The sequence below is a fragment of the Anguilla rostrata genome, chromosome 1, assembly GCF_018555375.3.
Source record: "Anguilla rostrata isolate EN2019 chromosome 1, ASM1855537v3, whole genome shotgun sequence".
Lineage (NCBI taxonomy): Eukaryota > Metazoa > Chordata > Actinopteri > Anguilliformes > Anguillidae > Anguilla > Anguilla rostrata.
In genome coordinates, this window is record NC_057933.1 from 73138241 (window position 1) to 73414978 (window position 276738).

The following is a 276738-nucleotide window of genomic DNA, read 5'->3' on the forward strand; positions in this document are numbered from 1 at the left end:
AATTATCCATGTGAAAGTGTCTGTTCCCTGTCTACACTGACAGCTCGCAGGCTCTTAAACTGCAGAACAGACACTGACAGATGGGCTGTTACTGTGACGGACAGACACAAAGACAAACGGACACTGGCACCGCCTCACCCCCCTGTCTCCCGCTAACTATAGACACTGGACCCGTGACTGGGGGGTGTGGGGGGGCGGGGCGGCGGGGGGGGGGGGTGGAAAGGAGGGACAAGGCGTGTGGGGTGCAGAAGAAGGACAAGTCTAGAATAGTAGGGAGGAGAGAAAGGGTCGGAGTAAAAATAAAAAGTGTAAAAGAAGATGAGGAAAGGGAAAAAGAGGGAGGGAAAGAATGGAGATGAGACTCTGGGGAAAGAGGTGGGAATTTAGAGGAAAGGGGACAGGCGGGGGGGGGGGAGAGGATGGGCAAAAATCAGTGTGATTACAAAACAAAGGTCATGTTACAACAATTGCTTTATTAATATTGTAACATTTAAAATGTAGAGACTTTAGCCCAGTGTCGTCTTTAACTCAACTTCTTGATTATTTTGTCTGCTTTGTGTCTGAAGTACTGCGTGTACCACAGGACTGGCTCTTGACTATTAGAGGCCTGAGGTAAAACTGTGGGGCTGTGCAGGCTTTGTGAGTCCCGATGGTGGCGCTGTAGAACCGGCTCTGACATGACCGATGTCAAATGTTTAGGAGTCTCTCTGAGGATGCTGGGACGCCGTGGCGGTTTCGCTACGTGGGTCTGCCCCCGCGCGCTTCGCTCCTGTAACGAGCCTGACTTCCGTTGGCGGGGTCTGGGTTTTTTAACGGGCTCGTTCAGCTGGTAGTGCCGCACCGGGACGAGCTCGGCCCGCCTCCGTTTTCTGGACTCCTCGGGCGACCCGTCCCGGGATTGGGCCTCCGCCTTTACCGCTCAGGTCAGGTGACGTGAAGGCGCTGTACCGCGAGGGTCCGCGAGCGTCGCCCTCGCAGCGCAGGCAGCTGCCGGGAACTGGAGCTGGGAAGGCCCGGCTACTGCCTCTGTCCGGTCCGGTGTGCGTTCCTGGGAAACCCAACACCGCTTTCTGGTGTCCCGTTACACGGCAGAGAGTAGTCAATACACCCGCCCCCACCCCTCGCCGTAATACTACCCCCCCCCCGCTCAGTCACGCTCAGGTTTTGGAAACCTGGGTCTCGTGCTGCCGCCGATGGCACTGTGCCTCTCCTGGGACTGCGCGGCGTTGCCGTTAGCTCCCCCCGCGGCTCCGCTCCGCTCGCGCCCCCGACTCTCCCGGGCCTCGCCCCTCTGGGTCCCTGAGGGCCCCCCGAAACGCCTGCTCTGCGCCGAGCGGCGAGCTCCGCTCCGTCACAGCTCTCTGCACAGCCTGCTCGGGGCACAGCGGTTCGATTCGCCTCTCTGTTCGCCTCTCTGTTCGCCTCTCTGTTCGCCTCTCTGTTCGCCTCCACTGTTTGTTGTCCACGAGGGCTTTGACGCACAATGCGTTTCTGTGCTGCTCTCAAAAAAAAAAAAAAACACAGCCGGTAGGTTTGTGTTTCCCCCCAAAAACAACGGCACTCCAGAGCGTTCTGCCTTGTGCGCGCTCACAAGAGACCCGGTATTGTTTCCCTGACGGTAATCTGATTTTTGCCTCTTAAGTGGTTTATCAGCTTGATGTAGCCTGAATACCAGGATTCGGAGTCTGGCTAGCGCTAGCCTCTGAGGCTAAACTGCAGTTTACCGTGCATACGTTGCTGCTGTTCGCTGTGTGACTTCCCTGGGGTTTCCACTGGGCGGGAGTGGATCGCTATGGAAATGTGTGTCCATAGGAACTGTGCAGACGTGGGGGGGAAACTGTGTAGCCGTGGGGGGCGACTGCTCAGACGTGGGGGGAATCTGAGTAGCCGTGGGGGGAAACTGTGTAGCCGTGGGGGGAAACTGTGTAGCCGTGGGGGGCGACTGCTCAGACGTGGTGCTCTGAGGTGCTCCAGAACAGGCCCTGCTCTTCACTCAGTCCCTTAACTGGTCCCCTTGTGCACTTCCTTAGCTGGCTCCCTCATTCTCAGGCTCACAGGCTGCGTGTGTGAGACTCCTTGGCATCAGAGCTTCCTGTTTGTGTGAGCCCTGCAGTGGCTCAGTGTGCTTGCATCCGGAGGGTGGAGTGCGCTGATCCCCGCCCTCTCCCCTGTCCGTCAGTGATGGACAACAAGGCGGTGTTCACGGCCCTGTACGACGTCTGCGAGGAGAACGCCGCCTTCTTCTCCGGGGGCCGCAAGGGCCCGCAGGGCGACGCCGCCCGCCGCCTGGTGGAGGCCATGACGCTCATCCAGGACCACGCCCGCAGCCTGGAGCCCGTCGTCTCCGGCTTGGCCGCCGTCTACCACCACTTCGACTTCGAGCCGCAGATCCCCGCCAACGGCTACCGCTCCCTCGTCAAGGTACGCTCCGCCCCTGTGTGTGTTTGCCCCGCCCCTGTGTGTGTTTGCCCCGCCCCTGTGTGTATTTGCCCCACCCCTGTGTGTGTTTGCCCCGCCCCTGTGTGTATTTGCCCCGCCCCTGTGTGTGTTTGCCCCGCCCTCTGTGTATTTGCCTCACCCCTGTGTGTATTTTCCCTGCCTCTGTATGTATTTGCCCCACCCTGTGTGTATTTGCCCTGCCTCTGTATGTATTTGCCCCACCCTGTGTGTATTTGCCCCACCCATGTGTGTATTTTCCCCACCGCTGTGTGTATTTGCTCCACCCTGTGTGTATTTGTAACGCCCCCTGTGTGTATTTGCTTCACCCCTGGGTGTATTTGCCCCACCTCTGTGTGTATTTGCTCCACCCCGTGTGTATTTGCTCCACCCCTGTGTGTATTTGCCTTGCCCCTGTGTGTATTTGCTCCACCCCTGTGTGTATTTGCCTTGCCCCTGTGTGTATTTGCTCCACCCCTGTGTGTATTTGCCTTGCCCCCCCGTGTGTTGTGACCCCCACACCGCTGCCATTTGTCCCACTTAAAGAGGACGCGAGTCCTTTAGAGCAACGCTGTGTCTGTGTGCGATTAATCAGCCTGTCCCTCGGGGCCCGTCCCTGCGAGAGTGTGTTAGCGCGTCTGTGTGTGCTGTTCAATAAACTCTGTCCATAAATCCTCCCCCAGTCTGGCTCTTCTCCCCCCCCCCCCCCCCCCTTCCTGCTCGGCCTTTGTGTCGCGTGCTGTCTTCCTCCTATGAGTAATGGGCTGAGAAACGCTGCTCTTTTACAGAGCAGCCCTCCCTAAACCCCCCCCCCCCCCCCCACCCCCCCTGCTCCTCTGATCTCCCGGTCCGCTCCTCCCCTCCCCAGGTGGTGCGCTGCTGCCTTCTCCACATCATCCACAAGGGGCGCTACATCGCCTCCAGCCGGCGCAGCATCTTCTTCCGGGCGGCGCACAACGCGGGCGAGATGGAGGCGTACTGCAGCGCCCTGTGCCAGCTGCGCGCGCTGCTCTACCTGGCGCAGCGGCTGCTGCACGACAACAGCCACGGCAACCTGTTCTTCCAGGAGGAGAGCGGGCTGAGCCGCAGCTTCGTGCGCGAGTACGCCTCCATGCACAAGGGCTGCTTCTACGGCCGCTGCCTGGGCTTCCAGGTGAGCCCCGGCCCCGCCCCCACGCCTAGGCCCCGCCCCCCCAGCCCTTCCCCCCAGGGCCTGATGCCTGAGCCCTCCCCCAGGGTCCTGATGCCTGAGCCTTGCCCCCCCAGGCCTTGCCCCCCTCACCACCCCCCCAAACCCTAAACCCTGCCTGCTCAGGCTCATTCCAGCTAACGCAGAATGTTCCCACAGCGTTACTGGAATGTTTTTTCAATGCTATATGCCATTGGCACTACTTGGCAACAACATTGTGAGAATGTTTTCTGTTAGCTGGGGTAGTACCATATGATCCTGAACATGGAGGCCTGTTCCTCCCTGACAACTATGCAACCCCCCCCCCCCCCCCAAACCAAGAGCAAGAGAACTTGGGTTCAAGTTGCCACACCCTCGCCAAAATAAGTCGTCAAACCCCGAGTGACTCATTAGCCAGTTACTCCCTGTTTTGAAACACTCTGGGAAGGGCTGTTTTTCAGATTGATCATATCCTTTGTTGGTTCCGGTATTACATTACATTACATTACAGGCATTTGGCAGACGCTCTTATCCAGAGCGACGTACAACAAAGTGTATAGTTCGATATGGCTTGAATCACAGCTTCCAATTGGAGCCACGCCTGCGTGATTCGTCCAGAGAAGCGCCTGACCGTTGGTTTGTTAGCAAAGCAGATCCCTGGGAGTTTGGAGGTCTCATCAGCCTGGTCAGGCTTGTGGTACCTTATTGCAAGTGTGGCTAGATGGTCACTAACATCCAGGACACACAACCCCACAAAAAACATACCATAGAACAAATTGAAGTGGCCGTGCTATGACCAAGACCTTGGGTGCATTGGATTGGTGAAACCAATTAACAATGAGGCTGATGGGAGTTGAGGTCCAGAACTTGTCAGACACACTTCATAAATGCCATGGTCTGGACTACACAACCACTCAGTCAGGATTCCCTGAAACAGAATGAAATGAGATGCCCCATTTGAGGGTCGGTTTTGTTCAGGGCTCTCTCTATTACTGGCTATGGGCATCTTTGCCAAGTGGGCATCCACCTTTATAAGCGTACGCAGTGCGTGTTTACCGTGTTTGTTATAACCTGGTCTTTATTCAGTGTAGGGCTGCTGGATTTGAATTCCTCACTTGTCTCTCTCTCTCTCTCTCTCTCTCCCTCTCCCCCTCCCCCAGTTTACTCCAGCTATCCGTCCGTTCCTGCAGACCATTGCCATCGGCCTGGTCTCGTTCGGGGAGAACTACAGGAGGCACCAGTCTGGAATAGGTCAGCCTGCCCCCGTCACACCTGCCACACCTGCCACACTGACCTGCGCCTCAGACTGTACAGACCGGTCCGTCAGGTCTGTCTGTCAGCCACTGACGCACTGAGATTTACAGCCACTCATTCGCAACCAGTGGAGACACTTCAGTACTGGCTGTAGGCACAGATTTTGCACACTCACGGGCATTCTAACCCTGTGTCTTGTGCTCCATGCTGCACCCCAGTGGAGGCAGAAGGTATTGCGCAGTACGGTGAGTCTGCACTTGCACACCTTCTCTGATGCTCCTCTTCAGCCCCTGAAGAGCAGTGTCAGAGAAGCGTCGTCACCGCAGAACGTTCTGTCCTCCTTTTGTGTCTCCTCCGTGGCGTAGGGACCCGATAGCCTGTAGTAGCTATGAACCAGCTCCCAGCTGGCCCCGCCCACCGCAGGAGACGCAGCTGCCTGCTGAATGTTCCTCGGTTTCGCGTGTCGTCCCCTCTGACTCCCCACCTCCTCTTCTCTCCCTCCCCCTGTGTTGCTGTCTCAGTGGGGTGTCGTACCGCCGTGGTGACGTGCTAGTGTCCAGTCTCTCACTCCCTGTCCCCCCCTCCCCCACTCCGTTTTCTCTTTCTTCCTTCCCTCTTTCTTCTCTCCCCCCCCCTTCCCGACTCCGCCTCTTTCCCGACAGGAATGGCCGCCAGCTCCTTCTTCACGTCTGGCAAGTACGCCATCGACCCCGAGCTGCGGGGGGCGGAGTTTGAGCGCATCACTCAGAACCTGGACGTGCACTTCTGGAAGACCTTCTGGAACATCACGGAAACGGAGGTGCTGTCGGTAAGACGGGGCGGGGCAGGGCGGGGCGGGGCGGGACGGGGGGGGGGGCTGTGTGTGCATGGGCGTTTTTAAACTCCCCGCCTGCCATCTGCAGTGTCAGTGTTCATTAAACAACTCTGCTTGAAGCTTTAAATTGGACAATACACTCGCTTTCTTTTCTCTTTAATCAAATCAAATCACATCAGATCTAATCAAGCAAACTGGCATAACAACTGACAGGACATACCACAGAATCACGGGTGGATGGGTGATGCCTTTATTTAACCAGGGAAGCCACGAAAGGCTGATCATGTAAAATCATTTATTGTAGGCATCAGGCAAAATATCATCGTATTAAATTTCACTCGAAACAGTGGTGCTTTGAAACATGTCCCTGTGTTGTGTATCGTGAAATGAAATTACAGTAGACTCTGACATAACCGCCTCCCACGCAAATTAACTACCAGATTATGCCTCGTTTAAATGGTAATTACTCAGTGAGATCGGCAGCCTGGTGAAGTGACAGCCTTTATGCGACTGCAGTACACTGACGGTACGTCCATACTGGTGCTTTTGGTGCAAGCTGGTACTACTGGACCACCTCTGCCTCCCTACATTACATTACAGGCATTTAGCAGACGCTCTTATCCAGAGCGACTTACACAACTTTTACATAGCATTTTACATTGTATCCAATGCTGGATATATACTGAAGCAATGCAGGTTAAGTACCTTGCTCAAGGGTACAACGGCAGTGTCCTTACCCGGGAATCGAACCTGCGACCTTTCGGTTACAAGCCCAGTTCCTTACCCACTGTGCTACACTCCGTCCCTCCGTCCCCACTCCGTACATGATTGCCTTTGTTCACCATGCTATGAAAATAAGAAAAAAAAACAGGAACAAAACAGTTGAATGAATTCAGTTTTGCATATTAACATTCTTAAATTGTGTTTCCTGCCATGGGTATTTGAATATTTATGGGTTTATTCGACCTTTCACGTGTCTGCTTCCCTCTGAAGGGCACTGTTCGGGTTTGTGAGAATTTACCGAACCTCGTAGCTGAGATTACAATTGTCTCGTACAAGCTGTTGATTTGATTTTGTAGCTTATTTTACTAGGCCACGCATGTTAAACCCTGATGGTAGTTAAACCAAGGCCTTAAAAGTTGCTGACATAATGGAGTATAATTTATGTGTAACGACCAAAATCATTGCATCAGGACTGTAAAATGAACTTTATATCTTATTTTTGTTTCAAAAGCATCTTTGGTATATGGCAGTTACTTTAATGTATTTTGAATTGTATTTCTAATGTTAAGTGAATAGGAAAACATTTAGCGATGCAACATATGCATGTTTTGTTAACGTATCAGTGTGTGATTGTCATACAGAGAACCCTGTATCAGGATAGGAGATTTATTTTGGGGAGAGTATTATCTCATGGCTTTATAATGGGATGCATGTTACTGCTTCTCTCCTCCTGAGTCTCACTCTCTCCACCCCCCCCAGAGCCTGGCCAGCATGACGTCTACCCAGGTGAAGGTGAACCGCGCCCTGTCCGTGCCCCCCGTGCCCTTTGACCTCCCGCTGGCCTCAGACCCCCAGCTGACTGTGACCGTGGCTCCGCCCACCGCCCACTATGGCCCCGCCCCCATCCAGATGCGTCTGATCTCCCATGAGCTGCGTGAAGGACAGGTACCTCTCTCTTTCTCTCCCCCTCCTTTTGTCTGTCTCTCTCCCATTTTTTCTCTTTCCCTCTCTCTCCCTCCCTCCCTCCCTCTCTATACCTCTCACCCCCCTCTGTCTCTCTACCTCTCTGCAGGTCTCTGTGGCTGTAATGCCACACACACACACACACGTGCGCACACACGCACAAGCACAAGCACACACACACACACACACACACACTCACACACACACAGATGAGAGTGGGTCAGCCGTAATGATGCCATACAGCTGGCCCAGGTGTGTTTATCCTCTGTCAGTGTGCTGATAAAATGGTTTGGCCTTCGCTGTTCCCGCTCCCGTGTGAATCCCAGCGACAGGGCTGAGAATCGCCTTGGTCATCGTTTCAGTGAGAAGCGCACTTTAAATATCCCACTGAGCTGAGCTGCAGCGCTAACCCTTCTCTCCCTGCTCTCTCCAGGACAGCGAGGAGCTGCTGGCCATGGCCCGGGCGGAGGGGGCCCCCCTGTCCCTGTCCCTGGGGCTGAAGAGCAGGCGCGGCCCCCGCTCCCCCTGGCTCCTGGTGCACTTCCACGGGGGCGGATTCGTGGCCCAGACGTCCAAATCGCACGAGGTACCGGGGCCCGGAAGCCGCACCACTCAGGGGTGGGGGACGGGACGGGACGGGACGGGGGGTCTGCTGTTGAGTAGGAGGCCCGGGGGGGGGGGGGGGCTGCTGTTGTGTAGGAGGGCCGGGGGGGGGCTGCTGTTAGGTAGGAGGGCCGGGGGGGGCTGCTGTTGTGTAGGAGGGCCGGGGGGGGCTGCTGTTGTGTAGGAGGGCCGGGGGGGGCTGCTGTTAGGTAGGAGGGCCGGGGGGGGGCTGCTGTTAGGTAGGAGGGCCGGGGGGGGGCTGCTGTTAGGTAGGAGGGCCGGGGGGGGGCTGCTGTTGAGTAGGAGGCCCGGGGGGCGGGGGGGGGCTGCTGTTAGGTAGGAGGGCCGGGGGGGGCTGCTGTTAGGTAGGAGGGCCGGGGGGGCTGCTGTTAGGTAGGAGGGCCGGGGGGGCTGCTGTTAGGTAGGAGGGCCGGGGGGGGGCTGCTGTTAGGTAGGAGGGCCGGGGGGGGGCTGCTGTTGTGTAGGAGGGCCGGGGGGGGCTGCTGTTGTGTAGGAGGGCCGGGGGGGGCTGCTGTTAGGTAGGAGGGCCGGGGGGGGCTGCTGTTAGGTAGGAGGGCCGGGGGGGGGCTGCTGTTGAGTAGGAGGCCCGGGGGGCGGGGGGGGCTGCTGTTGTGTAGGAGGGCCGGGGGGGGGCTGCTGTTAGGTAGGAGGGCCGGGGGGGCTGCTGTTAGGTAGGAGGGCCGGGGGGGGTGCTGCTGTAGGAGGGCCGGGGGGGGCTGCTGTTAGGTAGGAGGGCCGGGGGGGGCTGCTGTTAGGTAGGAGGGCCGGGGGGGGCTGCTGTTGGGTAGGAGGCCCGGGGGGGGGGGCTGCTGTGAGGTAGGAGGGCCGAGGGGACTCAGACGCGGTCCTGCCTGACTCAGCACAGGCAGCCCTGCAGTGATGCTTTCATAATGGCCCTGTCGCCACGGCGCCATGCGGCGCAGTGAGAGATGGGCTCTGCGGAGGAGCAGGCGGTCCTGCGCGCCGCGTAATCGCGGGTGTCGAGCGCGGAGCGGATCCGTCTCCGGACCGTGCGCCCGTCGGCGTGATGAGACGTTCACCCGCCGCAGCAGGGTGCTGCCGGGGATTACTCAGCGCTCGGGCTTCCCTTTCGCTCGGCTCCGTTTGTCACTCCGGAGGCTTCCGCACGCGCGCCGCCAAACACAAGCGCTCCAATCGACAGCCCCCGTAACCGCCGGCGACGCGCGGCGACGAGCATCGAGCCTCGACCGAGCGTGCCGCGCCACAGCTGGGGAGGGACTCGGGGCGACGCTCCGATTCAGCGTCTGTGAGACCCCCGCAGGGCCCGAGCATCAGCGCATTCAGCCCGCAACTCTGAATCCAGTGCCCAAGCAACTCTGAATCCAGTGCCCAAGCAACTCTGAATCCAGTGCCCAAGCAACTCTGAATCCAGTGCCCAAGCAACTCTGAATCCAGTGCCCAAGCAACTCTGAATCCAGTGCCCAAGCAACTCTGAATCCAGTGCCCAAGCAACTCTGAATCCAGTCCCCAAGCGACTCTGAATCCAGTCCCCAAGCGACTCTGAATCCAGTCCCCAAGCGACTCTGAATCCAGTCCCCAAGCGACTCTGAATCAAATCCCAAGCGACTCTGAATCCAGTCCCCAAGCGACTCTGAATCAAATCCCCAAGCAACTCTGAATCCAGTCCCCAAGCAACTCTGAATCCAGTCCCCAAGCAACTCTGAATCCAGTCCCCAAGCGACTCTGAATCCAGTCCCCAAGCAACTCTGAATCCAGTCCCCAAGCAACTCTGAATCCAGTTCCCAAAGAACTCTGAATCCAGTCCCCAAGCAACTCTGAATCCAGTGCCCAAGCAACTCTGAATCCAGTTCCCAAAGAACTCTGAATCCAGTCCCCAAGCAACTCTGAATCCAGTCCTCTAGCAACTCTGAATCCAGTCCTCTAGCAACTCTGAATCCAGTCCCCATGCAACTCTGAATCCAGTCCCCAAGCAACTCGGAATCCAATCCCCAAGCAACTCTGAATCCAGTCCCCAAGCAACTCTGAATCCAATCCCCAAGCAACTCTGAATCCAGTCCTCTAGCAACTCTGAATCCAGTCCCCAAACAACTATCAATCCAATTATCCAACGATGAGTGCATCCATTCCCTAGGCAACACTTATGCGACATTGCCTCAAATCCTTGAGTGGCACTGTATCAAATCCTAGAGCAACATCCCATCGAGTCCTTACACGACACTGCATCAGATCCAAGAGTGGCCCTGTATCAAATCCCTGAGTGACACTTCATTGAATCCTAGAGCCACAGCACATTGAATCCATAAGCAACACCAAATCAATTCGTGAAAGATTCCCCATGCATATTGTTTAAAAAGCAGCATCCACTAAAGGGTGTGTGAATGGAATCCAACGGAAGACAAATAAACAGGGAACCGTATGAGAACGTAATTCAGTACGGTGCTATTAAATTTCAAATTGTGAAGAGCAGTTTTTACAGAGGCAATTTCACAAAGGCACTTAACAGTGGAAGTACAAAAGAAAAGTGGGCGAGAAACCAGACCTGAAACCGAAAAAAGCAAGCAAATGAGCTTTAAAAAAAAAAAAAAACCCCCAAAAAAAACTTGGTGGCGAGGAAAAAAACTCCCCAATGAAAATAAACCTCAAGAGAAACCTGACAACAGGGGGGGGAGGGGCATTACTGCTGGCTGGCCTGCTGCGGTAAAATGTCTGATGTCAGGAAGAGAGCATGTAGAGGGCTGCCTTTCAGCCTACAGGAAGAGAGCATGTAGAGGGCTGCCTTTCAGCCTACAGGAAGAGAGCATGTAGAGGGCTGCCTTTCAGCCTACAGGAAGAGAGCATGTAGAGGGCTGCCTTTCAGCCTACAGGAAGAGAGCATGTAGAGGGCTGCCTTTCAGCCTACAGGAAGAGAGCATGTAGAGGGCTGCCTTTCAGCCTACAGGAAGAGAGCATGTAGAGGGCTGCCTTTCAGCCTACAGGAAGAGAGCATGTAGAGGGCTGCCTTTCAGCCTACAGGAAGAGAGCATGTAGAGGGCTGCCTTTCAGCCTACAGGAAGAGAGCATGTAGAGGGCTGCCTTTCAGCCTACAGGAAGAGAGCATGTAGAGGGCTGCCTTTCAGCCTACAGGAAGAGAGCATGTAGAGGGCTGCCTTTCAGCCTACAGGAAGAGAGCATGTCGAGGGCTGCCTTTCAGCCTACAGGAAGAGCGCATGTAGAGGGCTGCCTTTCAGCCTACAGGAAGAGAGCATGTCGAGGGCTGCCTTTCAGCCTACAGGAAGAGAGCATGTAGAGGGCTGCCTTTTAGCCTACAGGAAGAGAGCATGTAGAGGGCTGCCTTTCAGCCTACAGGAAGAGAGCATGTAGAGGGCTGCCTTTCAGCCTGCAGGAAGAGAGCATGTAGAGGGCTGCCTTTCAGCCTACAGGAAGAGAGCATGTAGAGGGCTGCCTTTCAGCCTACAGGAAGAGAGCATGTAGAGGGCTGCCTTTCAGCCTACAGGAAGAGAGCATGTAGAGGGCTGCCTTTCAGCCTACAGGAAGAGAGCATGTAGAGGGCTGCCTTTCAGCCTACAGGAAGAGAGCATGTAGAGGGCTGCCTTTCAGCCTACAGGAAGAGAGCATGTAGAGGGCTGCCTTTCAGCCTACAGGAAGAGAGCATGTAGAGGGCTGCCTTTCAGCCTACAGGAAGAGAGCATGTAGAGGGCTGCCTTTCAGCCTACAGGAAGAGAGCATGTAGAGCGCTGCCTTTCAGCCTACAGGAAGAGAGCATGTAGAGGGCTGCCTTTCAGCCTACAGGAAGAGAGCATGTAGAGGGCTGCCTTTCAGCCTACAGGAAGAGAGCATGTAGAGCGCTGCCTTTCAGCCTACAGGAAGAGAGCATGTAGAGGGCTGCCTTTCAGCCTACAGGAAGAGAGCATGTAGAGCGCTGCCTTTCAGCCTACAGGAAGAGAGCATGTAGAGGGCTGCCTTTCAGCCTACAGGAAGAGAGCATGTAGAGGGCTGCCTTTCAGCCTACAGGAAGAGAGCATGTAGAGGGCTGCCTTTCAGCCTACAGGAAGAGAGCATGTAGAGGGCTGCCTTTCAGCCTACAGGAAGAGAGCATGTAGAGGGCTGCCTTTCAGCCTGCAGGAAGAGAGCATGTAGAGGGCTGCCTTTCAGCCTACAGGAAGAGAGCATGTAGAGGGCTGCCTTTCAGCCTACAGGAAGAGAGCATGTAGAGGGCTGCCTTTCAACCTACAGGAAGAGAGCATGTAGAGGGCTGCCTTTCAGCCTACAGGAAGAGAGCATGTAGAGGGCTGCCTTTCAACCTACAGGAAGAGAGCATGTAGAGGGCTGCCTTTCAGCCTACAGGAAGAGAGCATGTAGAGGGCTGCCTTTCAGCCTACAGGAAGAGAGCATGTAGTCCGTTCAGGGCTGCATTTTAGCCTACAGGAAGAGAGCATGTAGTCCGTTCAGGGCTGCATTTTAGCCTACAGGAAGAGAGCATGTAGAGGGCTGCCTTTCAGCCTACAGGAAGAGAGCATGTAGAGGGCTGCCTTTCAGCCTACAGGAAGAGAGCATGTAGTCCGTTCAGGGCTGCCTTTCAGCCTACAGGAAGAGAGCATGTAGAGGGCTGCCTTTCAGCCTACAGGAAGAGAGCATGTAGAGGGCTGCCTTTCAGCCTACAGGAAGAGAGCATGTAGAGGGCTGCCTTTCAGCCTACAGGAAGAGAGCATGTAGAGGGCTGCCTTTCAGCCTACAGGAAGAGCGCGTTTTTGGAGTGTGAGGCTGTCGTGTGAACCCGTTTTCCCTGTCCCTCCCGCTCTGTTCTCAGCCCTACCTGAAGAGCTGGTCCCAGGACCTGGGCGTGCCCATCCTGTCGGTGGACTACTCCCTGGCCCCGGAGGCCCCGTTCCCGCGGGCCCTGGAGGAGTGCTTCTACGCCTACTGCTGGGCCCTGAAGAACTGCCACCTGCTGGGTGAGTGTGCCTGTGCCCCGCCCCCCCCGGGGCCCCTCCCACCATGGCGGGCTGAGGAAGGCCGCTTCCTGTTCACAGCAGTCTGAGCCGGTCCGGGTTTTACCGGATGCCAGCCTCCTTGCTGGAAGCCGCCTGCTGGCGGGTTTGACTCACAGCTTTAACCTGCGTCTGCTCAGGCCAGTGGCTCAAACTGCTGTGCACTACCAGTGCTGTTTTTTCAGTGCTTAGAAATAACTCACTTGTTTCTTTCTCTTTCTTTCCCACCATATCTCTCTCTGCGTGTCTGTTTGTCATTCTCTTTCTATTCCTGCTTCTCTCTCTTTCCCTCTGTCCCTGCTCCTCTCCCTCTCTCTCTCCCCCCTCTCTCCCTCCCTTCCCCCTCTCTCTCTCTGTCTCTCTCTCCCCCCTCCCCCTCCCCCCCCAGGCTGGACGGGCGAGCGGGTGTGTCTGGGCGGAGACAGCGCCGGGGGGAACCTGTGCCTGACGGTGTCCATGCGGGCGGCCTCCCAGGGCGTGCGCATGCCCGACGGCATCATGGCGGCCTACCCCGCCACCCTGCTGACGGCCTACGCCTCGCCGTCGCGCCTGCTCACGCTCATGGACCCGCTGCTGCCCCTCAGCGTGCTCTCCCGCTGCCTCAGCGCCTACGCCGGTGAGGGACACTGTGACGGGGGAGGAGGCCGACTCGCTCGGCTCTGTGTCGTAGCATGAGTTGGGATTTATGTGCTCCCCCCCTCTCAAGTTGGGACGCTACTTTTAAAATGGTAGCGGTGCCTAAACAATGCCCGAACCAGTCCTTTCTTTAAAACAAGGAGTAAACGAGGACATTAGAGAGTGTCTTTTTTATTGCAAAGGCGGATAAATTTGGAACAGATGTTTCCAGAAATTAATTATTGAGTTGGCAGAGAAATTGTGGCTCATGTGCATCGGTACGTCCACATCTCTACCTGCCGAGTGTCAGCTTTTTTCTCTCTGGTGACCGAGTAATAGCTAATAACTATATATTTTATAAAAAGGCATTTAAGTTCATCACACTGATGTTAATGTTATTCATGCATTGCTGTTGAAGAGGTCATGTTCGGGAGGTATGGTGGTGCAGTGTTTTTGGGGTGTTTGCTCCTCAGGTACGGAGCCCCTGGTGGAGAAGCAGGTGGAGAAGGTGAGCACGCTCAGCATGGTGAGGAGAGACACCGCCCTGCTGCTCCGGGACTTCAGACAGGGGGCCGCCAACTGGATCAACTCCCTGCTGGACCCCAACCGAGCCACCGCTGGTACTGCCTGCGTGTGTGTGTGTGTGTGTGTGAGAGAGAGAGAGTGTGTGTGTGTTTGTGTGAGAGAGAGTGTGTGTGTGTGTGTGAGAGAGTGTGTGTGTGTGTGTGTGTGTGTGTGTGTGAGAGAGAGAGTGTGTGTGTGTGTGTGTGTGTGTGTGTGTGTGTGTGAGAGAGAGTGTGTGTGTGTCTGAGATAGAGAGTGTGTGTGTGTGTGTGTGTGTTGTGTGTGTGGAGAAGAGAGAGAGAGAGTGTGTGTGTGTGAGAGAGTGTGTGTGTGTGTGTGAGAGAGTGTGTGTGTGAGTGTGTATGTGTGTGAGAGAGTGTGTGTATGTGTGTGAGTGTGAGAGAGAGAGAGAGTGTGTGTGTGTGTGAGTGTATGTGTGTGAGTGTGAGAGAGAGTGAGTGTGTGAGAGAGAGTGTGTGTGTGTGTGAGTGTATGTGTGTGAGTGTGAGAGAGTGTGTGAGTGTGAGAGAGAGAGTGTGTGTGTGTGTGTTTGAGTGTGTAGGTGTGAGTGTGTGCATGCGAGCATGTGAGTGCGTGAGTGTGAGAGAGAGTGTGTGTATGTGTATGAGTGAGTGCGTGAGTGAGTGTGCACGTGAGTGTGTGTGTGTGTGTGTGTGTGAGAGAGAGAATGTGTGTGTGTGTGTGCATGTGAGTGTGTGTGTGTGTGTGTGTGTGTGTGTGTGTGAGAGAGAGAGAGAGTGCGAGTGAGTGAGTGCTTGTGTGAGTGTGCATGTGTGTGTGTGTGTGTGTGAGAGAGATAGTGAGTGCGAGTGAGTGAGTGCGTGTGTGAGAATGTAGGTGCCAGCTGGTAACTGTTCTTTCTGGAGTGCAGTGTTTGCATTGGGCTTTAGAGTGCTGTGCCGCCTGGCTCGTTTGACTGTAAATGAGGAAGGAGAGATGAGCCAGGTGCTACCGGAGAGCAGCCTGCTTCACATGCGCCTGTGAGCTGAGCTGTTATGCTGCTGGGGGGGGTTCTGACTGCAGAAACAGCACCTCTGGCTGTATCTCACGAGCTGCACATATTGAATATCGTGCTGGAGTCAGCGCAGCTGGGACCCTGAGTCCACTACCTGCGCTCATCTGTGTGCCTGCAAGTTAACGATGCTCTGAGCATGAACTAATGTGCGTGGTTGGGTATTAATACACTGTGTGTCCTCCACTATCCCATCTTCCTCTGCTCCTCTCTCAGACTCTCTTGTTCCTACAGTTTGTTGGCGCCTGTGGGCTTTTCTCAGGCACCCTTTGACCTTTATGATGACTTTGCTCCGCCTCCCCAGCCCTGTCGCTTCCTCTGGTAGGAGGGTCTCTGTAATGTTGCCGAGCAACTGCCATGAAGCCTTCCCCCAACCTCCCTCCTCCTCACCGTCCAACCTCCCCGCCCCTGCCCCCCCCCACCCCCACCCCGCTTCCTCATACTTTGATATCAGGCTGTCTGTCAGAACGTCACGCAGAACAGTGAACAGCAGCAGCGGCCAATGGAAAAACGGAAAAGCGCATTAGGGAAAAAATGACGTCAGTCGTAGCGTTGTGAAACCGCTGTATGATCGGTTGTATTTTCCGGGCGTAGTCCTGTACGCGTCTAAACCTACAGTGCGCCGCAATAATCCACCGGCTTTATTCTGCGCGATCCACGCTACAGGAAACGTTCCGGAAACTTCCACCACCGGTACCCGCGCATCTGCCGATGGAGACGCGCTCGACTCGATTCTCGCTCTCCCCCCTCCCCCCCGTCGCGACGAAGCCCGCTCCGATCTGGTCCGCCCGGCTTTAAGGAGCTGCCGTTCGGCCGGATGGCCCCGTCTGCCGATGCGCGAGGGGCTTCCGCCGCGTCTGGTGCGCCGTATACGGACGGGTGCGGCGAATTGGGGCCGGTCCCGCCTCCTGCGGCGCGCTGCCACGCCTGTTCACCCGTGAGAGCGAGTGGCAGGCCGCTTTTATTTCGAGCCGAAAGGGGCCGGATTGTGAGGGCGGCCCGTGTGCTTAAGTATCAGAGCAGCCTTTAATTACGCTTAATCACTGCTGGTGGTAGGTGAGCTTTAGTGTTTAAAATGAGTCTTCAGAGGACTTTCCCTTAAGGCTTGTCGGAGCAAGTTGTTCTGACTGTAAATGCACTGAATAAGCATTTCGGAAAAGAAGCAGCCCCTCACAGTAAAAAAAAACGGCAGCACTCCAGCATAGAGGCTGCCGTGCTGGTTTCAGCTGCTGAAATGCAGTGCGATAGAAGCAGTGTTGAAGAGACCATACGTTTCACTATGGGCATGCAGTGCACTGGCATTACATTGCCATGACACTACAATTCCCAGAATCCTGTGACACCTCAACGGCATGCTGGCTTGACCCATCTCTATCATCCAATCACCTGCCTCCCTTGCTCTTGATGTCTCCATTCGGCCAATGGCTGAAAGCCAAATACGGCCTGTCTGCTTTCCCTCGTCTCCTTCATCTCCTTGCCCTCCCACGTCCCGGAATGTTCCGTGTCCTTCAGGCTGTCTGCATGTTTCTCTCGGGTTGTGTGTGTGTGTCTTTGTACATCAGTACAAAGTAACATGCTTTGGGTGTTTTGTTTGTAACTGTGGATGATGGAAGTGTCTGTCTGTCTGTTTGTCTGCCTCAGTGCCTGATATATCTCTGCCTGTGAATGCGCCGATCCCAGCCTCCCCCTCTCTTCCAAATGTTGTTCTCCATTCATCGGACCCATGCTGTGCTGCCAGATCTGCCTTTGTGTGGTGTAATCGTCCCCCAGCCCTTTTCCTCCTGTCTCTCCGTGCGAGTTTGGCAAGCGCAGGCGTGTAACCCGCCCGTCTCCCGCTCCCTGCCCCGCAGACACGGTGAGGAAGAGCGTTTCCGAGGCCACCCTCACCTCGCTGCACTCCGACCCCCCCGTGCCGCTGGAGAACCCCCAGTTCTCCCAGTTCTCCCTGCGCAAGGACACCCTGAAGAGCGCGACCTGCCAGGACCTGGGGGCCCACCTCGGCCCCGCCCCCGCCCACACCAGCCTCCCGCCGCTCCTGGAGGACACGGTACTGGCCCCGCCCCTCCCCCGAGCCCCGAGTCTACATCTGGCCATTTCACCACGGCCCCTTCCCCCCCATGCAGATACGCCAGTCACAAGACAGTCTCATGACCTGCAGAGGCTAAGTACAGACAGCTGAAGCTTGGAGGCCTTCACAGTTTACAGTTCACGCATTAAAGCTGACACTCTTAGCCATCTTTACAGAAGGTACGTTTAACATGGCTAAATCCACCACTGGAGCTAGAGCTGCAGCTCTGTGAAAGAGTGTTTACCCCTTCCTGATTTCCTGTATTATTGCATATTTGTCACACAGAATGGTGACACATTAAAATTATTATTTCATTTATTTCATGAAAAAAGGGATCAAGCACCCATATCAGCCATGTGAAAAAAGTAATTAAACTTAAAAGTGGTTGCACCACCATCAGCAGAAATCACTGCAACCAAACACTTCTGATAATTTGATATCAGTCTTTCACATCGCTGTGGAGGAATTTTAGCCCACTCTTCTTTGCAGAACTGGTTTAATTCAGACAGATTGGTAGGTTCTCAAGTATGAACTGCTTTTTTGAGGTCCTCTTCCTAGATTTTCATGGATCGTGGCATAGTGTACTTGTAGAAACTGGTGACTTCTTCGCTCTGATGGTAGGGTTCGATATGGGTGAGGTTTAGCTGGTTAACTGCGCGAAGTAAAAACCCAGAACCTTCCCAAATCTGGAACATGAACTGTAGTAAAAAAAATAAATAAAAAAAGAGCTGTTCTGGGCTTTATTTCAGCGAATTCGGTAATCCTGCTTTGTGAAATATCCCCCCCCCTGCTCTTTTACCTACGTCGGCCCAGGAGAATACCCGGGCGCTCTCGTTGGCTAAATTACCCGCCGTGTTTCCGCTGAGCCGGCTCTCACCGCCCGCGCGCGTGTGTGCCCTTCTAATTAGAGCCGGAATGGCGGCGGGCTTCTGACCCAGTAACATAATTAGATTTGACCTTCCCCTTCACTGCCTCCGCTCCCTGAAATGACATCTCTGTTAGCCTGCCAGAGTTTTATGAAGGACGAAGCACTAATTAAAAGGAGGGGGAAGCCCTTTTATTATTCCTGTTACGGAGCGTGGCGGCCTGACACCAGTTACATCTGAATTCGATGTATAACTCAGGAAATGAATGTTTATTTCGGTCAGCCAGGGATGCATCTCACGCTTGGCCCCAGAACTTCGCCGATGTACGGGTCGTAAGGTCAAAGGGCACTGGCAAAAGCTTAGCCAGTTGCGTATGGATTTTACTCCATGACTTCATTCCAGTGTTTTTCACTTTGTTGTTGCGTGAAACCCTCTGGCTCAAAATAAAGATCTCAAGGTCAGCCGTTTGGCAATGTTATACACTTGAAAGTGTGTTCGTAGTTCGGTGTTTATAGTTCTTTGTCCTTATACGATGATCTGAGTGGAGAACACTGTGTGATGTGGGATGCTTCTCTGTTCCTGGGTTTAGCAGTGCTTTTAATGCCTCGCCATGACTCCCCACCCCCCCACCCCCCTCCCCCAGGCTGAGGACGTCAGCTTCTTCGTCGCCGCGGACGACGAGCCCTCCGTCGGCGCCTCGGCGGACGAGGACCCGGACGCGTACGTCCGCGAGTTCCCCGAGGGCTTCGAACCCGTGCGCTCGGAGCACCTGGCCGAAATGAGGCTGCAGAGCTCGCCCATCGTCCGGAACCCCTACATGTCCCCCCTGCTGGCCCCCGACAGCATGCTGAGGGGCCTGCCCCCCATCCACATAGTGGTGAGGACAGGGGGGGGGGGGGCAGTCAGAGGATAAAGAGGAATGGAGGGAGGCTTTGCTTTTTTTTATTCACCGTTTCCACCTCTTTCTATTCATTTCTTTGTTTTCCCTTCCTCCACGCCCCCCTCTCTCTCTCCCACTCCCCCCACCCCCTTTCTTTCTCTCTCAGGCCTGTGCACTGGACCCCATGCTGGATGATTCGGTGATGTTTGCCAAGAGACTGAGGAACGTTGACCAACCGGTGACGCTGTGCGTGGTGGAGGACCTCCCCCACGGCTTCCTCAGCCTATCGCAGCTCTCCCGGGAGACCCGGGAGGCTGCCGGCGTCTGCGTGGAGCGAATCAGGGCGGTCTTCACCCAGCAGGCCCCGCCTCCGGCCACACGCAAGCACCGCAAGCTGGAGAGGACCGGCCAAAGCTTCCGCATCGCCAGGCCCCCGGGGGGGTCCGTGCGGGAGGAGGATCGGTCGCCACCAGGGGGCGGGGTTAATAGTATGGAAGGGGAGGAGTCACCTGAGGGAGCTTCACAGAGTGGTTCCGACAGCAGAGAGATAGGAGCTTAGCGGGCAGAGTGGAAGAGGGGGGATGAAAACAGAGAGAAAAGAAGGTGTGAGAGGATGGAGGCAAAATGAACAAATACTAAGGTTTAAAGAACAGGAGTAAAAGAACAATGAAGTGGTGCTTAACAGTGGGACTGCGCTGAGCCTGAGGAGGGAGCCAGTCTCACCAGGGGGGGCCTCTGTACGCCATTCAGCACCAGTGGCTGTGTGGATTTCTCTGCTGCTGCTGCTGCTGCTGCTGCTGCTTGCTCTTGCACTATATAGAGACCGCCGGGTCCATTGTGAACCTTAAACACACACACACACACACACACACACACACACCTTCTACAGGAGGCTGTGTGCTGCGCGTTCGCAATCGTTAGCTAAAGCACGCACGGAACTCTCCGTGGAGAGCAGAGAACACACAAACATGCGCGCGCGCACGCGCGCACATTCTCATACGCACAGACATTGCCTTTGGCTTGAAGCAAGATTGCAAATGTGAGTCAAAAAAAAACTGGAACTGCATTCAGAGTTGTCAATCGTACAACTGTGATGTCTAAAGTAGATAACCATTTTGAGCATATGTATATAATATATATATATATATATATGCACTTACATATACATATGTGTACATATACATATGTACATGCATATGTGTATGTTTTATTTTTGTATAGAGCTACTGGAACAAGTTGTACTCTTCTCTAATGTGCTGCCTTATTAACATGAATTCAATAAGTTTCAATTTTAGAGGTTTAGGGGCTTTTTATAACCACTGAGTCCATTTACATTTGGTACTGTATTTACTGTACATATATCTACAGATTGTGGCTTTGAAGATTTCTAAAGCTCAGTAAAGAAAAGAATTAAGCATAAACTGCAGAGATGCAGTTGAATTGCGTGGAAAGATCAAATACAGTAACTCTCCTTATTGCTGGCCTTTGGCTGTGGCCCTGTGAACTGATATTACACTAGTAGTGCTTTTTGATTTCTTTAATGCTTTTAGATGAGGGAAATGGTGAAACGGGTGGGAGGAATAGTTGGGTCTTGGGTCACCTCCGGCGTAAGTAGTATTGTTTTGCTGTTGACATGTGCGATTTGTCCTAATTTTAACTGAGGCAGCCGCTCATCTTGGTTGCCTTGTTGGTTTAATGTGTGGTTTTGGTAGTCCGAGTTGTGCCTGCTAGACGCAGCGCACTGCCGAGCTCAGCCTGGGGGCTCATACTGCGAAGCAATGTAATTATTGCATTGCTGTTGGTCATTATGACCCATAGGATGCAGCAGTTGCATGTTTGCTTTGCAAGTCAGCCACTGTCGTGCTCATTCGCTGAGCAAAATCAGCTTGTGCTGTGCTAATCTCTTTACTAAGAGCAGCGGTGCTTCCGTTTTTTAGGACAAAGCAAAGCGGCTGGTAGTTACCACAAAAGGGGAAAAAAAAATACATAAATAGAGAATGGAGTAGTTTTGAAATACTGAAGTCAGTAGATCAGCAAAAACAAAAACCGTCCCCATGTTTGACCCCTGCGAGAGCAGGTGAGGTTTGTGCGGGTAACATCATTACTTTCCTGCCAACTTTGATCCCCCCCCCGACCTCAGCCCAACGTCACGTTCAGCTCCCTCTCCCCACAGAGGCGTCCAATCAGAGCGTATCTCGGGTCCCGCGGGCGTCTCCATACCGACCCACTTCCGCGGGCCTCTCCGGCTCCCGGAGCTCGTCCGGAGATTATTTCGGGCCAGTTCCCCGAGCGGCGAGCGGCCTTCGCCACAGAACGGCCCGTTCTCCCCGAGCGCAGCGCTGAGCTCCAGCTCCGATTCCTGCGCTGCGCCTGCGCTGTGCCGCGTAACTGTGCCGCGCCGCCCTGCGCCGTCCCCTCGTTAACACAGAGCCTCGCTAGCGCTCCCGCGTAGTGGTAGCGTGACGCCGAGCGTGCGTGGGGTCGCCTCTACTGACGCTGAGGTCTCGATCGCCCCTGTTCACCCAGTCCTTTTGGCTGGGTTAGATTTAAGCCGGATCTCGGGCTATCTGTGGAACCTCTGTTGCCGCTGTGTTGACGTTACCTGTAATGCCTGTAATGACATTACGTATCCCAGAATGCATTTGGAAGGAGCACTGCACTAGCGTGACCTTGTAGTCGCTGTGGGATGTTTTGGGGTGGGGGGAGGGGGGGGGGGGAAGTGGCTGAGGCGGAGAATGGAATGATCCGGGCCCTGAGGTTTGGAGCCAGCCGTCTCTCTGGGCTCAGACACGGGTGTGAAAGTCAGCTCTGGCCTGTGTGACTCGAACCGCACGCTGCCTACTGTGATAAGGGGCGGGTGGTGTCTGCGAGGGGAGGCTGTCTGCGAGGTTTTCTCCACCGGCTGCTCACTTTTAGCCGCTCTTAGTTCATGTTTTTCTGTGTGGGTTTATGGGTGATTGGTGTGTGTTTATGGGTGACCGGTCTGTGTTTATGGGTGACTGGTGTGTGTTTATGGGTGACCGGTGTAATGCTGGTTTTGACGTCCACACTTTTGTGGGATCTGACTGTACGGTTTTAGCTGTGTTTGGCTGTCTGTCTCTGATATGGTGCTCTCCGTTGAGTTAGTTTGTGCCTGTGTGCGTGTCGTCTCGTCTGCATTCCTGTTGTGAGTAGCAGCATGCATGCCTCTTAGTTTGCGTGTGTGTGTTTGTGTGTGTGCATGAGCACGCGTTTGTGCCCATGTGTGTTTTATGTATGTATGTATGTATGTATGTGTGCGTGCATGTGTGTATGAGCATGCATGTGCACGTGTGTGTGCATATTTATGTATGTATGTGTGTGTTTGTGTGGTTTGTGTGTGTGTGGGGTGTTGTGTCTGCGTCTGTATTTGTGCTTGTGTTTGTGTGTGCGAGAGGGAATAGAGACTGATTAAGTGCAATCTGGTTTGAGATATCAACTGCAATAGACTGGGGCCCCGAGCAGCAGGACGTCGTGGACTGGGGCGCTCAAACGCTCTGCGATGCTGCTTGCGTCATCATCCCCACCTCCTCATGTCAAAAGATGGACACTCCGGGGGCAGAGCGATCAAGAGCGCCCCCTGGTGTGTCTTGTTTTGGACTCAATTTCCATAGTCGTCTTTGCGCTATATGGGGGCCAATTAACAACACTTTTAAAACCAATTTAATTCATTACACACTTGTATTCATTTTTTAATTTTTTTTTTTTTTTTTTTGAAAGAACCCTAAATATTTCTTGCCGAATGTTTGGAAATATTATTTATCTGTTAAGTTCAGGGCGCAAATTTGTGGCAGGGTTTAGTTAATGCGCAGATAAAATGTGAATTCACGAATGAGAACAATAGCATCCTTCATTGGAAGAATTTTTATATTTTTTGAAGTATTCATTACTTTGGTATTAACCTCTTCACTTTGCTTTTATTATAGTAACTAAAACTATTGCTGTTTTTTTAAGTACGGCATCTGTTAAATTTCAATATTCAATTTCCCCGTTGCATGTGGGCTGTATGATGAAGATTACTGTAAGATCTAGAAATCAGATGTTCCCTGTCCGGAACCATATCCAATGTATAGACAAATTTAATCGTACCTTTTTATTTAATACTCCCGCTTGTCTCCGAGGTGGAGCTCACCCTTGATCGCTGCATATCGTTATTGAGCCTCGAGCGCGGCGGGTATTGTTTCCACTGAAGGGATGCTGGTGTCCTCTACCACAGCACAGATTAATGTGCATTAATTAAAGTATGCCTACGTAAGATGCAGTTTATCTGATGGAACTTGAAGAAGCATAATCTAATACGTTTCGATGTCGCTGATCCAATACACAATACCACCTGGAATTGCATTGTATTAACATCGATGTCAAGTTCCGTTGTTATTAGGAGGTTGAGTCGATTTTGCAGATAAGTTCATGTTTGATCTTTTCCAGCTTCCAACAGATAATCTGCGTCACATGCCAGAAGTGAATGTAGTAGTAAGGGTGGCCTATGTCAGTCAATAGAGACAGAAAGCTGTTTTACGTTTTTATTGTTGATTTATCTAATGTACTGAAAACACCGCAAGTGCAAACCTGTGTAAACATGAATGTATCAAACACGATAAAGCTCATTCAAAAATGTTTTTACTTATCTTTCTCATTTCCTCCTACTGTCAATTTATTGATCTTGGTTCTGACTATGCAGAGTTTAAATTCTGTATATATATATATATATATGAAACATAGCAGTTTTATTGCTGTAATTTTTCGTTTTTATTGGAATAAAAATATTCTATGAACATTCTGTCCGCTTGTATGTTTTATTTTGACATTCATTTGATTCGTTTCTCAAAGGTAAAGTTGACATTAACATTTCCTTACGCGTTCGCACATTAATTGCGAGTCGTTATCCGGGAAAAATAAATAGCCCAAGGATTTGACAATGCAAGTAACTGTGAAAGCCTTTATCACCAAAATGCATTTTTTTATTGGTCAAGCCCACAAAGTCACTTCACAATAAAGTATATCCGCAGAAGCCAGCGTGGCAGTTATTTTGGTATTACTACCATATGTACAAATAGCAATAAACACTCGCATAGAGGTCCCATTGGTAGTAATATGGTCACAACTGTTTTGTTTTTGTTACATCTACCTACATAACCACGGAGCCAAGTATAGCCATTTCATAAAAAAGCGAGTACAAATACCACATTATTACCCTAATTGTTACTTGAAATTGTTATTGATACACATTTTTATGATTGTGAAATTATCCCAAAGTTTCAAATGATGTAAACTACAAAATATTTGTCTACATGTGTCGCAATCTGGAATCGAGAACGCGCATTCCGCTCCTCTGTTGGGCGATTTAAAAAAAAAAAAAAAAAGGTATCGGGGCGCGTATCCTTGTGCGCGCTCACATCTGAACTATTGGGGACACATATGCATCGCACGAGCAGGAGAGAAGCGCGCGACCAGTATTTTACCCTCCTCACATCCTCGTTTTTAGAAACTGTCCTTTCCTCCAAGTCGCGGACGAGGGAGGATAGTGAGACCTAAAGGAAAGCGATACAGGGGGATAAGATGGAGGTGTGCGAGAGAGTTTTCGGGTTGGCCGTGGTGACTAGTGTTCTGTGTGTCGGCTCTGTTCTGGGAAAGTACGTCAAAGGAATCGTCAATACCAAAGAGGTGATGTGTATATTTGCCTGTTTGTACAGCGTTTGTTCGAGACTTGCTTGTGATCGCTGACCGCTTTCTCTTCGTGCCGTGGTATGCAATCGTGTGATGCCAAACCGTCTCGCTGTTCTTGCTTGTTCCTGCAATAGCATTCGCAATTTCATATGCAGTCGTTTAGGTTTATGTTTTGCGCGCATCTGATGTAGCCTACTTGCTTGCGTTCGTGTTTGTTTCAGTCTTCATCGTGTCTTTGTGCTTTCAGCTGTAAACCAGCGTTTGCAGCTTATAGTATTCTGCGAATTAAACATAATTTGACGCAGCCTTTTCTTTTACAAAAATAAATAACACTATATAAACTGTCAATTCACCCATCGCTTTCCTTTGTTAATAGTCACAGGTGAGCCGTCATTTTCATTCTGCTGTATAGGTCATATTGGCTAGCAACAAACATGTTTGTTGTGATTTCCCCATAAATGTTCGGTCCAAAGCAAGGTGACTGTACACCGACTCAGTCATCAGTTACCCGCGGGACTGCTCACGGGCAGATTTGATTCGCCAAGCGCGATGTGTCCATGTGTATATTAACGGTATGCTTTGTATGGTCGTCAGTGCTCGTCCATACACGTGCAGTGAACATGTGAGAGTTTGTTTTCAAATGTGTAAATTAATTGGCTGGCTCAAGTGTGAATCGACACCATGTGATGATCATATATAAATCTATCCTACTTTCCCAACAAAAGTGTCTTTAATATTTATCCCAGAAAGAGCAGGTTGATCTAAAGTACACTGTTGGAATAAGATGCTGGCCACAAATATTTTTGTAAATTTAAATTTTTGTGATGAATGCCACAAACAGTGGTGTTGTGAGATATGGTATTGTGTCCAAATTGTAGCATTACTTCAGCATTGTTGGTATAACAGTTTCTGGCTTGCACATTGATACTGCAAGGGCCTGAAACCTGTTTGTTGTGTATTGTGAGTTAACCTCTTTTTTTCCCCCACAGCAATTGCAGGATAGAACACAGAGGGATAATTCTCCATTGCTTATATCTAATGCAAATAAGTACCCACTTAGTTTAAAGAGACCTGTTACACTTGCCACCCTGATCCTCGTCGGGTCGGCTCCAATGCTGATTAAACATACATCAGGTGTCCTCTTTCGGTGCCAGCAAAGGTCATTTGGCCAAATAACGTTCCCGTTTACAGTTGCATCGTTTATGCAAATTAGGGCCGTGATTGGGTCAACGGCAGTCCTGGACTGTAAATGCTAAAAAGCAGATTGCCGTCAGGCCGGAGACTCTTAGGGGGGGGGGGGGGTGTACGTCGGGCGTGTAGGTGTATTTACGCGTCCGGCGTTGTGTAACGCCTCTAATGAATCATTAAAAGACGCGCCGGACCCAGGGTTGACGGGCTAGTTGATTGGTAATTAATTCTTAATGAGGCTCGGCGAGCGGACGGGGAGAGAGAGAGAGAGGTGCGGCTAGCGCTAGGTATACAGAGTGACCGGACACTGCATCGGTGTAGCCCTTGATTAATGTTGCTCTCTCAGACGGTGCTTGAATGACTCTGCACTACAGTGTATTGGCCGGGGGGGGGGGGGTGGGGGGGGGAGGAGGATTAGAGGGGATACAGAGATTAATACTGACACGGTGGATGCCGCGCTCTGTCCACGGTTGCTTTTGATTGGTGGTGGTGGCGGCGGCGGCGGCGGCGGGCGAGCGAACTCGTGGGGCCTAAAACGCTGCTCTGTGACGGAAACAGAGGGGCCTTTTTGTCGTTTCTATGGCAGCCACAGGCCGAGGCATGTGGTAGTTGCCATGACGATAAAGAGGTCTTGGGTTTGTTGTGAGGGTGTTCGTCTGGATGACTGACCGTGCGCTCGCGCGCGTATGTGTGTGTGTGTGTGTGTGCGTGCGCTGTTTTGAAGCGTGTAGTTCATGGACACTGACTTGCTCTAATCCACAGGAATAAAGCACATATTCTGCATATCGTCTTATGCATTTATGTGCTTTAGCCCCCGGTATGCACATTAATAGGATGTGTGAAGTAGCCAGTCCCGTATGTGTGGTCATGAAGGTTCACATGAGTTGCACTGAGCACATTTTCCTCACGTGCCTTTGTAGTGGACTTGTGTGAAATAATGCGTTAAAACCATAATGTCCGCATATCCCCCCACTGGCTGCTGTGCTGCAGCCTGTTACGTAAGTCCTTTAAAGTGAAACATCAGGACGGTACAGTAACGTAGCCCGCCGTGTGTTGCTGCGCATTGAACTTCGTGGCGTGACGTTTATTTTGCTTTTCTTTTCTTTTTCCATCGTCTTCTTTCTCAGGACTGGGTTTTCCTCACGAGGTTCTGCTTCCTCACGGATTTCGGCCGATTGGACTTTCGGTTCCGATACCCCAAGGTAGGCAGGGAGGGAGACGCACGTCGCTTGTTCGTTTCCGTCCGCCTGTTCTGTGCCTCGGCTGGTTTTTTGTGCCTGTCCACCCGTCTCTCAGTTTCAAACTCAAAATGCTTTATTGGCATGAAATACAATTTTGCCAAAGTGTACATGGAGAAATGTAGAAATAAATTAGAACATGAATGTAAATGAAGCCAAATATTTGCTACACATCTATCTCTGTCTCTTGTTTTTGCTCTTCTCTCCCCTTGTCTTTCTCCTTGCATTGGTTGAGTCTGCCTTGGGCTCTTGGCTGACTCAGTGTGTTTAGTTGTTGGTCTGTCTGCATCTCCCTCTCCTTTCTGCATTAAGTCTATTGACTGGCTGTTCCTGCATTGACTCCATTGACTCGACCATCGTCTCTTTCTCTCTCTCTCTCTCTCTCTCTCTCTCTCCCTCCCTTCCTCCCTCCCTCTCTCTCTCTCTCTCTCTCTCGGCTGCCTTTGTGTGTTTTTCTATTGCCGTCCTTCCGACACTGACTCACCCTTTCTCTTTCAGCCTCTTGGCAGGTTCTGTTTGTTTCTCTTGACAGGTTCTGTTTTTTTTGGGGTTTTTTCCCCCCCAATACGTGCCTTCAGTCCGTTCCACATTCTCACAAGCAGCTCTCTCTGTGCATCTTCCTCCTTCCTGTGCGCTAAATTATATGTTAATATATTAATTCTCTCTCTCTCTCTCTCTCTCTCTCTCTCACTCTCACTCTCTGTGTCTCTCTCTCTCTCTCTCTCTCACTCTCTCTGTGTCTCTCTCCCACCAGTCACGCTGCTGTCAGAACATACTGCTGTATTTCGATGACAGCTCACAGTGGCCTGCCGTCTACAAGAGACCCGACAAGGTCAGAGAGGATGCGGTCGCGTGTGCGTTTTGTGTGCGTTAGCGTGGGCGCGCGCCTCTGCGTCAGCGTGCAGCGATAACAGGCGTGTATCCTTTCCCTCGATGTACGGCAGTGTTTGAAAAACAGGCGATTAGTGTGTGGCGTGATGCCCACTGTAGTAATTCACAGTGCATCGTAGAGATTTCACCAGATGGGGGTGGTACTGGGTGTGTTGTGTCAACAGGGCTGCTCTGAGTCATGCAAGTGCATCTGACATTCAGACGCTGATTACCGTGTGTTTCTTGTAAAGCAGGACTGTTACCAGAAGGAGGCAGTGTTAAGGCCAGAGAATAACCAGGTCATCAACCTCACCACCCGCTACACCTGGTCTGGCTGTATGGTGAGATTGCCTAAACTCTTTATGCACGTTACCCTCTCTCTTTCTCTCACACACAAACATACACACACACACACACATAGGCATGCATACGCAGACATACACACACACACGCACAAGCACACACACACACACACACACTCATGCACAAACACACACGCACATTCTCTGCTGTTGTCTTTGCAGCTGTGTTCGTGGTTGACGTTACTGGGCAGCCCACTACCGTTAATTGCTCCGGATAAGATCGTCCGCCGAATGACTCTAATTTAATGTACTGGGAGGAAAAGTCATTCTATGAGAAAATAACTCCTGCGAGGAGTGTTTTGTTTGAGGCAACCGAGCATTAGAAATAATATAAATGAATAACTGTAACAGTTTCACACAATTATTATGTACAGTATATTTTAAATTACTGTTGCAGCATTCACACTGAACTGCTTGTACCTCTTTGGAGAACAGGCTTCGGTATTATAGGTTTGTGTTCTTCGGTGGAAAAGTGCGAATCAGCGGTACAGCCTCTGTGCTGGGGGAGAGTGTGGATGCGCTCGTCGGTCAGCTGAACCCGTGCGGCCCGATGTCCAGATGCGCTGTGTGTGTGTGTGTGTGCACGCGTCCCTCGCAGGTGGAGGGCGAGGGGGCGGAGGAGACCCTGAGCTGTGTGGGGGGGCGCAGCTTCCGTTCGGTGAGGGAGAGATGGTGGTACATCGCGCTCAGCAAGTGCGGGGTAAGGACCGGGGGCGAGCCATCGTGGGGTTTGCGCAGACGCAGCACGCAGCCGCGTGGACCCTGTGGCCTGTGTTCAGAAAGCGTCTCAGAGGGCCGATCTGGGATCAGTTTAGCCTTTGAGATCATGGTTAACCGCGTTAGGGTTTGAACGGAGGAAACCTGATTCTGGATCAGTACTCCCGCCTTTGTGAACACGGGCCCGCTGCTCGGACGTGCACACAGATGATCATCCACAGACAGATGTGCACATGCAGTATTAACGCTGCTAAAAAGCTTGCAGTGAGCCTTAAAATCTTTTTTTTTTGTTTTTGCTCCCAAGTGGAAAATATTTGCTTGTTTCAAGTGACTTTTTTGCTTGTAAAGTGAAATTGTCTTACCCCATTGGCAAACTGTCTCACCTGATCGGAAATCATTTTGTCTTATTTAGCAAAAAAAAGTAAGTTTTGTGCCTTGAGCTGTCTGCAGCATTGGACCTGAATACTGAGATTCCACAACTAGATAACTGTCCTGAGTAAAGTTGTCCAGGTCTAAACAAAATCCCATTAGTGTGAAAAACCTCTCCCCACAGAAAACTTGTGAGGCGTAACAGCATTCCCACCATCTGCCGATTGTCAGTCCTGCATATAGTGCATTATGGGAGAGACTACACTTCCTTGTGGGTAATGGTGTTTTCGAATGAGACCTTAAGATTTAATGGCTGTCTCATAGAGACTGAGGCTCTGTCATGGCTGCCCACCGTTTGATGGACAAGACCTTAAATAATGTTGGACTCCCTTAAGTTGAGAATCGCCCCTAAGGCCAGGATTCCGCGGCCTTTGCCAGCTTCAGCTATTCGATATCCGGCTTCATTGATTTTGTGGCACCTCTGTCTTCACGCTCCACACCCTACTGATATAGTGGGAAGGAAAGTTTTCTTTGCCAAAGGGATTTTTCAACTTGGGGTACAATAAAACTGCAAGACTATGCCATGGGTATGATGGTTGATGAAGTTTTTTTTACGTGGCATTGTTAATGAGTACTCGTAATAGACGCACGCTTGCTCATTCACCCATCTTCTCCCTCTCTCTCTAACTCCCAACCCCACCACCCCACCCCTCCACCTCTTTTTGCTGTGTGGATCTCTGTATCCCTCTTTCTGTGCATCTCTCCCCCGATCTCGCTTTCTCTCTCCCCGTTCTCCCCTTATCTGAATTCATAATTCCTCCTTCTCAAATCCACTGGCTCGCAGGGGGATGGGCTGCAGCTGGAGTATGAGATGAAGCTGACCAATGGGCAGTCTTTCTGGACGCAGCACTTCTCCGCAGATGAGTTTGGTGAGAGAGACACAAATGGGGCTTGAATGGCAGGAGAGGGAGGAAGGGTAGAAGGAGGAGAAGGGATCTAGAGAAGATCAGAAGATTTACTGTACAATCTGAGTGAGAAAGAGAATCTGCCACCTCTTCTGGTGTTATAAACAGCATGTGGTCTGTTTTGCTTCTCTCTCTCAAACCCTCTCACACTCTCTCCCTCCCTCTCCCACTCTCTCTCCTTCTTCCTCTCTCTCTCTCTCTCTCTCTTTCCTACTCTCTCCCAGGTATCCTGGAGACAGACATCACCTTCCTCGTCATCTTCAGCGTCGTCTTCATGCTGTCCTGCTACTTTGCTTGTGAGTCGCTGCTTCCTTTCAGTTCTTGGGATGTTTCATCACAACGTGCTATTAATAACATGAAACAAAATTTATAGGAGGTGTCCCTTTGTTGAAGGGAATTATGGGTATGAATTCGGGGGACAGTGCCCGTTCTGCTCAGCGTTCCCGTCAGCCGGCTAAATCTCTGCCTTCTTCTCTCGTCTCTTCTGTCTCTTTTCGTCTCTCCTCCCTGCTCTCTTTCCCTCTCCCTCTGTCTCTCACCCTCTCCGTCGCTCCTCCTCTCGCTCAGACACCCTGAAAGGAAGGCAGCTGCTCCACACCACCTACAAGATGTTCATGACGGCCGCGGGAGTGGAGGGTGAGCGAGCCGATCGTGTTGTGACACGCGTCGATGGGCGCGCCGCCCCGAGCAGGGCGCTCTCTGCCGCAGGTGCTCTGTAGCGCAGCCCCGAGGCGCGAGAGCCGATATTCAGAGAGGGCGCTCTCTCTCTCTCTCTCTCCCCTTCTCTGCTCATCGTCTCCTGGGGATTGTTTGGGTGCCGACGTTTTCTCACTGGCAGCCGAGGCCTTGACGCTCCCGTCTTGTCTCCCGCAGTTCTCAGCCTGCTCTTCTTCTGCATCTACTGGGGGCTGTACGCCAGGGACGGAGTGGGCAACGGGAGCCTGAAGATTCTGGGTGAGTGGGCGTGGCCTGGGCTTGGGGGGGGGGGGGGGTAGCGGGGCTAACGGGCGCGGGCGTGTGCACGTGGAGGCACGTGCACGGATGACCCGGTTTTGATGCTCCAGTGTGGTGTTACAGATTGAGATAATGTAACCTACTTACTCTACCTCCCTTCTCTCGTTCTCCACCCCCCCCCCCCTTTCCCGCTGTCTCTTGTTCCTCCGCTCTCTCTCTCCAGGGAAATTACTCTTCTCTGTCAGTTTCCTGGTCTTCCTGCTGATGCTGATCCTGCTGGGGAAGGGCTTCACGGTCACCAGGTGAGGATCTGGGACGGAGCACCCACCGATCGAGCGGAGCGAGATCAGCGGATCTGGAGCGTCAGCTGTCAGTCACGTGGGCAGCGTCTGCAAAAGCGCACCTCCCAGTATTCAGTTTCTCTGTGTCACGGTGTCAGTTCTAACGCGGCTGCAGTGTCCAGTTCTGAGAAGGAGCCGTCTCTTTCCCTGCGTGAGTCGATGTGCTGATACACTGTGGCCTCAGCGCGTGCTGCAGCATTACCACGCTAACGCTAACCCTGTCTCCGCATCAGGGCAAGAATCAGCCATAGTGGTTCCGTCAAGCTGTCAATCTACATGACGGTCTACACCATCACCTACATTATTCTCTTCATATATGAGGCCGAGGTAACACTCCCAGCATGCAACACAACCCTATGTAAGACAATGCAGCACAGTGTACCACAGCATGTAGAATACTAAATCACGATCATCACATCATCAGCATCATTCGAATTCCCATAGATAGAATAATTCAATTCATAAAGCCACACATGTTATGCCAAAAATACAGATTTATTGTTTTGTTGGTTTAAGATTACTCAGTCCAGTAAACCTGTTGCCCTATTGTTAAACAGTGCCATACAGTGACTCACAGTATAGAAACACATACAGACACACCATTGCAGTACAGACACAGACTCCACCGCTGTTTTTGTATTGTGATGCGGTGTTCCATCATGTGACCCTCTGTCTCCCAGTTCTTTGACCCAGGCTGGGTCCTCTATGCCTATGACAGTCCAGCTGGCTATGGGCTGATGGGGCTGCAGCTGCTGGCTTACGTGTGGTTCTGTTACGCTGTGCTGGTCTCCCTCAAGCACTACCCCGAGAAGCAGCCCTTCTACATACCGTTCTTCACCGCGTACACTCTGTGGTGAGTGAGTGAGCCCCAGCGACTCCCTACTGATGGTCAGATGAGTCACAAATGCAAGCTCAAATGCAAATGCAAATACAGGTGTACATCCAGGCAGCCCTCCTACATCCTGTTCTTTATTGCATACATTCTGTTGTGTGTGCCAGTGACTCCCTTCTAATCGTCAGATGAGTTAAATGCAACTCAATGCAATGCAATAGGTGTCATCCAGGCAGCCCTCCTACATCTTGTTCTTTATAGCATACATTCTGTTGTGTGTGCCAGTGACTCCTTTCTAATCGTCAGATGAGTTAAAAATGCAAGCTCAAATGCAAATGCAAATATGGGTGTACATCCAGGCAGCCCTCCTACATCCTGTTCTTTATAGCATACATTCTGTTGTGTGTGCCAGTGACTCCCTTCTAATCATCAGATGAGTTACAAATGCAAGCTCAAATGCAAATGCAAATATGGGCGCACGTTCAGGCAGCCCTTCTAACGTCCCAGTCGTTGCCCTGTTATACTCTCGGGTGAATGCCAGGGTCTCCCCGGTGAAACCCCAAACTCCAAAGATGAAACCCCAAATGCAAACGTAGGGATGAAGTCAGGCACTGATCCTCGGCTCTATTTTCTCTCAGCTGACGGTTGGCTTCTGTTCTGAGAAGCCATAACAGGATGAAGGGGTGTCACAGTTAAACACCAGCTCAAACCCCAGAGAGGCATGACCGCCTCCACGCTCTCCCGAGTTAAATTTATCTGAAGTAATGAGGACAGAGTTTGGCGATTCCCATTGTGAGACGTGTCTGGCACCTCTCTGGCTCTCAGGTTCTTTGCGGTGCCTGTCATGGCTCTGATTGCCAATTTTGGGATCCCGCGTTGGGCCAGAGAAAAGATAGTCAACGGAATCCAGCTGGGAATCCATCTCTATGCTCACCTCGTCTTCCTGGTAAGAACACCCTATTCAACTGTCCGCAAACCTGGAATAAAAGCAATCCATGTGTGTCTGAGTGGGTGATATCTATGTGACACCACCTCTCTCTGAGGTTGAGACCTAAGTGATTTCCTTCTGTCTGTGGCTGTTATCTGTGTGACTCATTCCTCTCTATGGTTGATATCTAGCTGACTTTTCTCTTTCTTTTGTTTAGACCTTTATTATTGTTTTCTTTCTATGGATACCTGTTGCTCCCTGCTCTGTTGATAACCCTGTGACATCTCTGTCTCTATGGCTGATCCCTGTGAGTCTTTCTTTGGCTTTATGTCTAGGCAACACCTCCCTCTGTGGTTGATATCTACAGCATATGATTCCTCTCTCTGTGGTTGATATCTACAGTATATGATCCCTCCCTCTCTGGTTGATATCTACAGCATATGATTAATCCCTGTATGGTTGCTATCCACAGCATATGATTCCTCCCTCTCTGGTTGATATCTGCAGTAACTCCGATCTCTGGGCCTCATTCACTAATATGTGCGTAGAAATGTTCTTACTTTGTGCGCAGAAAAAGTTTGCAGCAAAATTACCGCGGACCTGACCATTTGTTCTTACCCACGTGCGTATGTTGGTGAATCTGGATCATTCTTAATTGATAGGCGCGTACCCGAAATTTTCTATTTGCATAATGCAACGCCCCATTTCTCCATATAAGGACAGCCCTGTTGCAGGCTCAGAGCATGGCTGAGAGATAGAGAAGTGAAGAGAAAAGGTGAACCATGGCCCCTAATGGTAAAAAAAGAAAAATTTTACTAACACAGAGATAGATAGTGATTGTTTCAGTAGTTGAAGCCAGAAAAAGGCGTTCTTTTCCGTAGCGTTTCCACTGGAGTGACTGGTGCGAGGAAAAATGAGGCTTGGGCTGCAGTAACTGAGGCAGTGAATGCCGTGTCTGCTGAGGGACGCAGTAAAAAAAAAACAAATCAGCTCATCATGTTTTTTTTTCCAGAATATTCAAAACAGCATATGCATACTTTACCGACCATACGAACAAATTACAACTGTGGTAAACGCTGCTTCTTACTTCAGATGAATACAGGTTTTCCGTGAATAAATAGCCTAAACACAAATGCTTCGGGTAATTCCTCTGAAAATGCCAAATGAAATCTCAGCTGAGTAAAACGGATTTCGGAGTTACTTCAGCGGTTCTTCGTGTTATCATTCAGCCCGCTAAGATTTTGAAGACTCGCCTTTACTCTAGACAGACAAGAATAACTTCCATTTTTACGGAATCCTCCGCTCGGTTTCGCAAGAGGGGCACTGCTGCATTTTCCACGTATTCTACAGTTTCCCCCGCGATGTGTCACCCCTTATCAGGCGAGCCGTTTGTATTGCTTGGGAAAAGTCCCACGTCTGATTTGCAGTGGTGTAGGGTCTGTCTGTGCAGGGTCCAGAAATCGATGAAGAGCGTGCTGCAAGAGTTCCCAGTCCCGCGCGTTCTCTCATTACACTCGCGTCTGAATGCAGCGACGGGGGAAATCTCGGCTAGGAAGGGAAGTGCAGTAATTCAATGGAGTGTCCAATAATTTGGTCGTTTTTACTATTTGTCTGAGATGAATTTATATTTTTTAAATAATTTTTGAAGACTTGGGGCCTTCATGAGTTTTGCAGCTCTAAATTTGTTCGCACAGTAAGAACAAATTCAAGTAAGAACATACTGATGAATCCCACAAGTGTGCCTAAAACATGCGTATGCAGGGTTTAAGCACAGAGTTGTGCGTACGCAACGTTAGTGAATGAGGCCCTCTGTGTTTTAGGCTATCACACGGCCCTCGGCAGCCAACAAAAACTTCCCATACCACGTCCGGACGTCTCAGATAGGGATCCTGTTGTCGAGCCCCGACGGAACAGGGGGGGAGAGCTTTCCCCACCATGCCTATGGGAACAGCTCCTTCCTGGGGGACTCCCAGCCCAACTTCACCGAGCTCTTCTCCATACACTCGGTGAGAGAGAGGGGTGGAAGGAGAGAAGGGAGCAGGGTTTGGGGGGGGGGGTGGGGGTGGGTATCGTGGCTTGATGGAGGTAAGGTGACAGAGATATGAGAGTTTGTAACCCGACACCCTTGGTCGTTCTGTCTCAGGGCACAGTCAAGTCAGTGGAAGAGATGGTGGCCCGGAAGGGACAGGCCGTGCCGAGGAACAGCGAGCACAAGATCATCACCACGACGGCTGATCTGACGTCTATCCTGCCCCCACCCCCTCCCCCTGTGCCCACCCGTGTGTCCTCCAACTCCCCCCCTCCACCCAGGCTCTCCTCCCACTTCACTGAGTATTTCAGCATGCAGGGGGGCGTGGGCGTGGGAACAAAAGCATAACCGAGAGAGAGCGAGTAAGAGAGAGAGAGAGAGAGAGAGAGGTGGTGGTGGTGAGGGGAGGGGTCAAGCTATGGAGAGTTACAGCAAGACAGGCGAGAGAACAAAGGGGTAGGGAGAAGGATATACGGATGAGGCTTACAGAGGAACAGCGCAGGGAAAGCACTCCGGAGGGAAGACGGAAACGAGGGAGGGCGGAGGGAGGGAAAGATTCTGTACCGTTTAGTCCAGGAGGGGCACGAGAGCCAGAACTCAAAAGAACTCAGCAGCAATAAATATTTCCTTAAGAGCAGAGAGAGAAGCAATGGGAATCCACATTGTGGACGTACAGACAACAGAAGACTGACACAGACAGAATACAATGTCTGAGAGCCAGGGGGAAAAAAACAGAATGAGTGGGATAAAGATAGACTGCATGAAAACATTCTTTTAAGGAAACGTGACATTCTGGTGGAAATATTTCATTATTATAAAGCAATGTGTAAATAGTTGCAATGAATTTCAGAGCGTGTACTGACAGTGCCAGGGGTTTCCAAAACAAAAAGGGAAGCATTTCGTTTTTTTTAAAAATTGTTTTCGGTTGAATTCAAAATGGTGCTGTGGTTGTTTCAAATTCTCGTGCCATCACGAAGTACGAGATCAAGGCGTTCACTTCTTTCATTTGAAACGACACAAACTCGTTCCATTTCTGCATGTGACAGATTTGGATAAAGCAAACAAAATTACTCGTAAATATATTTTCAGGGTAACTGTAATTCATATTTACGTAGATTGCACTTGAATACGCTGAATCAATATGGGATGTTAATGTGTGAACTGTCCAGTATTCTGTGGAAATCTATACAGTTGTTGTGAACATGCATGTCTGTACCCTCTCCAAAATTGATATATTCAGCCTTTTCTTGTGCCCGTTAAGGTAATGCTTGTTCCCTGTGCATCCATTTTGTTTCAGGTTAGTATGTCTAATTGAGCTTCATTTCTTGTTTCCAACATAAGGCACTACAGTACTTTAGCACAGTGATTCACAGGAAAGTATATGTGTGTAATTTAAATGAATGAGATTACCATAGTTGTAGCTATAAGGGAATAGAGTGATAGTTTCAAATGCAGGTACATACACCTAAGGGACAATTTGAAGGTACTTAAAAGTTTTTTTTCAATGCCACATCGGTTTCATTTTCAAATTCAGCTTCCATCCAGGATTTACGAAAAAAGGAAAGGATGTTTCGTTCTGTGGAAAGGCTGCAATTTCATGGTCACCCTGTATTTAATGTGCAAAATGTGCAGTCTATGTAGGTAACAATAACCTTCAGTACAATTCACTCAAAGGAGTTGCAAATGATTTGCCATGTTCATCGAATCATGCTAATGTGCAGGTAAACGGGGTTAACCATACATGTACAAAGATAATGGTCTATTCATTCTGCATGGAGCACTGTAAATTCCCTTATTGTCTGACCGTTCTTTGCCATGGCAACAAAGGTCAATGTGACTGATGTAATCCCCAAGCACCATCTTGGCTAGTATGGGAAAAGGAAAACTATTTGGAATCACGTTGTATCTGTTAAAATGTATGACAAATATCAAAACGTGGTTTGACGTACGTGCAAATGGAACGTACACAGGTCGTTTGCAACTCCCTAACTCAACTACTGTCTGTGAAATTTGCAAATGTTATTCATGGTTATTATGTAATGGTGACAATGGATGGAGACGTAAACATGATTTGTATATATTGAACATATTTGTAGAGAAAGATATTTGGATATTTAGTATTTTAAAAAAAAAAAAGAATGAATCATACTTGAATCTGTGCACAAAGTTATGTTTTAGTTTTAGGTTGTCAGTGATTCTGTTCCTGGTGTCGTTTATACTTACCTTTCTAACATTGATTCAGTTGTCTCACAGTGTTCAGCCTGATTCGGACTGTGTGGAGCAGGGGTGCACAGTCCCGTACCCATTTCTGTTCCAGTCACTTATTCTGGCTTGTTTTTCAACAGCACCCGTGCTGGTTTACAGTAAAATGCATCCAGGATTCATTCGAAGTTCCTAACTGTAGCTTGTGACTTTATTAAGTGTATCGGATCAAATAAATGGTGGAGGTTCATAAAGGAAGATGTGAAAAAATCCCAAAACTGCTCGGGCCTCTTAGTGCACCCCTGGTTTAGAATGGCTTAAATGCCAAAATGACTGACTGGACGTACTGCATGATCGATGCACTGCCTAACCCGGATGCACCGGGTTAGCATCACTTGTGGATCCACAGGTCTTCTGGCCAACAGTCCCACGTACTTGACGAATGTAGCGGGGGGGGGGGTGGGCAATCTCGGGACGAATACGACAGCACAGAGCACGGAGATGGGCGCAGAGCACATTATTATAGCACTATTTGAAATGAACATTTTGATTGTGTCAAATGAGCAACTACTTTGAATCACCTGTACAGTAACCTTTGCCAAATTAAAACAGTCAATTTTATTGTTTAAAAAAAAATGTCTGTTTTCACTTGTCTGCCTAGGCGTTTGAGCGTGCATTGTGGGAGATTACAATTAAGTTAAGGCTCAGTGGTAGTCTTAGGCTTTAGATCTGCCCTAGCTTTGGAAAGGTGAGCATTCTGATACACTTATTTTACAATTAAACTAGGATAAAAATTTAATGGACCAGTGTCCCAGATAGGTATAAATGACCCCATGTTTTCATCTTCACGCAATCGACAATTCATGAGTAATTTAGTCCAGTCAGAGTAGATGTGCAGTATATTCAAGAGCTAATCAAGAACTCCAGTCATACAGACTCATGGTGTATTTCTGCGTTAAAGAAATCCTGGTTCATGTTCTGTGCCCCTCTGCAGCAAAAATGAATGTCACTAGGCACATTGCATTAACTTTCACACCGGCATCTTCCAGAAAGGTTTAATTCACACTTTTTTTTTCTTTTTTTACATACCTCATTATAGGAACACATTTTAGCAAAGCAGAGAGCGGAACAAGGGTGTGTACAGTCACTTCCAAAACCAACGTTAAGGGCGTGGCTTAAATGTTATGAGAGACAGCGGGACTCAAGTTTGCTTTGGTTGCTCTCTGCTGCTCCCTCTCCTCCCTGTAGCCTTTCAGCAGCTGGTTGAGCAGCGTGAGGTCGCTGTCGCGTTTGGCGGTAACAGGGCCGGGTACGGGTTGCCTTTGTACTCCAGGACCGCCATTGCCGCCCGGTCCAAGTTGGTGCGGTTCGGGATCCGAGCCATACGCGTGTAGCCCTTCTGCTGGTTCTCAAATCGAGGCGCCAGGACTTCGAAGAGCTTTGGGACCAGATCTTTCTCCTGTCGGGGGAAATGACGCAATTCACCCCCAATATACCAGGATGGAGAATTACACTTCGCCTGGGGTTCAAATAATTTTACAGGTAACCACAGAGATACTATACATTACTTAATGAAACTGAGAAACGCTGCAGACCCAAGGGTAAACTGTACGCTATGTACATACCGTGAGCCAGAAGGTGGCCATTTTCATTGCCTTCTCATCCGTGACTCCCTTTTTTGCGTAGTCAATCAGCTGAGAAAAGGAGAAAGGTCAGATGTGTCTTTAGGTGTGACCTACACCATCTCAAAGCTACTGGTGTACTGTGACCGTAACACAGAGTTGAGCTCACACTCCTTCACTCAAACATGCATCTCAATTTGCTTCGTCGCCCAATCCGATCCGAGAGCCCTGACGGTTTGGGTATTTGTTCTATGTTTTGTCAGTTTGTCACTTTCCACCAGGAGTCAACACTGTCAATATTTTATCTTTTTATGTATAAGTGTTTGATGGGGGCAGACTGTATATTAGAATTACTTTCGCGTTGCAGTCTGAGATATAAATATTTTTCAAGCTTCTTAGGTAAATGTTGTGGTGCACTGTGTGAAAGCTTTCTTTCCAGAAAGAGTTATGCTGTGAACTGCTTTATTTAAAGCTTATATGATATCCTCGACTAACGGTTGGAAAGTGCTACACGCCCTTCTAAATCTAACCTAACCCATCATGCTTTTTAACATACGCAAAGGGAGTTGAGGAAAACGTTAAAGGAGGCTGGCTACATACACAGCATTAGAGAAGGAAGCAAAATATACAGGAAACCTAGCTAGCCACACAAGAAACAAAACTGTGATTTAGCACGACAACTTATCGGCAATCGGAAATCGAGTACTATGATAACCATTACTTAGTTAGTTAGTTAGCTAGCTAGGACAAACGAGCACGCCGGACTGCCAGGTCGCTCACCTTCTCGGCGTAGAACCGGACTTCATCGGCTCGACCTCGGGTAGTCTCTATCCTTTCGTGCCGAACCAGTCCTGTCAAAATGTTCCGAAGCATGTCAATCCGTGATTTAGGGCCGAGACCCATCCGTCTGGCCATTCGGCCATGTGAAATTAAGGTCGACAAGGAGAGACGCATCTCGTCGGTGCAACTGACTAGCTATTTAGCTAGCATGTAAATACACGTGAAACTCAATGGAAACGTGTTGTCAAATCGTTCAGGAAATTATTTACTCAACTTAAAATACTACAGAATATGACAGGTGTCACCCAGCTACTACACTCGTTTACACTTTTCTGTCACATTCCCCCGTTTGCCTGTGCAGCGCTTATTACATTCCGTGTGTGCACTGACGACTTATAAATTAATTTAAGTTCCGCTTCTCCAAAATGTTATATCCTCTGTTTTCCGTGAAGGGGATTTTTATACATTTTGGTTTCACCATGTAGAAACTACGGCACGTTTTATACATGTATAAAAATTTATGTATAAAAAGCGCTGTCATTTCTACATGGTAAAACATTAATGTCATAAAATAAAAGTTGAGAATAAACACTTCCACTACATGTGAATTTTTCATAGGAGGTAATTAGAGTGACTCTGGATTGCAAGTTTGATTCCTAGGTGGGGCAATACCATTGTACCCTTGTGCAAGGTACTTTATCCGAATTGCATCAGTAAATACCTAGCTGTATTACTGATTGTATGGAAAGAATGTAAGCTGTGTCAGTCCCTCTGGATAAGAGTGTCAAAGTGCCTAAAATGAAAACATAAAATTTATAGCTACACACAAAGGAATATTTATCATTTATTATACAAAAGTAGTATACAAATTACGTAAATGTTATTGTCTGTAATTTAAGTGATATGTCGAAACGTGATCTTGTGTAGCGCTTATCTCCTAGAATAGTCTGTTATGAGAACTAGTATAATTGTACAGTTCACACTTATAACACTGAATAATTGAACACATGTAGTCTGTATCTCTGCTGTCAATTTAATTTAACTGAGTACCATTGAGCATCTTATTAAAACCCATAAATAATGTGTCACTGACTGCGAAAGTCAAATATACACCTTGTGCACTATAGGAAACCTCTGGGAATATTCCGGAATTCCACTTGGTAGAAAACGAGGCAGCAGACTGGTATATTTTGTTGCAAATGCTTTATTTGTCACACTGTCCATAGATCTGTTGGAAGCGATTGTTGGTAGACTGCACAGAATGCTGTTGCGTTGTGTGACTGCAGTGGAGGGAGGGAGTGGGGATCAAACTCAGTTGCTGGCCATGGTGGTGCGGAGCCAGTCACTGAACATGCACACCTAGAGACAAGGAAAGACACAAATGAATGGTAATACTTTGGCGAGAACTGTTCCATTTAGATTATCTGGTTGTATCTATTGTTGTACTTAAAACTGACTAAATTAATCAGCTGATCCCTTTCAAATGTAAACATAAACAGAGCTCAGTGGGGTAAAGCCTTGCTATATTAGCACAAACAGTAATGCATGTCGAAGCACTGTGTGCTCAGGTTCTGATCGATGCATGTAATGCTCAGAAGATACTGAAAGGTCCTCTTGAGCAAATATGGTAGACAGTAGACAGTGTTTGTGACACACAGACAAACAGAGGCTGGCGGTGCTTTACCTTGTTGTAGACACCAGGGCGATTCTGCTCCGCACACCCGTATCCCCAGGACACAACACCCTGCAGCTCACCATTACAGACCACAGGGCCGCCAGAGTCACCCTGAGAGGGAGAGAGAGAGGGAGTGAGGGAGGAAGGTCAAGCTCAATGTGCTGCTACACGGTGCTGGCACAGAGAGGTCAGTGTGTGTATTAGTGTCCATGTTACAGCAGCAGTGTGAGAGTGACGCTTGTGTGTAGCCTCTGTAGCAGTGAGGGGAGGAGCAGCACACAGCCGTAAGTCCACAGTGACTTCAGTAGCTACCTGGCAGGAGTCCTTGCCTCCGTCCAGGTACCCAGCGCAGAACATGGTGGAGGTGATCATGCCAGGGTAGGAGTTTGAGCAGTCGTTGTCCGACAGGATGGGGATTTCCAGACACTGAAGCTTGTCTCCGCTAACGGCTATGGGAAGGAGGGAGAGGGGGAAAGAGGGAGGTAAAAGACAGGAAGGGTAGATGTCATCACTCCTCCTGGTGGACTAAATATGACCTGGCAGGTGAGCCCACGTTAGGGACTGGAAGCTACCCAGGATGGTCACTGGTCGCATTTAACTGATTGAAGAGTAGATTTTTCAGAATGTATTTTCAACATTCTAAGTCTGTGTTCTAGAACTCCATTGTTTCAATTACCACAGTGATTGTTACATCAGAATTAGAATGTTCAGTTGAGAACATTCTAATCACATATTTGTGATCTCACACCTTTAAGTATTAACCTTTGACCCCACTGACTTACTCACCAGGGTTCATAGTGTTGCCCCAGCCAGTGACTCTGCACATGGTGCCAGCAGGGGCACACCTGGTGGGCAGGGCCACGGGCTGCACATTGCTGTTCAGGGTGACAGGCCTGCTCAGCTTGATCAGCATGATGTCACTGTCCAGGTCCCAGGAGCTGTAGTTGGGGTTGCGGATGACGTGGGAAGCGCCGATGAACTGCTCGGTGCCCTCATTCACCATGATGTGGTGCTCACCCAGGCGCACTTCCAAACTGCTGGGACTGACAGAAATAAACAGAGTGGCACAATGTTAAACTCAGGGGAACTAGACGATGACCAATAGATCAGCATGTTCTTTGATGCTGTTAAAATCCCCCATTCTACTCTTCCTTGTTGTGCTACTGTAACTCTCACTATGCTACTCTAACAAATGTAGCATAGTGAGGACTGCTAGCATCCTATATCAAATATTTCCCCAGCCCATGGAGATGGACTCTTTCTACAGCACTTCACCAAATTTACAGATTACAGTGCTTAAGCTATGGACTGAAGTCCACTGGTCAAGTACGCTAAAGTGCTTAAGAACATCAGTCTGAAAGACTAGGGTGCTTAAGCTGTGGGCTGAAGTCCACTGGTCAAGTACGCTAAAGTGCTTAAGAACATCAGTCTGAAAGACTAGGGTGCTTAAGCTGTGGGCTGAAGTCCACTGGTCAAGTACGCTAAAGTGCTTAAGAACATCAGTCTGAAAGACTAGGGTGCTTAAGCTGTGGGCTGAAGTCCACTGGTAAGTACGCTAAAGGCTTAAGAACATCAGTCTGAAAGACTAGGTGCTTAAGCTGTGGCTGAAGTCACTGGTCAAGTACCAAAGTGCTAAAGAACCAGTCTGGCTAGGTGTAGCTGTGGCAAACCACTGGTCATCGCAAGGCTTAGAGGTCAGTCTGCTCACGTTGGTACAGTGACGCGACACAGTTCGCGACAGGACCACCGCAGAAGTGGTACCCAGCGTTCAGCGACACCTGCCAGGGCTGGGAGTGGGGCTCACACTCGTACCCTCCAACAATCTTGTCGTCATCCAGAGCCACTGCAAAAAAAAAAAAAAATGACACAGGGAGAGAAAAAGAGAGCAAGAGAGAGAGAGATACCATAAATGAGAGAGAAATCATTAATGTCATTAATGTTGTAACTGAAATGTCTTGTAACTAAATGCATGCCTGCATCTCATATAATGCACAGCTGGTAGAGAAAAGTGAACTCACATGCAGTGCCCAGCACCAGAACGAAGATGAGAGACTTCATAACTGTTTTTTCACTGCGATTCAGATGACTGAGGATTGAGTCTTGCATCGCCGTTTATATGCCAACCTTTATCGCATACCTCATACCTCATTGGTCAGGAATCAACCAATAAATAGCCGATTAATTATTTGGGCTCTTATCTTTGAAGTTGTGTAATAATGAATAAAAACTTTACTTATATGACACTTTTCATGTAGGTTTGCAGCCCAAAATGCATACAGTGGGGGAAAAAATAAAATAAAATAGAAAAAACACACAACATGACAATACAATTGTTTTACAATGTCTGTGTGCTCAACTGGTGTTAGTGTTAGTCTAGTCCTATGGTTCTGAATGCAGGCCCTGGAGAGACACAAGTTCTGCTGGTTTTTGTTTTCACTTTAAACAATTTCAGACCCAATAAATAATAGGTGGTGATTTACTGTATATGTGCAATAAACTGCTTTAAGTGAGTAACAACACACCCTGTGGCTCTCCAAAAACTAGAGTAGAAAACCACTCTTCTAGTCCAGTGCCACTGCAATTATTATTTTATATGTCATAACTCTGCAAGGTTTTGGGAACAACTGAAATGTCCATAAGCAAAAAAGGTTGCTGAGGAATATGTTGGCTTGACACACTAAGCTTGTTCCAAGTACACTACACATCCAAACACAGATTGGACTATCATGCACATTTCTAATGCTATGGTTTCATGGTTTTTTTCATGACATCCTCCTCTGTATTTTCACACACACACACACACACACAAAAACACAATGTTGTGACAATGTTTTCTGAACTGTTGGACTAATATGGACACCCACGTAATAATATCTGCAGGAAGACGTTTACCCTTGTCTTATATCTGACAGCTCAGTGGATGGCTTGTGACAGAGGTTCTGTACCCGACCTCAACACAGAACATGAGAGAAGTGACTTTCTTCAACTGCCTTCTCTTCATCAGTTTCTCCCTGTTACTGTACCTTCTCCCTTTCTTTCTCAATGAAACGGAAAACAGAGTCCCCCTGAACTCAAGTTACTTTTACCGACACTTTTGGGCTCCATCCAGAAGAGGTGACAGCTGGGGTTTTCTCATCGTTTCTTTTTTTTTTTTTTTTTTTTGGCATTTGCTTGGAAAAACAAATTCATGAGCCGGTCCAAGGCAGTTCAAAATAGTGTCCTGCGGGGACAGCTGAGGTCAAATTCATGTTTGGAATATTTTAACTCATAAGGTGCCAGTCAACACTTAACATCCCTGATCATTTCAGACATATGTCGCTAGCCAATATGTATATATATACATGTTGCTGTTGTCAGTGACAGTGCAGAAATGTTTCTGATTTAAGGCACTTCAAATAAATGACACAGGTATGTTGTCCTAAACATTTCTTTATAAAAAGGATATGTAAAGAACTTAGTCTTAAATGAACCCTTACAGAGTCATAATGGTCACATTTGGACTTATATGTGCTGTTTGTGTTGAATTTGTACTGGACATTTTACCGTGAATAAAAGGAATATTTTGGAATACCTTACCACACCTATACAGGAAACAGCCTGCACAAGCTTACAACTCCAGCTATAGTTCTTTTGTCATGTTAAATGCATCTTTTATAAGTCTCTTTTGCTAAAAGCATCTACCGAAAGCCTGGATTAAAACATATATAATGAATTAATGTACGTTAACCTCGTATCCCAGTTCTCTACAGCCAAAATGTAATATTGTGGCTTCATCGTCACAAAATTAAAGGTAGAAAAAGCACGGAAGCTTCATGAGGGATTGCAGCTGTTAAAATCAATGCAATGCCAAGAGATTATGCCTCAAGGCTGAATGCTGTATGCTGTAGATTAGGCACAAAACCAACCTGTACTGGAATACTGTACTGCTTTCAACCAATCCCCCCCCCTTTTTTAATTTATAACTCAGAATACATTTCAAAACGCATTACCTTATTCAACCTTAAATGAAATGTCTCCTTTTGACAGTTCATAATGTGAAAAGCTTTTTCAGCGTTGAGCTTGTGCATCGGATCCTGTATAGGATCCCTTGATTAAAGTATGATTTCACTTTGAACTCATGTTTACAGAAAATGTGAGCTAATTATATGTATGATTCACAAGTCTTGCACATGGTGCATCTATATACACAACAGTAACAAATAATATTGTTGTTAAGATCGTTATAAAAAATGTTATTCTATTATTAAGTAAAGCATTGACTTTGACTTTGACCATATATATATATATACTTCAAATAGTTCATCACAAAATGGCTTGTTTGGATGTTTAGCCAAAGAAAAATGTAATTAGATGAAATAAAGAACAAAATATAGTTTATACTGAATCTCTCTTTCGTGAGGTGATGAATTTTTTCGACTCGTTTGTTTGATGCTAGTCTATGCATGAAATGGCTAGACTGTCTATCATTCTATTTAATTTAGTAAAAAAATCATAGACATATAAAATGAACCAATATATTTACCATGGGGAAAAGTTGCATTTGTAACTTAAACTGTGTACTGTAAATCGACGGTAATTATTTATTAACAAACATCTTCTGCCACAATCTACCATCAAGCAGTGGTGGCAATGGTTGGGACTTTTGATTGGTTCCTCCATAGCCAATGAGATCTGCAGTGGCGTGGCGGAACCAAACGGATTCCTATAAGAACTGCGGTAGTCTTGAGAGCCCTTCATTCGACAGGATCACAAAGCAACCATGAGGTCTCTGGTTTTTATTCTGCTTCTGGGAGTCGCTGGTGAGCTAACAACATATTTAAAAATTAAAAAGTTTTTAAAATCAATTAACAAGGTACAAAAAAATATGAGAGTGAAATAGCTTTCAAGCTGGAACAGTTGATTCTTCCATTTAATTATATTAATTCAAGGTGTTCTGGGATACTTGTTTGTGACGTTCGCATGACTCTTATCTGTGTGTCAATAACCCCGCCCACTGCAGTGGCTCTGGATGATGATAAGATTGTTGGAGGGTACGAGTGTGAGCCCCACTCCCAGCCCTGGCAGGCGTCTCTGAACACTGGGTACCACTTCTGCGGTGGCTCCCTGGTCAGCGAGAACTGGGTGGTGTCCGCCGCTCACTGCTACAAATCGTGAGTCAGATCAACGTCCTTAAGCTCTTCAGTCCACAGCTTCAGCACCATAATCTCTATAAGTTTAGATACGTGCTGTAAAGACACCACAACAGTTTGGGGAAAATTTGATATAGGATGTTAACAGTTCTCACAATACTACATTTCTTCAAAGAGTTACAGTAGCAGAACAAATAAGAGTGTGGGGTTCTTATATGGGGGTTTTAACGAAATTGGTCATCTTATTGGCGTTTAATCACGATTCTGCATTTCTGTCAGTCCGAGCCGTTTGGAAGTGCGCCTGGGTGAGCACCACATCGGGCTGAACGAGGGCACCGAGCAGTTCATCGGCGCTTCCAACGTCATCCGCAACCCCAACTACAGCTCCTGGGACCTGGACAGTGACGTCATGCTGATCAAGCTGAGCAGGCCTGCCACCCTGAACAGCAACGTGCAGCCCGTGGCCCTGCCCACCAGGTGTGCCCCTGCTGGCACCATGTGCAGAGTCACTGGCTGGGGCAACACTATGAACCCTGGTGAGTAAGTCAGTGGGGTCAAAGGTTAATACTTAAAGGTGTGAGAGCACAAACATGCAATTAGAATGTTCTTAACTGAACATTGTAATGCTGACATAGCAACCACTGTGGTAATTGAAACAATGGAGTTCTAGAACACAGACTTAGAATGTTGAAAATACATTCTGAAAATTCTACTCTTCAATCAGTTAAATGAGCCAGTGACCATCCTGGGTAGCTTCCAGTCCCTAACGTGGGCTCACCTGCCAGGTCATATTTAGTCCACCAGGAGGAGTGATGACATCTACCCTTCCTGTCCTTTACCTCCCTCTTTCCCCATCTCCCTCCTTCCCCATAGCCGTTAGCGGAGACAAGCTTCAGTGTCTGGAAATCCCCATCCTGTCGGACAACGACTGCTCAAACTCCTACCCTGGCATGATCACCTCCACCATGTTCTGCGCTGGGTACCTGGAGGGAGGCAAGGACTCCTGCCAGGTAGCTACTGAAGTCACTGTGGCCTTACGGCTGTGTGCTGCTCCTCCCCTCACTGCTACAGAGGCTACACACAAGCGTCACTCTCACACTGCTGCTGTAACATGGACACTAATACACACACTGACCTCTCTGTGCCAGCACCGTGTAGCAGCACATTAAGCTTGACCTTCCTCCTGCCCTCCCTCCCTCTCTCCCGCTCTCCCTCTCAGGGTGACTCTGGCGGCCCTGTGGTGTGTAACGGTGAGCTGCAGGGTGTTGTGTCCTGGGGATATGGCTGTGCGGAGCAGGATCACCCCGGTGTCTACGCTAAGGTACAGTAGCGTCTGTCTCTGTTTGTCTGTGTGATCGTCTGTATTTCCTCAAGAGGACCTTACAGTAAGTTTTGATCATAATGTGCATTGATTAGACCATGAGCACATAGTTCTTGGACGTGTATTATTGTTTGTGCTAATATAGCAAGGCGTTTTCCCACTGAGCTCTGTCTATGGTTAGACAGACCAGATAAACGAAATGGAACAGGTTTCACCAAAGTATTACCATTCATTTGTGTCTTTCCTTGTCTCCAGGTGTGCATGTTCAGTGACTGGCTCCGCACCACCATGGCCAGCAACTGAGTTTGATCCCAGCTATGCGACTCCACTGCAGTCACACAGCGCAACAGCATTCTGTGCAGTCCACCAACAACCGCTTCCAACAGATCTATGGACAGTGTGACAAATAAAGCATTTCCAACAAAATATACCAGTCTGCTGGCTCGTTTTCTACCAAGTGGAATTCCGGAAGATTCCCAGAGGTTTCCTATAGTGCACAAGGTGTATATTTGACTTTCGCAGTCAGTGACACAATATTTATGGGTTTTAATAAGATGCTCAATGGTATTCTGTTAAATTATCTGGACAGTAGACTACACGGTGTTCAATTGATCCGTGTTACAAGTGTGGACGTTACAATAAAATTATACTAGTACTCATAGTAGCCTGTTCAAGGTAATCAGCTTGATCTAATAGTTTGATCTATTTTAACATAGTATTCTATAAGCAGAGAATATTTTTAGCCCTGGGAAGTTTATTCAGATCATTCATTTCTCAGCGCTTTTAATTGTATCAGTGCAATAAACAGGGCATTTGCCAAAATATATTTTACTCAGCAGTATGCATTAAATCATGGGAATTATATTGTAGGTCTGAGCATTATACATTAAATCATTGGAATTATCAGTCATTTAATCTGCGTCATTCTAAATATTACTAAATATTTCTTCATCCTCAAGACAGTCATGTCACACATTCTATACAAGAGGACGGACGACTCAACACTGTTGCATATTTCGCACAAGTTCCTCCTTTTCTTACAGCTACAGAGGCACACTAAGTATCACTTTCACACTGAATGATGGGAAATAAAAAGAAAAACTCTTCATGTTTTACAGATGATTTCATTATATTGCACTGTATTACGTTCATTTAGCTGATGCACTTATCCAGAGGGACTTACACTGTCAGAGAACAGACCTGGCAAACAATATTCCCAGACCAGCGAGTGCATATGCAACACCAGGAAAAGCACTGATCCAATTTAGCAATGCTAATCAAGAACCAAAATGCACATCCTACATACACATAGTATAATACTCACTGCATCCATAACGTATCCTAAAAATGAAAAAAAAAAACATAAGGCCATGAAGATATCATTTGTATTAAAGTATAGGAGAGCAAGGGGATGGTGATGGGAGGGGATCCAAGTGAGGTGAACTAACCCCACGTTAGAATTGGGTATATTTTAAAATGGTAAACCGTACAGGCACTGGTAAACACAACATTGTGATTGGTAAAGAGGCTGGCATGTAAATAAGTGAACATACAGTTTCTAGGAGAGAGTGTGGCGTAGCGGGAGCGACACGGCTCATGTGTTTGGCTGTTATCAAAATAAAACATCCTCCCACCGAGCGGTTTTGCTTAACCTGCCAGATTCGCTGAGTTCATTCTTGAAATTCCATATTCGAGCTGTTTGTCAGTCCGTGCTTTCTTTTATTTTCAACCTGTGTGTCCTAAGTAGGGACATAACACCAAGATGCTATTTGAATTTTCCAGTTTGTGTTGTAAAACAGCCAATGATTCTGCTGTCCTGACTACCATGGGTAGAACTAGCACACAGAGGCATTCTCATCGGGAGAGGCAAACACGCAGCCAAGGTTAGGGAACGCAGAGCTTGCGCTATGTCATTTTGTTTTCAGACTTGTGTGGAATTATGCCAAGAATATTAAGGCGTTTCACATTACTCCGGACATTTTGTAAATACACGGAGAGCACTTGAGATTCCCATGTGTGTATAACTGATGTAAGCATCCCCTCAGATAAACAGCAGAAGTATCAGAGCAGTGAAGGAACGCGTATAGTCAGTTCACTTTGGAATGGTGTTCCAGGATCTTCGCTCATCGCTCACTGTGCCACACCACCAATGACACCAACGTATTCCCCGTGACGGTTTTCCAACAACACCAGATATGATTATACTGTACACGGAAATCCTAAGGTTTACATAATGCCGATCCAGTAGAATGTTTCGCAACTGTGCAGTATTGGGGCCATAGTTGCCTCTTTATCAAACTTTATCAAAGTTCCTGCGATGGAAACGCGGCTTTAGGTGTCATTTGCAACTCTTATTAGTTACTATGGGAACTGTTGAGTTGTTTATTAATCCAAATGGCTTAAATTGCAATATGATCTCAGGATCCATTGCTTTCTCAAGAAAGAGGAGAAGGTCCTTACTAATATTAAAATAAGATTGTGTGCTGTCAGTTTATCCAGAGTAAAGACTAACTTGTGAGAATTGAGCCGCGTTTCCACCGCAGGAACTTTACCCCGGAACTAGGAACCTTTTGAGGAACTCAGTCCGTTTCGACCGCAGGAACTAGGGTCTAAATTAAGTTCCGGGGACTTTATTTTACCAAAATCAAAAAAGTCCCTGCTCGGGGTTTAGTACTTTCCAAAAGTACCGGAACTTCTGGGGTGGGGCGCAAGCGCTGAAAATTTCTGATTGGTTGACTACTCGCAGTGTTTTATTTCGACCGTGATTTATTTTCATAATAACTTGAAATCAAACTTGTATGTTATGCGGCGCAGTAGCCTACTTTTGGTTACAGCCTGCCAACGTCTTGGAATTATAACGTGTGCTCTTCTGTTCTTTTCTTGCTTTAGTATTCATTTTATAAAATGTTAAGCATTCGTGCTAGGACAGCATATTACGTACCAAAACATTCAAACGGATTAATTCGGTCGCTGAATATTTTCTTCCAGATTTTCTTTGTTAGCCCGTTGTAATTGACTCAAAACGTTTGATACAGTTGTGTGAGGTATGCGGTAGTTCTGCGTAATTTACATTGGTGATACAGTAAAAGGTGGCTGTACCACTGCAAATTTAAATTTTCACGCAAGTCCGAGTTTTCGTTCTATTCTTGTCATTTTGCGATTAGCCTATATGGAATTGACGATGAGAAAGTAATCAATTCAACAGAAAATCGTTTAGGACGTGTGCATGTTTTCTGCTGTTGTTGCCAGTTATTTGTGGAATGTGCATGCATTCTGTCGCCTCGGATGTCAAGACATGAAAGTGAATGTTCGCATAAAAACATAATGAATGTGTTTGAGAGGATATATAAAACAGTTACAATCTGACTATTCGCCTGTTATATCCTATTTGTTGCATAACAACGGTCCCAGTCCAACTACCAACGACAGTTTTGCTTGACAACGGTAAAATATTCCCAAACGGCCGCGGAAGAATATTTCAATTTCAGGTGATTTAGTCGATAAAAATCAATAAATACAAAAGTAACCATATATAGTCATTGTTGGTAACCCATTGTATATAAGTGGAATAAACCCCTCCGGGCTGTCCCGGTTATTAGAAAATAATGTAGGCTACTTCGGTGGTAGTATGGGGTTACAGAAGAAATCATAGGACAGATGGACCGACGACAACGTCGCTTTTTCATACATCAGTGGGCTAACGCAGACAACAATGGGCTGAAGGAACCTTTTAGTTCCTTGAAAAGTAGTTCCTGGGACTAAAAGTTAATTTAGGGTTAATTTAGGTGGAAACGTGCCTTTGGTGAGTATAAAAATAAAATGAATAACTACTGTACTGTATGTGTATTTCATTTTAATATGTAGCTTTGCTGATAAATAATCTCCCAATTTGTGTTTGATAGTGGTTCATAAGCTTTGGCTTTCAATGCAAACTAGCACTGTAACTGAAAATTAATTGGAATTTGCAAAGTTACACTGAATCTAAAATTTTGTGAAACAAGTCGACAAATAGCTAAAAACTAAAATTACATTTTCCATTTTTTCCCAGTTGTTTCATATCCCTGTTCCTTCTGGCTCCTATACTCATTTGAAAATTCAAGCACAGACAACCGCATTCTTCAATCTTAGCCATTCATGAATATGTACACAGGGGGACTTATATCATGGCATGGCCCCACACACACATAGTCCGCCTGCTTCAGTTTTGGAAAAAAAAAACTTCTACTGGCCTGGAGTGAGTTTTCAGCAATAATAATGGAGAGATTTAGGAGACAATGTTTTATTGGCTTAATTTTTATCAACAAGCAGGTCTACTGAAGACTGAAGACTTTCTTCAGTGACTCCAGGGCTGGGCGGCTTTGGCCGCGGCGGTGGTCTGGGGCCTAGTAGCTGTTGAGAATGTCCTTGATCCAGGGCAGCAGGGCGCAGACCTTGGTGTAAACGCCGGGATAGTTGGGCTGGGCGCAGCCGTAACCCCAGGATACGATGCCCTGCAGCTCGCCGTTACACGCCAGCGGGCCGCCTGAGTCACCCTGAGATTGGGGCGGGGGGGTCACAGAATAGGGTCAAGAGAGCAGGACAGTGCAGATGGTCGGATAGAAGTTAAAAAGAAAAAAGGGGGAGGACAGTGTGTCAGACACAAAGCACGGACAAATGCTGAATAACAATAGTTACGTTTCTATTTGATTGTGGAAACAATCCCACCTCATCTATTTTATCTTATTTGGAGAACTGCAAATGCTTGTGCGCAAACAGTCGTGTGTTCATGAATGGCCCATCGCCCGGCAAGGTGTATCACATGATACAATTGCTCTCCGCAGACTGCATCAGCGCTAACATTTGAACTATCAAACTTAATTAAATTTAAATGAGTGTTTGAGCAGAAGATGGATGGTATGTTGCCATGGTGTGCGGTGAATTGTTTGCAAATTTCAATGGTCTGATTTGTGTTAATTAGACCAATTAACTCGTTTTTCTTGAAAATATTGGCTCAGGAGAAACACTATTTTCATAGTTAAAGTTTGATGTGCACAATACTGATATTTTGAAGTCACATAGTTTCATGCTACTTGATACATATTTATTGTTTAAACAAGTATTTAGAACTTACGATTTGGCACAAACAATCTCCACTCCCATTCACAGGGCATCTGTCTTTATGTTATTTGTGGGATTGTGGGTAGTAAAAAGGACAGACTGCAGTATTACGGTATTAGCAGTGAGAACGCATTGTGCTGATACCTTGTGCTTCCTTATCAGATGCGCCGACACCGTGTTGTGTTCTACTAATGGTATTTTGCTCCACACTCTCGATGTGAATGAATACATTGGCTTTAAGGATTGTAAGCGTTTCAGTTGGTGTAAGACGGCGTGACCATCCTCTGTACCTGGCAGGCGTCCTTTCCCCCCTCCAGATAGCCGGCACACACCATGTTTTTGGTGATCTGGCCGGGGTAGGAGCCCTCACAGTCCTGCTGGGACAGGATCGGTACGTCCACGCACTGCAGGTTGAAGGGGTTAAACACTGCAGGAGAGGTGGGGAGAGCGAGGGATGAGAGGAGGATGAGTGCAAATAATTAAACAGTAGGGAACCAGACAGTAAGAAACCTGCAAACCTTCCACTTCGACCCAAATAAGTAGCACGAGTACACGCTCTCTCCGTTCTTTCTTTCCCCAAGAAATATTGTACGAAATATGACCAACTTGAATTGTCATTTTAACAAAAGCATCCCAACTTAGATTTCCTCCATGCATATGAATACCTCAAACGATTTGTCTTTACGGTGCATTGTGTCTCTGTTTTCGGGACGGCGCTCTCACCCTGATCGGTGTAAATGTTGCCCCAGCCGGACACCACGCACCTGTCCCCGGCGACGGGACAGGCCGTGGGCAGGGCGATGGGCCGGACGAACTCGTTGACGGTGACCGGGTGGGCCAGCTTCAGAAGCATGATGTCATAGTCCAGAGTCTGGTAGTCGTAGCTCTGGTGCCAGTAGATGGCGTTGACGGACATGTATTGCTCCGTGCCCTCGTACTGCCAGATGTGGTGGTCGCCCAGGATGGCCATCTGTTCGTACGGGCTCAAGGAGGAGAAGAGAGAGGAGAGGAATATGAGAAAAAAAAAAAAATATATATATATATATATATATATATATATATATAGTTTTTTTTTTGTTTGTTTGTTTGTTTGTTGCAGTACTCACTTCATCCAGCAGTGGGCAGCGGAGATGACCCACTGGTCGTTTATGAGGGAGCCGCCGCAGAAGTGGTAGCCGATGTTGAGCGAGACTTGCCAGGGCTGGGAATGGCGCGGGCACTCATAACCGCCGACGATCTTGTCTTCCAGAGGAGCTGTGGCTGACAGTGTCCGACAGGAGGGAGGGAGGGGCATGAATACACTTGAATAAATACAAAAGCTGGATATTAGACCCAATACTGAACATGCGTTAGCGTCCTCGCTATGACTGCCACTCAGTATGTTATTTTGTACTACTTTCAAAGCTGCAGCATACAAACAAAATTAATATACTCTCCTTATTCCTTAAAACCAACAGCAGCCATTTTTTACTATTCACGATTCCGGTCAATCTGCAGGCAGACTGTTTTCAGCACTGCGCCAGCTGATCATAGTTCCTCATTAAATGACTAGATCAATAATTGATTAAATATGTATGATGATTGCCAGTCAGTTTGTGATCATATCTATGTGATTTCATGGAGCCTTTCCATCAGTCCAATTATGTATCACTGAATATTCGTTGTCCCCATTTAAGAGTGTGAGAGTTTTGGTTCCTGTGTTGACCATGCCATACGCACTACAGTGTTGTTGCCAGCAGTGATTTTGTTTGTCTGTTCAGGTTGTGCATGTGAATGTACCGCATGTCTGCCTATGTGTATGTATGAGAATATGCCAGGCCTGTCAGTCTGTATACTACCTGCTGAGCCGAGGAGCGCTAGTACAATCAAGCCAATCATGTTGCCAACACTAATCTTCACCCTGACTGAAAGCTTGGTGCTCTGCTACCAAGTATTTATAGTAGGACCTTTATCTGAGCGCAATGCCCCCCCCCCACCCCACACACGCTCTCTCACACACACACACACACACACACACATTCACACTGTCTCTCTCTCTCTCTCTCACACACACACACACCTCGTTGGCCAGCCATGATGCAAGTCGCCCCCAAGTTAATAAGTTGCTTTTTTTTCATGTGCTAATATCTCACGCTTAACATTGTGAGATACTTCATACAAAACAAAATTATGGAAAGTATCAGCTGTTTTAACAGCTGTAGGAATCTCAGAACTCACAAAATGAAATTGTCATTTCATCTCTGTGGGGGCAACTGAGGATCCTGCAAAAATGTTTAGCTGTGCTTTCTGTTGATTTCTGGGGCTTAGTATTAGACATGCTTTTTAATTAGGCTTATTCATCTTGGCAGAGCTATCAAGCGCTACAAGAGCATTTCATGATCTGACACTGCTGACCGGTTTGTAAGTAATTACTTTTAGCATTTCATAACATGACCTATCTGGTCAACTCTCAAAAATGCAGAGATTAAGCTAGAATTAGACAATACATTCCAAATGCAGATGGCATGTCAGTGACAGGTCTCTGAACTCTTGATACTGTGGCATCTTAAAAAGTTAGGAGTTAGACAGAACACCCTTTCTTAGGTCTCTATATCATTTTTTTAATTGTGGTTTTTGTTTTTAAGGCATTACTGTTTTTGGCATTTTTCAATATGTATTTGTCATAAAATTTCAGCAGTAATTAAATACAAGTGTTATTACTTTTCTTTATAAACACAGATCAGCGATCTCAGCCATCACCTAAATGAACTTGTAAAGTTTATGCTAGTCTTCACGAGTGTACTTGTAATGTAAAACAATGATGTAAAATAAATTATAGCATACGGTGCAGTGATAATACATGGCAAGTGAATCATGTTTTGACATTCAAGAATTAATATATTTTTTCAGGTTTTTTTTATTTTTTAAACCCTACGAACTTAACAGATGGTCATTTTCCACACTCTGTTTTTGGTCCACACAACTTTTGGATTTAATTCAAGGTCAGACAACATGTGTAGATGCTTGTATGCTTTTATAGAGTGCGTCATAGCAAGTAATCAGGAGATTCTATCCCATAAGTTATTTTACTCACTGATTTCATAAATGTAACAATTTTTTTTTCTAATTCAAAGAACATACATGTATTATATGGTACTAATATAGGAGCATTTCAGAAATGATTTTAACATCATTTCTGAGTAAATTTCTCAGCAATCGAAAATAGAGTACCATGGGATTGAAGATTTCAAAATATCTACGAAAAGAAGGCTGTTTGAACTGAGGTCAGGACTATGCAGCATTGTTTAATGGGAGGTGCTCAGAAAGGACTCTAGAGAGGATTAAATAATTAATTCACTGGAATCATTTACAACATGCATTGTGCATTAGTGCTAGATATATCTGGAAAGTGGTCACCCAGAGTTCCCCTGCTTAAATATAAATATCTTTTCCATATACAGTTCTGTGTTCCACTGCAGCTCTCTGGCTGACAGCAGCAGGTTGGCTTTTTTGAGGTGCTTATTCACTAAAGCATGTGTGCGATACAGTTGTGAACAAAAAAAAAAAAAAGAACAAAACGGTGGTGATAAATGGATAGATGAAACGATACAGAATCTCTGACTGGGAGTCATCGCTGTAAGCACGAACTGTCAATGCATCCATGCTAACATTTTCATGTAGCTCATATAGTAAAAAAAAAGAATGTAGGAGTATGAACAATAGCAAAACACCATGGTAGTCATCTTTTAAATGGACAGCATTATTTAGTATTGTGTGTGCGTGTGTGTGTGTGTGCGTGCGTGTGCGTGTGCGTGCGTGCGTGCATGCGTGTGCGTGTGTGTGCGTGTTAGTTGGATGTCCAACTGTAAATGGCCTTGTGCACCATGTTTCCCCCATAATTTCCAATATTTCCTTGCCAGGCATACATTTCCTGCCAAGCAGAGGTTAACCATTACCTGCAGATTACCTGCAGGTGTGTGTGTGTGTGTGTTGGGTGGTGGGAGTGGGGTGGGGTGGGGGGGGGGGTGGTTAATGGTCAGGGTATAAAAAGGCCAGTGTGTGGCCTCCTGTCTTCAGCTGAGACTGTCTGCATTGACTGGACACCATGAGGCTTCTCGTACTGCTAGTGTTGGTGGGAGCTGCGGGTAAAAAAAGACCATATAAATATGATATAAATAATTAATATAAAGATATTCATAATCAGTAGTTGTGATGATGAGCCTGTAAAATGACAACATAAAATAACTGAAGCATTCACATTGTTTTGCTGTTATGCCACAGGTCAGCTATAATACTGAGATGATACAATTTTACGATTCTAGCATAAAACCGTCTTTAAAAATGCTTCAGTCCTTATTGTAGTTACAGCCAGTGAAACTGCAATGGAAATCACACTGAATGTTTGCATTTGTTAATCATGCTGAATGTCTTCATGTCACCTTGTCGTCATGAGGCTGTGCAGTTATTCGAAAGAAATCTGATTTTAAGGGTACTGCAATTTACAATAATAAAGGGGATGTTAGTGTTTTATAATATACACAAATAACAAAAAAGAACCTACCGTACTGAGGAAAATTGTGAATTACAAGCAAGTGATCTGATATTTTCTACAAAATATTAAAAAGCTGTGTATCTCATGTATTTGCATTTGGGGTTGTAAGTCCCTGTATTCCCCAATAACATGATGATGATGGTATTTTCGGGTCCCTCTTAGTGGCGGTGCCCAGAGAGGAAGGCCGGATCATTGGGGGAACAGACTGCCAGCCCAATTCTCAGCCCTGGGTCGCCTCCCTCAACTACGGCTACCACTTCTGCGGGGCAGTGCTCATCAATGAACAGTGGGTGCTCTCTGTCGCCCACTGTTGGTACAAGTAAGTATTGCACATAGTTTAAAAAGTGAGGCCAGCAGTAGGCCAATCGGTCCCCATTTCCAATGGCTTATGTTGTCATTAGAACAATGGCTGGCCATTTGTGATGACAATTCACGTGGTGCCTGAAACTGGATGAGGTTTGTGAAGAGTAGGCCAGAGCAAACCCATGCTACTTTCTCTCTAAGTCCAGTGAGAATGAAAAGTATTTAATTATCTACCTTTCGCGTGCCAGCTGGTGAACAGTATGTAGAACAGCGAAGGGGTGGTGTGTTTGATGGCTTATAGCTTATTTTGGTGGTTTTTAACTTAGGTTGGCCAGCTTCCACAGTCATCAGCTGTGATCACCCCATTGAGTATTTAATTAAACTGGGGCTCTTAAATAATTCAGATCAGAAAACCAGCAAATACAGGGTCAATATGTGTGGACCAGCCTCTGAACTGCCCCTCTCTCTCACTGATAAAACTCCTTGTTCGTCCTCTCCCCAGCCCCTATGCCATGCAGATCATGCTTGGGGAGCATGACCTGAGGGTGTTTGAGGGCACTGAGCAGCTCATGAAGACTGACAACATCATCTGGCATCCCAGGTGAGCCTCTCTTTTCTATCCTCCCTATAACATACTGTTGAACTTTGGACTATTTTAAAGAAAATAATGAAAGGGCCTGTTTATCTGCCTCCTACGCACATTACCAGACAGTGCCCACCCCCTTCAATAATTATCACTGTCTCTATGACAACCAGATGTCGATTTTGTCCCCTTTGGATACCATCGCCATGGCTGTAAATTTCAGGCTGCGGCCACGTCCCCCTGTGTGCATCATCACGGTTGCTGTGACTACCAGACAATGACTCCGCCCTTTCGCGCGTCCTCCTTTCAGCTATGACTACCGGACTCTGGACCACGACATCATGCTGATCAAGCTGTTCCACCCGGTGACCATCACCGACGCGGTGCGGCCAGTTTCCCTGCCGTCCGGCTGCCCCACCGGTGGGATCCCCTGCACCGTAGCCGGCTGGGGCACCACATCGGTTAACCCTGGTGAGTGAGGCCATATCTGAGCTTCCCTGTCTGTCAGTGGTGTGCCAGTGTGTTCCTCTCTTCCCCTCTCAGTGCACTGTGATGTCACTTTCCCTCCCAGTACTTGTGTTAAAGCCTGTCTGTACGCTGCACACATCATCACCACTACCTCAGCTGCTTCAGTTCTCTCTCAGTCAGGGCTCCTGTGAAAGATGCATTTCATTCTAATGCTGATGTCACAGTCACTACTGGTAACTGAAAGCAATGGCGTTCTAGAACACTGACTTGATTTTGACTTGAACATTCCACTCTTCTAAGGGTTAACGGATAAATAGCAACACCTGCAGTACTTTAAACAATGGCTGTGTCCCAAACCACATACTTCCATGCTCCGAGTGCGCATAGCGAGCATGCCTCCATCTTGGAGTGCGAGTCCAAACCGAAGTTCGGTAGTGCGGAGCAGGGATAAAGTACCCAGATGCGCACTCCGTTTGATCAAAATTTGAAGTGTGCATCCGTGCATGCTCCGACTGGGAAAAATCCCATAATTCATTTAGAGAAAAACTGTTAGAACGACAATGGCGGATGACGGACGTGAGGTTATTCCTCCTGAGGCCTTCTACAAATGTAAGTAATTTATCAACAGTTTGTATGCTAAAATTCTTGAAAGTTTGAAAACATGTGGTACAGCACAATGGTAATATAGCCAGCTGAATAATGTGGCTAACCGGAGCTACCAATCTCCAGTTCGTTAACTAGCTGTCTTGCTATCCATACACGCAATGTCCCATTTTGGACCACAACTTACTTGGTTTTGACTGTGTTTTGAGCCAGAAAACTTGTGTTTCAGGCGCTAGGTCCCTCATTGGACAATTAGAGGCAATCTTCTATGAGAGATGAAAACAGGAAATGGGACAGAGTGTGATGTTGAACACTGGACTGCACTGCACCTGTGTCTCACTGCGTCTCACTGTGTCTTATGTGTCACAGTGAACTTGCCCCTGCGCCTGCAGTGTCTGGATGTCCCCATTGTGGATGCCGCAAAGTGTGAGAACGCGTACCCTGGGATGATCACCTCAACCATGGTGTGTGCTGGATACATGGATGGGGGCAGGGATGCCTGCAATGTAAGTACCCTCTCTAGCTCTGGACCTTGTAAGTACCCTCACCACTGCTGGTCCTCATAAGTACCCTCACTGCCTCTGGTCCTCATAAGTACCCTCACTGCCTCTGGTCCTCATAAGTACCCTCACTACTGCCGGTCCTCATAAGTACCCTCACTGCCTCTGGTCCTCATAAGTACCCTCACTGCCTCTGGTCCTCATAAGTACCCTCACTGCCTCTGGTCCTCATAAGTAGCCTCACTACTGCCGGTCCTCATAAGTACCCTCACTGCCTCTAGTCCTCATAAGTACCCTCACTGCCTCTAGTCCTCATAATACCCTCACTGCCTCTGGTCCTCATAGTAGCCTCACTCACTGCCGGTCCTCATAAGTATCCTCACTGCCTCTAGTCCTCATAAGTACCCTCACTGCCTCTAGTCCTCATAAGTACCCTCACTGCCTCTGGTCCTCATAAGTTTCGTCACTGCCTCTGGTTCTCTGTCCTGTGCATGTTCGCCCATCCCTGTTTTACTGGTCTCTCTCTCTCTCTCTCTCTCTCTCTTTCTCTCTATCTCTCTCAGGGTGATTCTGGCAGTCCTCTGGTGTGCCGTGGGGAGCTGCATGGGCTGGTATCGTGGGGACAGGGGTGTGCTGAGCCCAATTACCCTGGTGTCTACACAAAGGTGTGCGCCTTCCATAACTGGATCAGGGAGACCATCGCGGCCAACTAACGGATCAGTCTCCCGCCTTCCTCCCTCCTCACAACCTCTCTCTCCTCTTCCTCTCCTTAAGTCAACCTCTTTCAGACAGTGGCTGTGTAAAAGACGAATTAAAGCTCTGTCGTACATTGGCTGGTCAGCTGTGTCTTCCTGTTTAAAGAATATTTTAAGTAGGGTCACCATTTTTTTTACAAAGCAGGTGACCTGAATTTCGGTCATTTTTCAGCATGTGGTCAGCAGCTTCAACACGAGTGAGATTTATTATCACATTGCACCTCCCCAGTCACCCATGTTGGCCAGTCAATTACCACTCAGTGATGACTGGTGGCAACGTCACCACACTGTCACAGGCAGCATTCAGTGCGGTTATGAGAGCCACGGGTATGTGGAAGTGGCATATTTATAGAGTGTTGTGCTATTTATATTTTTTATCTGCGGAAAGTAGCCTATACACTTTTTTTACACTTTTGCGGTTACATCATCTACACACAAAAAAAAAAACATAATTATATGTTATGCAGTAGGGGTAGGCTAATGAGAAGAATGGAAATAGATTCAAACTGCTGAACTTTGCTGGATGTTTTCGTGCATTGGCTATTTATTGTTTTGATTGCTTTGATTTTACTGCGAGTCTGCTGTGTCAGGGTTTTTCAACACATACATGTCACATTTTTGATTTCCCTACTCTCAGACTAGCATATCATTTTAACCAGGCCTTCTACCAAATTCAGTGCCTACTGACCCCTGTCAGCTGTCCCTCAAACCCCTTGTGACACAACCACTCCCTGAGCTGTACCAGCACAGCAGTATTTTGGTGAAAAGTCCATCAGCAGCTCCACAAATCTGGAATATAAACTGGGGTACTGGGTATAACATAGCAGCATTCCCACTCTGTCATACCGCATGCATCTCGCTTTTTGCATGGCTGGCTGCTAGCTCACGAACCCTTCGAATTGACTGAAGATGTTTCGGAGATGAGACAGATCCACAAATACAACTGAGCATTGAAGATACAAAATAAAACTGAAGGATAGGAAATGCTGTTGAAAAATAAATTGCATTTCTTAATAACTGTAAATCCTGAAATTGTACAAACACAGCGCTGACTAACACAGATATAAAGGAGATTAAAATCAATGCTCTAGAGAGCTAAAAAAAAATAAAGAGATACTTTTTACCAACATTTTGAAAAATAAATAGCTTAGTCTAAAACCCTCAAACTGTCACGCATGCATTACAGTCTTTTACACAGGACAGGTAAATGTTAAATAGTCACCTGTTAAATAGGCTGTCTTTTACCGACACATCAATTATAGCTGCAAATATCAAAAACGGAGCCGACAAGTATTTTGTGCAGTCCATTCTAGAACTCGTCTGCCTTTTGACTCTCAATTTCCAATCACCTCGACGCCATATCCATCAAATATCGCTCCTAGTTATCATCCCATTAAAGTTCCACTCACATAGAGCTCTTTCAGTTTACAAATATAAAAATCCATACTCCCCCAAACCCATTATGGTCACTGAAAGCCTCTTTATCTTGGTGTGGGATTTATTTTCAGCGAATCTCCTCTCTATTGCCAGTGTCATCGAGTTTATCCTTTCACTGAATTCACACCTTCTTAATTTACCCCACATACCGCCTCCCTGCTTTTCTCTCTTTCAATATCCATCTTTCTATACATCTCCCAAACACACTCTCTCTCGTTCTCGCTCTCCCCCCTCAAATTAATTAACAGAATAGTCTGATCATATTTTTTTCTTTTATATGAAGGGAAGTACAGACACAATATAAAAACCAATATGCAAATCTGTTTGTGACTATTTTAAGCTATTAAAACCCCACCAGAAGTACATATTAAAATAAAACTGTCCCTACACCTAACTGATCCATTCTAAATGAATTGGCCCATAGTCAGCACATCTGTATCACAATGAAGTCTTTTTTTAAAATACATCATTACATACACATGTTTTTCTGTCCTGATATGGCTGTGCTGTTTATGTCCGAGTGGGAAGCGTAAAGTTCAGTTCAGTTCAGTTCTCTTCAGCTCCTGCGTTTATTGGAGTCTTGCTCTAGGTGTGATGTCAGGAACTGTGCTAGTTTGGGGGTTGGGGGTGGGGGGGTGTCAGGATGATGTCATGAGGACATGGATCTTTCCATCTCTCTCCAACTGTGCCTGTCTTTCTGCGAACTCCCCGCTGCCTCCATCTGTCCATGTCTTCCCGGGACTGACGGCATGCCCCACAGCACTCCACCTGTGCGTGTGAGAGAGGGACGGAGAGCAGGAGAGAGTCAGAGAGCAGGAGAGAGGGACGGAGAGCAGGAGAGAGGGATAAAGGACAAGGGGAGTGCAGGGGAAGAGTCACACAGTCAAAGAATGTTGATTGTCTTTGTGGCCAACAGTCTTGTCTACTCTGTTTCTGTCTGTGTTTCTGTGTCTGTTTGTCTCAACATATCTCAGAACAGGACAGAACACTTATTTCCACATGCACACACACACACGCGCAGAGGCACACACATGCACACACACACACGCACACACTCGCTGCATCTCTCTGATACTCACTGTCTTGGGTCGCCCGTGAGGATGAAGGCCTGCTGTAATCAGCTTCTGCTACTTCACTGCACAGAGAGAGGAGATTACCACAGCTATCCCATCAGCCACCTCACAAGCCCAACCTACTGCTCACAGGCTGGCATCTGAGAACGCAGATGCTGCTGCTGCTTAATGTGTTTTTTAGGAAACACAGATAGGGCGATTTTGCACACCTGTTGGAAAGAGACTTTGCCAACCTGAGGTCGCAGCCCCCTAGGATTCCCAGAAATGGCCTCCTCATTCGCAGAGGTAAAAAATACACGTTCAAAAAGTAAACGATCACCCCAGTATTTTGTTCCAATCACCTGAATTATCCTAATTAGCACAATTCTTCAGCCAGGAAGTTGAACTAATTAGTGAAATCAGCTGTCTGAGTTCATGGGTGGTGGAACCACACAGCAGAACTTTTACTTTCTGACCCCTGGACTCCCCACCTCTGCTCATTGTTGGATGACTGTTCCTGCATGCATCAGGACCATGGTACAATGGGAGAGAATCCTTAGGTCCAGTTCCCATGACATCCATGACTGAGAGATCCCCCCCCCCTTTCTCCAGCAGGTTTGTTGGGAAAACAGGCAACTCGTTGCACATCAGTTCCCTTTAATTTTCATAAATACCAACCAACAAACACCACCCTCACTCAACATAGATCAAGATAACTGTCACTCATTGGTATCATGTGTGCTAATTCTATGAAGGGAGGCTGATTTCAGTCTGGGAAGTCACCTGCTGCCAGTAGCAGACTGTCTGTGGAGCTGTCTGTCTGTCTTTCCATGGGAGCTGCCATGGGCCTGCAAATATATATATAGAGAGAGAGTATGAAGAGACCTCCTAAATGCTAATTAATGACCTCACCGCTGCCCTCATGTGATTGGTTGACTCTCGCTAGCTGGGATGGGCGGGCCCTAGACCTAGCAAATTCCTCAACCTTCCACGCCGAATCATGGTTGGCCAAGTGGCTCACATTTCAATAGTCGACTTTTAACATGTTGTGAGCCTCTTGTGGACATGCTAACATGCTAAATTACGACACACTTAGAGCCACTTGGCAAACTATTGTCAGTCACCACCTGGGATGAATGCTCGGTATAGTTAAGTGGGCAAAAACAATATAAATTTGAGTGTGGATATGATTGAGGTTGACATGTGAAAAGAGAAACTTGCTGGAGGAAGGTAGGCTTAAATCCTGTCTCTCCCTGTACCGTGTAGTGGTAACTTAACGACATTTGAAGAAACACTAGCCCTGGCGTATGCTGCATTTAGTTGGAGCCTTGGCCTGGACAAAGCCGCACGCTCCGCACACACTCAGAGAGAGGCTACAACACTCACGGGCCGGGAGTGAGAGTACTTGTCCAGGATCTCGGAGACGGAGGGCCGAAGGGGGGGCCGAGGGGAGCTGCAGGGGGAGGAGGTGCTGTGCCTTGGGGGTGGGCGTGGAGGGGCAAGGCTGGAAGGGGGGCTCTGATTCCCTGCTTCCAACAGCTGTACGTGTGACAGAGAGAGAGAGAGAGGGTCACTGTAAGACAGGAGAGGTGGAAACAGAGATGCACTTCCTCCTTACTTGCACAAAATATTTACAAATTAGAAAAAAATATTTCCAAAAATTATCCCATATTATAAATAATTTTAATTACAAATCAAAAGAAGAAATGTGCAATTCTTTAGGGAAGGATCACAGCCCAATTGCGGCAGTCATTTCAGCCTGCCATAACCTGAGGGACAGTGAGTGACCACCCACCCCATATAAACATTGTACATATTTATTGATTTACTTCTGTTGCTGTCAATGCTGTTATTTGTATATATTGTTACATTTACCATTATTATTTTAATATTATTATTATTTCACATATTATATATGTATGCTTTGGCAATAAGTATGTCTGTATTTCATGCCAATAAAGCAACTTAAATTGAAATTGAAACTGAGAGGGAGAGGGAGAGAGAGAGAGAGAGAGAGAGAGAGAGAGAGAGAGAGAGAAAGAGAGAGACTCTTGGTTGTACTTGGAGAAGGAGGCACAGCACCACAGACAGCATGGTACATGATGACGTTGCCGTTTCCCATTTGACACTAAATAGGCAACTACAGGATCACACTGTGCCAACTGTGGGTTATATATTTCTCACGGTGTGGCGCTCAGACCTGCATATACAAGCCTGTAATACTCTAGTCGTAATCCTAAAGAGGCATTGTACATCATCAATGAGCTGGATGCCCCAATACTCCACAGTTCCCTTCCCTACCCTAATGGAGGCCAGTTCTTTCATCATTAGTTCCACGTCTTCCAAGTCGTTGTCTTCGTCTTCCTCGAGGTCCGCGTCCTCGTCCTGCACCTCAGTCTTCCTCCCCCAGTTCGACATGAAGGGCTCGATGACTATGGACTCCGTGCCCCTGATGTCACAGCGGCAGTACGGGCACGTGTGTCCGTCCGATTTCTGGAAGAGACGCGGCAAACGACGGGGACACGTTAACCGAGCGGACACCGCGGGGGCGACATCGCTCGGGAGGCAAGAGCGGTTGTCTGGCAGTCGGAGGGTTGCCGGTTCGATCCCCCGCCCTGGGCGTGTCGAAGTGTCCCTGAGCAAGACACCTAACCCCTATTTGCTCCCAACGAGCTGATTGGTACCTTGCATGGCAGCCTTTCACCGTTAGTGTGTGAGTGTGTGTGTGTGTGTGTGTGTGAACGGGTGAATGAGAGGCATCAATTGTAAAGTGCTTTGGATAAAAGCGCTATATAAATGCAGCCCATTTACCATTCACCACTCCGCACTGCACCACCCGAGGCACAGAGGGAGAGTCAGGCTAGCAGTGTCACTCTGATAGCAACAGTACACACGTATGCTTCAGACAGCACCTACGGCCATAATTAGAAACAGAAAACCGGTGGTTATTGTGGCAGCTAAGACCTTGTCTTTCTGAGAAGTGTCTACGCAACATATAAGTAGAAGCGTACGCTAACGAACAGGAAACTGTGGTCCACTTGTTTGGACGTTTTTTCCCCCGCAGAGCTTTAAACTGTACTGCTAGCAGCTGAAATGGACATTGAAGCCAATTAGCACCTAGGTGCTATGAGACTGCTAACAGATGCACAAGTGAGCGGCGTTGAGGGTGATTTTGACTGTAGTGCATCTCACTGAACTACCAAAAAACATGTCAATAGCAAGGTAGAAAAGTGTGTTTTTCTAGGTTTGTCCATTGAGAAAACCAAGACAAATTGTTTTTAATTTAGGAACAAGGAACAAGATGCCATTTTTTCCATTACGCTTACTGTTGTTGATTTATGAACAGCCAATCACCAGAAGCTCTCAAATAGAAGAATGTATATATGTATACATATCATATATGCTTATAACTTTTCTTGTCTCATTCATTTTTTCTTTTTCCAATTTTTCTGTTTAAGTGGCGCTGTAGAATAAATGTAGGTCAGAATTTTATTGTTGAGGACCAACTGCAGGCTAATGTGCTCTTATGGCTCAACAGTAGAGGTGTCAAACTTGACTCAAAGGAAAACCAATATGATACGTAGGTGGGTGTAGACTTCCCTTCACATTAACAGTGGTTTGAGCACCAAACTGCCTGATTCACTCTTGTAGAAGTGAACAACATTCACACTACATCTAAATTTAAATGTAAAGGCATACAGTGCAGCATTTCTTAGCCTGTGTTTACAATCAAAGAAGTCTCCTACTCTGTCTTCAACCCCACCCACTCATGCTGAGTAAATTACCACAACCAACGTAGCTAACTGGATAGTTAGAAGTAATGTCAATACCATGTAATGAGCGAATGTGAGCGACACTTAGCAGGCAGATTAGATTATAGCCTAATTAATTCCATTATGTTGAACGTAACAGCAGATTTAATGCTGGAACTTTAAATAAACATTAGAATAACAAATACAGGTAACACAGGTGCCAGAGTTTACCAGTGCATCATAGATATGCCTTAGCATGGTTATTTTACATTATTTTCAAGGTAGAAAATCCTTGTATACCCTGAAGCATTCAAATTTAAAAGCGTATACAGGGCAACTTAAAGGTTTAGGCAATGAACCAAGCTGATGCTAAGTCACCCCTGTCAGAACTGGCAGTTGTAATTAGCTAATAAAGAACATACACCTTTGGAAAAACCGTTAAACCAGCACCAGCTTTTAAAGCACAGGGCAAGGACTCGAGTGGACATACAGAAGATTAATGAATATTCTCAGTTGCTTGGGAGTGTGCATTTTAAACATCCAGCTGGACACATTACCGTTGATTTGTTTTCAAATAAGCACCAACCAGCTCTAATTAGACATGCATGATAAATTAGATGGTAAATTCTGAGGTAAACTGCTGATCACTGCACTGGGATTAGCTGTGGGTGCCCTTAAACCCTACGTGTGTGTGTGTGTGTGTGTGTGTACATGTGAGCGCGTGCGAGTGGGCTTGTTTGTGTGCGAGTGTGCATGAGTGCACGTGCATACATGCGTGCATGTGTCTGTGTGCATGTGCATGTGTGCAAGCATGTGTGTGTACACTCGTGCATGTGTGAGTGGGTTTGCATGTGTGCGAGTGTGCGTGACTGCACATGCATACGTGTGTGTGTGCATGCATGTGGGAGTGTCTTTGTGTGTGCGAGTGTGCATGCGTGCATGCATGCTGTGTGTGTGTATGTGCCCACACGTGTATGTGCATGTATGTGTGCACACACGTGTGTGTGTGTTGTGTGTGAGTGTGTGTGTACGTATGTGAGTATGTGTGTGTGTGTGAGTATGTGTGTTTCTGTGTGTGAGTACGTGTGTTTCTGTGTGTGTACGTGTGTGAGCATGAGTGTGTGTGTATGTGCGTGTGTTTGTGTGTCTGTGTGTTTGTGTGTGTGTGTATGTTTGTGTGTGTGTGTGTGTCTGTGTGTGAGTATGTGTGTATGTGTGTGAGTATGAGTGTGCATGTATGTGTGTGTGTGTGTGTGTGTGTGTGTGTGCGTGTATGTGTGTCTCAGGCACAGCGGGCCAGCTCACCAGCCAGCTGGAGAGGCAGGGGCGGCAGAGCAGGTGTCCGCAGGGCTGTATCCTGGTGTCCTTGTCCCGCTCTGTGCAGATCTTACACAGCTGGAAGGTGCTGCCCATCTCACAGTAAAGCTCATACTGCTCCTGAGGAGAGAGAACAGACACACGGACGCACCCGGGGTCAGCTACGCTAACCAGAGGGACATTATAGCACATGGAGACTGTGGGACACATCAACTGACAAGCATATAGACAGAGCCACAAACACACATGCACACACACACACACACACACAACGCACTCACATACACACACACACACACACCCACACACACACACACACAGGCCGGCCCAAGGTTTTTGGGGGCCCTCAGCAAGATTTGGCACCAATAGAAATATATTTAGATCAATGAAAAAGCCATTGTCTTAGGGAACACAATTATTTATTAAAAATATATATATATAACCCCGAACCAATTGAGGGGCCCTAAACAAATGTTTACTTTGTTTATTGGGTCAGGCCGGCCCTGCACACAAACACACTCGCACAGACCGGCTGGCTGACAGAGGCTTTCCCGGACATTACGAAAACGCAAGAGACAAGGTCACGTCTCTTGCGTTCTCGTAATGTCGTTCTCTGACAGACACTGCCAGGCATCGTCAGCGCATGGAAAGAGGGGACGCAGTCACGCCGGCGAGCGACGGGATGCCACATCAAACAAGCCAAACAGGAGGGAGGGGAAATGACTGACAGGATGTTGCTGCAGCGCAGAGAGCTCGCGAAAGCCGAAAGGCAGGACAGGGCAGGAAACGGTGAGATCACAGAGTCACAGGCAGAGACAGCTCTTTCACAAAGCACCGGGCGGGGACACTCAGGGATCTCAGCTGAGGCACAATGGCTGTTACGCAGGAGGGGTGTGGTTACCTCAGTCACTTTGATCTTGCCCTTTTGCGCAGGGCCGCACAGGCTGGTCAAGTCGGGGTTGACGTCACGGCCGTCCGGGTACAGGTAGCTACGGCCACACACACCACATTCAGGACACACGAATGCGCAAGTGAAAAACCAGAGGGCCACTGTTACTGTTTGCGCGTTTCCGAATTTGCCCCACAAGGACAAAATGTTACAGCGCCTTCACCGTCAGCTTTATAAAGCAACACTTGTGAGCATGCCGTATGCAGCGCGCGTGTGTGTGTGCGTGTGTCTGTGGGTATGTGGGTGTGTGGGTGTGTGTGTGTGTGTGTGCGTGCATGTGTTTATGGGTATATGTGTGTGTGTGTGTGTATGTGTGTGTGTATGTTTATGGGTACACACGTGTTTATGTGTATTTGGGCTTGTTTGTGAGCCTGCTAGTAATACCCACCAGCCGTCTCTGAAGCCCTTGAGGAGCGCTTGGCACAGAGGTGCATTCTGGGGGATGGTCTGCACAATGACGCCATTTCCTGCCACGTGGCCGATGGCCCACTGGCCCATGCGCGTACAGCTCAGACGAAAGATGTAGCTGACGGGAGAGACACACGTTACCTCTGACGCAGCATGGCTTTCTACTGTGAAGCCCTGTTATTCTATATACAGCTCTATGTTGTATCTATATACAGCTCTATGTTGTATCTATATACAGCTCTATGTTGTATCTATATACAGCTCTATGTTGTATCTATATACAGCTCTATGTTACAGTGTCTGTTTTCATACATCGTTGGACTCCATGAGATGCACTTTTATATTTAAAAAAAAGAAAAACAAAACGGTAAAATGGCTAAAATTAAGTACCAATAAATATACTACTCCCTATTTTGGTTTCACTTTACTCATCTCTCATCCCCCCCTCTCCCCCCCCCTCTCCCTACCTCCCAGGCCGGTGTGTGTAGTTTCCCAGGCGAGCCGTGACCTGGTCATACGTGAGGAAGGCCATGTAGCCGGGGTGCGTCACGGCCAGCTGATTCCAGTTCCGCAGCAGAGTCGTCCAAGGCTGAGGAGAACCGGAGAGAAGGAGTTATGGGGGGCACGGTGGTTCCTGTTACTCTTTGAACAGGATCGCGCAGTGTGTGTGTGTGTGTGTGTGTGTGTGTGTGTGTGTGTGTGTGTGTCGTATGAGAGATTTGGGGCGAAACGCGGCCCTGTGCGATGCGTGCTGGAGGGGCGTGCGGCGGTACCTGGAAGAGCCTGGTGAAGACGTCGAACTCGAAGACGGAGACGTGGTCGTTGCAGGTGAGGTCCACCGTGGACTTCAGGGCCATGGCCTCCATGCCTTCCTCAAAGCTGTGCACCCTTTTCAGCTGCTGCTTAAAAGAGCTCCAGGGCACGATGCACCTGAGAGAGAGAGAAAGAGAGAGAGTGGTGGGGGGCGGGGAAAGAGAGAGAGAGGGAGAGAGAGAGATAGAGAGAATGAGATAATGCATATTTTCTTAATACTATTCCACTGTAATTATCTGCTACTTTATACAGCAGAATGTACCCCAGAAAAGGAGAGACTGGTATTCATACCTGAGCAGTATCCCCCGCCCCACACACCCACCCCCCCAGGCAGAGTCTCAGGTGTCTACTGTCAAATTTCACCTCCCATGAGGTCACTCCCATTTTCCAGTTGCTGTGCCACATTCTGTATTTACTCTCAAGTCATTTGGCACACCTTACAAGGCACATGCACATCATGTCTTCTGCAAACTTTCTTTAAAAAGCTTTCTTTTGTGAGAATGAGTTCATAATAATCAGTTTCACAATTGACATGCTTTCACATTTTTGTGACTGAGATATTCTCCAAACGGCCACGAGCCAGGTGTTACATGCTGAACTTTGTGGAAAAACAGATCGTCTTAGGGGCTGTCAGGAAGTGAACTCAAAACTACAAAACTACAAAAGCACTGGCCCTTTGCGCAAGCCCACGCAGCCCACAATCCTAGGCTGTCACACCCAGTCAGCAGCCAGGCAGGGTGGTGCAAAGCTGGCCTGAGTCTTATCCAGGGGTGGAGGGATCGAGCGGCGGGGTATTCCCCACCGCCTCCTTCAAGACGTGCTCCTCCGGCTGATGAGACCGCTGCTGCCTGCTAACAGATACGTGGGGGTAATGGCTGCGTAGCTCAGCCACGGAGCTGCACTGTGAGAAGAAGTGGTGGCCGGCTAATGGCATTCTGGAGGAGGCGTAGGCTAGCCTGCGCTCTCCTGAATTGATAGACGATGTCGCAGCAAGGATTTGGGCCTGCGTACATGAGCGGGCAGACCGAACTGAGGAAGGAAGGCAGGAGGGCGGGGGTGCTTAAAAAGTTTTTTTTTTTTATGTTGAGAGAAAATGTTGTTTCTACACAGAGCATGAGGATTGGCAGCTTCCTGGCCTTGTTTCAGTTGTATTTTGACTTGTCGATACTTGCAGAATTTAAGCGCCTGCCTGCAGTACCTCTACAAAATGGCACTTTAATGATAACATGTAAGTCGCCAGGTTACCAGAGACCCTCTGAATTCTATTGGACCCAACCCCCTATCAAGTTTATCAAAATCTCAAAATCTCCATTCGGCCCTCAAATGAGGCAGAGGGGGAATGTCACTGCACAAGGCAGGCAGCTTAAATGCCATTCCTTAATTCTGGCCTAAATCACTTCACTTGTCACATGGGTGAGACAATGCTAATTGTGCTTAAGATGAGTAATCACATTATAATGGAATTCCCCATCAGTAGAATGGTAGGTGGGAATGAGTCTGTTTTTTGTTGCCTGTCATGTACCCCTTCCCTGAAGTTTTTACCTTTCCATACCTCACCCTCTCACTCACCTGTCTCCAAAAGCTTTCTTCCAGAACTCCCCAGCCTCTGGTTTACAGAACCTGTAGGTGTCACCTTGAAACTGGCCCCCCGGAAACAAAATCTTCAGCTCACAAAGCATGTGGCTGAATAGCAGGGTCAGTTTGGTCAGGTTCTTCCTGAAGATGAACAATAGGAGAGAATAAAATCAGCGATTGCTTGAAATTCATTTCTGAACAGAAGAAATATATGGAACACAATTATTGGCACATGTACAAATGCATTTTGATGAGTGTAAGCATACTTATACATTTCTTAGAGACACGCAGTAAAGCATTCAGTGTTAAATCAACTCTTGCAGAGTACATATGGTCCCTATTAGACTCATATGTACTCTGCTAAAGTTGAATTAACACTGGACATTTTACTGTGCATAGAGGTGAGCGCTGGTACGAGCAAATTTGTGCTCTGTGTCTCACTATGCACTCTTGCTCTCTGCCTGCTATAAACAGGAAATCACTGTCGCTATTTCCTGTCCTGACTCTGAGCGCTAGAAAGAATTTTCCATTGGTCACTGACCACTTAGCCCCCCCTCAACTGTCACCATAGCAATGCCATCACTTCAAACAGAATAGAATACCTGTCAAATTCCATTGTACTGTTTTTAACAATTCTGCATGCCTACTGCAGGCTTTTATTCAAATACAGATCTACACACAGCAAACAGCACTCTTGTAATTACTACACATGTCTCAGATACACATTAGTTTAAACCGCAGAATTATAACGGACAAACTGAACAGGCTAATGCCCACCGATGAAGTCGCAACTTTTCAGACACGGCAGAGCCTCGATTGTGAGCATATGAACTTATAGTTTTTGTGGTGTGCTGGAAGCTGGAAAATCCCAGGACTAGAAAGGAATATCCATAACAATGTTGTTACATTACAGTTTCTGGCTGATTGGTTGTTTGGGTAACATATACTGTGATTCATCATCTTCGGTACTACGCATTATGGCTTTTAACGGAAATGTTTTTTTCTTCAAGTTTGTTGGTTACTGTATAATGTAGGTTATTCTGAATAGATTCCATCACGTGAAAGTCTGTTGCATTACTGGAACCATTTAGTTCAAAAACAACACCAGTATTACCAAGTGTTAACTCAATAGTGGTCAAATTGCCACTAAACATTTTAAAAACCATTCTTACTTGAAAATGGTGACTTCCTCAGAAAGACATAGCTGACTTCTGTAATATGATGATTTTATGATAATTTTTTAGGGTTACTATCTCCCAATACGTATTATTACTTATTATTATTAATAATACATACATTATTCAAATTCTTCCCCTCTGTACCCATCTGTTTCTTTAAAACAAAGAAAAACAACAAAAAAAAAATCAAACCTCCATACTGTTGACTTTGTTACTTTTAAGCCCCCATTCTCCACTCTGTTGGCAAAAAATTGACCATGACAGTAACTGAGGCACGTTTTCACTTCAAGAAATGGCTGTTTAAAAAAAAAGGAGGAAATGATTTCCCCCTCTTTTGCCCACCACGACAGGCCCCGCCTCTCTGGTCCCTCTTCTGCAAGACCAGGTAATTTTCCATCAGCCGGCACGACATCGAGATGCAGCCTGAGTCAGTCCGCGCCAGGCCAGTGCCAATCTAGGGCACCGAGAACCTTGGTTTTCTTTCCATTGCTTTTGTCTCCTTTGATGTCAGCTGAGATGCTCTTGGCCCATAACTGTCCCATAACCCTCTTAAAGAGCTGTCTTACAACAGAACTCTTAGCAATTCATCATGAACCTTGTGGATATTGAAAACACAGCAGATTTCTTTTCCACAGTGTAGACAAGATGGCCCACTTTTAATAGAACTAAGCTAGGCCAATGCCAGAGCTGGAGACTCTTTATAATGTGAAATAAACCATGAATAATATGCAAAAACACCATCAACATGTCCATGAACACTAACACTAGACTAATTCAATACAAAGTCACTCACAGAATACATATTACACAACACAAGACGCACATAATGGGACTTACCGGATCAAACACATGCACTCACTGTACCTTTAACACGACTGACCACTACTTCCATGCACTCTGGGTCTGCCCACCAGTACAACAATTCTGGAAAGAAATAACTACTAAACTATCAACGTTCTATGGGTGCAACATCCCCCTATCCCCATCACTGTGCATACTAGGAGACTTGGGTATACTTGACACATCACAAAAACAAATCACAACACCTCTACTGGTAGCCCTAACTAACGCTAAGAAAACTATTTCACTAAATTGGAAAAACAGAAAACAACTCACCATCTCACAGTGGTTAAATCTTTTAACAGAACAGGTAACACCGGAACAAAACTCAGCCCTACAAAAAAAACAAGCTGAACAATTCAATGAAAAGTATTCAAAACTTCTTAAATCTCTTAAGCTGCCTGTGAGCTAGTGCCACAACAAACACAAATAACATTTGTGTACATTCACATACATACACAAACACAAAAAGGATCATACACCCACACACTTGCAAACAGATATACACTCTTTAGAGGCAGACATACAAGTGGAAACACACTCACACTAACACAAACACACAACATTGAAATTCTGCTTCTATTTATTTATTTATTTCATCATTTATCCACTCTTTTTTTTCTTTATTTTGTACCGACAGGGCCGGCCCGTGGCATAAACGCTCTATGCGGTTGTTTAGGGCCACAACCTCTGGGGGGGCACACGGCCACGAGGGGGGCCACATGATCGAATGTTTATCTAAGGTAAACAACGTTATGTTCGTAATTACGTTATTTAGCCCTTATCGCGGAACTCGCAACATAAATTTAAAATGGAATGGCAACATTTCATTTCACCCCAGCTTGACAGAATCCAACAGCACCCTCCCGCCTTGACTGAATACCCCTCCCCCACCTCCCCGCTCAACAGAATCAACACCACCCACGCCCCAACCCCCCCCACCACTCAAACGCAGGCCCCCGCTCAAACACAGAATTGTTTAGGGCCACCAAAATCCTAGGGCCGGCCCTGTCTACGACCACCATTTTGTTTTTTTCTACTATAACTGCTGCCACAAATATCATGAATGATTCAAATACTTCTATGCCCAAACTCACTCCACACAGCTGCTTCCCTACAACAATCATTCACCGCACATCTTCTCCATGCATATGTACAGTACATATCTCTATTTCTATATTCTTCATGTTGTTAACCTGTATCCACCTTTACCTTCCTATCTGTCTGTCATTCCTGTGTCTTTGTTGTTGCAAATAAAAAAGTTTTAAAAAAAATAAAGATAACATTTTTTTCTTGATAGTCATGTCAAGCTAGCTTATTAATACAATGTGTACCTGTATTTCTCCAATATACCAAATATTTTTGCTCATAATATTTTTTTTACGTGGCCATATCTTATGGGTTGACAGGTATTCTCTGTCTGAAGGTCAGGTTTCCAATAGTAAGCTCAACAGCAACCGTCACCATCTTTTATTCTATTGTCGAGATCATCAGAAACGGTATCTATGACTGAAACAGCTCAGAAAGAGTAATGCTCGGTCAGTGGACTAGGCACAAAGACACCCGATACGGACTAATCTCAATAATCTGTGTCTTCATTATGGTGTCTAAACATCATAGACATTCTAGATGTAAATAGCATAAGGGCATCTGTACAAATTTTGTATAGTGAAGGAAGGAAAAAGCTCTCTAAGATTGTGAGTGGAAACTTCTACACTTGCATTTTTGTCACATGTGAAGAAGAGCTAAGATCTCTGTGCACTTATCTGCAATTGAAGACGACAACTTCCATTTAAAGTTCATCTACAGTGTGTATGCGTGTGTATTTTTTTATGTGAAGGAGTGTACGTGCCTTTGTGCACTTGCATGAATGAGCATGTGTGGATTAAGAAAAAGAAACCTTATTAATACAATGCGTACTAGATGTTTTTTTCACATTGCCGCGAGTTTGTACGTACGTACAGAGGCCTCCAGCTAAACAGTGAGCAGGGATTAAAGGAGGAAAGATTTTTTTGACTTGTGTATCTTGCTGTACAACATTTCTATAAACCCACATTCCTTCACCTCACTGGCACCAATATTTATATTAGTTCATCTGAAGATTAGTTATCAGAAATTAATGCTTATCTGGGCTTACTTATAATCAAAATTACCATTCAATTGTAGTAATGGTTTATGGACAGTAGTTCTCATGCCATTTTTACCATTTATACCAAAGCCTGAACACAATTTGCCATCGAGGGCTCGGAAATGGTACACGTAAATTAGTGCAACAAAACGTCCGATATGTTGGTGAAATCAAAAGGTCAAATTAGGCAGCACACATGCCTTTGACACATACAAAACACACAAATAAAAATTTGAAACATAATTTTTCACAAATTTAATTCTGAAAGCCTTTTTGTATAACCTTGTTTAGCCTTTCTGTATTCTTTATTATTATTATCTTTGATACTGAATATTAGGAGTCTTAATCAACTAGACTCAAAATTGCCATTTGAAATCCAAAGGGCAGTCACAGGATATGCATAAGCTTCAATTATTTGATTTAAAATGCATTCTTTTTTTAATGCAAAGTTTAGGTTTTATCAGATTTCCTTAAAACAAATTTTGATTTGATTTTGAAGCGCACGATGCATGCAATAAGAAACCCGGCCCTGTGCTTGCGCTTTTATTTACCGCTGGGTTACAGATTACTGGAATGATTTTTCCTAAATCCTGCTGATATATGCTGACTTTTGGAAGATTCTTGTTCTAAATCCTTCAGCCTTAATCTGAGATGGAGACATACCATGATTTCACTTTCATTTTATTTCACGAAGAAACTGATCAATGGACGGTCATTTGTATCAATCTAAAAACAAATGAGTGTCGTTTTTTTTTTTTGGTGCTTTCAGAGGGGCTATTTCCCCTGTGAACTGATTGGTATCGCTTATCTCAGGCGGGAATGAGCAACTATAATAATGTGATTTAAGCAGATATTTGATACAGGACGGCCAAATGTTACTGAACTCCGCCCGCCAACCAAATGTGCTTCATTTCAAGAAATGTCCCCACTTTAACACAAAACCCCACGGCTGTCCGGTTAGCCTTCACTGCAGCGGAGTCTGTCACATGAGGCCAGTGCCGCTCGTCTGACCGACCCAGGCTTCCAACATGCACAGTCAGAGCCGAGAGCAGGCCTGGTTCCCCGGGCTCACCCGGGGAACCGGTTCTGCGGGAAAGCGGTGTCCGCGACATCGTTCATCGACAGCAGTCCCGAGCGGCCACGCCCAAATAAGCCCGGGGGCAGACTGCATGACATTGGGTCATCTGAGCTACTTTAATCTGTGGCAGCCTTTGTTTTCAATACCCTCCCCACCCCCCCACCCCCCCACACACACACATACAAGAATTATGTTTTTCCCATATGAGCAACCGAACCTTTATTTTCTCCCTAACAACAGCACAAATGTGGATACTCCATTGTAATTGAATGGTTGGACTATGTGGCAGCCTATTTTGAGGATTTACGTCTTTCAATAAAAAAATAATAATTCTGCACTGACCAATAAATGTCTTCCATGTGATTTGCAACCTACAATTCCACATACTGAAAGAAAGTGTGCTTTAAAACAGGTCTAGAATCAAGCGTGAGGTTCTTTAACACCCATTCCATTAAACCATTAACATTTAGAAGTTGTCAAAGACAGTTGTGATGAGAACATGAAAAAGAAAACCTCATTATTTTTTTCTTTATAAACATTGTTTGTTTTCTTTGTTAAAAAAACAACATTATTATACCCCTCATTAATGTTCACAAACAGTAAGTCGTTGTGCAGCTTGTCGGTTGAGAGACTAAACTCACTGTGAGTGTTTTTCTCCCAATGACCCGTAGTAGTACATGTATCTGTCCAGCACTAAAAGGTATGGTTCTTAAAGTTCTTTAGCGCATATTGTGAGCATTCTTCCTTTTTGAAAACTATTATTTCACTGCACCGCAAATCAACAGACGTGTAATTCGTTTGGTTTGATAGTCAGGTCGGCCTGTTAAAGAGGTGCACTCACGTGAACATGGGGACGTGGGGTTTCAGCGCGGGGCTCACCTGAAGCTGGAGGCCTCCTCGAACATCCTGTCTCGGCCCTCCTTGAAGAGCAGCACGGCCCGCTCCGTCTTGTCCAGCAGGTGCCTGATGTGGACCTTGAGGTAAACCCCCTCGTCGCCTTTCGGGACGCGGGCCCCCGCCCCGCCGGCTGCCGCCGCCGCCGCCGCCGCCGCCCCCCCCTTGTAGGGCTCCCACATGTCGGCCAGCAGCGCGGAGGTCTCCGCCACCAGGTCGGGCAGGTAGGGGGGGCTGTTCTTGAGGGCCAGCCGCGGGTGGGTGCCCAGCTTGTGCAGCTTGTCCAGCCTCTTCAGGGTCTTCTCCAGGAGCCGCCGGTCCGCGCCGCTCGGGGCCTGCGCGTCCGCCGGCACGCCCAACTTGAACCCGAGCCTCGGGCTCCGGCCCGCCCCTCCCTCGCCCCCCGCCGCCGCCGCCGCCATCGCTCTCTGGGCTGCCCGGCGAGCGCCTCCGTCCCGGGGGGTCAGACCGGCGTCCGCCAGGGCCTGCGTTCGGGCGCCTGTGACTGAGAGAGCGCTAGAGCGACGAGCTTCGGCGGCTCCAGTCAGGGCGCCAGCATGTCCTCGAGCGCGCCTTCCCTCGGCCGCGCGGCCGCGACCACTAGCCGGCACGGGTCCCGGCGACTTCGGGCAGCGGGCAGACTCCCCCCCTCGCAAGCGCTATTCAGAAGTCTGTCCGCGTCCAGAAGTCAGAAGAGTGGTTTTTTTCTCTCAGTCCACTCAGAAGCGCGTGGTGACGGTGTGAAAGAGTAGAAGAAAAAAATGAAAGCGACAGAAGGAGGCAGAAGGAGGGAGAGTCGCCGCAGAAAGGCAGATGAGAAAGTTAACAAAAATCTAACGTCTGAAAGTACAAATGAAAGGGGTTGAACGCCGGAAAGAGGATAAGAATAGGAAATAGCAAAGCCCAATCACATCTTTAAAACTCAAGTGATCAATAAGTTACGAAGATAACAAGATAAGCTTACAAAGTTCTTTCTCATACCGCAAACGAACGATAAGATCAAACCAAAAGAGGAGTCTGTCCTTCCCTTGAGTCAGTTCTCCAAAAGAACTTCAATGGTGTTTTTCAGTCAAAGCATTCTGCTGCCTTCCATTTCAATAAGTAAATTCAAGAAACAAGAGGGGTGTAGGGGGGGGGGGCAAGGGCAGATAACCACTACCCACTCTTCAGCACGCACAACCCTCCCTCCCTCCTCCCCTCCTCCCCTGCTCCCCTGCTACTCACGCTGGCTCGCTCTCTCTTTTTTCCGTGGTCTGAACGCACGCGGCGTTATTAGCGATAGCGTCTCTTCGCATTCGCACGGGCTGTGAAGCAGACCTGTGCCGCGGGAGCAGAGGAGTTCACACCGGCGATCTGTGCGTCGTCTGGGCAGCGCGGAGAGCGCATGACTCCCTCTGCGCTTCTCTGTCTCCACTCGGGTATTTCTCCGCTGAAGGGTTTCCGGGTTGCAGGCAGACCGACAGGTTTGTTTTCTTTGTGTTTAGAAGCCAGTGAGTGTTAGGTAAAGGTAAGGAGTCTGAAGTGCTAGGAAAGACAAAAGACGGAGGGGGCACCAAAGAGCACAGAAAGATAAAAGTTTTTTTTTTTTTCTAAACTGCATTTTTTTTAATGTGTTTTTTTTCACAGCTATCATGACATCTCTGGAAAAATTTAACTTCAGGTAAATTATTCATAATGCGCAGTTTAAAAGTTTTATTGAGGGTGTTTTATAAAAAAAGACGGTTCAGACTTTTTTCTTTTGTGGACTAAAAACTGAATGCAGTGCTTCCACAGCTTTAAAGCTATTATAATTATAATTTAATTATAATTAAAATAATTCTTTTTAATTATTTTAATTATTCTTTGCAATTATTTTCTTTGAAGCAGAGTTTCTCTTACTGTATGAAATGTGCTATACAAATAAATTTTGATTGATTAATTGATTGATTGATTTAAAGCTGATTTTGCAACAGGCATGAACCACATTCAATTACTCTGTCCACATGACCACAACAAAGATGTCAGTTTGCCCTGAATATTTTCAAAAGGTTTAAAGATACAATCCTTTTACTCAATAAACAATCACAAAACAAGAGTGATATGCTCTCCATATAACCAATGATTAAAATGATTTTACATTACATTACAGTACATTGATTCAAATAACCATTTAGTTTTGAATAATCTTTGTATATGAGTTCATTTTCACATATTGGATATCCCTTAAAATATTCATGAGTAGACAGGAATCAACAAAGACATGCAGCCATGGCAACAGCCAAAGCTCCCATAAAAGACTAATAAGCAATGATAACTATACTAAACTTTTTAAACAGGGTTGGAGAAAAATTGCACATTCCCTGACCAACTATTGAAGATAACACATACAACATTATAGCAAATGTGTTCAGAAAAAAAAAAAAAAAAACCTGTTTGAAAACAGAATGCCAAAGAATGAGGACTCAAGGAAGTTAAGCGATAACCTGCTGACACTGCAGCGTCGTGAACCAGTTCAAACCGGAATATCCCAGTGTGCCTCCCCAGTGGGAAACCTCAGCTCAATTAGCATACGACTCAAAGCAGCCAACCCTTGTAAATGGTGGTTTCTTCAAGGTTTACAGAATGGTTTTGATGAAATCATTGTGGGTTTGACCCCTCAGTGCTGTGACGCCACAATGATGAACAGCGATTCGCGTGAGATAACTAAATAGAAAATGCAGCGAATTTCTGTCAGGTGAAAGCAACCGTCCTGTCTGAGATCGCCAGTTTAGTATACTACCAGCTTTTCGTCAAAACAGGCCCATGTCGTCATAATGTCCTGACACAGGGGTCATCGGAACTTCAGCTAACGTCCTGACATGCGAGCCGTCAAAGCAGGACTGACGGGCCTTGTTTTGCCAACATGAAAACGCTAACAATTCTGTGTGCATAATTCTGAACATTCACCTCAGCCAAAAGCAAAAAGCAACAGTAGCAAATCTGTTCTAGGGAAATTAAGGGAGGAAATCACCATAGGTGCAGCGGTCTGTTCCCCGCCTCAAATACATTTGCAAAAGAAATCCTTTGCAAATCCGCCTCTTTGGGAGACAGCCAGCAAGCTAATGCTTCCAGTTAGTTTCACATTAACCTCAGTATCCACGTGCTAAGTCCAAATGAACACTACAATACCACAGGAATATAGGAAGACAAAAAGATTTAATGAAAGGGGCAACTACCAAACTTGGGCCCTGACCTAAAACACAAAAAAATAACATGTTTCACGCAGGTAGAATGGCACTTTACATGGACCTAATTACCTGAAGGCATACCATCACTTCCAAGGTTTTGATCCATTTCCACTCACTCATCATAGTATTACAACAAGTTCAATACAACTCCTCAGTAACTAAGTAACTACCCTTTATGGCAGGAGTTCCCAAAGTTTCTTTCTGATGTGACCACAGTTGAATGTTCACAAATTTATGCAACCCCAACACACTACTCACATTCACACCTTGTGATGTTCGACATGTAGTAGCATGTAGTAGCCTACGTTCACATATTTTAAAGAGACAAAAAAATAAGAATTTTCCCCCCAAAATTTTTAGGTGACCCCATCCTCAAATCAGGCGACCCTACATTTTTAGGATCCACCCCTGCTATATAGTTTTCAATGTTTCCTTTTCCCAGGCCACACACAGCAGCTGATTGGGCTCCATTTTATAGGTGTGGTTCATGACTGTTGCAAAGTCAGCTTCAAGGCTGTGGAAGCACATTTTTGTTTGTGTACACAAGAAAAAAGTTTGAACTGTCTTTTTTAATTTTTTTATAAAACACCCTCAATGAAAACCTGAAACTGTGCATTACAAAACCTGAAGCTAAATTTGTACAGAGATGTCATGATGTAAAAGCAAAAGAAATTAAAGGGAAATAAATTAATAAATATTTAGCAGACAATTGAGCAAGAATTTAAGAAACTGGCCTTCAGTTGAATCAATTGTTTACAAAAAAATTTTATTAAGTTGGTGTACGTCAAACGAATCTAAGATTGTGTAAATGTTCTGTTGAAAGTGTTGTATGTTGATGTGATGAATGTTTATTTCTGTTGGATATCAATATACAGAAGATACGGCATCTTTCAGCAATAAATTGTGTACTAAATGATAAATGTGAAAAAAGATTTTTAGAAAACATAGCCAGTTCTATAGGCATCAGTAGAAGGGCAGTCGCATAGGGCAGTATCTGTATGGAGGGGGCTTAGGCCAAACAAAAAGGAGGGAGGGGGAAACTCACAGGCTGCATCAACGATAGTGTGTGGGTTGACACTATGAAAACCACAGTAACTACGTAAAACCCGCAACAGATCAAGACATACTGTGGAAGTTACATGTTTACAAAGTAAACATCTTTAGTGCACATTGAACCACAAGATGGCAGAATTTGACAGCTTGGCAATACTTTTACAACCCTAGTCTGTGATGACCGAAACAGAAAGTACAATGAAGCATTAAAGTTACCATCTCGAAGATTTCAGTTTCGTTCGTTCTTTGGCGGTACCAATGGCGAGAAGCGGTAATTGCAGGTGTGTTTTTGGACCTCACTTCCCATAGATCCAACCGGATCCAACCAGTGTCGCCTGTGTGACGTCAGTCAGTTGGCGCCTGGGCCACGCCAACTATTACACTTATTTACTGAATAAAAAATGGTTGTTATACAAGTAACGTTATGTACATACTCATTCATTGTCTAACATTAGGCTAACTTAAGCTGTATTTACACTGCTGAGCCAGGTTAAAATGCTGTAGCAGACCTGGGGTAGAATTAGTGATGGTCAGTTTCCACAAACGTTCTTTATCCACCTTTTGCTCGGTATGAACATTAATTTACACTGCAGAGAAGAATTCGCGGGATTCGCTGTGGCTCGTGCAATTATGTATCTCGTGCATCATCATCGTGAATGATTGTTGTGTGATATTTTTGAAACAACTGCCTTGTTTCTGGTTTTGCTAGCTAAACTGTTCGAGAATAAAGCTGAGCTGGGTGTTAAATTAGCAATAAGAATAAGAAGAATAAAACAAAAACAAAGGAGATTTCATCAAAAAAGGGCATCAAGGCTGAAGGAAGCGTAATAAAATAATAACAATGCTAATCCATACTGCCGTATTCTTTTATTTAGTTTTCTCCGGCTTGACATCTTTACACAGAAATCAGACCCGGCTCTGCTCCACCTATACCCCGGCTTATATACTGATGAACTTGATGGCAATGTAGATAACGGTAACGTTAAGGCCAGTTAAGGTCAATGATTCGCAACGAGACCAAATGGTATTAGAATGTTGCAGAGAAAATTGCAGCGGTGTGAACTGGTTAGTTGCAGAGTCTCTGAAGCCGTTGCCTAAGGTCTCAAAAGACCCACCTTGTCAAATCGCCAAGTGCAATTTTAGAACGTTTACAATCAGACGTCTTGGAATTTTGCATGTTGCATCCAGTCTCGTTGCGAATCATTGATCTGAACTGGCCTTTAGTTCGCTACATTGCAATGCTGCAACAAGGTAGCATTGCATTCGAGAGACGGTTTGCGAGGTCGGTACCGGTCGGTAGCGTTAGCTAGCGTTTTTTGTAATTGTTAGCTGACATTAGATTGTGTTAATTACATTAGCTAGCTAGCTAACGTAACTTTACCTGATATGAGAGATGGGTACTGTGCGCAACGTTGTCTAAACTAATGTTGCCTTTATTGACATGGTCCGGTAGCTAGCGTTAGCTGTGCAAATAGCTATGCAATTTAGTAACGTTACATTGTCATCAAATGTAATACAAAATCTGCATCAACAAATAATACGACCTCTCATGTTACACAAAAACTTATTAGGGTTCCATAACCCCCCCACCTTTAACGCTAGCAGACACCGGAAAAAACAGTAAGCCGCTCACACACAAGTGAGTTGAAGAGCAAGCCTGTTGCGTTAGCTCCGCCTACCCTCTCTGGCGTACAACTACTGATGGGTGATGGAAAACGCGTCACTATCTATGCGCCGCTTGTGATTTTTTCCCCGGGAGTGTCGCCACAGACACCCAGTTCTTTAATCATAAATAATAATAATAATAATAATAATAATATAAATTAATATAATAATAGGCTCAATCACCATTGTGTTACCTAATTCAGCGATAGATAGTGACTTAACAGACATTTATTTTAATGAAAATCTTCGAGATTATTACTTTAAACAATTAAATTAAACAATGAAGGGTCTTTGATTTGAGGATATTTACATTCATATTTGGTGAAATGAATCAAATGTACATAATATGAAATAAAGTCATCATATTTAGTACTTAGTTACAAATATTTCACATTTGCTGACTGTCTGAAGTCTGCAATCCATAGACACCACAAGACACTGGGCATGTTCCCTGGTGATGCTCTGCCAGGACTGTACTGCAGCCATCTTCGGTTCCTGTTTGTTTCTGGGGTGTTTTGCCTTCAGTCTTGCCTTCAGCAAGTCAAACACATGTTCAATTGCATTCAAGTCAGGCGATGGACTAGGCCAGCCAAGAACATTCCAGGTTTCAGCCCTGAATCATCGTCCAGGGAGGAAGGGATTCAGTCACCATGCCTTATTGCTCCCAATCGAATCAGTGGAGTGCCCACTGCGTGAAAGCTGCATGTGCCGTACCTCTGACACATCTGTGAACTGCGGCGTTAAAATAAGCCGCGGCTTGATGTGTTTTTGGAGGACTCAGGGACTCAAGTTTGTCTGCAATCTCATGAATGATAGCAAAGATAAGTGCAAAAATAAGCTCAGCTGTTGCATACAATGGGGTATTTCAAGCTCAATCAATCAATCAATTTTTATTTGTATAGCAATTTTAACAAAGGAGCTTTGTCACAAAGCAGCTTTACAGAGAACCGGTCCCCAAAGAGTAGGCCTAGGGCAACAGTGGCAAGGAAAAACTCCCTGACTGATAGCAGGAAGAAACCTTGAGCAGAACCGGACTCAGAGGGGGAACCCATCTGCCCCGCGGGCAGGCACCGGTTTGTTATGGAAAGTCAATAGTGGCAGGAGGCGGGGGTGCCCAGCTGGTCTAGCTGGTCTAGGGCTGGAGCTCTGGGCCGGGGGGCGTGCTCAGCAAACTTGGGCTAGAGCTCCGGGCAGGTGCCCAGACTGAGAGGTAAATTTCATAAATAAAAAAATCACTTCATGCATTTTTATTTGTTACCACACAAATAAACATTTACAATTAAATAAAGGAGCTGTCTCTGGAATGAAGAGTCCTCAATATAGATTATGATTACTCACACCCTATTCATAATACACAAAATCTACACTACATTTCCAAAAATATGTGAACATCACACCCATATGTGCTTGTTGGACATCTCATTCCAAAACCATGGTCATTAACATGGAGTTGGACTCCCCTTTGCTGCTGTAACAGCCTCCAATTTTCCTGGGAAGGCTGTCCAGTATTACATTACATTACATTACATTACAGGCATTTAGCAGACGCTCTTATCCAGAGCGACGTACAACAAGTGCATTAGTTCAAGTAGATTCAGTAGATTCTGGAACAGAGCTGTGGGGATTTGCTTCCATTCAGCCACAAGAGCATTAGTGAGGTTGGGCACAGATGTTGGGCGTAAGACCTGGCTCACAGTCAGCATTCCAATTCATCCCAAAGGTGTTTGATGAGGTAGAGGTCAGGGCTCTGTGCAAGCCAGTCAAGTTTTTCCCCACCAAACTCAGCAAACCATTTCTTTATGAACCTTGCGTTGTGCATGGAGGTATAGTCATGCTGAAACAGGAAAGACCCTTCTGCAAACTGTTGCCACAAAGTTTGAATTACACAATTCTGTAGAATGCTGTAGTGTTAGTTGTAAGATTTCTCTTTACTGGAACTAAGGGGCCTAGCCCAAACAATGAAAAACAGCCTCAAAACATTATTCCTCCTCCACTAGTCTTTACAGCTGGCACAATTCAGGCCTATACAGTTGGCGCTATGCAATTTGCCAAACCTAAATTTGTCTGACAGATGGCCAGACAGCAAAGCATGACTCATCACAGGGCAAAAATTTGACGAACTGACTTGTTGGAAAGGTGGCATTATATGACAGTGCCACTTTGAAAGTCACTGAGCTCTTCATTGCGACCCATTCTAATGTCAATGTTTCTCAATGGAGATTGCATGGCTGTATGCTTGATTTTATGTGCCCGTTAGCTGAAATAGCCAAGACCACTAATTAGAAAGGGTGTCCACATTTAGGAAATGTAGCGTATTTTCACTTGAATTCGCCATAGAAACACAGAAGTAAGCACGAGAATTAACGCAATGTGTGCTTTTCAAAGCAAGAGTTAATGCCACTACCATAGTACTCTACTGGGTCTGCAGACACTGCTTTAAAAACTGCATTTACAAGAACGCCATTCAACTACGAATAGGAACGCTGTCCTGCCCAAAAAAATTTACACAAACCTCAAAAGATGAGCGTATGGCAGTTACTATCAACCAGCAGATTTTGCAGCTAAGCCCAAGACCTACCCGCTGCACCCAGAGAACCAGACCAGACCTGCCCATGGCAAGACCAGCTGCACACATTTTCATATTGCGTTCTTTGGTGTTTTAGGGACTTTAACGCAAAGTCTTATTTTCCATTTGTCGTTCTGTCCTTCAATACCTCTGTGGAAAGTCCCAAATTCACCCAAGGTAATTAAATGCCTGATATGTGATATCGGGGTGTGTGTGTGTGAGTGTTTTGGGTGGGTGGGTGGGTGGGTGGGTGGGTGGGGGGCTTAGAGTGCCAGTTGGTTGGGGGCAGACAAGGGGGAGGGGGGGTAGAGAGAGGAAACGGGGGGAGGGGGTGACATGTAAAGTGATTGGATGGCCAGTTGGGCATATCAATATTACATTATACTGAAGTGGTGGCTGCTAGTACTAATACAAAAGAATCAACTATTCGCACAGGGAAACATTTCTTAATACTTACATTTCTTAATACACGTAATTAAGATTGATTCAACATTTTAAGGCGAAACACCAAAAATGTGTGATATGTGATTCTGATGCTGGTGAAACAGCCACTACTGGTTGAAAAAACATTCCAAAAAAACCTACTCTTCAAAGGGTAAATAATGATGGAGAGAAGACAGAACGGGAAAACACACCAAAAGTGAACGGATGAAGAGGGCAAATGGACTTTTCAATATTGCTCAGTAGAATAACAAGCGTAAACAGAGGGGGAGGATATCCAGTTGAGCTCGTCACACTTCAGTACCTTATGAAAATACCATGTACGCGCCCACGCGAAAAGCACTGGGACACAACACACCCAACAGACGCGCGAGCCTGCGCTGCGAGCTAAACTATCACATGCACAAAATTTAATTTATATTCTGCATCCCTGCCTATATGTGATCATCGGCGCTCGGCGTGGGGTTTCAAAAATGCATCAGGCTGGGTAACATTTGTAGTTATGGGTTCCGACCACTAGATGCTGAGCTTTAAAAACACAAGGGAAAAAAGAAAAAGAGCGACGTTAGAGGAAGGCAAGCACATGAAATTAAACCCAGCGGATTTAAATAAAAATTTAAAATTAAACTGCAAAAACGAGCGCGCCAGCTTTGTCCAGAATAAAAGGTGTATATTAGTTCAGACAGCTTGAAGTTTTTTCGGGTGCTTGTTTTTTTATGTATCGGTTGTTCAATTATTGCTTAGTGTTTCAAAGAGTAAGTTGGTCAGCAGGTCACCGGTGTGTGCCTCAGACAATATTTGACGTGTACCATTCTTCAACACCCCGTAGCCTGAATCCAGTAAATTCATGCCATGCCAACGAGCATGACACGTCTGACTTCCAGATAATAGCTCAAGGGGCGATCCCCGTCTTTCAACACACTTCCTACTTTAGAAAACATTCAAAAGAAACAAAACATAATAGCATGCTAATAGTAAGCCAAAAGTCCACCGAAAAAATACCTGTTCTGTCTTCCCGCTATAGTCAGCAGGCAAGACGTGGTAGAATGCAAAATACAAACACACAAATAGTTATTCTCTGTGAACATACAACACAGATAAGTCCTGACAATACGGCGTTTCATTACTGACAGCAATGCAGATGTGTCAGAGACTTGAAAATGAACACTCGCTGTGGCGTTTCCGGGTCTTCGGTCGATCAAAACAATCCGGTTAGTTGTCTTAATCACGTAAACATATGCCACTTATATCCTTAAAATAAAAGTTTACACCCCGCGACAAACTCTACAGTGCAAACATGCCGACATATATAGACTCGTGTTCCCGAATTGTTACCGTTTTGTAAAAAATAAAAAAATATATCCGGTCTTTAAAAATGTAGGCTACATAATTAATTGTATAATATTTATCTAGAGTTTTTCTCGTCACTTTTGTAGTGTATGCCAGGGAAAACCTCTTCGCTGCTTCAGTGACAGAGAGAGAGAGAGCGAGAGAGAGAGAGCAAGAGAGAGCGAGCGAGTGAGCGAGAGAGAGAGAGAGATAGATTAGAGTAAAGGACGCACACGCAACTGCTCATTCCTCTTGCACGTACCGAACGGACTGGTGTCTGTATGTGCTGTGCATTGCTTTCAACTGGAATACGCTGGAGCGAAGCCTACACAGGTCAAACGAGATTTTGATTATATTGTACAGTGGCGATAATCAAATTTTCCTTGATGATATTCTTTTACTGGGTTGTACTGCTTTCTCGTATTTACTTTAGGGACTTTTTTCCTATTATGAAACTGCTACTGAATGTTCAGTGAGTTAGGGCTATTCCAGTTCTCTCAGCATTGGATTGTTTGAACTCAACTTGCTAAGTGAATGCAGCTGAATTGAATTGGAAGAACTCCATGAATGCTGGAATAAGAGTGTGAATCCTATTTCAAATAATTAATTTAACCCACTCTTTCAAGTTGGCTATTGTATGGTTTATGGAAATGGATTTTTGGTCTACTGATCACTTTGGGAGGTATTCCCATAGTAAAATACCTAAGCTGATGCCCTAAAGTATCAGACAACTTTAAAAAAAAATTTTTTAAACAAAGTCGAATTACGACTTTGCAGGTATTGCTCCTTCAAATCTAGTTGGACTGGAGAACATGACCACGAGCGGTCAGCAAACTACTGCAACGCCAGGGCCTCTAGACCTGAGGACTAAACGTCGACATGGAAAAGTCAGCGAGGAGGATGGAGTGAATCATTCTGAGTCTGAGAAGGCCCAGAGTCGCAATGGTAACTCCATGGACAATGCCAAGGTGAAGGTTGAAGAAATGTTTGTTCATTCGCAAGGGGGCTCTGGCAACAGCAATGGAACAAGAGAAGCAGCCATCGAGCCTCAGCATCCTTCTAGGTCAACGGCAGTGCCAAGTGTCAATGAGAGGGCATTGAAAACAGACCCGAGTCTGGGAAATAATGACTGTCCTATGACGCTTGATCCTAGGTCTGCATCGCTCTCTGGAACTTCATCCTTAAAATGTGAAACTGACGGCAGCACTGCAGCAAACTGTGAGTCAAGGACAATGGACCAATCCGTCTCGAAGCTTCCTTTCAGAAAGCGCCCGTTTCCTGCTGGACAAGAAACGAACGGTCCATCGAGGACGCCCCCCGGGAGTGAACTCCGCCGGCCCCCCGGGAGTGACGAAGGTGCGAGCCGCTGTCCGGCGAAACAATCGAGACGAGGCGCGCCCGAGTCCTTGGGCACCCGGCCTCAGGCGCAGCCGCAGCCTGTCCCTGTGAATGGAGCGCTGCCTGTGGACCCGTATCGCCATATGCCGACAATCGCATCATATTGTAAGTCAACAAAAAGAGGTGGTGAATGTCCTGTTGAAACCTTTCTGTGCATGTTTCATAGCACATGGCTTCCATTAGTCAATTTCAGAAAGCTCAATTATTGGTTACGAGGAAATTCTGAAAAATACTGGCTGAAACCTACACCTTATAATTTGTATCATGAATGGAAATAATAATAATAATAATAGTAATAATAATGTTTTTATTATTATTATTATTATTATTATTATTATTATTATTGACTTTTTTTGTTTTTATTGTCAGTGGAAATATAAAATTTCCACTAATAAATGTTGTTAGAACCAGTTGAGAGGGACAGCGGTGTACCAAAGACTGCGCAATCGGGGCAGTCCCAACTCATTGTATCAGCGCAGTTGTTGTGAAACGTCTGCATCATTCTGTAGTAACTCGGGAATGACATCCGAGTTGACTGATTTACCTAATGTTGCGACACGAAACGTTGTTTTCGATTCACCAAATATCACAGCGTCCAAAGGTTATTCGTCATGCTGCTGGCTCACGACTGTTGGTGCACGTCCTTGGCTTGTGGATGCTGCGTTGTTGCACAACACGGACCAGACCTAACTGTGCATTTGCTCTTTGCCGAGCCCTTTTTTTGTTTCGAGGCTGATAGCTAAAAATCACTGTTTCTCTTTTCAAGTATTTCTTTTTTCATAGCTCTGTTAGACTGCGAACATGACCATGCAGTCACACATTTCAGAAGTGAGGCAAGCAGCACTGATCATTTTGGCTCGGTGTTTCAGCAAAGGCCAAGTAGGAAGTTGTCTGGTCAACCAAATACCTTCATGGTGTTTCTGAGGATAAAAACACTGTGATGATATTCTGATTTGCACAAGGCGTTAGAGACCCACAAAAAAAAAAAAAACAAGTATTTATAGACAGCACCTAGTGGAAGGAAAAGGGTAAATGGACTGCATTTATATAGCGCTTTTATCCAAAGCGCTTTACAATTGATGCCTCTCATTCGCCAGAGCAGTTAGGGGTTAGGTGTCTTGCTCAAGGAGACTTCGACACGCCCAGGGCGGGGTTTGAATCGGCAACCCTCCGACTGCCAGACAATCGGTCTTACCTCCTGAGCGATGTCGGCCCATAGCGAGACCATTTTCAGCTGGTGTGAAACATTCGGGCCAATGTCTTTTCAACATTGTCGCGAACTGCTGAGCGCGGTACGCACGGCTTGTTTTTGTGGGTCGAGCGCCACAAATTCTCAGGATGAAATTTATGACAGTGAGACAAGACCCCAAGATAGGTGTCTCCGCAGCTGATTGATCAGTGTTTGTCTCTGGTGAGTCCAGTGTAACAAACTTGTTTAATGTTAAACGATCTACAACCCTGCGGTGACTGCACAGTATACAAGCTTTGCGTTGTACTGTGATGATACATTTGACAGTCAAATTAAATGTTGAACATATTTCTTAACTGACTACTGCAGCAACAGGCGCACTGTATTGATATTACATAACCCATTTCCTCTCTAAAAATGGATCATGTGTAAAAAAAAAAAACAAAACCAAAAGTGCCATTTGTTTCATACATTTGCAACGGGCAAAACATCTGATTGCAGCTGGTTTTTCATTTTATGGATGTCCATCAAATAAATATCATGTAATTGCGATTAAAAAACTGGATCAACTGTGTGAAATCTCATAAATCTAATATAGGTTTTTGTCTGAGATGTTGATTATACCAGCAAACTCACATCTGTACTTCTTGTTGTGTGCCTGTGTTTGGGAATGAACTTGCCTAACAGCACGTGCTTGTGCAATTTCTCACCAGTGCCTTACCACGGTTACCCACTCTTCACCGCCCCCGGCCTGATCATCAATATGCCCGTCGCCCCCCTACCGTTCCCCGTCCCCCCGCCGACAGAGCTGGACCACCTGTCCATAGATGTGGTGACATGGCAGGACGAGGATGGTGATACGTGAGTTTTCGCCTTTTCTGCTCCCCAAAGTGATTAAAACCACGAAAGGACAAAGTAAACTAAAGAAATGCACAAAAAATGCAGATTGATTACAGTCTATCTCCTGGAAGTTGTTTTGGTTAGATGAATCAATTACTGATGTGGTTTATCTTTCAGAAGGTTTATGTTCTAGCGATCTGTGGGTTTATTTGCAAAGCCTGCCAGTGGCCTATCAGGGTGTGTGATTCTCACAGAGGTGGAAAATCCAGGTTCCGAAACTAATAGTCCTCCCCGGTATTTTGTTCCAGTCACCTGGATTTGCTAATTTGCACAATTCTTCAACCAGTAGGTAGAACCAATAACTGAAATCAGCTGGTTGAGTTAATGGGTGGAAGAAACACATGGCAGGACTTTGACTTGCTTACGTGGTCTTGATTGGACTAGATTGGCCCTGTTATGTGCAATGAGAACTATTTTAGATTCTTGCGAACGTTTCTAACGACCCACCTGCTACGTGGGGAAACTCGGGGGTTTCGTGGTTGTAAAGCAAGAAAATAAACTACAGAAAGTGTGAGTTCACTGTATTCAGTTTGGGTGTCTGAGGGGAGATGGGGATGTGGGAGGGGGGAGGGGGGAGGGGGAGGGGGCAGAGCCAGAGATGTATGTAAACCACATGTGCCCACACACCTACATCAGCACACACGTACAGGCATGAAGGTGAAACTCATAGTTACATAGTTGTTTTGTTTTTTTGCATTGGTTTTCAGTTTTTTTTTTTCATTATGACAAACAAGGAGAATTTTCTGTTCTTCACATCCGGAAGGAAATGTTTGGGCCAGTAAGATAAACCATTCAACCATGAAAGAAAAAATTTTCTTATAACTTATATCTTATAACAACTGGACCTTTGTGACAACTGGAACACCGTATGTGCTCCGGGTGTTACGCAGTGTTTTTCTTTGATTGCAAATATTTTTGATTTGTGTTGGTGCAGAAAAACATCACAACCCTTCTGCGGGGCATTGATAAAATAAAAGATTTTTTTTTAAAAGGGCAATGTAAAAAACATAAGCGGGTTAGCATGTGCAGCTTGTGCAGTGCGCTGCAATTTTCATGAGCCAGAAGAACACAAACAATAGTTGACAAATACCGGCCTCCCGCTGCCTGGCATGCTGTCTGCGGAATGAAACTTCAGCAAAAAAAGAGATTCCAGTATTACAGACTACAGTACCCCCTCCTCATAGCCCCCCGACCAGACGTGTGTTTTTGCTCTTGCGTCATAAGGGTGTCGCTCGCTGCTTTCACTCTGTCCGGTTCTCACCGTCTCTCAGCCCCTGAGTTTCGGGAAGACCTGTGAGAGCGCAATCGGATGTGTGACTGTGGTTATTCTCAGGTGTCTCTCTCTCTCTCTCTCTCTCTTTCTTCTGTTCGGTTGTTGTTTAAATGAATGAGCTGAAAACCCAAACATCCGCTCTTCATTTCCTCCCTTACCGCTTTCTCTCTATCGCCTGTCCCCAGCCGCTCGCTCTCTCTCTCTCTCTCTCTCTCTCTCTGCCCTCTCTCTATATCTCTCTCTTACTCTCTGGCATTTGTCTGCCCTTTTTTACTGTTGTGCATACAGTGAGTGAGTAGGTCAAACATGCGTGCACCTGCCATTTTTCTGTGGATGCATGCGTGTTGGAATACGCTTCACGGTGAGGTCCCTGGTCGGGTTTCCAGCCCTTCTGTGTGCTGGAATGGGCTCAGACAGTAAGATTGTTTGTAAACTGAATGTCATGGGAACATCATTACACACAGCCAGTCACGATGGCAGGATACGGCCAGGCACATCGGCCAGTGAGCGTGCCCAGTGTGCCGTGAGCGCGACAATCTGTGTCACTGGAACACCAGGGCATGCTGGAATTCCCAGGCTGACTACAAAGATAAACGGGGGGGGGGGGGCAGCGTTAGCATTTCAGACGTAGCGAGTGAACGATTAGGAGCAGGGGGGAGCCGGCACCGGGCTTCCTCTCTCTCTCTCTCTCTCTTTCTCATGGCGTTGCTGGCGAGAGGCGGTGCGCGAAACTGACTGGAGCTGAAAGGGGGCTGTGCCACTCCCAAGCCCTGGCACGCACTGGGGCCAGATTTCTGGTAAGCTGTGCCATGCTGCCTGCCAGGCCCCCTGAGTGCGCTTAACCTCACCCTCTCTCGGCTCGAGGCCGCCGACCGCACGGGATACGCGGCCTCCTGCACCAGCAGCCCCTCCCCCCCCCTCCCCAGCCCCCCCCAGCCTGAAACAGGAAGCCGCGCGTACGCCATTGCCAAAGAGCCCTCTCTCCCACCCCGGGGCTCCTGCGTCAGCCAGCTGGGGTTATCTGGTGCTGCGGTCGACACCGCTTCCAGGAACAGGAGAGCAGCGAGAGTTTCGTGTTGAGAGAGACAGAGAGAGAGAGAGAGAGAGAGAGAGAGAGAGAGAGAGAAAAGGAGAAAAAAGCTGAGACTGAGAGAGGGCAGACAAATGCCAGAGAGAGAGAGAGAGAGGGAGAGAGAGAGAGAGAGGGAGAGAGGGAGAGAGAGAGAGGGAGAGAGAGTGTGCAGGCTGACGTTACTCAGAGATGAGGTGCTAGGACCGACCCCATGGGAAAGATGCTGAGACTTTGTGTCACAGTTATAGTGCTCGATTCAGCACAGAGCCATCATACAGCATACATCACTGCAGCTTCCGCTCCTGTTCTAATAGCAATAACTAATAACTGGCACCTTGAAGCCATAAGCTAGGTGTCTATGTTCTAGTTTTGAGGCTTTTGACAGTCAAACCCCAAGCTCATCATTACTTTCAGGAAGTATTCCTTTTCTCTCTTACAGTATTTCAGTTCTGAATTGAATCCTTTGTTTATTCTTGTTATTTAGTGTTGATGACCAAATGTACATCTGGTACAGTAGGCGGGCACTTTTACTGTGTTGCCCTTTCCATTTATAAAAAAAAAAAAAAAACTTTTCTCAGTTTCTTGTCCACGAGTGACTTGCAAGAAAGGAAGCACGTGTTCAGCTGTACTATAGCTGCTGAGGCATACTGATAGCTGGCCGGCTCTCACACATCCCTGTGAAACAGCAGTCAAAACTTGAGTTTACGTACGCTTGCCGGCGTCCTTGCGGAAGAACTCCTGAATGTGAATTCATGCTTTCACTCTGTTTTTTTACGTCTTCTTTTTTTTTAGCAAGCTCCCTGTGCCTCTGATAGCAGCATGGCTCTGTTGCAAGCTGCTTTAGAGTTACTTCTCTTGCTTTAGTTGGCAGGCAAATTACAGGTGTCTGCTCAACCATAGGGGGGGGGGAGGCTGGGGGGTTAGAATCTCTGTCGCAGCTTCAATACTATATCCTCCCCCCCCACCCCCCGCATGTCAGGCACAGTGAACAGGGGTGCCTCCCAGACTCTCAACACCAGATGCAACATTAAAGTAGGAATGGCTGCTTCAGCAGGACGTGCCACCCAACATGCAACCAAACGTTATCATTTAATTGTTCACTTGATCTTTATTGTGGCAGCTTGCCAGTCATTCACAGGCCGCGGTCAGCCTAACCACAACGTGTTCTTTCCATTACATGAGAAATACACAGTTGTTCCTTTTTTCCCATCACTTGCGCAGTAGTGTGAGTATAGCTTTGGTGGTTTCTTAAATGTATTGAAAATGAGCAAAAAGTAACATTTGCTTAAACACTCTGCTCAGTGTTAAGGCTAAAATACAGTGTAGTTGGATGTAATCTGCCCCACGGGTAAGGCCTCATTCCTGTTCATAGCAATACCACAATAAGCAGAACTGCCACTAGGGACATACGTGTTGACTTATAATTAGTAATGGTGCAACTTAACTGACATAACCACAATAAGGGATTTCCACTGACTGTGTTAATGAGCTCTCTGGGAAGGCCTTGTCTGTGTCAATATCAGTGGTATGTATGGAAGCTTTTGTAGATGACGCATTGACACCATACAGCTGCTGAGGCCATCAACTGATTTCTAAAAATATAGAGACACTGAGGCAAGGAGAAAGCTTCAATATCACCTCTTAGTAAACCGTGGATTTACGCTGTTACTAAAAATGTCAAGGCGTGACTGTGGTTTTTCCGTGAAAATTATTTTTCTTATGGGAAGCCTGTTCTCATTACTGTAATATGTGTTCAAACTATGGCAATGTCACGAAAGGTAAAAAAAAAAACAAAAAAAAAAACACCAGAAAAAAAAAAAAACAACTTAAAGAAGCTTACAAATATTGATGAATACCAGTTCTCGGTTTTGGTCTCCTTCTTCCCTCAGGGGGATTGGTGGCGTGATGGTGTTTCGTTTGCTTGAAGGTCAAGGGATCAACACATTTTCGTGCTACAGTATCTCAGCTTCACATGGAGCCGTAGGGTTTTCCCCTTCTGGTCTCTGTTCTGGTTCCTCTGTGACGTCTACCTTTGGCCGTCCGCAGCTTCTCCAGGGGACCTGCACTTCCGTCAATAGCCTTCCAGAGGTTCACTGGCTAATCACTTTTTAGTGTCTCGCCGCCTGTGTCTTACCTGCTCTGTTTCATTTGTGTGTGTGTGTGTGTGTGTGTGTATGTTCTGTGGTGGGTTTGCTTACTCTGCTCAGGTTCACTGTGTGGGGGGTGTGGGGGTGTGGGGTTGCATGGGTGCTTTCAGTGAGAATGTTAGCGCTTCTTTCTCTGAGCAGCTGCTGGTGCTCTCTGTCTCTCTCTCTCACTCTCTCACTCTCTCTCTCTCCCACTCACTCTCTCTCTCTATCTCTCTCGCATGTTTTAATTTGCTTGTGAGTAGAATATGCATATGCAGAGATGGTTCGAGACTTGTGTGTTGGGGATGCAATCTGTGTTAGTGATGGGGAGTACATGTGTCTGCTTTAAAATGCATGGTTTTTATCTTATTTCTTTTGTTGTTATTTAGATTTGAAGTGTATGTTTAGGCATTGCTGATGCTCTGATTGGTTGCAATACATTGGTTGTCCATGGTTTCTCTCTCTCTCTCTCTCTCTCTCTTCTTCTCTCTCTCTCTCTCTCTCTCTCTCTCTCTCTTTCCTCTGTCTAACACCTGAAAACCTCCCTGGGATGCGGGCCCCTTCATTGTATTTTGTAGCTGGTGTGAGGTTTAATGAACAGGATAACTGAGACCATTGAAAGCAATGCAAGGTCATTTATGTGATCCATCCCACAGCACGTGTGTACATTTATCAGGCAGATTGATATCAAGGAACAATTTCCAAAACACTGTCAACAGAAAAGGTTCAGACGTGGGGACAGAAAGTACTAAAATGTGCACATGCAATGCTCTATGAACCCGCTGAACACCTCTGAGAGCCCTCGTGTTCAGTTGTTTCAACAATTTCTGGCTTGCTTCCTTCCTTTTTCAGAATGGGCTTTTCATTAGAAGAGCAAAGCGAACGAGAGAAACAGAGAACACACAGAAAGCCCCTGCGGAAGAAGCCGTAATAATAATGATTATTATTCAAAACAGAAAGAACCACACTGTTGTACCTCAATACCGGAAATGACATCAAACCAGGCTGGCTGTTACTGGAAGCTGCCTTAGAAAAAAAAAAAAAAAAAAGAAAAAAGCTTGCAAAATTTTCATAAGAATCTCCCTTTTTCTCCTGTGTTCCAACTTTTACCTCTTTTTCACTTAAGTACGAGAACGCGAGATACAATGAGATAAGAATAAAAGCGTCCCCGGTTGAGGTTAAGGTGAATTTTCCTCCGCTTTGATGCAACGGTTGCAGCCCTTGATGGAGACTAGTGCTGAGTCATACAGGTCAAACTGTCACTCAGACTGCAGAACTGGTGCGTAGGTCAGACGGTCTGTCGGTCTGTCGGCCTGCTGGTCAGTGAGTCAGTGGATCAGGAAGGCACTCTGTCTGTCTGTATTAGTGTGTCAGCACATTAACAGAATATTGGAAGATTTTAGCTGTGTTTCCTATTCTGTGGAAATAGTTATTTATTAATTCCAGAATGAGATTCACATACAGGTACATACCTTTGCATGCTTCCTCAATCGTCTCTGCTTGCTAAATTACCTCTTTAACTTGCAGTGTGAAAGTCATACCTGTACTTCTGTGCTGGGCACCAATAATTCAAAAAGAACCATATCAGAGTTGTCTGTTCCAATTTTTTTTAAATTGTATGATCGATTGCTGTTGCTTCTTAGTTTGCCACAGGACCAATAAAGTGTGAAGTTTAAGGTGAGAAAGAACATGTTACTTTATATTTGCAGCTCATTTATACAGTAATAGGCCTAAATAAGATCAGGCTGTAATACAATGTACTACATTAAGTACAGTGTATTTTGGGAAACGTACGTTGGTGCAATAGCATAATTTGTTGTTTGCTAAAGTTAAGCAGTGGGAGCTGGATGGGGTGAAATCCTGTGAAATAAGGACACTCTTGTGTTAGGAAAGTAACAGATGCGGTCTGTCATGTCAGATGTTAACATAAAAATTCAGACTATTCAAAACTGCACTGAAAAAGCTTTATAAACTCAAGAATGTTCCAGCTTCAAACATACACCCATACACAGTGTGCACTGAGACTTGGGTCAGACATGGAGGTGTTGTGTTCTTGTGTAAGTGAATGTAAGCTTGTGTTTGGCCATATTGTGTGTGTGTGTGAGTGTGTGTGTGTGTGTGGCCTCTGTGCACTTATCGCGTGCTTGATAAAGCTGTTAAAGTGAAGCCCAGTCACTTTGTTCCACAGCCTTTGCCGAGGGGTCGTTCAGTTTGTTCACGAAAACACAACACGAGCGTTTCTGGATCAGTGCTGATCTGCTGAGCGAGCGACTAGTTTTCCATTTAAAAATTAATCCAAATATCGACTCAAAGATTACTTTTCTCGTTTTCTGGTGGTTGTCTTCAGCGTGCCATTGCATTTCGAGGTTCGTTGACGTCAACTTCCATAATTTTTTGTGCATCTTGTTGCAGTTTGAAGTATTGAAGCTTTATAGTTCAGTGTTGTTATAGGTGACCAGTTTGTACTTGTTAGTTACTCTCTGTAAGTGCATTGTGAATGTATGTTTTGTTGTTGTACTAAAGTGTGTTATGACTGTGCATCCAGTTTGTGTAAAAGTGTGCGTGTGTGTTTTGCTGCTCCAGGGCTCTCCACATTGCAGTAGTACAGGAGCAGGAAGATCTAGTTCACAGACTGATCTACACTCTGGTCCAGGCTCACAAAGATCTGGACATATACAACAACCTGAGACAGGTAAGAGCCTCATGCAAATGCACGTGCACACACACACGCACACACATGCAAGCGAGCTCCCGTGCACACACGCACACACACACATGCAAGTGTGCACATGCAAGCAGACACACACACACACACATGCATGCACGCACATACACATGTATGCAAACATGTACGCAATGTTAATGGGAGTAGTGAACTACATGTAATTAAACTAGTAGTTTAACTACATTTTGCAGTAGCTTGCTGGTAGTTCAGCTACATTCACATTTGCATAGTGATTCAAGTAGTTAAATTACTGAAACTACAAAAACTTTTGGGCCATAAAAGGAAAGGAATGATTTTTTGTTTTTATTTTACCATTGCTTCTCTACTGTAATTGAACCCCCTTTGACCAGTTACTTGGCTAACTGAGTAATCCTGCTTGGTGTAATACCCCCACCTGGACTCTAGTTTCTGGAAGGCAGGTGTCTGACTGATGGACATTGTATACAAAACCAAAGCTGACATTCCTTGCACTTTCCCACGAATAGTGGGGTATTTTATTTTTTTGGTTTATGTATGACCTGTGAACAAGTGGGCACTTTTTGCAATAAATTCAATTGAGTGGCATTTTTTGCTGGCATGTGACTTTTTTGTATTATATTTTGTTATAATTTTGTATCACATGTACATTGCCAATTTGATCATTTTTTTACAAAGTAGTTTGAACTACTGTTTCTAAGTAGCTTTAGTTAACCAAACTGGATTTCTCCCTAGGGTAGCTTTGCTATAGTTCAACTTCTTCCAGTGTGAAGTAATTGGTAGCTTGCAAAGCTATGCTTTCAAAGTAGCTTCCCCAACACTGCATGTACACACACACACGCACGTACATGCACACATACATACATGCACACGCCCACAAACACACACACACACACACACACACACACACAGGAGCGGAACACTGGTTAACACAGGTCAGGAATCAGGACACAGGTGCTTGAATTCAGTCAACATTTTCCTTTAACTTTGACTCAGTTAAAACTCTGTTTTTACCGCTTCTGAAACACATTTTTGCGAGTTCAGCAATCACCAGAACAAACAAGCCACCCTGTCTCTGAAAAAGAGACACAAGCTGTCTAATGACTGCATTTAACAGTGTCAGAGTTAAGGACAATGTCCCATGGGACCCAGAGACATGGCAGGGAGTGGGGGTGGGGGGGGGGGGGGGTGGGTGTCACGGGGCGGCCGGCACGGGGAGGGCTGAGCGGCACGGGCACAGGCAGGGGCGCATGAGCTCGCCGCCCGAAGGCCACAGCCAGACCGTGTGATTCGGCGGAAAGATCCCGCGCCATTCCCCGCTTCCCCGTTCCTCACGCTCCGTTTCAGAGGAGTCGGGGGGGAACAGGAAGTGGAAGAGCCCTTATGACTGACAGTGACGCCGGCGACAGCCGCAGCTGCAGCCGCGCGGCGAAAAAAAGGAGCCGCCGCCGCCGCCGCCGAGGGCGGGTGCGTGCCGACGCGCCGCGGTAAAAACCGGCCGTGCCGGTTCCCTCGGTGCCCTCCCGCTACGCTGCATTCCTTCGCCGCGCTGCGACGGCGGCGCCCGGAGAGAACCCCGCGTCCCCGACTTTCAGATTCTGTTTCCCCTCCTGGCCGCGGCAGCAGCCCGAGCGGCAGCCGCTTACCGCCGAACCGCACGCGCCTAACCACACCCCAAAAAATTACCCCGCTCTTCTGTTTTTATCAAAGAGACAAAGCAGTTACCAGAATTAACGTCTGGATTCGCTTTGCTTTTTTTCTCTCTTTTTTTTTTGGCCTGTGCGATATCCTGTCTTCACCAAGGTGTTTTTTTTTGTTTTTTTTCTTCGTTTTTTGAACCTTTTTTTTTGCAGAAAGATAGAGAGATTTATGAAAAAAGTGCATCTGTGCTCTGGTGTAGTTTTTGGCTGGTGTACCTTTCTTGTTCAGTTCCTAAGAACATCCTCTGGCAGTACAAAAAAAAAAATCCCAGCCAAGAGCTTCAGGGTAAAAAAAGATATTTACTGCCAGCAACAAGGCGACACAGACCGAATGAGGAGCATACATGCAGCTTGATTTAAAACGTTTGTCATTGTATAACTTACATTTTTTCTTGGCAAACACAGCTTTTCAAAATTAATGTTGGTGAACTGTGTTGGGGAAGTTACATACCTATTTGTTCAATTCCATTTAACCGAGATATTAATATTATTATTATTATTATTATTAATAATAATAATAATAATAATAATAATCATAGTAATAACTTATTTTGTATGGCATCATTCCCACAATAATGCAGTAAAAAAAGCATGAAATGCAGCTTTCTTTACAGAAAGAATAAAGAGCTTGTTTAAAGACACATTTAAATGAATACAGGACTGTGTAATAGCCTACATTGCCTCTCATTCTAGTGTTTTGGAAAGTTTTACTATTGCTACCGCTGGCTGTACTGTTACAACTGCTCCCGTACAGTTCTTTGATGCCCGCTGTTGAAACTCCTACTCATAACACTGCAGTGCTGAGCTCACACAGAAATTCAACATGGCCGCTTGATTTATCGGGAATTTCAATGCCGCCGTTATCGCCCAATCGCTTGTGCTTGCCGGTCCTCACCGTGTTCGATGTGATAACGCTTACAGTGTGTGCGCTTCAGGATCCTCATTCCGAGAAGTCACATGACAGCCCCCCCCCCCCCACCCCCCCCACCCCACCCCCCTCTAAAAAAAGCATTGCTGCAGAGGTTCAGAGGGTAGAATCAGGGACTTTCCCTCTTTCTCTCTCTCTCTCTCCCCGCCCCTCTCTCTCTCTCTCTCTCCCCGCCCCTCTCTCTCTCTCTCTCTCTCTCTCTCTCTCCCCGCCCCTCTCTCTCTCTCTCTCTCTCTCTCATATCATTTGCCTTCCTGCCACTTTAGCTCCCTCCCAGTGCTAATCTAATTTCATATACAGTTGTATTGGTACAGGGTTTTGTACATTACATGCGTTGTCTGTAAAGATTTCAAATGATCCAGTCAGTGAGCCCATGCAGTGGGCATGTGTTGTCAGGGTGCAAGTGTCGCAGCTGGTAAAAAATGTTTAAAAATCGGAAAGACTTTTAAATGAAGGATGAATCTTCTCTCCACTTGCCTGTCCTCTCATCTAGCTTTGTTTCCCCCTTGATTTAACCTCACATTTCATTGGAATGTAAAACTTAGGTCACAGTGCAGGGGAAAGGGAAGGGATTTTCCCTATGTAATCCGGTTCTCCCTCCCCACCTCCCTCTCTTTCTCTCTTTATCATTCCCAGCCCTTCCTCTCCTCCCCCCCCCCCCCCCCCCCAATCCTACACCATTCACGGCCCTCCCCTTCTTATCTATTTAGTTTACCGGTCAGCATTTCCTTGGTTTAGTCATTCTGGAATGATTTACAGGAAACCAGTACTAGTTCAGTTTTCTTACTTTCTACTAACATGGCATTAAATTACGTCAGCAAGGCACTGTAAACTTTGTTTTTTAAAAGTAGTGTGTTAGAGAATATTACTATCGTATATACTGGTCTTTCATATTGTAGTGTGGTGTGCGGAAGGTTTAATGTGATACTATGGCACAGGCTGGCAGTATTCCAGTGTGTTCTCCATGCAAAAATCCCCTTATTTACTTGTTTTTCTTTTGGTCTATCACTAGTCTACCACTGTACAGTAGTGTGTGTGTGTGTCTGTGTGTCTGTGTGTGTGCGTGTGCATGTGTGCGTACGTGTGTGTGTGTGTGGGTGCTTACACATATAGGCTGGATGCATGTGTTTATGTCAGTGTCGTGTGTTGTTTGTGCACTGTGTTGTGGTGTGTGTGTGTGTGTGTGTGCACTGTGCGGTGTGGTGTGCTGCTGTCGTGTTGTGTGTGTGTGTGTGTTGTGTGCTGATAAGTGCAGCTGTGATGTGTTAGTGTGTGTGTGAGTCCTCATGAAACATGTGAAAGTAGGGGTGAGTCAGAAGGGATTCAGGGAAATAGGAGTGTTATTTTCGCAGGAAGGGAGGGCCACTGGCGTTGTGACACCAGAGGAATTTCAGAAACATTTTCTTTCTCTTTCGACCGTTGAATAGCTGGGCTTTACAGGAAGAGCCCTCCTCCCCCGCGGCATCACCTGAAGCCATATCAGCTTTAACTGCACCTGTGCTTTTTATTCACATAACCAGGAAGGAGAACCAAAACATCCTTACAGAGATACACTTTTTTGGGGGGGGTTTTTAATACTTTCTCCCCGAAGTAGCGTAGTATCTGAACAATCATTGCAATTAGATGGAAGTGGCGCTGGTGAACATGAGGCCTTTCAAGATTACTGAAGATTATTTTTATTATTGTTATCATTTTTAAAAACTCATTTTAGCACAACCGTCTTCCACGGGTTACTGCTCATACGATTAATAACGCCTGAAAACACCCTAATCATTACATGCCAAATCAAGTTTTTGAAAAATGTGGCAAATGTCTTGGGGAATCCCAGCGTCAATTCTGCACTGTAAGCTGTGTTTTGTTGAGCTGGGCTGTGCCATCGCAACTAGATTGTGTGTGATAAACGTGGTAGATAATACTAGCACCTCCACAGGCCAAAGTGAGATGATTTCTTTTGCTGAGGTTGTTGTACAGTAGATCTTTGGTTCAATTATGTCTTTGTTACTTTATCATTGTGGTTCTGGCCTTTAACTGCTGAATGGGTTCCAGGTAAAACAGTTTTTGGAAAAATAAAGATCATTTGTGATTAGATGTGATTTGAACTTAAAGGCTCAACGGGTTAGTGCATTTACAGCTGTTAATATTAAATTGAAAAAAAAGACAATTATTGTGTTAATGTTGTGTAATGTATATAGGCTTGAATTGTGTTGGCTATCCTAAATATGAAATACTTCTTACTTCATAATTTAAAAAAAAAGAAAGGGACACTAGGAAGCTGACAATAAATAGAAGGGATATGAGTTTCATTAGTGCCCATCTGAGTGTGTGTATGTGTGATTGGTCATAGGTGCACGTGTGTTGGTGTGAATGTGGGTGTGCAAAAGTGTATGTGTGTGTGCATGTATGTGTGTGAGTGTTCATGAGTGCACATGTGTGTGTATGTGTGTGTGTGTGTGCATGCATATGCTTTCTTGTTCCCTGCTCACATACACATGTACTACGTCACTCATGTTATAGTATTCACATGACTGCCTTTCACTACTCGGAAAAAGTGTCATTCTATCTGAGACCAGGAAGTCAGAGTGTCAGGGTTACATATGGCATCTCCATGCTCTCAGTTCAGTGTTAATGTACAGTAATTTATGTTTTCAGCTGTGTCATTTTACAGTGATTTAGTGCTTCAGTAGCGTGAGTGCACAGTATTCTTGGTTTTAGTGTGTTTCCAGTGTTCACCTTAAGACACTTGGTTACTCCCTCTTCTACTGGTCACCTTTTCCTCTCTTTCAAATTCAGAGTTCAAATTTCATATTCTTTATCTATGCTTTTTAGAAGGAATTTCCAAAGTGTATCACTTACCGGAAGCTCATATATTGGAATCCACCCCCCCCCCGCCCACAATGTCACTCTCTCAATTCAGACTAATTGAAATGAGCCTGGTTGGTTTATTGGCACAGCAATGTAGTTCTATTGCGCAAGAATTTAAATTACAAAATAGCAAGAGGCATGTTCTAGAAGCAAGTATAGCTGTGTCATTGAACCATACTGGAATATCCCTCCCCTTTGCCAGTTGTAGAAGAACACAAGCACATGGATAAATATGAAAATATGCGCAGATCGATTACAAGATCTCTCTCTCTCTCTCTCTCTCTCTCACACACACACAGACGCCGCTGCACTTGGCTGTGATCACCAACCAGGCGGGCCTGGTGGAGGTGCTGTTGCGGGCGGGGTCGGACCCCGGGGCGCTGGATCGGCACGGACAGACGGCGGCCCACCTGTGCTGCGAGCACGGCCTGCGCGCGTGCCTGGAGCGGGTGCTCACCCATCCCTCCACCCTCCTCTGCCTGGAGGCCCGCAACTACGAGGGTGAGTCTCCAAGCGCGGGCGGGGCCCCTCTTCCCCCGCTCTCTCCCCCTCCCCCTCCGGTCTGACGCGGTCAGAGAATGGGCGGGGTTTCACTTTTTTACAGCCCTCCCTTCCCGCGCCCCCAGTGACGATGCGCTGGACGAGCCACGATGAGGTCACGCAGGGCTGAGCCCGCCTCCCGCAGGGGGAGGGGCTAAACGCTATGCTGGGTGGGAGAAACTGCCATGAAGAAGCATGTTTAGCTGGAAGTGAGCTTCAGGTCATGAGCAGCATGGCCCCAGATCATGTTCAGAATCACAGCTTAAAATTGGCTAGAACATCTATTGTGGAAGTAGGCTTTCAGTCAGCAGTTTATCCCTGTCCTATTGCTCAATAATCACATCATGCACGTGTGTGAAACCACACGTTAGCTGAGGTGGAGGGGCAGAGAACTATTTTTTTGCCAGTAAAGTTGGGTTGAGACAGACAAGTCAGGAATTTTGCCGGGACACCAGGGAACCCCCTGCTCTTTGCGGTAAGTGTCATGGGATCATGAATAACCACAGTGAGTCAGGACCTTGGTTTAATGGCTCATCTAAAGGACAACATTTCCTACTGTACCGTGTTCCCATCGCTGCACTGGGGCTTTTTATTTGACCAGATAGTAGATAACCCCCTACTGCCCAACCAACACCACATCCAGCACCAACTATAATGTTCCCAGGAGGACTCCCATCCAAGTACTAGCTAAGCCCACACTTGCTTGGCTTCAGCCATTTAGCAGGAGCAGGGTATGTGGTGATATGATTCAAGAATAAAGCTACCATATCAATTGTGTTGCAGTAAAGCTTATTTTGTAAATACTGTTTTTAATATACAGTGCCTGTTAGAGCCATTACAGTTTGTTCTATTTTCAGCCTTTAGTTTCTAAAAACTGCAGCCATATGTACCAGGAATGACCCACCTGTCTCTCTGACCCTGTTTTCATGTCAGAATATCACGATTTAATCTAGCACTGTGAATATGGCCTTGTGTAGATTCCTGTCAATCATTTGTTGGGTTTGTCGCCCCCTGCAGGACTGACACCTCTCCACCTGGCTGTTCAGAATGGGAACAAGAAACTGGTCAAGCTGCTGCTTAACAGCAGAGCTGACATCGATGCTGTGGTCAGTCTACCCCTCCTCCTCCCTCCCTTTCTCCCTCCCTCCATCCCTGCTGTAGTACTCCTACTCACAAGCTCTTCATTCCCTGTTTCAGGAAGGTTTTCCCATCTTATTACTTTCATGAATTGCTTGTTTCTTAAATTGCTGTTGCTTGTTTCTTTTTTTAGCTACTTCAGTCACTGCAGTTAGCTGCTTCGGTCTTTATGCCATATCTGCATGAAGACTGAAGCAGCTAACAAACGTTATGCTATTTCTTCCTGCCACCTTCGTCTTTCCTTCGTAACTTTTACTCATAGACGAAGTATGTGTTCCTGCGGATGAGTTTAAATCTGCCTCTCAAAGCTCCCCCTCCCTCCTCAGGACATAAAGAGTGGTCGCAGCCCCCTCATCCACGCAGTGGAAAACAACAACATAGAGATGGTCATCTTCCTCCTCGAGGTGAGGCCCCATTAGCAGAGATATGCACTGCCTGTGTGTGCGTGTGTGCGTGTGTGCATGTCGCAGCGCATGCGTGTGTCTGTCTGGACATACAACTCGCCAGCTCTGGCGAAGAGCCAAGTCGTCACCTCCATATTTAACCAACCAGCCCCACGTTCTGTTCTCTCTGTGCTACCACTCCACTGCTGGTCAATACCTGCCCCTTCCTCTCTCTCTCTGCTCTGGCCTAGTACCCAGTCCCATTGATTCAGTGTGTAATTTGTCGTCTCAGAGTGCCTGAACTGAGTTATACATGCTTCCATTTGTATTAATATTTAGATATAATGTAGTAACAGTAAGCATAATAGTGCTGTCTTACGATGGCAGTACGTATGACATCTTGCTTTTATGTACGCACATGCCTATGTGTATGTATATCCAAAATTCACACGCACACACACACGCACACACACACTGACAGACACACACACACATACACATCTGTACTGGACCACAGTTCCCAGCAGTACCACAGCGTACTTGTCTTTTCTGGTCTTTAACGGCATAATTGTCACGTGCATCTGCGTGAAGCACGCGGCGAGGTGTGCGCAGGCTGTTAAAAACGCTGTCCCTCTGTCACGGTTCCCTCAGAACGGCTGCAACGTGAATGCGCAGTCCTACAGCGGGAACACGGCCCTGCACAGCGCCTGTGGGCGGGGCCAGGTGGAGGTGGTCCGGCTCCTCCTCAGGAACGGGGCCGATAGCAGCCTGAAGAACTACCACAACGACACCGCCCTCATGGTGGCCAAGAACAAGAAGGTGAGCCGAGGGTGGAAGGATCGTCTGGGACGAGAAGGGTTGGTTTTTGGGAGCAGGGTGAGACTCGTAATCCGGACAGACTGCTGCTGGACTGCAGGGTTGGGTTTGATTGCGTTTCCATTTCGGTCAATTACCAGAAAAAAAAAAAAAAAAACGGAATTCAGTTGAAGAATTGAAAATCTTCTTAAATGAATTGATTTTCAGTTAATTTCCTGAATTGACGAGTTGAAACAGAAGTGACACCAACCCTGGTGGAGACACAAGCTGATGAACTGGGGGAAAGGGGTTGTTCATTAAGTTCATTATGGTCATTTACTATGCTAGGAGGAAAAGTGAATGTATTAAATAAATAGAATAGATAGAATAGAATAGAAATAGAAATAAATAGAATAGAATAAAAAAATAGACTTGCTCTGATTTTGTCCCTGACATTATTTCTGGAGCGGCAGGCAGTCTTTCCATGATTGTTTCTTTCTTTTGTAAGCACTTCCCTCTAGTGGTTGAAACACGCAACATTTTCTGTCAGTTATATATTAATCAATGAATTCATTAATCAATTAATTCATTCAGTCATTCTTTAATACAGTTTTGCCCTTGCATTACCATAAGACAATTCAGCCAATTGGACAACATCAGAATCCTTCTTTCTCTCATCAGGTGACAGATGTGCTGCGTGGGAAAGGGTCCCGTAGCCAGAACCCGAAACCGCTGGAGGGTTCTTCTGAGCCCCCCTCCCCACACAGATGCACACCACTTTCTCAACAACATAGTGCTAATGGTGAGTATAGCATTCTTATACTCATCTAATCACGCTCAAGTTCATAACAAAAGCAGATATGCGCCAGAACTAGGTGTCTTCTCCAATGACCTGTGACTTCATAAACTGATTGTCCTCTAATGGTATCACCAATACTGAGAGGTGCAGTTTCACCTTCCTAAAATGTCTTGTATTCTGTGGAACGGTAGGTTTTGAGAAAGCTCTCACTCTTCTTCTTTATTTTTGCTCTCAGGAACTCCAGTTCCATCTCCGAGCCACACCCACCATCGCTCCCCATTAGCCACCCACAGTGCCTCCCACAGTGCCTCCCACTCTCCAAGTGCTCCTCCTTTCACACAATCAACTGAGAGCCAGCCTGGAGAAAAAGAACAACAACTGCAGTCTGTGGTTGTGCACCCCAGCATGACAGGAGACCACAGTCAGAGGCTGCTCTTCCAAAGTATGCCTGTTCCACCAGTGTGCAACCCCTACCCATCTTCCATATCAGATTGTCACATGAGTGCAATTATTCCCAGTTACAGGTATAATTTACATGACCAAATGACAACAGTTTCCGTGAGAACCTGTTATGGCCCAGACAACCTCCCCTACCTAGTCACTCATCATGCCTCACGATTTAACCATGGCCAATCCCGTCCCTCCAGCCACTGCAGTGACCAATCAGATGCATCTACCATGAGCATTAGCAGTGACGGGAAAGGTGAAAGTTGACCTTGGCTAAGAGTAACAGTTGACAGGAGCTTTGAATCCATTCACTTACCTCAGTTTACAGAATTTGTAATGCGGCACTGTGAACACGTGTTCTTAGAATGCTACATTCCATGCACAGGGATGTTTTCTGTTTTGTTTTGTTTTGTTTTGTTTTGTTTTGTTTTGTTTTGTTTTGTTTTGTTTTGTTTTGTTTTGTTTTGTTTTGTTTTGTTTTGTTTAGCTACTTAGGGACTGAGTCAGGAAGGATTTGATCAAAAAGCAAATGCGTTCAGAAAATGACTCTGATGTCATGACTGAACGCCAGACAGAATTTGGTCGGATAGTATCAGACTTGAAGGACGTACCACTGAAGAAGGTTAATGTAGCCTAAATGGAGCTTGTCTGCATTGGCAGCAGTTACATCATGTGATTTAGGCTACATGTAAACCTGCTGTATGTCCAGTGTATGCACAGAATTCAGAAGAACATTTTCACATGCTCCCTGTATTTATTTCTAGAACCTCACATGTTGATATTTTGTGTTTAATATGTAACCTTGGTTTTTTTTTAATTTTTTTTAAAACATGATTTTTACAGCCCACATGATATAAAGAGGTGCACTGCATTGAGACTGAACAATATTTGTCACGCATATGGTAAATGAGTTGAAACTTGCCTTCATTAAAGCCTTAAAATGATCCATTAAAATGTATTGGTCAGACCAAGGGATCTCTTATTTATTTGTATACCAAATTCCAAAATTATTACAATTTTTTAAATTACATTCCATACATTTGTATTCTTTATACAAATTGTGTAAAGGTTGTAGCTAATTTTATTACTGTGTGTGAATATGCATATATTTGAAATGACTTGAGAATAAATATTTTTTATTACATAAAAAGGATTTGCTCTGCTGACTGGGATTTCATTATGTGTCCCCCACTGTGGTCATCACATTTTTCACTGTTAACATATTTTCTTCTAAATAATGCATTTCCATTTCTCATATTTTAAATGCAATAGTAGTGTTTGTGCAGGTGGCTCATTTGTGCCATCAAAAGTATGCACTAAGGAGTTTTTGGGCAAAGAATAAGAATCACCAAGTTATCTAAAAAAATAAGCATCCTAACTTCAGCTATTTATTTCTCAAATTACACTTCAATGTACATTTAATCATTGTACATCAGCATTTTCCTGTTCTAGTCCTGAGTAATACATACATTTCAAGTTTCAAAAAATGCAATGTGCAAGTGAGATCTACAGAATTAAATGTGATGGGGCACGAGTGGGTTGTGTGTGTGCTGTGTGACACCTGGGCGATATTTGAAAAGAATTCAGGGACAACCGAAGTTCTAGGCCCTTAGAGACAATGGTAAAAAATAACCAGACATCAAAACCCTGAGCTGGCTCTTTTGACAGTTCGCAAAGTGGTTCATAATATAAATGTCCTTAGTCCGTGAAAAAAAAAGAATTTGCTTGAAAACTGTTAATGTTACAATTTCGCCTAACGGTCTTCATCGCTTTTGCCTTTACCAGAATACATTTCATTATCAACGTCAATATCACAGAACTGTTCTGTGGTGAAAATACACTGCCCTCCATCGGCATTGACAAGGAAATACAACACCCATCAGGCACCAAAGGCGCTTATCATACGTCACTATGTGCGAAACTACAACGAATGGGGGAGAGAGCAGCCATATTGAATTGCCAATTTCTACAGAGAAGAGACAATAGAGTACCGAGTTGAGCGAAGTGGATATCTTGAAAAACGAAACGCATAAGAAAGGAAGAATTTAAGATTAATTTCAACTGTACAATTGAAGAAAAAAAAGCCCTCGTAAGGACAGACACGGGTAGCTATATCTATTTCTAACTTAATCGAAAGAAAGGGAACAAACTTAGACTAGTCTAACAGTTAGAGTCCGAGCTAGCTGGCTAACCAAATACGTTTGCTAAGCATATTGCCAAGCTTACACACGGCGAAAAGCTTTCTTATTGTAACGACAGAGAACATTTAAATTTCGTAATTTGCTAGGTAGCTAATTAACGTATGGACGAAGCAGGTATTCTAACATTTTACTTTCTGGTGTATCGAAGTTAGCCGTGGATGGCTAGATATCAAGCAACGCTGTTAGTCTAACGTTGCTGTATCTTATCAGCCACCGTGGCTCAACAGCCACCGTGTATTGAAGCTAACGTTAACTTGGTTAGCTAGCCGTTTACTGGCTAGTACCAGTTGGTAACGCACATAGCGTCGAGTGAAATTGGTCGCTAGGCTAGGTTGTAAGCAGATTTGCCGCTTTGTTGCGGATAAGTAGCGAGGTAACTCGCCCTATCAGTTAGCTAGCGCGTGGGTTTGAATCTTGCTTAGCCCTTGAAAAGTTTCCTCACTTGGCTGAACGGCTTAGCGCTCGTCATAGTTGACGTTCATAAATAACTAGCTAGCATGCTGTCCAGAATGCCCTTGATTTAATTTGATAGATCGTGTTAATTTTGCTGTATAGTCTAAATATAATTAATGGTTAACTTTAGCTGTCTGCCTCTTAGAATTGGCTAGTTAACTAAACAGTGTATGCGTTTATTTTATTGGGTATAGCTAGATAGTCTAATAACGTTAGTTTGACTACCTTTAACCGATGTGAATGATTTAAGCTAACGTCAGTTAAGTTTACCCATTTGAACCAAAGTTCAAATCGAGCGGTTTCATCTTCTCTACCATAGACTGTAGAAGGCTATGACGAAAAGCCACGGTTAACTTTAGCTTCAGCTTTCAGAAGGATGTTTTCACAATGTTTTATTTTACCAAGTAGCAACTTGTAGTAATTAAGTTGTCTACGTTGCTCTTGTTACCTAACCGTGTCTTGGCAGTTAGTGCTAACACTTAACAGCGTTGTTAGTTTGCAGCTGGGTCTTGGCTAGCGTTAGCAGCTGTTCATTTCAGAAGTAAGCGAGATAGCTATCGACTAACGTTAACTAACTCAGAAGTTTCAAAATCTCCGGTCAAGTTACCTTTGTAATCGAACGTTGTTAAACATAGCCGTCAATTAGCAAGCAAGCTATTAGCTAATGAAATGTTACTAGTCTAGTGGTGAAAGTTGGCTTGTTGTAATCAGCATAACTAACGTTAAGTTGCCTCAGTTTTTCAGCCAAGCTAAGTTGCTAACATTAGTTGGGGAGACTGCTATTGTCAGACACGTCGGGCAGATAACATTGAATAACGTTGGCATTGGAAGTTACGGACTGTAAACTAATGTTAGCTGTCGCCTTAAGCTTAGAGTTAACACTTTGGCGTTTTATTTACGGAGGCTTTTCTCGCGAAAGTCTGTTGAAAGGGAATCCTGTGGGAGCGCACAACACGAGGTCTTCTGAAGAGCCACAGAGGAGCTAACGCAGCAGTGTTAGCTAGCTGCCGACAGTCAATCAGCTGTACTCTGCGTAGTGTGACGTTTAGCGTGCTTTTTCAAATGAATATCGATACTGCGCCAAATATGTAATCGAATGCTGCCAGGAGCCGTTCTTTTTTCTTTAAAATCTATTGTCTGCACCAGCCGTTTATGTAGTGGTCGAGGTCTTGCGGCGTCCTGTGTGAACTTAAGCAGTGATATTTGGGGCTTAGTCATTGATTTTTTCCCCCGCAGCGTACCTGTGTTTCATTTATATTGTTCTCTGTCCTGGCAGGTGATAGATCTGAAGTTGCTGGCTTATTTCATTGAGGAGTCGGTAAGGTGCGACTTCATCCATCATACACAGGACAGAGCGATAACCTTAAGGGTGCAGGAACTGGAAGAATACCTGACTCAACCCCTCCAAACCATTCTACTTTTGGATTTCAAATTTCTCTGAATTTGTGCTGTTTGCATTTTTGCAGAGGGAACTTTTTTGTGAAGCAAGTGACTTGCCAAGATTAAATAAACTGGAAACTCGAGGATTAAAGTAATTAATTTGCCGACAGTTAAGAACAGAGTGTATATAAAAACAAAAAATAGAGAAGTAATTGCAGTGATTTACAAACAGCGAAGAACACTGCATTTTTGAACAAAAGCGCGAAGGATGCATTTAAGCTGAACTCAAGATTTAAAAAAACAAAAGGAAAATAAAAACATTTGCAGTGACGTTTTTCAGTTCAGATTGCCTTTGCAGTTCCGAAACAGGATTCTTTTCCCACTATACACGTTCACGTATAATTTTCTATACTGTGTGCGTGCATATCTTCTATTTATTCATAGAAATGCTAATTTCTCTTCGTATGGAAGAGTTTTTGTGTACATAAACCCGTTTCACGCGTCAGGCGCTCTTTTATTTTGAGGTCCGCACTGTACGTACACTTGTGTGTATATAAAAGTTATTAAAAAAAAAAAATTAAAAAAAATTAAATCTCCAAACTAAGGACAATTTTAGTTCCCAGATTTTTTTTTTTTTTCTGCTTTTGGGAACTGTTTACACCTGGGGGCGTTAAGTTTAAAGAAACCTGCGACAAAAGTATTTGGAGGGGATAAAGTCAAAGTTAAGCTTCAAACTGTCACCAACTCAGAGGGTCCAGAGAAATCTTTAGATAGCAATGGCCACAGCAAGAACGGAGAACCCTGCCTCCATGGTCATGGGAATGAGCAAGCCGAACGGGCAGCTCAGAGGACAGCCCAAGCCAACATCTCTTCCATCAGGACCCACCGCCCTGGGCTCTCAGGCAGGAAAGGCCCCCAACACCCCCCAGAAAGGAGGCAGCGCCCTCCAGAACAGCGGTGGCATCAGGTACGACCCAGGCGTCTCTCTCTGCACGTCCTGTGGGAGCGCTCTCCAGTCTCGCTCACTCCCTCTGATTCCCAGCGTGTTTGAGTCCCTCACACGGCTCTTTGCTTGCAGGTTTGGTGATGACTGGAAGAAGTGCCTGCAGCTCCCACCCAAAGACACGCGAGTCAGAACCTCAGTAAGTTGGGAGAGCTGAAATTCTGATACACGCCGTCCAGGTCAATGCAACGCCATCTTACAACAGAGTGCATGTGAATCTCGTTTTCCTCAGATCTCGAACTCCTCTAACAGCTAGCCGGAACGCATATGCAAAACACTACAAGCAGTTACTGCTTTTTTGTAATTAAGTCAAGAGATCTGTGAACATTTACACCCTTTTCACTTTACAAAATGCTATGTCAGTTTTTAAAAATGAAATCTTGGAAATGACTGTACTGGCATCAAGTATATTAATCCAAAGTATGGTATCTAAACTGGCCAGGCTCATCAGGTAGACCTTAGGTGTCGCGTGATTATCCTCATGCATGGGTCATATATTTACACCTGTAGTGCATCCTGGCTGAAAAAGGCCCCTAACTGCACAAACACACGCGCCCCTGCCCTGTGGAAACACGATGATTTGTGGCGACTTTGAGAACACTCCTTTTCCCTCTGCCTCTCAGGACGTGACGGCGACCAAGGGCAACGAGTTTGAGGACTACTGCCTGAAGAGGGAGCTGCTGATGGGCATCTTTGAGATGGGCTGGGAGAAGCCCTCCCCCATTCAGGTACTGTGGCTTGCCCCCCCCCCCCCCATTCAGGTACTGCGCTGGCCCCTCCCAGCGTGCACCCCTCGTACCATTCAGGGCTGCATGGGCGCATGCGCTCCTAAGGTGAAAGATTGAGAAGCACGCTAATGCATCCCAGTTAGAAGATGTCCCCCCAAAATAATTTTTCCAGTTGGTCACACATTAGGTTTCAGGAGCAAGGGCTCCTAAAATGGGATTCCCTTCAGTGTGATTCAGTGTTACCAAGGAAGGCAGGTTTTGCGGTATTGGCTGCAGCTGGCTCACAAACTTCACATTTATACAATGGGCCAGTGTTCATTTGAGTTGTTTGTTGTGATTTTACAGGGACATATATAAACATTGGTGGGTGGAGGAACCTGTCGGCTTTGACACAAGATGTGTAAACGCATCTGCAGGGAGGTGTCGGGTGGATGTGTGTGCTCCACTTGCAGATTTGAACACGTCTGAATTTGCCCCCAGGATAATAATGGAATGGCTCGTATCTGAGAGCACGGTGGGCTCGCTGAATTACTGTGTGTGAGCTGCGGTGCCGAGAGTACATTCCTCTGATTGCAGTGCCTAAATAACATGCGTCTGCCTCACAGTGTAGAGAGTGTGTGTGTGTGTGCGTGTGTGTGTGTGTGTGTGTGTGCGTGCGTGCGTGCGCTCGTTAACCTCGATCCTCTTTGCTCACAGGAGGAGAGCATTCCCATCGCTCTGTCCGGCAGGGACATTTTAGCCCGTGCCAAGAACGGCACGGGCAAGAGTGGCGCCTACCTCATCCCCCTGCTGGAGCGGATAGATCTGAAGAAGGACTTTATACAGGGTGAGTGCATGAGCAGCCTACATCCTGCTGAACCCAGTCACTGTGTGGACCTGCAGCACCAGACTCTAGCCTGCTAAACCTATAGCCTGTAGTCACTGTGAGGACCTGCAGCACCAGACTCTAGCCTGCTTAACCTATAGCCTATAGTCACTGTGAGGACCTGCAGCACCAGACTCTAGCCTGCTAAACCTATAGCCTATAGTCACTGTGAGGACCTGCAGCACCAGACTCTAGCCTGCTAAACCTATAGCCTATAGTCACTGTGAGGACCTGCAGCACCAGACTCTAGCCTGCTAAACCTATAGCCTATAGTCACTGTGTGGACCTGCAGCACCAGACTCTAGCCTGCTAAACCTATAGCCTATAGTCACTGTGAGGACCTGCAGCACCAGACTCTAGCCTGCTAAACCTATAGCCTTAGTCACTGTGGGACCTGCAGCACCAGACTCTAGCCTGCTAAACCTATAGCCTTAGTCACTGTGGGACCTGCAGCACCAGACTCTAGCCTGCTAAACCTATAGCCTATAGTCACTGTGTGGACCTGCAGCACCAGACTCTAGCCTGCTAAACCTATAGCCTATAGTCACTGTGTGGACCTGCAGCACCAGACTCTAGCCTGCTAAACCTATAGCCTATAGTCACTGTGAGGACCTGCAGCACCAGACTCTAGCCTGCTAATCCTGTAGCCTATAGTCACTGTGGACAGGCAGAACCACAGAGTCACGGTATGGACCTTAAAAATGACTGACTTTACCCTGCTAAACCTATAGTCACTGTGTGGATCTGCACACCGACCCACACGCTACTTGCTATCAGACACTTGGGCCTGTACCACTCAGCCTGTAAACATAGCTTAGTATGTGTGGATGCAGGCAGCACTCTGCCTGCAACCTATAGCCTATAGTCACTGTGTGGACCTGCAGCACCAGACTCTAGCCTGCTAAACCTATAGCCTGTAGTCACTGTGTGGACCTGCAGCACCAGACTCTAGCCTGCTAAACCTATAGCCTATAGTCACTGTGTGGACCTGCAGCACCAGACTCTAGCCTGCTAAACCTATAGCCTATAGTCACTGTGAGGACCTGCAGCACCAGACTCTAGCCTGCTAAACCTATAGCCTATAGTCACTGTGTGGACCTGCAGCACCAGACTCTAGCCTGCTAAACCTATAGCCTATAGTCACTGTGTGGACCTGCAGCACCAGACTCTAGCCTGCTAAACCTATAGCCTATAGTCACTGTGTGGACCTGCAAAACCACTGAGTCTACCCTGCTAACCCTGTAGCCTATAGTCACTGTGGACAGGCAGAACCACAGACTCTGCCCTGCTGACACTGTAGCCTGTAATCAGTCTGGACAGGCAGAACCACAGAGTCACGGTATGGACCTTTAAAAATGACTGACTTTACCCTGCTAAACCTATAGTCACTGTGTGGATCTGCTACGTCCCTGTACAGCCACACAGTCTCTGGTTATGCAGACCTACGGGCTCTAAACTCAGGCACTGTACAGATTATATTGGGATGCAGGCAGTCACTGTGGACCTGCAGTCCTGCTCCATGGCTGTGTGGTCCTGCGGAGTGGCAGAGACTCTGGTAATGGCCACACGCAGGCAAAGCCTCGTTTCTCTCTACGCTCCAGTGCACGCGCTGCACATGTTTATCTGCTGAACAGGAGGCAGCTCCAGGCTGGCTTGAGCACACACCGAGGCAGAGACACGCACATATGGTCAGATCCACAGGCAGAAGCGCCTTCACCCACGTCCCTTCCACCATGGAAATGGACTGGCTCCACCGAGAGAAGAGCACGGACTCCCTGATTGGTTCACTTTATTCTTTCACACGAAGGTGACTAATCTGCCCCCCCTCTTCCTCCCCCTCTCTCTCTCTCTCTCTCCCTCCCTTTCTCTCTTTTACCCCCATCCTTTCTCTCTTCCTCCCTCTTTCTCCCCCTCTCTACCTGTACCCCCCCCCCCTTGCTCTCCTCCCTCCCCCCCCTCTGTAGCCATGGTGATGGTCCCCACCCGAGAGCTGGCCCTGCAGGTCAGCCAGATCAGTATCCAGGTGGCCAAGCACCTGGGCGGGGTTAAAGTCATGGCGACCACGGGGGGCACCAACCTGAGGGACGACATCATGAGGCTGGACGAAACGGGTGAGCTGCGGCGCGTCGTCGGCGCGTCCTCGTCCTCGTCCTCGCTGCGCGCACTGCGCGGCCGGGTCAGAGCTCGGAGTCCGTCTAACGCGGCTTTCACGTCTGCGGACTCGCCCCTGGATTTACACCCTTCGTTCCATCATACAGCCGGCAGGGAGCGTGTGGTAACCACACTGACACAGCTGTAATGCAAAGTCTAAATGAAACAGTCACCACGATGTCAGGTACTTCTGTATACTTGATAAAGAACTGTATTTGCTGCAGCTTTGGCTCGTCTTGTGTAAGTTGCAGAAACGAGCTGCTGTTGAGGAGTTATTGCTGAGCAGAGACGTTAATTAGGTTCGTTTTCCTGCTATGGGGCGGACGCACAGGCTTCTGTGTTGGTTAGTGCGCAGGCTCTTATCCCAGGGCCTGTCCCAGCTCAGCGGGGTGCGCTCCCTCGCCCCTCGCACGCTGGTTTGCTGTGATGTTCTGCGCCCCTGCGCGGGACGGTGCTAACGTGCGCAGGTCATCCGTGTCGCGCGCCGGGTCGGCTGCCGCCTCTCATGTTTGCCGGGTGATGCGTTCCTGCCTTCGCCAGCCGTGCAATTCAATTAGTCTTCAATTACACAATGAGGAATCGCAGAAGTGGGCTGCTGATGGGTGGACTGTCAGGACCGGGAAGGTAGAAGATGAGTGCACCTTAGCAACGGTGGCTGTCTGGTGACGTGTGTTGTCTTGAACGTATTTGCTTGAGCGGATCGGCGTACGCCAGATTTAGCCGAAGGCTGTTGAAGGCTGGAGCAGAAGCAGTAGAATCAACAGAAATTGAGCTGCATCAGTTGCCTGACGTAGAACTCGTGCAGGTGTTTGTAGAGGAGGATGCTGTTTGGCAGTAGTGAGCTTAGGCTGGTGCATCGCAGCGCAGAGCTCTGCTGGACTGGATAGGCTGATGCATCGCAGCGCTCTGTTGGACTGGATGGGCCGGTGGGTTATGCAGTGCGGTGTGTGGTATCCGGTCCTGACTGCCCCCCCCGCCCCCCGCCCCCCTTTCCTCATTTACAGTGCATGTGGTGATCGCCACGCCAGGCAGGATCCTGGACCTAATCAAGAAGGGCGTGGCCAAAGTGGACCGGCTGCAGATGATGGTGATGGATGAGGTGAGGAGCGGTGTGTTTGTGTGTGTGTTTATTTCTGTGTGTGTGTGAGTGTGTGGACGCGCGCCCTGTAGTGAAAATGCCAGTGAAGAAAAATTGCACGTGTTGCAGGCAGTTTGTGTAAACACGTATACAGAACATGTACACAAGACAAAGGTGCAAAAAAAGAGCGAGTATGGCAGTGTCCCAGGCCGACAGGAAGCGCTTCCGCTGTGCAGCAGGCTTGTTTTCATGCACAGCGCGCGCTAGCAGAAATGCACGGACTGAGGCTGACTGTGATGAAGGTGACTGCAGCACTGCAGGCTTGTGTTCATGAACAGTGGGCGCTAGCAGAAAGGCTGAGGCTGACTGTGTGATGAAGGTGACTGCAGCAGGCTTGTGTTCATGAACAGTGTGCGCTAGCAGAAATGCGCAGACGGAGGCTGACTGTGAAGGTGACTGCGGCAGGCCTGTTTACATGCACAGTGTGCGCTAGCAGAAATGCTGAGGCTGACTGTGATGAAGGTGACTGTGGCAGGCCTGTTTACATGCACAGTGTGCGCTAGCAGAAAGGCTGAGGCTGACTGTGATGAAGGTGACTGCGGCAAGCCTGTTTACATGCACAGTGTGCGCTAGCAGAAAGGCTGAGGCTGACTGTGATGAAGGTGACTGTGGCAGGCCTGTTTACATGCACAGTGTGCACTAGCAGAAAGGCTGAGGCTGACTGTGATGAAGGTGACTGCGGCAGGCCTGTTTACATGCACAGTGTGCGCTAGCAGAAAGGCTGAGGCTGACTGTGTGATGAAGGTGACTGCGGCAGGCCTGTTTACATGCGCTGTGTGCGCTAGCAGAAAGGCTGAGGCTGACTGTGATGAAGGTGACTGCGGCAGGCCTGTTTACATGCACAGTGTGCGCTAGCAGAAAGGCTGAGGCTGACTGTGTGATGAAGGTGACTGCAGCAGGCCTGTTTACATGCACAGTGTGCGCTAGCAGAAAGGCTGAGGCTGACTGTGATGAAGGTGGCTGCGGCAGGCCTGTTTACATGCACACTGTCCCAGGCCATGCCGAGCGTGCTGGCCTTTCAGACCCTTCACAGGGACGCACACGCCGGTAATCTGAGGTGTAATAAGAATAACGCCTCCATGGGGCTTTAGACAATCTTTCATCTATTTTTTTTTTTACTTTGATTATACCTGATACTGTAGTAACAACCAAACGTCAGAGGCCGTGTGAAAGGCTAGACAAAAGATTGCCTACGTGCCCCAAGGCAAGTTATTTTGCTAACTAACTTAAAATAAATAAAATGCTATGGTTTGATGTATGATGCAGCCGTAACGCACGCTCAGCAGTTCATTTGCCTCCTCTCCCTCCCCCTCCCCCTCCCCTCTCCCGCAGGCGGACAAGCTCCTGTCCCAGGACTTTGTGGTCCTGATCGAGGACATCATCAGCTTCCTGCCCAAGAACCGGCAGATCCTGCTGTACTCGGCCACCTTCCCCATCAGCGTGCAGAAGTTCATGGTGAGCGCGCTCAGGACGGGCTGCCCCTGCGCACAGTCCAGTCGCTTGGTTCCGCTCCGCGCGTCTCTTCCTCGCGTCCTTTCCTCATCGCTCCTTAGCTCCACCCGACGTAGGAGGCGAGGCAGAGGAGCGAGGTCGAGGTACGAGGACGGAGGAACCGAGGCAGAGTGCATCAGGCAAATGGAACGTCCTTGCTCAGGCGAGCGTCAGTTTGAAGCCGCGTCAGTTAAAGACATGGCAGATGTAGAGGAGTGGATCCACAGGCGGATCATTCATACGCATTGCGTGCTCCCTGATAGGCTTTTGCGAAGGATGCACTCGTGTACCCTCGCTGAAGCATCCTCTGGGAGCCTCTTAGCTCCTCCAAGGAGCATTTAGCAGATTGGAATGAACCGCCCATGTCCTGCCACGGAGTTATTCCCTGGCTCTCTTCCCTCTGTGTTTCAGAAATGATGTGTGTGTATCTGCTCTCTGTGCTGTTCTCTGACCGTCTTCCCTCTGTTTCTGACGTGTGTGTATCTACTCTGTCCTGTTCTCTGGCTCTCTTCCCTCTGTGTTTCTGACGTGTGTGTATCTGGCTCTCTTGCCTCTGTGTTTCTGACATGATGTGTGTGTATCTACTCTCTGTGTGCTACTCACAGGAAACCTGTGACAGCCGTGCTCTTTATCTGATCTGACTATGCATGTCTGTGTCTGTGTGTGTGTTTTCCGTTGGCCCACCTGTGTTCTCTCTCTCTCCCTGCTCGCCCCAGGCTAAGCACCTTCAGAAGCCCTATGAGATTAACCTGATGGATGAGCTCACGCTGAAGGGCATCACCCAGTACTACGCCTACGTCACTGAGAGACAGAAAGTGCACTGCCTCAACACGCTTTTCTCCAGGGTGAGCATGCTCGCCGGCTTTAGGTTACACACACACACACACACACACACACTCACATACGCGCACACACTCGCTCACGTACACATACGCACACACACACACATACGCACACACGCTCACACACACACATGCTGACACGCACACACACACACACACACACACACAGATGCGCACGCACAAACACACGAAAACGAGCACACTAATGAAAAGGCGGGAACACACCAACGTACAGACACACGCACTCCCTACACCACTCTGGCATGCAGCGACATGCCGACCCAAAGCCTGAAGCCTGTGTGCTCCTGGCAAACGGGACAGAACCTGCATTTCCTCACCAGCACGTTTCTCTCTGAGGCCCTCTGTCTTCACACTGCTTTCCACAGCGCTCTGTGGATTATATTTACATTCAGGCAGTATGCACACACTTATCCAGAGCGATTAACAATTGTACACACAGCGGTTAGCCGCAGATCAGAGCTTACGCCTGGATTTCTGTGTGAGACAGGATGTCAGTACACAAACCTCCAACATAACGTAAAGGGGCATAGCAGGTGCATGGGAGAGGCTAAGGATATAGTGCTGAAACCAGTAAGTAGAATTGAGATTACGGTATTAAATTCAGCACTACAAGCAGGGACTTTTCAACCCAGGGATGAAAGAGTTGGGTGGTTGAACCAAGGAGCAGTTAGTTGTTGGATTAGTGCAGATTGTTGAGTAGAAGACATTTCTTGTTACTTTGTTCAAGAGCCTTGGTGGACATACGAACGCACACCTAACCCACGTCTACTCATCTTTCCTCATTTTTCAGTTGCAAATAAACCAGTCCATCATCTTCTGTAACTCCACTCAAAGAGTGGAGCTCCTGGCCAAGAAAATCACACAGCTGGGCTACTCCTGCTTTTACATCCATGCCAAAATGATGCAGGTGAGCTTCCACCCTCGCCTCAACACCAGGCTTTGGGTGTCGGGGGGTCGGGTTGAGCCGTCCACCTTCGCCTCAACACCAGCCTATGGGTGTCAGGGAGTCGGGGCTGGGTAGAGGGTGGCTTGGTGAGGGAAGTATGGGAAATATTGAGCATATTAAGGAGCAGGACTATGTCTAACTGGCTCTAGTCTTAGTTTTATTGCGGCAGTCTTACCTGCTTACCTGGTCTTAAACCCAGTTTGTTTCTGTATTTCGCAGGAGTACAGGAACCGTGTTTTCCACGACTTCAGAAACGGACTGTGCAGGAACCTGGTCTGCACAGGTGGGCCTCCCGTCTTTCACAGTGTCCATCGCTCCTGCACACGTTTCGCTGGTAGCCAGCCGCCAGAAGAATGCAAATCAGAGATAAGATCGCCCATCAAATCAGAGATGATTTCATGCAGTACTGCCTGTAGTACAGTTTTGCTTTGCAGATGTCCTAACAGTCAGATTTTCACCTGTACCATGGTCACATTTTTTTTAGTAAACTCAAAGTTGTGTCCTTACTTTGAAAGTTTGACGTGGATAAATATGAGTCACCATAGCTGGCTAATGGTAATCCATGATAAGGAGTAAATCTTTGTGATAATTGTGACTGTGCGTATTTTGGCCACGTACCTGAGCAGTAGTGGCACTGAGGAGTAGTTCAGCGAGGACTGCGATTGGCCGAAGGTGACATTTGTAATAATCGCAGCGGCGGCCCGAGGGGAGAGCTGAGCGGGGCCGGTGCTGCTGTGTGTTTGGCCGATGGCTTCACCCTGAGCCACTTGCGCTGTGATGCAGCGCCGCTCCGTTAACCCAGCCCGAATCTGCGGCGGCGTTCGTTCGCTCGCAAACCGTTCTGCCGCGTCCCGGCAGCGCCGCAAAGTCGACGCTAGTCGTTCGGCGTTCGCGAGAGCTCCGGTAAACGCTGTACCTGGCACTGCAGCCGCGCTGCTTACCCTGGTCCGTTCGCTCGGCAGGACCTGAGGTCTTTCCGCTTCATACATTGACACAGCTGTTGTAGCGCTGTACTGAAGAACTTCTGCGTTAGTGCCTTGCTGAAAAGTGGAGCAGCCCACCTGTTGGATAAAGCCGGCTGGCTTGTGGTTACCCCCTGTGCTAACCCCTGTGCCACACTGCTGTCTGAAAGATGAGCGAAACTGAGCACAGGAACACCGTGTACTTTGCCATAAAGGGCTCAGATATTTACTGCCGTACTGTAAGGTGTCTGGAGTTACACACACAATGCACACTTGATTGTTCTCACAGATAAGGGCCGAAATTGGATTCTCCAGCAAACATTACCTTTGGAACTTGTGGCACCTGCTGCCTGATAGATGTACATTTTGTGTGTCGGAAGCTTTATGTGTATTCAGTTTTCTTTTTCTTTTCTTTTTTTTCATCTTTGTCTCCCTTTGCAGATCTTTTCACCAGAGGAATTGACATCCAGGCTGTGAATGTCGTCATCAACTTCGACTTCCCCAAAAACGCAGAGACGTACCTCCACCGCATCGGGCGGTCAGGTGAGGGGCCAGCCAGTGACCCCGCCCCGGCTCTGCCGCGGGACCGCTGCGTTTTACATTTCATTTAGCGAACGCGTATCCAGACACGGACTGATTACCTGCTTATGTTGCGCGCAGGTCGTTCATACAGCTGCGTGAAAGCTGAGTTTACTGCAGTGCAAGTTGTTGATTCCCTTTGCTCTGTTGCTCAGGGAGATTCGGCCACCTGGGTCTGGCCATCAACCTGATCACGTCGGAGGACCGCTTCAACCTGAAGGCCATCGAGGACCAGCTGGTGACGGACATCAAGCCCATCCCGGGCAGCATCGACAAGAGCCTGTACGTGGCCGAGTTCCACTCCGGCAGCCCCGAGTGTGAGGGGCAGGAGGGCGACCGGGAGACCACCCACCCCCTGGGGGAGCTGCACCAAGCCTGAGCGGTGAGACTCGCACATTGGCTCACAGCGATGGGCACCATGACTTGGGTCCAGTGCTGACTGAGGCGCAGACTGACTTGACTGACACACACACTCTCTCGTACACACACTCACACACACACTCAGGATAGGCCTGTGGATGAAGAAGGGGATGTGGAATCTGACTGGAGTCATTAACATTATGGGTGGACTGATCTCTGTTACAGACTTGAGCCTCTCTAGCTCTGTCCATGGAAAATATGCTTTTTCTCAGTTTGGTGCTCTGTAATCTGATTGGATGCCTGTAATTCAGGTGCGTCCAAACAGAAATGCTCAGCTTGTATGCATTGCGGCAACTAAGTCTAGACACAGATGGTGAAGTGGAGTTGAGTCTATTATGTTCAGGTATTGTAATGGTGCTCTGGTCAGTTTAGGGTGTATTTAGCTGAAAGCCTGCAAAGGGAGGATGTGCACTGACAGGCTTTGACTAGCTGAGGATAGAGCAAGGTTTCAGCACATCTGTTCAGAGAATCATGACACCAATGGAGTGCGTTGACCATCTGCTGTAGTGGGGCTGTATCACTGTAATTACGGTTTCTAACGGCAGCCATCTTGTCTCTCTTCCAGGAGACGAGGACACCTGGCACTTGCACACACATCTGCTTCGGCACGGACATCATCCCTCCTTTTTGGTTTTCTTTTTCATACTTCAGTCCCACTCGAGCTACTTCCCCGTCCAGTCTGCCGCTGGTCACTCTCTCTTTAGTCCGGTAAAGCTGCCAGAAGACTTTCGGTGCATGAGACCAGCCCAGCTGTTTTACTGCCAACCCCCAGTGAATGAATCTCCATTCAGGGGCTACTCAAACCCCCAAACAATGAGCATAAAACTGCACACGTTGAGGTCAGTCCATCTGTGAAAGGGAGGGGGGGGGAGGGGGGACAAAAAGCGGAAACGCATCAATTCTTCTTGGCTGGTACTTCCTGTTTGCGTGTCAGTGGGTCAGGGTTAGAGCTGGCTGATTATTGCAGTGCATTCCCAACAGTGTGTTTGGCATACGGCGCTCTGTGTTCTGTATTGAGTCTCTGCAGCAAGTAGTGGTGACCCAGTCGTTCTGTATCTGAAGTGGAACAGAGAAAAATAAATGTGCGAGAAGTAAAAAAAAAAAAACGAAATTAGACGAGGGGCCACTTGGTTGTAATGGTAATGCAGGTGACTGGACCAGAGGCCGTGTGTGTTAAGGAAAAAAAATGCAGAATATCTGTTATGAACTGCATTGCTGTTTATACTTGCTGAACAGTCTGCGCTCTTGCTGAAAAGCGACAGTTTCAGGGTTTCATTTTAAATTGATTGCACTCAGTTTATTAAAAAAAAGAAAGAAACGTTTAAAGAAAGAGCGCACGCACACAGGGGTAAGCCGCCGTGGGAATGTCCCGGAGGCTGATACCCAAACCCCGCCCGGCAGCTAGTCAGACCAGCCGCTCCGCTTCCCGCCGCTCTCCAGTGCTACAGCTCGCCACGCGCGCACACGACCACTCAAGTGCCTTAATCCCGCAGCACACTCCCACGGCAGGAGGGGCCCGGTCTCCTGCAGCCAGCACCGTCACTCTGCGCCCTGAGGCTTCCCACAGCTCGCTCCCGGTCAGCTGGCTCTGTCACACCTGGGTGCAGTGGGCACTTTTAAGTTCTCGCCAGTCAGTGATTGTAATTCGGGGTCACCAGTCTTTACCCGAGAGGGGCCGGTTTGGGGTGCAGGCTCGTGTTCCTGCCCAGCTTTTATAAACCTCATCGTGGAGGTCTTGATTGAGGACCGTGGTTAGTCCAGTCGGGTGCTTTAGCACGGGGTCAGTACAAATGAATGGACCATAAACAGCCCTTATTGGGTAAGGGACCCCTGAATTAAGACATGGGTTAAAGAAAGATAATAAAAAGGGCACAAGATCCTGGTTTTGCCTGTGCATGCCATTGGTATAAGGGCAGTGCTGGTTCGCTGTTGTTGACTGTGAGCACTGAGCTCAGCCAGTTTGTCTTCGAGCTGTCAGGCTGCATAAAACCCATTTGATATTCAGTGTACATTCCCAGACCTGGAGGAAAACTGGACAACATGGCTTTTACTGTTCAATATGAGGTTGTGCCCCCTGCAGGCCAAGGCCATGTTCAGTTTTGAGATGAGGAAGCTTGAGACTTGATGTATCTTAGACTGAAGTGAGAGCAGCTATACTTAATTATCTTTGGTTGACAGGGCTTAATTACACTGGATCATATTCAGGGAAGCGGGCTTACTCATCCACGAGACGCCTCGATATGGTACAGACGCTGTGATTTATATTAATAGGATGCGATTGACAGTGATAAATGATGTTGGGTAAACACGCTTCCCTGAGTGCCCTCTGCTGGAATAACTGAAGCTTTACGCTGCCAATTAAATGGATACTGAAGCCAGGCTGACTGGGCATAGAAAGGGGATACCTGCTCAATAAACACTGTGAAACATAGGAAAAGGTTACATTTCTAACAGCAACACCCGAACACACACCCTCTGTACAGTACCACAAGTAAGAGTAATATGCATTCACGGAGATGGCGCGCACCAGCTGTGTAGTCAATGAAAACTTTGGACGGCTGTTATAATGTGAAATTTCTGATTGAAACTGGGGTTTGGTGTCTTCACAATGGCAGTTTCTCATTTTGGACCAGTAACGTAGGTTGATTATTTTTAACCCTTTTCCTGCCACAAGCTCAATGTAGGAGCAGAGTTGGGCTGAAGACTCATTTCCTTGTTCCTTTTAGTTCCTCCCACCTTTTTTTTTTTTTTTTCCTTGTGCAAGTAGATGCTGCTTGTTCACCTGGGGAGTTTAACGGGTGAATGGCAACAGCTTTTTTTTTTTCCTCCAAGTGTCTGAGCCAGTGCCTCCGTTACCAGAGAAAATAAAAAGTCCAGCTCATTCTCCAAACCTGGTGCTTCTTTTCTTCATTGTCTTACCCCTTTAATGTTCAATGTTTGTTTCTGTAAATTTAGTAAAATACAAATAACAAAAACCCAAATCATTTTCACACATTTACAAAGTTCATCACCCTCACCACCACCACCACCACCACCAAATGACTCCTTTTTGACAGCCTTGTCTACACACACACACGCGCTCTGGCCACTGTATTAGATATACTTGCTCGTTAGCACAAGTGGCCTGCTCCTCCAAACAGTGAATCATGTGGCTGCAACTCTATAAACCATGCAGACATGAAGAGGCTTAATTTTGTTCAACTGAACATTGGAACGGGCGAGATGCATAACCTAACCGATTTTGTGGTATGCTTGTTGGTGCCAAACTTGACGGATCCATAATCTCAGAAACGGCTGCCCTCCTGGGATTTTCACGCACCGTAGTCTCTGGAGTTTACAGAGAATGGTAAGATGAAACGCATCCATTGAATGGCAGTTCTGTGGCCAAAAACACCTTAAATGGGTGGACTTGTTCAAGCTGACAGAAAGGCCAGAAATGCTCATGTAACAGCTGTTTACAGATGTACCAAATAAAGTGGCTGGTGAGTACATTTTTTCCTGTGTATATATCGCCATGGATGTTTCCGGTTTTCTACACTGGGGGTAACCCATCCCACACATTCAGCTTGGAAAGAACAGAAATGTGGTAAAGATGCGGGCTGAAAAACTGCTGAACATTAGTAATACTGCTTATGAGTTTATGAATTTGTTAGCTCCTGTCTCCCCACAGGCTCCACTGCTCGTACATCTCTACCTCTCTCATTGTGTTCTTCTCTTCAGAACCCCAAACTGCAGAAACAAAACAAAAGAGTAAGACTATTCCTCTTGATGAATTAGAGAACAAAATATGTCTCTCTTTGTACTGTGGAGAAGTCATGAATTTTCCTTTGGGTGGATGCCCCATGTTGAATGGTTTTGTGTTCTTGCTACAGTGTTCTGCTGTGGGAGTTTTCCTGGTTATATAACTGTAACCTTGTTTTACTAAAGAATCTGGCAGATGCCTTGGTACCATTAACTATACTATTCTGTCCTTGAGTCCCTAATCAGAACTAATCTCAGAATGGTCTGGAACTACTACAGTTCCTGAACAATTTCGCCAACATTTGCTCAATGTGATGTTGGTCCCACGTTCAAATTGCAGTGCGAAAGGGCGAATGCCACAGAACAGCTCAGTGGCTACTGCTGAAACTTCCATCCTCGTGCTGTATGTGAAGCGCAGCATGTGAGGGGAAAAAAAGTCTTAGGCCTACCTCTAGTGGCTAATTGTGGCATTACAATTCACAGCTCTGAGGGAAAATGGATGAGTGAAAATTGGTCTGTCAGACAGGGTGGACATGGTCAGAGGCAGAACTGTCAGCAAGAGCCCAGAGGTACACTACATGGCCAAAAGCATGTGGACGCCTGAAAGCAAACATCCTATCCAAAATTATGGGCATTAATATGGAATTGGCCCTCCCTTCACTGCTATAACAAACTCTACTGTTGAACCATTGCTGCAGGGATTTGCTTACATTCAGCTAGAAGACCATTACTGAGGTTGGACACTGATTGGGCGATTAGGCCTGGCTTGCAGTTGGCTTTCCAACTGATCCCAAAGGTGTTTGATGCGGTTGAGGTCAGGGATCTGTGCAGGCCAGTCAAGTTCTTCCACACTGTTCGTGACAAAACCATTATCCATGGACCTCGCTGTGTGCCCAGGGGCATTGTTATTCTGAAACAGGAAGATTTGCCTTTACTGAAACGAAGGGGACTGCCTCAAACCAAGAAGTGTCCAGATATTTTCAGTCATTAAAACACATTACTTGTTGTTTTTCTGTACGGCTCAGTTATGTAATAAAATGTAGGCCTACTAGTAATTTGATATTAATATATCGTGTTATCTGTAGCAGTGGTTTGAAAATGTGTGTTACACTGTTTGTTGGACATTATGTGTAGGCTATGTGATGACGGCACACTCTATACTCCAGTATGCCTACCTGTGTTCACTTCTCCTGTTTACTTCCAGCTTCGGCAAACTGATGCACAAATGAAGTCCTGTGTGCTGGCTCAGCACGCCTAAAATAAGGATTCCACTGGCCTAAATAGGTTAGATATAATCACCATTTCTTGCTTTTTCATATTGAAAATGAAAATGAATTTGCTTCCAAAATTTATAAAGGAGTCAGACACAGTCTCAATATTTAAATCTAGATTAAAAACGCACCTCTATGCTCAGGCTTACAATCAGTTGTAGTCTGGAGACAGGGTGCGAGAAGCCTGTAGTCATAGAGCTTTGTAGGTGGCAATCCTTTCCTTACTGTCACCTGTCAATCAGCTGTGACCCGACTTTACATGGGCTGGCTCTTGATAGGCGGGTATGATTGTCTACCCCTCATGACTGCATGGGCTCTCCATCCCTGTCCTAGTAGATATGCAGCCATATTCTACTCCTGGCGGGGTCCCCCCAATGCATACCACTGCCACTTTACTCACTGTCTGCTATATTGCAAATTCCCTAATTGCCGTTTCCACCCTCTTCCCCACTCTTGCCCCAACCCTCGAGAGTGCTTCGAGAGTCGTCTGGTCTCCCCCACCTCCTTCGTCATTGCCTCCACCCTGCCCACATCTGCTGCCACCTGCTGTTCCCCATCACCGCCACCCGGCCCCACCCATCATCTGAGCCACATCACATATCATATCTTGTGCATAAACTGGCTGACGTGCTGGTCACCAGTCGGCACCCTGAGCCGACCAGAGGAGGATGGGTTTCCCCCTTGAGCCTGGTTCCTTCCAAGGTTTCTCCCCATCTGCCACAGGGAGTTTTTCCTTGCCACTGTTGCCTTAGGCTTGCTTCTGTGGGGATTTAGGCTAGGGTTGTCTGTAAAGCGTATTGTGACAACTGTTGTAAAATACGCTATACAAATAAAATTTGATTTGATTTGAACATGAATAGCAAATATGTGCATTTTGTAAGTCCCTTTGGCTGTTTCTGCCAAATGACTGAATAGCCTTATAATAAGCGCACTTCGGATTATATTACATTTTACTTACACACTAATTATGTTATGATAAAGTTTTCATAATGAAAGCGTGTTATAGTTTGGTAGTATCGAGTGTCTTAAGTCTTCGCAGAGGACTATTTTGCTTGGGTGGATAAAACTAGAGCAGAGGTCAAACCACTGAACTTGGGTCAAACACCGTTAGCTTTGTGCACTACAAATCCCGCATTAAAAATACACTACCCAAAAATACCCGGCTGCAACCTGGAACACGTGAGCAAGCGAAAACAGTAGACATGGTTGGTTGTCCTTTTTGACTCGCGGGGCATTCTGCATTACAGATCTAGGATCAGCTTCAGTCAAAACGTTTAGCCAAATATTTATTTTAAAAGGTAACTACTGACTCAGAGTCAGTGTATCCCCCGACATATTTTCCTAGTTTGTGCTACCTACCGGTTTTGCATATCCGTCCAGTGTGGAAGTCACAGCGTGAGTATTGCATGTGGTGTTAAAGAATATATAACCTGTTGTAAAGTAAAAGTGGACTGTAGAATCGTGTGTTTCTATATGTTTTGGTAAACACCCTCTCCACAATTAGCTTGCCAGTTTAAATAAGGTTACACATGAGACGCCAGTTCATTCATATTCAGTAAACGGCTAGTTAGCTAGTGTTAGCTAACTTACTTGGCTAGCTATAGTTGTAGCTAATTTTGACAACTAGGGACATTGATATTTACTGGACGCTTGTTTTATGTTTTAATGCCCATACGTTCTATCTGCTTGCTTGTAAATAGGCTGTAGTCTACTCGCGACCTTGATTCGGTAATACTAGCCGCTGCTATCTAATGTTAAGTTCGTTAAGTAACTTGGCTCTATGTCTGGCAACTGCATGGTTGCGTCCATTTCGCTCATATAGCAAACCCGTTGTATTGGGGATCGTGCTGCTGATTAATAGCAGTATAGTAGAAACTAATTGTTTGCGAGATAAGTTATACGGCTGCTCGTTCTCAGTTGAGCTCTTGTATGATTAACGTATCACGAGTTGGCTAGCCGTAACGATTGTTGTGTGGTAGTGGGTAGGTTGTATAACGTCATGGTTAGTAGCTGAAGACCTACCGTTTATAACCACATGTTGCAGGTTAGAGTTGTGGGCAGGCACTGCAACACCAACGGTGCCAGGCTACATTAGTAACCTTGTACAAGGTGGCTAGCAGCTTGACCTGCACTGCTCTGAAAAATAGGTCGTTGTATGCATAAAGATTACAAATTGCGCTGCGTAAGAGCGTCCGATAGTTGCTGGCTAGCTACTAATACACTAATACAGTCTTGTGTATGCTGTGTTCAAAATGACGGTTAATCTGCCCGAAAAACGGGTGGTAGGAATGAGGCTTCATGAAACTCCAAATAGTCATCATTTTCATGAAACGTCACACCTCGCATCATTGCCGAAGCTGTCACTTCCCTGGAGCTAGTCCCATGTTTTTGATTAACATTAGTGCAAATTCGTCGTTGAAAAATTATGTACCCATTAATCCAGACTATTCACTTATTTGCTTTGTATTCACTGTAACCATTATCAATACAAAACAAAAAAATTGCACCCCCCAAAACTTTGGTTCCACTTGGATACCATTTTCTTTTTGGTTTGGTTTTTCCTTCAACCATCGTCCCCCTGCACACCAGTGGTAGTAAGCTCCATGACAACATACTACAATTTACCATTCTCTCTCTTTATGTCAGTATGGGCAGTGTGTTGGCTGCCACTACCCCAAATCCTCCCCCATCTGCGGGGGGTAGTGGTCCAGGGGGGCCTGGATTGGTGTCGGTGCCCCCGGGGTTCACCATGCCCCCAATGTCCCCCCTCTCACCCTCTTCGACCACTGGAGCTAGCGCCACCAGCGATGCAGAAAGTCCCCTCCCCAACCCTGGCAGCTTTGAAGAATGCCACCGCAAATGCAAAGGTAGACACACAGAAAGTGTGTGTGTGGGTGTGAGCGTGACTGTGTGCATGTGTGTGTGCGCGCACATGCATGTGTTGTTTGTGGCCTAGCTTGAGCCAGCCATTGTACAGCAGCGATGAAATTATAAATATACATTCAGAGTCCATTCTGTATTGTGTTGTTGTATTTTGAAGACGTGGGTTGTAGGTTCGATTCTCAGGTGGGGCACTGTCGTTGTATCCTTGAGCAAGCTACTTAACCTCAATTTCTTCAGTAAATGTCCAGCTATGTAAATGGATCGTACGTAAAGAATGTATTCTCTGGATATGAGGGTCTGCTCAATGCCTGAATGTAATGTAATCGGCAAGCTGAAATGTGGTGGCGCAACACCGTACCTCTCTCACGCCTGCCTCTATTGCAGAGGTCTTTCCCCTGCAAATGGAAGGAGTGAAGCTGGTGGTCAACAAGGGCCTGAGCAACCATTTCCAGGTCAGTTAAGTCGGCATGGTTACCTTTAACAGTTTTGTCATATTTTCAAATGCTTATGAGTGGACTGTGTTATTCAAATGGTATATGTTCAAATGGTTCAGTACAGTTTGCACTCTAACCACTGCGGCCCTCCTGAGAAGCCTAACGCTTGGGGGGCATACGGTGCAGTGCAGTGGTCTTTGGAGTTTGGAGTTTGACTTACCCTATCTGAAGCAGCTGGTTTGCAGAGCTCCACGGCTGTGGATGACCGCTCTCTCGTAAGGCCTCACGATGCCTCTGATCTCAACGTCCGCCAGCAAACCAGCTTACCTCCTCTCTCCTGCCCCGGCAGATCAGTCACACCGTTGCCCTCAGCACCGCGGGGGATTCCAGCTATCGCTTTGGCGCCACCTACGTGGGATCCAAGCAGACGGGACCTGCAGAGGTAGGCCTCAGGCCAAGCGCTGTACCACGCGTCTCTCTCCGCTCCGGCTCGTTTCCCAGCGTTTCACTGCTGATGCTGTGACTGTCGTCTGAGCTGTGATGCTTCTTTTTGGGCAAAATCGCTATTCTGTCTGCATGAATATTGGGGTGCGTCAGGTTTGTCAGTGTTTTTTCAGTGAGATGTTTTGGTTTATGTCTAGAGCACCAGACATTTAAATCCCTGGACAGATATTTAGTGGCAATATTTGATTAACCTTCTTGATGTGGTGGGTGCAGATCTGTCAGAATATAGTGGAGGCCCCATCACCTTTTGCAAATATGTTGTATATTTTGGATTTGCGGTGATCACGCACCGGTTTTGGTGCACCTTAACCAATCTTCTAAAACAAGAAGAAAAAAAAAAGCAAAGAAGTGAGCTGGCTGTGGGACCTGAAGACCAGGCCTGCTGTGACAGAGGGCCTGTGGCAGAGCGTGTTACATTAGGAGGGTCGCCTAACCCTCATGTTTTGGGTTTGGCTCTGCCCCACCGCAAGAGCCAGTGGTTTTTTTTGTCATTTGCTCCCAAGCACCCTGGTATATTAGGATTAGGTAACGCTCATCTCTGCCCTCAAAAGCTAGAGTTGGGGATGGTGTTTTTGGCCTGGGTCCTGACTGTGTGTGTGTGTGTGTGTATACACATACGTAATATGATACTGTGTTTGTGTTGGTCATCAGTCCTTCCCCATCTTGGTCGGAGACATGGACAACAGTGGCAGCCTCAACGCCCAGATCATCCATCAGCTCACCAGCAAAATCCGCTCCAAACTGGTTTTACAGGTAGCTATGTGATCGATGGTTATATGTGCACATATGTAATATGTTAATGCCACCTTAGAGTTGGCAATAATGAATGCAGGATTACAAAGAAAGGTTGCATTTTCAGCATTTCAATGGATTGTTCATGATATTTAAGCATTTTCATTCATTAAACACATTATCTTGAGCCATTGGAGGCTTGTGAACCACCAGCAGCAGCAGCAGCAGCAGCAGCAGTGGAGAGCTCTTTTTAGTCGGGCTAGCGTTAACCAGGCGCCTTGTTCTGTCAGACGCAGCAGCAGAAGTTTGTGAACTGGCAGTGTGACGCGGAGTTCCGGGGAGACGACTGCACAGCTACCGTCACCCTCGGCAACCCAGACATCCTCGTTGGCTCTGGTACGAAGTTTAAATTTCACGTCGACCGCATCCACCCATCAGGGCTCTCAAGCGGCTCTTCGTTACATTACATTACATTACATTACAGGCATTTGGCAGACGCTCTTATCCAGAGCGACGTACAACAAAGTGTATAACCATAACCAGGAACAAGTATGACGAAACCCCTAGAGAGAAGTACCGGTCCAAGTGCAGGGAACAACCGCATAGTTCGACATAGTTCTTCGTCTCTTATTAATTTAACTCTACTGTTAAGAAGTGTCTGGTGGGACCCTGGCCTGGGTCTGCAGTGTTCACGCTCCCGCCCCTGTGTCCCTCAGGCATCGTTGTGGCGCACTACCTCCAGTCCATCACCCCGTCGCTGGCCCTCGGAGGGGAGCTGGTCTATCACCGCAGGCCTGGGGAGGAGGGCACGGTCATGTCCCTGGTGGGCAGGTACACGGGTGAGACCAAACGCAAACTTTAATTTAACCCGCTAACCGCTGACGCCTGTCCATCAGAGCCAAAAGTGCTTCTGCTTCATTTAGTTGTTATTAATCCTTGTGATTTGTATTTGTACAACCCGTACCAGTATAGCAATGTGGCAGATTTAATGTAGTAATGATAATCCAATGCTAAGAAGGTAGGTAGAGGCAGTACTTGCTGCTAATTTTGTCACATTCATTGTTGTCATTGTTTTAAATTTGTCCTTCACCTTCCCAGTTCACTCCCATTGAGATTCTCTTTTGTAGGAGCCCTGCTAAGCTATGCGAAACGGTAATTAAGCTGGAGTAATTATCTCTTTTTTCCCCTCAGGCATTAATTACGTTGCCACATTGACTGTGGGTGGCGCCGGTGCTCATGCCTCCTACTACCACAAAGCCAATGATCAGGTATGTTCTGCCCCAGGGCTGCCCAACCCTGTTCCTGGAAGCCTACCGTCCTGTAGGTTTTCACTCCAACCCCAACCACACCTCATCAGCTGGAGATCTCATTGAGGTGCTAGTTATTGGAATTAGGTGTGCCCAAATGAAATGAAAATGAAAGCCTGTGGGACAGTAGATCTCCGGGACCACAGCTGGACAGCCTTGCTCTGCACCTTCCCTAGCCTCGTTGTCGCACTTATTACCGTAGCATGATATGTGCCTGACAAAGATGACACTCTAGGGAAATAAGCCTGCCTATGTTCTGAGATATTGTTTTGTTTATGAACCAATGGCCAGCTACTTCTGATGAATCACAATCTTGTGTGAGTGGGGCTCCAGTTGGAGGTGGTGATTCAAGCCAACTCAACCATTGACCAATCATGTAACACTGACTAAAGCTCACTAGGACCAATGGTGATTTCAGGATACCAATCTCACACACTTCCCTTTCCAGACATTGTAGAGTTGGGGTTGAAACTACACCTACACCTGTGTCCTCTGGGTACAGGTTTCTGCATTATTTTGTCTGTTTATGACCTTCAACCCACTTCATTTCAGTTCAGTGACTATGGAGTACAATCACCATGACTGTTTTTTTCTGCACCCTCACGATATAGCTGTGTGTGTGCGTGAGTGTGTGAGTGCGTGCGTGCATGTCTTTCTGTGTGTGTGTCCTCTTCCCCTATATGTGTCCTTTCTGATGCCTGGTTTGGTCACCTCCATGTCAGTTCAGTAAATTCAGAAAACTTTGAAATTCCTTGTGTACTGAGAAATATCCAAGGATATCTATGAGGTTTGTACAATGAAGGAATTGAATTGAAAGTCATTTCCTGAATGAACTGAAGTGACATTGGCAGACTGTCTCCCACGTGTCCTCACAGCTGCAGGTAGGGGTGGAGTTTGAGGCCAGTACCCGGATGCAGGACACCAGTGTGTCCTTTGGCTACCAGCTGGACCTGCCCAAAGCCAACCTGCTCTTCAAAGGTACACCCAGCTGCAGAAGCACTCCGTTACACACAACAACCTGTCCACAGCTACAGTGTAACACCCTCAACACCCTACAGCCTGTCCGCAGCTACAGTGTAACACCCTCAACGCCCTACAGCCTGTCCGCAGCTACAGTGTAACACCCTCAACACCCTACAACCTGTCCACAGCTACAGTGTATCACCCTCAACACCCTACAGCCTGTCCACAGCTACAGTGCAACACCCTCAACACCCTACAGCCTGTCCGCAGCTACAGTGTAACACCCTCAACACCCTACAGCCTGTCCACAGCTACAGTGCAACACCCTCAACACCCTACAGCCTGTCCACAGCTACAGTGTATCACCCTCAACACCCTACAGCCTGTCCACAGCTACAGTGTATCACCCTCAACACCCTACAGCCTGTCCACAGCTACAGTGTAACACCCTCAACACCCTACAGCCTGTCCACAGCTACAGTGTATCACCCTCAACACCCTACAGCCTGTCCACAGCTACAGTGTAACACCCTCAACACCCTACAGCCTGTCCGCAGCTACAGTGTAACACCCTCAACACCCTACAACCTGTCCACAGCTACAGTGTATCACCCTCAACACCCTACAGCCTGTCCACAGCTACAGTGCAACACCCTCAACACCCTACAGCCTGTCCGCAGCTACAATGTAACACCCTCAACACCCTACAGCCTGTCCGTAGCTACAGTGTAACACCCTCAACACCCTACAGCCTGTCCACAGCTACAGTGTAACACCCTCAACACCCTACAGCCTGTCCACAGCTACAGTGCAACACCCTCAACACCTTACAACCTGTCCACAACTGCAGCGTGAAGCCTTCGGGACACCATAATTATTTAGGAACATAAGAAAGTAAGGGAAACACCATTCAGCCCATGCAACTGTCTGTAGTGTGGAGTGTGTATAGACGTGTAATAACACTGTTCCTGGATGTGACCCTAGCCCTGATGCACTGATAATGTGCCATCATGGGGCGGTGATACTGTGCTTCGTTCATTGGCCCCCCATCCCCCCATTTCCTTCCCCTGAAAGGTTCGTTAGACAGCAACTGGGTGGTGGGAGCGACTCTGGAGAAGAAGCTGATCCCTCTTCCCCTGTCCCTGACCCTGGGTGCCTTCCTCAACCACCGCAAGAACAAGTTCCAGTGCGGCTTCGGCGTCACCATCGGGTAGAGGCCTCGCGGGCCCACCGTACCCGCACGTCTGCACTGAGAGAAAGCGGGGCACCAAAGACTCGGACCGGGAGGGGCGAGGGGGCGGTGGCCGGACCCTGAGACAGACCCTGCCAGGGTTCCTGACCCGCAGACGCACGGAGGTCGCAGAGGAAGAGGAGGACCGCACCGCACCGCACCGCACCGCACCGCACCGAAGGACTCCTCAACGACGGTTTCACAGACCCAACTTCACAGAGAAAAAAATAAAGGCCCTCACGGGCCGGGTGAAAAACACGGACGGAGCCAATAGACTGTAAAACGATGGATGTTTGTTCTTATTCCTGCCTGTTTGTTCTGTTTCCATTTCAGTGTGTGGGGTGCACAGAGGCTTTTCCTGGTCAGATGATGAGGTCATTGATATTACGGTTGGAAACAGTAGACCAGCGTATGCATGAAATGGTGGAATAATCTTTTTAGTGTCCAGATTGCTTTCTTATATGAGGCTGTATGCATTTCTGAGAGAGAGAGATACAATATATATGTGGTAAATTGCCCAGTTAGAAAAATTGAACGATTAATTGTACAAGTGAATTCTTTCATAAATAGCTGTAGTCGCAGTACTTTATTATGGGCTGTTTTGTCTCAGTAAAACTTATCAAATGAAAACTGTTCTGTGGGTGTTAAAGGGATCACCCACAAAAACAATTTTTGGTTTTGCAAGCAAGGTTGTTGCACCAAATATGTGTTCATATGTTTTAGGCATATCCAAAAAACACAGACTGTATACAAAAGTTAATATATTTAGACCTTTTAACCATTATGTGAACCATTAGTTTAGCATTTTCATTTTTGAATTTGACTGCCAGAGCCAAGGACTCCGTGTGTTACTGGCAGAAAAAATCGGCATTAGAAAGGTTTATTTCTGATGCCACTGACAACACAGATAGTGCAATTATCTTTTCCCAGATGTAGTTGCTTCACCATTAGACGGTCACACAATCCTCATTGGCGTGAAATGAAAGTGCCCACATGCCTTTGTGTTGTGTCGAATCGTAAGGATTTATTTAACATGCACATTTGTAGAATCTCCAATATTAGAATTACAGTCCTTCAGTCACTGCTGTTGTGCCTTGTATCAGTAATCACCGCACTCTCGCGTGCTTCGTTTGGTGCATATAAACCAGTGAAACAACTTCAGTGGTCAAACAAAATTGATATGGTATGCACTCAAAAATAAATTTTCCATGATAATTCTGAACTGCATATTTTATACATTTTTTTATTGTTTACAAATGCAGAACAGATGATCTTACACAAGCTTGAGCACAGTGAATAAGGCATAGCCAAAAGTCTGTGCAAGATGTCTGTTCTCCATGTATTTTTTTTTTGTTTTTCTAACTTATATACAGTTTAAAATTTAAAATTTAAATTTATTTTTGAGTGCAAACCATTTCAGTTTTTTTTTTTTTTTCCCCATTACTGCTGTTTTACCCAAATGACTGGAACCGTGCCACTGAAGCCTGCGTTCTCTCTTGGGGGGCCTACACCAGGCATATGCAAATCTGTCCCACCAGGCCCGCAGTACTGCTGGTTTTAATTTCTGCATGATAGATAATTGATCGATTGCGGCTCCTGATTGGCCAGAGATTTCACTCATCTGGCGTCCCAGGTTTAATCAGTCCTGGTTCAATGGGCCGAATGAAGACCAGGAGTACTGCTGGCCTCGAGGGCCAGATTTGAATACCCCTGGCCTGCATGACAGTTGAGGATTCATGTGAATCATGGGAGTAGCAGTGAGGAACGTTTCATCCTGTGTAGACTTGTTTTGTTGTTTTTAAAATTTTGTTTTTAAAAACGATATTTATAACTGGTCTGCTCAACCCTCACCTTAGAGATTTTAGACCCCTAAAAGAAAATGAAAATCAAAACAAGGTTGTGAAGATTCTTTTGTTTTACTAGTTTTAAGTAGTTTACTACTTTTATCCACTCCATGGTATGGATTTGTTTCCTGTTCAAAAACTATGAAATACTTTGTCATGGAGAGTTGTGGCTTACAGAGAAAGGTTACTTGTTTTAATTAAATGTATTAAAATGTATAGGATGTTATAAAAATGTACAGATTGCAAATCATGATCATGTAATCAATACAGGCCCAAATTCCACAAAATCTGTATATGATGGTTTACAAATTTGAACATTGCAGTGCTTTTGACAGGTTTACAGTTGATCAAACACAACAAAAGTAAAAGGGACATGTCTTTTATTTTTGAATAACCTCCTTTAATAGACCATACGATTTCTAATAAAACACGTTTATAGCAAGGAAAAGAACTGTCATATAAATTCTAAATCTTTGAGATGATTGCATAATGTAAATAATGGGAATGCAGAAACATTGGACAAACATTACATTCATTTGGCAGACACTTTTATCCAAAGCGACGTACAAAAAAGTGCATTTCATGGTCGTGGACAACTGCTGAACAAACTGGTTCAAAGGTGACCAAGTCCAACTTCATGCCCTCATTAATAAGTAACACCCCAAAGTTCCACACAGACTAAAAGGATTAACTAAGTGAAACACATCTATGCCTCCATAACGGATTATCTACCCTAGTTACCATTTGCTAGGTCTCTGAACTCTTTGTTTTCCAGAAATGGTTTGGCTTCAGTGACCAGCAGTTAAGCATTTTTTAATTCATTTTTTTTTTTTTTTTGCTGAAAGACCATCAGTGAATCAGTCCAAAACAGCCTCTTTCCAAAAGGAGACATTTGCTACAATACAGTGATTGGAGAAAATATAACAAATCATAATTTTTACGAACTGTAAAACTGTAATATGGAATTTTTTTGTAACATGAATGTCTGTCTCTGACATAATGTGTCAGTGATCGTGAGACCTTAAAATGTCTATAAACAATGCTAAGTTCTTTATTTCAGGAACGGCAGTTAAGGTTGGAATCGAAAGCAGTACACCCGGGGGTTCCTGGAGACCAGGGTTGAGGCCGTGCTGTTCTGGAAGGACAACGATCAGGAGGCACGTTTTCAATGACTCCACAGCAATGCCCAGCCCATGAGGATGACCATCACAGAAGAGGACACCTTCATGGAGGAGCTGAGGAGGGAGAGGACAAGGGGAGAAAATTCATTTTTGGTGTTACCATCACCTTCTGAGAATGTCTTCTAAACCCCATGAACTGAACCCAGCACCTAAGCAGCTAACACACAAAAAAAAAAAAAACGTTTTCACGACGTTGCTGCAATGTACAGTGGCAATGTTATAACATTGACAGAACATCCCAGAAACATTGTGAGAAGATTTTGTGTTAGCAGGAGGGAGCATGCAACGCGTGTTCTTGTACTGTCTACCGCACCTTTACCTGTACCTGGACAAGTTGGCGGAACTGTTTCTGGCACAAGCCTATTGATTATTCAATAGGCTGGTCCTGTACCTCATACAGTCTTAATGTTTGACAAAAGCAGTGGCCATTGGTGCACAGTAACAGGCGCAATCGAACACTGACGCAGAATTGCGACAGTGGGAAACTATTTGTGCTCAGTAGTACTGAGATACAATAGCTGGGGAGTCGGCTACTCACCTTGTTGGGGCTTGTGTGGGGGCTTGTGTGGGGGGCCTGCAGAAGCAAAAGGAGACATTTTTTCATTTTTGAAGCTGAACTTATATACGGCATTTCACACATGAAAATGCAGGACGGAAAAATTATTTGATGTGAAAACGGTGTTCAATGTGAACAGGAATTTCATCTAACAAATGAGCTTTGCTCCATCCCTAGCTCACACCCTCAGTCTGAATGGGAAAAGCCATTCCATTTAGAATTGCCCCAGGTAAAAACGGAAGACTGGTGTTCAGTGAGTGTCGCAATCAAGAAGTCTTGTCACCAGTGTAGGAATCATGAGGATGCAAAGCAATACGTATGCGCACCCTAGCAACACATTCAATTAATAAGACAGTTCCATACTGGTTCCATATTTCTGAATAAACTCAAAATCCATTTCCCCTCCGACAATAAAACAGTTCCATACTAGTTCTATATTTCCAAATAAACTCAAAATCCATTTCCTCTCCAACATTAAAACAGGTCCATACTGGTTCTATTTCCAAATAAACTCAAAATCCATTTCCTCTCCAACATTAAAACAGGTCCATACTGGTTCTATTTCCAAATAAACTCAACATCCGTTTCCTCGCCCACTTTAAAAGAAATTCCAGAAAAAGTTATCGAAAGGATGCTTACGCCACGCAGGGGCCGTCGTCCACGCGGTCGCTCGAGAAGTTCCGTGGCGGTAGCATGGTGTTGCACGCAAGGGAATTGTTAAAGCGTAGTTCTGAAATATCTGTGGAAAATGTTATTGTTTATGTTTCCATTCTCTCTCTCTCCCCTCCCTCCCGAAGACTCCTGAGTTTGGCCATTACTGCTCGGGTGACCCTTACCTTGCATGCTTACAAGGATGAAGATGTCCCCTCCTTTGATGAAGCCTCCGTCCCTCATTTCTTCCACGGTCCTGAAGATTCCGTTGCCAAAGCCATAATTCACATAATATGACTCACCATACGAGTCATTGAATAAGGTTCCACCGTTCCGAGGGTCATCCCATAGGTAACCTAGTGATGACAAAGATTGCAGATAGTATTCTGAGCTGATAGTTTTTTCAAGATTATTACTTTGGACCTTCAAGTGTCTTGCAGCTGAAATGCCAGGCATTCAAGGAAATAAATATTTTTCTATGTTACTTACATGACAGAAAACAGTCTGAAATATTTTCATTGATTAAATGGTATTGGTATGCAGGAGATTTTGTTTTGCTGGATAGCTGAAGATGTTCAATGACTCACTGTATGGTGATGTGGGATCAGTAGTGAAACTCATTTGCCTGGACATGCGCTGCTGGATGTCAGGGTTCTGGTCCAGCATTAGAATTGTGATCTGGCGCCAGGAACATGGCCACTGCAGTTGATCATCATTTTCCCCTGACACCAAGCGAACAAAAACCCCGGTGGACTCTGGTCTCAGATAGGCCACAATCTGATACCCGTAGCCGTCCCTGGAATAATATCTTGGGCTGTGGAGGAATGTGTTGGCAGCACTGAGCTGCTCCACGTTCCTTATCTGCCAAGTCTGATGGGGACACTCCGTCTCAGACAAGTTGATGTCATCAATGGAGAAGCCGCCAATGGAACTTCCTTCTCCTTTTCGCCCCTCAAATTCCACCAGAAACGTCTTTGTGGCGTTCAGAGGCACGTGCTGGAGCTGCCAGTACTCAGCTGGTGGGCCTGATAAGAGTCAAAAGAAAATCGGTTTTTGCATATTTATAATGATAATTTCATCTGTAGCATTGCTAGAACGTCCAGGTTTTTGATTGTACAATAAACTATTCTCGCATTAAATTAATTTTGATTAGGTATGGACCAGGAATCCTATTTTCAGACACATAGTAACACTACGGGGGAACAACAGACAATCTTATTGGCCATTATGCTTAAATGCTTAAACTTAAAAAATAAAGAAAAATGTAAACAATGGGGAAATTTCTTTAGAAGATTTGGTTTGATTGTCACTGAGGTGGTTCATGAACTACCCTGTCAGCCTACGGAGAAAATTAACCTAAACCAAAACCAATAAGGCAATCTTTACCATGTAATCTAAAACACAACAATTACCTGTGATCTGCCACATAAGTCTCAGATTTCCTGTGTCAAACTCATTGTCAAATTCTCTTATCCAGATGTTGAGTTGATCAGACTCATTTCCACTGTGGTAGTAGTAAAACTGCAGGCACTGTACAGTGCAATTTCTCCTGAGAGTCAACTTCCTGGTCTCCATTTTGGCTCTGTCTCCTTCCACACCATTGGCTGTGCTGAAGTGCATGAAGATGTCTGAAGGGGGTAACAATGCTGGGTAATCAGTGTTGAACATATTTATGAAAACCTGACACTCAGACATGATCCTGCACCATCTAATTTGTCACTTAAGTGGTCAGTTGGAATTCCAGTTGATTAATGTAAATGTTACATACCTGTGCTATTATTTGGAGCTGAGGTACTGGTTTCATTGGAGGGAGAACTTGTTGGTCCTGCCAGGAAAAAAAGGAATTTGTAAAATAAAAGGTAATAAAATAAAATTATAAATAGTAGCTCTGTTCCCTTAAGGACTATATATAAGCATATTCAAATCATCACTATTTTCAGGGATAAATAAATGTAGTGTAATGATAACCACCTAAAGGTTGATAATCGAGACGGCACCCTAGACTGTAAAAGTGGTAAAGTGCTGTGGTGAAAGGTGATGTGTTCTGCCAGTGTGTGATTTGCTAGATTCTACGAAGGCCATTTTGTTTTCATCTCTTTTGTATACCTGTATATATGTGCTCATACCTGTGCTATTATCTGGAGCTGAGGTGCTGAATTCATTGGAGGTAGTGCTTGTTGGTCCTGGCAGGAAAAAAAAGAATATGTAAAATAAAAGGTAATAAGAGATAATATTTACAGCCCTTTTCTCCTAAGGACAATACGTAAGCAAATATAAAGTGCATTAAGGTGATGTGGTCTGTCGGTGAGGGATTCACTGGATTCTGTGAAGGCCATTTTGTTTTATAACAGACAATCAAACTTAATGCTGGATAAGTGATTAATGGAAAGGTTGTTCTGCCTCTACTGGGAGCTGGAGTGCTAGTTTCATTGGAGGGAGCAGCTGACGGCCCTGACAAGAAATAAATAATGTAATACCCGTACAGCTGAACAAAATGCAGTCGCCATATTTAAATGAATAAAAAAATACAGTAAATAATTGCAAGTTTAGATGAACAGTAGCAATAAAAAAAAAGTGGTAGGCTATAGTAAGGAAGGGTCTCTAGGGTGTAGAAGTCCTTTTGTACCTGCAGAAACCCCCAGACTGGTGTGACCGGAGTGGGGGCCAGCGGAGGTGAACGTCTCGCTGCTCCAGGTCAGGTTGCTCCTGGAGCACCGGCTCATCTCACACGTGCCGTTCTCAAAGCTGCACCGTTCCAAAAGTGCCACGGAGGACGCTGGAAGTATCGTTTGCAGGGACACAAAAGGTCAGCGACGTGTCGACGCACATGACTAGGTTCACACCATTTTACATTGGGTCAGTTCAATCTGTGAATCTATGCCTCTCGCTAGCTGTGTGGTACCAATACCTGGTCTGTCACTGTCTGGAATGTGTGTTTGCACACAGAGTGCAGTTTGGGATCATACATTTTACTGGGGTGTAAAAAGCTCTCAAAAAAAAAAAAAAGAACTGCATGAGGCTATGGCAAGAATGACATTTTCCATGGTGATTGAGACCAGGGACGGTTCTGAACCACTGGGTGCCCCCTGCAGACCGAGGCTAGAACTGGCTCTGACTGTCATAGACACATTCAGTATAGACTGTGTTAAAATGTAAGTATCTTGGAAAGTGTAGTAATATGTGTAACTCATTCAAAATCATGGAAACGTGAACATTTTATTATTACATTTTAAAACTAGCCTAAAATGGGGCGACATAGCTCAGGAGGTAAGAGCGCTTGTCTGGCAGTCGGAGGGTTGCCGGTTCGATCCCCCACCCGGGGCATGTCAAAGTGTCCTTGAGCAAGACACCTAACCCCTAATTGCTCTGGTGAATTCGAAGCATCAATTGTAAAAGCGCTTTGGATAAAATTGCTATATAAATGCAGTCCATTTACCATTTACCAAATACAAAGATAGACCAGTATTTTCATGTAGATATCCACTATCTTCGGTCTATTAGTCACTAGTACAACCCAATCAGCCCCCTTTCCGGTCTTCTCACTTACTGCAGTTGTAGAGTCCGTTGAGCTCCACCATATCATAGTGACTCATGTCCAACCTCTGTCCAATCCTATTCTGAAACTGAGGCAGCTTTGTGATGATGGTTGATCCGTTTCCGTTGCTAAAAGCGAACTGTCCGTAGTGCATTACGGAGTCGTAGTCGTACGGAGTACCTTGTGTGGTGGTCTCATTTTGAAACTCCTTTTCGAAGTTGTGCTCATTACCTGCAGAACACAAACGCAATGCAGCAAGAGGATATAAGATGCATGTGGTGTTCGCGTTAAATTAGATTTTAGGTTAATGCAACAATTTAATGTTTTGACTTTTGTTTTGATTTAAATGCACAGAAGTGAGAGGGCACTTGATGGGCAGGGGCTGTGTTTGAGCTATAGCTATTTGAGTTCATATATATGCTAATGTTATGTTAGCATATATGCTACTGCTAGTTGTTATGGTTTTACTGTAATTATCTTGATGCCTTCTTACAATCATTCTGGCCACATTTTGTTCACGTTGTTTTTTTTCTTGCTGCTTCTATAACTATTATTCATATCGTGGATGTGTCACACAAGCCTTGATCCTGTGTGACAAATAAATAATTGATAGAGAATGGTAACTTACATGACATTACAATATATTACATTGCTGACATTTACCAGACACGCTTATCCACAACCATTTACAACACAACACAAGATCTGAGACTAAGGTACAATAATTCCGGGGGAAAAGAGGCAAGTGGACGAAGAGCAAGGTTAATTGACAGCTTGTTAACGACCCTCTTGATCATTAAACTGAGTTATAAAAGCAAAAACAAAACTATCCAATTTCTCATTAAACTGCAGTGACCAAACAAAAAAGTCTCTAGCTGAAATAAAAGGAACAGAACATATCTTTCTGTCATGAGTTCTCGCAGATAACCACCAGAGGCCGCCTGTTTCCCTTTTCCTTGCATTCTGTCTCTCATTTGAGTTAATTGTTTGTGATTATTACATTATTGGATCTCGTTTATTTTTCACTTGTCGGTTTGTTTAGGTTATTGTCTGCAGGTGTGGCCCTGTGTATATGTTCCCTGTTTCCCTAGTGTCTCCGCTGAGTCTTTGAATTAACTTTTCTAGTTCGGTACAAGCCCTTTGTGATTCCAATTTATCGTGTATTTTGACTTGAAGATGCAAGTAAAGATTTGGATTTTTCTCCCTGGCTTCTAAGTTTCTTTCTGCACTTTGGCCCATACCCTATAGTTTCCACTGTGACAGTATCAAAAAATGAAATTAATTCTTCAGTCATACTGACTCTGTCCTTCATTATTCCGTAACTGGCTTCTTTAACTTACCCTCTCAGTGATTCCACGAAAAGCTGCTTTACAGTATAGCTGCTGCCTCTGGTTGGTCAGACTGCGCCTTGGAAAATGCTAACAACCTCGCCTATTGCTAATATGCAATTAAGTGCTTTAAAGACGTAAAATGTATTTGTGCTGTGAACTAATCCAGGTTCAGGAATGCGCGCTGAATTTGGTTTTACATGACATCAATATTTTCATGCACTTTTAAAAAAAAAATGATCCGGCTTCTCTGCTCTGCTTATCAGGCTTCAAAGGGCCTAATTAAGACTCATTAAGGGCTTAAATAAGGAGCATAAATATGGTCACATACGCATATGAATGTGATCATGGACAGAACAATCAATCAGGAAGATGGTATAGCTTCTAGTCTCATGCATAATTCCTTTGCTAGGAACAATGCATTTCTCCTACATTGCACACTCACGGGCTAATCGAGGCAATGACGGTATTGAAAGGTCTAAGTTGGCCGAAAATATTAGTTTGTGGAAACATTTGAGCTGTGCATGGCTGCTATTTATCCTCATGGGGTAATTTATGGCAAGTATGTAAGCAAGCTGGTCTAACTAAAATTTGAAAGCATAGAACACTCCAAATAACCCTGAGAGACACAAACCTTTCATGATGTTTTCCCACACAATTGTGACATGGTCATCTCTGTCGTATCTAGATTGCTCATGCCAGAAGCCTAGAGCATGTAGCAGTTCATGCTCAACAATAGCAATGTGATCGCAGTATTCTCCAATTGAAAGAATCTGTCCTGTTCTGCCAGGAGTATTCCCAACATAAGAAAAGCACCTGAAAGGAAGATGCAAGAGAATCTGAATGAAAAACAGGTACTTGTTTACATCAAAACCCATTTTAACCATATAAGGCAAAAGATAATAAATATGTGATTAGAATGTTCTTAACTGAACATTCTCATGCTTATGTAACAATCACTAAACAGTAGAGATTTAGGACACTGACTTAGAATGTTGAAAAAAACATTTTTTTTAAACCTACTCTTTCAATATAACGTAATAATGTTTTGTTTTTACATGATCTGTGTCCTGTAGCTTGAAATCGATGCATGACTTCAGAGCAAACTGGTCAAATGCCCTCAGGATTACCCCTTTAGCATTTATATCTGCAGTGAAAATGAGACAGAAATGAAAACAGTAGAACTGGAATTGATCTTAGATAGCATGTGCAGGAAGAATGTTACTGAGGTATGTGTACTGTTGGATTCTGTGTAATATAATTATAATGGACATATTTTCCAACACAGCAAAAAACAAAAACTCTGCCACCCTTGGGGTATTTCTGGTGTTGTAAATCCATCCATATTGGGCTCCTGACATTGCACCCGGTTTAGTTCTAACAGTTTTTTCTGCTACTTCATCTTTTCATATGTTTTGCCCAAAAGTTCTTTATTGAAAGCGGAGATTTCGCACTACAGTCACTAGATGGTAGTTCTCTGAGGCTTTTCATGGAGACTCTGTGAATGCATTTTTTTATCAGTTCACTCACCAAGGCCAGCATCAAGGGTGTAGGGCACTGGAGTCTTCCATCGGTACTGATTGTCTGAAATTGCGCTCCTTGCACTACTCTGAAATCAGACAACAGCTACTTCAGCCCCAAACTTAATTTGGAAACTGTGGTGCTTTCTTAAAATCAGTCTGCATGTCAAAATAACGAAAAAACTGCCTGTGAATAATTATGTTTTGGTTGAGGAAGCGATTCGTTGTATGAACTTTTTCTGACCAATCTTTGTTTTGCCTTGCCAGTGGTTTTGGAAAAAACCTCTATCTGGTTTTCTAGATAGGGGACCATAAAGCTCAGGTAAGCTCAAAGAACCTGTTTCTGTGTGTGTGTGTGCGCGTGTGTTCAGGTGACCATGTACCCGTTGCATAATGAAAGTGCCTTTGTCTGAAGACTTTTCTGTGAAACTCCTATTTTTTAGCCACAGATGTCACCCCATCACAGGACAGTGCATGTGCGTATGTGCCTCATGATAAAATGTGATATTGATCTCACATATGAGAAACTGTATCTGCATGTTAATGTAGGAAGAACCACATGAAATGGATAGCCGTGTTTGAAAAATTACCCATAATCGATGCATTCTATGATTATAATTATGATTATGATAATGAGTACGGCAAACGTCTTTCTGTAGATATAACAGGTAGTCTGTTGAATCTATATTTTTATGGGTTGTGCTTCAGGGAGAAAAATACAGTGTAATTAGCATGATGTACTTTGGTGATAATGTATGTGTCAGGTCATCTATTAGAAAAATCTCCACTGGAAAAATGTGAAAACATACCCGCAATATGTCACCCTCAAAAAGGTTCAGGCCTTGTCCTGAAAAATAGAAATGTTCACACAATTTAAATTTGACATATTTCCTGCAGAATGTTTGCTTGGCTTACTGTTTTTTATCTTAAGATTTTGTAATGTTAGCTGAAACAAAACTCCCGGTGTTGTCTCTCAATTTACAAGGTAAGAATGCAAAAAGTAATTTTGAGACATATAGCTCGCAATAGGCTAATTCAGTTCACTTCAATTTTCATACTGAGCCTATTCATACTAATGCTCATTGTGTAGTGCATATGTGTGCTCTGTATGCCCTTGAGAAACCATTGAAAGTCATGTATAAAGCTATGCCACCTGTTGTCTCTCCAAAACTCCATAGTACTTACAGTAGGCAGCACATAAAGCATTTACTGTACACACACGTGGTGGCTGAACCTGTTAGGTTACTTTACATTCATGCTACTTTTTTTTTTTTTTTTTTTTTGTTCGCTACCCTTTGTTATTCAGGATGAAAATGTAATCCAGTAATTTTCATTTACAGTACAGGCAATATTAATATGTAATGCCAGTTCAGTTCCATTAATTTAACAAATCATTGGCTTGACTGTACCTTGGTTTATCTGATGGACGTCTTTATCCTTAACTTCTACAGTGTCTGTTGAAAAGAGAAGAACGGCAGCACACCAATCATTTGCAATTAATACAGCAATGAAGAAGATTTTATTCACACAGGGCCTTCCTTCCAAAAATCGATCAAAAAAAAAAAAAAAAAACTGAATTGGAAGAAAAGCTGTTGACATGAATATATTTCAGATATAGTTAATAACAGTAAGTGTGTAACAATCCTAAAGTGATGAACAAAAAAAAAAAATCTTTCATCTCTTGCACTGAACAGCTATTTACCAATAAGCAGTAGTGCTCACCTGTAAGGTTTGGTCCGGGCTGGGAACACAAACAGAAAGATAAGAAAAGCAATACAAATATAGTTAAAATTACAATAGAATTGCTATTCGTGTGTGTTTCTATACAATACATTTAGGGCTGGGATCATTTCCAACCAAAATGTTTTCGTTTTTTTTTTTTTTACAACGCAATAATACAAATTCTTATGGCAACCGTGAGACTCCTTAGCTTGCAAAAAGTCGTGTGAATTTGGTAAATGATAAAGCTCACATGAGTTTTATGCTTTTACTTGAGAGAAAAATATTTGCCTAATGAGATCATATTTCAGTGCACTTATACCTACCCTGGACTGGGATTGTTTCACTATCAAGCCCACGAAGAGAAAAATAAAGAAATGCATTCTTCTTTTTGTGTAGTGCTCCTTGATGTAGTGCAGCTTTTAAAATTAAACAAAGAAATAAACAAATGAATAAATACAATTTGTTGACCATGTCAACATGTTGACATTGTACCTAATTTGCTCTAACACATTATTAAGCTAAAATGAATCTGTGGTGAAAGCCTGATTCTCTAGACATCTGTCTTTCTAGGAGTCTAGGAAAATCTAGACATTTCTCTGATACTTTTGTTATAATTATAGTATAGGATTATTTCATGATTAAATGTTCATCATCAGAAAGTATCTGAGTGCCAAAATTAAAACATTTACCCAAAAACTAATATGTGGATATTGAGCCAGAACTAAACTGCCCATGTCCCACAGCTGCTGAAATATTAAAACAATTCTAAACTATTAAGCTCAGTGTCACAAAAGATACTGCACCTGTATGCTGGTTGGAATGTTCCCTCGCAATGGGGAGGTAAACTTCAGACTAGTGCTGGTCGCTCTTCGACTGACCACATCTGTTCACAAGCAGAAGGAAGTGAAAGAGTATATATAACAGATTTTACATCCTTGTGAGATCAATAGATAAAGGGGAGGGAGCTTATGAAACCAAATAAACAAAAACATTTGATTGCTGAAACCCGATAGTGCAGTCACAAATTGGACAGGTATGCTTTCACATAGCCAAAGAGACGAGAAGATGTCAATTAAGTGTAACACCATCCCTGTTACTTTTATACTAGGATGTTGGTGTTCTACGGACTTCATCATTGTCATTACCGTTTTATTAATTTATTAGTGATGTTAATTCACATCCCAAGTCTATGTCAGTACATACGTGTAGAAGGGTGATCTGAGAAACTTGATATGTTATAAATAGTCACGGTAAAACAAATTGTATGAAACGCTTGTGAGCTAAACTGCGCATTCCTTCCTCAGGCTCCTTCACACTTTGTTAATCCTGCCCTGTAAAACCAGTTTCCTGAGGTATGTAACAGCTGTTAGGAGGTATTTGAAACTCACAATTAAAAGGTCTTCAACAAAAAAATTAATAAATAAAATAAAAAATGGTTGGCTATTCCAGCACTGGTGGAATATACTGAACACTGCTATGCTAATTATACTGTTTCACTGCAATAATGAATTGAGCGTCCTTGAAATGTTATTTTCATTTTGTTCCATGGTTAACTGATGGAAGCTAACATCATTGTAACATCAACGCCTTACTGTGCGCCATCCAGCTGAGGTGCATGATCGAAGTTCCTAGCCATAGCTGGACCTAATCATTTTTGGAGGACTTGTCATGGTTCATTTGCTTTAGTTCTGCTTTAGTGGTATTACATATACTCACAAATCTGGGGGTGTTGTACGCCAGGTCTGACATAATGTAAGTTAAATTCACCACACGTACTGTATGAGTGATAGTTGCTTTGGATACAAGTTTTAAGTTTTTTTTAAGTTAATTTAAAGCAATAACAGATGTGGTTAGACTGCCATAAAGCACAGAGCAGTATGTACAATGCAGATGCGAGGAGGCCAACACCAATATAGCCATTTGTGTCTAGGTGCTTAAATTCTCATTCATTTATGCAGTGTACATACACCTATTACAAGGTTGCAGTTATTACCCTTTATGGTAAAATTTTGGCAACAGGATGGTAAATGGCAACATGTTTTATGTTTTTTTTAAAAATCTAACAGCTTGTTATGGATGTAATCTGTATGTGTTCAGGTTTTCGTTTTTTTGGAACTGATTCAAAATAGTAATATGCATTTCTGATTAGTGTTGTGTATTTCCTGGCTGGTCTGGGAATATTGTTCACCAAGTAGGATTATGCACTTCCGCTCGCATGCTCCCTAAAACTGTTCTGAGAAAGAATGAAATGAATGTAATGTAGTGCATTGTAACTTACCAAATAAATCAAGATACGTGGCACACAACCATATAAAACTCCATAACCATTTAAATAAGCACCTTTTTAAATATATATTCAGCTTTAATACATCTCTTTGAGAGCATATCGTAAAACTCATCCTAAATCCCCCCGTCCCTCAACCATGCATGGTTGTGATATGTAATCCATCCCTTAAAATGGTGTCTTGTTGCACAGAAGTCGTTGGGCTACTGCTGTCCTCTGTGCCCTTTTCATTTCGAAATAATTTTAAAAAAAATAATATTCCCATTTCAAAACCCAAAGAACGTTTATTAACGAAAAAATACAATTCCAGAAAAAGGTTTTCAGCCTCCATTATTATTTTCTGGATGCTAATAAATTCACAGATATAAATTATCTTTCAGATTTCAATAATGCGGTTATAAGTTCATATATTCAACATTCTGTACTCATATTCAGTATCTTAATCAACCTGACATGTATTTTTCAAGGCAACGATCAAAAGCATATATTTACTTGTGTCCAATGTTTTTCCTCTATTGTAGTCAATGGTTTGTGTCAGATTTGAGAGAGCATGTACCTTACAATAGTATGCATAATGCCTATTTAATGTTACTTGGACCTGTTGATGGTATTTAGTCTAAAAGAAATTTGTAAAATAATTTCACCCTTTGTCAAGAACATGGGGAAGGACGACTCATCAGACCATATCACTTTTTTCTCTGTAGACCAGTGCCTATGGTTTTTTTCACCACTGGACTCTCAAATGTGCATTTGTCTTTATAATGAGGGGTTTATGCACTGCAACCGTAGTATAATATTCCTTTCTATGTAGTTGTTGACAGACTGTACCTGCTGATGCAGTCTGAGTACGTCCTGTATCGACATTCTCAGTCACCAGAGTTTCTTTTCTGTTTTTCCTTACATATTGCACTAATTTATATTGTGTTTTTGACCACAATTTCTGACCCTATTTACTGATGTCTCTCCCATGTATCTAAATGCATATGTCACTTTAGTCACTGTTCCTATTGAAACCCTAGCCTGTTGAGCAGTCTTTGTGACTAAAGCTCCTTCCATCTATGCACCAATAATGAACCCTCTTTCAAAGTCACTTGGATCTTTTCCACTTGCCATCTTGATCCAAAATCAAGGTCAAGTGGGCCTGCTCAGAATTGTATATTAGGATGTTAATTGCTTAATTGTATCATGTAGTACACCTGTATGGAATCATCTGCATTTGTTATGTTTCTCCACTCATTTATTCAAGTTTTTCACCCGTCAGTATATTTAATGTTACTAGGACTAGTTGATGGTGTTTAGTCTAACACAAGTTTGTAAAATCATTTTACGTCACATTTTTGTTTATTTGGCATACGCTTTTATCCAAAGCGATATAAATATGTGCATACCAAAGGTCATTGGAACAGTTACGAAACACAGGTCTGCCAATGTACAACACTCATTATGTAACAGTTATTCATAGCCATTAACACCTTAAGTCCAGTTCACACAGTAAGTGTATGTTAAACGAATTGTGAAAACATATAATAGTTTAATATAATATAATAGTTGAAAACATGAAATAGTTATGGAACAGTTCTTGGCTTCCTCTATGTGCAAGAGGTGCCAAAACACCTGGAAGATAAGCTGGTCCTAGTTTTTCCTGTCTTGTACTTTCTCAAGAAATATGTTGTTCAACCTCATTTTCAAGTGCAAATTTTTCCTGGTATTAGCCTGCCGACCAATCACTGAAATATGAGCCTGTGAGTTGCATCAATAATTGTATGTGATCATATTTACTGATAGCTGTGTTTTTACAGGAACTCGTCTATCTCAGCTAAAAGCAGAACAGCAAGTTTGATACTTGACGCAACACATCCATGAGCAAGAAAATTATTTCCTTATATACACCTTTAAGCAAGAAATACCGCAAACTATTTGATAACCAACAATGGTATCAAATTACAGTGGAAAGTTCTTTCAAAAAAGAAAGACATAGGGATATCAAATATGGGGTGCCAAATGCCAAGAGAAACACAATGCATTTTTCTGTGTTTCTTTCTCTGATTTATGTAATTCATCACTCAAAAAAGTTGGGAAACAGACATTTTCGTGTATTCTGCGTTTGGGAAGTTTCCGCTGGGCCCCAGGGGGGAAGGGGGTGAGCCCCCCTGTTGCATTCAATTTCAATGTGAATGGTACCTGTTTGAATAGGTAGGATGGATTTGAATTTGAATGGTCCAATCGGAAGGAAGCACAGCCTCTATCACCAATCAGAGGCAGTGCTCCCTTTCAACAATATAATTCCACAATATGCAAATACCAGTCTACTGGAAACTGTATAAATCTGATCACCCACCAATACTATTTTGAACTTCCTTGCTGAGTTGTTCCCGTAGCCGGCTGCGTAATAAATCTTCCTGTTTTTACTACAAACTTTTGATCTGCTTCTTCCTGGGCTAACGGTCATTTTGCCTGTTTTTGGTAACATCCTGATTCCCCTACAGTATCATCACATTTTCAAACTCATAATAATAATAATAATAATAATAATAATAATAATAATAAACTTTATTTGTATAGCACTTTTCATACATGAAATACAGCCCAAAGTGTTTCACATTGTAGCAGATCGAAATTAAAAACACAGATAAATTAAGATAGTAATAAAGGCATTGATAGAGGCATTTAAGGTACATGAAAAGAGAATACATAAAAAATTTGAAATAAATGATCAATTAAGATGGTAAAAGTGCATAGATAAAGAATAAATAAATACAATTTTTAAAAAGTGCATACATAAATGCCTTTAAGGTACATGGAAAGAAAATACATAGAACACATTAAAAAGTAATAAAAGTTCAATAATTAAGAGCAAAGGCAGAGATGGCCCAGAAAACCGTGGAACAAATATTTCATTAAAAGCCTGCTCGAACAGGTCAGTTTTTGAGCAGTTTTTTAAAAATGTTCACAGAGCTTGCATCTCTGATGTGTCTGGGTAGGGTGTTCCACAGTTTTGGGGAGTGACAGCTAAAAGCGGCTTCCCCACTCGTTTTGTGTAGCACTTTGGGAATGGTTAAAAGGTCAGCACCTGAGGACCGGAGGGCTCTTGTTGGCTGATACGAAGTTAGAAAGTCAGAGATGTATGTGGGTGCTGTGACATTTAGAGCTTTGATGGTGAGTAAAAGTACCTTGAAGTCAATTCTAAGTGAAACTGGGAGCCAGTGCAAGGTGGCTAGGACAGGAGTGATATGCTCACTCTTTTTGGTCTTTGTTAGAAGTCTGGCAGCCGAATTCTGAATGAGCTGAAGTTTCTCTATTGATTTTTTGGGCAGTCCGGTGAAGAGGGCATTGCAATAGTTTAGTCTGCTAGTAATAAAAGCGTGAACTAATTTCTCTGCATCCTTTTTTGTCACCTTGCTAATATGGGCTTTAAAATTTAAGTCGGAATCTAAGATGACACCTAGGCTTTTAATTTCTGGTTTGGTTTAGGGAGTGAGGTCCCCGAGCTTACTAAAAAGGGGTTCTCTGTTAGATTTTGGTCCCAGCAACAGTATCTCTGTTTTATCTTCGTTTAGTTTTAGGAAGTTGTTGCTCATCCATTTGTTTATAGCCGCCAAACAGGCAGTTAGCGAGCATAGGCCATCTGGGTCGGGCTCCGTTGGTTCAACAGAGATGTATAGTTGGGTGCCATCGTCATAACTATGAAAGTTTACATTGTACTGGTTGATGATGTGACCTAATGGAAGCATATACAATGAGAATAGCAGGGGACCAAGACAAGTTCCCTGAGCTACGCCAAAGGGTAACTCATGTTTTATAGATACGTAGTCGCCCAGGCTAACAAAAAATGTTCTACCAGTTATTTAGGTTCGAAACCAGTTTAGAGCATTTTCAGAGAGACCAACCCAGTTTGCAAGACGGTCAATTAGGATGTTATGTTTAAGATATAAATGAAAATTTATTTTTGGCGAAATATTTGACATTTAAAAATTATTTTTGTGATTAATTAAATATGAAGTCCACTGTTAAATATTGGTTTTAATACAAATATTTTTCACTAAATATTTATTTGTGCAATAAATATTTAAGATTTAAATTAAATATTTATTATTTATTAAATATTTGTTTCTGAAGCAATAGATATACGATCCAGGGTAAATATTTTATTTATTTATTTTTATTTATTATTTTAAACTTATCAAATTTATAATTTTTCATATTTAACATTTAAGCTATATATTTAGGACATACTTAGCCTAGGTTTATTTATCATGACATTTAAATCCAAGAAAAAAGACTCATATTTAGACAAAATCTTGGCAAACGTCCTATTTAGGCTAAATTTTGGGTAACAAACACAGAAAAAAACTTATTTTGCTTTACTTGACAGTTGGAACGCCGTAATCGGATGACTGATAAAATGAAATCTGGCACTGAAAAAGTCTGTATGTCTGTATTCACAGTGTAAAAGTTATCATTCTTAAAATACCATTGCAGGGTTACATTTACTGGCATACCTCAGTTTCTCTGTCCCTAAATCCCCAAACCCAAAGAAAGGTTAACCCCACCACCACCAGCACATGAAAATCAGCCAGCAATAGGATAATTTCAGTCGCTCTTGTTTTTTATTGTAAAAAACAGTGTGTTGTCTGGCTATTAGCCCACACAATTAGCCTGCAAAGTAACACAATCAAGGTAAATAAATCCAATCACATCAGCCTCATTCATTCACGCAGTGTAGCCTACATAGACCTATTACAAGGTTGCAATTTAAGAAAAACTTAATTACATAATTACTGTGGCAACATCAAGAAATTGGGCAGAAGGGAGTGGTTATTTGAAGACAATAGTTCAGCAAGATATTTATTTATTTATTTATTTATTTATTTATTTATTTATTTATTTATTTATTCTGCTTCATTTCCTCAATGTGTAACAGAGAGAAACAGTGTGACTCCATTGGGGGGCTGCAAACAGCTGCAGCAGAAGTACAGGTACCTTGCATTTCATCAGCAGATGTGAAAGACATGCTGCCTCTTACTGGTCAGAATAATGACATTATATTTGAATTTTTGCTTCAGCTTGTTCAATTTTTTATTTTTATTTTTTATTGCCTGTGGTGGTTTTGGGGCACCACTGAGAGTCCTTATACTCGTCACCTTGAGAAACAAACCACGTCGGCCTATTCACTATTCCAACCTGATTTAGCAGTAACCAGCTACATATTTTTTGTTTTAGCTCTCTTTTTTGTGCACCGCTCAAATACTTTCTTAATATTTTGGAAGTAGGCCTAGCTAGTTAGCAAAACCGGGCAACATGTTGCATGTATGTTTTGAATGTGATAGCTACCCATTCAGTCTGGTCAGCCCCAGAGGGGCGGGTTCTACTTGGGTTAGACTAGGCGTGATTCGATGGAGCCGTGAGAGACGGGCAGAGGGCCCCAGAATGATGCAGGCCATTGGCTACTCAGGGGCATCTATTCACACTGTAGCCAATAGTGGCCCCCTATCAAGACTCCAGCTGAATCCTGCTTGTTCAGTCAAATACACACACACACATACACACATACACCGGCAGGGGCTGCGGGGATGTCTGCTACACCAGTGGATACATTCACCAATTATAGTTAAAAGTTTACATTTGGATGGAAAAATCAATGTTAATTGTCTTCCAGGGTAAAGCCACGCATCCTCCAATGAGTTTGCCTGGCATCGCTCTCCTCTTCCACCGTCAGTTGCTTGTGAGTGTGTTTTTAAAACAGTGTTCGTGACATGTACAGTATATCGATACTTTGGAAAAAAAAACCCAACAAAGCTATAATTAATGAGTCATCCTAACAGAACTATATGGAATGGGGAACTGAAAGTTGAAATCGAAGACAGTTTCCATGTCAGATCTTTTATCTGATTATCGCACCACATTCCCCGTCTTTTGGGTAGCTCCGCCCACTTGCCTTGCACCACCAGCTATCCCAGCATGCCTTATAGATGCAAAAACTCGGGTCCCATTGAAATGAATGGAGGCGATTACAAATTCCCTTTTTGACGGAGAATGTGCGGCTTCACCCCAAAGCCTAAACTTATCCATGCCCTCGCTTACCATGTGACAGCGCTATAAAAATTGATTGCCTGTAAAAAGATTTTATAACATTGAGGAAGCAACCTGGATGAGAGCATCTACTAAATCCATAAACGTAAATGCAATTGTACATCTGAGGTACAATATGGCCTATCTTCAGTTGGTTCAAAATGCTATGAATCCAAACGCAACAGTGGACTTTTCTATTCACAAAAAAAAAGGACTGAAGCTGTTGTAGGTATTTGTCAGGGCTCACAAAAAGGATTAAGACCCAGGCACAGAGAGGACTAAGAGAATCCGGAGAGTAAAATAAGTCTTTACTCAGTAAAAACAAATAAACAAAAAAAGGCAACAGGAGGTAGAATATCAGTAAAACAGGGGGACCTTCAGCTGAGCCAACCATGCAAGAGATCACAAAGACCAAGCCCTAAACAAAAGAAAAGAAAACCAGGAACTAACATGCACAGTGAGACACATGCAGACAATCACAGAAAAGACTGTATGTGCGGAATGTCAAGACTCGATTATCCAACAATGACAAATGATCAACAGACACCAGACATGAAACACAGGGAATTCAAAGGAACAGGGTGAGAAGGAAAACAGGGCATTTCGTGGTCAGAAAAGTGTTATTTGCATAAAAAAATAGTTTCCGGGCAAAAAAAAAAAAACCTGTTGCACAGCTCCACACATCAGATTTACCCATAGAGCCATTGGCTAACATGTTCATAACCACAATGCAGACGTTCCTAAATGCTTCGGTGAACAGTCACAAATAAACACATGATATGTGCCACTCGGCATTTCGTGGTAATTTGCTACATCAGGGATGTCATAAAACTGTTTTGCACTTATGATATGTAATGGCTTCTGAACAAGAACATGTAGTAGGATGCCAAAATCTTTGGATGCCAAAATCTCAGCCAAATTAACACAGTAACCATTATACGCAGGTTACGCACCTACATTTACCTTACCTCATTCTTCTGACAGGGCTGTCCTCTCTGGCTTCTTCACATTGGTTACGACCCCGATTTAAGGTTCCAGATTTTGTTACTGTGGAAGTGTGATGCTCCATTAGGTCCCTCAAACAACTGCCCAGCTTAGTAAAACATTTAACAGTGTATCGTAATAAACAAGACCAGGTACGCAAAACATTTACAAAGATGTCCGGATACAGGAGTTCAGAGGAGGGTAGATGGTGGTAAACACAGGTCCTGACTCAGCACAATATATCACAGTATATCAATCACAATCCATGAAGTTCTTAAGGTAATGGCTCCTTATAATAAATGTAATGATAGTTCAATATAACCTTGTACATAACACCTCCATAAGCCCTATGCAGACATTCCTAAATGCTTTCATGAATAACCAGAAATAGGCACATGATGTGTTCCACTTGGTTTGTCATGGTAACGTCTCGTCAGTGATGTCATAACACCATATGGCTATTTGCGGTTTTTGAAATATAAGAATTTGGAAATGATAATGTGGTCCATACGAAGGTATGTACTGCTTATGAAGAAGTCATATAGCTTTTATAAAGGGCTGTTGAAAGTTACCGTCCTTCAAATGAAAACAAATGCATTTGAATGTTCTCCCTCTGCCCTCTGTTCATTTTTCTTACTCATACCATCATGCTGTTACCGATAAATTATTTTACTAATCTGTCCTACTGTCACTCTTAAAATGAGTACGCAGGTGTTGTAAACTATGGAATCAATCATTCATTTGTCTGTTGGGCAGCATATGAGGCTAAAGCCTTGGTTCTTCTCTTAGTGATGCACTTAATGTCAGGTGTGATCCCGGGCCTGCTTAGGGAACAAAGTGAACAGGGTTCGCAGTGTGAAGTCGAAATTGGGCCCACGTTCCCCACTGTGCCGGCGTTTCCTAAGCTATATCATGTATATTTTCTGAGTTCTCTTCCAATAGGCGTATACTGTATTGCTTGTATAGCACCTGCTTAGAGTAGAATTGTGGTGTAAGTTTTAGCAGTATTTTTTGTTGTTGTTAGCATTTGTGCACAGGCCAAAATTGATAAAATCATTTCAGCTCCGGGGCACGGTTTGGAAAATCCTTCAAGTCCTGCCAGTCCTTCCCAGTAGAGTTGATTGTTCCGCTCAATAAACAATCCGCCAACCTGACAAGTCACGCCACTTCCTTAACCTCCCAGTAGAAGTGATTGCCTGTAAGCGTTTCAGAAACATCCATTTAATTACATTGTGTGACTTCGCCCATAACTCTTCTGCAATTTTCCAAGAATATTTTGTTGTTGTTATTGTTGTTGTTGTTGTTGTTGTTGTTGTTGTTCACCCTCAATTAAATCAATTAAATGACAGTAGTACTGAAATAAAGCCTATTTTGAAATGTTGTCTGTAAGTCTAATCTGAATGAATCTATAACTTCTCTATTTTACAACATTTGTGCTTTTTTTGTCACTGTATGTCAGTCCTCTGAGAAATCTCGCTGAAGCCTGACAGTTAACAATACTAGCAGATTTTACTTCTTTAATACTAATGTTTCTCCTCAGAGATCCTGCAAATAGATCTTTGCAGCAAGGCGACAATCTGAAGCACACCAAAGTAATTGTTTTGCAATGGCCATCTCAGTGTGAAGACTGGAACCGATGGAAGGGTGGGGTATAACTGGAGGGCTCATTCGGTACAGCCTCGCGGCCTGGGGTGGAACGCCAATGCCAAGTGTGGCCGGTGGCTCCACAGAGGGTCTGGGAGGGTTCATTTGGATAGGGGTCTACGATCATCGCTCTCTAGCGGCCCCTGCTGGTTGATCGGGTGCCCGTGGGCTGCATGTTGCATGTGAAAGGTCTTCCTCTGACTCCACTCTGATTAGCAAGATTAGCTGTAGTGTGCAGTGAGTTTTCAGCAACTGGAGACGCCACATATCTGTTCTCTCCCGAATCGGCGGTGGGGTTTTGCGCATGTACACGGCGGTCAGTTGCAGGTGATTTGAAATTCAAAATCAACCCCACGTTGGCCGCCAAATTTATTTTTAAATAACGATGATAAAATCTTCTGGCATGAATTGAAGATGGCAGACCGTAGACTGAATGATGGAAAGGATTGGGAATGTCTCAGCTGCTTCTTGGCCAGCTGTATGTCTTTGCATAGTTTGTGTGCAAGAAAGTTATGAAAAAGTGTGTCATTTGATTTATTTCAATCAAATGTGCTGGAGTACAGAGCCAAAACAACAATACAACAAAAATTGTGCCTTTTTGCCTTATTCTGTTACTATTATAACTACATAGCTAGGCTGGCAATCGGCTACAGTACAGGCCAAAAGTATTAGTCCGCCTGTAGTTTAAAAAAACAAAAAGAATTAAGGTAGAGAAGAATTCTGTTAATATATGCACATTCATTGAATAACTAACCAAAGTACAACGATTTTTTTAATTATTACCTACAATAACACTAAGATGAGTACCTAAAAGTAACCTTAGACATGACTTTCCTCAAAATAGCCTTCTTTGGCTTTAACTACAATTACATAGGAAGGCAAATATCTTGTTGAGCAAGAGAAACTGCACCTACAGGAAACAACTAGGCTGAAACCAATTCCCCTGACTACAATGAAACGGCAACTGGAATATGCAGGGTAAAAGGGTATGGAAAACTATTTTTTTTTATGTTTTGGAGGTCGAAATTGAAAAAAAATGTTTGTAGTTTAGTCTGTAATTCATTATATGCACATATATAAACTGACTTCTTCTACACCTAAGGAGTTCTTTTTAACACAGGTGCCAAATACTTTTGGCCTGTACTGTACATACTGGAGCTACATCAAGTATTAAGCAATACATGGTCCTATAATTAGCTATTTTTCATCTTATATTGCATAGAAAGAGGAGGTCAGAAAGGTAGCCAGCTTCTGAATTGATGAAAAAAGGTCTTTGACTAAAAGGTCATGCTTGCAGTGAAGCTATACCAATGAGATCAGCAATGAGATCAGCTTCCTCAGAATTGATGTCTGCATACCATAATTTCAAATTGTCTGATTCATCTGATCAGTTATACACATTTTCAGTATCTGGATTTTATTCCAATGCTTGAATGACCAAGAATGCATGATGGTATGTGGCAGTCAAATCGCTGACACAGTCCCAAAGGCTAAACAGATTTAGTCACTCTGTCATTTTTGGATATGTCGCCAGACAGCCAGTAGAGGTCACTCCAAGACTAAATACAGCTTGCTTTTACTGCATGCAGGTTTGTTAACATGTTACTGAAGACAAGCCCAAATCAAAATACACCAACACCATGATACAAAATTAAGAAGCCAAAACCTGCCAAAATTAATACATGTGGATTTAAATGTAAGAATGAAGCTATTTCAGTTTCATTGCAACACTCTCTACATTTTATATTAATCATTTATTTTGCCAATTATTCATTCAGGCTTTACAGTGTTTATGTTTGCTTTTGAAATTACTTATTTGTGTGTTGATTTTCAGAGGTAAAGGCCCTGAAAAATAAAATCTGGGGTTGGAGTGAGGAGGATGGGGGAGCCTGTCCCAGGACACACTGCCTGCCGGGGGCCGAGGACGTACCCGGTGAAGGAGACACCTTCCAAATCCAACTTACCCTTAAACACAATTTCGTTGAAGGGGGTAAGACCCATTTTACTGTATGTATGTTACTATGCTGCATGAACCATGGCCTAGGCACTGAATGTCCTGTAGCATATTAGTGATAAAGCGCTAACAAAAGGCATCATAAACATATATTGATCATAAAGTACAATATGATCCTCCCATTGCTCGGATTTTGTACCTAACAATGAAGCACAGACAGGCTGACCACACATCCTCTTTTTCACAGATATTTCACAATTTTGGGACTGAAAATCTGTGTCTGGGCAGGATTCCAAAATTCCTAAATTATCCGGTTATGTTTTGCTCATTTCACAAACTGTACATAAACAGATAGACTGGCATTATGTCCATAATCCCCGACCACCCCTCACCTCTTTTTTAAATCCAATATGTTGCCATCCTAACATAAACAACCAACAATAAAAACGATTGTGTTTTTATTACAAGACTTCATTTATGGAAAGGTGAAACAGCTTGGGTATGTATAAGATAAGATTAAGACACGTCTCTATGTCCTTTTTAGTTTTGGCTGTGATGGCCATCATCACAGTTGTTATCTTAAGATAACTCAAAGGTGAGAGTTATGATGTGATCTGGGTCATAGTTTTCCACTTCTAAATCCACACATTATCTTGCAGTGTAGAGTATGTGCTAAGCTCTCTGTCTGTCTGTCTGTCTCTATCTCTCACTCCCTCTTTCTCTAACAATTCTCAGTGCCAAGCATACAGCGAGTATTGAATGATTACGCTCTCATATAATAAAAAAATCTGAAATGTTTTTACAAAAAGTCGTATTTACGAATGCAAAGAATAGAAGCATTGGAGAGCAATCCGCTTGCTGGCTTAATCATAAATATCACACTCTCCCAGTGTCCTGGCCAAATGCCATTTAATACAAAACCAAAGCCAAGTGTTTGCAAAATGATGCATCACAGTTTAAGCAAGTTGATGATTAGTTTGACATTAAAACCAGTATTAGTAAGTGTGTGTTCATAAATAAATGTAAAAAATAAATACATTTTATACAGTCAAATTTTCAGATTTTTTGCATGTTTGAAATTGAAAAGCTGATTTATACATAAAATAGTCTCCCGTTCCTGCAGAATTCTTCCACTTTTCATGATCTGTAAAAAGAAATAAGTAGACAGAAATCCATCTAACAGAGCAGCTATACATACCTAAGCTGGATTTTTTGTACAAGTGTTCACTGAAAGATCATCAGTCAACACATGCAGTAGCAAGTGTCCACTAGGGGGCAGAAAAGCGTGCATGGTCATTTTCAGAAATTGTTGTGAGGAGACAGAAAATAAATGGCGGTCCAGATCACACAATTTTATGTACTTACATATGTATACACATACACACACAGAATGTCTCTAGAGTTAACAGAAAATGGCATGATAAAATAAAATAAAAAGCCAATGAGCGGAAGTTCTGCGCCAGAAAAACACCTTTGGTAATGAAAGAGATCAGAGGAGACTGGGCAGGCTTGTTCAGGCTAACAGGGAGGCCACAAATGCACAAATAACTGCTTATTTAGAACATGGGGCAGAAGGGCATCTCTGAATGCAAAACACGTCGAGCCTTGAAGTGGGGGCGTGACCTGCCTTTCGTCAACATTGCTGGCTGGAGACAAAAAGGGGGTCATAACCAGAACTAGACTGGTGTACCTAATAAAGTGGCCGTTGAGTGCATATACTCGTCCTGCATTTCTGGAAAAGCTTGGGTATATATCAGATATATTAAGATATTGATATTCTCATCATCAGTGTTCTCATCTTGAGATAACTCAGAGGTGATAATCATGCTGTAATCTGGGTCATAATTGTCCATGTCTCCATGCACACATCATCTCGCCATTTAGAGCAACGTTTCCCGACCGGTGTGCCGCGGCACTCTGGTGTGCCGTCAGGCAAAGTCAGGTGTGCCATGTAAAAAATCCTTTAAAAAAATGTTAATGTTCAAATGAATTTAAAAAAAAATTAAATTAACAAATCCCATTCACAAAAGCCAAATAGATGTCATTAAAATGCATATCGCTCAATCAAAACCCCAAAAGAACATTAAGGCCTACTGTTCACATCAACGTCAGTAGGCCGCCCGCTGTTTTTTTCAGGGTGTTTATTTTTTATGCTTTTGAGAGTGGTGAGCCATGCGATTCTGTAAATTTGGAAAGTGTGCCGCGGAAGGACAAAGGTTGGGAAATGCTGATTTCAAGTATGTGTAAAGATCTCTCTCCTCTCTCTCTCTCTCTCTCTCGTTCGCCTCGCCCGCTCTCTCGCTCTTCCTCTCTCTTCTCTCTCTCTCTCTCTCTCTCTCTCTCTCTCTCTCTCTCTCTCTCTCCCCTTTGATTTAAAATGTTTATAACATTTAATAGCACAAAGCTTGGATGAAGACAATTTTACAAATTCTGGTGAAGAAGACGAAGAGGCAACACGCTGTGTGTGAACTTCGATCAAACAAAGAAGGAACTAAATGTTCTAAAGGAAGAAATTCTGACCCTCCTGATAAAATCTCAGTCTCCCAATCACAAGCCTGTCGAATTCCTTGAAAGACACTTCAATTCGAAGAGCACACAGTGCCCCAAGGGATTCTGGGATGAATGCCACAGGTTTATTTGCAAAACAAACAGATCGTGGTGCCTGTTCATTATCCGTCTGTCTCTGCCTGGGCAGCTCAGAAATCTACCCCACTCCTCAGCAAAATCAGATGTGCAAAGTGACAAAGGCCATCCTTTCGCTGGGCATTTTATCTGCGTAAAAACAATGTGGGCCTTGGGGTGACTACAAGTGTGATCTTGTTGAAAGCAAACCTCTTGTCTTCAAAATCCAGGAGTGCTCGCTCAGTCCCACCTACGCATTCCTCACTGATGGTCCGCCACTGCAGATTAGAATGCTTAATGGGGCAATGTAGCTCGGAAGGTAAGAGCGTTTGTCTGGCAGTCGGAGGGTTGCTGGTTCGATCCCCCACCCTGGGCGTGTCGAAGTGTCCCCGAGCAAGACACCTAACCCCTAATTGCTCCCGACGAGCTGATTGGCGCCTTGCATAGGCAGCCTTTCACCGTTGGTGTGTGAGATTGTATGGGTGAATGAGAGGCATCAATTGTAAAGCGCTTTGGATAAAGGCGCTATATAAATGCAGTCCATTTACCATTAATCATCCTCCCATCCACAGGTTATACTGCAGGGTGCTTAATCTGATAGCTGTTCCATAATGGCTTTGTATTGTTGTGTGAGATCCCAGTGGGTTTGAGCGGAGTCTGCCAGTCTGTCACTCTCTGATTCGACACGTTACAGTGGCAGACGTGACTGGCTGCTTTGAAAATTTATCATTTCTCGATCAGTTGTCTTGTCTGGCAGACTCCTATCTTAGATGACTTACTGCAATTTTGATAAACAGGCAGAGGTCCACGTTGGCTACTGGATTTCATATCAGGGGTATCCCAGGTTAAGTTCTGAAGGTTTCAAGGGCTATTTGTTCAATCTGTATGATTCTGCTTGTGAATTAATACAATCAAACACTATTCTGCACTGATACTGAGTGTGTGTGTCTGTATGAGTCGTTGGTATTGTGTGTGTGTGTGATTGCATATGTGTTGGTGTCTAAGGGCTTGTCTATGTGGGTGCCTGTATGAGTGGTTATGTGTGTGCGCTGTTCGAGTGGTTGTATGTATGCGTGTGTGTGCGTATGTGTGTGTGCCTGTGAGAGTGGTTGTTTGTGTGTGATTGTGTGTCTGTGTGCACATATGCATGCTTGTTTGTGTGTGTACGCATGCCTGCGTGAGTAGTTGTCTGTGTGTGTCCCTGTTTGAGTGGTTGTCTGTGCCTGTATGAGTGGTTGTTTGTGTTGATTGTGTGTGGTGTGTTGTGTGCAGTGTTGGTTGTTGTGTGTGTGTGGCCTGTGTGTGGTTGTGTGTGTGTAGTGTGTGTGTGGTGTTTGTGTGCCTGTTTGAGTGTGTTTGTGTTGTCCTGTTGAGTGTTTGTGTCTGGTGTGTGTGTGTATGTGTGTTTGTGTGTCCCTGTTTGAGTGGTTGTGTGTGCCTGTGTGAGTGGTTGTTTGTGTATGTGTGTGTGTGTGTGTGCACATGCTGGTGTGAGTGGTTGTGTGCCCCTGTTGGAGTGGTTGTGTGTGCCTGTGTGAGTGGTTGTTTGTGTATGTGTGGTGTTGCACATGTGTGTGGTGTGTGTGTGTGTGTTTGCTGTGCCCTGTTGAGTGTTGTGTGTGTCTGTGTTGAGTGGTGTTTGTATGTGTGTGTAGTGTGCACATGATGTTGAGTGATGTGTTGTAGCTGTTGCCTCCCTGTTGGCAGGTGTGGTTGCCGTGAGTGGTTGGGCGGTGTGGCCGATGGTGCAGCGGTGTGTTGTGTCTGCGTGATGTGTGTGTCAGAACAGCGATCTCTGTGGCCATCTGAGGGTGACAGTGGGCGCTGCGTACGTGGCGTCGAGGAGAGCGGTCAGGGCCCACTGATCACCTGACCATAGCCTGCCTGCTGGCTACGGCAGGGCCGGGTGATCACCTGCCATAGCAAGCCGCTGGCTGACGGTCAGGCACGGATCACCTGACCATAGGCGCCTGCTAGGTACGGTCAGGGCCCACGTGATCACCTGACCATAGCCAAGCCTGCTAGGCTACGGTCAGGGCCCGGGTGATCACCTGACCATAGGCAAGCCTGCTAGGCTACGGTCAGGGCCCACGTGATCACCTGACCATAGGCAAGCCTGCTAGGCTACGGTCAGGGCCCGGGTGATCACCTGACCATAGCCAAGCCTGCTAGGCTACGGTCAGGGCCCGGGTGATCACCTGACCATAGCCAAGCCTGCTAGGCTCCACCGAGGGGGACAGGACAAGGCAGGACAGACAGATACTACTGCACCACTGGTGTGACATAGACAGACGCACACCTGTCCCTGCGAGGGAGGGGTATGCCCCCCCCAACTCGACCCAACGTGTTTGGCGCGGCCACTGCACCCGGCGCCAAAAACAAGACAGGCTGCTCTCCTGACCTGACACAGCTATGGGTGGGAAAGGCTGGTCCGCGATGCTTTTTGCCCCATCTGACCTTGCTTGCTCTTTGAACGAGAGCCTGAGCACAGATGAATTTGAGTCAGAACGGCGAAACTTTGAGCACCTCCGGGCGTAACACGCTGGAAAAAGATTCCCACCTCAGAAATACACTTAAACCATAGCAACTACACGAGAATCATCAGTGTGCCTAGACTTACGATCAGAAGGGAATTCTTCAGCTTTCAAAGGGGCACTGGTCCAACTGTGAAATGAACACGGATAAAGCAGAGTGTTCTTTAAATGTCATGAACGCAGGCTCTTCTTAGTTTCGCATGTTGCTCACGAGCAATTTACTGTGCAGTGAACCTAGACACAAAGACAATGTGACATCATAAAGGCCTGACAAATTCTCCAATCTGTACTGAACTCTGAACCCACAACCGAGAGACCAAACTAATGACTAATAATTAACTAGCTAATCATTTTCCGCAGATTGAATAGACTTATACAAGCTATCTAGATTCTCGAGTGAGATAATTTAATATTCAGATAAGACAATAAGGCAGCAAACAAACAGCATTCTTATCTTATCCATTCCGATCTTAATAATAAAAAAGGTGTCCATAGAATTGATCACCATTTTCTAGACCATTACAGTGATTTTCCTAAGGCAACACAGAAAATTAAATCTGTTTATTCTGCCATACCAGCTAGTAGGCATATCACTCAGTTTAAAAAACTATTATCATTTTCAAAATGGCAACAAGTAGAATATTGATCACCATCAGCTGCTTATTGAAGCCTGTAGCAGGAAAAGAACTGGAATCTTTTCACCATTCCCACTCCAGAATTGAAGGGGAAGCAAAAATGAACAATCCTGAAACACACCCAAAGCAAATCTGCTGGGCTTTTAAAAAGAGGCTCTGATAAAACCAGAGACGAGTGTTTGGGCATGTACAACAAACTATACTACTTTGTTTGTTCAATCTAAATTCAAAAAGACATCTCGTACACTTTTACATTCCCTGTTTTGGGCATTTCAACTGCTGTTTGCTGAATTAAAAACTGTTTAAGTTTGAACTGAACTGCTTTCTTTACCCTGTATTGTTAAGGTGAGAGTTGGCAGTGTCATAAAATGAAAAAATAACTGGGCTTGTAAAGTGCTTAATCAGAATTGCGCCAGTATTCATCTAGCTGTACAAATGATGTCTGTAACTTGTTTGTCTACTGTCTTGTGTAACACTTTAACTTTGTGTTTTATGTCAGGTCCCCCATGCAAAAGAGATTTCAATCTCAATGGGGTTTTCCTGGTTAAATAAAATTAAATAAAAATAAAAACAAATGTATTCATCTGCTAAATGTCAGTAATGTAATGTAATGTAATGTAATGACTGCAAAACCATTGCTTGAAAATGATATTTTGTTCTCCCCATGCAGACACTAGAAGTGACTTCAGAGAGGGACCATCGACCTCTAAATCACTAGCCAGGGTTAGATGGGGGTGTCAGGTTGGTGTATAGAGGACTTTACGGCAATCGACTGGGTATGGGCTTGGGAAAATGAAAAACAACCCCCTGGAGGTTTGTTTTTTGCACCTCATCCACTTAAAATATATCAATTATACACAGACTGACAGGCCCAGCTGGTCTCTCGGACAGGACTGCATACGAACGTCGCATTTAGTGGAAAGAGCAAAAGCTCATGAATGAATGCGTGAAATTGTGAATGATCTGTGATGTCACATGACATGACCCGTGCTGTGTCCGACCAGGGACCTTGACCTCGGCAAAAGACGAATCCCAAGACACAGGATAGTGTCTGGCCAATACCCCGCCTCTGATAGGCCGGAACCGAGGAATTTGTGCTTGTCTGATAGGAGAGGAGGTCATGCCCTCATATAACCCTGTTACTGTGAAATTTCATCAGCAGATGAAACTCTTTTGGATGCGCTGTCTAAATGGCCTGGTTTGTGTTTGCTATCGTGGTCCCCTCTGGTCAGCTATGTGTATCGTCGAGATCTAACTGGCCCAGGAAGTAGCTATATTCAGGTCCAGTCCAGGCCAGAATTTGTGTGTTACCAGGATTTGACTGGTCTAGTATTTGTGTACATTCAGAACACATTAGGCCCAGTACATGAATGTGCTTTAAAGTCCAGTTCACCCAGAATCTTGGTACCTCCCAGGGTCCAGTTGGCCCAGTATGTACACGTTGTCAGGGTCCAGTTGGCCCCATTACGTGCCTGTCGTCAGGGTACAGGCCATTTGAGGGTGTGAGGTGCCAAAGGAGTGACAGGAAGTGGTAAAGTGGAGGTGACAGCAGGGCAGGTGCAGTTGGACTTTGTGTTACCAGATTCCCTATAAATACAGCCCAGAGGGAGCAGCTGTCACAGTCAAAGGCAGACTCGCACATCACTCACACAAGCAGGTATGGAGAGAGGCTGCTCTTTCTGAATTTACCTAAGTAAAATAGAAAGGCTCCATCTGGTTACTAATCACTTGTTTTCTTTTTTTTTAGGATTTCAAGTCCAGCAATGAAGCTGTTTATTCTACTTTCACTTGTGGCATTTACCGGTGAGTGAATTCTGTTGTAACTGCTTCATCATCTGCCTGGTGAATCATTGCCAGCTGTTGTGTCTTGTGTATGATGTGAAGGGCAAAATAATTTGTAAATTCAAAATAGCTGAAAGAAGGAGTAACATTCCCAGAGCAATTGCAAAAAAAAATTACCTAGTAGTGTAAATAATGACATAAGAAAATAAGATGTTGCAAAGCTAGTTTTGAACCCAGTCTCAGAGGGTAAATACCCACAAGCAACTGTTTTTAGCCCTTTCTACTCAATCACTGGTGCCTCACTGGCAACAACTGTTTTTAAATGCGCAATAAGTAATGACCTTCATATCTGTGTGGCCATTGTAATTAACCAACGACACACCCCACCAGGTTGCCATGCCAACATTCTATGGGCAGACCAGCCCAAGCCACAGCTGGAGCAGTTAAAAGATGCATTCTGGGACTACGTTGCCAAGGCGACACAAACTGCTGAAGACACGTTGCAGACCATCAGACAGTCTCAGCTGGGCCAGGAGGTTAAGTAAGTTGTGAAGTTTAAAAAAATATGAACCCATAATAAATGTGTTCCCCAACAATATTTATTTGACCATCAGCTGTTTTCTAGATAGATCAATACCAAATCTCTGAAAGCAATATTCTCCAGCCTTCTACAGTTACTTCAACACCCACAATGCACTGCTCTACAATTTGGTTTGTTGGGTGTTCCCTGGGGTGGCAGATTATCAAGTTTATAAAAAATGTCAAAATGTTGTTGTGTGGAGGGCTGTACCAAAAACAAGGACAAGAACCCAGATATGACATTTTCTGTGATTCGTTAAAAAAGAACTAGCCAATGAGGAGAAAAAAGTGGATTCAGGCCACTTGACGTGGGGGGAAAGTAGAAAACCGTGGAATCCCGATTAAAGACACGTCTATATTTGTGGTAACATTAACCATTTTGTCACCAGTAAATTCTGATTACTTTCATTAGTTTCAAGAGGCTGTATCTGAAACAGGAATTTTCATGTTTGTTTAATTTGTTTGTTTAGGGTGCGATGTGACATATAACTGCATAGCTAGCCTTGTTAAATATCACAGCACATCCAGAAGAAACGATGATTACTTATTTTGATGACTTAGGCCTAGCTGCTTTTAACTAAGGTGATTATGATAGCTGATTTTAATCAGACCTGGGTCAAATATGTATTTGTTTTGGAATCAAATACTTTTCTGTGCTCTGTTGATCTTGCCTGGTGTAATTGAGCCTGCCAATATGACCAGAAGCCGGGGTTTACACTTTTTGAGAGTATTTCATTGGTTCCAATGCACCAGGCTCTTTACACCAGATCAGTAAAGGGTAGAAAAGTATTTGAATTCAAAACAAATACAAATTTGACTTAGGTCTGTTTTTAACTAACGCTAACTCGGCTGCTGTTAACTAACGTTATTATGCTTTTACTAATGTTTGTTAATAGCAGCTACCATAATAGCTTAGCTATTAGTTAGTTAAAAACAGCTAAGCAGTTAAGTTGCCATAAGTTGGCTAGCAAGCTAATGTTTCTTTTTGATGTGATGTGGTAATGTTGCTAGCTATGCAGTCACATGCCACATCGCATCCTAAAAAATAATGGATCAAACAAACATACAAATTACCGTTTCTGACACAGCCTCTTACAACGAATGGAAGCTTATAAGTACTCACCAGTAACAAAATGGCTAATTTACTGCAAATATAGATATGGTTTGATTCAGGCTCCCAGAGTCGTCAACCTTTCCCCTCATTTCTAATGGTATGAATACACCGTTTTCTCCTCATTTCCACAGGGGGACATAAAACCTAAACTATAGGATAGACTTTGAAGTTCTGAACCAGATTTTCTGAGCATATTATGGTCAAATAACAAGGGGAAAACATTTTAAAAGTATTTTGCTGCGGTTCTCCTTTAAGCAGGACTTGTAATGTGAAAGGATTTTATCATGTAGTGTTAACATCTTGGCTGTACCACTGTGGTGTTCACCTCTTCCAGTTAATTATGTTTACACCTTTACTCTGTCTTCCTGTCTGCAGTGCCAAGATCACAGAGAGCACAGATCTGGCCAGCCAATACGCAGTCTCTCTGCACAGTCAAGTGACTCCTCTGGCCCAGGACCTTGTGAACAAAATCACCCAGGAGGCCGAGCTGCTGAAGGAGCGTCTGGGGCAGGACGTGAGCACTGTGAGGGCCCAGCTGGAGCCCTACGCAGAGGAGCTGAGGGCCAACATCGAGCAGCAGGTGGAGAAGCTGCGGCAGGAGGTGGCCCCCTACACAGAGTCCCTGGACACTGAAGCCCTGAAGGCCACCCTGCTCCAGAAGAGCGAGGAGCTGAAGCAGACCCTGGAGCAGAGAGTGCAGGAGCTGCAGGCCCAGCTGGGCCCCTACACTGAGGAGCTGAAGGAGAAAGTGGAGCAGCGTCTGCAGGAGTTCCAGCAGAGTGTGGCTCCCCTGGCTGAGAGCCTCCAGACCCAGCTGGCCCAGAAAGCCAAGGTGCTTCAGCAGAGTCTGGCGCCCTACGCTGAAGACCTGAAAGAGAAGCTGGACCCCTACGCCCAGGACCTCAAATCCCAGCTCACCGCTCTCTGGGAGTCCTTTGCCAAAAGTGCCTAAGTGTTGGAGGAACCACTGCCTGCTCCCCTGATCGTTTCTGACTGAGTCTCTCTGGGACTCCAATAACACACCCCATGATCATCTCTGCTTGACCCTCTCTTGCAATGCCTGTCAGTACATGAGTGGATTTTAAAAAAACTTTTGCTGCACTATTAACGACACTGAAGACCCACAGCAGTAATGATGTGTACAGCTGTCATTCTTTTGTTCAGCAAGAGAATACTCTGATACGGAAACAAAACTGCACTTTACTTGACCCCTGAGATATGTATATATTTCGTTTTGTCATGTGCTGTAAAAAATTGATAGATGTTTTCGGTGTTCTAATTTATTGAAATAAAGACCAAAAAACAAATCCATTCCTGCAACTATTTTTATATATTTACATGGAAAACTTTCTTGTTCCAAAACAAAAATGATATGATTCCAAGACTAGTAGGGTATTAGTTGAAAATAAGCTTATTTTACTGTATTTCAAAAATTCTGAATTGATTATGAAGTTTGAAGTTACATGAGATTTACATGTCCAATATAACATGCAAGGGTGAAGTTAATAATACTAAATAAGTTGCTACAAACACATTCTCAGTAGCTTCATCCACCAATAAAAACAGTAAAAAATGAAATAACTGAAAAAAATAAAAACTATCTGGCCAGCAGTGCAATTTAAAGAGGGTCACACAAAGTTATCGACAAATAAACATGGATTTTGAGTAAATGGCAAGGGTTGCCACTTGAACACAATATGAATCGCACTCCATTTTTCCAATATTTGCTAGTGGGGGTGGAGGTTGATTATCTTGGTGTGCAAGCACATGTCAGGATAGTGAAACACTCACATTTTGTCAGATCCTTGGCAGGAGGCTGCAGACAACAGAAGCACTAAGCAAATGGGGTTTGGGTCAGAGTTAGTGACATCACATCCTGTTAGTCAGTCGATAGAGCTGCCAGATCTCTGTGATTCATAGAATCTGAGGTATTTGTTGTCTGCAGATGAAGAATAGCTCAGTTTTATACCTCTTTGATGTATGTAACCTCTTCCATAAATTAATCTTATACCATCGGGGGTCAAGTTGTTACATTTTGCAAGAAACGCATTCACTACAGTCTGAAGGTGTGGATGTGGCCAAAGAAGCTTTATGTTGTGAGGTGATTATATCAAACCTAAACTAGCCAAGTTACACAGGTAAGATTATAGCCACCAATTACATCAGAAGGAGATCAGGTCTGAAGCCTGTGAAAGAATTAGTAAGTAGATCCTAAAGAGGTACTTGTACCCCACATAAATGAATGTAAAATTGTGAATGTAAAAACTTATCTGTTTGTGATATTTCAAAGACAATGGCAAAGAACCTGGATTAATCAGGATTTCCCAATGACGTCCACAAATGCTTTTTACTCAGATAAAGGGAAAAATCCATTACCTTAGATAAACTTTAGATTATGTCCTTGTGAGGGTTTTGAGGAATCCACTGCCCACTTCATTAGCCACTAACCTACGTGCATTTGCAATAAAACTTTATACAGTTTCAGTTTTCAAAAAATGCTAATAAATAATAATAATAAAAACACCAAAAGTAGATCATCCTATTTACCAAAACAACAACTAGTGGCTTTGAATCAGGAATGAATTGTTTGATTCATTTAGTATTCCACAGTAAGGATGACAGTGGCAGATTGAATGAAACTGAGTAACAGCACTGATCGGCTTTGCTTGCATTCTTGCTGACAAAGTCTACAGAAGTGCATGTGAGGTACAGTATGAGTCCATGTACTGCAAAGGTCCAAGGATGTCTGCTGCATTAAATCCACAAAAGGTAACATCAAGGCAGTAGTTTTTAGACTTTGTGTTCCACATCCCTGCCCACGGTTCTCTATATAGTGGTCGGGCACAGCAGGACGGAATCAGACTCACTGCAGAAGGCTCACACACAGGTAAGATGGAAACTGCTCATATTTGTCAAGTGTTTTAAACTAACTATGCTGTTGTAAATGAGATATAGCTTGTCATTAGGTAATAATTCATTTTCTGGTGTTCTGTAGGATCACAGATATGGTCATGAAGTTGTTTGTGGCGCTTGCTCTTGTGGCTTTTACTGGTGAGTGAATTTTACTATTTTGCTTATGGTAAGTAACTTTACTGAGAACACTTTTTGAAATGAACACTATCTTCTGTGAAAGTCCCAGAAGCTGATAAGAAATCAAAAACACTTCTATAGCAAAGTTGTAATGAAATTGACAATCAATGCTGTATTACAAAAGCAAACAAAATTGTTTTGTCACATGCCAACAGGCTGCCAAGCCAATGTTCTGAGGTCAGACGAACCCAAGCCACAACTGGATCTGGTGAAAGATGCATTCTGGGACTACTTTGTCAAGGCAACAAAAATAGTTCTAGATACTCTGAAAACCATTGGAAACTCTGCGTCTGGACAGCAAGTGAAGTAAGTAGCACATTTGTAGAGTGTTGTGACTTTAGAAGACTTATCTGTCACTGACAAACTCTCATGATCTGAATCTCCTTTTGTCTCCTACAGTGAAAAGATCACAGAAGGTGCGGAAGTAGCCAGCCAATACAGAGCCATAGTGCAGGATCAAGTTGTCGTCTTTAGCCATGAGTTACATAAAAAGCTTTCTGAACATGTGGAACAGCTGTCAGAGAGCCTGCAGCCGGATATAAATGAAGCGAGGGTCCAGCTGGAGCCCTTAGCAGAGAAGCTGAGTGCCAACATTCAGCAGCAGATGCAGAAGGTGAGGCAGGTGCTGGACCCCTACACAGAGCCCCTGGACACTAGGAACCTGAAGCGTGCCCTGCAACGGATGCATGGGAAGCTGATACGCACCCTATTTATGAGTGTGGATCAGCTGCACTCCCACCTGCACTCCCAGCTGAGCCCCTCCACTAAGGAGCTGAAGAAGAAAGTGGAGGAGCGCGTGCGGGAGATTGAACGCAGTGTGAGTCCCCTGATCAATCTTTTCCTAAGAGAGGTGATGGGCAATGCCCGGATACTTGAGAAGGCCCTGGCACCCTACATAGTAGACCTGAAGGTGAGGCTGGACCTTTTTGCCCAGGACCTCAAATCCCAGCTCACTGCTCTCTGGGAGTCTTCTGCCAAAAGTGCCTAAGTGTAGGAGGAAGGAATCCCTGCTCCCCTTATCAATTTTAATGGCCTGAGTCTCTCTGGGACTCCAGTAACGCACCCCATGATCATCTCTGCTTTACACTCTCTTGCAATGACTGTAGGTTCATGAGTTGCTCCATTTTTTTAAAAAATTACTTTTGCTGCATTATTAACCACATTGAAGACCCACAGCAGTTATGATGTGTACAGCTGTCATTCTTTTGTTCAGCAAGAGCTAAGAGAATACTCTGATACGGAAACAAAACTGCACTTTTCTTGTCTCCTGAGATATGTATATATTTTGTTTTGTTATGTACTGTAAAAATTGATAGATGCTATGATTTCAGTGTTCAAATTTATTGAAATAAAGACAAGAAAACAAATCCAATACTACAACTATTTGTTATTTATTTACAAGGAATTCTTTCTTGTTCCAAAACAAAACTGATATGATTCAAAGACTAGTAGGTTATTAATTGAACATAAGCTAATTTTACAGTATTTCAAAAATTTTGAATTGATTATGAATTGTGAAGTTAATTTTACATGTCCAATATAACATGTAAGGGATAATTTGAAAATATTAACTAATTCGCTACGAACACATTCTCTGTAGGTTCATCCACCAATAAAAACAGTAAAAAATGAAATAGTTTTTTTTTTTTTTCAGTTATCTGGACAGCAGTGCAATGTAAAGGGAATCACACAAAGTCATCGACAAATAAATATGGATTTTGAGTAAATGGCAAGGGTTGCCACTTGAACACAATATGAATCGCACTCCATTTTTCCAATATTTGCCAGTGGGGGTGGAGGTTGATTATCTCGGTGTGCAAGCACATGTCAGGATAGTGAAACACTCATATTTTGTCAGATTCTTGCCAGGAGGCTGCAGACAACTAGAAGCACTAAGCAAATGGGGTTTGGGTCACAGTTAGTGACATCACATCCTGTTAGTCAGTCGATAGAGCTGCCAGATCTCTGTGATTCATAGAATCTGAGGTATTTGTTGTCTGCAGATGAAGAATAGCTCAGTTTTATACCTCTTTGATGTATGTAACCTCTTCCATAAATTAATCTTATACCATCGGGGGTCAATTTGTTACATTTTGCAAGAAACGCATTCACTACAGTCTGAAGGTGTGGATGTGCCAAAGTAGCTTTATGTTGTGAGGTGATTATATCAAACCTAAACTAGCCAAGTTACACAGGTAATATTATAGCCACCAATTACATCAGGAGGCAATCAGGTCTGAAGCCTGTGAAAGAATTAGTAAGGAGATCCTAAAGAAGTACTTGTACCCCACATAAATGAATGTAAAATTGTGAATGTGAATTGAGAATGTAAAAACTGTTTGTGATATTTCAAAGACAATGGCAAAGAACCTGGATTAATCAGGATTTCCCAACGACGTCCACAAATGCTTTTTACTCAGATAAAGGGAAAAATCCATTACCTTAGATAAACCTTAGATTATGTCCTTGTGAGGGTTTTGAGGAATCCACTGCCCACTTCATTAGCCACTAACCTACGTGAGTTTGCAATAAAACTTTATAGAGTTTCAGTTTTCAAAAAATGCTAATAAATAATAATAATAAAAACACCAAAAGCAGATAATCCTATTTACCAAAACAACAACTAGTGGCTTTGAATCAGGAATGAATTGTTTGATTCATTTAGTATTCCACAGTAAGGATGACAGTGGCAGATTGAATGAAACTGAGTAACAGCACTGATTGGCTTTGCTTGCATTCTTGCTGACAAAGTCTACAGAAGTGCGTGTGAGGACGTTAACAAAAGTTAACGTCAAGGCAGTAGTTTTTGGACTTTGTGTTCCACATTGTTGCCCACGGTTCTCTATATAGAGGTCGGGCACAGCAGGACAGAGTCAGACTCAGTGCAGAAGGCTCACACACAGGTAAGATGGAAACTGCTCTTATTTGTCAAGTGTTTTAAACTAACTATGCTGTTGTAAATGAGATATAGTTTGTCATGAGGTATTAATTAATCTTCTGGTGTTCTTTAGGTTCACAGATATGGCCATGAAGTTGTTTGTGGTGCTTGCTCTTGTGGCTTTTACTGGTGAGTGAATTTTACTATTTTTCTTATGGTAAGTAACTTTACTGAAAACACCTTAACTTACCATTTTGAAATGAACGCTATATACAGTGACAGTGCCAGAAGTTGACCCAAAATAAAAAACACTTTTATAGCAAAGATTGTAGTGAAATGAACAATCGATGCCGCATTAGGACATAAAACAAAATTGCTTTGCTACATGCCGACAGGATGTCAAGCCAATGTTCTGAGGTCAGACGAACCCACGCCACAACTGGAGCAGGTGAAAGATGCATTCTGGGACTACTTTGTCAAGGCATCACAAAAGGCCCAAGGTGCTCTTAAAACCATCAGAGAGTCTGAGTTGGCACAGCAAGTGAAGTAAGTAGCACATTTGTAGAGCATGGTGACTAGAGTAGACTTACCTGTCACTGACCAATGCTGGCGATCTGAACGCCACTCACTCTGTCTGTCTCTTACAGTGCAAAGATCAAAGAGAGTGTGGAAGTGGCCCAACAATACAGAAAAATTGTGCAGGAACAGGTGATCGGCATTAATGACGAGTTACATAAAAAGCTTTCTGAACATGTGGAACAGCTGTCAGAGAGCCTGCAGCCAGATATAAATGAAGTGAGGGTCCAGCTGGAGCCCTTAGCAGAGAAGCTGAGTGCCAACATTCAGCAGCAGATGCAGAAGGTGAGGCAGGTGCTGGACCCCTATACAGAGTCCCTGGACATAAGAGCCCTACAGCATACCCTGCGACGGATGCATTGGAAGCTGATAGGGTCTCTATTTGTGAGCGTGCAGCAACTGCTGTCCCACCTGCAGGACCAGCTGGGCCCCTCCACTGAGGAGCTGAAGGGGAAAGTGGAGGAGAGCGTGCGGGAATACAATAAATTTGTGTTGCCCCTGGAAGAAATCCTCACAAATGAAATCTTTAACAAACTCTTGATGTTTGACCGGACCCTGTACCCCTACGTTAATGGCCTGAAGGCGAAGCTCGATCCCTACATCCAGGGCCTCGAATCCCAGCTCAACGCTCTCTGGGAGTCTTCTGGCAAAAGTGCCTGAGTGCAGGAGGAACCACTCCCTGCTCCCCTTATCGATCCTAACTGCCTGAATCTCTCTGGGACTCCAATAACGCATGATCATCTTTTCTTGATGCTCTCTTCCAGTTCCTGTCAGCTATTGAGTGGCTCTTTCTTATTTTTTCTGTACTATTAACAACATTGAAGACCCACAGCAGTTATGACGTCATTCTTTTGCTCAGGAAGCGAATACTCTGATACTGAAGCAAAGCATTTCACTTTTTTCATGACTGCTTAGATATGTTTTTTTTTCCATGTTCTGTAAAAATTGATGGATGCTGTGTTCACAGATTTCTAACTTTCTGAAATAAAGGCAAGAAAATGAACTATTCCTGCAACTATTTGTTTTAAATGTATTCATAAGGAATACTTGTTTCAAAACAAAACTGATATGATTCCAATGCTATTAAGGCATTAGTTGAAAATAAGCTTATTTTTCGTTATTACAAAAATTGATTGGGATTATGAATGGCGAAGTTGATTTTATATGTCCAATATAATATGCAAGGGCTAAGTTAATCATACTAACTATTCAGCTGCAAAGGCATCCTCAGTAGCTTCATCAACCATTAACAACTTTAAAAAATGAAATAAATTAAAATTATTTATGAATAGCTGGCAGTGTGTAATGTAAAGAGGATAACACAAACTCACAAAGAAACATAGATTATGGATAAACGGCTAGGGTTCCCACTTATACACAATAAGGGAAGCAGCTTGTTTTTCTCCATGTTTACAGGTAGGGCTGGAGGTGGAATATCTTGGTGTGCCACCAGGTGTCAAGATAGTGAAACACTCACATGGATATTATGGTGGACTGAGTCAAAAGCCTTGGCTAGGTCTATAAAAGCAGCTACACAGACTTGCTTGTTGTCCATGGCGGTAATGATGTCGTCAAGGACCTTCAGGGTAGCGGTGATACATCCGTGGCCTGTCCTAAACCCAGACTGCAGGTCAGACAGAATGTGATTAGAGTCAATGAAGTGAATTAGTTGTTTATGAACCAGTTTCTTTATGACTTTGGCCAGGCAGGGCAAGATGGAAATTGGCCTGTAGCAGTTCGGGTCAGAGCCAGAGCCTCCTTTGAAGAGGGGGAGAATCATGGCAGATTTCCAGTCAGGGGGAATACAGACAGTTGAAATGACAGGTTAAACAGGCTTGTAATGGGGGCAGCAATAATATGAGCGGCCTCTTTTAAAAACACAGGGTCAAGCCCATCAGATCCAGCTGACTTGTTTGGATCTAACTTAATGAGTTCATCCAGGACTTCCGAAACCATAACAGGTTGAAGGGAGAAGCTGTTAACGCTGGATGATGAAGTAGGAGTATGAGTTGAGGCGGTGTTAGGAGCAGCTGCATCAAAGACATGAGATGACTTCACAAAGTGGTGGTTGAAGAGCGTGGCCATGCGTGGTTTATCATTAACAACAATTTCACCGAATTTCATAGAGGAAGGTAGATGACGAGAAGCAAGTTTGCTTTCCATGGACTTGACTGTTTTCCAGAACTTCTTGGCATCAGATCCGCAAGCTGAGAATTTCTCTTTGAAATGATTGATTTTAGCTTTCCTGATCGCCTGTGTGGTTTTGTTTCTGCATTGTCTGAAGGCCAGCCAGTCGGCAGGAGACTGAGAAGACCTAGCTCTCCACCATAAGGCTTTTTTTTTTTAGTTGGATCAGAGCAGCCAAGTCGTGAGTAAACCAGGGGCTGTAACGATTGTTGGTCCGGAATCTTTTCAGTGGGGCGTGTTTATCAATGATAAGGCTAAAGGTATTCTTGAAATAAGACCAGGCATTATCCACAGAGGGGATAAGTTTGATTCTATCCCAGTTCACAGCTGCAACATCATGTAGGAAGGCCTGATTGTCAAAGTTTTTCAGTGAGCGCTTGGTCGTAATCACTGGTGGGCGTTTGACAGAGAGGCCAGAGCGAACGCATGCAATGGCACAGTAGTCACTCAAGTCTTGACTGAAGACTCCAGTTTGATAGTTCGATGGAGTGTTAGTGAGAATAATATCGATCAGTGTGGCAGATGAGGGTGATTTCAAACTGTGTCTGGTTGGCTCACTTGAAAGAGGTTTAAAGTATCAAATTGCTGTATGACTAAATCTGGGGGGTTGATCATATCCCAGTTTAGATCACCCAGAAGGACAAACCCATAGGAAATAGAAGGGGCCAGAAGTTCACCAAGAGCTGTTACTGTACATGCTGGAGCAGAGGGTGGTCTATAGCAAACAGCAACAGAGAGAGTGAAATTTGTTGACAGTTTAAGTTTCAACAGTAACAGTTCAAATTGCTTGGGGACTGACTTAGTGTTACAGAACAGCAAATGGTCTTTTACAAAGATAGCCACACCACCTCCCTTAGTGGATCTATCCTGACGAAAGACATTGTAGCCCGGTATTTGAATTTCAAGATTAGAGACACTTTTCTTAAGCCACGATTCAGAGACAGTCAGAACATCAGGGTTAGCAGTATGCACCCAAGATTTTAAATAATCAAGTTTTGGCAACAAACTACGGATATTGACATGTAAAAAGCCCAAAGATTTGTGTTCACAAAAATCATTAAACGACAGACTAGAGGCAGTGGGGCCTTGAATAGCAGGCCCTGGGTTTGGGTGAACATTGCTAGAGACAAACAACATGAGAATGATTAACCCACGTCTGAAAACAGTGCCAAAACATCGCATTTGTTTATCTTTCACTGAGGGTTTGGTCAAAATTAATGAGGAGTCATGGAACTGATGCAATAACATGTAAGAGTACAAATGAATAAGATTCAATACACACCGAGTAGGAAGTCCAAAAGTCTTTGTAATCCAGAAGGAAGAAACGTCCCGGGATGATAAACCGAAGTCCAAAGTACCACCACCATTGGAAATGATGGCAGACTCTTGCGTGTACCTGCTGAAAAAGCAGGTTGTTTGAGCCGATGTGTGCCAAAAAATAAAAAAGATTGTAAGCCGAAAAGGCAAAGAAGGTTTTAGTGGATAAAACATGTCCAATCCAATAACAGAGGCCCAGGCTGTGGCTAGCAGAGGAGGCCCAGGCTGAAGCTAGCAAAGGAGGTCAGGCTGTAGCTGATAGAAGAGGCTCAGGCTGGAGCTGGTAGAGGAGGCCCAGGCTGTAGCTGGTAGAAGAGGCCCAGGCTGTAGCTGGTAGGGGAGGCCAGGCTGTAGCTGGTAGAGGAGGCGCAAGCTGTAGCTGGTAGAAGAGGCCCAGGCTGTAGATGGTAGAAGAGGCCCAGGCTGTAGCTGGTAGAGGAGACCCAGGGTGTAGCTGGTAGGGGAGACCCAGGCTGTAGCTAGCAGAGGAGGCCCAGGCTGTAGCTGGTAGAAGAAGCCCAGGCTGCAGCTAGCAGAGAAGACCCAGGCTGTAGCTAGCAAAGGAGGCCAAACTGTAGCTGGTAGAAGAAGCCCAGGCTGCAGCTAGCAGAGAAGACTCAGGCTGTAGCTAGCAGAGGAGGCCAAACTGTAGCTGGTGGAAGGCCCAGGCTGTAGCTGGTAAAAGAGGGCCAGGCTATAGCTGGTAGAAGAGACCTAACAGCAGTAAAATTATCTCCCTTTTGGGTAGTTCTAAGAAGCCAAAATAGCCAAAAGAGAAGCCAAAAAAGAGTCAGGGATGTACCTCTTGATTAGATGTAATTATCAGTATAAAACACAGATAAAACGCAGATAAAACAAAAATAAAGTTAAGAGCTCACATGCAGGCACACAAACAAAGGACTGGGCTGGCAGCCATCTTGGTTTAGTCAGGTAGTAAAGTGTGTAGTTAGTCAGATAGAGCCTTATGTTAGTAAAGTGTGTAGTGAAGTGAATGAAACTGAGTAAAAGCGCTGATTGGCTTTGCTTGCATTCTTGCTGACAAAGTCTACAGAAGTGTGTGTGAGGTACAGTATGAGTCCATGTGCTGCAAAGGTCCAAGGATGTCTGCTGCATTAAATCCACAAAAGTTAACGTCAAGGCAGCAGTTTTTGGACTTTGTGTTCCACATTGCTGCCCACGGTTCTCTATATAGAGGTCAGGCACAGCAGGATGGAATCAGACTCATTGCAGAAGGCTCACACACAGGTAAGATGGAAACTGCTCTTATTTGTCAAGTGTTTTAAACTAACTATGCTGTTGTAAATGAGATATAGTTTGTCATGAGGTATTCATTAATCTTCTGGTGTTCTTTAGGTTCACAGATATAGCCATGAAGTTGTTTGTGGTGCTTGCTCTTGTGTCTTTCACTGGTGAGTGAATTTTGTTCTTTTGCTCACAGTATGTAGCTTTACTGAAAACACCTGAACTTACGATTTTGAAATGAACACTATATAAAGTGAAAGTGCCAGAAGTTGACCCGAAAATAAAAAAACACTTTTATAGCAATGATTGTGGTGAAAATGAACAATCGATGCTGTGTTAGGATGTAAAACAAAATTGCTTTGCTACATGCCGACAGGCTGTCAAGCCAATGTTCTGAGGTCAGACGAACCCACGCCACAACTGGAGCTGGTGAAAGATGCATTCTGGGACTACTTTGTCAAGGCATCACAAAAGGCCCAAGGTGCTCTTAAAACCATCGGAGAGTCTGAGTTGGCACAGCAAGTGAAGTAAGTAGCACATTTGTAGAGCATGGTGACAAGAGTAGACTTACCTGTCACTGACCAATGCTGGTGATCTGAACGCCACTCACTCTGTCTGTCTCTTACAGTGCAAAGATCAAAGAGAGTGTGGAAGTGGCCCAACAATACAGAAAAATTGTGCAGGAACAGGTGATCGGCATTAATGACGAGTTACATAAAAAGCTTTCTGAACATGTGGAACAGCTGTCAGAGAGCCTGCAGCCGGATATAAATGAAGTGAGGGTCCAGCTGGAGCCCTTAGCAGAGAAGCTGAGTGCCAACATTCAGCAGCAGATGCAGAAGGTGAGGCAGGTGCTGGACCCCTACACAGAGTCCCTGGACATAAGAGCCCTACAGCGTGCCCTGCGACGGATGCATCGGAAGCTATTCATGAGCGTGGAGCAGCTGCTGTCCCAGCTGCTGGAGCACCTGCAGGACCAGCTGGGCCCCTCCACTGAGGAGCTGCAGGGGAAAGTGGAGGAGAGCATGCTGGAGTACAGGGAATTTGTGTTGCCCCTGGAAGAAATCCTCACAAATGAAATCTTTAACAAACTCTTGATATTCTTCCGGACCGTGTACCCCTACGTTAATGGCCTGAAGGCGAAGCTCGATCCCTACATCCAGGGCCTCGAATCCCAGCTCACCGCTCTCTGGGAGTCTTCTGCCAATAGTGCCTAAGTGCAGGAGGAACCACTCCCTGCTCCCCTTATCGATTCTAACTGCCTGAATCTCTCTGAGACTCCAATAATGCATGATCATCTTTTCTTGATGCTCTCTTCCAGTACCTGTCAGCTATTGAGTGGCTCTTTCTTATTTTTCCTGTACTATTAACATTGAAGACCCACAGCAATTATGATGTCATTCTTTTGCTCAGGAAGCGCTAAGAGAATACTCTGATATTGAAGCAAAGCATTTCACTTTTTCATGACTGCTTAGATATGTTTTATTTTTCACATGTTCTGTAAAAATTGATGGATGCTGTGTTCACAGATTTCTAACTTTCTGAAATAAAGGCAAGAAAATGAATTATTCCTGCAACTATTTGTTTTAAATTTATTTATAAGGAATACTTGTTTCAAAACAAAACTGATATGATTCCAATGCTATTAAGGCATTAGTTGAAATTAAGCTTATTTTACATTATTACAAAAACCGATTATGATTATGAATGGCAAAGTTGATTTCATATGTCCAATATAATATGCAAGGGCTAAGTTAATCACACTAACTATTCGGCTACAAAAACATCCTCTTTTAAAAAATGAAATAATTTAAAAATATTTATGAATACCTGGCAAAGTGTGTAATGTAAAGAGGATAACACAAACTCAAAAAAAGAAACATAGATTATGGGTAAACGGCTAGGGTTTTTTTTTCATGTTTGCAGATGGGGCTGGTGGTTGAATATCTTGGTGCACCACCAGGTGTCAGGATAGTGAAACACTCATATGTTGTCTGATCCTGCTTGAGAAAATGCAGATCTTGCAACAGGATGACACAGTTTTAACTGTATTTCCACTTTTTGGCTGGACTGCAACACCGGGGCCAGCCCTACAAACGCGAATGTCTATGATTTTTTCACTGAGTGATGAAGTTATGAAGTTACACCATTGGTCGGCCAAGTTATGAAGTTACACCATTGGTCGGCCAAGTTATGAAGTTACACCATTTGTCAGGATTCTGCTTTTTTCTGTTTTGGTTTTTCTTTAACTGGGCCGCCTGATGGTGGCACTTCAGCTTTTGTTTCAGTTTGCTCCCTCATTAGTTTTCCCTGTGTTAATTGTATTACTGTTTTCTATTATTCAATCATTGTTTCTGTTTGCGTCTCATTATCACTTCCCTGTCTATGATTGTGAATTGTGCTCAACTGTGTCTGATTAGTTTCCCTGTCTATTTAAGTTTTTTGCTTCCCTGATACGGGTGCTGGTTCCTCGTGATTCTGCCTGTCTGATTCTGCCTGTATTTTTTCCCGTTTATTCTGCCCGTGCGTACCCGCCTGTTTGTTTTCGGCCTTCCTGTGTTCTGCCCTGCCCAAGTTCTGTTCTGCGTTTTTGGGATTAATGGATTCTCTTCTGTTTTCTATTTTTGCTTTGCTTTTTGAGTTGCCCTGCGAGGCCTTTTTATTCCCTGCTTTTTGTTACCTTTTGTGATTAAAGACTTTGCTTGGATTCACCTTTTGAAATTCTTTGAGTTTTTTCTCAATCTGCATTTGGGTCCTGGTCCCCGTTACCTGACAGAAGGAACCAGCCAGTACTGGACCCAACAGAGATTTTTTTTTTCTTCCTTTGGTTTTTGGTTTTTTGTGTTCGACATGCCACCAGTCTGGCGCAAGCCGGTGGCCGCTGGGAGGCCCTCCAGGTCCAGTCCTGCCGAAGGACGGGCCCCCCTGTCCAGTCAGGAGGCAGCGCTAAGACATATGCCAGGGGTCGCGCAAATTGTTGGATTACGTGACCGAGTTTAGCGCTGTGGCCGCACAGACTGACTTGCCCCAGTCCGTCGTGTGCCAGCTATTTCAGGACGGCATGAAGGACTCCCTCCACGGCGGGCTGATTAATTCAGGGCCTGCCGAGTCATCTGACTTTCATGCCCTCATTATTACGCCTCTCCACTGGGAGGAATATCTCCGGGGGGCCGCAGATATGCCCCCACTGGCCGAAAAATACTCTCTGCCCAGTGCGCCGGAGCCCTCTCTGCCCAGTGCCCAGGAGCCCTCACTGCCCAGTGCCCCGCAGGATCCGTGTGCCCAGTCCCGAGTCCAGCAGGAGTCTCCTGCCCAGTCCCGAGTCCAGCAGGAGCCGCCTGCCCAGTCCCGAGTCCAGCAGGAGCCGCCTGCCCAGTCCCGAGTCCAGCAGGAGCCTCCTGCCCAGTCCCGAGTCCAGCAGGAGCCTCCTGCCCAGTCCCGAGTCCAGCAGGAGCCGCCTGCCAAGTCCCGAGTCCAGCAGGAGCCTCCTGCCCAGTCCCGAGTCCAGCAGGAGCCTCCTGCCCAGTCCCGAGTCCAGCAGGAGCCGCCTGCCAAGTCCCGAGTCCAGCAGGAGCCTCCTGCCCAGTCCCGAGTCCAGCAGGAGCCTCCTGCCCAGTCCCGAGTCCAGCAGGAGCCTCCTGCCCAGTCCCGAGTCCAGCAGGAGCTACCTGCTCCGCCCAGCGTCCAGGAAGGGCCGTCTGCTCCGCCTGCTGTCCCGCAGGTGCCGCCTGCCCTGCCCAGACTCCAGCAGGGGCCACCTGTCGTGTCCAGTGCCATCGATGCCCCGGCACAGGGCCCAGAGACCGCACACATCCAGCAGCCCTGGAGCTTTTCTGCAGGCAAGCCTTGGAGGGCGTTCCCCCTTGGGGATGGGGCCAGTCTGTTCACCTGCCCCCTTGTCTGTTTTTCTGCCTGTCTGCCTGCGTGTTTGTCAGCCAGTGTGTTGGCCTGTCTGTCCACCCCCCCCAGGCCGTCGGCCCGTCCGCCAGTCTGTTTACCCGCCTGTCTACCTGTCTGTCTGCGTGTCAGTCTACTTGTTTATAGTCCTGTCTGCCCGTCTGTCAGTTTGTATGTCAGTCGTTAAATTTGCCGCTCTCCTTCCCTGACTCTCTGTCCTTGGAAGTGTCAGTCAGACTTGCTGTGTGTCTCCCCACCTGTTTGTCTCTCTGTCTGCCCTTTTGTTAGGGTTCCCTGTCTCAGTTCAGTTCAGTTCAGTTCAGTTTAGTTTTCTTAGTCATATGTTGGTTAACACAGGGTCAACGGTACAATGAAATGTGTTGGACAAGAAAACAGGTCGGCTCAGCAATAAGAGCACTAGTTATAATATAGAATATAAGATAAAATTTAAAAAGATTTAAAAAGATGGAGTGAGGTATAGATAAAATATATTCCTAAATACATAATATAACACTATAAACATAAATGAAAATGAGGATTTATGTATAAAAGTAAAGAGACAAGTGTATACAATATTACAATATTATTGCACATTGGATATGTAGCAGTCCTGGTTTAATACCAGCAGTCATGATTGATAGTCCTGGCTCAATAACAGCAGAGCAGGTAAGCAAATATGCAATGTGGAATACTTAGATATGTGAGTTGCAAAGCCTGATGGCCTGGCAATAAAAACCAAGTCTGGTGGTACGTGCAGCCATGCTCCTGTATCGTCTGCCAGACTGTAACGAGGAGAACAGTCTGCATGCTGGGTGGCTGCGATCCTTGATGATGCTGTGTGCCTTCCGCAGGCAACGCTGGTGGAAGATATCCTGAATGGCCGGGAGTCTGTTGCCAATGATGTGCTGTGGTTTCTCTGTAGTGATTTGCGGCTGTGGGCAGAGCAGTTCCCGTACCAGACCGTGATGCAGCCCATCAGAAAGCTCTCGATGGTGCACCTGTAGAAGTTTGTGAGGATGCTGGCGTTCATGCCAAACTTCCTCAGTCTCCTCAGGAAATAGAGCCGCTGACGAGCTTTCTTGACCGTGATGTCTGTGTGTAGTGACCAGGAGAGGTTCTTGGTGATGTGCACACGAGGAACTTAAGGCTGCTGACCCTTTCAACCTCAGCATCACCAATGTGGATGAGGAGGTGTCCACCCCCCTGCTGTCTTCTGTGGTCTACAATCATCTCTTTAGGTTTACTGACGTTGAGAAAGAGTTTGTTGTCCTGGCACCAGCTGGTTCGTGTCTTCACCTCCTCTCTGTAGGCTGTCTCATCGTTGTCCGTGATGAGGCCCAGGATGGTCGTGTCATCTGTGTCAGTCCATTTTAGTGTCATCTGAGTCCAGTCCCGTGTCATCTGAGTCCAGTCCAGTGTTGTCTGCAAGTCCAGTACCGTGTCATCTGTGAGTTCAGTCCCATGTCATCTGTGAGTTCAGTCCCGTGTCATCTGTGAGTTCAGTCCAGTGTCGTCTGTGAGTCCAGTACCGTGTCATCTGAGTCCAGTCCCGTGTTGTCTGTGAGTCCGGTCCAGTGTCGTCTGTATGTCCAGTTCCGTGTCATCTGTGAGTCAGTTCCAGTGTCTGCCTCAGTTCTAGCAAGTAGCTTATGAGGAATTTTGCGTTTGCCATCCCCCCATGCAAAAACATGTACGGGCATTTAGGTTAATGTCTGTTAGAGGCAGCGCATGGGTTGATTGAAATTGCCAACGTAGGCTACCCATGCGCATAATCCAAACTAAATCCCTTGCCCCTAGTAGTTCCCCTGGAGTGCCCTCTGTATTATAGCTCACTGACATCACATTGAGGGCCACTCGCAAAGATGAATGAAGAACTCAGGGATACCCCCTTCAGCATGAAGTCTGTATAGGCTCTATATACTATTTGGAAATATATTTGGTTTCCCAAAAAATAGTAGTTATTTAAAGGAATGTATTTTTTAGAGAAAGTTTTTGGTTATCCATTAAAATAATTTACACAAATGAAATACAATGTATTTCGTACGGAAATGTATTTGAAAATACTTCAAATATGTATTTACATACATTTTCAAATACAAATACATACTTGTATTTGACCAAGGGCTGTAATAAACAAAGGCAATAAAGCACATCATCCAAAACCACACCAAGTGGCTTTGAAACAGGAATGAATTCATTGATTAATTTAGCATTCCATAGTAATGATGACAGTGGCAGATAGAATGAAACTGAGTAACAGCACTGATTGGCTTTGGTTCCTGACAAGTCTGCAGAAGTGCGTGTGAGGTACAGTATGAGTCCATGTGCTGCAAAGGTCCAAGGATGTCTGCTGCATTAAATCCACAAAAGGTAACATCAAGGCAGTAGTTTTTGGACTTTGTGTTCCACATCCCTGCCCACGGTTCTCTATATAGTGGTCGGGCACAGCAGGACGGAATCAGACACACTGAAGAAGGCTCACACACAGGTAAGATGGAAACTGCTCTTATTTGTCAAGTGTTTTAAACTAACTATGCTGTTGTAAATGAGATGTAGTTTGTCATGAGGTATTAATTAATATTCTGGTGTTCTTTGGGTTCACAGATATAGCCATGAAGTTGTTTGTGGTGCTTGCTCTTGTTGCTTTTACTGGTGAGTGAATTTTACTATTTTGCTTATGGTAAGGAACTTTACTGAGAACACTTTTTGAAATGAACACTATCTTCTGTGAAAGTCCCAGAAGCTGATAAGAAATCAAAAACACTTCTATAGCAAAGTTGTAATGAAATTGACAATCAATGCTGTATTACAAAAGCAAACAAAATTGTTTTGTCACATGCCAACAGGCTGCCAAGCCAATGTTCTGAGGTCAGACGAACCCAAGCCACAACTGGATCTGGTGAAAGATGCATTCTGGGACTACTTTGTCAAGGCAACAAAAATAGTTCTAGATACTCTGAAAACCATTGGAAACTCTGCGTCTGGACAGCAAGTGAAGTAAGTAGCACATTTGTGACTGTAGAAGACTTATCTGTCACTGACAAACTCTCATGATCTGAATCTCTTTTTGTCTCCTACAGTGAAAAGATCAAAAAAAGTGTGGAAGTGGCAAGCCAATACAGAGCCATAGTGCAGGATCAAGTTGTCGTCTTTAGTCAGGAGTTACATAAAAAGCTTTCTGAACATGTGGAACAGCTGTCAGAGAGCCTGCAGCCGGATATAAATGAAGTGAGGGTCCAGCTGGAGCCCTTAGCAGAGAAACTGAGTGCCAACATTCAGCAGCAGATGCAGAAGGTGAGGCAGGTGCTGGACCCCTACACAGAGTCCCTGGACACTAGGGAACTGAAGCGTGCCCTGCAACGGATGCATAGGAAGCTGATAAGCAGCCTATTTATGGATCAGCTGCTGTCCCACCTGCACTCCCAGGTGGGCCCCTCCACTAAGGAGCTGAAGAAGAAAGTGGAGGAGCTCATGCGGGAGATTGATCGCAGTGTGAGTCCCCTGATCAGTCTTTTCCTAAGAGAGGTGATGGGCAATGCCCGGATGCTTGAGAAGGCCCTGGCACCCTACATAGTAGACCTGAAGGTGAGGCTGGACCTTTTTGCCCAGGACCTCAAATCCCAGCTCACTGCTCTCTGGGAGTCTTCTGCCAAAAGTGCCTAAGTGTAGGAGGAACGAATCCCTGCTCCCCTTATCAATTTTAATGGCCTGAGTCTCTCTGGGAATTCAATAAGGCACCATGATCATCTTTGCTTGATGCTCATTTCCAATACCAGTCAGTATATGAGCGCTCTTTCTTAGTTTTGCAGTACTATTAACAACACTGAACATCCAGAGCATTTGCAATGTGTACTTGTATGTGTAATTGGCTATCTTAGCTCAAACAAATTAAACAAGCAGTATTACAATGCAATGCGACCCAGTGTTTCCTAAATTATTTCAAGTAACTTGGCCCTGTGTTTTTTCATTTTACCATTTTAAGAGAATGTTCACTTCAAGAAAATAAATGTACCTGCCATCCCCTTTGTGACTTTTCCTAAACATATGTACTGAACATTATGATGTATTTTGAATATCAATATTTCATAAGTAAATTAAATTATAAACACTTACTTAGATGCCAATGCACATTGAAATTGACCATACTTTATCTTGCCTGTATGCTTTTGATGATTTGGATTGCTGTGTGTATAACATCGTTGCTGTAGCCCCGCAGAACAAGCCCCAGGCTGGGCCAAGCCTGCAATAGCAGTCCGAGGTTTTAGTGACTTGCTTGTAGTCATGTAGCCTGTCTGAGTCATTGAGTAGAGTTTGGTACCAAAAACCCAATAGCAGACACTGGTTCTCATACAACCAGTAGGCTAACGTTACCTACTGGACCGAATCGTAATGCATCTTTTGGTGCTTAATTTCAATGCCATCTGTGCTAACATTATACACTCACTCCAGTGACTCGTTTGCAAGCTAGCTAACATTAAACTCTGTCAAAATGCTGAAAGTGAAACGGTCTAAAGAGTGGTTGCATTTTACCCAGAAATATTCACCAAACAATGGGATGTGCCTGCAATAAAGACAGTCTTTAATATCATTTTCTCATTTTTTTGGCTGGACCGCAACAGCGGGGCCAGCCCTACAAACGCGAATGTCTGTGATTGACTGACTGACTGACTGAGTGATAAAGTTACACCACGCATGTCTGTGACGTTGGCCGGTTTGGTCCAGCCGTATACTTTAACCTGGTCTTGTTAAAGAAGGTAGACTACTGTTTCAGGTTTGTAAAGTGTTGTTTTGCAGGAGTGTCATCAGAATGTGAACAATATCCATCCTTAGACATGAAATGATAGTATGTGGAGTTTGCGTGTGAAATGACAGAGAATGGGTTTCAGAAATATTAATTAGTTTCCCTCAAAGATGATACAGCTGTAAAAGCAATAGTTTAGTTATTCGCTAGCAAGCAAGCTAGCTTCCACTCAAACAAAAGATGGTTTAAAGACATGTGCACTTCATTAGAAGTCCATTTTGCTTGTGTATCGGATGGTTGTATAAGCTGATGTAGCTAAATGTCCAAAGGGGAGCCGTATTGTTTGCGGTGCTGGAACATTTACAAAGATGTCATCGGCAGCAAAAAGAATAAGAAAGAAATAACAAAAAATGCCCTAAGTTCGGGGCTTGATTGTGTGGATGCGTGAAGTTGTTTGTGAATTTTGTCCGCTTAAATGGGATCAGAAAGTATAGACGCTAATGTTCTTAAGGGCTGAGAGTCTTTGGTCATTGTGGTTATTTTTGTAGGAAATTCGGAAAAGTGCCAAACTCACGGCTGTATAGGTATGGGGAATGCCACACCGAGCACTAATTTGACAGGTTGGCATATCTGCCAAGTTTTCTATTTAGCAAATGAAATGCATGTTCAATTGAATTCAGATCAAGTGAATGACTTGGCCAGTCTAGAATTATCTGTTTGGTTTTTCTTTTGCTTTTGAAGAACTCATTTTCTGCTTTAGCAGATGTTTGCAATCATTGTCTTGCTGTAAGATGAAGTGCCGTCCGATGAATTTAGAGGCATTTGCTTGAACTTGAGCAGATAAGGTGCTTCTGTATACTTCAGAGTCACTTGACCATTCTGTTTGTGCAACAAACTAGTGTTTGCATCTTGCAGTGCTCCTCCCTGGTTCTGTTAGTGAAGTCTCCGGCAGGCAGTAGTCACTGAAACATCCACACCTGCCTCCAGAAGAGCGCTTCTGATCTGCTGAAAAAGTGTTTGTAGGTTTTTCTTAAATATGGTGGGAATATTTCTGTCATCAACTGTAGAGGTCTTCCTTAGCCTACCAGGCCCTTTGCAATTACGGAGCTCACCAGTACACTCTTTCTTCTTAATAATGTTCCCAACGTTTGATTTTGATAAGCCTAATTGTCATGGTTCCTTATTCCGTTTGCTGTGCGGCTTCGTGGGTTGTGCTAATCGACGCCGTTTCACGCTAATCGGCTACTCAGTATCCCTGTTGAGGAAACTGAGTGCTGTTTCAGGTAACTGAGTGTGGTAATCTTCAGGACCGCCTGAGGGCGCTCCGTGATGGCTTTTGATTACGACCGATTGTTTGCACCTGACTGAGAGAGCTTATATATGCTCACGTGAGATCTGTTCTTTGCTTTAGTGTCTACTAACGTACACAAAAACCGGTACAGAGAAAAGCTCTCTTAGAGAAACTGTGGTAAGAAAAAGGTATAGGATTTTTAAATTTAGCTTTTGTTTTGACTAGTAGTAAGACCCCTGTCCCACTAGTCACCTAGCTTTAATTCTTTATTTTCCTTAAATGCCTTTTGCCTTCCCCATTGGAGCACCGACTACAAGCCAAGCCATATCTTCCAACATCAGTGCCCAACCACAATAATGCTCTGGTGGCTGCATGTTAACAAATCCATTTTGCAGCCATGTTCCAAAGTATTGTGAAAAGCCTTCCCAGTGGGGTAAAAAACATATAGGTCTTTAATCCTGTATTCCACTACGGGTTTCAGGACACTATTGCATGGCTTACCAGTCAGAAATTGATTGCAAATGAGTCAAACAGTTCTCTTTTTTTTCACTTTTTTTGGACCAAACAATTTGTTGATATGGGCAAAAAATGTATATAATTAATTTATGAAATTCAGCTAAATGCTGTGGTCTACTCTACACCAGTGCTTGGCATATACTATAAACCTACACACAGTCTGGTCCTCCCCCCATTATTGGTGTAACAGGCCTGCTATACCAATGAAGCTTACAGGTACAGACTGATTTTTAAACATATATATATTATAATTCATGTTTGATGATTAGTCATTCTCCCATAAATTGATTTTTTGTCTTTCCTTACCAAATGCATTCTAAAAAAAACATATGCAGGGGGTCATTAAAAGTAGTTCAGTTTAGCAAGAAATGTATTTGTTTCACTATAGTCAGAAGGTGAGGATGTGATGAAAGTAGTTTTTTGTTTTAAGGTGTTGTATTACATTAAACCTCAATTAGCCATGTTACACATATTAGAGTACAGCCCTTAATCAAATCAAGGAGTTGGGGTCTGATGTCTGTATTATAATAAATAAGTTGTCTTGTACCCCACATAAAATAATAAAACTGTTGTATCTTATGAGTAAGTGCTATTTCTGCAGAGTTAGCAGAAATGTTTGGCCCAGGAGATGGATTCATCAGGATTTCCCAATAGATTTCACAAATGTTTTTCACTCAGATAAAGGGCAAAATCCATTACCTTAGATAAACCTTAGATTATGTATTTGTCCTGGTCGTGAGGAATCCACTGCACTTTCATTAATCACAAATCGACTTCGATTTGCAACAAAACTGAATAGGGTATCAGTTTAAAAACAATAATAATAAAAAATAAAATAATAATAAACCAGACCTGGGTCAAATACATATTTAAAGTATTTTAATTTTTAAATACTTATTTAGAAATGATTTGAAATATAGAGTTTGCAAATACTGAGTATTTAAATTACAAAATGTATTTGAAAACACATTTAAGGAGCTTTTGCATGTATTTGAAATTACTTTCAAATATGTCTTAAATACTGGATTTTCAAATACAAAGTTTTGATTTAATGGAATTATTTGAAAATACTCTCACAACATAAGGCCAGTGGTCCAACATGCACAATTGCACCAAGCTGTTGAAAGATTTGAAAAAAAAAATTGGATATGCGAGAACCTATCAGTTCTGAAAGTTGAGCATTTTGAATAATTAGAGGACAATATTTTGATAAGAACACGTCAGGTGACTGCTGACGGCCTCAGTTTAATTGCACCGATTTCCATTGTTAATTGGTAGTGAATATACACGGCTGAATTCTATTTTATCAGTGTCCAAACATACAAAATGTAAAAGATGGAACTGTAGATATGACTGTCAAACGCTCTGACAATAGAAAAAGAGGAAATACTGTTAAAGGCCACTAAAAGATTGCATGGGTACAATTAAACTGGCAAGTAACTTATTGAAAAGTCTGCGTTCGCCATCCCCCCCCATGCAAAGACATGTACGGGCATTTAGGTTAATGGGTTGATTTAAATTGCCAACATAGGCTACCCATGCGCATAATCCAAACTAAATCCCTTGCCCCTAGTAGTTCCCCTGGAGTGCCCTCTGTATTATAGCTCACTGACATCACATTGAGGGCCACTCGCAAAGATGAATGAAGAACTCAGGGATACCCCCTTCAGCATGAAGCCTGTATAGGCTCTATATACTATTTGAAAAGGTATTTGGTTTCCCAAAAAAAAGGAGTTATTTAAAGGAATGTATTTTTTAAATACTATTTCAGAAAGTATTTGGTTTTCCATTAAAATAATTTACACAAATGAAATACAATGTATTTCGTATGGAAATGTATTTGAAAATACTTCAAATATATATTTACATACATTTTCAAATACAAATACATACTTGTATTTGACCAAGGGCTGTAATTAACAAAAGCAGTAAAGCCATCATCCAAAACAACACCAAGTGGCTTTGAAACAGGAATGAATTCATTGATTAATTTAGCATTCCATAGTAATGATGACAGTGGCAGATTGAATGAAACTGAGTAACAGCACTGATTGGCTTTGGTTCCTGACAAGTCTGCAGAAGTGCGTGTGAGGTACAGTATGAGTCCATGTGCTGCAAAGGTCCAAGGATGTCTGCTGCATTAAATCCACAAAAGGTAACATCAAGGCAGCAGTTTTTGGACTTTGTGTTCCACATCGCTGCCCACGGTTCTCTATATAGTGGTCAGGCACAGCAGGACGGAATCAGACACACTGAAGAAGGCTCACACACAGGTAAGATGGAAACTGGTCTCATTCGTCAAGTGTTTTAAACTAACTATGCCATTGTAAATGAGACATAGTTTGTCATGAGGTATTAATTAATCTTCTGGTGTTCTTTAGGTTCACAGATATAGCCATGAAGTTGTTTGTGGTGCTTGCTCTTGTTGCTTTCACTGGTGAGTGAATTTTGTTCTTTTGCTCACAGTATGTAGCTTTACTGAAAACCCCTTAACTTACCATTTTGAAATGAACACTATATACAGTGACAGTGCCAGAAGTTGACCCGAAATAAAAAACACTTTTATAGCAAAGATTGTAGTGAAATGAACAATCGATGCCGTATTAGGACGTAAAACAAAATTGCTTTGCTACATGCCGACAGGCTGTCAAGCCAATGTTCTGAGGTCAGACGAACCCACGCCACAACTGGAGCTGGTGAAAGATGCATTCTGGGACTACTTTGTCAAGGCATCACAAAAGACCCAAGGTGCTCTGAAAACCATCGGAGAGTCTGAGTTGGCACAGCAAGTGAAGTAAGTAGCACATTTGTAGAGCATGGTGACTAGAGTAGACTTACCTGTCACTGACCAATGCTGGCGATCTGAACGCCACTCACTCTGTCTGTCTCTTACAGTGCAAAGATCAAAGAGAGTGTGGAAGTGGCCCAACAATACAGAAAAATTGTGCAGGAACAGGTGATCGGCATTAATGACGAGTTACATAAAAAGCTTTCTGAACATGTGGAACAGCTGTCAGAGAGCCTGCAGCCGGATATAAATGAAGTGAGGGTCCAGCTGGAGCCCCTAGCAGAGAAGCTGAGTGCCAACATTCAGCAGCAGATGCAGAAGGTGAGGCAGGTGCTGGACCCCTACACAGAGTCCCTGGTCACTGAAGCCCTGAGGTACAAGTTGCCTGACATAATTTGGAAACTGTACGAAACTGTAGAATCGAGTCTGACTGAGCTGCACTCCCAGCTGGGCCCCTCCACGGAGGAGCTGAAGGAGAAAGTGGAAGAGAGCATGCGGGAGTACAGGGAATTTGTGTTTCCCCTGGAAGACATCCTTGTAAATGAGATCATTAACAAATATTTGGTGTTCTCCCGGATCCTGAGCCCCCACAATAACAGTCTGATGGAGAAGCTCGATCCCTACATCCAGGGCCTCAAATCCCAGCTCACCGCTCTCTGGGAGTCTTCTGCCAATAGTGCCTAAGTGCAGGAGGAACCACTCCCTGCTCCCCTTATCGATTCTAAGCTGTTGATAGATTTGAAAAGCATATCGATTGAGTGGCTCTTTCTTACTTTTCATGTACTATTAACAACATTGAAGACCCACAGCAATTATGATGTCATTCTATTGTTCAGGAAGAGCTAAGAGGATACTCTGATACTGAAGCAAAATGTTTTACTTTTTTCATGACTGCTTAGATATGTATATATTACTTTTTGACATGTTCTGTAAAAATCGATAGATGCTGTGTTCTCAGATATCTAACTTTCTGAAATAAAGCAAGAAAATGAATCATTCCTGCAATATTTTTTTTTTATTCATTCATAAGGAATACTTTCTTGTTTCAAAACGAAAACTGATATGATTCCAATGCTATTAAGGCATTAGTAGAAAATAAGCTTATTTTACATTATTACAAAAATTGATTGGGATTATGAATGGCAAAGTTGATTTTATATGTCCAATATAATATGCAAGGGCTAAGTTAAGCATACTAACTATTCAGCTGCAAAGACATCCTCAGTAGCTTCATCAAACATTAACAACTTTAAAAAATGAAATAATTTAAAAATATTTATGAATAGCTGGCAAAGTGTGTAATGTAAAGAGGATAACACAAACTCACAAAGAAACATAGATTATGGGTACACGGCTAGGGTTCCCACTTATACAAATTAAGGGAAGCAGCGTGTTTTTTTTCATGTTTGCAGATGGGGCTGGAGGTTGAATATCTTGGTGCACCACCAGGTGTCATGATAGTGAAACACTCATGTAGTCCAATGCTGTTTGACAGAATGCAGAACTTGCAACAGGATGACACAGTTTTAACTGTATTTCCACTTTTCGGCTAGACCGCAACACCGGGGCCAGCCCTACAAACGCGAATGTCTGTGATTGATTCACTGAGTGATGAAGTTACACCATTGGTCGGCCGAGTTATGAAGTTACCCCATTGGTCGGCCGAGTTATGAAGTTACGCCGTTGGTCGGCCGAGTTATGAAGTTACACCATTGGTCGGCCGAGTTATGAAGTTACACCATTGGTCGGCCGAGTTATGAAGTTACGCCATTGGTCGGCCGAGTTATGAAGTTACGCCATTGGTCGGCCGAGTTATGAAGTTACGCCGTTGGTCGGCCGAGTTATGAAGTTACGCCATTGGTCGGCCGAGTTATGAAGTTACACCATTGGTCGGCCGAGTTATGAAGTTACACCATTTGTCAGGCTTCTGCTTTTTTCTGTTTTGGTTTTTCTTTATCTGGGCCGCTTGATGGTGGCACTTCAGCTTTTATTTCAGTTTGCTCCCTCATTAGTTTTCCCTGTGTTAATTGTATTACTGTTTTCTATTATTCAATCATTGTTTCTGTTTGCGTCTCATTATCCCTTCCCTGTCTATAATTGTGAATTGTGCTCAACTGTGTCTGTGATTAGTTTCCCTGTCTATTTAAGTTCTTTGCTTCCCTGATACGGGTGCTGGTTCCTTGTGATTCTGCCTGTGTGATTCTGCCTGTGTGATTCTGCCTGTATTTTTTCCCGTTTATTCTGCCCGTGCGTACCTGTCTGCTTGTCCGCCTGCCTGTTTTCGGCCTTCCTGTGTTCTGCCCTGCCCAAGTTCTGTTCTGCGTTTTTGGGATTAATGGATTCTCTTGTGTTTTCTATTTTTGCTTTGCTTTTTGAGTTGCCCTGCGAGGCCTTTTTATTCCCTGCTTTTTGTTACCTTTTGTGATTAAAGTCTTTGCCTGGATTCACCTTTTGAAATTCTTTGAGTTTTTTCTCAATCTGCATTTGGGTCCTGGTCCCCGTTACCTGACAGAAGGAACCAGCCAGTACTGGACCCAACAGAGATTTTTTTTTCTTTCTTCCTTTGGTTTTTTGTGTTCGACATGCCACCAGTCTGGCGCAAGCCGGTGGTCGCTGGGAGGCCCTTCAGGTCCAGTCCTGCCGAAGGACGGGCCCCCCTGTCCAGTCAGGAGGCAGCGCTAAGACATATGCCAGGGGTCGCGCAAATTGTTGGATTACGTGACCGAGTTTAGCGCTGTGGCCGCACAGACTGACTTGCCCCAGTCCGTCGTGTGCCAGCTATTTCAGGACGGCATGAAGGACTCCCTCCACGGCGGGCTGATTAATTCAGGGCCTGCCGAGTCATCTGACTTTCATGCCCTCATTATTACGCCTCTCCACTGGGAGGAATATCTCCGGGAGGCCGCAGATATGCCCCCTCTGGCCGAAAAATACTCTCTGCCCAGTGCGCCGGAGCCCTCTCTGCCCAGTGCCCAGGAGCCCTCACTGCCCAGTGCCCCGCAGGATCCGCATGCCCAGTCCCGAGTCCAGCAGGAGCCGCCTGCCCAGTCCCGAGTCCAGCAGGAGCCGCCTGCCCAGTCCCAAGTCCAGCAGGAGCCTCCTGCCCAGTCCCGAGTCCAGCAGGAGCCGCCTGCCCAGTCCCAAGTCCAGCAGGAGCCTCCTGCCCAGTCCCGAGTCTAGCAGGAGTCGCCTGTCCAGTCCCGAGTCCAGCAGGAGCCGCCTGCCCAGTCCCGAGTCCAGCAGGAGTCGCCTGTCCAGTCCCGAGTCCAGCAGGAGCCGCCTGCCGAGTCCCGAGTCCAGCAGGAGCTACCTGCTCCGCCCAGCGTCCAGGAGAAGCCGCCTGCTCCGCCCGCTGTCCCGCAGGGGTCGCCTGCCCTGCCCAGACTCCAGCAGGGGCCACCTGTCCTGTCCAGTGCCATCGATGCCCCGGCCCAGGGCCCAGAGACCTCACACATCCAGCAGCCCTGGAGCTTTTCTGCAGGCAAGCCTTGGAGGGCATTCCCCCTTGGGGATGGGGCCAGTCTGTTCACCTGCCCCCTTGTCTGTTTGTCTGCCTGTCTGCCTGCGTGTTTGTCAGCCAGTGTGTTGGCCTGTCTGTCCACCCCCCCCAGGCCGTCGGCCCGTCCGCCAGTCTGTTTACCCGCCTGTCTACCTGTCTGTCTGCATGTCAGTCTACTTGTTTATAGTCCTGTCTGCCCGTCTGTCAGTTTGTATGTCAGTCGTTAAATTTGCCCCTCTCCTTCCCTGACTCTCTGTCCTTGGAAGTGTCAGTCAGACTTGCTGTGTGTCTCCCCGCCTGTTTGTCTCTCTGTCTGCCCTTTTGTTAGGGTTCCCTGTCTCAGTTCAGTTCAGTTCAGTTCAGTTTAGTTTTCTTAGTCATATGTTGGTTAACACAGGGTCAACGGTACAATGAAATGTGTTGGACAAGAAAACAGGTCGGCTCAGCAATAAGAGCACTAGTTATAATGTAGAATATAAGATAAAATTTAAAAAGATTTAAAAAGATGGAGTGAGGTATAGATAAAATATAACCCTATATACATAATATAACACTATAAACCTAAATGAAAATGAGGATTTATGTATAAAAGTAAAGAGACAAGTGTATACAATATTACAATATTATTGCACATTGGATATGTAGCAGTCCTGGTTTAATACCAGCAGTCATGATTGATAGTCCTGGCTCAATAACAGCAGAGCAGGTAAGCAAATATGCAATGTGGAATACTTAGATATGTGAGTTGCAAAGCCTGATGGCCTGGCAATAAAAACCAAGTCTGGTGGTACGTGCAGCCATGCTCCTGTATCGTCTGCCAGACGGTAACGAGGAGAACGGTCTGCATGCTGGGTGGCTGTGATCCTTGATGATGCTGTGTGCCTTCCGCAGGCACCGCTGGTGGAAGATATCCTGAATGGCCGCGAGTCTGTTGCCAACGATGTGCTGTGCCGCCTCCACCACTCTCTGTAGTGATTTGCGGCTGTGGGCAGAGCAGTTCCCGTACCAGACCGTGATGCAGCCCATCAGAAAGCTCTCGATGGTGCACCTGTAGAAGTTTGTGAGGATGCTGGCGTTCATGCCAAACTTCCTCAGTCTCCTCAGGAAATAGAGCCACTGACGAGCTTTCTTGACCGTGGTGTCTGTGTGTAGTGACCAGGAGAGGTCCTTGGTGATGTGCACACGAGGAACTTAAGGCTGCTGACCCATTCAACCTCAGCATCACCAATGTGAATGAGGAGGTGTCCACCCCCCTGCTGTCTAGAATCATCTCTTTAGTTTTACTGACGTTGAGAAAGAGTTTGTTGTCCTGGCACCAGCTGGTTCGTGTCTTCACCTCCTCTCTGTAGGCTGTCTCATCGTTGTCCGTGATGAGGCCCAGGATGGTCGTGTCATCTGTGTCAGTCCATTTTAGTGTCATCTGAGTCCAGTCCCGTGTCATCTGAGTCCAGTCCAGTGTCGTCTGCAAGTCCAGTACCGTGTCATCTGTGAGTTCAGTCCCATGTCATCTGTGAGTTCAGTCCCGTGTCATCTGTGAGTTCAGTCCAGTGTCGTCTGTGAGTCCAGTACCGTGTCATCTGAGTCCAGTCCCGTGTTGTCTGTGAGTCCAGTCCAGTGTCGTCTGTATGTCCAGTTTCGTGTCATCTGTGAGTCAGTTCCAGTGTCTGCCTGAGTTCTGGCAAGTAGCTTATGAGGAATTTTGCGTTTGCCATCCCCCCATGCAAAAACATGTACGGGCATTTAGGTTAATGTCTGTTAGAGGCAGCGCATGGGTTGATTGAAATTGCCAACGTAGGCTACCCATGCGCATAATCCAAACTAAATCCCTTGCCCCTAGTAGTTCCCCTGGAGTGCCCTCTGTATTATAGCTCACTGACATCACATTGAGGGCCACTCGCAAAGATGAATGAAGAACTCAGGGATACCCCCTTCAGCATGAAGCCTGTATAGGCTCTATATACTATTTGAAAAGATATTTGGTTTCCCAAAAAATAATAGTTATTTAAAGGAATGTATTTTTTAGAGAAAGTTTTTGGTTTTCCATTAAAATTATTTACACAAATGAAATACAATGTATTTCGTATGGAAATGTATTTGAAAATACTTCAAATATGTATTTACATACATTTTCAAATACAAATACATACTTGTATTTGACCAAGGGCTGTAATAAACAAAGGCAATAAAGCACATCATCCAAAACCACACCAAGTGGCTTTGAAACAGGAATGAATTCATTGATTAATTTAGCATTCCATAGTAATGATGACAGTGGCAGATAGAATGAAACTGAGTAACAGCACTGATTGGCTTTGGTTCCTGACAAGTCTGCAGAAGTGCCTGTGAGGTACAGTATGAGTCCATGTGCTGCAAAGGTCCAAGGATGTCTGCTGCATTAAATCCACAAAAGGTAACATCAAGGCAGTAGTTTTTGGACTTTGTGTTCCACATCCCTGCCCACGGTTCTCTATATAGTGGTCGGGCACAGCAGAACGGAATCAGACACACTGAAGAAGGCTCACACACAGGTAAGATGGAAACTGCTCTTATTTGTCAAGTGTTTTAAACAAACTATGCAGTTGTAAATGAGATGTAGTTTGTCATGAGGTATTAATTAATATTCTGGTGTTCTTTGGGTTCACAGATATAGCCATGAAGTTGTTTGTGGTGCTTGCTCTTGTGGCTTTTACTGGTGAGTGAATTTTACTACTTTGCTTATGGTAAGTAACTTTACTGAGAACACTTTTTGAAATGAACACTATCTTCTGTGAAAGTCCCAGAAGCTGATAAGAAATCAAAAACACTTCTATAGCAAAGTTGTAATGAAATTGCAATGCTGTATTACAAAAGCAAACAAAATTGTTTTGTCACATGCCAACAGGCTGCCAAGCCAATGTTCTGAGGTCAGACGAACCCAAGCCACAACTGGATCTGGTGAAAAATGCATTCTGGGACTACTTTGTCAAGGCAACAAAAATAGTTCTAGATACTCTGAAAACCATTGGAAACTCTGCGTTTGGACAGCAAGTGAAGTAAGTAGCACATTTGTAGAGTGTTGTGACTGTAGAAGACTTATCTGTCACTGACAAACTCTCATGATCTGAATCTCTTTTTGTCTCCTACAGTGAAAAGATCACAGAAGGTGCGGAAGTAGCCAGCCAATACAGAGCCATAGTGCAGGATCAAGTTGTCGTCTTTAGCCATGAGTTACATAAAAAGCTTTCTGAACATGTGGAACAGCTGTCAGAGAGCCTGCAGCCGGATATAAATGAAGTGAGGGTCCAGCTGGAGCCCTTAGCAGAGAAGCTGAGTGCCAACATTCAGCAGCAGATGCAGAAGGTGAGGCAGGTGCTGGACCCCTACACAGAGTCCCTGGACACTAGGGACCTGGAGCGTGCCCTGAAACGGATGCATGGGAAGCTGATGCGCACCCTATTTATGAGTGTGGATCAGCTGCTGTCCCACCTGTACTCCCAGCTGGGCCCCTCCACTGAGGAGCTGAAGAAGAAAGTGGACGAGCGCGTGCGGGAGATTGTGAGTCCCCTGATCTATCTTTTCCTAAGAGAGGTGATGGGCAATGCCCCGATGCTTGAGAAGGCCCTGGCACCCTACATAGTAGACCTGAAGGTGAGGCTGGACCTTTTTGCCCAGGACCTCAAATCCCAGCTCACTGCTCTCTGGGAGTCTTCTGCCAAAAGTGCCTAAGTGCAGGAGGAACCACTCCCTGCTCCCCTTATCGATTCTAACTGCCTGAGTCTCTCTGGGAATTCAATAAGGCACCATGATCATCTTTGCTTGATGCTCATTTCCAATACCAGTCAGTATATGAGCACTCTTTCTTAGTTTTGCAGTACTATAAACAACACTGAACATCCAGAGCAGTTGCGATGTGTACTTGTATGTGTAATTGGCTATCTTAGCTCAAACAAATTAAACAAGCAGTATTACAATGCAATGCGACCCAGTGTTTCCTAAGTTATTTCAAGTAACTTGGCCCTGTGTTTTTTCATTTTACCATTTTAAGAGAATGTTCACTTCAAGAAAATTAATGTACCTGCCATCCCCTTTGTGACTTTTCCTAAACATATGTACTGAACATTATGATGTATTTTGAATATCAATATTTCATAAGTAAATTAAATTATAAACACTTACTTAGATGCCAATGCACATTGAAATTGACCATACTTTATCTTGCCTGTATGCTTTTGATGATTTGGATTGCTGTGTGTATAACATTGTTTCTGCAGCCCTGCAGAACAAGCCCCAGGCTGGGCCAAGCCTGCAATAGCAGTCCGAGGTTGTAGTGACTTGCTTGTAGTCATGTAGCCTGTCTGAGTCATTGAGTAGAGTTTGGTACCAAAATCCCAATAGCAGACACTAGTTCTCATACAACCAGTAGGCTAACGTTACCTCCCGGACCGAATCGTAATGCATCTTTTGGTGCTTAATTTCAATGCCATCTGTGCTAACATTATACACTCACTCCAGTGACTCATTTGCAAGCTAGCTAACATTAAACTCTGTCAAAATGCTGAAAGTGAAACGGTCTAAAGAGTGGTTGCATTTTACCCAGAAATATTCACCAAACAATGGGATGTGCCTGCAATAAAGACTGCCTTTAATATCATTTTCTCATTTTTTTGGCTGGACCGCAACAGCGGGGCCAGCCCTACAAACGCGAATGTCTGTGATTGACTGACTGAGTGATAAAGTTACACCGCGCATGTCTGTGACGTTGGCCGGTTTGGTCCAGCCGTATACTTTAACCTGGTCTTGTTAAAGAAGGTCGACTACTGTTTCAGGTTTGTAAAGTGTTGTTTTGCAGGAGTGTCATCAGAATGTGAACAATATCCATCCTTAGACATGAAATGATAGTATGTGGAGTTTGCGTGTGAAATGACAGAGAATGGGTTTCAGAAATATTAATTAGTTTCCCTCAAAGATGATACAGCTGTAAAAGCAATAGTTTAGTTATTCGTCAGCAAGCAAGCTAGCTTCCACTCAAACAAAAGATGGTTTAAAGACATGTGCACTTCCTTAGAAGTCCATTTTGCTTGTGTATCCGATGGTTGTATAAGCTGATGTAGCTAAATGTCCAAAGGGGAGCCGTATTGTTTGCGGTGCTGGAGCATTTACAAAGATGTCATCGGCAGCAAAAAGAATAAGAAAGAAATAACAAAAAATGCCCTAAGTTCGGGGCTTGATTGTGTGGATGCGTGAAGTTGTTTGTGAATTTTGTCCGCTTAAATGGGATCAGAAAGTATAGACGCTAATGTTCTTAAGGGCTGAGAGTCTTTGGTCATTGTGGTTATTTTTGTAGGAAATTCGGAAAAGTGCCAAACTCACTGCTGTATAGGTATGGGGAATGCCACACCGAGCACTAATTTCACAGGTTGGCATATCTGCCAAGTTTTCTATTTAGCAAATGAAATGCATGTTCAATTGGATTCAGATCAAGTGAATGACTTGGCCAGTCTAGAATTATCTGTTTGGTTTTTTTTTTGCTTTTGAAGAACTCATTTTCTGCTTTAGCAGATGTTTGCAATCATTGTCTTGCTGTAAGATGAAGTGCCGTCCGATGAATTTAGAGGCATTTGCTTGAACCTGAGCAGATAAGGTGCTTCTGTATACTTCAGAGTTTATTGTGCTGCAGCTATGAGCAGTTATATCATCAAGGAAGACAAGTGAGTCAGTACATATGACAGCCGTACATGCCAAAACCATAACACCCTCACCACTATGTTTCACAGACCTTAGGCAGTTAATTGTGGCGTCCACATTTTGCTGTTTCCATCACTCAAGTGAATCTTGGTCTCATCCGTCCATGAGACCTTTTTCCAGAATTCTGCAGGCTTTTTAGGTACTTCTTAGCAAACTGTAACTTGACCATTCTGTTTGTGCAACAAACTAGTGTTTGCATCTTGCAGTGCTCCTCCCTGGTTCTGTTAGTGAAGTCTCCGGCAGGCAGTAGTCACTGAAACATCCACACCTGCCTCCTGAAGAGCGCTTCTGATCTGCTGAAAAAGTGTTTGTAGGTTTTTCTTAAATATGGTGGGAATATTTCTGTCATCAACTGTAGAGGTCTTCCTTAGCCTACCAGGCCCTTTGCAATTATGGAGCTCACCAGTGCACTCTTTCTTCTTAATAATGTTCCCAACGTTTGATTTTGATAAGCCTAATTGTCATGGTTCCTTATTCCGTTTGATGTGCGGCGTCGTGGGTTGTGCTAATCGACGCCGTTTCACGCTAATCGGCTACTCAGTATCCCTGTTGAGGAAACTGAGTGCTGTTTCAGGTAACTGAGTGTGGTAATCTTCAGGACCGCCTGAGGTGGCTTTTGATTACGACCGATTGTTTGCACCTGACTGAGAGAGCTTATATATGCTCACGTGAGATCTGTTCTTTGCTTTAGTGTCTACTTACGTACACAAAAACCGGTACAGAGAAAAGCTCTCTTAGAGAAACTGTGGTAAGAAAAAGGTATAGGATTTTTAAATTTAGCTTTTGTTTTGACTAGTAGTAAGACCCCTGTCCCACTAGTCACCTAGCTTTAATTCTTTATTTTCCTTAAATGCCTTTTGCCTTCCCCATTGGAGCACCGACTACAAGCCAAGCCATATCTTCCAACATCAGTGCCCAACCACAATAATGCTCTGGTGGCTGCATGTTAACAAATCCATTTTGCAGCCATGTTCCAAAGTATTGTGGAAAGCCTTCCCAGTGGGGTAAAAAACATATAGGTCTTTAATCCTGTATTCCACTACGGGTTTCAGGACACTGTTGCATGGCTTACCAGTCAGAAATTGATTGCAAATGAGTCAAACAGTTCTCTTTTTTTTCCACTTTTTTTGGACCAAACAATTTGTTGATATGGGCAAAAAATGTATACAATTAATTTATGAAATTCAGCTAAATGCTGTGGTCTACTCTACACCAGTGCTTGGCATATACTAAAAACCTACACACAGTCTGGTCCTCCCCCCATTATTGGTGTAACAGGCCTGCTATACCAATGAAGCTTACAGGTACAGAAAAATATATAAAATTTAAAATATATATATATATTATAATTCATGTTTGATGATTAGTCATTCTCCCATAAATTGATTTTTTGTCTTTCCTTACCAAATGCATTCTAAAAAAAAACATATGCAGGGGGTCATTAAAAGTAGTTCAGTTTAGCAAGAAATGTATTTGTTTCACTATAGTCAGAAGGTGAGGATGTGATTAAAGTAGTTTTTTGTTTTAAGGTGTTGTATTACATTAAACCTCAATTAGCCATGTGACACATTACAGTACAGCCCTTAATCAAATCAAGGAGTTGGGGTCTGATGTCTGTACCATAATAAATAAGTTGTCTTGTGCCCCACATGAAATAATATAAAACTGCTGTATCTTATGAGTAAGTGCTATTTCCGCAGAGTTAGCAGAAATGTTTGGCCCAGGAGATGGATTCATCAGGATTTCCCAATAGATTTCACAAATGTTTTTCACGCAGATAAAGGGCAAAATCCATTACCTTAGATAAACCTTAGATCAGGGGTGGGCAATTATTTTTTACATGGGGCCACATGAGAACAAGAAAATATTATGGAGGGCCGGACCAAAAGGCTGGACAAAAGTCTGCATAATATTAATTGTTTTGATTAGTTGGTAAGACTGGTAAGAGTATAAGTTAAAATTGAGCAATGAAAAAGAGAGGTTGTCTTAGGAAAAATGACATTTACTCAATAAAATTTCCTAAAATAATGGTTAACAAAATGTGAACATTTGAACAGTTTTTGATTCATTACATTAGTGACCATTTTCAGCCAAATTCAGTAAGATACATCATATTAGAAAAATAATGATGCCTACATTTGTAGTTAAAACATTTTCACTTGTCACTCATTCTGCGTTTTTCAGTTTTTTCTTGTTCAGTGAGAGAAATCTAGTCTCTGTTGGTCTTTAACAAGTGCATCAAAGTCAGGGTGAATGTTTGAGGTTGAGATGCGAAGCACAGCTGACAGATGATCATCAGTGAGAAAGGATCTGTATCTGGACTTATTAAACTTCATCACTGAGAATGTTTGTTCACATATGTAGGTAGATCCAAAGAGAACAAACATCTTCTGAGCATGTCTCCTCATGTTTGGAAACTTCTCTTGCTTAAGAGAAGAGTAGAATTGCAGCAGTGGTTGTGACTTAAAGTGCTCTGTGAGTACTGCATCAGACTGCAGGTCAATGAGTTCCAGCTGGACATCACTAGGCACATCATCCACATTGCAGGTAAATGGAGAGGAAATCAAGTGCATTTCACTCTCCATTGTTCTGAAATCTTTAAATCGCCTTGAAAACTCATCATGCAGTGCTCCTAACATGGATGAGTACCTGCGGAGGTTATCATCTGATGGTGTGACTTCTTTCAGGGTTTGCATGTGAGTAAGATTGTTGCTCTCCAGTTGCCTCGAAAGAAACTGTAACTTCGTCATGAAAGCCTTCACTAGGTTGTGCATTTCATGGATGAAAAGGCCCTTGCCTTGCAGTTTGGTGTTCAGTGCAGTCATCAGTGCGGTCACATCAACAGCAAATGCAAAATCTGCCATCCACTTCTCATCTGAGAGCTCTGGGATGTCTCTGCCTTTCTTTTCACAAAACTCTCGGATTTCTGCTTTCAGATCCCAGACTCTTTTTAGCACTTTACCCAGACTGAGCCATCTCACAGCTGTGTGATAGCTGATATCAACATGTTCTGTCTCGTGCTCCTCTAAAAGTGCAACAAACTGCCTGTGATTCAATGCTCGTGCCCTAATAAAGTTAACTATTTTAGTTACAACATCAATCACATTGTCAATTTTAAGCACTGACTTGCACAACACATGCTGATGTAAAATACAATGCAAAAATACTACTTTCTGATCTGCGTTGTTTTCAGTCACTTTATCTTGCAAACGTTTCAACAGCCCGACATTTTTCCCTGTTAAATTTGGACAACCGTCCGTTGTAACACCCGTCAGTCTGTCCCATTTCAGTCCCAGCGTGTCCATGCATGCATTTACCTCCGTGAACAAATCGCTCCCCGTCGTTGTCCCTTTCATTGAGCGCATTGCTGCCAGCTCCTCTGTAATCTTGAAGTCCGTTATCCCACGGACAAATACAAGTAGCTGGGCTGTGTCACGGACATCACAGCTCTCGTCCAAAGCCAAAGAGAAAAAGTCAAAATTTGCCACATCACGTTGCAGCTGAAGTTCCAAATTTACCGCAATGTCCTCGATCCTTCTTGTCACGGTGCGCCTGGACAGCGGGACGTGCTCAAAAGCTTCTTTTTTTCAGGACATAGTAGGGCTGCAGAGTCCACCAAGCACTCTTTTACGAACTCGCCCTCTGAGAATGGCTTACTGTTTTTAGCGATTTTGTGGGAAATTACAAAGCTGGTCCTGGTTGCTGCATCCCTGGATGTGTGAAGCTTTGTAAAAATCCTTGCTTTTTTTGTAGCTTAACGACCAAATCTTCCGATATCCGCGCCATTTCAGCATTATTCAAGTTTTTATATGTCTCTGAATGATTCGTCTCGTAATGCCGACTCAAATTGTAATCCTTTAACACTGCAATCTGGTTCCCGCAAACCAAACACACCGCTTTACCTCTGATTTCAGTAAACAAATACTTTGCAGTCCATGTCTTCTTGAAAACCCTGCATTCAGCGTCTACCTTTCTTTTTTTAGTTGACATTTTGGGGGTGAAAGTCGTCGAGACAGCTAACGTCCATTCAGTAACACGCACAGAGCCGAAAAGTTTTTTAGCAGTTTTTTCAGCTCTGTGGTAACACGCATCACGTACGTACCTTACGTCCCTATGCACTACGTAAAAAACACAGGGTGTATAACTTCAAAAAAAAGTTTATTTTGTAATTTCTTATGAACCTTACGCGGGCCGGTCAGAGTCAACCAAAGGGCCGCATCCGGCCCGCGGGCCGTAAAATGCCCAGGTCTGCCTTAGATTATGTCCTTGTCCTGGTCGTGAGGAATCCACTGCACTTTCATTAATCACAAATCGACTTCGATTTGCAACAAAACTGAATAGGGTATCAGTTTAAAAACAACAATAATAAAAAATAAAATAATAATAAACCAGACCTGGGTCAAATACATATTTAAAGTATTTTAATTTTTAAATACTTAAATTAGAAATGATTTGAAATATAGCGTTTGCAAATACTGAGTATTTAAATTACAAAATGTATTTGAAAACACATTTGGATATATTTGAAATTACTTTCAAATATGACTTTAAAAAAACATTTTAAATACTGGATTTTCAAATACAAATTGTTTGATTTAATGGAATTATTTGAAAATACTTTCACAACATAAGGCCAGTGGTCCAACATGCACAATTGCACCAAGCTGTTGAAAGATTTGAAAAGCATTGGATATGCGAGAAGCTATCAGTTCTGAAAGTTGAGCATTTTGAATAATTAGAGGACAGTATTTTGATAAGAACACGCCAGGTGACTGCTGACGGCCTCAGTTTAATTTTATCAGTGTCCAAACATACTAAATGTAAAAGATGGAACTGTAGATATGGCTGTCAAATGCTCTGAAAGAAGAAATACTGTTAAAGGCCACTAAAAGATTGCATGGGTACAATTAAACTGGCAAGTAGCTTATCAAAAAGTCTGCGTTCGCCATCCCCCACCCCCCTCTCCCATGCAAAGAGCAGTTTTTGGACTTTGTGTTCTACATTGCTGCCCACGGTTCTCTATATAGAGGTCAGGCACAGCAGGATGGAATCAGACTCAGTGCAGAAGGCTCACACACAGGTAAGATGGAAACTGCTCTTATTTGTCAAGTGTTTTAAACTAACTATGCTGTTGTAAATGAGATGAAGTTTGTCATGAGGTATTCATTAATATTCTGGTTTTCTTTAGGTTCACAGATATAGCCATGAGGTTGTTTGTGGTGCTTGCTCTTGTTGCTTTTACTGGTGAGTGAATTTTACTGTTTTGCTCACAGTATGTAGCTTTACTGAAAACACCTTAACTTACCATTTTGAAATGAACACTATATAAAGTGACAGTGCCAGAAGTTGACCCGAAATAAAAAACACTTTTATAGCAAAGATTGTGGTGAAATGAACAATCGATGCTGTGTTAGGACGTAAAACAAAATTGCTTTGCTACATGCCGACAGGCTGTCAAGCCAATGTTCTGAGGTCAGACGAACCCACGCCACAACTGGAGCAGGTGAAAGATGCATTCTGGGACTACTTTGTCAAGGCATCACAAAAGGCCCAAGGTGCTTTGAAAACCATCGGAGAGTCTGAGTTGGCACAGCAAATGAAGTAAGTAGCACATTTGTAGAGCATGGTGACTAGAGTAGACTTACCTGTCACTGACCAATACTGGCGATCTGAACGCCACTCACTCTGTCTGTCTCCTACAGTGCCAAGATCAAAGAGAGTGTGGAAGTGGTCCAACAATACAGAGGAATTGTGCAGAAACAGGTGATCGTCATCAGTGACGAGTTACATAAAAAAGTTTCTGAACATGTGGAACAGCTGTCAGAGAGCCTGCAGCCGGATATAAATGAAGTGAGGGTCCAGCTGGAGCCCCTAGCAGAGTTGCTGAGGGCCAACATTCAGCAGCAGATGCAGAAGGCGAGGCAGGTGCTGGACCCCTACACAGAGTCCCTGGACACTAACGCCCTGAGGAACACGTTGCGTAACATAATTTGGAAACTGTTGGGAACCGTAGAATCGAGTCTGACTGAGCTGCAATCCCAGCTGGGCCCCTCCACGGAGGAGTTGAAGGGGAAAGTGGAGGAGAGCATGCAGGAGTTCTGGGAAGTTGTGCGGCTCCTGGATAGAAGCCTCCAAAAAGAGATCTTCAACAAAATCTGGGTGCTTGACCGGACCCTGTACCCCTATGTTGAGGACCTGAAGGAGAAGCTTGATCCCTACATCCAGGGCCTCGAATCCCAGCTCACCGCTCTCTGGGAGTCTTCTGCCAAAAGTGCCTAAGTGCAGGAGGAACCACTCTCTGCTCCCCTTATCGATTCTAACTGCCTGAATCTCTCTGGGACTCCAATAACGCATGATCATCTTTTCTTGATGTTCTCTTCCAGTTCCTGTCAGCTATTGAGTGGCTCTTTCTTACTTTTCATGTACTATTAACAACATTGAAGACCCACAGCAATTATGATGTCATTCCTTTGTTCAGGAAGAGCTAAGAGGATACTCTGATACTGAAGCAAAGCATTTCACTTTTTTCATGACTGCTTAGATATGTTTTTTTTTCCATGTTCTGTAAAAATTGATGGATGCTGTGTTCACAGATTTCTAACTTTCTGAAATAAAGGCAAGAAAATGAATTATTCCTGCAACTATTTGTTTTAAATTTATTTATAAGGAATACTTGTTTCAAAACAAAACTGATATGATTCCAATGCTATTAAGGCATTAGTTGAAATTAAGCTTATTTTACATTATTACAAAAACTGATTATGATTATGAATGGCAAAGTTGATTTCATACGTCCAATATAATATGCAAGGCCTTCTCACACTAACTATTCTGCTACAAAAACATCCTCAGTAGCTTCATCAACCATTAACAACATTAAAAAATGAAATAATTTAAAAATATTTATGAATAGCTGGCAGAGTGTGTAATGTAAAGAGGATAACACAAACTCACAAAGAAACATAGATTTATGGATGAAAACGGCGTATGTTGCAGGTTCTTCCACCTGTATACAATGTAACGGAAGTGCAATCACTGACACGTGTATTTCCACTTTTCGGCTAGACCGCAACACCGGGGCCAGCCCTACAAAGGCGAATGTCTGTGATTGATTCACTGAGTGATGAAGTTACACCATTGGTCGGCCGAGTTATGAAGTTACCCCATTGGTCTGCCGAGTTATGAAGTTACGCCATTGGTTCAGCTTTTTTCTGTTTCGGTTTTTCTTTATCTGGGCCGCCTGATGGTGGCACTTCAGCTTTTATATCAGTTTGCTCCCTCATTAGTTTTCCCTGTGTTAATTGTATTGCTGTTTTCTATTATTCAATCATTGTTTCTGTTTGCGTCTCATTATCCCTTCCCTGTCTATAATTGTGAATTGTGCTCAACTGTGTCTGATTAGTTTCCCTGTCTATTTAAGTTCTTTGCTTCCCTGATACGGGTGCTGGTTCCTTGTGATTCTGCCTGTGTGATTCTGCCTGTATTTTTTCCCGTTTATTCTGCCCGTGCGTACCTGCCTGTTTGTTTTCGGCCTTCCTGTGTTCTGCCCTGCCCAAGTTCTGTTCTGCGTTTTTGGGATTATTGGATTCTCTTGTGTTTTCTATTTTTGCTTTGCTTTTTGAGTTGCCCTGCGAGGCCTTTTTATTCCCTGCTTTTTGTTACCTTTTGTGATTAAAGTCTTTGCTTGGATTCACCTTTTGAAATTCTTTTTCTCAATCTGCATTTGGGTCCTGGTCCCCGTTACCTGACAGAAGGAACCAGCCAGTACTGGACCCAACAGAGATTTTTTTTTCTTTCTTCCTTTGGTTTTTGGTTTTTTGTGTTCGACATGCCACCAGTCTGGCGCAAGCCGGTGGTCGCTGGGAGGCCCTCCAGGTCCAGTCCTGCCGAAGGACGGGCCCCCCTGTCCAGTCAGGAGGCAGCGCTAAGACTGGTGGACATATGCCAGGGGTCGCGCAAATTGTTGGATTACGTGACCGAGTTTAGCGCTGTGGCCGCACAGACTGACTTGCCCCAGTCCGTCGTGTGCCAGCTATTTCAGGACGGCATGAAGGACTCCCTCCACGGCGGGCTGATTAATTCAGGGCCTGCCGAGTCATCTGACTTTCATGCCCTCATTATTACGCCTCTCCACTGGGAGGAATATCTCCGGGGGGCCGCAGATATGCCCCCACTGGCCGAAAAATACTCTCTGCCCAGTGCGCCGGAGCCCTCTCTGCCCAGTGCCCAGGAGCCCTCACTGCCCAGTGCCCCGCAGGATCCGCATGCCCAGTCCCGAGTCCAGCAGGAGCCGCCTGCCCAGTCCCGAGTCCAGCAGGAGCCGCCTGCCAAGTCCCGAGTCCAGCAGGAGCCTCCTGCCCAGTCCCGAGTCTAGCAGGAGTCGCCTGCCCAGTCCCGAGTCCAGCAGGAGCCTCCTGCCCAGTCCTGAGTCCAGCAGGAGCCGCCTGCCCAGTCCCGAGTCCAGCAGGAGCCGCCTGCCAAGTCCCGAGTCCAGCAGGAGCCTCCTGCCCAGTCCCGAGTCTAGCAGGAGTCGCCTGCCCAGTCCCGAGTCCAGCAGGAGCCTCCTGCCCAGTCCTGAGTCCAGCAGGAGCCTCCTGCCAAGTCCCGAGTCCAGCAGGAGCTACCTGCTCCGCCCAGCGTCCTGGAAGGGCCGTCTGCTCCGCCCGCTGTCCCGCAGGGGCCGCCTGCCCTGCCCAGACTCCAGCAGGGGCCACCTGTCCTGCCCAGACTCCAGCAGGGGCCACCTGTCCTGTCCAGTGCCATCGATGCCCCGGCCCAGGGCCCAGAGACCTCACACATCCAGCAGCCCTGGAGCTTTTCTGCAGGCAAGCCTTGGAGGGCATTCCCCCTTGGGGATGGGGCCAGTCTGTTCACCTGCCCCCTTGTCTGTTTGTCTGCCTGTCTGCCTGCGTGTTTGTCAGCCAGTGTGTTGGCCTGTCTGTCCACCCCCCCCAGGCCGTCGGCCCGTCCGCCAGTCTGTTTACCCGCCTGTCTACCTGTCTGTCTGCATGTCAGTCTACTTGTTTATAGTCCTGTCTGCCCGTCTGTCAGTTTGTATGTCAGTTGTTAAATTTGCCGCTCTCCTTCCCTGACTCTCTGTCCTTGGAAGTGTCAGTCAGACTTGCTGTGTGTCTCCCCGCCTGTTTGTCTCTCTGTCTGCCCTTTTGTTAGGGTTCCCTGTCTCAGTTCAGTTCAGTTCAGTTCAGTTTAGTTTTCTTAGTCATATGTTGGTTAACACAGGGTCACGGTACAATGAAATGTGTTGGACAAGAAAACAGGTCGGCTCAGCAATAAGAGCACTAGTTATAATATAGAATATAAGATAAAATTTAAAAAGATTTAAAAAGATGGAGTGAGGTATAGATAAAATATAACCCTATATACATAATATAACACTATAAACCTAAATGAAAATGAGGATTTATGTATAAAAGTAAAGAGACAAGTGTATACAATATTACAATATTATTGCACATTGGATATGTAGCAGTCCTGGTTTAATACCAGCAGTCATGATTGATAGTCCTGGCTCAATAACAGCAGAGCAGGTAAGCAAATATGCAATGTGGAATACTTAGATATGTGAGTTGCAAAGCCTGATGGCCTGGCAATAAAAACCAAGTCTGGTGGTACGTGCAGCCATGCTCCTGTATCGTCTGCCAGACGGTAACGAGGAGAACAGTCTGCATGCTGGGTGGCTGCGATCCTTGATGATGCTGTGTGCCTTCCGCAGGCAACGCTGGTGGAAGATATCCTGAATGGCCGGAGTCTGTTGCCAATGATGTGCTGTGCCGCTTCCACCACTCTCTGTAGTGATTTGCGGCTGTGGGCAGAGCAGTTCCCGTACCAGACCGTGATGCAGCCCATCAGAAAGCTCTCGATGGTGCACCTGTAGACGTTTGTGAGGATGCTGGCGTTCATGCCAAACTTCCTCAGTCTCCTCAGGAAATAGAGCCACTGACGAGCTTTCTTGAACGTGGTGTCTGTGTGTAGTGACCAGGAGAGGTTCTTGGTGATGTGCACACGAGGAACTTAAGGCTGCTGACCCTTTCAACCTCAGCATCACCAATGTGGATGAGGTGGTGTCCACCCCCCTGCTGTCTTCTGTGGTCTACAATCATGTCTTTAGTTTTACTGACGTTGAGAAAGAGTTTGTTGTCCTGGCACCAGCTGGTTCGTGTCTTCACCTCCTCTCTGTAGGCTGTCTCATCGTTGTCCGTGATGAGGCCCAGGATGGTCGTGTCATCTGTGTCAGTCCATTTTAGTGTCATCTGAGTCCAGTCCCGTGTCATCTGAGTCCAGTCCAGTGTCGTCTGCAAGTCCAGTACCGTGTCATCTGTGAGTTCAGTCCCATGTCATCTGTGAGTTCAGTCCCGTGTCATCTGTGAGTTCAGTCCAGTCTCGTGAGTCAGTCGTGTCGAGTCCAGTCCCGTGTTGTCTGTGAGTCCAGTCCAGTGTCGTCTGTATGTCAGTTCCACTGTGAGTCGTCCGTCCTGAGTTCTGGCAAGTAGCTTATGAGGAATTTTGCGTTTGCCATCCCCCCATGCAAAAACATGTACGGGCATTTAGGTTAATGTCTGTTAGAGGCAGCGCATGGGTTGATTGAAATTGCCAACGTAGGCTACCCATGCGCATAATCCAAACTAAATCCCTTGCCCCTAGTAGTTCCCCTGGAGTGCCCTCTGTATTATAGCTCACTGACATCACATTGAGGGCCACTCGCAAAGATGAATGAAGAACTCAGGGATACCCCCTTCAGCATGAAGCCTGTATAGGCTCTATATACTATTTGGAAAGATATTTGGTTTCCCAAAAAATAATAGTTATTTAAAGGAATGTATTTTTTAGAGAAAGTTTTTGGTTTTCCATTAAAATAATTTACACAAATGAAATACAATGTATTTCGTACGGAAATGTATTTGAAAATACTTCAAATATGTATTTACATACATTTTCAAATACAAATACATACTTGTATTTGACCAAGGGCTGTAATAAACAAAGGCAATAAAGCACATCATCCAAAACCACACCAAGTGGCTTTGAAACAGGAATGAATTCATTGATTAATTTAGCATTCCATAGTAATGATGACAGTGGCAAATAGAATTAAACTGAGTAACAGCACTGATTGGCTTTGGTTCCTGACAAGTCTGCAGAAGTGCGTGTGAGGTACAGTATGAGTCCATGTGCTGCAAAGGTCCAAGGATGTCTGCTGCATTAAATCCACAAAAGGTAACATCAAGGCAGTAGTTTTTGGACTTTGTGTTCCACATCCCTGCGCACGGTTCTCTATATAGTGGTCGGGCACAGCAGAACGGAATCAGACACACTGAAGAAGGCTCACACACAGGTAAGATGGAAACTGCTCTTATTTGTCAAGTGTTTTAAACTAACTATGCAGTTGTAAATGAGATGTAGTTTGTCATGAGGTATTAATTAATATTCTGGTGTTCTTTGGGTTCACAGATATAGCCATGAAGTTGTTTGTGGTGCTTGCTCTTGTGGCTTTTACTGGTGAGTGAATTTTACTACTTTGCTTATGGTAAGTAACTTTAATGAGAACGCTTTTTGAAATGGACACTATCTTCTGTGAAAGTCCCAGAAGTTGATAAGAAATCAAAAACACTTCTATAGCAAAGTTGTAATGAAATTGACAATCAATGCTGTATTACAAAAGCAAACAAAATTGTTTTGTCACATGCCAACAGGCTGCCAAGCCAATGTTCTGAGGTCAGACGAACCCAAGCCACAACTGGATCTGGTGAAAGATGCATTCTGGGACTACTTTGTCAAGGCAACAAAAATAGTTCTAGATACTCTGAAAACCATTGGAAACTCTGCGTTTGGACAGCAAGTGAAGTAAGTAGCACATTTGTAGAGTGTTGTGACTGTAGAAGACTTATCTGTCACTGACAAACTCTCATGATCTGAATCTCCTTTTGTCTCCTACAGTGAAAAGATCACAGAAAGTGTGGAAGTGGCCAGCCAATACAGTGCCGTAGTGCAGGATCAAGTTGTCGTCTTTAGCCATGAGTTACATAAAAAGCTTTCTGAACATGTGGAACAGCTGTCAGAGAGCCTGCATCCGGATATAAATGAAGTGAGGGTCCAGCTGGAGCCCTTAGCAGAGAAGCTGAGTGCCAACATTCAGCAGCAGATGCAGAAGGTGAGGCAGGTGCTGGACCCCTACACAGAGCCCCTGGACACTAGGGACCTGGAGCTTGCCCTGAAACGGATGCATGGGAAGCTGATACGCACCCTATTTTTGAGTGTGGATCAGCTGCAGTCCCACCTGCACTCCCAGCTGGGCCCCTCCACTAAGGAGCTGGAGGTGAAAGTGGAGGAGCGCGTGCGGGAGATTGAACGCAGTGTGAGTCCCCTGATCAATCTTTTCCTAAGAGAGGTGATGGGCAATGCCCGGATGCTTGAGAAGGCCCTGGCACCCTACATAGTAGACCTGAAGGTGAGCCTGGACCTTTTTGCCCAGGACCTCAAATCCCAGCTCACTGCTCTCTGGGAGTCTTCTGCCAAAAGTGCCTAAGTGCAGGAGGAACCACTCCCTGCTCCCCTTATCGATTCTAACTGCCTGAGTCTCTCTGGGAATTCAATAAGGCACCACGATCATCTTTGCTTGATGCTCATTTCCAATACCAGTCAGTATATGAGCACTCTTTCTTAGTTTTGCAGTACTGTTAACAACACTGAACATCCAGAGCAGTTGCGATGTGTACTTGTATCTGTAATTGGCTATCTTAGCTCAAACAAATTAAACAAGCAGTATTACAATGCAATGCGACCCAGTGTTTCCTAAATTATTTCAAGTAACTTGGCCCTGTGTTTTTTCATTTTACCATTTTAAGAGAATGTTCACTTCAAGAAAATAAATGTACCTGCCATCCCCTTTGTGACTTTTCCTAAACATATGTACTGAACATTATGATGTATTTTGAATATCAATATTTCATAAGTAAATTAAATTATAAACACTTACTGACCATAAATTGACCATACTTTATCTTGCCTGTATGCTTTTGATGATTTGGATTGCTGTGTGTATAACATTGTTTCTGCAGCCCTGCAGAACAAGCCCCAGGCTGGGCCAAGCCTGCAATAGCAGTCCGAGGTTGTAGTGACTTGCTTGTAGTCATGTAGCCTGTCTGAGTCATTGAGTAGAGTTTGGTACCAAAATCCCAATAGCAGACACTAGTTCTCATACAACCAGTAGGCTAACGTTACCTCCCGGACCGAATCGTAATGCATCTTTTGGTGCTTAATTTCAATGCCATCTGTGCTAACATTATACACTCACTCCAGTGACTCATTTGCAAGCTAGCTAACATTAAACTCTGTCAAAATGCTGAAAGTGAAACGGTCTAAAGAGTGGTTGCATTTTACCCAGAAATATTCACCAAACAATGGGATGTGCCTGCAATAAAGACTGTTTTTAATATAATTTTCTCATTTTTTTGGCTGGACCGCAACAGCGAGGCCAGCCCTACAAACGCGAATGTCTGTGATTGACTGACTGAGTGATAAAGTTACACCGTGCATGTCTGTGACGTTGGCCGGTTTGGTCCAGCCGTATACTTTAACCTGGTCTTGTTAAAGAAGGTAGACTACTGTTTCAGGTTTGTAAAGTGTTGTTTTGCAGGAGTGTCATCAGAATGTGAACAATATCCATCCTTAGACATGAAATGATAGTATGTGGAGGTTGCGTGTGAAATGACAGAGAATGGGTTTCAGAAATATTAATTAGTTTCCCTCAAAGATGATACAGCTGTAAAAGCAATAGTTTAGTTATTCGTCAGCAAGCAAGCTAGCTTCCACTCAAACAAAAGATGGTTTAAAGACACGTGCACTTCCTTATAAGTCCATTTTGCTTGTGTATCCGATGGTTGTATAAGCTGATGTAGCTAAATGTCCAAAGGGGAGCCGTATTGTTTGCGGTGCTGGAGCATTTACAAAGATGTAATCGGCAGCAAAAATAATAACAAAATATATATAAAAAAAAGAATAACAAAAAATGCCCTAAGTTCGGGGCTTGATTGTGTGGATGCGTGAAGTTGTTTGTGAATTTTGTCCGCTTAAATGGGATCAGAAAGTATAGACGCTAATGTTCTTAAGGGCTGAGAGTCTTTGGTCATTGTGGTTATTTTTGTAGGAAATTCGGAAAAGTGCCAAACTCACTGCTGTATAGGTATGGGGAATGCCACACCAAGCACTAATGTGGCAGGGTGGCATACCTGCCAAGTTTTCTATTTAGCAAATGAAATGCATGATCAATTGGATTCAGATCAAGTGAATGACTTGGCCAGTTATCCGGTTTTTTTTTTTGCTTTTGAAGAACTCATTTGCTGCTTCAGCAGATGTTTGCAATCATTGTCTTGCTGTAAGATGAAGTGCCGTCCGATGAATTTAGAGGCATTTGCTTGAACCTGAGCAGATAAGGTGCTTCTGTATACTTCAGAGTTTATTGTGCTGCAGCTATGAGCAGTTATATCATCAAGGAAGACAAGTGAGTCAGTACATATGGCAGCCGTACATGCCAAAACCATAACACCCTCACCACTATGTTTCACAGACCTTGGGAAGTTAATTGTGGCGTCCACATTTTGCTGTTTCCATCACTCAAGTGAATCTTGGTCTCATCCGTCCATGAGACCTTTTTCCAGAATTCTGCAGGCTTTTTAGGTACTTCTTAGCAAACTGTAACTTGACCATTCTGTTTGTGCAACAAACTAGTGTTTGCATCTTGCAGTGCTCCTCCCTGGTTCTGTTAGTGAAGTCTCCGGCAGGCAGTAGTCACTGAAACATCCACACCTGCCTCCTGAAGAGCGCTTCTGATCTGCTGAAAAAGTGTTTGTAGGTTTTTCTTAAATATGGTGGGAATATTTCTGTCATCAACTGTAGAGGTCTTCCTTAGCCTACCAGGCCCTTTGCAATTATGGAGCTCACCAGTGCACTCTTTCTTCTTAATAATGTTCCCAACGTTTGATTTTGATAAGCCTAATTGTCATGGTTCCTTATTCCGTTTGCTGTGCGGCGTCGTGGGTTGTGCTAATCGACGCCGTTTCACGCTAATCGGCTACTCAGTATCCCTGTTGAGGAAACTGAGTGCTGTTTCAGGTAACTGAGTGTGGTAATCTTCAGGACCGCCTGAGGGTGCTCCGTGATGGCTTTTGATTACGACCGATTGTTTGCACCTGACTGAGAGAGCTTATATATGCTCACGTGAGATCTGTTCTTTGCTTTAGTGTCTACTTACGTACACAAAAACCGGTACAGAGAAAAGCTCTCTTAGAGAAACTGTGGTAAGAAAAAGGTATAGGATTTTTAAATTTAGCTTTCGTTTTGACTAGTAGTAAGACCCCTGTCCCACTAGTCACCTAGCTTTAATTCTTTATTTTCCTTAAATGCCTTTTGCCTTCCCCATTGGAGCACTGACTACAAGCCAAGCCATATCTTCCAACATCAGTGCCCAACCACAATAATGCTCTGGTGGCTGCATGTAAACAAATCCATTTTGCAGCCATGTTCCAAAGTATTGTGGAAAGCCTTCCCAGTGGGGTAAAAAACATATAGGTCTTTAATCCTGTATTCCACTACGGGTTTCAGGACACTATTGCATGGCTTACCAGTCAGAAATTGATTGCAAATGAGTCAAACAGTTCTCTTTTTTTGGACCAAACAATTTGTTGATATGGGCAAAAAAATGTATACAATTAATTTATGAAATTCAGCTTAATGCTGTGGTCTACTCTACACCAGTGCTTGGCATATACTAAAAACCTACACACAGTCTGGTCCTCCCCCCATTATTGGTGTAACAGGCCTGCTATACCAATGAAGCTTACAGGTACAGACTGATTTTAAAATATATATATATATTATAATTCATGTTTGATGATTAGTCATTCTCCCATAAATTGATTTTTTGTCTTTCCTTACCAAATGCATTCTAAAAAAAAACATATGCAGGGGGTCATTAAAAGTAGTTCAGTTTAGCAAGAAATGTATTTGTTTCACTATAGTCAGAAGGTGAGGATGTGATTAAAGTAGTTTTTTGTTTTAAGGTGTTGTATTACATTAAACCTCAATTAGCCATGTGACACATATTACAGTACAGCCCTTAATCAAATCAAGGAGTTGGGGTCTGATGTCTGTACCATAATAAATAAGTTGTCTTGTGCCCCACATGAAATAATATAAAACTGCTGTATCTTATGAGTAAGTGCTATTTCCGCAGAGTTAGCAGAAATGTTTGGCCCAGGAGATGGATTCATCAGGATTTCCCAATAGATTTCACAAATGTTTTTCACGCAGATAAAGGGCAAAATCCATTACCTTAGATAAACCTTAGATTATGTCCTTGTCCTGGTCGTGAGGAATCCACTGCACTTTCATTAATCACTGATCGACTTCGATTTGCAACAAAACTGAATAGGGTATCAGTTTAAAAACAATAATAATAAAAAATAAAATAATAATAAACTAGACCTGGGTCAAATACATATTTAAAGTATTTTAATTTTTAAATACTTTTTTAGAAATGATTTGAAATATAGCGTTTGCAAATACTGAGTATTTAAATTAAAAAATGTATTTGAAAACACATTTGGATATATTTGAAATTACTTTCAAATATGACTTTAAAAAAACATTTTAAATACTGGATTTTCAAATACAAATTGTTTGATTTAATGGAATTATTTGAAAATACTTTCACAACATAAGGCCAGTGGTCCAACATGCACAATTGCACCAAGCTGTTGAAAGATTTGAAAAGCATTGGATATGCGAGAAGCTATCAGTTCTGAAAGTTGAGCATTTTGAATAATTAGAGGACAGTATTTTGATAAGAACACGCCAGGTGACTGCTGACGGCCTCAGTTTAATTTTATCAGTGTCCAAACATACTAAATGTAAAAGATGGAACTGTAGATATGGCTGTCAAACGCTCTGAAAGAAGAAATACTGTTAAAGGCCACTAAAAGATTGCATGGGTACAATTAAACTGGCAAGTAGCTTATCAAAAAGTCTGCGTTCGCCATCCCCCACCCCCCTCTCCCATGCAAACAGCAGTTTTTGGACTTTGTGTTCCACATTGCTGCCCACGGGTCTCTATATAGAGGTCAGGTACAGCAGGATGGAATCAGACTCAGTGCAGAAGGCTCACACACAGGTAAGATGGAAACTGATCTTATTTGTCAAGTGTTTTAAACTAACTATGCTGTTGTAAATGAGATGAAGTTTGTCATGAGGTATTCATTAATATTCTGGTGTTCTTTAGGTTCACAGATATAGCCATGAGGTTGTTTGTGGTGCTTGCTCTTGTTGCTTTTACTGGTGAGTGAATTTTACTATTTTGTTCACAGTATGTAGCTTTACTGAAAACACCTTAACTTACCATTTTGAAATGAACACTATATAAAGTGACAGTGCCAGAAGTTGACCCGAAATAAAAAACACTTTTATAGCAAAGATTGTAGTGAAATGAACAATCGATGCTGCGTTAGGACGTAAAACAAAATTGCTTTGCTACATGCCGACAGGCTGTCAAGCCAATGTTCTGAGGTCAGACGAACCCACGCCACAACTGGAGCAGGTGAAAGATGCATTCTGGGAGTACTTTGTCAAGGCATCACAAACGGCCCAAGGTGCTCTTAAAACCATCAGAGAGTCTGAGTTGGCACAGCAAGTGAAGTAAGTAGCACAATTGTAGAGCATGGTGACTAGAGTAGACTTACCTGTCACTGACCAATACTGGCGATCTGAACACCACTCTCTCTGTCTGTCTCCTACAGTGCCAAGATCAAAGAGAGTGTGGAAGTGGTCCAACAATACAGAAAAATTGTGCAGGAACAGGTGATCGGCATTAATGACGAGTTACATAAAAAAGTTTCTGAACATGTGGAACAGCTGTCAGAGAGCCTGCAGCCGGCTATAAACGAAGTGAGGGTCCAGCTGGAGCCCCTAGCAGAGTTGCTGAGGGCCAACATTCAGCAGCAGATGCAGAAGGTGAGGCAGGTGCTGGACCCCTACACAGAGTCCCTGGACACTGACGCCCTGAGGAACACGTTGGGTAACATAATTTGGAAACTGTTGCGAACCGTAGAATCGAGTCTGACTGAGCTGCAATCCCAGCTGGGACCCTCCACGGAGGAGCTGAAGGGGAAAGTTGAGGAGAGCATGCAGGAGTTCTGGGAAGTTGTGCGGCTCCTGGATAGAAGCCTCCAAAAAGAGATCTTCAACAAAATCTGGATGCTTGACCGGACCCTGTACCCCTACGCTGATGGTCTGAAGGCAAAGCTCGATCCCTACATCCAGGGCCTCGAATCCCAGCTCACCGCTCTCTGGGAGTCTTCTGCCAAAAGTGCCTAAGTGCAGGAGGAACCACTCCCTGCTCCCCTTATTGATTCTAACTGCCTGAATCTCTCTGAGACTCCAATAACACATGATCATCTTTTCTTGATGCTCTCTTCCAGTTCCTGTCAGCTATTGAGTGGCTCTTTCTTGCTTTTCCTGTAATATTAACATTGAAGACCCACAGCAGTTATGACGTCATTCTTTTGTTCAGGAAGCGGTAAGAGAATACTCTGATACTGAAGCAAAGCATTTCACTTTTTTCATGACTGCTTAGATATGTTTTTTTTCACATGTTCTGTAAAAATTGATGGATGCTGTGTTCACAGATTTCTAACTTTCTGAAATAAAGGCAAGAAAATGAATTATTCCTGCAACTATTTGTTTTAAATTTATTTATAAGGAATACTTGTTTCAAAACAAAACTGATATGATTTCAATGCTATTAAGGCATTAGTTGAAATTAAGCTTATTTTACATTATTACAAAAACCGATTATGATTATGAATGGCAAAGTTGATTTCATATGTCCAATATAATATGCAAGGGCTAAGTTAATCATACTAACTATTCAGCTACAACGACATCCTCAGTAGCTTCATCAACCATCAACAACTTTAAAAAATGAAATAATTAAAAAATATTTATGAATAGCTGGCAAAGTGTGTAATGTAAAGAGGATAACACAAACTCACAAATAAACATAGATTATGGATAAACGGCTAGGGTTCCCACTTATACAAATTAAGGGAAGCGGCTTGTTTTTTTTTCATGTTTGCAGATGGGGCTGGAGGTTGAATATCTTGGTGCGCCACCAGGTGTCAGGATAGTGAAACACTCATATGTAGTCTGATCCTGTTTGAGAGAATGCAGAACTTGCAACAGGATGACACAGTTTTAACTGTATTTCCTCTTTTTGGCTGGACCGCAACACTGGGGCCAGCCCTACAAACGCGAATGTCTGTGATTGATTCACTGAGTGATGAAGTTACACCATTGGTCTGCCGAGTTATGAAGTTACGCCATTGGTCGGCCGAGTTATGAAGTTACACCATTTGTCAGGATTCTGCTTTTTTTCTGTTTCAGTCATTCTTTTTCTGGGCCGCCTGATGGTGGCACTTCAGATTTTATTTCAGTTTGCTCCCTCATTAGTTTTCCCTGTGTTAATTGTATTACTGTTTTCTATTATTCAATCATTGTTTCTGTTTGCGTCTCATTATCCCTTAGGGTTCCCTGTCTCAGTCCAGTTCAGTTCAGTTCAGTTCAGTTTACTTTTCTTAGTCATATGTAGGTTAACACAGGGTCAACGGTACAATGAAATGTGTTGGACAAGAAAACAGGTCAGCTCACCAATAAAGCACTAGTCATAATATAGAATATAAGATAAAATTAAAAAAGATTTTAAAAGATGGAGTGAGGTATAGATAAAATATAACACTATATACATAATATAACACTATGAACTTATATGAAAATGAGGATTTATGTATAAAAGTAAACTGACGAGTGTATACAATATTACAATATTATTGCACATTGGATATGTAGCAGTCCTGGTTATGTAGCAGTCCAGTCCAAATATGCGATGTGGAATACTTAGATATGTGAGTTGCAAAGCCTGATGGCCTGGCAATAAAAACCAAGTCTGGGTGTATGTGTGGCCATGCTCCTGTATCGTCTGCCAGACGGTAACGAGGAGAACGGTCTTCATGCTTAGTGGCTGTGATCCTTGATGATACTGTGTGCTTTCCGCAGGCACCGCTGGTGGAAGATATCCTGAATGGCCGGGAGTCTGTTGCCAATGATGTGCTGTGCCGCCTCCACCACTCTCTGTAGTGATTTGCGGCTGTGGGCAGAGCAGTTCCCGTACCAGACCGTAATGCAGCCCATCAGAAAGCTCTCGATGGTGCACCTGTAGACGTTTGTGAGGATGCTGGCGTTCATGCCAAACTTCCTCAGTCTCCTCAGGAAATAGAGCCACTGACAAGCTTTCTTGACCGTGATGTCTGTGTGTAGTGACCAGGAGAGGTCCTTGGTGATGTGCACACGAGGAACTTAAGGCTGCTGACCCTTTCAACCTCAGCATCACCAATGTGGATGAGGAGGTGTCCACCCCCCTGCTGTCTTCTGTGGTCTACAATCATCTCTTTAGGTTTACTGACGTTGAGAAAGAGTTTGTTGTCCTGGCACCAGCTGGTTCGTGTCTTCACCTCCTCTCTGAGGCCCAGGATGGTCGTGTCATCTGTGTCAGTCCATTTTAGTGTCATCTGAGTCCAGTCCCGTGTCATCTGAGTCCAGTCCAGTGTTGTCTGCAAGTCCAGTACCGTGTCATCTGTGAGTTCAGTCCCATGTCATCTGTGAGTTCAGTCCCGTGTCATCTGTGAGTTCAGTCCAGTGTCGTCTGTGAGTCCAGTACCGTGTCATCTGAGTCCAGTCCCGTGTTGTCTGTGAGTCCAGTCCAGTGTCGTCTGTATGTCCAGTTCCGTGTCATCTGTGAGTCAGTTCCAGTGTCTGCCTGAGTTCTAGCAAGTAGCTTATGAGGAATTTTGCGTTTGCCATCCCCCCATGCAAAAACATGTACGGGCATTTAGGTTAATGTCTGTTAGAGGCAGCGCATGGGTTGATTGAAATTGCCAACGTAGGCTACCCATGCGCATAATCCAAACTAAATCCCTTGCCCCTAGTAGTTCCCCTGGAGTGCCCTCTGTATTATAGCTCACTGACATCACATTGAGGGCCACTCGCAAAGATGAATGAAGAACTCAGGGATACCCCCTTCAGCATGAAGCCTGTATAGGCTCTATATACTATTTGGAAATATATTTGGTTTCCCAAAAAATAGTAGTTATTTAAAGGAATGTATTTTTTAGAGAAAGTTTTTGGTTATCCATTAAAATAATTTACACAAATGAAATACAATGTATTTCGTACGGAAATGTATTTGAAAATACTTCAAATATGTATTTACATACATTTTCAAATACAAATACATACTTGTATTTGACCAAGGGCTGTAATAAACAAAGGCAATAAAGCACATCATCCAAAACCACACCAAGTGGCTTTGAAACAGGAATGAATTCATTGATTAATTTAGCATTCCATAGTAATGATGACAGTGGCAGATAGAATGAAACTGAGTAACAGCACTGATTGGCTTTGGTTCCTGACAAGTCTGCAGAAGTGCGTGTGAGGTACAGTATGAGTCCATGTGCTGCAAAGGTCCAAGGATGTCTGCTGCATTAAATCCACAAAAGGTAACATCAAGGCAGTAGTTTTTGGACTTTGTGTTCCACATCCCTGCCCACGGTTCTCTATATAGTGGTCGGGCACAGCAGGACGGAATCAGACACACTGAAGAAGGCTCACACACAGGTAAGATGGAAACTGCTCTTATTTGTCAAGTGTTTTAAACTAACTATGCTGTTGTAAATGAGATGTAGTTTGTCATGAGGTATTAATTAATATTCTGGTGTTCTTTGGGTTCACAGATATAGCCATGAAGTTGTTTGTGGTGCTTGCTCTTGTTGCTTTTACTGGTGAGTGAATTTTACTATTTTGCTTATGGTAAGGAACTTTACTGAGAACACTTTTTGAAATGAACACTATCTTCTGTGAAAGTCCCAGAAGCTGATAAGAAATCAAAAACACTTCTATAGCAAAGTTGTAATGAAATTGACAATCAATGCTGTATTACAAAAGTATTTCATAAGTAAATTAAATTATAAACACTTACTTAGATGCCAATGCACATTGAAATTGACCATACTTTATCTTGCCTGTATGCTTTTGATGATTTGGATTGCTGTGTGTATAACATCGTTGCTGTAGCCCCGCAGAACAAGCCCCAGGCTGGGCCAAGCCTGCAATAGCAGTCCGAGGTTTTAGTGACTTGCTTGTAGTCATGTAGCCTGTCTGAGTCATTGAGTAGAGTTTGGTACCAAAAACCCAATAGCAGACACTGGTTCTCATACAACCAGTAGGCTAACGTTACCTACTGGACCGAATCGTAATGCATCTTTTGGTGCTTAATTTCAATGCCATCTGTGCTAACATTATACACTCACTCCAGTGACTCGTTTGCAAGCTAGCTAACATTAAACTCTGTCAAAATGCTGAAAGTGAAACGGTCTAAAGAGTGGTTGCATATGGGATGTGCCTGCAATAAAGACAGTCTTTAATGTCATTTTCTCATTTTTTTGGCTGGACCGCAACAGCGGGGCCAGCCCTACAAACGCAAATGTCTGTGACTGACTGACTGACTGACTGACTGACTGACTGAGTGATAAAGTTACACCGTGCATGTCTGTGACGTTGGCCGATTCGGTCCAGCCATATATTTTAACCTGGTCTTGTTAAAGAAGGTAGACTACTGTTTCAGGTTTGTAAAGTGTTGTTTTGCAGGAGTGTCATCAGAATGTGAACAATATCCATCCTTAGTCATTAAATGATAGTATGTGGAGTTTGTGTGTGAAATGATAGAGAATGGGTTTCAGAAATATTAATTCGTTTCCCACAAAGATGATACAGCTGTAAAAGCAATAGTTTAGTTATTCGCTAGCAAGCAAGCTAGCTTCCACTCAAACAAAAGATGGTTTAAAGACACGTGCACTTCCTTATAAGTCCATTTTGCTTGTGTATCCGATGGTCGTATAAGCTGATGTAGCTAAATGTCCAATGGGGAGCCGTATTGTTTGTAGTGCTGGAGCATTTACAAAGATGTCATCGGCAGCAAAAAGAATAAGAAAGAAATAACAAAAAATGCCCTAAGTTCGGGGCTTGATTGTGTGGATGCGTGAAGTTGTTTGTGAATTTTGTCCGCTTAAATGGGATCAGAAAGTATAGACGCTAATGTTCTTAAGGGCTGAGAGTCTTTGGTCATTGTGGTTATTTTTGTAGGAAATTCGGAAAAGTGCCAAACTCACGGCTGTATAGGTATGGGGAATGCCACACCGAGCACTAATTTGACAGGTTGGCATATCTGCCAAGTTTTCTATTTAGCAAATGAAATGCATGTTCAATTGAATTCAGATCAAGTGAATGACTTGGCCAGTCTAGAATTATCTGTTTGGTTTTTCTTTTGCTTTTGAAGAACTCATTTTCTGCTTTAGCAGATGTTTGCAATCATTGTCTTGCTGTAAGATGAAGTGCCGTCCGATGAATTTAGAGGCATTTGCTTGAACTTGAGCAGATAAGGTGCTTCTGTATACTTCAGAGTCACTTGACCATTCTGTTTGTGCAACAAACTAGTGTTTGCATCTTGCAGTGCTCCTCCCTGGTTCTGTTAGTGAAGTCTCCGGCAGGCAGTAGTCACTGAAACATCCACACCTGCCTCCAGAAGAGCGCTTCTGATCTGCTGAAAAAGTGTTTGTAGGTTTTTCTTAAATATGGTGGGAATATTTCTGTCATCAACTGTAGAGGTCTTCCTTAGCCTACCAGGCCCTTTGCAATTACGGAGCTCACCAGTACACTCTTTCTTCTTAATAATGTTCCCAACGTTTGATTTTGATAAGCCTAATTGTCATGGTTCCTATTCCGTTTTGCCGTGGTGTGTAATCGCGCGTTCACGGGCTACCAGTATCCCTGTGGGGAATGGTGCTGTTCAGTACGAGTGGGATTTCAGGACGCCTGAGTGTCGTGATTTTGATTCGACCGATTGTTTGCACCTGACTGAGAGAGCTTATATATGCTCACGTGAGATCTGTTCTTTGCTTTAGTGTCTACTAACGTACACAAAAACCGGTACAGAGAAAAGCTCTCTTAGAGAAACTGTGGTAAGAAAAAGGTATAGGATTTTTAAATTTAGCTTTTGTTTTGACTAGTAGTAAGACCCCTGTCCCACTAGTCACCTAGCTTTAATTCTTTATTTTCCTTAAATGCCTTTTGCCTTCCCCATTGGAGCACCGACTACAAGCCAAGCCATATCTTCCAACATCAGTGCCCAACCACAATAATGCTCTGGTGGCTGCATGTTAACAAATCCATTTTGCAGCCATGTTCCAAAGTATTGTGAAAAGCCTTCCCAGTGGGGTAAAAAACATATAGGTCTTTAATCCTGTATTCCACTACGGGTTTCAGGACACTATTGCATGGCTTACCAGTCAGAAATTGATTGCAAATGAGTCAAACAGTTCTCTTTTTTTTCACTTTTTTTGGACCAAACAATTTGTTGATATGGGCAAAAAATGTATATAATTAATTTATGAAATTCAGCTAAATGCTGTGGTCTACTCTACACCAGTGCTTGGCATATACTATAAACCTACACACAGTCTGGTCCTCCCCCCATTATTGGTGTAACAGGCCTGCTATACCAATGAAGCTTACAGGTACAGACTGATTTTTAAACATATATATATTATAATTCATGTTTGATGATTAGTCATTCTCCCATAAATTGATTTTTTGTCTTTCCTTACCAAATGCATTCTAAAAAAAACATATGCAGGGGGTCATTAAAAGTAGTTCAGTTTAGCAAGAAATGTATTTGTTTCACTATAGTCAGAAGGTGAGGATGTGATGAAAGTAGTTTTTTGTTTTAAGGTGTTGTATTACATTAAACCTCAATTAGCCATGTTACACATATTAGAGTACAGCCCTTAATCAAATCAAGGAGTTGGGGTCTGATGTCTGTATTATAATAAATAAGTTGTCTTGTACCCCACATATAATAATAAAACTGTTGTATCTTATGAGTAAGTGCTATTTCCGCAGAGTTAGCAGAAATATTTGGCCCAGGAGATGGATTCATCAGGATTTCCCAATACATTTCACAAATGTTTTTCACGCAGATAAAGGGCAAAATCCATTACCTTAGATAAACCTTAGATTATGTCCTTGTCCTGGTCGTGAGGAATCCACTGCACTTTCATTAATCACAAATCGACTTCGATTTGCAACAAAACTGAATAGGGTATCAGTTTAAAAACAATAATAATAAAAAATAAAATAATAATAAACCAGACCTGGTTCAAAAACATATTTAACGTATTTTAATTTTTAAATACTTTTTTAGAAATGATTTGAAATATAGTGTTTGCAAATACTGAGTATTTAAATTACAAAATGTATTTGAAAACACATTTAAGGAGCATTTGGATATATTTAAAATTACTTTCAAATATGTCCTTAAAAAAACATTTTAAATACTGGATTTTCAAATACAAAGTGTTTGATTTAATGGAATTATTTGAAAATACTCTCACAACATAAGGCCAGTGGTCCAACATGCACAATTGCACCAAGCTGTTGATAGATTTGAAAAGCATTGGATATGCGAGAACCTATCAGTTCTGAAAGTTGAGCATTTTGAATAATTAGAGGACAGTACTTTGATAAGAACACGCCAGGTGACTGCTGACGGCCTCAGTTTAATTGCACCAATTTCCATTGTTAATTGGTAGTGAATATGCACAGCTGAATTCTATTTTATCAGTGTCCAAACATACAAAATGTAAAAGATGGAACTGTAGATATGGCTGTCAAATGCTCCGACAATAAAAAAAAAAAAAAAGAGGAAATACTGTTAAAGGCCACTAAAAGATTGCATGGGTACAATTAAACTGGCAAGTAGCTTATTGAAAAGTCTGCGTTCGCCATCCCCCCCCATGCAAAGACATGTACGGGCATTTAGGTTAATGTCTGTTAGAGGCAGCGCATGGGTTGATTAAAATTGCCAACATAGGCTACCCATGCGCATAATCCAAACTAAATCCCTTGCCCCTAGTAGTTCCCCTGGAGTGCCCTCTGTATTATAGCTCACTGACATCACATTGAGGGCCACTCACAAAGATTGCATGAAAAACTCAGGGATACCCCCTTCAGCATGAAGCCTGTATAGGCTCTAAATACTATTTGAAAAGATATTTGGTTTCCCAAAAAAAAAAAGTTATTTAAAGGAATGTATTTTTTAAATACTATTTCAGAAAGTATTTGGTTTTCCATTAAAATAATTTACACAAATGAAATACAATGTATTTCGTACGGAAATGTATTTGAAAATACTTCAAATATATATTTACATACATTTTCAAATACAAATACATACTTGTATTTGACCAAGGGCTGTAATTAACAAAAGCAGTAAAGCCATCATCCAAAACAACACCAAGTGGCTTTGAAACAGGAATGAATTCATTGATTAATTTAGCATTCCATAGTAATGATGACAGTGGCAGATTGAATGAAACTGAGTAACAGCACTGATTGGCTTTGGTTCCTGACAAGTCTGCAGAAGTGCGTGTGAGGTACAGTATGAGTCCATGTGCTGCAAAGGTCCAAGGATGTCTGCTGCATTAAATCCACAAAAGGTAACATCAAGGCAGCAGTGTTTGGACTTTGTGTTCCACATCGCTGCCCACGGTTCTCTATATAGAGGTCAGGCACAGCAGGACAGAGTCAGACTCAGTGCAGAAGGCTCACACACAGGTAAGATGGAAACTGCTCTTATTTGTCAAGTGTTTTAAACTAACTATGCGTTGTAAATGAGATGAGTTTGTCATGAGGTATCATTAATATTCTGGTGTTCTTTAGGTTCACAGATATAGCCATGAGGTTGTTTGTGGTGCTTGCTCTTGTTGCTTTTACTGGTGAGTGAATTTTACTATTTTGCTCACAGTATGTAGCTTTACTGAAAACACCTTAACTTACCATTTTGAAATGAACACTATATAAAGTGACAGTGCCAGAAGTTGACCCGAAATAAAAAACACTTTTATAGCAAAGATTGTAGTGAAATGAACAATCGATGCTGGTTAGGACGTAAACAAAATTGCTTTGCTACATGCCGACAGGCTGTCAAGCCAATGTTCTGAGGTCAGACGAACCCACGCCACAACTGGAGCAGGTGAAAGATGCATTCTGGGAGTACTTTGTCAAGGCATCACAAACGGCCCAAGGTGCTCTTAAAACCATCGGAGAGTCTGAGTTGGCACAGCAAGTGAAGTAAGTAGCACAATTGTAGAGCATGGTGACTAGAGTAGACTTACCTGTCACTGACCAATGCTGGCGATCTGAACACCACTCTCTCTGTCTGTCTCCTACAGTGCCAAGATCAAAGAGAGTGTGGAAGTGGTCCAACAATACAGAGAAATTGTGCAGGAACAGGTGATCGTCATTAGTGACAAGTTACATAAAAAAGTTTCTGAACATGTGGAACAGCTGTCAGAGAGCCTGCAGCCGGCTATAAACGAAGTGAGGGTCCAGCTGGAGCCCCTAGCAGAGTTGCTGAGGGCCAACATTCAGCAGCAGATGCAGAAGGTGAGGCAGGTGCTGGACCCCTACACAGAGTCCCTGGACACAAGAGCCCTGAGGAACACGTTGGGTAACATAATTTGGAAACTGTTGCGAACCGTAGAATCGAGTCTGACTGAGCTGCAATCCCAGCTGGGACCCTCCACGGAGGAGCTGAAGGGAAAGTTGAGGAGAGCATGCAGGAGTTCTGGGAAGTTGTGCGGTCCTGGATAGAAGCCTCCAAAAGAGATCTTCAACAAAATCTGGATGCTTGACCGGACCCTGACCCTACGCTGATGTCTGAAGGCAAAGCTCGATCCCTACATCCAGGGCCTCGAATCCCAGCTCACCGCTCTCTGGGAGTCTTCTGCCAAAGTGCCTAAGTGCAGGAGGAACCACTCCCTGCTCCCCTTATGATTCTAACTGCCTGAATCTCTCTGAGATCCAATAACACATGATCATCTTTTTGATGCTCTTTCCAGTCCTGTCAGCTATTGAGTGGCTCTTTCTTGCTTTTCTGTAATATTAACATTGAAGACCCACAGCAGTTATGACGTCATTCTTTGTTCAGGAAGCGGTAAGAGAATACTCTGATACTGAAGCAAAGCATTTCACTTTTTTCATGACTGCTTAGATATGTTTTTTTCACATGTTCTGTAAAAATTGATGGATGCTGTGTTCACAGATTCTAACTTTCTGAAATAAAGGCAAGAAAATGAATTATTCCTGCAACTATTTGTTTTAAATTTATTTATAAGGAATACTTGTTTCAAAACAAAACTGATATGATTCAATGCTATTAAGGCATTAGTTGAAATTTAAACTTATTTTACATTATTACAAAAACCGATTATGATTATGAATGGCAAAGTTGATTTCATATGTCCAATATAATATGCAAGGGCTAAGTTAATCATACTAACTATTCAGCTACAACGACATCCTCAGTAGCTTCATCAACCATCAACAACTTTAAAAAATGAAATAATTAAAAAATATTTATGAATAGCTGGCAAAGTGCGTAATGTAAAGAGGATAACACAAACTCACAAATAAACATAGATTATGGATAAACGGCTAGGGTTCCCACTTATACAAATTAAGGGAAGCGGCTTTTTTTTTTTCATGTTTGCAGATGGGGCTGGAGGTTGAATATCTTGGTGCGCCACCAGGTGTCAGGATAGTGAAACACTCATATGTAGTCTGATCCTGTTTGAGAGAATGCAGAACTTGCAACAGGATGACACAGTTTTAACTGTATTTCCTCTTTTTGGCTGGACCGCAACACTGGGGCCAGCCCTACAAACGCGAATGTCTGTGATTGATTCACTGAGTGATGAAGTTACACCATTGGTCTGCCGAGTTATGAAGTTACGCCATTGGTCGGCCGAGTTATGAAGCTACACCATTTGTCAGGATTCTGCTTTTTTTCTGTTTCAGTCATTCTTTTTCTGGGCTGCCTGATGGTGGCACTTCGGCTTGTATTTCAGTTTGCTCCCTCATTAGTTTTCCCTGTGTTAATTGTATTACTGTTTTCTATTATTCAATCATTGTTTCTGTTTGCGTCTCATTACCCCTTAGGGTTCCCTGTCTCAGTCCAGTTCAGTTCAGTTCAGTTCAGTTTAGTTTTCTTAGTCATATGTAGGTTAACACAGGGTCAACGGTACAATGAAATGTGTTGGACAAGAAAACAGGTCAGCTCACCAATAAAGCACTAGTCATAATATAGAATATAAGATAAAATTAAAAAAGATTTTAAAAGATGGAGTGAGGTATAGATAAAATATAACACTATATACATAATATAACACTATGAACTTATATGAAAATGAGGATTTATGTATAAAAGTAAACTGACGAGTGTATACAATATTACAATATTATTGCACATTGGATATGTAGCAGTCCTGGTTATGTAGCAGTCCAGTCCAAATATGCGATGTGGAATACTCACTAATGTGAGTTGCAAAGCCTGATGGCCTGGCAATAAAAACCAAGTCTGGGTGTATGTGTGGCCATGCTCCTGTATCGTCTGCCAGACGGTAACGAGGAGAACGGTCTTCATGCTTAGTGGCTGCGATCCTTGATGATACTGTGTGCTTTCCGCAGGCACCGCTGGTGGAAGATATCCTGAATGGCCGGGAGTCTGTTGCCAATGATGTGCTGTGCCGCCTCCACCACTCTCTGTAGTGATTTGCGGCTGTGGGCAGAGCAGTTCCCGTACCAGACCGTAATGCAGCCCATCAGAAAGCTCTCGATGGTGCACCTGTAGACGTTTGTGAGGATGCTGGCGTTCATGCCAAACCTCCTCAGTCTCCTCAGGAAATAGAGCCACTGACAAGCTTTCTTGACCGTGGTGTCTGTGTGTAGTGACCAGGAGAGGTCCTTGGTGATGTGCACACCGAGGAACTTAAGGCTGCTGACCCTTTCAACCTCAGCATCACCAATGTGGATGAGGTGGTGTCCACCCCCCTGCTGTCTTCTGTGGTCTACAATCATCTCTTTAGGTTTACTGACGTTGAGAAAGAGTTTGTTGTCCTGGCACCAGCTGGTTCGTGTCTTCACCTCCTCTCTGTAGGCTGTCTCATCGTTGTCCGTGATGAGGCCCAGGATGGTCGTGTCATCTGTGTCAGTCCATTTTAGTGTCATCTGAGTCCAGTCCCGTGTCATCTGAGTCCAGTCCAGTGTCGTCTGCAAGTCCAGTACCGTGTCATCTGTGAGTTCAGTCCCATGTCATCTGTGAGTTCAGTCCCGTGTCATCTGTGAGTTCAGTCCAGTGTCGTCTGTGAGTCCAGTCCCGTGTTGTCTGTGAGTCCAGTCCCGTGTTGTCTGTATGTCCAGTTCCGTGTCATCTGTGAGTCAGTTCCAGTGTCTGCCTGAGTTCTGGCAAGTAGCTTATGAGGAATTTTGCGTTTGCCATCCCCCCATGCAAAAACATGTACGGGCATTTAGGTTAATGTCTGTTAGAGGCAGCGCATGGGTTGATTGAAATTGCCAACGTAGGCTACCCATGCGCATAATCCAAACTAAATCCCTTGCCCCTAGTAGTTCCCCTGGAGTGCCCTCTGATTATAACTCACTGACATCACATTGAGGGCCACTCGCAAAGATGAATGAAGAACTCAGGGATACCCCCTTCAGCATGAAGCCTGTATAGGCTCTAAATACTATTTGAGAAATTATTTGGTTTTCCATTAAAATAATTTACACAAATGAAATACAATGTATTTCATATGGAAATGTATTTGAAAATACTTCAAATATGTATTTACATACATTTTCAAATACAAATACATACTTGCATTTGACCAAGGGCTGTAATAAACAAAGGCAGTAAAGCACATCATCCAAAACCACACCAAGTGGCTTTGAAACAGGAATGAATTCATTGATTAATTTAGCATTCCATAATAATGATGACAGTGGCAGATAGAATGAAACTGAGTAACAGCACTGATTGGCTTTGGTTTCGGACAAGTCTGCAGAAGTGCGTGTGAGGTACAGTATGAGTCCATGTGCTGCAAAGGTCCAAGGATGTCTGCTGCATTAAATCCACAAAAGGTAACATCAAGGCAGCAGTGTTTGGACTTTGTGTTCCACATCGCTGCCCACGGTTCTCTATATAGTGGTCGGGCACAGCAGGACAGAGTCAGACTCAGTGCAGAAGGCTCACACACAGGTAAGATGGAAACTGGTCTCATTCGTCAAGTGTTTTAAACTAACTATGCTGTTGTAAATGAGATATAGTTTGTCATGAGGTATTAATTAATATTCTGGTGTTCTTTAGGTTCACAGATATAGCCATGAAGTTGCTTGTGGTGCTTGCTCTTGTTGCTTTTACTGGTGAGTGAATTTTACTATTTTGCTTATGGTAAGTAACTTTACTGAGAACACTTTTTGGAATGAACACTATCTTCTGTGAAAGTCCCAAAAGCTGATAAGAAATCAAAAACACTTCTATAGCAAAGTTGTAATGAAATTGACAATCAATGCTGTATTACAAAAGCAAACAAAATTGTTTTGTCACATGCCAACAGACTGCCAAGCCAATGTTCTGAGGTCAGAGGAACCCAAGCCACAACTGGATCTGGTGAAAGATGCATTCTGGGACTACTTTGTCAAAGCAACAAAAATAGTTCTAGATACTCTGAAAACCATTGGAAACTCTGCGTTTGGACAGCAAGTGAAGTAAGTAGCACATTTGTAGAGTGTTGTGACTGTAGAAGACTTACCTGTCACTGACAAACTCTCATGATCTGAATCTCCTTTTGTCTCCTACAGTGAAAAGATCACAGAAAGTGTGGAAGTGGCCAGCCAATACAGAGCCATAGTGCAGGATCAAGTTGTCATCTTTAGCCATGAGTTACATAAAAAGGTTTCTGAACATGTGGAACAGCTGTCAGAGAGCCTGCAGCCGGATATAAATGAAGTGAGGGTCCAGCTGGAACCCTTAACTGAGAAGCTGAGGGCCAACATTCAGCAGCAGATGCAGAAGGTGAGGCAGGTGCTGGACCCCTACACAGAGTCCCTGGACACAAGAGCCCTAGAGCGTGCCCTGCGACGGATGCATCAGAAGCTGATACGCACCCTATTTATGAGTGTGGAGCAGCTGCTGTCCCACCTGCATGACCAGCTGCGCCCCTCCACTAAGGAGCAGAAGAGGAAAGTGGAGGAGAGTGTGGGGGAGTTCATGGAATTTGTGTGGCCCCTGGACCTGGAAAACAGACTCATAAACGAGATCTTTGACAAACTCGGGATGGTTGATCGGACCGTGTACCCCTACGCTGATAGCCTGAAGACAAAGCTCAATCCCTACATCCAGGGCCTCGAATCCCAGCTCACCGCTCTCTGGGAGTCTTCTGCCAAAAGTGCCTAAGTGCAGGAGGAACCACTCCCTGCTCCCCTTATCGATTCTAACTGCCTGAATCTCTCTGAGACTCCAATAACGCATGATCATCTTTTCTTGACACTCTCTTCCAGTACCTGTCAGCTATTGAGTGGCTCTTTCTTACTTTTGCTGTACAATTAACAAATTAAAGACCCACAGCAGTTATGATGTGTAGAGTTGTCATTCTTTTGTTCAGGAAGAGCTAGGAGAATACTCTAATACTGAAGCAAAACGTTTTACTTTTTTCATGACTGCTTAGATATGTTTTTTTTACATGTTCTGTAAAAATTGATGGATGCTTTCTAACTTTCTGAAATAAAGGCAAGAAAACGAATCATTCCTGCTATTTTTTTAAAATTTATTCATAAGGAATACTTTCTTGTTTCAAAAAAAAACTGACATGATTCCAATGCTATTAAGGTATTACTTGAAATTAAGCTTATTTTACATTATTACAAAATTGATTATGATTATGAATGGCAAAGTTGATTTTATATGTCCAATATAATATGCAAGGCCTAAGTAAATCATACTAACTATTCAGCTGCAAAGACATCCTCAGTAGCTTCATCAACCATTAACAACTTTAAAAAATGAAATAATTTAAAAATATTTATGAATAGCTGGCAAAGTGTGTAATGTAAAGAGGATAACACAAACTCACAAAGAAACATAGATTATGGATAAACGGCTAGGGTTCCCACTTATACACAATAAGGGAAGCAGCATGTTTTTTCCGTGTTTGCAGTTGGGGCTAGAGGTGGAATATCTTGGTGCGCCACCAGGTGTCAGGAAAGTGAAACACTCACATGTAGTCGGATCCTCTTTGAGAGAATGCAGAACTTACAAAGGGATGACACAGTTTTAAGGCACAGGGCTTGTAAAGAGGGTTGCAGGTTCAATGCCGGAGTAGGAGTAGACTTCAAGCATTCACTCAACCATTTGTTTCAGTAAATATAAAACTGTAAAAACGGATAAGCTGCAACATGCACGCCCCGTCCGACTATATGAATAAGGGCTTCTGGCAAACATACACCAAAAATCTAAACCTATCCCATGCTCAGTCCCTTGTACATCTTCACCTCTTATGTTCCAGGCTCCATGTCCATTTGAAGCAAAGAGATGGGATTCATGCCTTTGCGCCTGTTATTCTGTGCTGTGAGATGCACGCACTGCAGTGTGTCTCATGTGGTAGCATCACTGGTGTGATCTAGAACAGTCAGATATTCCATGGCATGTGCAGCAGTTCCCTGTGGAAATTCTTCTTTCAGAGTACAGTGGTTAATCTGCTAACTGTTATGTTTAATCTGCTACACTGTCATTGCACTGTCCTCGTAAGACCCAGAAATGAATTTTGATCCCATGTAGAGGACATCTTGGGTTTTAATCTCATTGTTTCTGAAAAAATATATGGTCTTAAATCCATGTATTCTACGACAGGTCTCAGGACTCTATTTCACTTACCAATCGAGTTTCATTGCAGTTGTTCTTTTTTTTTTTTTTTTAGCACTGCCAAATTTATTGATATTGTCAAATAAATTACTACAATTCATTTTAAAAATTCAGTTAAGGCTGTGGTCTACTTAACACCAGCACTTGGCATATACTAAAAACCTGCAAACACTCTGACCCACCAGCTCCCCATCACTGGTGTAATAGGCCTGATATCAATGGAGGGAACAGGTACAGACTGAATATATATATATAAAAACGTTCCACCCCCTGCCCTTTGCTATCTTTCCCAAGCCCCGCCTGCCCTCCAAACACATGCGTGCACTCTGCCTGTCTTCTGAGTACTGCAGAGAAGACAAGGGCATGAAAAAGTATAGGGAGTATGAAGCACATCACGCCTTGGTTGAAAATAAAACACATAACGTCATTATAATGAATGTAAACAATGAACGTAGCAATGTTTTTTTTTTTTATCCACAGGTATGGGCTAACGATAGTCAATAAATGCAGACACCGGCGTTTTTTGTTGTCTGAGACCAAGATGAAATTGCGAGCGAAACGTCGGTAAATATTAGGCCATTTAAACGCATCTGGATCTTGAGTGTGCGGTGTCTTTGTTTTCGCTTGAACAGCATAGACAGTTACGAACATTTCTAGCTAGCTACCACAAGACAACACCTGAAGTAGGCTATAGCTAGCCCTAACAGTGGCCTAATGTCAGCTAACTAGCAAACATTTTCTCGCTAGGTCGGTTTGTGGAGATAACAAATTCCAACAGAAATAGAACTAGCAAGATAATTACCTGCCCATCAGAAATACTGCAAGCTCAGTGTCACTTTTGAAGCCCTTCAATCCTCTGAGCTGTTGTTGAAAAGTCTAACTGATGCTCAATCCAGTCTTGTCTCTCGCATGGTTCAATTCTTTTTAGGTGCTGTCTTTTTTTTTTTTTTTTTTTTGTCGCTGCCATTCTTGTTTTGTTTTCTCGGCAACGGGCGAGCTAGCCTACATGTTTTTTCTTAGAGCTTATCGTGAAGGAAATTTAACCAAATATCAACAACTTACATGCTGCACTTTTAAATGCATTTCAACAAAGCATGCAGGAGTCATTAAAAGTAATTCAATTTTGCAAGAATTGCCTCTGTTTCTCTACAGTATTAAGGTGTGGATGTTGGCAGTAGCTGTTTGTTGTAAAGCGATTAGCCTACATTAAACCTAAATTAGCCACGTCACACAGGTAACAATATAGCCACGCATCAAATCAGTTAAGCTGAGGTCTGAAGTCTGTGTAAGAATAAATAAGTAGACGTGTACCCCACATAGTTTAATATAAACTGCTGTATCTTATCTTAGCGAGTGATATTTCCGCAGAGTTAGCAGAGCTGTTGGCCCAGGAGATGGATTCGTTTGGATTTCCCAATAGATTTCACAAATGCTTTTTACTCAGATATAGGGCAAAATCCATTACCTTAGATAAACCTTAGAGTCCTTGTCATGGTTTTGAGTAAACCACTATCCCTTCATTAACCACTAACCTACTTGAGTTTGCAACACAATTTCATATAGTTTCACTAAAATAATAATAATAATAATAATAATAAACCCGAAAGCAGTAAAGCAAATCATCCATAATAACACCCAGTGGCTTTGAAACAGGACTTAACTGTTTGATTAATTTAGTATTCCACAGTAATGATGACAGTGGCAGATTGAATTAAACTGAGTAACAGCGCTGATTGGCATTTCTTGCTGGCACGTCTGCAGAAGTGTATGTGAGGCACTGCATAAATCCATGCAAAGGTCCAAGGATGTCTGCTGGATTAAATCCATGAAAGGTAACATCAAGGCGGTAATTTTTGGACTTTGTGCTCCACATTGCTGCCCACGGGTCTCTATATAGAGGTCTGGCACCACAGGGCCAGATCAGTCTCGCTGAAGAAGGCTCGCACACAGGTAAGATGAAAACTGCTCTTATTTGTCAAGTGTTTTAATTTAAGTAACTATATTGATTCAAATAAGATAGCTTATCACAAGATACTCATTAATCTTGCGGTGTTCTTCAGGATCACAGATATAGCCATGAAGTTGTTTGTGGTGCTTGCTCTTTTGGCTTTTACTGGTGAGTAAATTTCATTCTTTTGCTTATGATGTGTAACATAACTGAGAATACCTTAACTTACCATTTTGAAATGAACACTATATTCAGTGTAAGTGTCAGAATGTCACAAGAAATCAAAAATACTTTTTTTTTCGCAAAAGTTGAAGTGAAATTAACTACAAAAACAATGCTTGATGTATTAGAACATAAAGCAAAATTGTTTTGTGGACAGGCTGCCAAGCCAATGTTCTAAGGTCAGACGAACCCAAGTCACAGCTGGAGCTGGTGAATGATGCATTCCGGGACTACGTTGCCAAGGCAAGACAAACAGCCCAAGATACTCTGCATAGCATCAGAGAGTCTGCGTTTGGACAGCAAGTGAAGTAAGTAGCACATTTCTAGAGTGTGGTGACCTCAGAAGACTTACCTTTCACTGACCAACTGTTATGATCTGAACGCCACTCTGTCTGTCTCCTACAGCGACAAGATCACAGAGAGTGTGGAAGTGGCCCGCCAATACGCTGCCGTGGTGCAAGATCAGGTGACCGTCATTGGCCAGGAGTCGTATAAAAAGGTTTCGGAGCAAGTGGAACGGCTGTCAGGGCGCCTGCAGCAGGACATAAGTGAAGTGAGGGCCCAGCTGGAGCCCTACGCAGAGGATCTGAAGGAGAAAGTGGAGCAGCGTCTGCAGGAGTTCCAGCAGAGTCTGGCTCCCCTGGCCGAGAGCCTCCACACGGAGGTGGCCCAGAGAGCCAAGGCAGTGCAGCAGACCGTGGCGCCCTACGTGGAAGCCCTGAGGGAGAAGCTCGACCCCTACACCGGGGACATCAAATCCCAGCTCACCGATCTGTGGGAGTCCCTCACCAAAAGTGATTAGAGCGGACGGAATGTCAACCAACCCAACTGGCCAATCCCTCTGGCATCTCAGCTGATCCAAGCCACCAAAATATGCTATATGCTATTGTTTCTACAGCTACAAGCTCATCTTTGTCACATATGAGAAAGATCTCTGATTGTCATGTAAGACAGCTGCAGTTTTTTCTTGTCAGCCAACCAAAATATGTATTTATGTTTTCTTGTGAGCAGAACCCTCGGAATACGTAATAATGTGCCTGAAACATTATTGATTTTCTGTTTCGTTTTTTAATGTCGTAAATAAAAAAAGGATGTAACAGAAATTTACTGTTGTTTTCTTGGTGTAATAAAAAATGTTGATGTAGCAGAAGTAACTATTAGCTCTCAAGTGAAACCAGAAATTATAATCTCCATATGTCTGAGTCCAAAAAAGTGTGTATCATAGTCATCTGTGAGAGTAAACAAACTTTGGATAAACAGAGGTCTATTATACTGACAACATCTAAAGTTTTAAGGTGAAAACCTGCTTTCTAAAAGTGCAACAGTTTACCATTATTAATGACAGGACAAGGAGGGAAATAAGAACTAGTTCATTCATTTAGGGCTAGGGTTAGAAATTACAAACTTCAAACGCAAAATTGTTTCGATAAGTTCAGTCTTAACCATCAAGCACATCTGTCACAAAAAAAATTTGATTTGGCACACTGGACAGGGACTTCAACCCCATTCAATATAAAATCCCATAAATCTTATCAATAACTGATGGCCCAGCAAAATTACCTGGAAAGTGTGAGCAAATGATCAATCTTCTTGTAGTCAACAATTAGTTTCATGAGGGCTTTTACAAATACTTTCATTCTCACCAGCGCGCAAACTCCATTACCTTAGATAAACCATCAGTCACAGCCCTGAAGAAAAAAAATATTCCTTTAGGTACAACATGCTAAGACATTTGAACACATGAACTGTTTCTCTGTCCATTTTCTATCCATACCCTGTTTAAGTTTTGCAATAATAGTTCCCATTATAGTTTCATATGAATATACAGTATGCAACTTCATGTCAGTTCCCAACATTCTGTGCCTTGTCTACCATTATCAGCATTGTCAAAATAGTACATTGGATTTCTAAAAGCACATGCATATGGAGAAGCATAGGGGGATTGTAGTGAAATAACAAAATGTGAATTCTTTTGTGTTCCCTCACAAAACTTTTGCATTCCCTCATAAATGTTTTGTGTTCCCTGATATTAAGTTTTGTGTAAACCTGAAGTATGGGGACTTCACTAAGAAACACTTAATATGCAACAAGAAGTACTTCTCTAAGCAAGCAAAATTATTTTGCATTCACTTGCCATTCTTGAGGGAGGGAGTACAAAATACACCCCAGTGAACGCAAAATAATTCACTTTTTAACTGTTCTACCTTCACATTGCACTTGGCCCCATTAAATCTAAGTACACTCAGGTGGTGTTGACCTTCACATCACATGAATCACGTTAATCTGATTTTCCACAAACAAAAAAAAACTTCTTCTTCAATTTTTTTAAAATGCATTATGGAATTGTAATGCAAATGTATTCATGGTGAAGATTATTGTTACATAAACAGTTCAGCCCAGAGAAGCCTACGTATGATGCATTTATGTGAAAATATGCGAGTAGGTTATAGCAAATTTTGGACGTTGGTAAACAGTCTGTATTTGCAGTAATATTCAATGCTTCAATGGCTGTTTCAAAGGGCAGTTACAACTCAGTTTCTCCATTGCTGGAAGTGGACTGAGGTCAAGCCAGGTATTTGTGCTGTCATGGTTTCAGATAGCCCTGTATCTGGGTGCTATCATGATCCAAGCAGCCAAAGTGTAGGGTGTGATGTGGAGTGGGAGTGACAGGGAGAGGTCCATTTGACAGCAGGGCAGTCATACCTGGACTTTGTGTTCTGCCGATCCCTATATAGACAGCGCAAGCATAATACGACTGGCACACTCGCACGCAGACGAATATACACACACACGCTTGTTCACGCAGGTAAGAAAAAAAGGCGTTTTTTTCACTGTCATCTCCGATTTTTCAAAGAATAAGCTGAAGTGTTAAGGTTTCATGGGGCATTTTATCAATTGTTTGTTTGCGTAATTTTAGGACATCAAGGTCAATCATGAAGGTGTTTGTGGTACTTGCAGTTGTGGCATTTACTGGTAAGTGAATTTTGTTATTCGTTTGTTTGCTACTGATTATAGATATGTGTGAATGTTTCTCAACAAGTCTCATTTTTCTGAGCTTATATCCTTAAATTATGGGCATTTGTCATGTAGCGCACTAACTCCTAAGACACAATAACAGACTAATTTCTGTGGACGTAAAAATAGCAGAATTAAAAGCGTTTGCATTGGCCAAAATAAAATAAAATGTGAATATGAATTAAAATAGAAGAATAACACAAAAAACAAGAACTTGTAATAATAAGTATTACACTGAAGGATATTACATAACATGAATGAACAGAAAAATAATTTGGGGGGCAAATGGATTTCAGCAAGAGCTGCTATTCAAAATGACTGTTACAGGAGGTAATATAATTGGTGGAAGCTATTGTAAACTAAAACCTGTAATACATGTGGCACCTCTGTATAGTCATAATATCTTTATTACCATTCCCTCCTAGGTTGCCATGCCAACATCCTGTGGCCAGAGCAGCCAAAATCGCAGCTGGAGCAGGTGAAAGATGCATTCTGGGACTATGTTGCTAAGGCAACGCAAACAGCTGAAGACACCCTGCAGACTATCAGACAGTCAGAGCTGGGCCAGGAAGTCAAGTAAGTCAAGCCCTAGAAAGAACTGTCAATGCGGACATCATGGCAGCTGTACACACTCTAAAAATGTCTGTTTTGTATTGAAGGCGAACTGACCACACTCCTCAGACTTTACTGTACTTACCCCTTCCTCTCTGTCCCTCTGACTGCAGTGCTAAGATCACAGAGAGCGCAGATCTGGCCAGCCAATATGCAGTCTCTCTGCGCAGTCAGGTGACTCCTCTGGCCCAGGACCTTCTGAACAAAATCACCCAGGAGGCCGAGCTGCTGAAGGAGCGTCTGGGACAGGACGTGAGCACTGTGAGGGCCCAGCTGGAGCCCTACGCAGAGGAGCTGAGGGCCAACATCGAGCAGCAGGTGGAGAAGCTGCGGCAGGAGGTGGCCCCCTACACAGAGTCCCTGGACACTGAAGCCCTGAAGGCCACCCTGCTCCAGAAGAGCGAGGAGCTGAAGCAGACCCTGGAGCAGAGAGTGCAGGAGCTGCAGGCCCAGCTGGGCCCCTACACTGAGGAGCTGAAGGAGAAAGTGGAGCAGCGTCTGCAGGAGTTCCAGCAGAGTGTGGCTCCCCTGGCTGAGAGCCTCCAGACCCAGCTGGCCCAGAGAGCCAAGGTGCTTCAGCAGAGTCTGGCGCCCTACGCTGAAGACCTGAGAGAGAAGCTGGACCCCTACGCCCAGGACCTCAAGTCCCAGCTCACTGCTCTCTGGGAGTCCTTTGCCAAGAGCAGAGAAACTCTCTGAACTTGCCAATTCCGTAGAACTCTCCTCTTTAGGACTATGGCCTTGCATATGGCTGAAACGAAACTCCATCTATCTGCTCATGCCTGCCCATCCAATATCTACACCACCAGGATTACCTCACAGTCAAATGAACTAAGCCTTCAATAATTCAGCGTGAGGTTGACCCCTGATTGTAAAGTGAAATGTACCCTGCACTTTGTTCCATTCTTCCAATATGTATTTGAATGTATCTTTGCAACCCGAAGCCTATAAGGCTATTTGCACTAAATATGGATCGGAAACTGTGCTATAATGTGTTTGATGGACACTTGTGTCTCTTGTTTCACTAATTTATGACAATACAACTATAAAGAGGAAATTGTGACTTATGTGTTTTTTTTACCACTGGTTCCAAGAGGATGACCTTTAATCACTCCTTCAAATTTGTGTAGTCAACATTACATTACATTACATTACAGGCAGACGCTCTTATCCAGAGCGACGTACAACAAGTGCATCAGTTCAAGGTGCAGAGGTGCAGAAAAACACACTAGAGTGAAGTAAAGTTCGTAGTGCCAGAAGTGACCACATAGATCAGGACTCCAACCCTGTAAGGTAACCTGTTCAGCAAACAGACAAACAATCCTACCAAGTACAAAACTAGCACTGAAGTCACATTTGCCTAATCAGAATCAGACAAAACAATCCTGCCAAATACAAAACTAACGTGATCGCATTAGCCTAACTAGGTACACTGAGCTAAACTAGAGGCTAGGGAGGGGTGAGGAGAGGTGCAGCCTGAAGAGATGAGTCTTTAGTCTGCACTTGAAGGTAGTCAGATTCTCTGCTGTTCTGACCGCCACGGGAAGGTAATTCCACCAGCGAGGGGCCAGGACAGACAGCAGACGCGAACAGGAAGTACAGACACGAAGAGGGGGAGGTGCCAAGCGTCCAGAGGTGGCAGAACAGAGAGGTCTGGCTGGTGTGTAGGGTCTGATGATCCTCTGGATGTATCCTGGTGCTGACCCCTTAGCTGCCTGGTATGCAAGCACCAAAGTCTTAAATTTGATGCAAGCCATAACAGGCAGCCAGTGGAGGTCAGTGAGCATGGGGGTGACATGGGAATGTCTGGGGAGGTTGTAGACCAGACGAGCTGCAGCATTCTGGATGAGCTGCAGGGGTCTGATGGCGGATGCTGGCAGACCAGCCAGCAGCGAGTTGCATTTTATAGTATTTCACCTCATAAGGGACTTCCACCCTTTCACTGACATGGAACCTCCCTTTCACACACACACACGCACACACACACACACACAAACACTCACATAGTCACACACACACAAACACTCATATAGACACACACACACAAACACACAGTACATGCACTTTGTACTTTGGCTGAGTTATATACGTCATACTGTAGACTTCACTGGGAGAATGTCCTGCTTTCCTTGAAAAGCAACCAGATCTCAACTTCACCCATCAATACTGGTGATGTATTGGAACTTTGTGCCTCTATTGCACATTAAGTCAGAAGAAACTGTGACAGCCATGTTCATTATTTCAGAACCTCCTGAAGCAGACATATTCAGATACAGCATTACTTTTTCATCATAAGGCATACTAAGCACAATGATAGGCCAGGTGGCACAGGTGTAATTGAACACATTTGCTCTAGAAGTAGATTTAAATGTTTATTTCCCCCTTTCATTGTAAAGAAGGTGAGTGCTGTGTATTCAATTACCCGGGCAGTGGCAGTGTTCAGTAGCTGAGACAGATTTTTAAAAATGCCCATCAGCCCATAATATTCTGGTCAGGCCACAATTCTGCACAACAGAAAAGCAAATACCTACCTGTAAATGTATTTTCCACTTATGCCCAGTTTATTAGTTTGGTAATTTAAGTTTGGGGGGAAAGGACCTCCATCTGCTTCTCCGTGCTACCAATCAAAGCCTGTAATGTGACCTTTCCTCATTTTTTGTCCCAATGTCTGCATCCCTCTATTTAAGGCCAGGCTGTTGAAGTTGTTCATCAGTACAAGTATTTGGGAACAATAAACGACGATAAGTTAACCTTTAAGCCAAATACTGATGTTGTCTGTGCAAAGGCCCATCAGCGTATGTACTATTATCGGAAGCTCAGAAGTTTTAATGTTGGCTCCACTTTTATGAGAATTTTTTATTCTTGTTTTATTGAGTCTGTTCTCACCTTCTCTTTTATTTGCTGGTTTGGGTCACTTACCTTGAAAAACAGGAACAGGTTAGAAGGAATTGTCAGAATGTGCAGTAAAATTGCAGGCACAAACCTAAATGACATCTCCCAACTGCACAAAATCAGAGCCACGAAGAAGGCCCAGTCAATCCTTGCGGACCCTAGTCACCCCTTGTTCAGTGAGTTCACGTTACTTCCATCTGGTCGCAGATAAAATCTGCCAAGATGCTGGACCAATAGATTTAAAAACTCATTTGTCCCTGCTGCTATTGGCCTTTTAAATAATATTAGGTAATTCGATGTTTTTTGTGTGAATTGTTTGTGTGTTGATTGGTGTGTGTTGCTTGTTGTTGATGTTTGTATTTACTGCTGGCTGTGCAACAAATTGCCCCTCGGGGATAATAAAAATTACCTGACCTTACCTTACCTCCTCAGTGTGGTTATGTTTCTCTGGTTAGGGGATCGACTACCGGCAGGCAGCAGAGTGTCATCCCAAGCCTGCCAATGCTCTACCATCTTCAGATCCACACTCTGGTGTTATTTCACCATCAGCTCTGTCGCACCGTTTATCACAATAAATGTTATTAAAGTCATTGTGTTTTACTATGATCCATTCCTCATGAATCAGCTATTCAACAACTGAAAAATGCAGAAATTACATATATTCTTAAGATATATTGCCATAAAATACATTATCAAGATACTGCAACACTTCACAAAATATTGGAAAATTCACGTTATTGCTACATTCTGATATATTGCAATATATACTATATATTTTTGTCTAGTCAAATCAGTCTTATTTGACACAAAGACGCTTTACAGGGTAATACTGTATCAGCGGTGGTTGTGCTGAGAACCTGTCGTAATGCGTACACACTGATGAAGATGAAGATAAGATCGTGCTTCCACTTCTGTAAACAGTGAGAAGACAATCTGAGCCACATTGAGTGTGTAGCCATGCATATATCCAGGCTTCAAATTGCCACAGAGTAAGTGCAATCTCACAACTTGTGGGAGTCTTGCTGCTCAGTATTCCATATAGTCTGTACAGTCTATCCCATTGTGAGTCTCATATTGGGGTCTTATGAGGACCACCATCCAAATTAAATTCGTTCCACTTGATTGGGAATTGTTTTGACGATGGAAGACTTATGGAAAAATATATTAACTATTTAACTACATTTATCAATGATATCAAGACAAAATACTGACTTAATTGTGAAACAGGAAACTGTAACCTGAAATATGCAACACATATCAATAGAAATATACTGCTAAATATACTTTTTATTTCTACTTTGATCTCAGTGGGATACATCAGAATATAACCAATGGAATATATTATTAGCCAACAATGACAATATATCCACATATATTAGCAACTATAGCAGGAGTGAGTCCATGCATTGAACTTTTTCCAACATATTACAGTATATATTTCAACATATGGCGCTATATCTCTGTTGCCTCAGGGGCAAACCGTGATTAGCGCGGGAAACCCCCAGGGCGATCAGGAGCCCTGGGGCGGACTTCTCTGCGCTACGGCGGCACGTAGCACCGCGTGGCCGCGAGTGCCTTCGGGGCTGGGCTTAGGCCGAGCGAGCCGAGCGCAGATAGCGATGTGGAGCGGCGCTGACGCGCAGAACAACAACAGAGCTGGTGACAGCGGGGCACTCTCCCCTGGACTTTGTGTCCTCCTCAGCCACCCGAGCTCCTTCGGTATATATAAGGCCCCGACGCCGCCTGACAAACGCACGCTCGACACAGACGCTCGGGTAAGACACACGCTGTTCTTTTTTTTACCGCTTTCTTCTTCTTCTTCTTCAGCTTCTCTTGTTCTGAGTTTCGGTCCAATGCAGAAAAAAAACACGGTTCATGTTTTCTGACTAATTGCTTTTAACTGTTCTGAAGCAGTAGCAGTGGTTACGCCAGCACTTGCTTTCCATGTTACACTTTCAGTTTTGAGACTTGTAAGGAGTAGTTGCGAGATTATAACCTTCCATTGTTTTTAGTGTTTTTATTGTCCACATGTTTTTAGTGTATTGTTGACCTCCAATATCAGTTATACGGATTTGCCACAAGTTTTTTGTGTAACAAAACATGACTGACTGTCAAAACACCGTTGTCCCGGGAAACTGAACCATGTGTATCTGTATCCTATTGTACCCTTACTCTGGCTGGCTACAGTTAAAAATATAAATGACTGCCTTTCCCTCGACAGAGACTGAACTACAGAAATGAAGGTTTACGTGCTGCTCGTATTGGCAGCATTAGCTGGTAAGTACTGAAATCATTATTATAATCTATGTTGTGACCTTACTTCTTGTCACAGAAATGTCAGAGTTGCCAAAAAGAGTTGCAGCTGTAATAGCAACTTAATTCTTAGACGGCAGCAATCTCCAATTTCTGTGATTGAAAAATCTTGGATAATTGTTCAATGGCTAGATTTCAGCATATCATGAATACTGATTATCTCTTCAAGTAGTGGAGCTCAAAATTTGATTGTTACAATATGCAGGAAGTGAGGTGTTACATGGGTTCTGATTGGTGTAACATCACGGTTTTTCACCACAGGTTGTCATGCTGACCTTGCCCAGCCACAAGTAACACAACTTGACTTGGTGAAGGATGCATTCTGGGATTATGTCGCCAAGGCGACACTCACTGCTCAGGACACCCTGCAGATGATCAGGGAGTCTGAACTGGGACAGGAAGTCAAGTAAGTTATACTACTATATAGCAATAATTGTCTGAAAAACTATATCAAAATATATTTCAAAAATATACATGAGGATAAAATTATATAGAAATGTTAAATATATATAAATATATATATGTGCAGAACAGACACAAGTGCCTCAGGAATGAGGTGGTTCTGAAATGTCACTGAAAATGAAGCCGGCTAGAAGAGTGCATAGGGTCAACGGCGAGTAAGTGACGGTTTGAGCCATGATGTCATAAAAGAAATGACATGAGGGAGAGAACAGTAAAAGGGCCGCGGCGGCCTATGGACGAGCAAGCAGCTTCTGAACGCCCGGCCCAGCTTAAAGCGTCCCTGTTAATGAGGCAATCCATCGGTCATTGGGTCAAGAAAAATGTTAAAACGCATATTTTGTGGCACATGAGAAAGCATGTTGTTTTAGTTATACTCACTGTAAAAAATTGTTGGCATCTAGATAATTCTAGACAGACCAAACAGGCAGTTTTTCTAGTGTTATTCATTTCCATACAATGCTCAGTTTTTTTTACATCAGTGATTATAGCTAAGGTGATCTATGTATTCTAGAATAAGGAGCTTGAAAAGGAGGAATTGCTCATAATCTGTCCTGTTGACTAGTCAGCCCCTAATGCTAAGGGTCCACATCTGGCGTCCTCCTCTAAGCACCTTAGCCATCCTCCAGTTTAACAAAAAAAATTATACTTGCTTTTCCAATTCCCTTCACATGGGCTACAGAGAGCTTGCTACTGTGCGCACAAGACCACTGCTCTTTCACCTGTCTGCTTATCCAGCTCTAATACTCTCACCTCTCCCACACAGTGCTAAGATCACAGAGAGCGCAGATCTGGCCAGCCAATACGCAGTCTCTCTGCGCAGTCAGGTGACTCCTCTGGCCCAGGACCTTGTGAACAAAATCACCCAGGAGGCCGAGCTGCTGAAGGAGCGTCTGGGACAGGACGTGAGCACGGTGAGGGCCCAGCTGGAGCCCTACGCAGAGGAGCTGAGGGCCAACATCGAGCAGCAGGTGGAGAAGCTGCGGCAGGAGGTGGCCCCCTACACAGAGTCCCTGGACACTGAAGCCCTGAAGGCCACCCTGCTCCAGAAGAGCGAGGAGCTGAAGCAGACCCTGGAGCAGAGAGTGCAGGAGCTGCAGGCCCAGCTGGGCCCCTACACTGAGGAGCTGAAGGAGAAAGTGGAGCAGCGTCTGCAGGAGTTCCAGCAGAGTGTGGCTCCCCTGGCTGAGAGCCTCCAGACCCAGCTGGCCCAGAGAGCCAAGGTGCTTCAGCAGAGTCTGGCGCCCTACGCTGAAGACCTGAGAGAGAAGCTGGACCCCTACGCCCAGGACCTCAAATCCCAGCTCACCGCTCTCTGGGAGTCCTTTGCCAAGAGCAGTTAAACGTCCCACCATCATTCTAAACTTTGCCAAAGAAAACATGTATTTATCTCATTTGATATTTATACATACATGATTTTGGAGAAGTACCAGTGGTTGGCTACATTCTCTTAGTCTGTGTATGGGTGCTACATACTTATTTATGTGTAATGCTTATAAGGGAAATGGTTGTTCCTTGGTCACTGGGCATTGTTATAAGTGTCAGATGGATGTTTGGTTTTCCTGCACTAATTTATGAAAATAAATGGTAAATCTACCAATTATCTGCTTTTTCTTTTTTTTTTTTACTTGAAAGAATAACACTTTTATGCATATAACCGCTGCAGGAGACAGACAAAGTGGGACCTCATTTACAAAAAAGGTTCATGGATTTACATATAAACATTATCTTAAAATTCATTTTGCAAGCTGTGCTTACGCTTGAGTTACAAAAATAACCAAGACCAAAAAAAAAGCTGCTTAAGTTGGTTTATGGGGACATATCTGCATCTTACACACCTGTGATATGCAAATCTCAAATTTGACATCAATTTGAACTCACATGAACATGCTTTACAATTACCCTGTTCTGAGAACGAGGCCAAGAGCAGGCAGTTTCCTCTAAAGAAGGCTGCATTTCAACATTTCTCACACTCTTTATTCCTAAAATTATTATCAATTATTATTATAATTATCGATTACAATGAATGTTATTCTTAAAGAATAAACACACCCACAAACTAGCAGTTCCTCCACATAACCAGCATGAAATTAACTTATGTAAAGTATAAACTTCATGTAAAGATACAACTATACCCGCATCAGAGTGGTATTTTACAAGTAGCTACTTAGTCATGGTTTTCTGCGTAAGCCCCCATTTAAGATTTTGATCGTTTCATAAATGAGGCCTCCGTATATTCGCATCAAGCCGTTCTTCTTAGACATCTATTGACTTTACAAAGTGTGCCATCTAGTGGTACGTAGTAGTAGGTCTTTTTTGTCTGGGGAAATGTAAGCGAACAGTGTCAAAAAAGATAGATTTAACATTTCAGAGTTTTGGCTTCCTCTGGCACTGATGGCAAAAACACTGAAGTGTTAAATGCAGGTACACATAATTAATTCAAGGTACACATAAGGGCACTATTGTACAAAAAAATAGGACTATATAAGTTTATGTTACTACTGCAATATACTAGGGGGCTTCTTTCCAAAAGCTATAATTTTATAACAGCCAATTTAATACTGCATGTCTAAGTTTAAAAAATGGATTTACAAACAGGAATATCTGCATTAAAACTATGAAACTAAATTATAAACATAAATAGTCAGCACTCTTCATTTTAAGTGAGAAGATAATGGCTATGTCTTAATTTTTATATTGCTTTTAAAAACATTGGAATAAGTTCTGCCTGACACAGGCTAATTTAGCTTGGTTATTTTCAGTACTCAAGAGAGCAGAACTGTCTAATAGCCCTGGGTACTGAGGTAAATCTGACTGTCCATAAGCATTGTGCCTTGAGATCTGACAATGATTGTCGCATATATGCATAACCAGACATGCGCTTTAAGGCCTTTCAATTTGATTGTGGCACAATGCTTCTTGGTGTCCAAAAATAACAAACGGCAAGTGCCAGGAACATTCAAGAGCAAACAAAACGGATACATATGTTTGCCTTATCTCAGCTCTTTAAATATGGACACACCCCTAACTGACACCAGACAGATTTAGCTGACACACCAGTCTGGAATAGGAAAAAAATGGCATTCCTCATAGCATGACAGGAGCATTGCATCATCTTTATGGAAATGAAATGTACTGCACTATGTCGTAAGCATGTGGGCTTTTCTGTTAAAAATAATAAATACACTTCACAGTCGTGTAGTATATTGCAATTTCTGAAATAATATTTGCCACTATATTGTGAAGGCAATAATATTTGCCACTATATGGTGAAGAGTTGCAATATGTTCACATATTGAACATATTGCCTAATATTTTCTGTGCAGTCCTCGTAAACAACTCAGAGACAACCTCAAAAAGACTGCCGGACAGTCACATAGGCCTCCATTCGAATGTGCTATTCTTTGCTATGGATATCGTTTCAGTCGCATTGCTCTTAGTTTGGCTTCGTGAAGCCATCCTCCGCATCACCATCCGCATCACCGCACGGTTCTGACCGCCCTGTTTGACCATTACATTATTACATTACAGGCATTTAGCAGACGCTCTTATCCAGAGCGACTTACACAACTTTTACATAGCATTTTTACATTGTATCCATTTATACAGCTGGATATATACTGAATGCAATTTGGTAATACCTTGCTCAAGGTACAACGGCAGTGCCCTACCCGGATCGAACTGCAACCTTTCGGTTACAAGCCCAGTTCCTTACCCACTGTGCTATACTCGTCTCCGCCCCCCACGAAAAGGTGCTTCGGGTGTAAAGGCTGTACACTTTGGAAGGTCGTTTGCTAGTCCTTCTACCCCCCCCCCCCCACCACCGCCACCTCAACTCCCACCCCAAAACAAGCAGAACCCACCGCAGCAATGGAAGGGGCGTACAGTTCTCACTGGCCAAGCTAAATTTGACCTAGTGATGATAAATAAAATCATCAGACCTGCATACCTGCATCGCATGATTTGCCCTCCCCCTTAAGTACTTATTATACATCCATTTGCCATTGAGAGAATACACGGAGATCATCGATAACAGCTTGTCTGTGAGGTTTTTGACCTTGTTGAGCAACTACTTTCGATCACCTGATGTCTTGCCCATGGCTAGAATTGCATCCCCCATTCAACAAACACCCACAAACTTGACACTTAACCTGCTGAAAGTTCATTTAAATCCCCTGTGGATGCTTGCTTGAACATAAACGGTTTCTTATTCTCACACATTCTTCCCAATCGCGTTTGATAGCCTATGAATCATATCCAATAACCTGCATGCAGATGTGTACACAAATTTTGTAAAAACCCAATCAGGATTGTTGGCATGCTTGTCCAACTGAATGGGGAAATTTGTTTGTCAGCATACAGTCTGCTCATGTGGACAGACAAGTAACCTTTTAAATGCCATGGTCTTAAATCATCTTACGCTCTAAAAGTCCATGCACACACGCAAGCACACACACACACACACACACACAGAAATTAAAACAGTCAAACATTGTTCTGAAAAAACACACACACACAACAGGGGCAAGTTGGGAACTGTCTCTGCACATGTCTGCGAGTCTGTTTGTTCCACCCGGCCGAGCTTGTCCCAAACTTGTTTACCGAAACCGACATTCCTCCGCCACCAACTGCCATTGGCACCGGCGGCTCCTTAACCCTTCCTTCACCTCAATTGTCCCAGAGCAGGCTAGGAGAACAGAATCCAGCGCCTCCTCTCCGATTTATCTGTAAACAGCTCAGTACTGCCTGTACTGCGAGTCTCACATTCCCACTGGGGTCTTCCCTGGCCTGTGTGGACATGAACCGTGCACAATAGCTGGGGACTGTGATGGACATTGTGGCTCCTTCAGGACACAAGGGGCATCACAAGAATGCCCACGGGGGGAGGGGATGTTAGGATGATTCACAATGACTGACAGGGCCCTCATAAACAAATATTAGAACACAGGCTTAATAACTTTTTATTTGTCAGTTACTGGAATTGACATTAATATATTTTTTATTTTATTTGCCATAACGGTTTCTTTTTTATTTTTCTTGGGGTGACCTGGGATGGTGGGGACCAATGTGAGATATTTTTTTACGGGGTGCAAAATCTCTGGCTGCACCCCTGAGCATGCCTGTGACAGAGGTCAGAGACTGATACCCCTTTCACACCAAAGCAATGACCAGGGTAAAATCATTGGGCTATTGATTCTGGAGGTAGGGTTAACATAGGGTAATGGCAAACTGCATTGAATTCGCAGGCAGGCTCGCTACCAAGCTAGCGTATTAGCAAAAACAACAGCCTTCAAGTAAGCTGACAGGGGTACGATAGCGTCACTGCACCATATCCAATTACAAGATATAGTCCAGTGACCATATATCCACAGAAATCTCTGGTGTTGCCTTAAATTAATCCTATTGAGAAGAGTTATGCCATATGCTTATGTGCAGATAAAAGTGTAATGTCAGGTGAGGTTGTACTGTTGCACCCTTGGCCAAGATCCTTAACTTGAAATTCTTCAGTAGACATGCAGACAGTCAGTATGGCTTTGTTTTTTAAACTGTCAATACTTCCCAGGATACAGGTGCCTGCTACTCAAATGAAGTAGAATAGAGGACTGACTACCATCACAAGACTGTGGGCCTGGGTATAGAGGTCAACACATACACACCAGCAGCTAAGAATATTGCTTAGGGGACTGGGTTTATCGCAAGTCAAATTCCCAAGGTAGGGCACTGCCATTGCACCCTTAAACAAGGTCACTGAAAATGCTACCTGTGCAGGCTTCTGTGGATATGAGCCTGCTGAATTCCTACATGGCATACCCTCAGTGCTGACTGTAAAAGCACTAACATTATCTGGAATAGTAAGCTTAACATTGTTCACTGCTAACATAACCTACTGCACGAAGAGCCATGCTTGGGCTGGCCAGTCCTCGGCATCCACACAGCACACCTATACAGACCCACAGTCACACATCCAGGGGTCAGCTCCCCTGGCTTCACTAGGATGCACTGGAAGACGTGTGACTTCATATTACAGAGTGCAGTGGGTTAAAGTTCTAAATGGGACAGAGTTCACGGCACTTCAAGACAAAAGGGAAACAAAACAAGACGAAGCTATGAACGAGAGTAACCCACAGGGGAGGGCTGGATTTTTGGGAAAAGAAGTGAGTCAGATGGGGATGACCGGAGGACACAGTCTCACACACTCAGGAAAACACACACACACACACGCACACACGCACACATGCACACACACACAGATCATTCGTGTTCATGTTTGTTATTTGCATATATCGGAATGCTTAGCAGGACACGCGTAACAGCATCCAACAATTCATTTGATCTACATGACAATTTGGCCACTGCCTTTCATTTCACTGTAAGGCCCATACGAAGTTGCAAAGACATCAAGAATCTCAAAGCCCAGCCGTGTGCCTTTTCCCCTAGAACACAAAGACTGGGTGACATCACACCTAAAAGAGCTGCCCTTTCGCCCAATTAACGGGCCTGACCAGGCTGCTGATTCCGCCAGACGAGCGGGGGTGATGTCAGTTCAGAACTCAAGTCTGCCTTTACAGACACATCAATCAAAACTGGATCTTACCGGTTTTTAGAAGAGAAAAAAAAAACGCCTATATACAGAACTAAAAACGTAAATAAAAGACACATTCTGTATTCACCGTGCATTTTGTTCTCCCCCCTTGGGGTGCTTAGCAATCCCCACCAATTCATCCATGAAAAACCATCTTACAGGACATCTTAATCTCCACGTCACTCTCCACACAAACCCTTGTACCCTTCCTCGGAGGCCAGCTCTAATTGCCCCGGAAGATTCCACACACTCTCGCTCTGTTTCCCGAAGGTTGGTGTGCAGAGTTCCTGGCTAGGACGAAGGCCACAGTACAGTGGTCAATTATTACAGTACACAGTACACCCTTTATCTGCAATAAAACAGGTAATTCCCCTGGCTATATTTTATTGTTTTTTAATTGAAGATATGATAGGAATCCAATTCCCCAGGTAGTGCGCAACAGTACTGCAGCTTTTCACAATGTGGAACCTATGTTGTGCGGGGTTGTCATTTGGTTGGGGCTAAACGGCACTGCCGTAGCAAATGATTTTACCGGTTTTTTTTTAACCAGCGTTGAACAACAACTCTCGAGTCACGTTGGAAATAGGTCAAGATCTACACTGTTTAACAACGTGGCTGTGACCCAAGACAATCTCAAAGAACACAAGGTTTATCAAAAAGTTTCACTTATCAGACCCTTTCCAGAAGAATGGTAGCAGGACAACATAATGGCTAAGGAACTAGTCTTAACACTCTGAGGTTGTAAGACTCCGGTGTGATCAGGCCATTGTACCTTTGAGCAAGGTGCTTAGCCTGAATTGCTTCCGTAAACATCAGCTATCTAAACGGACTGTATGTAAAAGACATTATTATCTGGCTGTCTGTAGCCCCCCTCACCCGTTAAGGGTGAACACAAAGGGGGGAACAGGGGCGAGACAGGACCATCAACTGACTGTGAAAAGGCAGTGAATAGTATGTCCTGATTGCCCCATAGTGTCACCAGGCAGAATAAAGTTTTATTTCACCGCCTCACACAACTGAATTTTACCACTCACGCGTCGTCACAGCGATATCGTAAGATTGACGGTCGGCATATGCGCATCGCTGTGGGCAGCAATGCAGCTTAATGTTTAGGAAGGGCCAGCAACTCTGAGATTTGAGGTTCAGCTCCCAAGTGGGGGGGGGGGGAGCAGTACCACCCTTCAGCAAGGTACTTAAACTGAATTGATTCAGTAAACATCCACCCATATAAATGGATGGCGTGTTAAAATATATAAGCCATATGAGTCACAGTGGATAAGATCTAAACATCTTAACATCTCAATGCAATGCAACTGTGCTTACTGACACGCTCACCCATGAATCAACGCACAACTGAGTACTGAACTGGCTTCTTTCCAAATCGCACAAGGTAATATTTAAATGTCTTTGTGCGTGCGTGTGTGTTAATGGGCACCGAACAGTTCCAGCCTTATCGTGACACCGACGGACCCGGTTCCTGTTTGGTTGGAATCGGGTGAATTTAAGGATGGTGCATATTTAGAAAGAGAGAAAGAAGAGCTGAAAATCAAAACCACTGACATCAATCAGGCTGCAGTGTAAAAAAAAGAAGACCTTTTGTGAGTTCTGACAATGCTAGGCAAGCGAATCGACTCCCACTTTCTTTGGCAAGCTTAATCTCGCTAAGTGGGTGTACTTTGATGTAATTTGATAGCAGAAAACCATGGTGTAGAGCAAGCACAAACTAAGGGGCTCAGCATTTAGATGAATTTGTTGAGAACAGCGAGCAAGGAACTACATTACATAAGGGTTTTAGGAGGGGTCAGTAACCTTCAGTATCCGGCAAAATCAGGAGGCAAAGATACAACCTAACTGCACAATGTGTGTATGTGTGTGTGTGTGTGTGTGGTTCTGTCTATATTCCTGTCAGTCAATGGATGTGAGTGTTTTTAGCAGCAAATTTAAGGAAGTGCTTTTTTATACTGCCTGGACATCATAAGATCAGTGGTTGCTGAAATGAAAATATTGCATAATGGAAAGTAACAAAAAACCTATAAGATTGCACAGACTGAGTGAAGGTTAAAGTTGTAATGGAAGTGAATCACTGCTCCAGACTTTTTGCATCGAAGTCCGTGCCATGTGGATTAAAGTTCATCGTTTTGGTTGAACTTCATAACTTTCTGCTGACGTTTAAATTTATCACTGAAAATGTCTTTTCAGTTTGCATTTCCCCAAGTTGAACACACAAAACATACATATTTAAAATTTAAAATTTTTTTTAAAGGGGTCTGTGCTAAACAAGATAACTTCAAATAACTGCCAATAATATCTATTGTATTTACCCATATGACAGACGGTGTATAACATATGTGGATGTTTGTATCAGGAACAGCTATTATACTTCTGTTGTCTATTGTATTTATGTATGCTCTGCAACCATATCAAAGAACACAAAGGAGTAGTGTGTTCTGATGTGTTATCACTACTTTGAGAGCCAAAGAAAGAAAGTCTACTGGTCATTTGCTTGGTGTTGTATGGGCCTATCTTGATTGTCTGTCATAAAGCACCAGATTTGAAGTGTACCCAAGATATAACAACTGGTATTGCATTGCAGCCTAATAATGACCATAAGCAGAGCATGTCCTCCCCGGAGTTATCAGATCCCATGTAATTTGTAAGTGACGTGGCTAAGGACCTTATCAGCCTTCCGAGACCATGGAGAAGTGTTCTATACATGTGTACCACTGACCTTTACCTCGACTCTCAGACCCTCTGCTCTCTGTTGAGTAACACGACGCACATTCCATTGTTTTACGACCATTGACAAATCTCTGTTCTAAACGGTGGCAATGTTTGACAACAGCTCAGTGTTTTAATTTTTAGAGTTTATAGATATTTGTATTCAGTTATTGCGTGGTTATGAAGACGTAGGGCAGAGAGTCTCAGTTGCGACCTACCGTTACCCCATTGCCTATGTGTGGACCACAGTACGTACCGGCCAGTTCTTCCTTGTCTTTATCACACCATTTTCGCGGTAGACCGAGCATCTTTTTTTTTTTTTGCAGAATTCAATTTCAAAAGCGCCTTTTCGCACTTTATAAAGATTGTAATGAAAATTACAATCGCGCTTAATATAAACCTAGCATTGCCGTGCGGAGGTTTACACCACTATAGTCCTACAACCGAAGTGCAGGTTTTTACGAAGAAATAATTCAGTCAGGCAGTGGTCAATTATTGCAGATTACCATCTACGTATTCAGGCTGTGCTTTGAAATTATCCTGGCGCCAAAGGTGTAGAAGGTGTTGCATTGAGCTGTCCCAGCTTTTCCAATATCTATGACGCCTTAAGGCTATGTATTGATTTGCCCTTGCCCTGTTTTTCAGGCGTTCGATACTTTTCAAATGCCTGCTCGCCATATCGTAAACATGTGTAAACACGCATGATTGCATTGTTCTATATTTTTGGAGGCAACAAAGTTAAGAGTTAATTTTTTTAGGTGTCCTCGGCACTTTAAGAAAACCAACCTATGTTTTCAGACAGACATATGCGGTGCATCATAAACAGTATGAATATGAGAGAATGTGGTGCTTTGTATTGATTTTACATCTCTGTAATTAGTAAATGAGAAATATGCACGCTTATCTACTGTATGCAATAATGATATAGGTCTACACATTGGACACTAGGCTACTCATATTACTTATAAGTAAGTGATTGTACTTATGTTCCCGTACACTGTAAAGAGCATCTGCTGAGTGAATGCAATATAAAACAAGACGTGTCTTTTTTTCTCACAAGAACAGAAAAATGACAACCGCTAGCCTACTGGGCATTAGCCTATGAAATTAGTTCTTTTCCGTTGGTAGCCTACCAGATAGAATGTTTCTTTACATATTCATATTTACGACTTTTGCGCATTAAACAATTACACTTTGTTAGTTTATTAAGTAGGTTATTTTAAGATTACGTTGTATTGTCAAAAGTTCTTTTGTTCCAATGAATTGTCGCGAACAACAATGCACATGCGTTGGCTACCTTAAAAACTATTTATGTCTCTTCGAAAACGTGGAATATAGAGCTGCATTAGTGTGACACATAACACATTCCCTTAAGAAGAAAAAGTGCATTTGAAAGGTTTGCGAAAACACAGGGAAAAAAATTGCCGAGGGGGCAGAACTTCGAACCGAAAGGGCGCCACTTCAGCGAGTTACAAAGAAACCGGCACTATGTACACAAATACTCACGTGCTCATGCATAAAGACGCGATCACAGGTCCCTGGAGTGTATAAAAACACCTCCCGGCACTGTTGTGCGGAACACGGAGGAAGCAGGACTTCTTAGGTGAGTGACTCGGTTCCAACGAGAAACTTTCTCTCGGGTCAAAACTTTTAAAACTTTAGTCCGTAGTCATTAGATATCTATGACTAAATGGTTATGAAACGTATTAATTTTTTTATTACTGTCAGATCCCGACTGCATGACTGCACAATCTCTGAATTAGTTATTGCGTATTCTATTTTATGCAATATTTACCTTTTCCACCTGGTATGTTGCTTATTTTATGCGTTTCAAGACTCATCGTTTATAACTCCGCATTGTTTGACAATTTTGTTTTAGTCATTAGCAGTAACACTTATACATTAATTTTAATTCTTGATGGTTTTAAAAAATTATATTTTTTATAGTAGTAAATATAAGGAAAGGAAAGATTGATATAGAATCAATAGGCTTGATTTTTTAAAACATATTTTAGAAATTTATCTTAAAGTACTTTTTTTGCACTCCACTCACTTTCCTTTCCTAGATCTGAGCTTATAGTGGAACTATAAAGATCAGATACTTTGATACTTTGTTTAAGGTCATATGATTGCATTATTATATTTATAAACTCAAGAGAAGGGTCTTCAAATGACTGAGAAATAAGGACCAAATCGGAAACCTCTGTTTCATCGCTCACTTCTCACCAAACATCCCTCCTTTCACTCACATTCTGAGTGGGACTGCCTCTCGCACATCGAAGCCCTGATGTTTTTATAGTGGCCTACAGTGAGGTCGAGTCCCGTGGATTTAACCGCGGAGCTGAACGGTAACTGTGTGTTTGTTTGCTTTGTGTAGGTTTACTGAGCAACTGAGCACTCATCACCATGAAGGCTGCCGTAGTGATTCTTGTCCTGGCGACCATTTCGGGTGAGGTCTTTTATGACACACGCACAAATACACATCGCATTAGGTTCACGTGCACGCGCACATTCAAACGCATGTACACGTACACACGCATGCAAGCATGCACACACACACACACACACACACACAAACTTAGCCTGGTGACTTAACGGTTGTTCGTTTGATCAGCTAAGAACCGGTGTCGTTGTGCGCTCGTTGCAGCCTGCCACGCTCGTGCGCTCCAGCACGACGAGCCCAAGACCGGGTGGGAGGAGACCGTGGACCGCTTCTGGCAGTACGTGGCCGACCTCAACACCAAGGCCGACGGCGTGATGCAGGACATCAAGGACTCCCAACTGAGGAGGGAGATGGAGTGAGTGCCCCGTGCTTGCGTGTGCGCGCGCGCGCGTGTGTGTGTGCACGTGTGTGTGTGTGTGTGTGTGCGTGCGTGTGTGTGTGTGTGTGTGTGTGTGCTTTGCTCTCTGCCGACTACAAACTCGCCCCGTTCTCCTTCTGAATCTGACTCAATGCCCCCTCCTGACCTCGTGCAGCAAATCACACCCGCCTTTGTGTTTGTGTTGTGCAGGGACCACTCTCTTCTGGATACTAGCTGTTTTGGACTCTTATATTATTATCTTATGTTATCTTATAACATTTAGATGTTGTGATATGTACTTGGGCACCTTGTAATGTGCCTTATTATTATTATTATTATTATTATTATTTGCCACACCACAAACAGAAACCATATTTATCATAGGTGTATTTATCAATGATCTTTTCACAGTGTGTGATTCTCACTGATGTCTACCTAATATCGCATGCAATTACTGTGCTTGTGATACCATGTCAGAAATTTGACAGCCAAATTTGACAGGCAAATGTGACTCTGTAGCCTATCCTGCCCCTGTTTCAAACCTGAAACCTAGCCTTTTCAGATAAAAGCTCATCAGCGTATCTTTGTGTCTTTCCTTCACCCTTCCCGTCCAGCACCTTGATCACTGACACCATGGACGAGCTGGTCATCTACAGGGATGACATTCAGTCCAAACTGGCGCCCTTCGCTCGGGAAACCTCCGAAAAGGTGCGCGATGACCTGCAGCTGCTGATCAACAAGCTGTACACCGACATGTCCGACGCCCGGGATCGCTCCACCCAGTACGTCAACGAGATGAAGACCATGATGGAGCAGAACGCCGATGACATCATGAACCGCGTCAGCGCCTACACCCGCAAGCTGAAGAAGCGCCTGCACAAGGACTCCGAGGAGATCCGCAAGTGAGTGTTACACGCGCACGCAAACGCTCATACGCGTGCTCACACACACACAGACACATGCACACACACACACGCACGCACAAATACACAGACACGCGCGCGCACATACACGCAAACGCTCACACACACGCGCTCACACACACACAGACACATGCACACACACACACACACGCACAAATACACAAACACATGCGTGCATGCACACACACGCACGCACGCACACACAACGCGCAAACACACAAAGTACCTTCTTCAAGAGAACAAGGGCAGTTCCCCCAGCTGGGGTTTGAACCTGCAGTCCCTGAATTCAATGCCCCAGTTCCCCATTCTTTTTAATACCACCTGAACAAAAAAAAAATCACCTGAACATTACCATAGTAACACGGCCTTCCATCCTTCAGCACCGCCACCATCTACCTGGAGGAGTTACAGGCCCGCGCCTCCCAGAACATGGAGTCCGTGAAGGAGCGCCTGGAGCCGTACGTCAACCAGGCACACGAGAAGGCCACCGAGCGGCTGGGCAGCCTCTCCGAGCTCTTCAAGACCCAGACCCAGGACCTGACCGAGAAGTTCGAGTCCCAGGCCAGCGCCATCCGCGAGCGCCTGGAGCAGACGGCCCAGGACCTGCGCCTCACCCTGGAGGGCCAGCTGGAGGAGCTCACCAACTGGTTCACCCCCTACGCCGCCAAGATCCGCGAGCAGCTCAAGACCGTCAGCGACAAGATCCAGGCTTAGCCTCCTAAGAGCGAGGAAGGGGGCGAACGAGGAGGTGGGGAGGTTGGGGGTGGGGGGGGGGGGGTTGCTGCTTCCTTCCACTCTGTTAGCTGTTAGCAGTGCCTCATTCACTCCCCGGTTGCCAGGGTAGAGCAGGAGAAGTAAGAGTTACTGACGTATTGCTGTCGTTTCCTCACTGTGTTAAGCGCTTGTCTGAAAAGGGAAATTGGTGTGTAAGGAGAGAGCCTCTACAGATTCATATTGGGTTTTTTTCCCCCTCTGAAGACAGGTGAACAGGACCTTTGAGCTTTCTATATATTTTTACACTGAACGCTTTTGTCCATATTTTCTCATATCCTCTCTTCCTGAGCATAAACCAACTCAATGTGTGTTACGACGCACGATTTCCTGCTGTCAACCAGAAACGGGTTATTGGACACTGATATAGTCTTGCTTGCCTGCCTAACCAAATGTGTTCCATTTTTTGATATGATTTGATACGATTTTCATGATTCCTTGCTCTCATCACATAACTGCAGCTGGTTTTGTGAAACCGTAGTCAGTATCAGAACTAATTAAACATTTCACTTTCCCTAGATCAGATCAGCATGAACACAGTAAAATGTCCAGTGGTAATTCAACTCAAACGGAGTATATATGTATGAGACTTGTACTCTGTTAGAGTTGATTTAACACTGAGCATTTTGCTGTGTATGAGTGTATGTGTCGGTAGACTGGGTCTTGTGTGTTTGAATGCAACAATGCGGTAAAAAAAAAACCTCATACAAGTGGGAGCAATGTATTGCTTTGGCACCAATCTGTCCATTGAGATGTTCAATTACTGTGTCTGTTGTCATTTTACTGTTTGCACACTGCAGTAGTTTTAACAGTTTACATTGCTGGTGGTTGGGGTCAAGGTCATGTGACTTCTTAGCACTGCCAGTGTTATGCAAGTGCCTGGTTTCTATAATGTGACACACTCCACAGTCTGCCTGTCTGTGTTTTTTGCCTGTGAAGCCACCACACCACCCAGCCCTCCATGCTGCCTTGCATAACAAACTGAAGACACTGCAGTCACGCATGTTAACGTGTACACCACCGCTCAACTAATAAAAGAGTTTGAAACTGTTAACTGCTGTACGGGTGTATCTGTGCTCTGAGGTGTGAATAACTTGTACAACTTGTTTCAGTCCTTTGTGCTGGGTTTTCAGTTAAACAGACTCAAAGTGACAGAGTGCGATGTTGTTTTTATTGGTCATCGTGTGATGAAATCATCCTGTTGGTGATGAACCAAGCAGGTGTAGTATACCTGCAAGGTGGGAACGCACCTGTCTGTGCATGTCTGTCAATGGTAGGAAAAATTCACACACACACATGAACATGTTAATTTTGAAAGAAACTAGGCCATCCAGAGGAGTCACACAGAACCAAGGAGAACATTAAAACTAATGTGCAACCACGCCTACATTTTCTTCCAAAACCTGCTGTTAGGCTTCTTACTAGAACAAACAAAAGACCAAATTTTAACCCAGTCCTACCCACCTTATACTGACTGCATGAGGTTTTTTAGAATAGATTTTATTGATAACTTGTAAAGCGCTAAATGAGGCCATTTGAAACTTTTCATAAACATCAAACTCAGAAATGTTTTTTATTCACAGGTACGAAAATCTGTGTGCCCTTCTGTGGATATCTAGAAATGAGAACTAAATATAATGACATATTCCCCATGAAGCGATGAACCACATGGTTTCAGATCGCATCCTGACCATGCCAGTAAAAAGAGTGGGCATCAGCCTAACAGTGTGGTACGAAATTGGACTCAAGAGTTGCTAGGTGCTGATCATTTGCAGATTTACAACCACTCCAGGTTCAGCCATGTCACTCCGTGGGTTGCCAGATGTCCGGCTTTGAAATAACTTCGCAGTACAGATTGTGGTCCCAACCAGACGATGTAATGTCCGGTCAGAGCAATTAGAGTGACGTTAGAAATTTTGCGGTAGTTTCTAATGACTACGCGTGTCAATGACACCCCAATCTGATGGAACGGCTCTCTGGTCCAACGTCAGGTCTGAGGGGGACCTCGATTACGATGACAACGATTATGCGTCCAGCTGTGCATGTTGTCTGGTTTTAACATATTCTAAATCTGGCAACCCTAGTCACTCCTCTTCTCATCTCCGCTGGCTGCCTACATTATGTCCCAACAAACGCGAAATCACTGTGTCTGACAGGGAAACCAGAACAGGAAGTCTACCCATTTCCTGACGCAGACTGAAAACCAATCACCTCAGACTGCGCCATAGTTTTTCTCTAGATTCTTCTTTCTTCTGGGCTTTCTTTTTTGATAGCAACGTTACAGGTACAGCTGTATTAAGATAGGTTAGCTGTGCAGTGGTGTTTACATTTGTATTCAATACGAACTTGGTTTGCCCAGCAAACTGCGCTCACTGATTATAAACGAGCCTTCTGTGCCTTGATGACGTCACACTTTTTTATTCCTGACACTAACACTGCTGTTCACTTTCTTAGGTTTCTCTGGAGAGAGGCGTCTGCTTATGTAATGTAATACAAAGTGAGGGAGGGTGTTGGTGAGCAGGGTTTCCCTAGCCTCACCAAGCAACAGTGGCTCCTCTGGTCAACTGGGCGCATGCGGCCAAGCTGTACGAAGTGCGTGAGACCTGCCGTCCTCCAGTACCACTGTACAGGTTTCTTAAATAAAGTGCTGACGCACTCCTTTACACTCTCAGAAAAAAAGGTACCATTCAGTACCTAGAAAGGTACAATCGCTTGTCACTGTGGCAGTACCCCTCGAAGGTGCAGAACTGTACCTTTACCAGAAAAAAAGGTACCATTCGGTACCTAGAAAGGTACTATCGCTTGTCACTGTGGCAGTACCCCTCGAAGGTGCAGAACTGTACCTTTACCAGAAACAAAGGTACCATTCAGTACCTAGGAAGGTACTATCGCTTGTCACTGTGGCAGTACCCCTCGAAGGTACAGAACTGTACCTTTACCCGAAAAAAAGGTACCATTCAGTACCTAGAAAGGTACTATCGCTTGTCACTAGTACCTTTAGAGGTACAGCTATTGATGGTGTACAGTTTTGTACTTCTAAGTACAGAATTTGTACCCCTGTGTACCTTTATTTCTGAGAGCGCAGATTGACATAGCAAAACCAGCAGGCGTCTCAGAAAAACGTCTCAGGAAGTGTCCCTCCCCTTTGCGTGCCATCCCCCTGCTTCTCTGTCTGAACCCGGTTCTGCACCAGCTCCCGCTGCTCCCCTGTCCCCGGCCTCCTCCTGCCTCTCGTTGCGTCCCTGAGATGCTATGCTAATCCCACACAATAAACCGCTTGTCTCCCCCCGAACTCCGCTCTTCCGTGACCGGTGGCTTCGGTGCCCCCCCCCCCGCCCCCCCCCCCCGCCCCCGCCCCGTCCCCCCATACTCTGTGCTGTGTTTACGATCTGATTTTATCATACAGAACCCCTTCATCTTCTCCAAAAGCTCCCCCCTCCCCCTCCCCCTCCCTCCCCACAAGAGCACCGGCTCCCTTTTGTGTCCTAGTCCTCCCACGTGCTCTCCCCCTCCCCTGTGACTCCTGTTCTAGCACGTCGAAGGCTGCTCCCACATTCCTGCGTCTTGCTTCCTGTGGGACACAAAAACACGTTGTGCGTTCTGTCCCTTGTTATGAAGGTATTCATTTCCCCCTCGTGACACCTGCTTGCACGCACACGCACACACAGAGACGCACGCATAATCGTGACAAAGGGAATTCTCAAAGTGAAAAATCGTACACTTTGCTGTATTCACGTTAATGTATTAAACGTTACAATACAGGCATTTAGCAGACGCTCTTATCCAGAGTGACTTACATTGTATCCAGTTATACAGCTGGATATATACTGGAGCAATGCAGGTCCTACCGGGGAATCAAACCTGCGACCTATAGGTTACAAGACTATCTCCTTAGCCATTATACTACACTGCCACTGTGCTTATAAAAAATGCTTATTCTTCTTATTTTTTGCTGTTTTTTGTTTCTTTTCGCTTGTCATGATTTCAAAGCACGACGTTGCAATCAATATCCAACCTGGTACCATAAATTACGTTTCATGTCCAGTCCAATTCCATTTTTATCCATTAAATTAGCTTAACAAAAAGGAGTGAGTGAGTGAGTGATGCACAGGAGGGCACACACAGGTAAGTCAGTGAGTGAAATGCAGTCAGTGAGCCAGCAGATGACACTCTTTCCTTTCTCCCTCTCCTCCACACCGTGCCCCATTTCTCCCATCATGCACCAAGAACCCCCCGAAACCCACTCTTGGAATGGAACCTTGCTCCTTTTTTCTCTGATCCTGCACAATCAGCTATTTGTTGACGTGTCAGAGATATGGCACGCACTTGCGTACCGAGCCTTTCAGTAAACGAGTGGCACTGCTGAAATGATATTGGGCACAGCTGGGGTACTGTTGTGTTTCTACTGGATGAAAAAGGTTGTTTTTCCATAAACCGTTTCGCACAGCTGTGCCGCCAGCTCGGATTCCTCAGAATATAATTGAGGCTTAAATGCGAAATGTGTTTTTTCTTTGCCAGTGCTGTTGTTCCAGTGGTAAATTCTGTAACATGTTTGTGGGTAATTGATTGATTGGTTGGCTGTACCAGTGACCCTCAGAAACTGTTTACCACCCTACCCCCCCCCCCGTCAACAGTGGGGCCAGGAGTCCAAAGGGCTGCCATTGTCAAACACACCATGTCAAAGTCTGCTCCTCTGCCATTAATGGGGACTGCATGCACTTTTCACTCTCTGTGTATGCGTGTGCGCGTGTGCCCATGCAAGTGTGCACGTGTGTTTGTGTATTTTATGTAGTAAATGAGTTTATCCAGCAATGTTTATTCCTTAATAGGACATTTAACTGTAACTGTAACAATCTCTCTACAGTAGAGAATATTCTCTCTCTCTCTTTCTCTGTGTGTGTGTGTGTGTGTGTGTGTGCGTGTGTGGGCGGAAGACCACATGACTTATCGAATCTCATCTCCAAACAGCATTCCCCTCTCCTGTTAGTCAGCTCCAGCTCGGTAACGAAAATACCCCAAACAGCTGCAGGGTTTGAGAAATGGTAAAAACAGGGACAAACCACAGGTATATCAGCCCGTCAGCTGTTCTCCCCAGCGTGTCTCTGCTCTGGCTGTGAAGGCTCTCCAGCAGACAGGTGCTGAAGCAGGGCAACCTACAGTAACCTGGAACCTGCCATCGCTCCTCTCCTTTCACAGTTCCCCCTCGAGGAACATCTGAACTCACAAATCAGTCATTACAGGCGCAGTTTCACAATTTGTTTTTTATTTTTATTTTTGTTAAAAGCCGTGCGGTTATATGTTATGCGTTACATGTCACGTGGTTTGCGGCAGGGGCTGGCATGCCGGCGCACGGCCTTTGCTGGGCAGCGGCACGGAAGGTCCTGGCGCTCGCCGAGCCACAAACAGTGTCTCCGGGCAGACGCATCGGCGCGGAAACGCAGAGCGACCGGCCCCAATGCAAACGCCTGACTGGGCCTCACAATGGACACAAAGGGCCCCTCAAGAGGCTTCACACAGGGCAGCTAATGACCCCCTCAGGGTTGGGGAGGATGTGAACCTCGGAGCCATCCCCACCCCCCCACCCCCCCCCCCCCTCACCCCCAGCAGCCAGCCCAGTCCAGCCCGGGGGTTACTGCAGTTCGCAGGCTCACTTCCTCCCTGACGGCTGGCCACCAGACTGGAAGACTATTCCAGCCATTAGAGAATGTAGGGTAAATGCACAGTCCCAACAAGCTAGGCCCTGGCATGCAGACAATGCATGCTGTGTTGAGCAAATGACTCATGTCCCTATGCTTTTTATGTCAAGAGGGACGACTAAAAACAGGAAGAACTGAGTGCCCCTGGAGCTTGTCAGACGGTGTTTCTGCATTGTGTTGATTCTATTTTGGCACGTAAATATTGATGGTACAGTAGTTTTGGGAAGGTCACTGATCTCTCTGGCAGTTCCAGACAGCAGGGTTCAGTTTGGTGGCAAAAGACTTACATAACTGTACAGATTTGCACACAATGAATGCACTTTATTGCAATCACACAAAAAGTTTGCCTGAAACACCACTGTGGTTGAGTCTGTTGATTAACATGGACTATCGTGGGCAAAGGTAAACAAGTCTGGCAAATATGGACTAGTTTCGTTGATTGTAGACCAGTGTAATTGAATGTCAACTGGTGTGAGTGAATGTGGTCCTGTTTCTGTGAATATAGACCTGTGGGGGGTGAATATACAATATTGTGGATGAATGGAGTGAAGTCATGGTTAGGACTAGAGAGGTGATCTAACAGTTGTCACCAGCAGCTCACCAAAGGTGAAGGTACAATAACTGCTTCAGCTGGTGCCCAGCGGCGTAGAAAAGCAGGGGCCGGTTGCAAATGTTTGGAGAATGTATTGGCAAGTCTGAGCCCTCCTGAATACATAGAGCTGGACTGTTAAACCTCAATCCTGGAGGGCCGCAGTGTCTGCAGGCAATTCTGGATTCCTTTCAAATGGCAGCCAATTAAGGCCTTGAGAAGAAGGTGTTTGGACTCGTTGGTCAATCAATGACTTAAATTGACCATTCATTCTGAAACACTCTGATAACCAGCAGGCAATGTGGCCCTCTAGGGCTGGAGTTTGATGCCCCCGACATAGAGGATGTTGAGGCAATAGGACAGGCTAACAATTATGAATTAAGATTGGGCAGTTGATTGGATTGGAGGAGAAAAGATTAAGAGCAAATGTAATTTTTAAAAATTAAATGGGTTTTAACGGGAGGAGCGGGTTTGTCCTGGTAACACAAGTGTAGTTACACATTCCATGGTCCAGTATATTTGGCCCACAACCCCACAATGCAGTACATGATTAACTTTAGTGATACGCGGGTACAAACAAACTGCTTCTCCTTGGGAGGGGGGGTGTTTGTCGGGGGAAAAAAAAAAAAATCCAGGTAACATGTTGTTCCCACTTGAGTCAGAACAGCAGCTTCCAAGAATAGATACGATGTTTCGGTCCATTCTCGGGGAGTTGCTGTCCTCACTACGCGGGAGAAAAATGTATAATCAACCGAAGCATCACCCGTGGAGAGGCTTTCGGTCCTCAGGGCTGCCCCCGTCCCGCTGGACAACAATGACTCCTCTGGTCAGTCCGTGACCAGCCTTCAGTAGCTGCTCATGAAGTGTACTTTTTCGATGCAATGAGTCCACGGGGTTTCAGTGCCCAGACACGTCTGTCAATGCAAGAATTCCAAATTGTGGGAAATGAAAAACAGTAGAACAAAAATTGGCTGAACAAAATAGACATCGGTATTTTTAAAAAGTGTCAAGAGAGTTTGTCTTCTTTTTGAACTAGCTGACCTTTATCTATCGTAGAAAATGAAATTACCAAAATTATCAAACGTTCAATTAGCCGTCTGGGAAAGCAAAGGTGATGAAGCTCTTGAAGGACTGGGACCAAGAGCAGGAATTATTCACTGATCTCTGAGGGGAAATTACATCAATATGGCAAAGTTTGACATTCACAACAGTTACACATAGGCTACCTTTCCGTGCAACTCTGGTAATTCATCTGGCCCTGGCTCTACATTTTGGACGGTGTAGTGGCATGCGCCCTTTTGTAATGTGTAATGTTGATGAAAAAAGGAATGTCATCACTTGCAGTGACTTGTTAACATTATTTTGTTAAGGGTGTTATGTAAGGAATAAACCACGATGGGCTGTCCACTGACTTTTGTAAATAGTTTACAGTGTGGGACTGTAAATTGTAAATACGTGTAAATAGTGAATTTATCGTGTGTAAATATGTGTTCCTGTGCTTGCTGAATTGTGTTCATTGCTTTTAGTTTAGTTTTATAAGTGTTACCCTGAGTGAACCAGCGGTGCTGTACGGGGGGGGCTTCTCTGCTGTTCTCTATGGCGAAGTGAGAATCTGAGGATTGTTTTACATCCTGGGCTGTTCCTCAATAAAGTTACACTGAGTTTTGAACTACCTCAGAGTTTGTTACCTGATAGAGCCCTGTCTTGGTACAATAGGTACACCATCGCTTGTCACCTAGCCAACATTAAAATTCTTGGTTTTATGTCAGAATGATCTCACAGCATGCTTGTTATCACAGCTAGCTTGCTTTTAACTTGAAACTGTGAGTTACGATAATGCAGAAATGCGTGTTTATTCGACTGGTAAGGAAAGTTTTCTTGCACTGATAATGTAAAATAATTCTTTGTTTTAACTCAGTATTAAGTGGAAACAACAAGTGATTAAAAGTTCAATCAACTTTGACAACGTAAAAAACAATGTTGAGACAACTAGAACATTGTAGTTAAATCAACTTTATGAACTTTAATTTCTGAGTTGAAACAAAGGTAATCTTCAAGTTGAGTTAACTTGCATTTTCAAGGCAGCAGGTGAACTTGCATTTCCAAGTTAAACCAACTGGAAATGTCTTACAGTGAGGGTAGGAATGGTCTGTCCTGCTTTCAGTTCCTAGAAATGATGCCCTTAACTTTCAGCGCTACGCCAAGGGACTGACATTAACGTTTAGTTGTACTGAGGCTATATGTGGTCAGCTCTGTCAGCTCATGTCACAGTACATCTGTATCAAAGTCTATCAAAACCCGATAAAAACTGTACTTTAGTCTGTTATCATCACTACAGGTTCACTTGTATAATGATCAGCTACCTTTAACATCAGAATGCAATATTGCATCACCGCAGATTGCACCAGAAACCTGACCTATATGCATATCAATTGGTCAAATTCTACTATTTTATCAAATCTGATAAGAAACCAGAGAATAATACTCTTAATTATGCATATGTAGTGTAACTTGTATGTTTAATTCAACAGTTTCCATCCAAAAGTAGCAATTCAGCTGTGAAAGCAAGGGCATTTCAGCGGTTTTTCTCAAACTGTGTTGTTTTTGTTATCAGGACATTGAGTGAGGATTTTTCACTAGCACATTATATATTGAAATTAATATATTGAAATTTTTTATTAGGATTAACCCGTTGAGATGTATCATCTCGTTTTCAAGGGGGGTAAACGGGAAAAAGAGGAGTTGGAGGCAGTTAAGTGGCTGCTGCCAAGGGTGAAAGGGCAGGAGGTCACTATAGGCCAGTGGCGGCAATTAACGGTTGCGTCAGCGTTTGGAAGGGGATATAAACGAGGATGCCACCGAGAACCGATACACAGGAAGAGAACCACTTTTACCTCTGAACAGCAGGAAAAAGGTACGTTTATCCCTATGTGAAATTAAATGTTTTGTTTATTTACATGTCTATTATTATTATTATTATTATTATTATTACTGTTGTTGCTGTGGTTGTTCTTGTTGTTATTGTTAAAGCGTTTAGTTAAACGGATAAAAGGTTCTTCGCATGGGTATTTCAAATAGAATTATACGCAGCCTCGAGGTAATTTCCTTGGACGGTATTTGAGCGACATCTAGACGTGGCATGTCGCGCAGTGCAGAACAACGGTTCTGTTAGAAAACAAAACGACCATAGCTACATAGAAAGTGAACACTTCAAAGTAAAATGTACATTACATAAAACAATTAAATTCGGTATTCTATCGATACATTCGGAAAGAGGGAGGTACAATGTTTGATTTCGCTTGCCCTTAAAAGCAAATACCTTGTCCCTACATATCTGACAAACATTTAAAGAGTTCCATTAAGGTAACACCCATCGAAACCCAAAGTGCCATACGTCTACCTGTTCAACGTTCCTAGAAAGGGTTCAGATTACTTTCCGTAATCCCAGGAACAAAAAGTTTTTGAACGTATTTGTGTGTGGTCTAACTGCTGTGGAAGTTTAGAGCGGAAAAGTCGCTGTCGTGGAACTGTCCAGGGCTTTTGGTACTGATGCAGGGGAAGGAACTTCTTTAGGTCAGTGGATTAGCAGAAAGGATTAACAGACGCTAATACTGAAATTTTTTTATGAAATAAGTCAAGCGAAATGATAAAGCTATATAAATTACTGACTCAAGCAAAAGTTGCTTATATTATGGCTAAGCGGAGTTGTTTATTTTGCGTTCATGGAAAACACGATAAACACGTGGTCCAAGAGATTATGTCACGTTAAAAGAAAATGTGTTTCCTTTCTTGGCAGATCACACAGCGAAAATGAAACTCCCCGTTGCCATCGCAGTGCTGTTTTTGGTACTGGCTGCAAACACAGGTCGGTTCCTCTACCTTTCTACACTGTCCTTGTTCCTGCGTTCACTTGTTTATCTTAGTTTCTGAGTTCGGCCGTAAACAACACGAAATTAACCGCCGCCTTCGTTTCATTGGTTCGCAGAGGCCCAGGACGCCCAGGAGCCAACGATTGAAGAGCGCTTCCAAACATTCGGGAACCAGATGAAAGCATTAGCCGAAGACTTCTCTCAGAAGACTAAGGGCGTCTTTGAAGATATCCACAAGAGTGACGCTGCTGTCAATACCAGGTGACACAGGCCCCATAAACAGAGTTAAATACATATACAATAATATGTAGTAGATGTTGCCAGTTCAATAACCTACCATATTCATTCAGATTACTCACCTGCATTCACAACCTAAGATTCATGCTCTTCGGGGTTTTACAAAATTCTTCAAACTCGCTCAAATATAACTGAAATCTCCGTTAAAAATCATCTGGTCTCCAAATCCTTAAATATCAGAAGGATGTCACAATCACCACATGCCAAAAAGCCAATCACCAGACAGACCAGGCAGTAAGTCACAATTTCAGCCATACTTGAAGAGTGATGAAAGTTCAAAATGTATTTATTATAAAACACTGTAAAATGCTATTTCAAAGCATTTTATAATAAATACATTTTTTACTTTCATTTCTTTACATGTGTGGCTGAAATTCTTACATTCAGTTTTTGCTTTTCTTTTCTATGCACCTAGAGCTGCTAAGTTGTGCCAGAACATCAGTTAATCCTGTTAACACTAATGGTGACTGTGATAATTTTACTATTGTTGTCAATCTACTGATTGCAAACAATACAATTCTGCTGAGCTGTAGTTTTCTTTTAAATGCATCAGCACTGCTTTCTGAGAGTTGCACTGTTATCACTTGGCTGTGACAACATTTCATTCGTCAAAACATTTATGGTTATAGCTGCCCCAAGCCTCACCTGAACAAAATTTGAGCCAGGCTCCTTTCCAATAGTTACACACCGTCGGAGGAGCACACTGGAACCATGAACCTGCAAACAGTCACTGACAAAAATGTTAAATGAGGAAAATAAACTTACAACATGTATGACATATGTTGTGGATTTTTGAAAAGGTGTCTAGCACTGAAAAAGCATACATTTGTGCCAGAGATCATTTGCGATGTAAGTTCGACCCAAAACCATCATACATAATTGAAACATAATAATCCTTTGGAGACCAGAACAATTCCTAATGTTAACATACAATTTTAAAAGAAATATCTCTTTTCATCAATTGCCAGAAAGAAAAAAAAAAAAAACCTTATGTAATTTTCATGCTTTTGGTTAGTTGCATGTCTTGTTGAAAATGATCAGGGACCTGCTGCAATGTTCTAAAATGTTTACCAGCCTGTACAGATTCCAGTGTCTAAAATATGAGTTTGGCCCACACGTACTACAACTACCATTCTGCATACTGAAAATGCAGTGACTGATACTTACAATTTATGCCTCCCCAACTATCTCTGTCTCTGCCTTTCTGTCCACAGGAACTGGTTCACTGAGACCTTCGGGAAGATGAAGGAGAAGCTGGCGGAGACCTTTACGCAGTAATCGGCCGCTGTCCTCCGTGCGCTACGCTTGCTCTCAATTCGGCATCTCCCTTCTTCTGTTACACCCTTTCTCTGATAATCCTGCTGTTGCTGAAAGTTCCTGATAAAAATTTTTTTTTTTTTTTTTTTTTTTTAAAAGCCAGTGCAAAAATGCTGTTGTTAACTTTTAAATAATAAAAGTGAATCTGTGATTTTAAAAAAAATCCCACTTGTCCACTGTGTTGCATTCTGGGAAGACCGTTGCCCGAACGAACTTTTAGCTGCTGCTGGCGTATACAGAGCAGCGACGTACTGAAACATTCTGGAACGATCTCATCTGGGGATTTG

General features: G+C 44.4%; 27 protein-coding genes and 1 pseudogene across 46 annotated transcripts in view; 23 read left to right on the forward strand and 5 right to left on the reverse strand.

The window, feature by feature from the left end:
* lipeb (lipase, hormone-sensitive b) overlaps positions 1-23776 on the forward strand; it is a 29869-nt gene extending 6093 nt beyond the window's left edge. For 2 of the 7 annotated variants that reach the window (XM_064299085.1, XM_064299104.1), the window contains 14 exons: positions 2180-2421; positions 3305-3589; positions 4765-4855; positions 5077-5103; positions 5521-5666; positions 7155-7340; positions 7792-7944; positions 12772-12916; positions 13341-13568; positions 14041-14187; positions 15381-15485; positions 17015-17211; positions 18742-18975; positions 19145-23776. In XM_064299085.1, the coding sequence (XP_064155155.1) occupies positions 2180-2421; positions 3305-3589; positions 4765-4855; positions 5077-5103; positions 5521-5666; positions 7155-7340; positions 7792-7944; positions 12772-12916; positions 13341-13568; positions 14041-14187; positions 15381-15485; positions 17015-17211; positions 18742-18975; positions 19145-19537 (2579 nt within the window). In that variant the 3' untranslated portion in view covers positions 19538-23776. The remainder of the gene's footprint in view (positions 1-2179; positions 2422-3304; positions 3590-4764; positions 4856-5076; positions 5104-5520; positions 5667-7154; positions 7341-7791; positions 7945-12771; positions 12917-13340; positions 13569-14040; positions 14188-15380; positions 15486-17014; positions 17212-18741; positions 18976-19144) is intronic. The other 5 variants (XM_064299121.1, XM_064299138.1, XM_064299095.1 and 2 more) reach the window with 3 other exon arrangements.
* Positions 23777-24375: 599 nt separating this feature from the next.
* On the forward strand, positions 24376-38294 carry tmem145 (transmembrane protein 145). Of its 4 annotated transcripts, none has more exons than XM_064299168.1 (15): positions 24376-24660; positions 26979-27053; positions 27844-27921; positions 28211-28300; positions 28920-29021; positions 30252-30336; positions 30597-30668; positions 30940-31008; positions 31246-31326; positions 31550-31628; positions 31901-31994; positions 32348-32520; positions 33325-33445; positions 35248-35433; positions 35571-38294. In XM_064299168.1, the coding sequence occupies exons 1-15, from the start codon at positions 24556-24558 to the stop codon at positions 35802-35804; spliced, it is 1644 nt and encodes a 547-aa protein (XP_064155238.1). In that variant the 5' UTR covers positions 24376-24555; the 3' UTR covers positions 35805-38294. The 4 variants fall into 4 exon arrangements, with proteins under 4 accessions (XP_064155238.1, XP_064155244.1, XP_064155249.1 ...); XM_064299174.1 differs by having other exon boundaries at positions 28214-28300; XM_064299179.1 differs by lacking the exon at positions 28920-29021.
* A 405-nt stretch (positions 38295-38699) lies between these two features.
* On the reverse strand, positions 38700-40443 carry mrpl17 (mitochondrial ribosomal protein L17). Its single transcript, XM_064299238.1, is given in 4 exon segments — positions 38700-38950; positions 38953-39117; positions 39284-39352; positions 40061-40443. Coding segments are annotated over 4 exon segments (525 nt in total). The 5' UTR covers positions 40235-40443; the 3' UTR covers positions 38700-38833.
* An 803-nt stretch (positions 40444-41246) lies between these two features.
* On the reverse strand, positions 41247-43862 carry LOC135234542 (trypsin-2-like). The gene is made up of 6 exons (XM_064299250.1): positions 43754-43862; positions 43440-43578; positions 42522-42769; positions 42048-42184; positions 41745-41846; positions 41247-41419 (listed from the first exon to the last, which is right to left on the reverse strand). Exons 1-6 carry the CDS (start codon positions 43839-43841, stop codon positions 41372-41374), a joined length of 762 nt encoding a protein of 253 aa, XP_064155320.1. The 5' UTR covers positions 43842-43862; the 3' UTR covers positions 41247-41371.
* A 2569-nt stretch (positions 43863-46431) lies between these two features.
* LOC135234526 (trypsin-1-like) lies at positions 46432-48613 on the forward strand. Its single transcript, XM_064299226.1, has 6 exons — positions 46432-46534; positions 46735-46885; positions 47144-47400; positions 47738-47874; positions 48084-48185; positions 48441-48613. Exons 1-6 carry the CDS (start codon positions 46495-46497, stop codon positions 48486-48488), a joined length of 735 nt encoding a protein of 244 aa, XP_064155296.1. The 5' UTR covers positions 46432-46494; the 3' UTR covers positions 48489-48613.
* A 3835-nt stretch (positions 48614-52448) lies between these two features.
* Positions 52449-55191, reverse strand: LOC135234521 (serine protease 1-like). Its single transcript, XM_064299212.1, has 5 exons — positions 55121-55191; positions 54389-54542; positions 54006-54265; positions 53573-53709; positions 52449-52717 (listed from the first exon to the last, which is right to left on the reverse strand). The coding sequence occupies exons 1-5, from the start codon at positions 55158-55160 to the stop codon at positions 52568-52570; spliced, it is 741 nt and encodes a 246-aa protein (XP_064155282.1). The 5' UTR covers positions 55161-55191; the 3' UTR covers positions 52449-52567.
* Positions 55192-57315: 2124 nt separating this feature from the next.
* On the forward strand, positions 57316-61099 carry LOC135234515 (trypsin-like). The gene is made up of 6 exons (XM_064299201.1): positions 57316-57406; positions 57976-58132; positions 58619-58717; positions 59010-59170; positions 60140-60276; positions 60834-61099. The coding sequence occupies exons 1-6, from the start codon at positions 57367-57369 to the stop codon at positions 60981-60983; spliced, it is 744 nt and encodes a 247-aa protein (XP_064155271.1). The 5' UTR covers positions 57316-57366; the 3' UTR covers positions 60984-61099.
* Positions 61100-61549: 450 nt separating this feature from the next.
* cblc (Cbl proto-oncogene C, E3 ubiquitin protein ligase) lies at positions 61550-79953 on the reverse strand. Of its 2 annotated transcripts, XM_064299151.1 has the most exons (12): positions 78432-79953; positions 72323-72469; positions 70714-70870; positions 70408-70529; positions 69921-70058; positions 69485-69572; positions 68572-68703; positions 65816-66007; positions 64901-65053; positions 64298-64362; positions 63542-63597; positions 61550-63230 (listed from the first exon to the last, which is right to left on the reverse strand). In XM_064299151.1, the coding sequence occupies exons 1-12, from the start codon at positions 78866-78868 to the stop codon at positions 63112-63114; spliced, it is 1806 nt and encodes a 601-aa protein (XP_064155221.1). In that variant the 5' UTR covers positions 78869-79953; the 3' UTR covers positions 61550-63111. The 2 variants fall into 2 exon arrangements, 1 of the variants encoding a protein (XP_064155221.1); XR_010324117.1 differs by lacking the exon at positions 64298-64362 and having other exon boundaries at positions 63147-63230.
* Positions 79954-84338: 4385 nt separating this feature from the next.
* LOC135234614 (apolipoprotein A-IV-like) lies at positions 84339-184598 on the forward strand. 2 transcript variants are annotated; one of them, XM_064299412.1, is made up of 4 exons: positions 84339-84344; positions 183145-183200; positions 183410-183560; positions 183662-184598. In XM_064299412.1, exons 2-4 carry the CDS (start codon positions 183161-183163, stop codon positions 184248-184250), a joined length of 780 nt encoding a protein of 259 aa, XP_064155482.1. In that variant the 5' UTR covers positions 84339-84344; positions 183145-183160; the 3' UTR covers positions 184251-184598. The 2 variants fall into 2 exon arrangements, with proteins under 2 accessions (XP_064155482.1, XP_064155471.1); XM_064299401.1 differs by lacking the exon at positions 84339-84344 and adding an exon at positions 182935-183036.
* On the forward strand, positions 88933-110112 carry bcl3 (BCL3 transcription coactivator). Of its 2 annotated transcripts, XM_064299262.1 has the most exons (10): positions 88939-89039; positions 89484-90209; positions 92007-92154; positions 99251-99359; positions 105158-105359; positions 106416-106504; positions 106862-106939; positions 107570-107737; positions 108395-108515; positions 108748-110112. In XM_064299262.1, the coding sequence occupies exons 1-10, from the start codon at positions 88988-88990 to the stop codon at positions 109224-109226; spliced, it is 2172 nt and encodes a 723-aa protein (XP_064155332.1). In that variant the 5' UTR covers positions 88939-88987; the 3' UTR covers positions 109227-110112. The 2 variants fall into 2 exon arrangements, with proteins under 2 accessions (XP_064155340.1, XP_064155332.1); XM_064299270.1 differs by having other exon boundaries at positions 88933-90209.
* Positions 110885-130008, forward strand: ddx61 (DEAD (Asp-Glu-Ala-Asp) box helicase 61). Of its 2 annotated transcripts, XR_010324136.1 has the most exons (16): positions 110885-111064; positions 112890-113960; positions 114072-114135; positions 114620-114724; positions 115421-115550; positions 117554-117700; positions 118745-118839; positions 120211-120333; positions 121086-121214; positions 122023-122139; positions 122398-122461; positions 123582-123683; positions 123875-124101; positions 124705-124978; positions 127810-127889; positions 129085-130008. XR_010324136.1 is itself a non-coding variant. In XM_064299282.1 (14 exons), the coding sequence occupies exons 2-13, from the start codon at positions 113770-113772 to the stop codon at positions 124096-124098; spliced, it is 1491 nt and encodes a 496-aa protein (XP_064155352.1). In that variant the 5' UTR covers positions 110885-111064; positions 112890-113769; the 3' UTR covers positions 124099-124101; positions 124705-125250. The 2 variants fall into 2 exon arrangements, 1 of the variants encoding a protein (XP_064155352.1); XM_064299282.1 differs by lacking the exons at positions 127810-127889; positions 129085-130008 and having other exon boundaries at positions 124705-125250.
* On the forward strand, positions 130364-137965 carry tomm40 (translocase of outer mitochondrial membrane 40 homolog (yeast)). The gene is made up of 10 exons (XM_064299299.1): positions 130364-130546; positions 131798-132018; positions 132419-132486; positions 132818-132910; positions 133624-133725; positions 133995-134100; positions 134421-134543; positions 134896-134972; positions 135887-135989; positions 137049-137965. Exons 2-10 carry the CDS (start codon positions 131799-131801, stop codon positions 137186-137188), a joined length of 1032 nt encoding a protein of 343 aa, XP_064155369.1. The 5' UTR covers positions 130364-130546; position 131798; the 3' UTR covers positions 137189-137965.
* Positions 139413-158957, reverse strand: LOC135234578 (meprin A subunit beta-like). The gene is made up of 19 exons (XM_064299309.1): positions 158864-158957; positions 150346-150425; positions 149866-149958; positions 149543-149561; positions 149230-149274; positions 148630-148667; positions 147831-147909; positions 147359-147447; positions 146935-147157; positions 144985-145203; positions 144064-144213; positions 143564-143620; positions 143206-143262; positions 142850-143065; positions 142025-142462; positions 141623-141793; positions 141426-141525; positions 140769-140804; positions 139413-140284 (listed from the first exon to the last, which is right to left on the reverse strand). The coding sequence occupies exons 3-19, from the start codon at positions 149920-149922 to the stop codon at positions 140215-140217; spliced, it is 2064 nt and encodes a 687-aa protein (XP_064155379.1). The 5' UTR covers positions 149923-149958; positions 150346-150425; positions 158864-158957; the 3' UTR covers positions 139413-140214.
* On the forward strand, positions 169829-173054 carry LOC135234673 (apolipoprotein A-IV-like). Its single transcript, XM_064299508.1, has 4 exons — positions 169829-169925; positions 170016-170071; positions 170441-170591; positions 172119-173054. The coding sequence occupies exons 2-4, from the start codon at positions 170032-170034 to the stop codon at positions 172693-172695; spliced, it is 768 nt and encodes a 255-aa protein (XP_064155578.1). The 5' UTR covers positions 169829-169925; positions 170016-170031; the 3' UTR covers positions 172696-173054.
* On the forward strand, positions 174520-176205 carry LOC135234593 (apolipoprotein A-IV-like). Of its 2 annotated transcripts, none has more exons than XM_064299360.1 (4): positions 174520-174630; positions 174747-174794; positions 174989-175139; positions 175233-176205. In XM_064299360.1, exons 2-4 carry the CDS (start codon positions 174749-174751, stop codon positions 175819-175821), a joined length of 786 nt encoding a protein of 261 aa, XP_064155430.1. In that variant the 5' UTR covers positions 174520-174630; positions 174747-174748; the 3' UTR covers positions 175822-176205. The 2 variants fall into 2 exon arrangements, with proteins under 2 accessions (XP_064155430.1, XP_064155420.1); XM_064299350.1 differs by having other exon boundaries at positions 174530-174630; positions 174739-174794.
* LOC135234586 (apolipoprotein A-IV-like) lies at positions 177687-179290 on the forward strand. The gene is made up of 4 exons (XM_064299339.1): positions 177687-177736; positions 177845-177900; positions 178107-178257; positions 178359-179290. The coding sequence occupies exons 2-4, from the start codon at positions 177855-177857 to the stop codon at positions 178945-178947; spliced, it is 786 nt and encodes a 261-aa protein (XP_064155409.1). The 5' UTR covers positions 177687-177736; positions 177845-177854; the 3' UTR covers positions 178948-179290.
* A 4286-nt stretch (positions 184599-188884) lies between the features above and the next one.
* Positions 188885-190848, forward strand: LOC135234634 (apolipoprotein A-IV-like). The gene is made up of 4 exons (XM_064299450.1): positions 188885-189418; positions 189535-189582; positions 189777-189927; positions 190011-190848. Exons 2-4 carry the CDS (start codon positions 189543-189545, stop codon positions 190591-190593), a joined length of 774 nt encoding a protein of 257 aa, XP_064155520.1. The 5' UTR covers positions 188885-189418; positions 189535-189542; the 3' UTR covers positions 190594-190848.
* Positions 190849-195615: 4767 nt separating this feature from the next.
* LOC135234679 (apolipoprotein A-IV-like) lies at positions 195616-197257 on the forward strand. Its single transcript, XM_064299519.1, has 4 exons — positions 195616-195751; positions 195860-195915; positions 196122-196272; positions 196374-197257. The coding sequence occupies exons 2-4, from the start codon at positions 195876-195878 to the stop codon at positions 196948-196950; spliced, it is 768 nt and encodes a 255-aa protein (XP_064155589.1). The 5' UTR covers positions 195616-195751; positions 195860-195875; the 3' UTR covers positions 196951-197257.
* Positions 197258-202123: 4866 nt separating this feature from the next.
* LOC135234642 (apolipoprotein A-IV-like) lies at positions 202124-212121 on the forward strand. 4 transcript variants are annotated; one of them, XM_064299467.1, is made up of 4 exons: positions 202124-202293; positions 202410-202457; positions 202647-202797; positions 202891-203725. In XM_064299467.1, exons 2-4 carry the CDS (start codon positions 202418-202420, stop codon positions 203468-203470), a joined length of 771 nt encoding a protein of 256 aa, XP_064155537.1. In that variant the 5' UTR covers positions 202124-202293; positions 202410-202417; the 3' UTR covers positions 203471-203725. The 4 variants fall into 4 exon arrangements, with proteins under 4 accessions (XP_064155537.1, XP_064155531.1, XP_064155553.1 ...); XM_064299476.1 differs by lacking the exons at positions 202124-202293; positions 202410-202457; positions 202647-202797; positions 202891-203725 and adding exons at positions 210484-210569; positions 210678-210733; positions 210940-211090; positions 211192-212121; XM_064299461.1 differs by lacking the exon at positions 202124-202293 and having other exon boundaries at positions 202355-202457.
* Positions 212122-215987: 3866 nt separating this feature from the next.
* Positions 215988-218945, forward strand: LOC135234622 (apolipoprotein A-IV-like). The gene is made up of 4 exons (XM_064299424.1): positions 215988-216842; positions 216959-217006; positions 217201-217351; positions 217445-218945. The coding sequence occupies exons 2-4, from the start codon at positions 216967-216969 to the stop codon at positions 218031-218033; spliced, it is 780 nt and encodes a 259-aa protein (XP_064155494.1). The 5' UTR covers positions 215988-216842; positions 216959-216966; the 3' UTR covers positions 218034-218945.
* Positions 218946-222593: 3648 nt separating this feature from the next.
* On the forward strand, positions 222594-224223 carry LOC135234666 (apolipoprotein A-IV-like). The gene is made up of 4 exons (XM_064299495.1): positions 222594-222674; positions 222783-222838; positions 223045-223195; positions 223297-224223. Exons 2-4 carry the CDS (start codon positions 222799-222801, stop codon positions 223871-223873), a joined length of 768 nt encoding a protein of 255 aa, XP_064155565.1. The 5' UTR covers positions 222594-222674; positions 222783-222798; the 3' UTR covers positions 223874-224223.
* A 3013-nt stretch (positions 224224-227236) lies between these two features.
* Positions 227237-238308, forward strand: LOC135234599 (apolipoprotein A-I-like). 3 transcript variants are annotated; one of them, XM_064299382.1, is made up of 4 exons: positions 235721-235802; positions 236874-236929; positions 237124-237274; positions 237368-238308. In XM_064299382.1, exons 2-4 carry the CDS (start codon positions 236890-236892, stop codon positions 237960-237962), a joined length of 786 nt encoding a protein of 261 aa, XP_064155452.1. In that variant the 5' UTR covers positions 235721-235802; positions 236874-236889; the 3' UTR covers positions 237963-238308. The 3 variants fall into 3 exon arrangements, with proteins under 3 accessions (XP_064155459.1, XP_064155452.1, XP_064155445.1); XM_064299375.1 differs by lacking the exon at positions 235721-235802 and adding an exon at positions 236316-236765; XM_064299389.1 differs by lacking the exons at positions 235721-235802; positions 236874-236929 and adding an exon at positions 227237-227394.
* Positions 232199-233525, forward strand: LOC135234584 (apolipoprotein A-IV-like; annotated as a pseudogene).
* Positions 238309-241275: 2967 nt separating the features above from the next.
* On the forward strand, positions 241276-242746 carry LOC135234690 (apolipoprotein A-I-like). The gene is made up of 4 exons (XM_064299546.1): positions 241276-241376; positions 241487-241542; positions 241754-241904; positions 242002-242746. Exons 2-4 carry the CDS (start codon positions 241503-241505, stop codon positions 242396-242398), a joined length of 588 nt encoding a protein of 195 aa, XP_064155616.1. The 5' UTR covers positions 241276-241376; positions 241487-241502; the 3' UTR covers positions 242399-242746.
* Positions 242747-244304: 1558 nt separating this feature from the next.
* LOC135234629 (apolipoprotein A-IV-like) lies at positions 244305-246280 on the forward strand. The gene is made up of 4 exons (XM_064299437.1): positions 244305-244402; positions 244514-244569; positions 245037-245187; positions 245337-246280. The coding sequence occupies exons 2-4, from the start codon at positions 244530-244532 to the stop codon at positions 245920-245922; spliced, it is 777 nt and encodes a 258-aa protein (XP_064155507.1). The 5' UTR covers positions 244305-244402; positions 244514-244529; the 3' UTR covers positions 245923-246280.
* A 3511-nt stretch (positions 246281-249791) lies between these two features.
* Positions 249792-252488, forward strand: LOC135234685 (apolipoprotein A-IV-like). The gene is made up of 4 exons (XM_064299533.1): positions 249792-249890; positions 250337-250392; positions 250690-250834; positions 251654-252488. The coding sequence occupies exons 2-4, from the start codon at positions 250353-250355 to the stop codon at positions 252228-252230; spliced, it is 762 nt and encodes a 253-aa protein (XP_064155603.1). The 5' UTR covers positions 249792-249890; positions 250337-250352; the 3' UTR covers positions 252231-252488.
* Positions 252489-262475: 9987 nt separating this feature from the next.
* apoeb (apolipoprotein Eb) lies at positions 262476-265737 on the forward strand. Its single transcript, XM_064299559.1, has 4 exons — positions 262476-262637; positions 262836-262986; positions 263604-263891; positions 264293-265737. The coding sequence occupies exons 1-4, from the start codon at positions 262595-262597 to the stop codon at positions 264624-264626; spliced, it is 816 nt and encodes a 271-aa protein (XP_064155629.1). The 5' UTR covers positions 262476-262594; the 3' UTR covers positions 264627-265737.
* Positions 265738-273721: 7984 nt separating this feature from the next.
* On the forward strand, positions 273722-276542 carry apoc1 (apolipoprotein C-I). The gene is made up of 4 exons (XM_064299568.1): positions 273722-273882; positions 274765-274833; positions 274954-275098; positions 276349-276542. Exons 2-4 carry the CDS (start codon positions 274779-274781, stop codon positions 276410-276412), a joined length of 264 nt encoding a protein of 87 aa, XP_064155638.1. The 5' UTR covers positions 273722-273882; positions 274765-274778; the 3' UTR covers positions 276413-276542.
* Positions 276543-276738: the final 196 nt, after the last annotated feature.

Excerpts from the sequence above, each read along its gene's own strand:
- tmem145 (XM_064299168.1), top strand. The coding sequence starts at position 24,556 with ATGGAGGTGTGCGAGAGAGTTTTCGGGTTGGCCGTGGTGACTAGTGTT. Across the intron at positions 30,337-30,596 it reads CTTCTCCGCAGATGAGTTTG|GTATCCTGGAGACAGACATC; the intron begins GTGAGAGAGACA and ends ACTCTCTCCCAG. Across the intron at positions 30,669-30,939 it reads GCTGTCCTGCTACTTTGCTT|ACACCCTGAAAGGAAGGCAG; the intron begins GTGAGTCGCTGC and ends CCTCTCGCTCAG.
- LOC135234542 (XM_064299250.1), bottom strand. The coding sequence starts at position 43,841 with ATGCAAGACTCAATCCTCAGTCATCTGAATCGCAGTGAAAAAACAGTT. Across the intron at positions 42,770-43,439 it reads GCGTCACTGTACCAACGTGA|TTTGGAAGTGCGCCTGGGTG; the intron begins GCAGACTGACCT and ends CAGTCCCAGCAG. Across the intron at positions 41,420-41,744 it reads GCCCTGGTGTCTACAACAAG|GTGTGCATGTTCAGTGACTG; the intron begins GTAAAGCACCGC and ends CCTTGTCTCTAG.
- LOC135234526 (XM_064299226.1), top strand. The coding sequence starts at position 46,495 with ATGAGGTCTCTGGTTTTTATTCTGCTTCTGGGAGTCGCTG. Across the intron at positions 47,875-48,083 it reads GAGGCAAGGACTCCTGCCAG|GGTGACTCTGGCGGCCCTGT; the intron begins GTAGCTACTGAA and ends TCTCCCTCTCAG. Across the intron at positions 48,186-48,440 it reads ACCCCGGTGTCTACGCTAAG|GTGTGCATGTTCAGTGACTG; the intron begins GTACAGTAGCGT and ends CCTTGTCTCCAG.
- LOC135234521 (XM_064299212.1), bottom strand. The coding sequence starts at position 55,160 with ATGATTGGCTTGATTGTACTAGCGCTCCTCGGCTCAGCAG. Across the intron at positions 54,543-55,120 it reads AGCGCTCCTCGGCTCAGCAG|CCACAGCTCCTCTGGAAGAC; the intron begins GTAGTATACAGA and ends GGACACTGTCAG. Across the intron at positions 53,710-54,005 it reads CAACATTTACACCGATCAGG|TGTTTAACCCCTTCAACCTG; the intron begins GTGAGAGCGCCG and ends CCTCTCCTGCAG.
- LOC135234515 (XM_064299201.1), top strand. The coding sequence starts at position 57,367 with ATGAGGCTTCTCGTACTGCTAGTGTTGGTGGGAGCTGCGG. Across the intron at positions 57,407-57,975 it reads AGTGTTGGTGGGAGCTGCGG|TGGCGGTGCCCAGAGAGGAA; the intron begins GTAAAAAAAGAC and ends GGTCCCTCTTAG. Across the intron at positions 60,277-60,833 it reads GGGGCAGGGATGCCTGCAAT|GGTGATTCTGGCAGTCCTCT; the intron begins GTAAGTACCCTC and ends TATCTCTCTCAG.
- cblc (XM_064299151.1), bottom strand. The coding sequence starts at position 78,868 with ATGGCGGCGGCGGCGGCGGGGGGCGAGGGAGGGGCGGGCCGGAGCCCG. Across the intron at positions 70,871-72,322 it reads AAGAAAGCTTTTGGAGACAG|GTGCATCGTGCCCTGGAGCT; the intron begins GTGAGTGAGAGG and ends TCTCTCTCTCAG. Across the intron at positions 70,059-70,407 it reads TACACACACCGGCCTGGGAG|CTACATCTTTCGTCTGAGCT; the intron begins GTAGGGAGAGGG and ends CTCTCCCGTCAG.
- bcl3 (XM_064299262.1), top strand. The coding sequence starts at position 88,988 with ATGTGCTGTGCATTGCTTTCAACTGGAATACGCTGGAGCGAAGCCTAC. Across the intron at positions 89,040-89,483 it reads CTGGAGCGAAGCCTACACAG|GTATTGCTCCTTCAAATCTA; the intron begins GTCAAACGAGAT and ends ACGACTTTGCAG. Across the intron at positions 99,360-105,157 it reads TATACAACAACCTGAGACAG|ACGCCGCTGCACTTGGCTGT; the intron begins GTAAGAGCCTCA and ends ACACACACACAG.
- ddx61 (XM_064299282.1), top strand. The coding sequence starts at position 113,770 with ATGGCCACAGCAAGAACGGAGAACCCTGCCTCCATGGTCATGGGAATG. Across the intron at positions 117,701-118,744 it reads CATGAGGCTGGACGAAACGG|TGCATGTGGTGATCGCCACG; the intron begins GTGAGCTGCGGC and ends CCTCATTTACAG. Across the intron at positions 122,140-122,397 it reads TCCATGCCAAAATGATGCAG|GAGTACAGGAACCGTGTTTT; the intron begins GTGAGCTTCCAC and ends TGTATTTCGCAG.
- tomm40 (XM_064299299.1), top strand. The coding sequence starts at position 131,799 with ATGGGCAGTGTGTTGGCTGCCACTACCCCAAATCCTCCCCCATCTGCG. Across the intron at positions 132,019-132,418 it reads ATGCCACCGCAAATGCAAAG|AGGTCTTTCCCCTGCAAATG; the intron begins GTAGACACACAG and ends CCTCTATTGCAG. Across the intron at positions 133,726-133,994 it reads GCTCCAAACTGGTTTTACAG|ACGCAGCAGCAGAAGTTTGT; the intron begins GTAGCTATGTGA and ends TTGTTCTGTCAG.
- LOC135234578 (XM_064299309.1), bottom strand. The coding sequence starts at position 149,922 with ATGCATTTCTTTATTTTTCTCTTCGTGGGCTTGATAGTGAAACAATCC. Across the intron at positions 147,158-147,358 it reads AGCTACAGGACACAGATCAT|TACCTGTTTTTCATTCAGAT; the intron begins GTAAAAACAAAA and ends GATGTAAACAAG. Across the intron at positions 143,263-143,563 it reads AGCTCCAGATAATAGCACAG|GACCAACAAGTTCTCCCTCC; the intron begins GTATGAGCACAT and ends TTTTCCTGGCAG.
- LOC135234673 (XM_064299508.1), top strand. The coding sequence starts at position 170,032 with ATGAAGCTGTTTATTCTACTTTCACTTGTGGCATTTACCG. Across the intron at positions 170,072-170,440 it reads TTCACTTGTGGCATTTACCG|GTTGCCATGCCAACATTCTA; the intron begins GTGAGTGAATTC and ends ACACCCCACCAG. Across the intron at positions 170,592-172,118 it reads CAGCTGGGCCAGGAGGTTAA|TGCCAAGATCACAGAGAGCA; the intron begins GTAAGTTGTGAA and ends TCCTGTCTGCAG.
- LOC135234593 (XM_064299360.1), top strand. The coding sequence starts at position 174,749 with ATGGTCATGAAGTTGTTTGTGGCGCTTGCTCTTGTGGCTTTTACTG. Across the intron at positions 174,795-174,988 it reads TGCTCTTGTGGCTTTTACTG|GCTGCCAAGCCAATGTTCTG; the intron begins GTGAGTGAATTT and ends ACATGCCAACAG. Across the intron at positions 175,140-175,232 it reads GCGTCTGGACAGCAAGTGAA|TGAAAAGATCACAGAAGGTG; the intron begins GTAAGTAGCACA and ends TGTCTCCTACAG.
- LOC135234586 (XM_064299339.1), top strand. The coding sequence starts at position 177,855 with ATGGCCATGAAGTTGTTTGTGGTGCTTGCTCTTGTGGCTTTTACTG. Across the intron at positions 177,901-178,106 it reads TGCTCTTGTGGCTTTTACTG|GATGTCAAGCCAATGTTCTG; the intron begins GTGAGTGAATTT and ends ACATGCCGACAG. Across the intron at positions 178,258-178,358 it reads GAGTTGGCACAGCAAGTGAA|TGCAAAGATCAAAGAGAGTG; the intron begins GTAAGTAGCACA and ends TGTCTCTTACAG.
- LOC135234614 (XM_064299412.1), top strand. The coding sequence starts at position 183,161 with ATGAAGTTGTTTGTGGTGCTTGCTCTTGTGTCTTTCACTG. Across the intron at positions 183,201-183,409 it reads TGCTCTTGTGTCTTTCACTG|GCTGTCAAGCCAATGTTCTG; the intron begins GTGAGTGAATTT and ends ACATGCCGACAG. Across the intron at positions 183,561-183,661 it reads GAGTTGGCACAGCAAGTGAA|TGCAAAGATCAAAGAGAGTG; the intron begins GTAAGTAGCACA and ends TGTCTCTTACAG.
- LOC135234634 (XM_064299450.1), top strand. The coding sequence starts at position 189,543 with ATGAAGTTGTTTGTGGTGCTTGCTCTTGTTGCTTTTACTG. Across the intron at positions 189,583-189,776 it reads TGCTCTTGTTGCTTTTACTG|GCTGCCAAGCCAATGTTCTG; the intron begins GTGAGTGAATTT and ends ACATGCCAACAG. Across the intron at positions 189,928-190,010 it reads GCGTCTGGACAGCAAGTGAA|TGAAAAGATCAAAAAAAGTG; the intron begins GTAAGTAGCACA and ends TGTCTCCTACAG.
- LOC135234679 (XM_064299519.1), top strand. The coding sequence starts at position 195,876 with ATGAAGTTGTTTGTGGTGCTTGCTCTTGTTGCTTTCACTG. Across the intron at positions 195,916-196,121 it reads TGCTCTTGTTGCTTTCACTG|GCTGTCAAGCCAATGTTCTG; the intron begins GTGAGTGAATTT and ends ACATGCCGACAG. Across the intron at positions 196,273-196,373 it reads GAGTTGGCACAGCAAGTGAA|TGCAAAGATCAAAGAGAGTG; the intron begins GTAAGTAGCACA and ends TGTCTCTTACAG.
- LOC135234642 (XM_064299467.1), top strand. The coding sequence starts at position 202,418 with ATGAAGTTGTTTGTGGTGCTTGCTCTTGTGGCTTTTACTG. Across the intron at positions 202,458-202,646 it reads TGCTCTTGTGGCTTTTACTG|GCTGCCAAGCCAATGTTCTG; the intron begins GTGAGTGAATTT and ends ACATGCCAACAG. Across the intron at positions 202,798-202,890 it reads GCGTTTGGACAGCAAGTGAA|TGAAAAGATCACAGAAGGTG; the intron begins GTAAGTAGCACA and ends TGTCTCCTACAG.
- LOC135234622 (XM_064299424.1), top strand. The coding sequence starts at position 216,967 with ATGAAGTTGTTTGTGGTGCTTGCTCTTGTGGCTTTTACTG. Across the intron at positions 217,007-217,200 it reads TGCTCTTGTGGCTTTTACTG|GCTGCCAAGCCAATGTTCTG; the intron begins GTGAGTGAATTT and ends ACATGCCAACAG. Across the intron at positions 217,352-217,444 it reads GCGTTTGGACAGCAAGTGAA|TGAAAAGATCACAGAAAGTG; the intron begins GTAAGTAGCACA and ends TGTCTCCTACAG.
- LOC135234666 (XM_064299495.1), top strand. The coding sequence starts at position 222,799 with ATGAGGTTGTTTGTGGTGCTTGCTCTTGTTGCTTTTACTG. Across the intron at positions 222,839-223,044 it reads TGCTCTTGTTGCTTTTACTG|GCTGTCAAGCCAATGTTCTG; the intron begins GTGAGTGAATTT and ends ACATGCCGACAG. Across the intron at positions 223,196-223,296 it reads GAGTTGGCACAGCAAGTGAA|TGCCAAGATCAAAGAGAGTG; the intron begins GTAAGTAGCACA and ends TGTCTCCTACAG.
- LOC135234599 (XM_064299389.1), top strand. The coding sequence starts at position 227,355 with ATGAAGTTGTTTGTGGTGCTTGCTCTTGTTGCTTTTACTG. Across the intron at positions 227,395-237,123 it reads TGCTCTTGTTGCTTTTACTG|ACTGCCAAGCCAATGTTCTG; the intron begins GTGAGTGAATTT and ends ACATGCCAACAG. Across the intron at positions 237,275-237,367 it reads GCGTTTGGACAGCAAGTGAA|TGAAAAGATCACAGAAAGTG; the intron begins GTAAGTAGCACA and ends TGTCTCCTACAG.
- LOC135234690 (XM_064299546.1), top strand. The coding sequence starts at position 241,503 with ATGAAGTTGTTTGTGGTGCTTGCTCTTTTGGCTTTTACTG. Across the intron at positions 241,543-241,753 it reads TGCTCTTTTGGCTTTTACTG|GCTGCCAAGCCAATGTTCTA; the intron begins GTGAGTAAATTT and ends TTTTGTGGACAG. Across the intron at positions 241,905-242,001 it reads GCGTTTGGACAGCAAGTGAA|CGACAAGATCACAGAGAGTG; the intron begins GTAAGTAGCACA and ends TGTCTCCTACAG.
- LOC135234629 (XM_064299437.1), top strand. The coding sequence starts at position 244,530 with ATGAAGGTGTTTGTGGTACTTGCAGTTGTGGCATTTACTG. Across the intron at positions 244,570-245,036 it reads TGCAGTTGTGGCATTTACTG|GTTGCCATGCCAACATCCTG; the intron begins GTAAGTGAATTT and ends ATTCCCTCCTAG. Across the intron at positions 245,188-245,336 it reads GAGCTGGGCCAGGAAGTCAA|TGCTAAGATCACAGAGAGCG; the intron begins GTAAGTCAAGCC and ends CTCTGACTGCAG.
- LOC135234685 (XM_064299533.1), top strand. The coding sequence starts at position 250,353 with ATGAAGGTTTACGTGCTGCTCGTATTGGCAGCATTAGCTG. Across the intron at positions 250,393-250,689 it reads CGTATTGGCAGCATTAGCTG|GTTGTCATGCTGACCTTGCC; the intron begins GTAAGTACTGAA and ends TTTTCACCACAG. Across the intron at positions 250,835-251,653 it reads GAACTGGGACAGGAAGTCAA|TGCTAAGATCACAGAGAGCG; the intron begins GTAAGTTATACT and ends TCTCCCACACAG.
- apoeb (XM_064299559.1), top strand. The coding sequence starts at position 262,595 with ATGAAGGCTGCCGTAGTGATTCTTGTCCTGGCGACCATTTCGG. Across the intron at positions 262,987-263,603 it reads CAACTGAGGAGGGAGATGGA|CACCTTGATCACTGACACCA; the intron begins GTGAGTGCCCCG and ends CTTCCCGTCCAG. Across the intron at positions 263,892-264,292 it reads GACTCCGAGGAGATCCGCAA|CACCGCCACCATCTACCTGG; the intron begins GTGAGTGTTACA and ends TCCATCCTTCAG.
- apoc1 (XM_064299568.1), top strand. The coding sequence starts at position 274,779 with ATGAAACTCCCCGTTGCCATCGCAGTGCTGTTTTTGGTACTGGCTGCA. Across the intron at positions 274,834-274,953 it reads GGTACTGGCTGCAAACACAG|AGGCCCAGGACGCCCAGGAG; the intron begins GTCGGTTCCTCT and ends ATTGGTTCGCAG. Across the intron at positions 275,099-276,348 it reads GACGCTGCTGTCAATACCAG|GAACTGGTTCACTGAGACCT; the intron begins GTGACACAGGCC and ends TTCTGTCCACAG.